Below are 288,358 nucleotides of genomic sequence, written 5' to 3'. Positions count from 1 at the left end.
GCTTTGCGGTATTTAAGCACAAAAATTCGGTTTTTCGAACATTTTTCAGGTAAAACGACGATTAAACACAAGATTTAATTTTTTCTACAGTTTTTGAGGTAATTTGACGTTTTTACCCATAAAGCATGGTTTTTCAATAAATTTCTGTGTTTAACGACGAATTACGATATTTTAGACAATTTCTCATGTTTGGCGGCAATTAAACACAAAAATGAGGTTTTTCTACAATTTTTCAGGTTAAACGACGATTAAGCACATACTTTCGGTTTTCATACATCTTTTGAGGTTTCATGTCGTTATCACACATTTTGCATGGTTTTTTAATAAATTTCTGTGTTTAACGACGTTTTACGATGTTTTAGAAAGTTTCTCATGTTTTGCGGTATTTTAACACAAAAGTACGGTTTTTCGACAATTTTTGAGGTTTTTTGACGTTTTTACACATAAAGCACGGTTTTTCAATGAATTTCTGTGTTTTACGACGTTTGACGATGTTTTAGACAATTTCTCATGTTTTGCGGTATTTTAGCACAAAAATTCGGTTTTTCGACCATTTTTCAGGTAAAACGACGATTAATCACATAATTTCGGTTTTCATACATCTTTTGAGGTTTCATGACGTTTTCACACATTTTGCATGGTTTTTCAATAAATTTCTGACTACGACGATTAACGATATTTGAGACAATTTCTCATGTTTTGCGGCAATTAAACACAAAAATGAGGATTTTCTACAATTTTTCAGGTTAAACGACGATTATACACATAATTTCGGTTTTTCTACTATATTTGAAGTTTTTTGACGTTTTCACAAAATTTTCATGGTTTTTCAATAAATTTCTGTGTTTAACTACGATTTACGAAGTTTTAGACAATTTTTAATATTTTGCGGCAATTTAACAAAAAAATAAGGTTTTTCGACAATTTTTCAGGTAAAACGACGACTAAACCCATAATTTCGGTTTCCATACATCTTTTGAGGATTCATGTCGTTATCACACATTTCGCATGGTTTTTTAAAAAATTTCTGTGTTTAACGACGTTTTACGATGTTTTAGAAGGTTTCTCATGTTTTGCGGTATTTTAACACAAAAGTACGGTTTTTCGACAATTTTTGAGGTTGTTTGACGTTTTTACACATAAAGCATGGTTTTTCAATGAATTTCTGTGTTTTACGACGTTTGACGATGTTTTAGACAATTTCACATGTTTTGCGGTATTTAAGCACAAAAATTCGGTTTTTCGACCATTTTTCAGGTAAAACGACGATGAATCACATAATTTCGGTTTTCATACATCTTTTGAGGTTTTATGACGTTTTCACACATTTTGCATGGTTTTTCAATAAATTTATGTGTTTTACGACGATTTACGATGTTTTAGACAATTTCTCATGTTTTGCGGCAGTTAAACACAAAAATTAGGTTTTTCTACAATTTTTCAGGTTAAACGACGATAATACACATTATTTCGGTTTTTCTACAATATTTGAATTTTTTTGACGTTTTCACAAATTTTTCATGGTTTTTCAATGAATTTCTGTATTTTACTACGATTTACGATGTTTTAGACAATTTCTCATGTTTTGCGGCAATTTAACACAAAAATAAGGTTTTTCGACAATTTTTGAGGTTTTCTTGACATTTTTACACATAAAGCTTGGTTTTTCAACGAATTTCTGTGTTAGACGACGTTTTACGATGTTTTAGAGAATTTCTCATGTTTTGGGGTATTTAAACACAAAAATAGTTTTTCTAGAATTTTTCAGGTAAAACGACGACTTAACCCATAATTTCGGTTTTCATACAAATTTTTAGGTTTTATGACAATTTCACAAGATTTTCATGGTTTTTCAATAAACTTCCGTGTTTAACGACGATTTACGATGTTTTAGACAATTTCTCATGTTTTGCGGCAATTAAACAGAAAAAATGAGGTTTTTCGACAATTTTTGAGGTTTTTTGACGTTTTTACACTTAAGAATGGTTTTTCAATGAATTTCTGTGTTTTACGACGTTTTACGATGTTTTTGACAATTTCTAATGTTTTGCGGTATTTAAACACAAAAATTAGATTTTTCGTCAATTTTTCAGGTAAAACGACGATTAAACACAAGATTTCATTTTTTCTACAATTTTTGAGGTTATTTGACGTTTTTACACACTAAGCATGTTTTTTAATGAATTTCTGTGTTTTACGACATTTTACGATGTTTTAGACAATTTCTCATGTTTTGCGGTATTTAAACACAAAAATAAGGATTTTCGACAATTTTCGAGGAAAAACAACGATTAAGCACATAATTTCGGTTTTCATACATCCTTTGAGGTTTCATGACGTTTTCACACATTTTGCATGGTTTTTCAAAAAAATTTCTGTGTTTAACGACGATTTTCGATATTTTAGACAATTTCTCATGTTTTGCGGCAATTATAAGCAAAAATGAGGTTTACTACAATTTTTCAGGTTAAACGACGATTATACACATTATTTCGGTTTTTCTACAATATTTGAAGTTTTTTGACGTTTTCACAAATTTTTCATGGTTTTTCAATAAATTTCTGTGTTTTACAACGATTTACGATGTTTTAGACATTTTCTCATGTTTTGCGGCAATTTAACACAAAAATGAGGTTTTTCTACAATGTTTCAGGTTAAACGACGATTTTACACAAGATTTCATTTTTTCTACAATTTTTGAGGTTATTTGACGTTTTTACACATTAAGCATGGTTTTTCAATGAATTTATATGTTTTACGACGTTTTACGATGTTTAAGACAATTTCTCATGTTTTGCGGCAATTAAAAGCAAAAATGAGGTTTTTCTACAATTTTTCAGGTTAAACGACGATTATACACATAATTTCGGTTTTTCTACAATATTTGAAGTATTTTGACGTTTTCACAAATTTTTCATGGTTTTTCAATAAATTTCTGTGTTTTACGACGATTTACGATGTTTTAGACATTTTTTCATGTTTTGCGGCAATTTAACACAAAAATGAGGTTTTTCTACAATTTTTCAGGTTAAACGACGATTTAACACAAGATTTCATTTTTTCTACAATTTTTGAGGTTATTTGACGTTTTTACACATTAAGCATGGTTTTTCAATGAATTTATATGTTTTACGACGTTTTACGATGTTTAAGACAATTCCTCATGTTTTGCGGCAATTAAAAGCAAAAATGAGGTTTTTCTACAATTTTTCAGGTTAAACGACGATTATACACATAATTTCGGTTTTTCTACAATATTTGAAGTTTTTTGACGTTTTCACAAATTTTTCATGGTTTTTCAATAAATTTCTGTGTTTTCCTACGATTTACGATGTTTTAGACAATTTCTCATCTTTTGCGGTATTTGAACACAAAAAATAGGTTTTTGGAGAATTTTTGAGGTTTTTAGACGTTTTTACACATTAAGCATGGTTTTTCAATGAATTTCTGTGTTTTACGACGTTTTACGATGTTTTAGACGATTTTTCATGTTTTGCGGTATTTAAACACAAAAATTAGGTTTTTCGACAATTTTCGAGGAAAAATGACCATTAAGCACATAATTTCGGTTTTCATACATCTTTTGATGTTTCATGACGTTGTCACACATTTTGCATGGTTTTTCAATAAATTTCTGTGTATAACGACTGTTTCGATAGTTCTTGAAAAACTTTAGGGTCTTGTCGGGTGCAAGTGATCGATATACGGGAACGGGAATAGGAAGTTGAGGATGCCACCAGAATTAAGAGAAAGTCCTACCTTGTACTGGTATCTCCTTACAGCCTCCGCAGTAGCACCAAACTCACACAGTATTAATCTATTTCCGTCACTAGATACCGACCACGAAAGAAATGTCCATTGAAATGTATGACCCGAGACGCGTATCCGTAGGTGGTAGAAATTGTACTAGCGAGCGCCGGTCAGATCAAATCCCTATATCCCGATGGCTAGGTGGGAACAATAGGATGTAGGTAATAAAATAAATATAATTTCTTCGCGTTATGCCCGAACAACGAAGTTTTACGATGTTTTAGAAAGTTTCTCATGTTTTGGGGTATTTTCACACAAAAATTAGGTTTTTCGACAATTTTTGAGGTTTTTTGACGTTTTTACACATAAAGCATGGATTTTCAATGAATTTCTGTGTTTTACGACGTTTGACGATGTTTTAGACAATTTCTCATGTTTTGCGGTATTTTAGAAAAAAAATTCGGTTTTTCGACCATTTTTCAGGTAAAACGACGATTAATCACATAATTTCGGTTTTCATACATCTTTTGAGGTTTTATGACGTTTTCACACATTTTGCATGGTTTTTCAATAAATTTCTGTGTTTAACGACGATTTACGATGTTTTAGACAATTTCTCATGTTTTGCGGCAATTAAACAGAAGTAATGAGGATTTTCGACAATTTTTGAGGTTTTTTGACGTTTTTACTCATAAGCATGGTTTTTCAAAGAATTTCCGTGTTTTACGACGTTTTACGATGTTTTTGACAATTTCTCATGTTTTGCGGCAATTAAACAGAAGAAATGAGGTTTTTGGACAGATTTTGAGGTTTTTTGACTTTTTTACACATTGAGCATGGTTTTTCAATGAATTTCTGTGTTTTACGACGTTTTTTGATGTAATAGAAAATTTCTCTTGTTTTGCGGTATTTAAGCACAAAAATAATGTTTTTCGACCACTTTTCAGGTAAAACGACGATGAATCACATTATTTCGGTTTTGATACATCTTTAGAGGTTTTATGACGTTTTCACACATTTTGCATGGTTTTTCAATAAATTTCTGTGTTTTACGTCGTTATACGATGTTTTAGACAATTTCTCATGTTTTGCGGCAATCAAACAGAAGAAATAAGGTTTTTAGACAATTTTTGAGGTTTTTTGACGTTTTTACACATTGAGCATGGTTTTTCAATGAATTTCTGTGTTTTACGACTTTTTTTGATGTTATAGAAAATTTCTCATGCTTTGCGGTATTTAAGCACAAAAATTCGGTTTTTCGAACATTTTTCAGGTAAAACGACGATTAAACACAAGATTTCATTTTTTTTACAGTTTTTGAGGTAATTTGACGTTTTTACCCATAAAGCATGGTTTTTCAATAAATTTCTGTGTTTAACGACGATTTACGATGTTTTAGACAATTCCTCATGTTTTGCGGCAATTAAACAGAAGAAATTAGGTTTTTCGACAATTTTTGAGGTTTTTTGACGTTTTTACACATAAAGCATGGTTTTTCAATGAATTTCTGTGTTTTACGACGTTTGACGATGTTTTAGACAATTTCTAATGTTTTGCGGTATTTAAACACAAAAATTCGGTTTTTCGACCATTTTTCAGGTAAAACGACGATTAATCACATAATTTCGGTTTTCATACATCTTTTGAGGTTTCATGACGTTTTCACACATTTTGCATGGTTTTTCAATAAATTTCTGACTTTAACGACGATTAACGATATTTGAGACAATTTCTCATGTTTTGCGGCAATTAAACATAAAAATGAGGATTTTCTACAATTTTTCAGGTTAAACGACGATTATACACATAATTTCGGTTTTTCTACTATATTTGAAGTTTTTTGACGTTTCCACAAATTTTTCATGGTTTTTCAATAAATTTCTGTGTTTAACTACGATTTACGAAGTTTTAGACAATTTCTAATATTTTGCGGCCATTTAACAAAAAAATAAGGTTTTTCGACAATTTTCCAGGAAAAACGACGATTAAGCACATTATTTCGGTTATCATACATCTTTTGAGGTTCCATGACGTTATCACACATTTTGCATGGTTTTTCAATAAATTTCTGTGTTTAACGACGTTTTACGATGTTTTAGAAAGTTTCTCATGTTTTGCGGTATTTTAACACAAAAATTAGGTTTTTCGACAATTTTTGAGGTTTTTTTACGTTTTTACACATAAAGCATGGATTTTCAATGAATTTCTGTGTTTTACGACGTTTGACGATGTTTTAGACAATTTCTCATGTTTTGCGGTATTTTAACACAAAAATAAGGTTTTTCGACAATTTTCCAGGAAAAACGACGATTAAGCACATAATTTCGGTTTTCATACATCTTTTGAGGTTTCATGACGTTATCACACATTTTGCATGGTTTTTCAATGAATTTTCGCGTTTTACGACCTTTTACGATGTTATAGAAAATTTCTCATGCTTTGCGGTATTTAAGCACAAAAATTCGGTTTTTCGAACATTTTTCAGGTAAAACGACGATTAAACACAAGATTTAATTTTTTCTACAGTTTTTGAGGTAATTTGACGTTTTTACCCATAAAGCATGGTTTTTCAATAAATTTCTGTGTTTAACGACGAATTACGATATTTTAGACAATTTCTCATGTTTGGCGGCAATTAAACACAAAAATGAGGTTTTTCTACAATTTTTCAGGTTAAACGACGATTAAGCACATACTTTCGGTTTTCATACATCTTTTGAGGTTTCATGTCGTTATCACACATTTTGCATGGTTTTTTAATAAATTTATGTGTTTAACGACGTTTTACGATGTTTTAGAAAGTTTCTCATGTTTTGCGGTATTTTAACACAAAAGTACGGTTTTTCGACAATTTTTGAGGTTTTTTGACGTTTTTACACATAAAGCACGGTTTTTCAATGAATTTCTGTGTTTTACGACGTTTGACGATGTTTTAGACAATTTCTCATGTTTTGCGGTATTTTAGCACAAAAATTCGGTTTTTCGACCATTTTTCAGGTAAAACGACGATTAATCACATAATTTCGGTTTTCATACATCTTTTGAGGTTTCATGACGTTTTCACACATTTTGCATGGTTTTTCAATAAATTTCTGACTACGACGATTAACGATATTTGAGACAATTTCTCATGTTTTGCGGCAATTAAACACAAAAATGAGGATTTTCTACAATTTTTCAGGTTAAACGACGATTATACACATAATTTCGGTTTTTCTACTATATTTGAAGATTTTTGACGTTTTCACAAAATTTTCATGGTTTTTCAATAAATTTCTGTGTTTAACTACGATTTACGAAGTTTTAGACAATTTTTAATATTTTGCGGCAATTTAACAAAAAAATAAGGTTTTTCGACAATTTTTCAGGTAAAACGACGACTAAACCCATAATTTCGGTTTCCATACATCTTTTGAGGATTCATGTCGTTATCACACATTTCGCATGGTTTTTTAAAAAATTTCTGTGTTTAACGACGTTTTACGATGTTTTAGAAGGTTTCTCATGTTTTGCGGTATTTTAACACAAAAGTACGGTTTTTCGACAATTTTTGAGGTTGTTTGACGTTTTTACACATAAAGCATGGTTTTTCAATGAATGTCTGTGTTTTACGACGTTTGACGATGTTTTAGACAATTTCACATGTTTTGCGGTATTTAAGCACAAAAATTCGGTTTTTCGACCATTTTTCAGGTAAAACGACGATGAATCACATAATTTCGGTTTTCATACATCTTTTGAGGTTTTATGACGTTTTCACACATTTTGCATGGTTTTTCAATAAATTTATGTGTTTTACGACGATTTACGATGTTTTAGACAATTTCTCATGTTTTGCGGCAGTTAAACACAAAAATGAGGTTTTTCTACAATTTTTCAGGTTAAACGACGATAATACACATTATTTCGGTTTTTCTACAATATTTGAATTTTTTTGACGTTTTCACAAATTTTTCATGGTTTTTCAATGAATTTCTGTATTTTACTACGATTTACGATGTTTTAGACAATTTCTCATGTTTTGCGGCAATTTAACACAAAAATAAGGTTTTTCGACAATTTTTGAGGTTTTCTTGACATTTTTACACATAAAGCTTGGTTTTTCAACGAATTTCTGTGTTAGACGACGTTTTACGATGTTTTAGAGAATTTCTCATGTTTTGGGGTATTTAAACACAAAAATAGTTTTTCTAGAATTTTTCAGGTAAAACGACGACTTAACCCATAATTTCGGTTTTCATACAAATTTTTAGGTTTTATGACAATTTCACAAGATTTTCATGGTTTTTCAATAAACTTCCGTGTTTAACGACGATTTACGATGTTTTAGACAATTTCTCATGTTTTGCGGCAATTAAACAGAAAAAATGAGGTTTTTCGACAATTTTTGAGGTTTTTTGACGTTTTTACACTTAAGAATGGTTTTTCAATGAATTTCTGTGTTTTACGACGTTTTACGATGTTTTTGACAATTTCTAATGTTTTGCGGTATTTAAACACAAAAATTAGATTTTTCGTCAATTTTTCAGGTAAAACGACGATTAAACACAAGATTTCATTTTTTCTACAATTTTTGAGGTTATTTGACGTTTTTACACACTAAGCATGTTTTTTAATGAATTTCTGTGTTTTACGACATTTTACGATGTTTTAGACAATTTCTCATGTTTTGCGGTATTTAAACACAAAAATAAGGATTTTCGACAATTTTCGAGGAAAAACAACGATTAAGCACATAATTTCGGTTTTCATACATCCTTTGAGGTTTCATGACGTTTTCACACATTTTGCATGGTTTTTCAAAAAAATTTCTGTGTTTTACGACGATTTTCGATATTTTAGACAATTTCTCATGTTTTGCGGCAATTATAAGCAAAAATGAGGTTTACTACAATTTTTCAGGTTAAACGACGATTATACACATTATTTCGGTTTTTCTACAATATTTGAAGTTTTTTGACGTTTTCACAAATTTTTCATGGTTTTTCAATAAATTTCTGTGTTTTACAACGATTTACGATGTTTTAGACATTTTCTCATGTTTTGCGGCAATTTAACACAAAAATGAGGTTTTTCTACAATGTTTCAGGTTAAACGACGATTTTACACAAGATTTCATTTTTTCTACAATTTTTGAGGTTATTTGACGTTTTTACACATTAAGCATGGTTTTTCAATGAATTTATATGTTTTACGACGTTTTACGATGTTTAAGACAATTTCTCATGTTTTGCGGCAATTAAAAGCAAAAATGAGGTTTTTCTACAATTTTTCAGGTTAAACGACGATTATACACATAATTTCGGTTTTTCTACAATATTTGAAGTATTTTGACGTTTTCACAAATTTTTCATGGTTTTTCAATAAATTTCTGTGTTTTACGACGATTTACGATGTTTTAGACATTTTTTCATGTTTTGCGGCAATTTAACACAAAAATGAGGTTTTTCTACAATTTTTCAGGTTAAACGACGATTTAACACAAGATTTCATTTTTTCTACAATTTTTGAGGTTATTTGACGTTTTTACACATTAAGCATGGTTTTTCAATGAATTTATATGTTTTACGACGTTTTACGATGTTTAAGACAATTCCTCATGTTTTGCGGCAATTAAAAGCAAAAATGAGGTTTTTCTACAATTTTTCAGGTTAAACGACGATTATACACATAATTTCGGTTTTTCTACAATATTTGAAGTTTTTTGACGTTTTCACAAATTTTTCATGGTTTTTCAATAAATTTCTGTGTTTTCCTACGATTTACGATGTTTTAGACAATTTCTCATCTTTTGCGGTATTTGAACACAAAAAATAGGTTTTTGGAGAATTTTTGAGGTTTTTAGACGTTTTTACACATTAAGCATGGTTTTTCAATGAATTTCTGTGTTTTACGACGTTTTACGATGTTTTAGACGATTTTTCATGTTTTGCGGTATTTAAACACAAAAATTAGGTTTTTCGACAATTTTCGAGGAAAAATGACCATTAAGCACATAATTTCGGTTTTCATACATCTTTTGATGTTTCATGACGTTGTCACACATTTTGCATGGTTTTTCAATAAATTTCTGTGTATAACGACTGTTTCGATAGTTCTTGAAAAACTTTAGGGTCTTGTCGGGTGCAAGTGATCGATATACGGGAACGGGAATAGGAAGTTGAGGATGCCACCAGAATTAAGAGAAAGTCCTACCTTGTACTGGTATCTCCTTACAGCCTCCGCAGTAGCACCAAACTCACACAGTATTAATCTATTTCCGTCACTAGATACCGACCACGAAAGAAATGTCCATTGAAATGTATGACCCGAGACGCGTATCCGTAGGTGGTAGAAATTGTACTAGCGAGCGCCGGTCAGATCAAATCCCTATATCCCGATGGCTAGGTGGGAACAATAGGATGTAGGTAATAAAATAATTATAATTTCTTCGCGTTATGCCCGAACAACGAAGTTTTACGATGTTTTAGAAAGTTTCTCATGTTTTGGGGTATTTTAACACAAAAATTAGGTTTTTCGACAATTTTTGAGGTTTTTTGACGTTTTTACACATAAAGCATGGATTTTCAATGAATTTCTGTGTTTTACGACGTTTGACGATGTTTTAGACAATTTCTCATGTTTTGCGGTATTTTAGAAAAAAAATTCGGTTTTTCGACCATTTTTCAGGTAAAACGACGATTAATCACATAATTTCGGTTTTCATACATCTTTTGAGGTTTTATGACGTTTTCACACATTTTGCATGGTTTTTCAATAAATTTCTGTGTTTAACGACGATTTACGATGTTTTAGACAATTTCTCATGTTTTGCGGCAATTAAACAGAAGTAATGAGGATTTTCGACAATTTTTGAGGTTTTTTGACGTTTTTACTCATAAGCATGGTTTTTCAAAGAATTTCCGTGTTTTACGACGTTTTACGATGTTTTTGACAATTTCTCATGTTTTGCGGCAATTAAACAGAAGAAATGAGGTTTTTGGACAGATTTTGAGGTTTTTTGACTTTTTTACACATGGAGCATGGTTTTTCAATGAATTTCTGTGTTTTACGACGTTTTTTGATGTAATAGAAAATTTCTCATGTTTTGCGGTATTTAAACACAAAAATTAGGTTTTTCGACAATTTTTCAGGTAAAACGACGATGAATCACATTATTTCGGTTTTGATACATCTTTAGAGGTTTAATGACGTTTTCACACATTTTGCATGTTTTTTCAATAAATTTCTGAGTTTTACGTCGTTATACGATGTTTTAGACAATTTCTCATGTTTTGCGGTATTTTAACACAAAAATAAGGTTTTTCGACAATTTTCCCGGAAAAACGACGATTAAGCACGTAATTTCGGTTTTCATAAATCTTTTGAGGTTTCATGACGTTATCACACATTTTGCATGGTTTTTCAATAAATTTCTGTGTTTAACGACGATTTACGATGTTTTAGACAATTTCTCATGTTTTGCGGCAATTAAACAGAAGTAATGAGGATTTTCGACAATTTTTGAGGTATTTTGACGTTTTTTCAAATAAGCATGGTTTTTCAAAGAATTTCCGTGTTTTACGACGTTTTACGATGTTTTTGACAATTTCTCATGTTTTGCGGCAATTAAACAGAAGAAATGAGGTTTTTAGACAGATTTTGAGGTTTTTTGACTTTTTTACACATTGAGCATGGTTTTTCAATGAATTTCGGGGTTTTACGACGTTTTTTGATGTAATAGAAAATTTCTCATGTTTTGCGATATTTAAGCACAAAAATAATGTTTTTCGACCATTTTTCAGGTAAAACGACGATGAATCACATAATTTCGGTTTTGATACATCTTTAGAGGTTTAATGACGTTTTCACACATTTTGCATGTTTTTTCAATAAATTTCTGTGTTTTACGTCGTTATACGATGTTTTAGACAATTTCTCATGTTTTGCGGTAATTTAACACAAAAATAAGGTTTTTCGACAATTTTCCCGGAAAAACGACGATTAAGCACGTAATTTCGGTTTTCATACATCTTTTGAGGTTTCATGACGTTATCACACATTTTGCATGGTTTTTCAATGAATTTCCGTGTTTTACGACCTTTTACGATGTTTTTGACAATTTTTCATGTTTTGCGGCAATTAAACAGAAGAAATGAGGTTTTTAGACTATTTTCGAGGTTTTTTGACGTTTTTACACATTGAGCATGGTTTTTCAATGAATTTCTGTGTTTTACGACGTTTTTTGATGTTACAGAAAATTTCTCATGTTTTGCGGTATTTAAGCACAAAAATAAGGTTTTTCGACCATTTTTCAGGTAAAACGACGATGAATCACATTATTTCGGTTTTGATACATCTTTAGAGGTTTTATGACGTTTTCACACATTTTGCATGGTTTTTCAATAAATTTCTGTGTTTTACGTCGTTATACGATGTTTAAGACAATTTCTCATCTTTTGCGGTATTTTAACACAAAAATAAGGTTTTTCTACAATTTTCCAGGAAAAACGACGATTAAGCACATTATTTCGGTTTTCATACATCTTTTGAGGTTTCATGACGTTATCACACATTTTGCATGGTTTTTCAATGAATTTTCGTGTTTTACGACGTTTTACGATGTTTTAGACAATTTCTCATGTTTTGCGGTATTTAAACACAAAAATAAGGTTTTTCGACAATTTTCGAGGAAAAATGACGATTAAGCACATAATTTCGGTTTTCATACATTTTTCGAGGTTTCATGACGTTTTGACACATTTTGCATGGTTTTTCAATAAATTTCTGTGTTTTACTACAATTTACGATGTTTTAGACAATTTCTCATGTTTTGCGGCAATTTAACACAAAAATGAGGTTTTTGACAATTTTTGAGGTTTTTTGACATTTTTACACATAAAGCATGGTTTTTCAATAAATTTCTGTGTTTGACGACGTTTTACGATGTTTTAGAGAATTTCTCATGTTTTGCGGTATTTAAACACAAAAATAAGGTTTTTCGACAATTATCGAGGAAAAATGACGATTAAGCACATAATTTCGGTTTTCATACATCTTTTGAGGTTTTATGACGTTTTTACAAGATCTTCATGGTTTTTCAATAAATATCTAAGTTTTTACGACGTTTTACGATGTTTTAGACAATTTCTCATGTTTTGCGGCAATTTAACACAAAAATGAGGTTTTTGACAATTTTTGAGGTTTTTTGACATTTTTACACATAAAGCATGGTTTTTCAATAAATTTCTGTGTTTGACGACGTTTTACGATGTTTTAGAGAATTTCTCATGTTTTGCGGTATTTAAACACAAAAATAAGGTTTTTCGACAATTATCGAGGAAAAATGACGATTAAGCACATAATTTCGGTTTTCATACATCTTTCGAAGTGTCATGACGTTTTTACACATTTTGCATGGTTTTTCAATAAATTTCTGTGTTTAACGACGAATTACGATATTTTAGACAATTTATCATGTTTTTGTAAAACGACGATTAAACACATAATTTCGGTTTTCCTACATCTTTTGAGGTTTTATGACGTTTTCACACATTTTGCATGGTTTTTCCGTGAATTTCTGTGTTTAGCGACGTTTTACGATGTTTTAGAAAGTTTCTCATGTTTTGCGGTATTTAAGCACAAAAATTCGGTTTTTCGACCATTTTTCAGGTAAAACGACGATTAATCACATAATTTCGGTTTTCATACATCTTTTGAGGTTTCATGACGTTTTCACACATTTTGCATGGTTTTTCAATAAATTTCTGACTTTAACGACGATTTACGATATTTGAGACAATTTCTCATGTTTTGCGGCAATTAAACACAAAAATGAGGATTTTCTACAATTTTTCAGGTAAAACGACGATTATACACATAATTTCGGTTTTTCTACTATATTTGAAGTTTTTTGACGTTTTCACAAATTTTTCATGGTTTTTCAATAAATTTCTGTGTTTAACTACGATTTACGAAGTTTCAGACAATTTTTAATATTTTGCGGATATTTAACAAAAAAATAAGGTTTTTCGACAATTTTTCAGGTAAAACGACGACTAAACCCACAATTTCGGTTTTCATACAAATTTTTAGGTTTTATGACGTTTTTACAAGATCTTCATGGTTTTTCAATAAATATCTAATTTTTTACGACGTTTAACGATGTTTTAGACAATTTCTCATGTTTTGCGGCAATGAAACACAAAAATGAGGTTTTTCGACAATTTTTTAGGTTTTTTGACGTTTTTACACATAAGCATGGTTTTTCAATGAATTTCTGTGTTTTAAGACGTTTTACGATGTTTGAGACAATTTCTCATGTTTAGCGGTATTTAAACACAAAAACAAGGTTTTTCGATAATTTTTCAGGTAAAACGACGATTAAACCCATAATTTCGGTTTTGATCCAATTTTTGAGGTTTTATGACGTTTTCACACATTTTGCATGGTTTTTCAATGAATTTCTGTGTTTTAAGAAGTTTTACGATGTTTGAGACAATTTCTCATGTTTTGCGGTATTTAATAACAAAAATTCGGTTTTTCGACCATTTTTCAGGTTAAACGACGATTAATCACATAATTTCGGTTTTCATACATCTTTTGAGGTTTCATGACGTTATCACACATTTTGCATGGTTTTTCAATGAATTTCTGTGTTTAACGACGTTTTTTGATGTAATAGAAAATTTCTCATGTTTTGCGGTATTTAAGCACCAAAATAAGGTTTTTCGACCATTTTTCAGGTAAAACGACGATTAATCACATAATTTCGGATTTGATACATCTTCAGAGGTTTTATGACGTTTCCACACATTTTGCATGGTTTTTCAATAAATTTCTGTATTTTACGTCGTTATACGATGTTTTAGACAATTTCTCATGTTTTGCGGTATTTTAACACAAAAATAAGGTTTTTCGACAATTTTCCAGGAAAAACGACGATTAAGCACATAATTTCGGTTTTCATACATCTTTTGTGGTTTCATGACGTTATCACACATTTTGCATGGTTTTTCAATGAATTTTCGTGTTTTACGACCTTTTACGATGTTTGAGACAATTCCTCAAGTTTTGCGGTATTTAAACACAAAAACAAGGTTTTTCGATAATTTTTCAGGTAAAACGACGATTAAACACATAATTTCGGTTTTCCTACATCTTTTGAGGTTTTATGACGTTTTCACACATTTTGCATGGTTTTTCCGTGAATTTCTGTGTTTTACGATGTTTAAGACAATTTTTTTATGTTTTGCGGCAATTAAACACAAAAATAAGGTTTTTCGACAACCTTTCAGGTAAAACGACGATCAAACACATAATTCGGTTTTCATACATCTTTTGAGGTTGTATGACGTTTTCACACATTTTGCATCGTTTTTCAATAAATTTTTCAGGTTAATCGACGATTATACACACAATTTCGGTTTTTCTACAATTTTTGAGGTTTTTTGACGTTTTTACACACTAAGCATGGTTTTTCACTGAATTTCTGTGTTCTAAGACGTTTTACGATGTTTAAGACAATTTTTCATGTTTTGCGGCAATTAAACACAAAAATAAGGTTTTTCGACAATTTTTCAGGTTTAACATAATATCGAAAAATAATTTCGGTTTTTCTACAATTTTTGAGGTTTTTTGACGTTTTTACATAGTAAGCATGGTTTTTCAATGAATTTCTGTGTTTTAAGACGTTTTACGATGTTTGAGACAATTTCTCATGTTTAGCGGTATTTAAACACAAAAACAAGGTTTTTCGATAATTTTTCAGGTAAAACGACGATTCAACCCATAATTTCGGTTTTGATCCAATTTTTGAGGTTTTATGACGTTTTCACACATTTTGCATGGTTTTTCAATGAATTTCTGTGTTTTACGACGTTTTACGATGTTTTAGACAATTTTTTATGTTTTACGGCAATTAAACACAAAAATAAGGTTTTTCGACAATTTTTCAGGTTTAACATAATATCGAAAAATAATTTCGGTTTTTCTACAATTTTTCAGGTTTAACATAATATCGAAAATAATTTAGGTTTTTCTACAATTTTTGAGGTTTTATGACGTTTTTACACATAAAGCATGGTTTTTCAATGAATTTCTGTGTTTTACGACGTTTGACGATGTTTAAGACAGTTTTTCATGTTTTGCGGCAGTTAAACACAAAAATTTGGTTTTTCTACAATTTTTCAGGTTAAACGACGATTATACACATAATTTCGGTTTTTCTACAATATTTGAAGTTTTTGACGTTTTCACAAATTTTTCATGGTTTTTCAATAAATTTCTGTGTTTTACTACGATTTACGAAGTTTTAGACAATTTCTAATATTTTGCGGCAATTTAACAAAAAAATAAGGTTTTTCGACAATTTTCCAGGAAAAACGACGATTAAGCACATTATTTCGGTTTTCATACATCTTTTGAGGTTCCATGACGTTATCACACATTTTGCATGGTTTTTCAATAAATTTCTGTGTTTAACGACGTTTTACGATGTTTTAGACAATTTCTCATGTTTTGCGGCAATTAAACAGAAGTAATGAGGATTTTCGACAATTTTTGAGGTTTTTTGACGTTTTTACTCATAAGCATGGTTTTTCAAAGAATTTCCGTGTTTTACGACGTTTTACGATGTTTTTGACAATTTCTCATGTTTTGCGGCAATTAAACAGAAGAAATGAGGTTTTTGGACAGATTTTGAGGTTTTTTGACTTTTTTACACATGGAGCATGGTTTTTCAATGAATTTCTGTGTTTTACGACGTTTTTTGATGTAATAGAAAATTTCTCATGTTTTGCGGTATTTAAGCACAAAAATAATGTTTTTCGACCATTTTTCAGGTAAAACGACGATGAATCACATTATTTCGGTTTTGATACATCTTTAGAGGTTTAATGACGTTTTCACACATTTTGCATGTTTTTTCAATAAATTTCTGAGTTTTACGTCGTTATACGATGTTTTAGACAATTTCTCATGTTTTGCGGTATTTTAACACAAAAATAAGGTTTTTCGACAATTTTCCCGGAAAAACGACGATTAAGCACGTAATTTCGGTTTTCATAAATCTTTTGAGGTTTCATGACGTTATCACACATTTTGCATGGTTTTTCAATAAATTTCTGTGTTTAACGACGATTTACGATGTTTTAGACAATTTCTCATGTTTTGCGGCAATTAAACAGAAGTAATGAGGATTTTCGACAATTTTTGAGGTATTTTGACGTTTTTTCAAATAAGCATGGTTTTTCAAAGAATTTCCGTGTTTTACGACGTTTTACGATGTTTTTGACAATTTGTCATGTTTTGCGGCAATTAAACAGAAGAAATGAGGTTTTTAGACAGATTTTGAGGTTTTTTGACTTTTTTACACATTGAGCATGGTTTTTCAATGAATTTCTGTGTTTTACGACGTTTTTTGATGTAATAGAAAATTTCTCATGTTTTGCGATATTTAAGCACAAAAATAATGTTTTTCGACCATTTTTCAGGTAAAACGACGATGAATCACATAATTTCGGTTTTGATACATCTTTAGAGGTTTAATGACGTTTTCACACATTTTGCATGTTTTTTCAATAAATTTCTGTGTTTTACGTCGTTATACGATGTTTTAGACAATTTCTCATGTTTTGCGGTAATTTAACACAAAAATAAGGTTTTTCGACAATTTTCCCGGAAAAACGACGATTAAGCACGTAATTTCGGTTTTCATACATCTTTTGAGGTTTCATGACGTTATCACACATTTTGCATGGTTTTTCAATGAATTTCCGTGTTTTACGACCTTTTACGATGTTTTTGACAATTTTTCATGTTTTGCGGCAATTAAACAGAAGAAATGAGGTTTTTAGACTATTTTCGAGGTTTTTTGACGTTTTTACACATTGAGCATGGTTTTTCAATGAATTTCTGTGTTTTACGACGTTTTTTGATGTTACAGAAAATTTCTCATGTTTTGCGGTATTTAAGCACAAAAATAAGGTTTTTCGACCATTTTTCAGGTAAAACGACGATGAATCACATTATTTCGGTTTTGATACATCTTTAGAGGTTTTATGACGTTTTCACACATTTTGCATGGTTTTTCAATAAATTTCTGTGTTTTACGTCGTTATACGATGTTTAAGACAATTTCTCATCTTTTGCGGTATTTTAACACACAAATAAGGTTTTTCTACAATTTTCCAGGAAAAACGACGATTAAGCACATTATTTCGGTTTTCATACATCTTTTGAGGTTTCATGACGTTATCACACATTTTGCATGGTTTTTCAATGAATTTTCGTGTTTTACGACGTTTTACGATGTTTTAGACAATTTCTCATGTTTTGCGGTATTTAAACACAAAAATAAGGTTTTTCGACAATTTTCGAGGAAAAATGACGATTAAGCACATAATTTCGGTTTTCATACATTTTTCGAGGTTTCATGACGTTTTGACACATTTTGCATGGTTTTTCAATAAATTTCTGTGTTTTACTACAATTTACGATGTTTTAGACAATTTCTCATGTTTTGCGGCAATTTAACACAAAAATGAGGTTTTTGACAATTTTTGAGGTTTTTTGACATTTTTACACATAAAGCATGGTTTTTCAATAAATTTCTGTGTTTGACGACGTTTTACGATGTTTTAGAGAATTTCTCATGTTTTGCGGTATTTAAACACAAAAATAAGGTTTTTCGACAATTATCGAGGAAAAATGACGATTAAGCACATAATTTCGGTTTTCATACATCTTTTGAGGTTTTATGACGTTTTTACAAGATCTTCATGGTTTTTCAATAAATATCTAAGTTTTTACGACGTTTTACGATGTTTTAGACAATTTCTCATGTTTTGCGGCAATTTAACACAAAAATGAGGTTTTTGACAATTTTTGAGGTTTTTTGACATTTTTACACATAAAGCATGGTTTTTCAATAAATTTCTGTGTTTGACGACGTTTTACGATGTTTTAGAGAATTTCTCATGTTTTGCGGTATTTAAACACAAAAATAAGGTTTTTCGACAATTATCGAGGAAAAATGACGATTAAGCACATAATTTCGGTTTTCATACATCTTTCGAAGTGTCATGACGTTTTTACACATTTTGCATGGTTTTTCAATAAATTTCTGTGTTTAACGACGAATTACGATATTTTAGACAATTTATCATGTTTTTGTAAAACGACGATTAAACACATAATTTCGGTTTTCCTACATCTTTTGAGGTTTTATGACGTTTTCACACATTTTGCATGGTTTTTCCGTGAATTTCTGTGTTTAGCGACGTTTTACGATGTTTTAGAAAGTTTCTCATGTTTTGCGGTATTTAAGCACAAAAATTCGGTTTTTCGACCATTTTTCAGGTAAAACGACGATTAATCACATAATTTCGGTTTTCATACATCTTTTGAGGTTTCATGACGTTTTCACACATTTTGCATGGTTTTTCAATAAATTTCTGACTTTAACGACGATTTACGATATTTGAGACAATTTCTCATGTTTTGCGGCAATTAAACACAAAAATGAGGATTTTCTACAATTTTTCAGGTAAAACGACGATTATACACATAATTTCGGTTTTTCTACTATATTTGAAGTTTTTTGACGTTTTCACAAATTTTTCATGGTTTTTCAATAAATTTCTGTGTTTAACTACGATTTACGAAGTTTCAGACAATTTTTAATATTTTGCGGATATTTAACAAAAAAATAAGGTTTTTCGACAATTTTTCAGGTAAAACGACGACTAAACCCACAATTTCGGTTTTCATACAAATTTTTAGGTTTTATGACGTTTTTACAAGATCTTCATGGTTTTTCAATAAATATCTAATTTTTTACGACGTTTAACGATGTTTTAGACAATTTCTCATGTTTTGCGGCAATGAAACACAAAAATGAGGTTTTTCGACAATTTTTTAGGTTTTTTGACGTTTTTACACATAAGCATGGTTTTTCAATGAATTTCTGTGTTTTAAGACGTTTTACGATGTTTGAGACAATTTCTCATGTTTAGCGGTATTTAAACACAAAAACAAGGTTTTTCGATAATTTTTCAGGTAAAACGACGATTAAACCCATAATTTCGGTTTTGATCCAATTTTTGAGGTTTTATGACGTTTTCACACATTTTGCATGGTTTTTCAATGAATTTCTGTGTTTTAAGACGTTTTACGATGTTTGAGACAATTTCTCATGTTTTGCGGTATTTAATAACAAAAATTCGGTTTTTCGACCATTTTTCAGGTTAAACGACGATTAATCACATAATTTCGGTTTTCATACATCTTTTGAGGTTTCATGACGTTATCACACATTTTGCATGGTTTTTCAATGAATTTCTGTGTTTTACGACGTTTTTTGATGTAATAGAAAATTTCTCATGTTTTGCGGTATTTAAGCACCAAAATAAGGTTTTTCGACCATTTTTCAGGTAAAACGACGATTAATCACATAATTTCGGATTTGATACATCTTCAGAGGTTTTATGACGTTTTCACACATTTTGCATGGTTTTTCAATAAATTTCTGTATTTTACGTCGTTATACGATGTTTTAGACAATTTCTCATGTTTTGCGGTATTTTAACACAAAAATAAGGTTTTTCGACAATTTTCCAGGAAAAACGACGATTAAGCACATAATTTCGGTTTTCATACATCTTTTGTGGTTTCATGACGTTATCACACATTTTGCATGGTTTTTCAATGAATTTTCGTGTTTTACGACCTTTTACGATGTTTGAGACAATTCCTCAAGTTTTGCGGTATTTAAACACAAAAACAAGGTTTTTCGATAATTTTTCAGGTAAAACGACGATTAAACACATAATTTCGGTTTTCCTACATCTTTTGAGGTTTTATGACGTTTTCACACATTTTGCATGGTTTTTCCGTGAATTTCTGTGTTTTACGATGTTTAAGACAATTTTTTTATGTTTTGCGGCAATTAAACACAAAAATAAGGTTTTTCGACAACCTTTCAGGTAAAACGACGATCAAACACATAATTCGGTTTTCATACATCTTTTGAGGTTGTATGACGTTTTCACACATTTTGCATCGTTTTTCAATAAATTTTTCAGGTTAATCGACGATTATACACACAATTTCGGTTTTTCAACAATTTTTGAGGTTTTTTGACGTTTTTACACACTAAGCATGGTTTTTCACTGAATTTCTGTGTTCTAAGACGTTTTACGATGTTTAAGACAATTTTTCATGTTTTGCGGCAATTAAACACAAAAATAAGGTTTTTCGACAATTTTTCAGGTTTAACATAATATCGAAAAATAATTTCGGTTTTTCTACAATTTTTGAGGTTTTTTGACGTTTTTACATAGTAAGCATGGTTTTTCAATGAATTTCTGTGTTTTAAGACGTTTTACGATGTTTGAGACAATTTCTCATGTTTAGCGGTATTTAAACACAAAAACAAGGTTTTTCGATATTTTTTCAGGTAAAACGACGATTAAACCCATAATTTCGGTTTTGATCAAATTTTTGAGGTTTTATGACGTTTTCACACATTTTGCATGGTTTTCAATGAATTTCTGTGTTTTACGACGTTTTACGATGTTTTAGACAATTTTTTATGTGTTACGGCAATTAAACACAAAAATAAGGTTTTTCGACAATTTTTCAGGTTAAACGACGATTATACACATAATTTCGGTTTTTCTACAATATTTGAAGTTTTTGACGTTTTCACAAATTTTTCATGGTTTTTCAATAAATTTCTGTGTTTTACTACGATTTACGAAGTTTTAGACAATTTCTCATGTTTTGCGGCAATTTAACACAAAAATGAGGTTTTTCGACAATTTTTTAGGTTTTTTGACGTTTTTACACATAAGCATGGTTTTTCAATGAATTTCTGTGTTTTAAGACGTTTTACAATGTTTGAGACAATTTCTCAAGTTTTGCGGTATTTAAACACAAAAACAAGGTTTTTCGATAATTTTTCAGGTAAAACGACGATTTTACACATTATTTCGGTTTTCCTACATCTTTTGAGGTTTTATGACGTTTTCACACATTTTGCATGGTTTTTCCGTGAATTTTTCAGGTTAAACGACGATTATACACACAATTTCTGTTTTTCTACAATTTTTGAGGTTTTTTGACGATTTTACACAATAAGCATAGTTTTTCAATGAATTTCTGTGTTTTAAGACGTTTTACGATGTCTGAGACAATTTCTCATGTTTTGCGGTATATAAACACAAAAACAAGGTTTTTCGATAATTTTTCAGGTAAAACGACGAGTAAACACATAATTTCGGTTTTCATACAATTTTTAAGGTTTTATGACGTTTTCACACATATTGCAGGGTTTTTCAATATTTTTTTCATTTTAAACGACGATAATACACACAATTTCGGTTTTTCTACTATTTTTGAGGTTTTTTGACGTTTTTACACATTAAGCATGGTTTTTCATTGAGTTTCTGTTTTTTAAGACGTTTTACGATGTTTTAGACAATTTTTTATGTTTTGCGGCAATTAAACACAAAAATAAGGTTTTCGACAATATTTCAGGTTTAACATAATTTCGAAAAATAATTTCAGTTTTTCTACAATTTTTGAGTTTTTATGACGTTTTTACACATAAGCATGGTTTTCCACTGAATTTCTGTGTTCTAAGACGTTTTACGATGTTTTAGACAATTTTTCATGTTTTGCGGCAATTAAACACAAAAATAAGGTTTTTCGACAATTTTTCAGGTTTAACATAATATCAAAAAATAATTTCGGTTTTACTACAATTTTTGAGGTTTTATGACGTTTTCACACATTTTGCATGGTTTTGCAATGAATTTCTGTGTTTTACGACGTTTTACGATGTTTTACACAATTTTTTATGTTTTGCGGTATTTAAACACAAAAATAAGGTTTTTCGACAATTTTTCAGGTAAAACGACGATCAAACACATAATTTCGGTTTTCCTACATCTTTTGAGGTTTTATGACGTTTTTACACATTTTGCAATGTTTTTAAATAATTTTCTGTGTTTTACGACGATTTACGATGATTAAGACAATTTCTCATGTTTTGCGGTATTTAAACACAAAAATAAGGTTTTTCGACAATTTTTCAGGTAAAACGACTATTAAACACATAATTTCGGTTTTCATACATCTTTTGAGGTTTTATGACGTTTTCACACATTTTGCATGGTTTTTCGATAAATTTTTCAGGTTAAACGACGATTTTACACACAATTTCTGTTTTTCTACAATTTTTGAGGTTTTTTGACGTTTTTACACACTAAGCATGGTTTTTCACTGAATTTCTGTGTTCTAAGACGTTTTACGATGTTTAAGACAATTTTTCATGTTTTGCGGCAATTAAACACAAAAAAAAGGTTTTTCGACAATTTTTCAGGTTTAACATAATATCGAAAAATAATTTCGGTTTTTCTACAATTTTTGAGGTTTTTTGACGTTTTTACATAGTAAGCATGGTTTTTCAATGAATTTCTGTGTTTTAAGACGTTTTACGATGTTTGAGACAATTTCTCATGTTTAGCGGTATTTAAACACAAAAACAAGGTTTTTCGATAATTTTTCAGGTAAAACGACGATTAAACCCATAATTTCGGTTTTGATCCAATTTTTGAGGTTTTATGACGTTTTCACACAATTTGCATGGTTTTTCAATGAATTTCTGTGTTTTACGACGTTTTACGATGTTTTAGACAATTTTTTATGTGTTACGGCAATTAAACACAAAAATAAGGTTTTTCGACAATTTTTCAGGTTTAACATAATATCGAAAAATAATTTCGGTTTTTCTACAATTTTTCAGGTTTAACATAATATCGAAAATAATTTAGGTTTTTCTACAATTTTTGAGGTTTTATGACGTTTTTACACATAAATCATGGTTTTTCAATGAATTTCTGTGTTTTACGACGTTTGACGATGTTTAAGACAATTTTTCATGTTTTGCGGCAGTTAAACACAAAAATTTGGTTTTTCTACAATTTTTCAGGTTAAACGACGATTATACACATAATTTCGGTTTTTCTACAATATTTGAAGTTTTTGACGTTTTCACAAATTTTTCATGGTTTTTCAATAAATTTCTGTGTTTTACTACGATTTACGAAGTTTTAGACAATTTCTAATATTTTGCGGCAATTTAACAAAAAAATAAGGTTTTTCGACAATTTTCCAGGAAAAACGACGATTAAGCACATTATTTCGGTTTTCATACATCTTTTGAGGTTCCATGACGTTATCACACATTTTGCATGGTTTTTCAATAAATTTCTGTGTTTAACGACGTTTTACGATGTTTTAGAAAGTTTCTCATGTTTTGCGGTATTTTAACACAAAAATTAGGTTTTTCGACAATTTTTGAGGTCTTTTTACGTTTTTACACATAAAGCATGGATTTTCAATGAATTTCTGTGTTTTACGACGTTTGACGATGTTTTAGACAATTTCTCATGTTTTGCGGTATTTAATAACAAAAATTCGGTTTTTCGACCATTTTTCAGGTAAAACGAAGATTAATCACATAATTTCGGTTTTCATACATCTTTTGAGGTTTCATGACGTTATCACACATTTTGCATGGTTTTTCAATGAATTTCTGTGTTTTACGACGTTTTTTGATGTAATAGAAAATTTCTCATGTTTTGCGGTATTTAAGCACAAAAATAAGGTTTTTCGACAATTTTTCAGGTTTAACATAATATCGAAAAATAATTTCGGTTTTTCCACAATTTTTGAGGTTTTTTGACGTTTTTACATATAAAGCATGGTTTTTCAATGAATTTCTGTGATTTAAGACGTTTTACGATGTTTGAGACAATTTCTCATGTTTTGCGGTATTTAAACACAAAAACAAGGTTTTTCGATAATTTTTCAGGTAAAACGACGATTAAACCCATAATTTCGGTTTTGATCCAATTTTTGAGGTTTTACGACGCTTTCACACATTTTGCATGGTTTTTCAATGAATTTCTGTGTTTTACGACGTTTTACGATGTTTTAGACAATTTTTTATGTTTTACGGCAATTAAACACAAAAATAAGGTTTTTCGACAATTTTTCAGGTTTAACATAATATCGAAAAATAATTTCGGTTTTTCTACAATTTTTCAGGTTTAACATAATATCGAAAAATAATTTAGGTATTTCTACAATTTTTGAGGTTTTATGACGTTTTTACACATAAAGCATGGTTTTTCAATGAATTTCTGTGTTTTACGACGTTTGACGATGTTTTAGACAATTTTTCATGTTTTGCGGCAATTAAACACAAAAATTTGGTTTTTCTACAATTTTTCAGGTTACACGACGATTATACACATAATTTCGGTTTTTCTACAATATTTGAAGTTTTTGACGTTTTCACAAATTTTTCATGGTTTTTCAATAAATTTCTGTGTTTTACTACGATTTACGCATTTTTAGACAATTTCTAATATTTTGCGGCAATTTGACAAAAAAATAAGGTTTTTCGACAATTTTTCAGGTAAAACGACAACTAAACCCATAATTTCGGTTTTCATACAAATTTTTAGGTTTAATGACGTTTTTACAAGATCTTCATGGTTTTTCAATAAATATCTAAGTTTTACGACGTTTTACGATGTTTTAGACAATTTCTCATGTTTTGCGGCAATTTAACACAAAAATGAGGTTTTTCGACAATTTTTTAGGTTTTTTGACGTTTTTTACACATAAGCATGGTTTTTCAATGAATTTCTGTGTTTTAAGACGTTTTACAATGTTTTAGACAATTTTTCAAGTTTTGCGGTATTTAAACACAAAAACAAGGTTTTTCGATAATTTTTCAGGTAAAACGACGATTTTACACATTATTTTGGTTTTCCTACATCTTTTGAGGTTTTATGACGTTTTCACACATTTTGCATGGTTTTTCCGTGAATTTTTCAGGTTAAACGACGATTATACACACAACTTCTGTTTTTCTACAATTTTTGAGGTTTTTTGACGATTTTACACAATAAGCATAGTTTTTCAATGAATTTCTGTGTTTTAAGACGTTTTACGATGTCTGAGACAATTTCTCATGTTTTGCGGTATATAAACACAAAAACAAGGTTTTTCGATAATTTTTCAGGTAAAACGACGAGTAAACACATAATTTCGGTTTTCATACAATTTTTAAGGTTTTATGACGTTTTCACACATATTGCAGGGTTTTTCAATATTTTTTTCATTTTAAACGACGATAATACACACAATTTCGGTTTTTCTACTATTTTTGAGGTTTTTGACGTTTTTACACATTAAGCATGGTTTTTCATTGAGTTTCTGTTTTTTAAGACGTTTTACGATGTTTTAGACAATTTTTTATGTTTTGCGGCAATTAAACACAAAAATAAGGTTTTTCGACAATATTTCAGGTTTAACATAATTTCGAAAAATAATTTCAGTTTTTCTACAATTTTTGAGTTTTTATGACGTTTTTACACATTAGCATGGTTTTCCACTGAATTTCTGTGTTCTAAGACGTTTTACGATGTTTTAGACAATTTTTCATGTTTTGCGGCAATTAAACACAAAAATAAGGTTTTTCGACAATTTTTCAGGTTTAACATAATATCAAAAAATAATTTCGGTTTTACTACAATTTTTGAGGTTTTATGACGTTTTCACACATTTTGCATGGTTTTGCAATGAATTTCTGTGTTTTACGACGTTTTACGATGTTTTACACAATTTTTTATGTTTTGCGGTATTTAAACACAAAAATAAGGTTTTTCGACAATTTTTCAGGTAAAACGACGATCAAACACATAATTTCGGTTTTCCTACATCTTTTGAGGTTTTATGACGTTTTTACACATTTTGCAATGTTTTTAAATAATTTTCTGTGTTTTACGACGATTTACGATGATTAAGACAATTTCTCATGTTTTGCGGTATTTAAACACAAAAATAAGGTTTTTCGACAATTTTTCAGGTAAAACGACTATTAAACACATAATTTCGGTTTTCATACATCTTTTGAGGTTTTATGACGTTTTCACACATTTTGCATGGTTTTTCGATAAATTTTTCAGGTTAAACGACGATTTTACACACAATTTCTGTTTTTCTACAATTTTTGAGGTTTTTTGACGTTTTTACACACTAAGCATGGTTTTTCACTGAATTTCTGTGTTCTAAGACGTTTTACGATGTTTAAGACAATTTTTCATGTTTTGCGGCAATTAAACACAAAAAAAAGGTTTTTCGACAATTTTTCAGGTTTAACATAATATCGAAAAATAATTTCGGTTTTTCTACAATTTTTGAGGTTTTTTGACGTTTTTACATAGTAAGCATGGTTTTTCAATGAATTTATGTGTTTTAAGACGTTTTACGATGTTTGAGACAATTTCTCATGTTTAGCGGTATTTAAACACAAAAACAAGGTTTTTCGATAATTTTTCAGGTAAAACGACGATTAAACCCATAATTTCGGTTTTGATCCAATTTTTGAGGTTTTATGACGTTTTCACACATTTTGCATGGTTTTTCAATGAATTTCTGTGTTTTACGACGTTTTACGATGTTTTAGACAATTTTTTATGTGTTACGGCAATTAAACACAAAAATAAGGTTTTTCGACAATTTTTCAGGTTTAACATAATATCGAAAAATAATTTCGGTTTTTCTACAATTTTTCAGGTTTAAAATAATATCGAAAATAATTTAGGTTTTTCTACAATTTTTGAGGTTTTATGACGTTTTTACACATAAAGCATGGTTTTTCAATGAATTTCTGTGTTTTACGACGTTTGACGATGTTTAAGACAATTTTTCATGTTTTGCGGCAGTTAAACACAAAAATTTGGTTTTTCTACAATTTTTCAGGTTAAACGACGATTATACACATAATTTCGGTTTTTCTACAATATTTGAAGTTTTTGACGTTTTCACAAATTTTTCATGGTTTTTCAATAAATTTCTGTGTTTTACTACGATTTACGAAGTTTTAGACAATTTCTAATATTTTGCGGCAATTTAACAAAAAAATAAGGTTTTTCGACAATTTTCCAGGAAAAACGACGATTAAGCACATTATTTCGGTTTTCATACATCTTTTGAGGTTCCATGACGTTATCACACATTTTGCATGGTATTTCAATAAATTTCTGTGTTTAACGACGTTTTACGATGTTTTAGAAAGTTTCTCATTTTTTGCGGTATTTTAACACAAAAATTAGGTTTTTCGACAATTTTTGAGGTCTTTTTACGTTTTTACACATAAAGCATGGATTTTCAATGAATTTCTGTGTTTTACGACGTTTGACGATGTTTTAGACAATTTCTCATGTTTTGCGGTATTTAATAACAAAAATTCGGTTTTTCGACCATTTTTCAGGTAAAACGACGATTAATCACATAATTTCGGTTTTCATACATCTTTTGAGGTTTCATGACGTTATCACACATTTTGCACGGTTTTTCAATGAATTTCTGTGTTTTACGACGTTTTTTGATGTAATAGAAAATTTCTCATGTTTTGCGGTATTTAAGCACAAAAATAAGGTTTTTCGACAATTTTTCAGGTTTAACATAATATCGAAAAATAATTTCGGTTTTTCCACAATTTTTGAGGTTTTTTGACGTTTTTACATATAAAGCATGGTTTTTCAATGAATTTCTGTGATTTAAGACGTTTTACGATGTTTGAGACAATTTCTCATGTTTTGCGGTATTTAAACACAAAAACAAGGTTTTTCGATAATTTTTCAGGTAAAACGACGATTAAACCCATAATTTCGGTTTTGATCCAATTTTTGAGGTTTTACGACGCTTTCACACATTTTGCATGGTTTTTCAATGAATTTCTGTGTTTTACGACGTTTTACGATGTTTTAGACAATTTTTTATGTTTTACGGCAATTAAACACAAAAATAAGGTTTTTCGACAATTTTTCAGGTTTAACATAATATCGAACAATAATTTCGGTTTTTCTACAATTTTTCAGGTTTAACATAATATCGAAAAATAATTTAGGTATTTCTACAATTTTTGAGGTTTTATGACGTTTTTACACATAAAGCATGGTTTTTCAATGAATTTCTGTGTTTTACGACGTTTGACGATGTTTTAGACAATTTTTAATGTTTTGCGGCAATTAAACACAAAAATTTGGTTTTTCTACAATTTTTCAGGTTACACGACGATTATACACATAATTTCGGTTTTTCTACAATATTTGAAGTTTTTGACGTTTTCACAAATTTTTCATGGTTTTTCAATAAATTTCTGTGTTTTACTACGATTTACGCATTTTTAGACAATTTCTAATATTTTGCGGCAATTTGACAAAAAAATAAGGTTTTTCGACAATTTTTCAGGTAAAACGACAACTAAACCCATAATTTCGGTTTTCATACAAATTTTTAGGTTTAATGACGTTTTTACAAGATCTTCATGGTTTTTCAATAAATATCTAAGTTTTACGACGTTTTACGATGTTTTAGACAATTTCTCATGTTTTGCGGCAATTTAACACAAAAATGAGGTTTTTCGACAATTTTTTAGGTTTTTTGACGTTTTTACACATAAGCATGGTTTTTCAATGAATTTCTGTGTTTTAAGACGTTTTACAATGTTTGAGACAATTTCTCAAGTTTTGCGGTATTTAAACACAAAAACAAGGTTTTTCGATAATTTTTCAGGTAAAACGACGATTTTACACATTATTTCGGTTTTCCTACATCTTTTGAGGTTTGATGACGTTTTCACACATTTTGCATGGTTTTTCCGTGAATTTTTCAGGTTAAACGACGATTATACACACAATTTCTGTTTTTCTACAATTTTTGAGGTTTTTTGACGATTTTACACAATAAGCATAGTTTTTCAATGAATTTCTGTGTTTTAAGACGTTTTACGATGTCTGAGACAATTTCTCATGTTTTGCGGTATATAAACACAAAAACAAGGTTTTTCGATAATTTTTCAGGTAAAATGACGAGTAAACACATAATTTCGGTTTTCATACAATTTTTAAGGTTTTATGACGTTTTCACACATATTGCATCGTTTTTTAATATTTTTTTCATTTTAAACGACGATAATACACACAATTTCGGTTTTTTTACTATTTTTGAGGTTTTTTGATGTTTTTACACATTAAGCATGGTTTTTCATTGAGTTTCTGTTTTTTAAGACGTTTTACGATGTTTTAGACAATTTTTTATGTTTTGCGGCAATTAAACACAAAAATAAGGTTTTTCGACAATATTTCAGGTTTAACATAATTTCGAAAAATAATTTCAGTTTTTCTACAATTTTTGAGTTTTTATGACGTTTTTACACATAAGCATGGTTTTCCACTGAATTTCTGTGTTCTAAGACGTTTTACGATGTTTTAGACAATTTTTCATGTTTTGCGGCAATTAAACACAAAAATAAGGTTTTTCGACAATTTTTCAGGTTTAACATAATATCAAAAAATAATTTCGGTTTTACTACAATTTTTGAGGTTTTATGACGTTTTCACACATTTTGCATGGTTTTGCAATGAATTTCTGTGTTTTACGACGTTTTACGATGTTTTACACAATTTTTTATGTTTTGCGGTATTTAAACACAAAAATAAGGTTTTTCGACAATTTTTCAGGTAAAACGACGATCAAACACATAATTTCGGTTTTCCTACATCTTTTGAGGTTTTATGACGTTTTTACACATTTTGCAATGTTTTTAAATAATTTTCTGTGTTTTACGACGATTTACGATGATTAAGACAATTTCTCATGTTTTGCGGTATTTAAACACAAAAATAAGGTTTTTCGACAATTTTTCAGGTAAAACGACTATTAAACACATAATTTCGGTTTTCATACATCTTTTGAGGTTTTATGACGTTTTCACACATTTTGCATGGTTTTTCGATAAATTTTTCAGGTTAAACGACGATTTTACACACAATTTCTGTTTTTCTACAATTTTTGAGGTTTTTTGACGTTTTTACACACTAAGCATGGTTTTTCACTGAATTTCTGTGTTCTAAGACGTTTTACGATGTTTAAGACAATTTTTCATGTTTTGCGGCAATTAAACACAAAAAAAAGGTTTTTCGACAATTTTTCAGGTTTAACATAATATCGAAAAATAATTTCGGTTTTTCTACAATTTTTGAGGTTTTTTGACGTTTTTACATAGTAAGCATGGTTTTTCAATGAATTTATGTGTTTTAAGACGTTTTACGATGTTTGAGACAATTTCTCATGTTTAGCGGTATTTAAACACAAAAACAAGGTTTTTCGATAATTTTTCAGGTAAAACGACGATTAAACCCATAATTTCGGTTTTGATCCAATTTTTGAGGTTTTATGACGTTTTCACACATTTTGCATGGTTTTTCAATGAATTTCTGTGTTTTACGACGTTTTACGATGTTTTAGACAATTTTTTATGTGTTACGGCAATTAAACACAAAAATAAGGTTTTTCGACAATTTTTCAGGTTTAACATAATATCGAAAAATAATTTCGGTTTTTCTACAATTTTTCAGGTTTAAAATAATATCGAAAATAATTTAGGTTTTTCTACAATTTTTGAGGTTTTATGACGTTTTTACACATAAAGCATGGTTTTTCAATGAATTTCTGTGTTTTACGACGTTTGACGATGTTTAAGACAATTTTTCATGTTTTGCGGCAGTTAAACACAAAAATTTGGTTTTTCTACAATTTTTCAGGTTAAACGACGATTATACACATAATTTCGGTTTTTCTACAATATTTGAAGTTTTTGACGTTTTCACAAATTTTTCATGGTTTTTCAATAAATTTCTGTGTTTTACTACGATTTACGAAGTTTTAGACAATTTCTAATATTTTGCGGCAATTTAACAAAAAAATAAGGTTTTTCGACAATTTTCCAGGAAAAACGACGATTAAGCACATTATTTCGGTTTTCATACATCTTTTGAGGTTCCATGACGTTATCACACATTTTGCATGGTTTTTCAATAAATTTCTGTGTTTAACGACGTTTTACGATGTTTTAGAAAGTTTCTCATTTTTTGCGGTATTTTAACACAAAAATTAGGTTTTTCGACAATTTTTGAGGTCTTTTTACGTTTTTACACATAAAGCATGGATTTTCAATGAATTTCTGTGTTTTACGACGTTTGACGATGTTTTAGACAATTTCTCATGTTTTGCGGTATTTAATAACAAAAATTCGGTTTTTCGACCATTTTTCAGGTAAAACGACGATTAATCACATAATTTCGGTTTTCATACATCTTTTGAGGTTTCATGACGTTATCACACATTTTGCACGGTTTTTCAATGAATTTCTGTGTTTTACGACGTTTTTTGATGTAATAGAAAATTTCTCATGTTTTGCGGTATTTAAGCACAAAAATAAGGTTTTTCGACAATTTTTCAGGTTTAACATAATATCGAAAAATAATTTCGGTTTTTCCACAATTTTTGAGGTTTTTTGACGTTTTTACATATAAAGCATGGTTTTTCAATGAATTTCTGTGATTTAAGACGTTTTACGATGTTTGAGACAATTTCTCATGTTTTGCGGCAATTAAACACAAAAAAAAGGTTTTTCGACAATTTTTCAGGTTTAACATAATATCAAAAAATAATTTCGGTTTTTCTACAATTTTTGAGGTTTTTTGACGTTTTTACATAGTAAGCATGGTTTTTCAATGAATTTCTGTGTTTTAAGACGTTTTACGATGTTTGAGACAATTTCTCATGTTTAGCGGTATTTAAACACAAAAACAAGGTTTTTCGATAATTTTTCAGGTAAAACGACGATTAAACCCATAATTTCGGTTTTGATCCAATTTTTGAGGTTTTATGACGTTTTCACACATTTTGCATGGTTTTTCAATGAATTTCTGTGTTTTACGACGTTTTACGATGTTTTAGACAATTTTTTATGTGTTACGGCAATTAAACACAAAAATAAGGTTTTTCGACAATTTTTCAGGTTTAACATAATATCGAAAAATAATTTCGGTTTTTCTACAATTTTTCAGGTTTAACATAATATCGAAAATAATTTAGGTTTTTCTACAATTTTTGAGGTTTTATGACGTTTTTACACATAAAGCATGGTTTTTCAATGAATTTCTGTGTTTTACGACGTTTGACGATGTTTAAGACAATTTTTCATGTTTTGCGGCAGTTAAACACAAAAATTTGGTTTTTCTACAATTTTTCAGGTTAAACGACGATTATACACATAATTTCGGTTTTTCTACAATATTTGAAGTTTTTGACGTTTTCACAAATTTTTCATGGTTTTTCAATAAATTTCTGTGTTTTACTACGATTTACGAAGTTTTAGACAATTTCTAATATTTTGCGGCAATTTAACAAAAAAATAAGGTTTTTCGACAATTTTCCAGGAAAAACGACGATTAAGCACATTATTTCGGTTTTCATACATCTTTTGAGGTTCCATGACGTTATCACACATTTTGCATGGTTTTTCAATAAATTTCTGTGTTTAACGACGTTTTACGATGTTTTAGAAAGTTTCTCATGTTTTGCGGTATTTTAACACAAAAATTAGGTTTTTCGACAATTTTTGAGGTCTTTTTACGTTTTTACACATAAAGCATGGATTTTCAATGAATTTCTGTGTTTTACGACGTTTGACGATGTTTTAGACAATTTCTCATGTTTTGCGGTATTTAATAACAAAAATTCGGTTTTTCGACCATTTTCCAGGTAAAACGACGATTAATCACAAAATTTCGGTTTTCATACATCTTTTGAGGTTTCATGACGTTATCACACATTTTGCACGGTTTTTCAATGAATTTCTGTGTTTTACGACGTTTTTTGATGTAATAGAAAATTTCTCATGTTTTGCGGTATTTAAGCACAAAAATAAGGTTTTTCGACAATTTTTCAGGTTTAACATAATATCGAAAAATAATTTCGGTTTTTCCACAATTTTTGAGGTTTTTTGACGTTTTTACATATAAAGCATGGTTTTTCAATGAATTTCTGTGATTTAAGACGTTTTACGATGTTTGAGACAATTTCTCATGTTTTGCGGTATTTAAACACAAAAACAAGGTTTTTCGATAATTTTTCAGGTAAAACGACGATTAAACCCATAATTTCGGTTTTGATCCAATTTTTGAGGTTTTACGACGCTTTCACACATTTTGCATGGTTTTTCAATGAATTTCTGTGTTTTACGACGTTTTACGATGTTTTAGACAATTTTTTATGTTTTACGGCAATTAAACACAAAAATAAGGTTTTTCGACAATTTTTCAGGTTTAACATAATATCGAACAATAATTTCGGTTTTTCTACAATTTTTCAGGTTTAACATAATATCGAAAAATAATTTAGGTATTTCTACAATTTTTGAGGTTTTATGACGTTTTTACACATAAAGCATGGTTTTTCAATGAATTTCTGTGTTTTACGACGTTTGACGATGTTTTAGACAATTTTTCATGTTTTGCGGCAATTAAACACAAAAATTTGGTTTTTATACAATTTTTCAGGTTACACGACGATTATACACATAATTTCGGTTTTTCTACAATATTTGAAGTTTTTGACGTTTTCACAAATTTTTCATGGTTTTTCAATAAATTTCTGTGTTTTACTACGATTTACGCATTTTTAGACAATTTCTAATATTTTGCGGCAATTTGACAAAAAAATAAGGTTTTTCGACAATTTTTCAGGTAAAACGACAACTAAACCCATAATTTCGGTTTTCATACAAATTTTTAGGTTTAATGACGTTTTTACAAGATCTTCATGGTTTTTCAATAAATATCTAAGTTTTACGACGTTTTACGATGTTTTAGACAATTTCTCATGTTTTGCGGCAATTTAACACAAAAATGAGGTTTTTCGACAATTTTTTAGGTTTTTTGACGTTTTTACACATAAGCATGGTTTTTCAATGAATTTCTGTGTTTTAAGACGTTTTACAATGTTTGAGACAATTTCTCAAGTTTTGCGGTATTTAAACACAAAAACAAGGTTTTTCGATAATTTTTCAGGTAAAACGACGATTTTACACATTATTTCGGTTTTCCTACATCTTTTGAGGTTTGATGACGTTTTCACACATTTTGCATGGTTTTTCCGTGAATTTTTCAGGTTAAACGACGATTATACACACAATTTCTGTTTTTCTACAATTTTTGAGGTTTTTTGACGATTTTACACAATAAGCATAGTTTTTCAATGAATTTCTGTGTTTTAAGACGTTTTACGATGTCTGAGACAATTTCTCATGTTTTGCGGTATATAAACACAAAAACAAGGTTTTTCGATAATTTTTCAGGTAAAATGACGAGTAAACACATAATTTCGGTTTTCATACAATTTTTAAGGTTTTATGACGTTTTCACACATATTGCAGGGTTTTTTAATATTTTTTTCATTTTAAACGACGATAATACACACAATTTCGGTTTTTTTACTATTTTTGAGGTTTTTTGATGTTTTTACACATTAAGCATGGTTTTTCATTGAGTTTCTGTGTTCTAAGACGTTTTACGATGTTTTAGACAATTTTTCATGTTTTGCGGCAATTAAACACAAAAATAAGGTTTTTCGACAATTTTTCAGGTTTAACATAATATCAAAAAATAATTTCGGTTTTACTACAATTTTTGAGGTTTTATGACGTTTTCACACATTTTGCATGGTTTTGCAATGAATTTCTGTGTTTTACGACGTTTTACGATGTTTTACACAATTTTTTATGTTTTGCGGTATTTAAACACAAAAATAAGGTTTTTCGACAATTTTTCAGGTAAAACGACGATCAAACACATAATTTCGGTTTTCCTACATCTTTTGAGGTTTTATGACGTTTTTACACATTTTGCAATGTTTTTAAATAATTTTCTGTGTTTTACGACGATTTACGATGATTAAGACAATTTCTCATGTTTTGCGGTATTTAAACACAAAAATAAGGTTTTTCGACAATTTTTCAGGTAAAACGACTATTAAACACATAATTTCGGTTTTCATACATCTTTTGAGGTTTTATGACGTTTTCACACATTTTGCATGGTTTTTCGATAAATTTTTCAGGTTAAACGACGATTTTACACACAATTTCTGTTTTTCTACAATTTTTGAGGTTTTTTGACGTTTTTACACATTAAGCATGGTTTTTCAATGAAGTCTGTGTTTTAAGAAGTTTTACGATGCTTGAGACAATTTCTCAAGTTTTGCGGTACTTAAACACAAAAACAAGGTTTTTCGATAATTTTTCAGGTAAAACGACGATTAAACCCATAATTTCGGTTTTGATCCAATTTTTGAGGTTTTATGACGTTTTCACACATTTTGTATGGTTTTTCAATGAATTTCTGTGTTTTACGACGTTTTACGATGTTTGAGACAATTTTTAATGTTTTACGGCAATTAAACACAAAAATAAGGTTTTTCGACAATTTTTCAGGTTTAACATGATATCGAAAAATAATTTCGGTTTTTCTACAATTTTTTAGGTTTAACATAATATCGAAAAATAATTTAGGTTTTTCTACAATTTTTGAGGTTTTATGACGTTTTTACACATAAAGCATGGTTTTTCAATGAATTTCTGTGTTTTACGACGTTTGACAATGTTTTAGACAATTTTTCATGTTTTGCGGCAATTAAACACAAAAATAAGGTTTTTCGACAATTTTTCAGGTAAAACGACGATCAAACACATTATTTCGGTTTTCCTACATCTTTTGAGGTTTTATGACGTTTTCACACATTTTGCATTGTTTTTCAATAAATTTCTGTGTTTTACGACGATTTACGAGGTTTAAGACAATTTCTCATGTTTTGCGGTATTTAAACACAAATAAGGTTTTTCGACAATTTTTCGGGTAAAACGACGATCAAACACATAATTTCCTTTTTTCATACAATTTTTAAGGTTTTATGACGTTTTCACACATATTGCAGGGTTTTTCAATATTTTTTTCATTTTAAACGACGATTATACACACAATTTCGGTTTTTCTACTATTTTTGAGGTTTTTTGACGTTTTTACACACTAAGCATGGTTTTTCATTGAATTTCTGTTTTTTAAGACGTTTTACGATGTTTTACACAATTTTTTATGTTTTGCGGCAATTAAACACAAAAATAAGGTTTTTCGACAATTTTTCAGGTTTAACATAATTTCGAAAAATAATTTCGGTTTTTCTACAATTTTTGAGGTTTTATGACGTTTTTACACATTAAGCATGGTTTTTTAATGAATTTCTGTGTTTTACGACGTTTTACGATGTTTTACACATTTTTTTTTGTTTTGCGGTATTTAAACACAAAAATAAGGTTTTTCGACAATTTTTCAGGTAAAACGACGATCAAACACATTATTTCGGTTTTCCTACATCTTTTGAGGTTTTATGACGTTTTCACACATTTTGCATGGTTTTTCAATAAATTTCTGTGTTTTACGACGATTTACGAGGTTTAAGACAATTTCTCATGTTTTGCGGTATTTAAACACAAATAAGGTTTTTCGACAATTTTTCGGGTAAAACGACGATCAAACACATAATTTCCTTTTTTCATACAATTTTTAAGGTTTTATGACGTTTTCACACATATTGCAGGGTTTTTCAATATTTTTTTCATTTTAAACGACGATTATACACACAATTTCGGTTTTTCTACTATTTTTGAGGTTTTTTGACGTTTTTACACATTAAGCATGGTTTTTCATTGAATTTCTGTTTTTTAAGACGTTTTACGATGTTTTAGACAATTTTTTATGTTTTGCGGCAATTAAACACAAAAATAAGGTTTTTCGACAATTTTTCAGGTTTAACATAATTTCGAAAAATAATTTCGGTTTTTCTACAATTTTTGAGGTTTTATGACGTTTTTACACATTAAGCATGGTTTTTTTATGAATTTCTGTGATTTACGACGTTTTACGATGTTTTAGACAATTTCTCATGTTTTTCGGTATTTTAACACAAAAATAAGGTTTTTCGACATTTTTTAAGTAAAACGACGATTAAATACATAATTTCGGTTTTCATACAACTTTTGAGGTTTTATGACGTTTTCACACATTTTGCATGGTTTTGCAATGAATTTCTGTGTTTTACGACGTTTTACGATGTTTTACACAATTTTTTATGTTTTGCGGTATTTAAACACAAAAATAAGGTTTTTCGACAATTTTTCAGGTAAAACGACGATCAAACACATAATTTCGGTTTTCCTACATCTTTTGAGTTTTTATGACGTTTTTACACATTTTGCAATGTTTTTCAATAATTTTCTGTGTTTTACGACGATTTACGATGATTAAGACAATTTCTCATGTTTTGCGGTATTTAAACACAAAAATAAGGTTTTTCGACAATTTTTCAGGTAAAACGACGATCAAACACATAATTTCGGTTTTCCTACATCTTTTGAGGTTTTATGACGTTTTTACACATTTTGCATGGTTTTTCAATAAATTTTTCAGGTTAAACGACGATTATACACACAATTTCTGTTTTTCTACAATTTTTGATGTTTTTTGACGTTTTTACACATTAAGCATGGTTTTTCAATGAAGTCTGTGTTTTAAGATGTTTTACGATGTTTGAGACAATTTCTCAAGTTTCGCGGTACTTAAACACTAAAACAAGGTTTTTCGATAATTTTTCAGGTAAAACGACGATTAAACACATAATTTCGGTTTTCATACATCTTTTAAGGTTTTATGACGTTTTCACTCATTTTGCATGGTTTTTCAGTGAATTTCTGTGTTTTACGACGTTTTACGATGTTTTAGATAATTTTTTTATGTTTTGCGGCAATTAAACACAAAAATAAGGTTTTTCGACAACCTTTCAGGTAAAACGACGATCAAACACATAATTTCGGTTTTCATACAACTTTTGAGGTTTTATGACGTTTTCACACATTTTGCATGGTTTTTCAATGAATTTTTCAGGTTAATCGACGATTATACACACAATTTCGGTTTTTCTACAATTTTTGAGGTTTTTTGACGTTTTTACACACTAAGCATGGTTTTTCACTGAATTTCTGTGTTCTAAGACGTTTTTCGATGTTTTAGACAATTTTTCATGTTTTGCGGCAATTAAACACAAAAATAAGGTTTTTCGATAATTTTTCAGGTTTAACATAATATCGAAAAATAATTTCGGTTTTTCTACAATTTTTGAGGTTTTTTGACGTTTTTACATATTAAGCATGGTTTTTCAATGAATTTCTGTGTTTTAAGACGTTTTACGATGTTTGAGACAATTTCTCATGTTTTGCGGTATTTAAACACAAAAACAAGGTTTTTCGATAATTTTTCAGGTAAAACGACGATTAAACCCATAATTTCGGTTTTTATCCAATTTTTTTGGTTTTATGACGTTTTCACACATTTTGCATGGTTTTTCAATAAATTTCTGTGTTTTACGACGTTTTACGATGTTTTAGACAATTTTTCATGTTTTGCGGCAATTAAACACAAAAATAAGGTTTTTCGACAATTTTTCAGGTTTAACATAATATCGAAAAATAATTTCGGTTTTTCTACAATTTTTGAGGTTTTATGACGTTTTTACACATTAAGCATGGTTTTTTAATGAATTTCTGTGATTTACGATGTTTTAGACGATTTCTCATGTTTTGCGGTATTTTATCACAAAAATAAGGTTTTTCGAAATTTTTTTAAGTAAAACGACGAAATACATAATTTCGGTTTTCATAGAACTTTTGAGGTTTTATGACGATTTCACACATTTTGCATGGTTTCTCAATGAATTTCTGTGTTTTACGACGTTTTACGATGTTTTACACAATTTTTTATGTTTTGCGGTATTTAAACACAAATATAAGGTTTTTCGACAATTTTTCAGGTAAAACGACGATCAAACACATAATTTCGGTTTTCCTACATCTTTTGAGGTTTTATGACGTTTTCACTCATTTTGCATTGTTTTTCAATAAATTTCTGTGTTTTACGACGATTTACGATGTTTAAGACAATTTCTCATGTTTTGCGGTATTTAAACACAAAAATAAGGTTTTTCGACAATTTTTCAGGTAAAACGACGATCAAACACATAATTTCGGTTTTCCTACATCTTTTGAGGTTTTATGACGTTTTCACACATTTTGCATGGTTTTTCAATGAATTTCTGTGTTTTGAGACGTTTTACGATGTTATAGACAATTTTTTATGTTTTGCATTATTTAAACACAAAAATAAGGTTTTTCGACAACTTTTCAGGTAAACCGACGATCAAACACATATTTACGGTTTTCATACATCTTCTGTCCACGAATATGTCGTCAACGACCATCTAACCCCAAACAACCAACATTTGCTGAAACAATGTCGCGACATAAAAATAGCCGGTAAACTTCCCTATTGTTGGGTAAGAAACTGCAAAATATTTACTCGTATAAGCGATATAACCCCCATAATCTAATTGCTGACCAAGAGGATGTCAACAGGCTATCAACATTGAAGTCAACTCAAGATGCACATCCTACCAGATCAACCGGCCTTTTAGGAAATTTATAAATCTAAGATTATTTAGTTACTGTACAAAGTCACTAAATAACACGATTTACACGATCTGTCATTACTCTCATGAATTATTACAACCTTCTAAGTACAAAAAACTATTACACACCATTGCAAGTAATTGTTTTATTATGACACAAATGTTATGTTTACAATCAATTAATCTAATCATAAATGAACTTCTTTACCTAATTCTGTCAATATCTGTGTATAATTTTCAGGGTAATTATTTACCACTAGTAACATCTATGAAAGCTAAATTATATTATTTATGAAAGGTTCGCGCCTCTGCTAATTGCTTGATTAAATTCTGTCAGCAAAGACGATCTCTGTTTTGCGGCCTATTGAATTTGAATGTCAACAGTCTTTTGTCAGGTTATAAAAAGGTGGTCTTTGCTTAAAAACACCGCTCTTACACGAAAACAATCAAAGGTTTCACCTCTCCGAAATAACTACGGGAACTAGTACCTGTACCCAGAGTAGTTATTAAAAAGTGCTTAATCATACCTGTGAAATTGGAAGTTTATTGTCAAATAAAAAGTGATTCAGTTTAACTCTCAAGAATCTGAGTTATTATTCTAAGGACCCCAATTTATAACATGGTCCTAGCGATCCGGATATTTTAATCCAAGCGAGATTACAGAAATTTAAACAAAAACCAAGCGGCCAAAAATATTGATGAGATCCTTGAGAGATCAAGCTGGAAGTAGCTGGAAGTCTGAGAACCTGGAAACACGCCATCGCATCAGACAGATAAGTCCAATCCTTCCAAATCCAACTCCTATCACATCTAGAATTCCCAAAATATCTTTATTATTTTATTCAAATAATAATATTAGAAATAATTTGTTACAAGATATTCCGATTTACTGTTTGTCAACATCATAAAAATTGCAAGTCATAACTTAATTTTGTATGACATTTCACAATAACAATATTAGCTACGTGTTTTATGTGCAGATTTTACCGAAAATAGTAAACATTATAAGGATTTTGTCATCATTTCTTTCAAATTGGAGTATTTATACGCGAATAACTTACCAGTTTTAGTGAATTATTGTAGTGATCATTTAATTATCGGAAATTTATTGTCGCGATTCATAATACGATGGAGAAATTGAAAGGATTAGTGAACAAACGCGGAGTTTTAAGGGGAAAATTAACCAGATTCAATGATGCATTGAATACTCTTTCAGCTCACGAAATAAAACTAAGATATGACAGGATTAAATCTATAATTGATGAATTTGAAGTTATTCAGGATGAAATTGAGGAAATCTCAGATGTAAATAAAAGCGAAAATGCTTCTCAGAGAGAATCATTTGAAAATCAATATTACTCATTAATGGCAACGGCCAAAGGTGCATTAGAATCCGTAGAACAATCGAGGGTAGAAATAAAATTACCTGACCTAAAGTTACAAGAATTCCACGGAGATCAGAAAAATTGGAACACCTTTGTAGAAACTTTTAAGACTCTGGTTCACAATAATAATTCGATAAATAATGTACAGTAATTTTATTATTTGCAATCTTGCTTAAAGGGAGAAGCAATTAAAATCATTTCGAATTTAGAAATCTTTGATTCTGGATATCAAGGAGCATGGGAACTATTACATGAGAGATATTCTAATTTAAGGGCAACTGTACATAAGCATATTCAATTCATATTCCAAATGAAGGAAATGAAGCAGGAAGATGCAGTCGCATTGCGGCGATTGATAGATGGAACTAACGTTAACTTAAAGGCTTTACACAACTTAGGAGTTCAAGTAAATCAATGGGATGCTTTAATTATTTACATAATTTCAAACAAATTAGACGTGATTACTAGAAAACATTGGGAACAAAGCCCTATTGAAGGGAAGTTGCCAACACTCAAAGAGTTCTTGAAATGTTTAGCTTTACGAGCTCAAACTTTAGAACTTAATCAAACTACGGACAAAAAACCGCACAGCCAAATTAAATCACATTTAGGGATTAATAATAGGGAATCAACTGTGTTATTATCTGTAAAAAAGGGAAAATGCACATTCTGTGGTGAGGATCATCCGATCTTTTACTGCAAAAAATTTCTAAAATTAAAAATATCGGAAAGGATAGAAGCCTTGAAAAAGAGTCGAGCATGCTTCAAATGTTTGAAGCCGGGTCATCTTGCACAGGATTGCAGGATCACATTTAAATGCAAACGATGTGACAGTAATGATCACAATACGTTGCTTCATAAAGAGGGATTCCGTGTAGAATCTCCAAATTTAGGAACTGAGGCAGAAGATGTCTCAGTTAACAATCATTTTGCCGTAGGTAAGGCAGAAAATTTAGTATTGTTGTCTACGGCGATAGTAGGTATCGTGGGTAGCGACAATAATTTATATAAGGCAAGAGTACTAATAGACTCTGGAGCACAATCCAATTTTATGAGAGAGAATTTTGCAAAAAAATTAAATTTAAAATTTAATCACATAAATAAGCCGGTATCGGGCCTATACAATAATGTTACACACATAAGGAAAAGTGTGTCGGTAGACATTAATTCTTTAAGAACCAACTATAAAAATACAATATCTTGTCTGATATTACAGGAAATAACGACAAGTCTGCCGCAAACATCAATACCAAGAAACCAGATTAAGTTGCCTCATGGATTAGAATTGGCAGACCCGAATTTCAAAATCGCAGCGCCTATCGACATCTTGTTGGGGGCTGAAGGTTTTTGGGACATCCTGACCAATGATAGAATGAAGTTGGATACCGGTCCCACACTTCAACGAACACAACTGGGATGGATCGTCTCAGGACCGACCAACGTATATCCCAACCAAAGGCCAGTATCACAATTCTGTAGCTTATCCATAAATAAACTAAGCAATCAAATTGAAAAATTTTGGAATCTTGAAGAAGTCAACCCCATGAAATATCAAAATCATGAGGAGAAAGCTTGCGAGGCTAATTTCATAGCTACTCATGCAAGAGAAGAAGACGGTAGATTTACAGTAACTTTACCACGCCGTCCTTGTATAGATCAATTAGGAAACTCATTGACAACAGCGGAGAAAAGATTCCAAAACTTAGAAAGAAAATTATCTTCAAATACAGAATTAAAATCGCAATATGTACAATTTATGCGAGAATACCAGGAACTAGGTCACATGGAGGTATGTGATAAACTAGAAGGAGATCATAACTCCTATTTCTTACCACATCACGCCGTCATTAAGGAATCGAGCTCCACCACGAAGGTGAGGGTTGTTTTTGACGGATCAGCCAAAACTTCCAAAGGAATTTCCCTGAATGACGCCTTGATGGTAGGACCTGTCATTCAAAAGGATTTATAAACCCAATTGTTACTTTTCAGAAAACACCAATATGTCATGACAGCTGACATCAAGAAGATGTATCGGCAGATAAACGTGAGTGCAGCTGACCGCAACTTGCAGAAAATAGTCTGGCGCGAATCACCGGAAGATGAGATTCAGCATTACAAGCTGAAAACTGTAACGTACGGGTTAAGTCCTTCCTCTTTCCTAGCTACAAGATGCCTACAACAAGTTTGTATGGATAACCAAATTACTTTTCCCAAAGCTAGTCAAGTCATAAAAAACAATTTTTACATGGATGACCTATTGACCGGAGACGATAATTTGGAATCCTGTAGAAATTTAAAAAGTCAATTAATTGACATATTGGTGTCTGCAGGCATGAGGTTAAGAAAATGGAGATCTAATATCTTGGATTTGTCATCCGAGTCGGGCCAAGCTGAAATTGCCGGACAGAACAATTGTGAAAAAATTCTATCTGACCAACCCAAGAATGAAAAAATTCTGGGCTTAATCTGGAATAATGAGTTAGATTATTTTTCCTATGTTATAACAAAACCATCAAAGCATAGCGAAAATAAACGCCAAATATTGTCAAGCATAGCATCAACATTTGACCCATTGGGGTTACTTGGACCAGTTATTGTTGTGGCGAAATTAATAATGCAAAGGTTATGGCAATCCAAGGCTTCCTGGGATGAAGTATTACCAAATGAAATACTGATGCCTTGGAGAAGTTATATAAATGAATTAAACCAATTGAATGAATTGAAGATTGAAAGGAAAATTGTATGCAAGCACGCTAGTAATATTAAATTACATGGATTTTGTGATTCCTCTGAAAAGGCTTATGGAGCCTGCATTTATATCACATCAATGGATCACAATGGCAAGCAACATTCTCATTTAATAACATCCAAATCCAGAGTAGCACCATTAAAATGCATATCATTACCCAAGCTGGAACTATGTAGCGCTGTATTGCTAGCAAAATTAATAAAAAATGGAAGTGTAAATAAAAATAGTTCTTTAAAGGCTCTCAACCCGTTTTTACATGACCAATTAATACGAGTTGGTGGGAGATTGTCCACAGCAACACATTTAACTTTTCAACAAAAGCATCCTATGATTTTACCTGCAAGGCATAAGTTGACAGAATTAATAATACGTCACTATCATTATGCGAATTTACATGCAGGAGCACAAGCGTTACTGGCCGAAATAAGGTTAAAATTTTGGCCGATATTCGGTAAAAACACAGTAAAACGAATATTACATAACTTTATAATATGTTTTAGATGCCGCCCCGTCGTAGGCCAGCAAATTATGGGTAATTTGCCTATGGACCGAATAACCCCTAGCAGGCCTTTCTCTGTAACCGGTTTGGACTACGCGGGTCCGCTCCAAATCAAAAGTGGAGTTCTGAAGAGAGCTCCTCTAATTAAATCGTATCTATGCATTTTTGTTTGTCTTGTTACTAAGGCTGTCCATTTAGAGCTAGTAACAGATTTATCTAGCGAAACTTTTTTAAATTGTTTGAAACGGTTTATATCTCGCAGAGGTCAACCCAAGAAAATATATTCCGACAATGCTTCTACTTTCAAAGGAGCATGTAATAAACTGGAGGAACTTTATGCCAGTTTGAGAAAAAATGATGACAAAATTCAGGAGTATTTAGCAAATAGGTCAATAGAATGGCATTTTATCGCTCCACGCGCACCAACGCAAGGAGGTCTGTGGGAAGCCGCAGTCGAATCTGCCAAATATCACTTGTATAGAATTACTAATTGTTCATCTTTAACTTTTGAGCTTTTTTATACTGTACTATGTCAAGTCGAAGCTTGTCTCAACTCCAGACCCTTAACACCACTGTCTAACGATCCTAATGATTTAAATCCTCTGACTCCTAACCATTTCTTTATGGGCACAAATGCATCTGTTATTCCAGAAGAAGATGTCCGAGATGTACCATACAACAGACTAAATCAGTATCAAAAAATGACAGAACTAATTCAATCCTTTTGGTTCAGGTGGAAAAAGGATTATCTGGGAGAGCTTCAACGGAGGAACAAATGGCAAACCAGCAACCAGAGGTCCCTCCAGGAAAATGATCTAGTTATTTTGAAGGAAGATAACTTACCCCCACTCTATGGAAAATGGCTCGTATACTATCCTGCCATCCTGGAGCTGATGGAATCACAAGGGACGTTCGTGCGACCAATTACAAAAATCTGTCTGTTACCCGTAGAGGACAACCTTGAACGCCAATGACTGCTTCGTTCAACAAAGGGCGATATGAAGAAACACCACGATCGTGCACTTTATGTTTTTTCGTTGCACGCCACAAACTGATGTAACCAAATTGATGACCCTGGCTCAAATTGATGAATCCTCGTGCAAAACTGATGACCCCTTGTGCACAAGGTTATTCTCATGGAAATCATAACAAGGAACCCATCCAGATGGAATTAGAAAATGAAGCCAATCAAGATTTGTGTTGTGTTGTTAAAAACTGAATCCTTTATATTTTATATGTATTTTGTTTTTTCTTTCAATGATTTAGAATTTAAATTTTTTATTTTTTTATTTTGGTTAGTATTAATGTTTATATTATGTAGTTATATAATTTTTCTTTTATTAGAAAGAACCTTAATTGGTGAATTAAGTTTCTTTTGGGGGGTGCATGTATAATTTTCAGGGTAATTATGTACCACTAGTGACATCTATGAAAGCTAAATTATATTATTTATGAAAGGTTCGCGCCTCTGCTAATTGCTTGATTAAATTCTGTCAGCAAAGACGATCTCTGTTTTGCGGCCTATTGAATTTGAATGTCAACAGTCTTTTGTCAGGTTATAAAAAGGTGGTCTTTGCTTAAAAACACCGCTCTTACACGAAAACAATCAAAGGTTTCACCTCTCCGAAATAACTACGGGAACTAGTACCTGTACCCAGAGTAGTTATTAAAAAGTGCTTAATCATACCTGTGAAATTGGAAGTTTATTGTCAAATAAAAAGTGATTCAGTTTAACTCTCAAGAATCTGAGTTATTATTCTAAGAACCCCAATTTATAACAATCTGATACCATAGACAAAATCATTTACCACAAACAAACAAAAAATTCTCATGTTCAAAATTTCCCCCTTTCAAAGCATAATTACTTAATAACACATAAATTATTTTCACATCAATTTTACAAAAAGACATCTTTAATAATGCTTAATATATACTTTCAAAATGCATTCTAGCAAAACGGCAATTACATTTTACTATCAAAATGTTCGTGGTTTGAAAAGCAAACTAAATGATATGCACTGCGAAGTGCTTAGTTGCAATTATGATCTAATTTGTCTTACAGAAACATGGTTAGACTCCTCAATCTATGACTATGAAATAGTAGATGATCGATATAATATTTACAGACGAGATAGGGACACATCGAATTCTTTTAAAAAATCAGGTGGCGGAGTTCTAATAGCCATAAAGAAAAAAATGACATCTATTACAGTCCCAACACACAGCTCAAAATTTACAAAAGATTTATGGATTAAATTTAAATTGCATGAAACATCTAGGCAAACCGTCAACTTATGTTTGGCGTATTTCTCTCCAGATATACCAATCGAAAATCTCACAGATTTTTTCGAAAAGTGTCAAACAACATATAATAATTTATCATCAGAGGATGTCACAATAATAATGGGTGAATTTAATGTACCATCTATTCAATGCCCACTAAATGTCAATGAAATTCACACCAGACCAGTCATATATAATAGCCAAAAATCAATATCCCTACTAGACTTTCAAAATTTGACTAGACTTAATCAGTTCAATCACGTCTCTAATAATACAGATCGAATTTTAGATTTAGTGTTTTCCAATCATCACCTTGAAATTCAAATTGCTTCACATGTGCTATCTAAAGTTGACTCCTATCATCCTCCCATTGAATTTGATTTTCTAATGTCTAAATACAGACCCCTACCCACCAACCCAGATCACATCAAATATAACTTCAAAAAAACGGACTACACTAAATGCAATAAAATGCTATCACTCAATAACTGGAACGATCTTAATACTCTGAATTGTAATGACTCCCTGCTACATTTTTATGTATATATATAATATAACTTATTATGGCTATCAATTGAAAAACACACTCCGCGATTAAGAAACAGCAACAAAGGGTTTCCAATTTGGTTCAGCAGTGCTTTGATCCACCAACTCAGAGAAAAAAAAAGTTTAGAAAGAAGTGGGAAAAATACAAAAATCAATGTGACTATGACAGTTTTTCCATCTTGAGGGCTAGAGTAAAATTATCCATACGTCATACCTGTCTTAAAGCCTATGTAGATTCAATAGAAAATTCTCTCCCTAACAGTATCAAAAATCTGTCAACCCTCATTAAATCGAAAAGAGTTTCTAATTCTCTCCCAAAAATCATGCATCTCCACGACAAATCAGCAACAAATGGCAAAGAAACATGCGAACTCTTTTCTACTTACTTCTCTTCTGTATTTAGCTCACCATCTAATTCTAAAAGTGACCCTGAACTTTCTTTCCCACTCTATAATTATCCACTATCTCATATCAAAATAACCCTAGACGAGGTCAAGGTGAAGTTGAACACTCTCGATATCAATAAGGGTTCCGGTCCAGATGGAATTCCTCCACTATTCATTCGAAATTGTGAAGATCAACTTGCAGCACCTTTACACAAATTATTCGTCAAAATTCTGAACGAAGGGGTATTTCCAGATCTGTGGAAAGTTGTCTACGTCATTCCGATCCATAAGTCTGGCAGTAAAAACGATGTAAAGAACTACCGTCCAATCAGCCTTTTATCTTGTTTTGGCAAAATATTTGAGTCCATTGTATATAAAGAAATATTTAATCACGTAACACACATACTTAGCCCTTTCCAACATGGCTTTGTAGCTAAACGATCCACAAACACTAATTTAATCGAGTATATTGACTTTCTGTGTAAATCAATGAATAAAAAACACAAGTAGATGCCGTATACACCGATTTCAGTAAGGCTTTTGACAAAGTTAGTCACCCTATCTTAATGAATAAACTGGATAAAATCGGCATACACGGAAATCTGCTTCGTTGGTTAGAATCATATTTATTTATTGTTTTTGTGTTTAATTCGTAGAACTCCATTTAATTTTTTATAAATTTAATTTAGATTAAATTTGATAATATTATTATTAAGTTCTGCAAGTGTTTTAGTTTTTTATTATTGTGACAGCTGTTTCGGCTTACAAGGCCATTTTCAAACTGTGGTTAGTCCACATTGAGACGACGTTTTTATACTATTTTTATATAAATCTATTTTTTTATAAATCTATTTTTTTACCACAGTTTGAAAATGGCCTTGTAAGCCGAAACAGCTGTCACAATAATAAAAAACTAAAACACTTGCAGAACTTAATAATAATATTATCAAATTTAATCTAAATTAAATTTATAAAAAATAAAAATAAAAAAAATAAAAAAATAAAAAAAAGAATCATATTTATCAAATAGAAGTCAATTAGTTACTGTTAACGGTTTTAACTCTTCCCCAATATTAGTTCCGTCGGGCGTTCCACAAGGATCACACCTTGGACCCTTGCTTTTCTTAATCTTCATTAATGACCTTACATGTAAACTCCACTGTAATTTTTCTCTATACGCTGACGACCTCAAGATATATATATATATATATATTTTTATTTTTTTTTTTTTAATATTTGTATGTTTTTTACAATAAATATACAACTATACATATTATACAGTGTTATCAGGGTAAATAATAATAGTTTTCCTCACCATAAAGAGACGAGGCTCTTGTGTTTGGTGAGTGAATCCTAGCTCAATTATATGGAATCATGTAAGTAAGTAAATAATATATTTGCAAAACCAAAGGGATAAGTAAGAAATAGGCAAGATTTATCAATAATACATATATATAAAGCAATTAAATCTATGGAAGATTGTGAACTCTTACAACAAGACCTTAAAACATTATCTGCCTGGTGTATTGACAATGAAATGGAATTGAATATAGCTAAGTGCAAAGTTATAAATTTCACCAAGAACACCAACAAAACTCTATACTCATATAGCATATGTGGTCACAATCTAGAAACAGTTGAATCGATCAAAGATTTGGGAATTATATTCGACAACAAACTAAAGGTCAACCAACACATAGAATACATTGTAAATAAATCAAATAAAGTACTAGGTTTTATTGTAAGATCAACTAAACTGTTCAAGAACTCTAACAGCCTAATAATTCTATTCAATTCATTAATCCGTAGTGTTCTTGAGTACGGGTCAACAGTATGGAATCCACATTACATTACACAAGTATCCAGACTTGAATCTGTCCAAAGAAAATTTACACGGATTTTGTCTTATCGATCAGGTGTCTACCATCTTCTAAATGGGTATGAACAAAGACTAACACATTTCAAACTAGAGAGTTTAGTTAAAAGACGAAATATAAATGACCTCTTAATGCTTTACAAGATTGCAACAATAACATTTGGCTGTCATCAGTTGTTTTGTTTTGCTCTATCTAAAATTAATTTTTTACCATTCTTTTTTGTTTTCTGGCAAAAAAAAAGTGTAGTGTGTTGTGCCTTGAGGTTTCTTCTCCCTCCTGATCTTCCAGGAGTCACTTTTCGCTGCTGATTTCCAGATATTTATAAAAATTTTTACTTCTGTCATTTTTCATACTATTATTGTAGTTGTTTACTGTTGTGAATAATGGAGGAAGATTTCCCCCCTGGAGCCCCTACAAAGCCCCCAGATCCCTCTCCAGACCCCCCAGACGGGGAAAATGTAGAAATTTCTGACAGTGATTCTGTCATCTTGACTTCTACCAAAAAAAGGAAATTTACTCCTTCTTCCCCAATAAAACTTGACTCGCCTTCGACTTCACTGTCCCCACCAGCACTTTCTCAACTTCCTCCAACAAACTTTTATTCTCCTCATTCCCGTGGCCCATTCATAGCATACGCCCAAAAAACTGAGCAAGGAAAAACCATCCACCCTCTTGAATTTGGCAAATTCCTATCAAATAGCAAAAATCTTTCAATCAAACCTGGAGGTGTAAAAGCCGAGGGTCGCTTCCGAATCTCCGTCGAATTCCTCTCAGGGCCAGCTGCCAACAGTTTCATCAAAAATATCTTCATTTCATCTAATTCAAAGTTCAAGGCATATATCCCTACTTTTAATGTCACTCGCATGGGCCTGGTCAGAGGTATCTCGACCGATCTGTCCATCGAAGAAATTCTGTCTTCACTTTCAACCCCCCAACATATTGGCAATCCCATAAAAGCCAGGAGGCTAAATTACAAGGACTCCTCTGAGGGTATAATTACCTGGAAGCCCTCCCAATCTGTTGTTATCACCTTTGAAGGTCAATCTCTTCCCTCCCATATATATTTATTCTTCAACTCATTACCAGTTGAAATGTATACATATCCCACCACTCAATGTTTCAATTGCTGCCGTTTTGGTCATACCAAAGCTGCATGCAGATCTCAACCCAGATGTTTTAAATGTGGAGAAAACCACGCAGCTGACCAATGTCCTTCTTCCTCCTCACCTAAATGTTTTAACTGCTCAGGCTCACATACAGCTATCAACACATCTTGCCCAGAACAATCTCGCCAAAAAAATATTAAAATTTCAATGGCCTCTCAGAACTTGTCTTTTCTGCAGGCTTCTAAATTATTCCCGCCTGTCAAAAAATCATTTGCTGAGGCTTTATCCAGCAACTCCTCATCCAACCCTCTTCCCTCCACTACAACAACTTCTTCTCGTTCAACTAAATTCACATACAAAAACGCTATCTCTAAACCGGCTCCTGGATACGATCAGCAACAACACAACTCACTGCTCTTAAATCCCAATGGTTCACCTCTTTCAAATGCCACAAATGGGTGTGCAAATAATTATAATCCGTCCTCAATGAACTCTCTTAAACTTTCTGAAAAACTCTCCCAAGACAATTCTTCATTTATCCAAACTCTTATTATGCTTCTAATTGACCTTATTTCTTCTCAAACTAATCTACCGTCCAACGCTGCTACTATTATTTCCACATTAAAATCATTTATTCAAAATGGCTCTTCAGGATGTCAGAATACTTCAGTGGAATAGCCGAAGTGCTATTTCTAACAAATCTGATCTCCTTAACCTATTAAATTCCAACTTTATTTCTTTGGCTGCTATCTCGGAGACTTGGTTTACTCCATCCACCCACTTTAATGTGGGAGGGTATTCCTGTCTCCGCGACGATCGCCCGGAAGGTTCGGGCGGCGGTGCTGCCCTTTTTATTAAAAAATCCATATCATTTTCCCCAATAAATAATATCAAACCCCCCAATGCTGACTTCCAAATGGTTGCAGCTAAAATAAAGGACACATCCTTTATTTCAGTCTATCTTCCCCCAACAGCCCACTTCAATAAACAAACTTGGTTGCAAATTGTAAGTCAACTAAGCCCTCCTTTCTTTATATTAGGCGATTTTAATGCCCATTCCCCCGTCTGGGGTTCTGCTTTCTCCGACCGAGATGGTCGAAGTGTGATGGATTTCCTAGATCAATCCAACCTTTTCCTTTTGAATGACGGATCTCCTACTAGGATCTCACGCCCCAGCACAAACCCCAGTGCAGTGGATCTCTCGATATGTTCTACTAGTTTGGCTTCTCTCTCCTCGTGGGTGGTGTCCCCCGACCCTTGCTCCAGTGATCATTTCCCGATCATCATTACTTATCAAACTTCTTTCCAATCGGACAAGTCTCATATTTCGACAAAGATTAAAACGAAACACACCAAATGGGATGAATTTAACTCTCATATGGACAAGTTCCTACTAAATTCACCCGCCACCGATATATTTTCCGTCAAAGATGATTATAATAACTTCAAATCAATGCTCATAACTGCAATAAATAAATCAAATCCTCCCCCTAAAACTAAATCTCTCAAAAAACTCCCTCCAACTCCCTGGTGGGATGAGTAATGTTCCAAAGTAGTAAGAATTCGGAAAGCTAAATCTCTTTCCTATCGTTACAATATGACTATGGAGAACTATCTTATATACAAAAACGCTGAATCCAATGCCAAAAGGGTATTGAGGTCAAAAAAAAGATCCGGGTGGTACAACTTTTGCAGTTCAGTATCTCCGAACACTCCAATTTCGGAAGTTTGGTCTATGATCCGAAGATTTCGATCCTCCTTCAGTTCACCATCTCCTCGAGCGTCCCATTCTAAATGGATAGATGAATTCTTGGACAAAATTGCCCCCCCTTCTGTTCCTAACTTAGATGAAATAACGCCCATCTATAATACTCCCATGTCTAATCATTGGCTAGACTCTCCATTCACCTTAATTGAGCTAAAAAATTGTTTATCAACAGTCATGGACTCATCTCCAGGCAGAGATGGTATACCTTACAGCATAATCAAAAATAGTAATGATAATGTTCTAAACCACTTCTTAAGCATCTTAAATAAAATCTTCCAGACTGGTATAATGCCTGATGACTGGAGTTCTCAAATAATCATCCCTATTTTAAAAACAAACAAATCTCCAAATTTTGGATCCAACTACAGGCCAATCGTTCTTTCATCCACCCTCAGTAAACTTTATGAAAAATTAATTAAAAACCGATTAGAATTTTTTGTCGAGAGTAAACAGCTTCTCTCTCCATCTCAATTTGGATTTAGGAAAAAAAAATCCACTCAGGATAACCTTGCCATCATCAGCACTGATATTAATTTATCAATTTCTAAACAGGAAGTTTGTCTTGCCGTCTTTATAGATATAGAAGGCGCCTTTGACAATGTTTCCATCCCAATCCTGAAAAAAAAACTTCTAGGCCTTGGCCTTCCCCCCATGTTTGTCCAATCAATTATTAATCTATTTCTAGATAGAAAAATTTTCATTGAACTTCCAGATATTTCTCCTCAAAGTAGGTCTATTTGGAAGGGTTTACCACAAGGCGATGTATTGTCCCCCTTACTGTATAATATATACACATATGATATGCATGTCACTATTCCCCCACAAATAAAAATTATCGAGTTCGCAGATGACATAGCTTTCTTCTTATCATCCAAAATCATCCCTCTCGCCGTCAAATATCTTAACGAAGCCATGAATGCCCTTTGCACATGGCTCACGTTACATGGTCTTGAACTTTCAATCCAAAAGACTCAGTGTGTCACCTTCTCAAACCGCCATAAAAACCCCCCCGTTCAAATTTTATTTAAAAATTCTCCAATCTCCAACGCTTCTGAAGTAAAATTTTTGGGAGTAACATTTGATAGGAAACTTAAATGGTCTTCCCATATTAATAATTTAGTTACTAAATGCGAAAAAAATTTAAATATCATCAGATCATTATCTGGCGTTTGGTGGGGAGCTCACCCTACTTGCATTAAGTTGCTTTACAATGCACTTATTCGAAGCCATCTCGACTATGCCTGCCCACTTTTTAGTACCGCCTCAAAAAATGTACTTAATAAATTAGACAAAATTCAATCTTAATCTTTGCGAATAATAACTGGAGCGATGCAATCGTCACCCATCAATTCCCTTCAAGTAGAATGTTCTGATCCTCCTCTTTATTTAAGGCGTCAACTATTTGCTGACAAATTTGTTCTTAAATGTTTAAATTCTAAATGTCATCAGGTTATCCCCAGCGTCTCGTTGTTCATTGACTCAAACCATTCATCTACAATCAGAGCTTCAACTAAACCTATTCCTGACATCTGTAAAAATTTTAAGTCTCTCTCAGAGCTCCACATCATCCAAAATGATCTACTTCCCTTATACAAACTAAAATATAGTCACGTCACCCTATCCCCAACAATATTAAAAGGGATCGGAATCTTTAAAAGTCATTCCAATCTCCCGGCCCGAACTGTCAATAATATGTTCAATGACATTATTTTATCAAAATGGCCCAACTTTTCTCTTTTATTTACTGATGGATCCAAATCTCCCGACTCTCCTAACTGTGGTATAGGTATTAACGTTTACCACAATAATTCTAATGATAGAATATTTCATTCAATTTCAAATCAATTTTCAATATTTTCAGCTGAGTGCATTGCAATAATAGAATCTCTCAAATATATAATCAAAAATAATTTTGAACATTCCCTCGTTCTCTCTGACTCTCTCAGTTCCCTCCAAAAACTTAAATCCAGTCCTCTTCTTCATCCTGATGATCATTTTGTATGCCTTATTCGAGAGATGATAGCATCCATTCAAAGCTCTGGTAAATCTGTAACTCTGATTTGGATTCCTGGACATGTTGGTATCATGGGTAATGATATTGCGGATGCCTTGGCAAAACAAGGAGCGTCCAACCCTGTTGTTACCCTCGTAAACCACATTCCCTTATCTGACATTTTTTCCATCATCAAAGAAAGATCCCGCAATGTTTGGTCAGAGTATTGGCACATTGCTAGTCAATCCAAGGGAGCCTGCTATGCCTCAATACAAAGGACTATTCCATCAAAACCGTGGTTTCAGCAATTCCCTCATTTTTCCAAAAAAGAAATTTCTTCACTCATTCGAATGAGGATCGGTCATTGTTCCGTTCCTTCCCATCTTTTTAAAATTCACGTCCTTGACTCCCCAGATTGTACATTCTGTGGTCTAGAAGTGGGAACTTTAGATCACATATTTTTTGGTTGTCCCTCTCTAAACAAATATCCTCTCTTCTATCAAGCCTTAACTAAAATTGCCTCCCCTCCATTCAACATTTCATCTCTTTTAAGTCTGAACTCGACTCCAATTTTCATTATAATTTTGAAATTTGCCTATTTAAATAAAATTAATATTTAAATTCAACTTTCAATACACCTTTCTCAATAATTTTAAATGATGGCCAAGAACACCCTTGAAGGGTGAAAGCCAGAAATAATGGAAAAAAAAAAATGCTTTACAAAATTGTGAATAATTGTGTAAATAGTAACTTAGTCAATCAAATCAATTATTACGCCAGGCCCAAATATACTAGAAATATGAACATATTTTGGACCGAAATTTTTGCCAATAACACTGGATATTTTAATCCTATGTCTAGAATGTCTCGATCATATAATGATCTTGCTAAAACACACACTGTCATAGATATTTTTGCAAATAATATAACTTGTTTCAAGAAATATCTCCACGATTTCTGTACTTAGAATAATAGTTCTGAAAAAAAAGAACAATAAATAAATAAATAAATTGTTTAGTGGTTTAGAATTTTTTTTAAATATATACTCCTTAAATTTTTCTACTTATTATGTGCTTCAATCTTTGTAATTAAGTTTTAAGTTTTGTATATAAATACTTACATTGTTTTACATGTTTGCTTATGTGAATGTGCAAATGTGATTGCTGCAGACACATTAGTCTAGGGATATTTATAATTGTATTTTATTTATTTTGTAATCCATAATCAATGTATTTATAAATATCCTGTTTGTGTCTCGAATAAAATAAAATAAAAATAAAATGCTGCGTCCACGCATTACTTCGATGGTACTGCGTCCCAGTGGCCATTCACGAGTACATTGTTATATATTATTTGAGCGTTTGGTTGAGTAAATCGTCAGATTTGACAACACTGGGTTAATTTACAACGATGCCGCTTGACACTCAGAACTAAGAAGCATCCTGCGTGGTTTTTAATGCATAACGACGATCGTGCTGCGTTTACGTAACACGTTGGTAGTATTGCGTCCGTTCACGAATAGATATTATTTTTAATATATATCGATGGTAGTGCTGTATCCACGCATTACATCGATAGTATTGCGTACCCGTAGCCGATCTGGAGTAGGTATTATTTTTAATTAATGAAGACAATATTAGCGAAACTCAATCGAACATCTGAAACAGAAAAATCTGAAAATGGCACTTTCACATTTGGGACTCAGAACCTTTGGTTTTCCGGGCCATGACTCTACCAACTGAGATAATGTGTCCTTATCCGATTCGGTCATATATACTGTAATATACTTCGACTGAGAATTGCCAACAGAGTGGAAGTTACTCCCAGTATCGCCCTGGTGTAAGACAATCATTCAGAATTGAAACGTTGCTCCAAGTGGCTTTAGCCGTGTTTAGTAACTAGATCTGAATATCCAGGTACTTCCCCACCTTTCTCTTCCCCATCTCTTTCCCTTCCCCACTTACCTACAGCCTCACAATATACCCTAATTGGGGATGCCATAGTCTCACTGGCTCCAGAAGGGAGCAGTTGGGACTCTTGTGAGATATTCACTATAAAAATAAAAATAAAACATAATCTTAATTTTCTTAACGCATATTTTTATTGGCTGCTATCTTTATGTATGATTGGAGGATTTAACTCGAACTAAATGCTATCTAGTGTCTTGAATAAATTTATCCATTTTTATTTAATATGCGACACCTATTGACTTTTCTAAGTCTAGGATGATTATTATTTTAAATAATATCTCTACACTATGTTTTTAAAACTCGTATGAGCGGAGTTTACACAAGCACACTATTTTACATTGAAATCATTATCGAACGAAGAACGAAACAATATTGTTTCTTTATGAAGAACATTCGGTGGTAGCAAAACCCGGTCGGCACAAAGTATAAAAATAAAAGTGGTGTTTACAAAGTTATTGTTAAATTATTACAAAGTTATTATTTAATTGCAAAAAAATCTATTTAAAATTCTCTAATACCACCTCATAACTTTTCTTATTGTTTGATATTATTTATTTTATTTCAGGGAAATCAACAGTTTACAATGTGGTTCATTTATACATGCGTAATTTACCTAACTGAGAAACCAATTACAGATTTCCTCAATATACTATTCTATTATGTATCTAAAAATTTAAACACTATACTTACAAGAACTAAAAAATATTAAATTTATCGAAGAAAGCAAACACTTTGTGGCTTGACATTATACAAAATGAAACAAATACTTTGTTTTAAACCACTTTATTTTAATTTATATTTCGTTGACCGATTTGGATTGAACCCAAATATTGTGTTAAATAAATATAAAGTGGTTTAAAACAAAGTATTGTTTCATTTTGTAAAAAATATAACGTTATTCAAGAGGGAGATTATTATGACAAGAGATTATTATAGCAGGAGATTATTACAACATAATATTATTATAACATAATACTACATAATATAATATGTCGTCACATAATATATAATTACATTTTATGCAGTTCGGTACACGTTTAATACAGTTTAAATAGATTTTTAATTGAGTTTTATATTTATTTTGGTTACAATGAAGTTATCTAAAGATAGAGAGCATGTTATTATAAATATGTTGAACATATTCTTCTAAGACAAGCAGTTTTACAGTGTTTTTCTTTAAATATATTACATGAGCGTGTGTGCCGTGTAGGTACTTTCAAATCAATTCTGTTTCATAAACTCCATATATTATGTTTCTGCTTATCATTCCTTTGTATTATTTGTAACTAACCTAAATTTGTATTACTTTTATTGCATTTTCTTGTAAGGTTACTAATAGTTTTTGTAATAATATTCGAAATATAATATATTTAAAAATATGTAGTTGTCCTCTCCTAAGCACAAGCATCCGATTTATTAGAAAAGTGATTGAAATATTATGTTATATATATAAATATTTTTACACTAAAGATTTTTCAACTAAAAATAAAAATAAATATTTTTATTTTTAACAAAATGATAGTAATGAGTTTAACCCATTAGTTAATATATTACAATTTGAGGTTTAAATAATTAAGTTAAAAATAAAAACAGATATTATTATATTTTTATTATATTGAATAACGACGGTCGTGCTGCGTCGACGGTATTGGGTCCCCGTGATCGATCACGAGTAGATATTATTTTGAATAGATAACGACGGTCGTGCTGCGTCCACGCATTACGTCGATAGTACTGCGTCCCCGTGGTCATTCGCGAATATATACATTGTTATGTATTGTTTGAGCTCTAGGTGAAGAAAATCGCCAAATTTGGCAACATTCAGTTCATTTACAACGATGCCACGTGGGACCCAGAACTAAAAAGCGCGCGGGTGGACATTTTTGTAAGATGGTTTACAGCGGACGGTAAATTGATGTCCCGACCTAAAGATGTCCGACCGCCCGCCCTCTGCAATGGAGCGAACTGGCGCGTTATGAAACGATACATTTTCATTAAGGACATCGTTGAAAAAAAATTGTCGCCCGCCTGCGCCCAGTAGGTACGTTTGTATACAAGATGCAAAATTATTACTCTCATGTTACAGTTTTAAAATTGATTTTATTATATAAAAGTTGACAGCATTAAGTGTTCATTGTTTTTTCCAAAAATATTTGGCTATTTAAAGTTGCTTGCAAAATTATTACTAGCGCGTTAATGTTTTAATTTATAATTTTTTTCATTAAATTTTGACTTCGTGTGTTTGCTGTGGATCAGACACAAATATTTTTTTTATGTAAATTGAAGGCTGATTTTGTGTTTTCGCCGTGTTTATATTGTTCTTTTACGCTGTGTGTCAGACAAAAAACCTTTTTTATTTTTTTTTTTTCACTGAAAGTTGATATTGCTTTTTTGCAATGTATCAAACAGAAAAAAATTTCTTTTTAAGTTGATTTTGTATTTTCGCTGTGTATCAAAACATATTCCTAATGATTATTTTTTTGATAAACTAATGTTTAAGACAAGATATTTATGCACGCACAAAAAGTAAAAATTATTATAAGCAATAATTTTTAGCCTGAAACACTAAATTTACGCTATGTAACATACAAATAATATACACTCGGACGCCAAAATAAATTATTCAGTATGGACGTGAAACCTTTATTAGAAGAGTTAGCAATATACGGAAGAAGTAACAATTAAATTAGAGTGAAAGGACGTGAAACCTATATTAAAAGGAACCTTCAATATACAAAAATATACACCGGACGTGAGTATGTACGTGACGCAAGAAAGGCATGAAAGTATAATAAACATCAAAACCTGCATTATTATTAATATTAAAAAAATATGATATTAGCGATTATTGTGAGCAATACATAGTTCAATATTCACAAAAACAATCTAAAAAAAAGAACTAGAAGTGCTGGACGCCCAAAGACGGATTTACGCACGGACGCAATAAATGTAGTGGGACATATATAGGTCTAATCTAGAAATAGATTAATAATAGATTGGAAAAACTTCTAGTCCTTGGCCTTCCCCCCATTTTTGTCCAATATATTAAAATAGATTAACAATAGATTGGACAAACATGGGGAGAAGGCCAAGGACTAGAAGTTTTTTCCAGGATTGGGATGGAAACATTGTCAAAGGCGCCTTCTATATCTAAAAAGACGGCAAGACAAACTTCCTGTTTAGAAATTGATAAATTAATATTAGTGCTAATGATGGCAAGGTTATCTTGAGTGGATTTTTTTTCCTAAATCCAAATTGAGATAGAGAGAGAAGCTGTTTACTCTCGGCAAAAAATTCTAATCGGTTTTTAATTAATTTTTCATAAAGTTTACTGAGGGTGGATGAAAGAGCAATTGGCCTGTAGTTGGATCCAGAATTTGGTGATTTGTTTGTTTTTAAAATAGGGATGATTATTTGAGAACTCCAGTCATCAGGCATTATACCAGACTGGAAAATTTTATTTGAGATGCTTAAGAAGTGGTTTAGAACATTATCATTAGTATTTTTGATTATGCTGTAAGGTATACCATCTCTGCCTGGAGATGAGTCCTTGACTGTTGATTAACAATTTTTTAGCTCAATTAAGGTGTACGGAGAGTTTAGCCAATGATTAGACATAAGAGTATTATAGATGGGCGTTATTTCATCTAAGTTAGGTACAGAAGGGGGGGCAATTTTGTCCAAGAATTCATCTATCCATTTAGAATGAGCCGCTCAAGGAGATGGTGAGCTGACGGAGGATCGAAATCTTCGGATAATAGACCAAACTTCCGAAACTGGAGTGTTCGGAGGTACTGAACTGCAGAAGTTGTACCACCCAGATCTTTTTTTGACCTCAATACCCTTTTGGCATTGGATTCAGCGTTTTTGTATATAAGATAGTTCTCCATAGTCATATTTTAACGATAGGTAAGAGATTTCAGCTTTCCGAATTCTTACTACTTTGGAACATTCCTCATCCCACCATGGAGTTGGAGGGAGTTTTTTGAGAGATTTAGTTTTAGGGGGAGGATTTTATTTATTTATTTCAGTTATGAGCAATGATTTGAAGTTATTATAGTCATCTTTGGGGGAAAATATATCGGTGGCGGGTAAATTTAGTAGAAACTTGTCCGTATGAGACTTAAATTCATCCCATTTGGTGTGATTCGTTTTAATCTTTGTCGAAATATGAGACTTGTCCGATTGGAAAGAAGTTTGATAAGTAATGGTGATCGGGAAATGATCACTGGAGCAAGGGTCGGGGGACACCACCCACGAGGAGAGAGAAGCCAGACTAGTAGAGCATATCGAGAGATCCACTGCACTGGGATTTGTGCTGGGGCGTAAGATCCTAGTAGGAGATCCGTCATTCAAGAGGAAAAGGTTGGATTCATCTAGGATATCACACTTCGACCATCTTGGTCGGAGAAAGCAGAACCTCAAATGGGGGAATGGGCATTAAAATCGCCTAATATAAAGAAAGGAGCTTAAAGAGGGCTTAGTTGACTTACGATTTGCAACCAAATTTGTTTATTGAAGTGAACTGTTGGGGGAAGATAGACTGAAATAAAGGATGTGTCCTTTATTTTAGCGGCAACCATTTGGAAATCAGCGTTGGGGGGTTTGATATTATTTTTAATAAAAAAGGCAGCACCGCCGCCCGTACCTTCCGGGCGATCATCGCGGAGACAGGAATACCCTCCCACATTAAAATGGGTGGATGGAGTATACCATGTCTCCGAGATAGCAGCCAAAGAAATAAGGTTTGAATTTAATAGGTTAAAGAGATCAGATTTGTTGGAAATAGCATTTTGGCTATTCCACTGAAGTATTTTGACATCCTGAAGAGTCATTTTGAATAAATGATTTTAGTGTGGAAATAATAGAAGCAGCGTTGGACGGTAAATTAGTTTGAGAAGAAAATAGGTTAATTAGAAGCATAATAAGAGTTTGGATAAATGAAGAATTGTCTTGGGAGAGTTTTTCAGAAAGATTTAGAGAGTTCATTGAGGACGGATTGTAATTTTTTGCACACCCATTTGTGGCATTTGAAAGAGATAAACCATTGGGATTTAAGAGCAGTGAGTTGTGTTGTTACTGATCATATCCAGTAGCCGGTTTAGAGTGAATTTAGTTGAACAAAAAGAAGTTGTTGTAGAGGAGAGAAGAAAGTTGGATGAGGAGTTTCTGGATAAAGCCTCAGCAAATGATTTTTTGACAGGCGGGTATGGTTTAGAAGCCTGCAGAAAAGACAAGTTCTGAGAAGCCATAGAAATTTAAGTATTTTTTGGGGAGATTGTTCTGGGCAAGAAGTTTTGATGGCTGTATGTGAGCCTGAGCAGTTAAAACATTAAGGTGAGGAGGAAGAAGAGAATTGTTGAGCTGCGTGGTTTTCTCCACATTTAAAACATCTGGGTTGAGATCTGCATGCAGCTTTGGTATGACCAAAACGGCAGCAATGTAGGGGGTCCAGGAAGGAAATCTTCCTCCATTATTCACAACAGTAAACAACTACAATAATATCATGGAAAACGACAGAAGTATAAAAAGTTTATAAATATCTGGAAATCAGCAGCGAAAAATTAGTCCTGGAAAATCAAGAGGGAGAAAAAACCTCAAGGCACAACACAAAACACTTTTTTTTTCCAGAAATCAAAAAAGGATTGTATGAAATTATTTTTAGATAGAGCAAAACAAAACAAATGAAGACAGCCAAATGTTATTGTAGCGAGAGCACCTAGCATCGTTATACCATTAAATTTCCTGGATGAATATTATTGTTGCCCACCTACCTAATTATTATTATTATTATTGGATAATTTGTATAGCGCCGCTTTTGTGAGATATCACCTCAGGGGCGCTTTACAGTTGATGCAGATATTACAGAAAATATAAATATTACAAAAATAGAGTGAAGTTAAGTTAAGTAAAATGAAGTAAAGGAACAGGTGACACGAAGATAGAAGATGGAGACTCTGCAGCAAGAATCCCAGGTGGTGAAGAAACTGGTCCAGCTGCTGCAGCGAAAGAGTCCACCGCGTCCACCAACAGTGCCAGCACGAGGTTCGTCATCCGTCCAGGTATGTGTCTGCTGCTAATAAAGCGCTGACACACTATCCTCTCACAGATACCAGACCTTGGCAGCACCGCTGTGACGTTCTACGAAGATAGAAGATGGAGACTCTGCAGCAAGAATCCTAAGTGGTGAAGGAACTGGACCAGCTGCTGCAGTAAGAGAGTCCACCGCGTCCAACAACAGCGTCCAGGTATGTATCTGCTGCTAATAAAGCGCTGACACCTCACATAGATAAGAGACCCTGGCAGCACCGCTGTGACGTTTGGCAAGTCCATCATTTATCTCCATGTAATCCTGTTCCTGGTAATTGTTGAAGTGGTGCATTCTGTCCGCAATAAAAAGCGACGGTTGGGTAATAAATTGCCCTGGGCTTAGTAAAATTAGACACTTGCCAGTGTCCAAGCTTGCCCAGTTTCCGAGAATTTTCTTGAAAACATCTGGAGTGCATTTACGCCGTTCGTTTCGAAAGTCCGATATTTCTGAGCAAATTTCAGAATATTCACTTTAAAACACTGCACTCAAATCACATATTATAAAGTTCTAATAATTATTAAGTTTATTTTTATTTAAGTTCAAATGTTGATGGATTGATTTTAAAAATAATTTCAAAGGGATGTTGCCTCATTTCCCTTGAAAATACTAAAAAAACACAAAGCGGTTGGAGGAAGCGTTAGGACGCGTCCTGCTGCCACGAAGGGCGCTACAATACAAGAGATAAATTTAATACACACACTTTATTGTTAGACAACAATAAAGTGTGTGCACCCACGATATTTGCTCTGATGAAAACTATCAAATTCGTATTTAAAACCGGCAAATAGAATATAATTTATATCGGAGGTGATTCCTTGAGTTAAATTTAGCGTAACCTTATTATAACCAATTATAATTAACTAATTACAATAATAACTGACATTGTTGAACTGTAACCATGGGTAATCCTAAGTAGAGTACATATAAACTTTATCGGTGGTGTCTCCTTGGACTTAATATTAGTGTACAAACTTTTAAGGACAGTTGTAAACTGTAAACAATTGTTATTAGGATAAATAGTATATAAATAATATATAGTATATTTTCTATGTAGGCATAGAAAATATACAAAGTATATCAGTGGTGATTCCTAAGACTAAATTTGAGTGTACGAACGTTTATAAGCCAAAGAGCAGTGGGCGTGTGTTGTAGTACTCGTTTCAGAAACCCGAGGTGTGTGAAGCTCCAATCATTTGGATTCCTCGGTACATTGGAGGGGACCCACCCTTTCCCAACGGCAGTGTGAGGAAACTGATTGTTTAACTTCCATAGCCGCACACGTCAGGACTTTTTTTCTAAAAAGAAGCTACATTTATTTCAAAACGATTCTTGTCCCGACAATCTGAGTTTCCGACCTTGGCGCACCTGTGCTCGAGCCGCCATTTTAAAAACCGGCTGAAATCGCGCCAACATTCAGTTTTTCCCAAATATCTCATTTCCAATGCAAATTTCGGCTAAAGTAAATTTACAAGTATAGTAGAAAATAAAATTACCTACAAATTTTTTCTTGATTAAATTTCTTCTATCTCTAATAGGTACCGAGGTAGAAAGTCGTAAAGGTGCGTATATTTTTGAAAAAACAAGTTTTTTGCGAGACTAGTTTAGGTTTTTTGTAAATACCTCGTTCCTCGTTATCGTGACCAAACCAAGTCTGCACTTGCAATTATGTTCTTGAAGCGTGTTGCTGGACTGCATTTTTGGTGCTAGCCTGTATAAATTGAATTTGTTCTTTTTTCCTCCTTTGACAAAAATGATTTACCTTAAATTTTCCAAATTTGAATTCTCATTGCCGCCATACAAAAGTGCAAATAATTGTTCGGCAGCCAAAGGGATTGTTTCTGGCTTTGCTTTTGGATCTTGAAGTACACGAACAAGTTCATTCACTGAGTGGTTCTTGAGAAGAATATTACAAAATTTGTGTTTGCTTTGACCTAACGGAGCTCCAGTTGTATCGCAACCACTAATAGCATGAAGGAATAAAATGTTTTCAACTATTTCAATGTGTTTAAAACACTTGTTTGAGTACAAGGCGTTAGGTAATTTACCTTTACCAACTATTTATTAATATACGTTGGGAGTTGAGAGCTGCGAGGCGTACCAGCAGGTCAATATTCTGACCAACGATTATGCGATTATGTAACGACTGCATCATGTTGAGATGACAACGAGTTTGCTGTAGTTACTATAAAAACGTCAGTATCCTCTTCAGCTTGTACTGTCGTTATGTGGGATCGTGGAAATGAAGTTCTGATTAGGGAAATAAAACGAGACTTGTTCTTCTCATTTCCCAGAAAATTTTCCTGTGACTCTTGTGGGTGCAAGCTTTCAATAAACAAAACTTCAGCATAAGTTGTAACTCTTCCACCCCTTTAGTGCTTTTCTTTTCTATGGAATCTGGGTATCTATCGAAGACCACCACTGCATTGGATCCATAATGATTTGGTACACACCTGACATATTGCTGGAAAATCACTGAAAAAAGTTGAGCATGACCCCATACAACTTTTACAGTTCTTTATTATTTAGTAGAGGGTTGAATGATGAGTAAAATATAGACTTCGTTCCTTGCGCACGGCTTCCTCTAAGAAAAAAGACAATGGGACAGTAGAGATTTCATATTGGAAATATTCCTTAAGTTCACTTTCAGACCTTTTGGCAATAAACCTACGATGGAATAGCAGCATTATTTATTATTATTGAAATAGCTTTATCTCTACGTGTTGCTCTAACGTTCCTGATTCAATCCCACAGAATGACTCGATACCCTCACAAATGTTATGCATAAAAATCTAATAACGTCATAATAAATAGTGATAGATTTTTTGTGCGACATTACCTAGATTTTTTTATACTTTATAGCGGTAAAAAAACCTACATACCTATAAAAATTGCACATCTTTTTGGAAAATTTATGTTCTACATAATTAAAATCAGTAAAATTTTTATGAATTTTTACTGGAAACGAGATATTTACGATAAACCAAACCTAGTCGCGTAAAAAAACTTGTTTTTTCAAAAATATACGCACCTTTACGATTCTACCTCGGTACATATGAGCGATAGAAGAAAATTGTTTTTCAAAAATTGTAGGTAATTTTATGTTCTATTATATTTTTTAGGCTGTTTTAACCAAAATTTGCATTAGAAATGAGATATTTGGGAAAAACTAGATTTTGGCGCGATTTCAGACGGTTTTTTCAAAATGGCGGGGCGAGCACAGGTGCGCCAAGGTCGGAAACTCAGATTTTATGTCAGTTTATAAAAAATTAAAAAAAAAATTGGGACTACCGGAATAATTACAATCGCTACCCCCTTTTGGCACTAATTGCACTGGCCTAACCATAGAGCCTGAAAAACTGCATTGAACGTTCGAACCCAAGTCTTGCATTTGTGCCGTAATACTTAATTTTTTTCTAAAACCTGAAATTTGGAGATATTCTTAATGATACCATTTCAGACCACAATTCATAGAAAATGTGCAACATTTCAGTCCTTTCGGCACCATATAGTCTGAGAAAACAGCTTTGAAATTTCGAACCCAAGTCTTGCAATTGTGTAAATTAAAGTTCAGACATATTCTTTTTGACACCATTACAGACTACAATTCTAAGTATGTGGGCTAAATTTCAGTCCGTTCGGCACCATAGAGCCTGAGAAAACTGCATTGAAAGTTCGAAACCAAGTCTTTCATTCGTGCCAGTCAACCTTATTTTGTTTTCCAAAAATGCAATTTGAATAAGATATTCTTAAGGATACCATTTCAGACTACAATTCTTAGTACGCGTGTAATATTTCAGTCCGTTCAGTACCATAGGGCCTGAGAAAACGGCATTGAAAGTTCGAACCGAAGTCTGGCATTTTTTTTTTTTTTTTTTTTTTTTATAGTTAATACCTCACAAGAGTCCCAACTGCTCCCGTCTGGAGCCGGTGAGACTATGGCATCCCCAATTGGGGGATGTTGTGAGGCTGAAGGTAAGTGGGGAAGGGAAAGAGGAAGGTGGGGAAGTACCTGGCTATTCAGATCTAGTCACTAAACACGGCTAAAGCCATTTGGAGCAACGTTTCAATTCTGAATGGTGGTCTTACACCAGGGCGATACTGGTAGTATCTTCCACTCTGGAACGTGCCGCAAATATACTATATATTATTTTAATTATTTTAATTAATTAATTGTGAAATAACACAAATTAATCAAATAAAATTTATTTGCGCACGCCGGGTTTGAACCCGCGACCTTCGGAATGGCAGTCCAATGCGTTACCACTGGACTATGCCGGCCGTCATAGTCATTTGTGCCCGTAAAACGTTTTTTTTCCAAAAATGCAATTTTACTGAGATATTCTTAATTTCATAGAAAATGTGCAACATTTCAGTACGTTCGGCACCATAGAGCCTAAGGAAACGGCATTGAAAGTTCAAACCCAAGTTTTCCAAAAGTGCACCAGTTCCTGAATTTTTTTTTCAAAACTGCCAATTTTCGTAAATATTCTTATTGATTCCGTTTCACACCACAATTTTTAGTACGTGAACAAAATTTCAGTCCGTTGGGAACTGTAGAGCCTGAGGAAACTGCATTGAATGTTCGAACCCAAGTCTTTCATTTGTGCCTGTAAAACTTTTTTTTTTCAAAGTTCGAATCCAAATCTTGCATTTGTGCCCATAAGACTGTTTTTTTTTTTTTTAAATGCTCCTTTTCGGAGATATTTTTATTGTTTTCACTTCAGACTATAATTCATAGTACATGTGCATAGTATCATTCGACATCATACTGCCCGAGAAAACGTCTGTTGTTCGGTACAAGAGGGACACTATCAAGAGATTTAAAAGTGGGGTAGTTTTCTTTTCCGAGTTAGCTAGTAAGTTAGCTAAATTCATTCCATTTGTCAACAACCAAAATTTAATATTATGCAAGGCCAAATTTAATTCCTTAGCAGCATGCGATAACTTTTTGTGTGATAAATATACATATAAGAAATAAGTAAAATACAATATATATAAGTCTTTTTTTTTCTTTCAAAACATCAACATGACAAAACAAACAAAACATCATCGTAACCTGACGAAAGATCCAGAAATTTGTCCAGTGTGTAAGAGTTAAGGGATTGAGAAATACGGATAGCTGTTAAACACACTTAAAATATCCATTGTAGATTTCCTTTTACAGAAGCCGTCAATACGGCTTTGAAAATCCTAATCATTATTGGGATTTTCAACAAACCATTCCAATCTGTTCGAAATCAAATGTTCCTCTACTTTCATTAAACACGACGAGAGAGCAATAGAAAGATAGGATGAGACTTCAGACGGATTTTCCCGAACTCCTTCCGGAAAAAAGATGCATAACTAGTCCTACAGAATTCAAGTCTTAACTAAAAACTTACCTTTTTTAAGCTCTCATACCTGCTTGAGCGTAGCATTCTTGTATTGCCTATAATACATCCTAATCTTAAAAAAACTAAAACTTTGCTTATTGGAAATTATTCGAAATCTGTCTTGTACCGGGGAACGAATCACATTGAGGAAGATTAATTCATATCAAAACTTTGATGTACTGTAGTACAGCCCGGCATCAAATTTGCTTTTTCTTTCCTAAACATGCTCATTAAAGAACATAAATACAAATTATTTAAACAAATACAGGAAATTCCAACTATATCCAATTTGAGTCCTGTGCGTACGAACCGTATCTAAATTTTTCTAATAAACAATAAACAGTAGGGTGGATCGCCATTGTATGGAATTTTTTATTTTTTATAAATCAGTTTTCGCGGGGTGCGGAATAGATGCTCTAGGTACATACAATTAAGCATACAAAATATCATTTTAAAATTTTGATAACAAGTACTGCCCCAAAGCAGTTGAATTATTTAAAATCTGGTAAAAAATTGTCCCTTTATAAAACAGTTTTGTGTCAATATTAATACTTTAATTTTTACTTTTACATTTCATAATGAATAAAAATTGCCGCGCCTTAAATAATAATATTAAAAAAAAGTGATGATAATTATTTTCCCGCGAAAATTTGAATAATTGCCGAGTCCACTTTCGCGCCTCGCTCGCGCACCGCGCATCTTTAGATCAACCGTTCACATCTCGCAGTACAGTTTCAAGTTTTACTAACGTTGATCTTCCTACCGACCAACAATTCTTTGCTTCATCTACTTCTTCTTCTTATGTAATAAATCCAACAGACAGTGGACTATCTTTTGAATCCAGAACATTGGATCGATACAGTATTTCTGTGTTGTCTGCGCTACATTGCAAGATATTGGATTAGTGACAAAAGACAATCTAACAAACTTGATCTTATCGTAATAAGATTCGACGTGCTCGTGCAAAAACTAGGACCACACTGAATGCCATCAATCAGCCCAATTTTGATTTGTGCATTTGCATATCGTTTGACGGTCAAAGGGTAAAACATTAATCATGGAAGATGGACGCAGAAAAGTTGTTGAAGAACATATCAGTCTTTTGAAATAACCTGGCTCACAATACATTGGCCTCATAGGCGTTAAGTTCGGCGATGCTAAAACAATAGCTCACAAATTGTTTGCATATTTTGTGGCAAAATCCATTGATTTAGCGTGCTTCGTGGCTATCGGATGTGAAGGAACCGCAGTCAATACTGGAACTAAGTCTGGCATTATTCGACTTCTTGAAGGAAAGCTCCATCATCCACTTCAGTGGTTGGTTTGTCAGTTACACGCTAAAGAGTTAAGTTTGAGACACCCTTTCGAATACCTTGATGGATTGACAACAGGTCTTAGAAGCTTTAGCGGCCAACTAGGAAAGTTACTCAAGAACTGTGAACATCTTCCTGTGATAGAATTTCAAGCAATAGAATGCAACTTACCTATAAACCTTACTTATGAAATTACAAAATCCCGTGACGACCTTAGCACAGACCAGCTATATTTATTGGAAATGTGCCGAGCAATCGCCGAAGGACAATGTAATGAAAACTTAGCGAAAGGAAACCCGGGTAAAATCTGTCATTCGCGTTGGTTAACAACAGCCAATACTATTCTCCGACTTTACACATCAACCAAGAATCCGACAGAAATCAGGTGATATTGACTGAATTTGTGCTAAGAGTGTATGCTCCGATGTGGTTTAAAATAAAAACACAACCTTCGAGACAACCAAGAGAAGACTTCGACCGGCGAGACACCTCCACGAAACCATAAAATTGTCTCGTTACCTTCCAGAGCATTTGAAAAAGGTGGTAGATCCCGTAATTCAACGCAACGGGTATTTTGGCCAAGCGAAAATATACTTATTACTATGTTAAACGACGAACGAAGACAGATTAGAGAGTTGGGTCTCAAACGGATTCTAAGTATCCGAGAACTTACGTTGGGGTTCTCTCCTATAAGAGTATTTAAGCTACCTACTTTTAATTTCAACGCAGAAGACTATATTGACTTGATCTACTGGGAAAATCCATCAGAAGCACCTCTTACAAAACTGATATCTAGCGAGACAATAATTGATGCCATTGCAGACCACGAAATTATCAAATCCAACATTTTGTGTAAGTTCCGATTGATGCCCTATCACACGCAAGCCACGGAAAGATGCATCAAAGTGGTAACGGCATCATGCTCTGCTGTTTGCGGCCCTGAAAGACGTGAAGGGTGGATACAAAACAAGCTAGAGTCTTGTCGTATAATGCCAGTATCGAATTCGAAGAAGGACTATGAAATACAATAACTTTTATGATTTTTGACTATATTTTTTAACAGTGTTTAGGATTTTTTGTGTAGCAATGGTACTTTTATTGTTTCTTGATTAGTAGATAATATTATTGGTAAATGAAAAGTTGTTTTTTTTATATTTTAACTTCTTTTATTGAACAAAGATCAAACCCTTCTTTTTCTAGTTTCACGCTGTTTTTTTTAATTTGAATTGACTCGGGGCAGTACTTGCACTCGAAATATCTTAATTCTGTCATAATGACTTTTAAAAGTATCCCCATAGAGCATCCATTCCACACCCGCTGCTAAGAATAACATAAAAACAAAAAATCGATCCACCCTAATAAACAGTGGTGATCTCAAGTGACCTACCAGGTAAGTATGGTACTGTAGTGGTACGCAACTACTTCATTCGAACGAAATTCTAGAAGTCTCGATTGTTCCAAACAAACTTCTTGGATGTTCTTTTATTTATTTGTTTGGAAAATTCTACATGGCAACCAAATTGTTCCAGAAGCTTCTTCACCTTTTAAAATCGACAGCATGAAGAAGTCAGTCAGTCATCAATCTCCCATCAGTTAACAAGGTGCTCAACGAGTGATAATCCGCGCACCTCACTTGCGCGAAGGACATTCATCACGGCTCTGCTCATGGACTCCATCGGGACATCATCATAGCGCTTTGGCCCAGATCGCCGTTCCTGGCCAACGCTACATGGATTACAGCGCCCTGGTTCCAGCGTCTCTGACCAGCGCTTCATCCACTCACCATGACCACCACGAGGACACGCAGCATCCTCACTGGTCTGCTCAACTCCCGCTCAACCGCCTACACAAGGTCCACCGCACCTTCGGCATTCTCGTCAGCACTGGAGTACTGATTGCCAAGATCGCCAGTGCCTGACAGACAACGAGTCCGGTCACCAGCGCCCGGCGTCGACTCACAGACCCGCGTTTAACCAGCCATCACAGCCAGCATCCGGAGAATACAACATCAGTCCTACGCCCACTCTCATCACGGCCCTGACTCATCAAATAAACACTCTGACCTTCACAACAACATCTTTCATTTCGTGTCTCCTCACCAGATCACCAAAGTACTGTATATTATCTGCCTGTACAAAATATAAATAAATAAGAATAATAACATGTACATTCTAGCATCACATTCATCAATCAAATGCATTGTACGTATTAGTGATTGACGAACCGGTTTATTATCTGTTGATAATATTTTGACTTGTCTATAGTTAGTAATAAGATAGATATTGTATTATATATTTGTACAACGCCCTTTATTTATTTATCGGACAATCTGTATAGCGCCGATTTTGTGAGATATCACCTCAGGGGCGCTTTTGATGCAGGTATTACAAAAAATATAAATATTACAAAAATAAATTTAAGTTAAGTAAAATGAAGTACAGGAACAGGTGACACGAAGATAAAAGATGGAGACTCTGCTACAAGAATCCTAGGTGGTGAAGAAACTGGACCAGCTGCTGCAGCGAGAGAGTCCACCGCGTCCACCAACAGTGCCAGCACGAGGTTCGTCATCCGTCCAGGTATGTGTCTGCTGCTAATATAGCTTGAGACACTTGAGACACTTTAGGTGGTTTTACACAAAAACGGCGCTATAAAAATCATCAAAATACAATTATTTATTATTATCAATCAGCGAGGTCAATAATAGAAGGAATATTTCTAATAGTGTGTGGGCTTGACCTATATCAGCAAATTGCTCGCCATACATTCCCACATAATTAAGAGGTTATATCTCTCTGGTTTGTGACTAGCTGTCCTGCGCTGCATACTATGGATTTCACAATATATTTATTAATCTATTAAATAACAATTAAAAATACATAAATATTTACTGACGAGATAGGAAAGTGTTTTCATAATGTAATTTTGAATAAAGTATTTTTAAAAATTAATTAATGACGTATCTGACAAACTGTAATAATACCTACATAGATAACGATCATTTTATCATAGAGACGTATGTACGGGTATAAGATTGCTTTGATAGGCTTCCACTAATTTGATTTTTATCAATATTTTGCATAGATACCTTCATCATTTTTAGAAGAGTCACAATTTGTATCGTTTATCACATATTTTCACATTTCACATAACATAATATTTACATTGAGGTAAATATAAAATTTGAAAAAATTGTGTTAATTTTGTTAGAATCGCAATTTAAATATATTATTAATTTAACAATAATTATTCATTTTATATAAAATTTCATTGTATTGCAATATCTTGTAATTGGGCGATTGCAGAAAATCAGTTTTTTCAACATCAAGTTTCATTTCAAGTATTTTTCAGAAATATTATGTTTTATTGTATTTAAAAAATTTCAACTAGCAATAATCGCACCTCGGATAAACTTCATTGGTTACGATATCACTACTGCGCCAAATTTTTAAATTTTATTTTTTAAACTTACTACAAAAAGTGTCCTTGCTTCTGAAGTCTAAATCATGCATGCAAAGATAATCTCAATATTATGTAATTACGGGTGATGAAAACAAATTCAAAAAGTGTCCTTGCTTCAAAAGTCTAAATCATGCATGCAAAGATAATATTATGTAATTACTGGTGATGCAAACAAATTCAAAAGTGTCCTTGCTTCAAAAGTCTAAATCATGCATGCAAAGATAATCTCAATATTATGTAATTACGGGTGATGAAAACAAATTCAAAAAGTGTCCTTGCTTCAAAAGTCTAAATCATGCATGCAAAGATAATATTATGTAATTACTGGTGATGCAAACAAATTCAAAAGTGTCCTTGCTTCAAAAGTCTAAATCATGCATGCAAAGATAATCTCAATATTATGTAATTACGGGTGATGAAAACAAATTCAAAAAGTGTCCTTGCTTCTGAAGTCTAAATCATGCATGCAAAGATAATCTCAATATTTTGTAATTACGGGTGATGAAAACAAATTCAAAAAGTGTCCTTGCTTCTGAAGTCTAAATCATGCATGCAAAGATAATCTCAATATTATGTAATTACGGGTGATGAAAACAAATTTAAAAAGTGTCCTTGCTTCAAAAGTCTAAATCATGCATGCAAAGATAATGTTATGTAATTACTGGTGATGCAAACAAATTCAGTATTTCATTACTATTTTGTGTTATATCTGTTTCGGCTTTCAAGGTCATTTTCATACTATGGTTATAATCACGTTTAGACGACTTATTTATATGATTCTTTTTTACCCCCTCCAAATTAAAAATGATTTAATTACCAGGCAACAAAGACAGAATTTTATGCAACACACAGCAACTCTTTTAGTTTGGTTTCATTGCTGAAACAAAACTATTTGAGTTTCCAGAACACTTTTATTTGTTTATTTCATTGAGACTAATAAGGCGTATATGCCGCAACATAAAATAGACACACTTACAGCTTTATAAAATTCTTCAAGGTGAAAAAAGCTATTCAAAATGATTTTGGGGCGACCCTGGCTCTGGAGGAAAATCAGTTGTTCGTCACATATAAATCTTATCAATGCAATGAAATCTTATTATGATGTTTGAGTGACAATACGATATGTTTATTTTACTCAGTTATCATTCGTAAGTTGTTGGATAACCGGTTTTTATTGTTTTGCGTATATTATTCAACTACGTAATACGACTGTAATTAAATAAAACTCTCTTAAGAAATTGAAATTTTATATGACATAAGTCAGTCATAACAGTATTAGAAGTTGTTATTTATAATTATTTAATTATATAAGATTATTTCTCCATATAAGTATTGCTCCTTACATATTTTCTTAATTTTAGTATTTTTATAATTGTTGTTGTTTAACCGGGTCTCAGAAAAAGTTTTCCAACAATGAAAAATCTGGAATCACTTGAAAACCACAAGAATATCTCAGATATAGCAATGGTACACGAAATGCCGACTGAGTATAAAGTTTACCGGAGACGATGGCTAATGCTGGGTCTCTTCATGCTGTGCACCGCCTCCAACGCCATTCAGTGGCTCCAGTATTCCATCATCGCTGACGTCATCACGGACTACTATAACGTCAGCAGCAAGTGGGTGGACATGACTTCGCTGATCTTCATGATAACCTACATACCTCTCTTCTTCCCTTGCGGTTGGATCCTGGATAAATACGTATGTACTTCAATCATTGTTTTTTTATGTATTGTTCCACCCGTGGTCATTCCCATGAAGATATTATAAGGGACGGACTACAAGAGGAATGTTGGGAAGTTCTATTCTTATTCAGATCTGGTAAATAAGCATAGTTATGGTGAGTCGATTTTGAATAGTGTTCTCTTACTATGCTGTGGATACGAAGTGTAAAAATACTCAAAATTATATTATTTATTTATACGAGTGTAAAAAAATTATGTGGAAATGAATTTCGTATAAATATTATTTTATAAGGGTTTCGAGATACCAATCTCCGAGTCATGTTTTATTTTTTTCTTTCTGAGAGAGTAAATTTATACCCAAGAATATCTCAACTATAGAAGTTGCATATTATTATTTTAGATTATTTACCTTAGCATATTTAATTTAATATAGCTACATTTTCATTAAAATTAAATCAATAATTTGGAAAAATAATATTACCGATCGTCATACATGCATTATATCTCTTAAAACTGACGAAATTAAGGATAATAATTTGCCTCGCAATATTCTACCGAAAACAATTATTGATTATAAAAAATTACAACAAAATCTCAATATTTAAATATGAAAAACTTTTCTGTCTTCTAATAATACTGATCTATGTTCACTTAATTTTGAATTAATCCTAATTAAGTATATGAAATCATCATCTTCCAAAGTCATATTCACCTCAAAGTCTAAATTTAGACAATTAAAACCTTGGATCACACATGGAATAATAATATCAATTATTCATAAAGAAAAAAACTATAAAGAGCCTAAAATATTCCCTAATAACAACTATAAACTATACGAACATTAAAAAAAAACGAAATTTATTATGCTACATTATCTAGAAAGTCAAAGAAAGTTTCTATAAAGAAAAAATAAATATTGCTCGAAACAAATAACAAAAAGGTGTGGAAGACGATCAATGAAATTATTAACATAAATCCAAAAAAATATAATGTACACGAAATCACGGATGTCGATAACACAATTTACAATGTAAACACGGATCATATAGGAAAGGAAATGACTCACTTTGCAAACTACTGGCACACATCATTAACATTAGCTCCGAAAATGGCAACATTCCGGTAAATTAAAAAAAACTATTATTAATCCTATATTTAAATCTGGTGACCCTAATCTAAGCACTAATTACAGACCAATTTCTCTTACCTCAAACATCGCCAAAATATTTGAAAAAATTGTAAAAAAACAGTTAATCAATTTTATTAAAGAAAATAACATATTAAAAGCACATCAATATGAGATTAGAGAAAATATGAGCAATCAAGATGCTTTAACATCTGAAAAACAATGTATATAAAACATTAGATAATAAAAAAATGCATCGGAATATTTGTCGACTTAGGAAAAGCATTTGACAGTATATCACATTCTAATCTTATATCAAAACTAACGAAACCAATGGCTAATAGCTTTAACGTGGATGAAAAATTTCTTATTTAACAAAGAGCAATTTTTCAAGTTAAATGGCATTCTCAGCGATTCACAGACCCAAGGATTTTGTCGTCCCGCGGGGAACTGTACTGGTATCTATTCTATTTATTATTTATGCCAATGATATTTTTTATATACCTATCACATCTAAACTTATCTCATATGCTGATTACACAACATTATTAGCCGAGGTTTTAACCTGGGTTGAAACTCAAAGAAAGATCGATTTAAATACCTATCACATCTTAACTTATCTCATATGCTGATGACACAACATTATTAGCCGAGGGTTTAAACTCAAAGAAAGATCGAATTCCACCTTTCGATCTAATTAGATATAAACTTGATAAAAAAATTGTTCGACCAAAACTTATTATCATTAAATACTGACAAAACATTTGAAAATACCTTTCACTCTAAATAAAAATGCTATCCCTGAGAATTTAAACATATATTTGTAATATCAATGCACATCTATGTAAACCCGACTTCTCTGTACTTACAGTCAAAATTAATGTTAAATACCTTGGTGTAATTTTAGACAGTAACGTAAAGTGGAAATTACCAATTAATGACACAGTAGAAAGTTTAAGAAAATTAATGTACATTTTTATTAGAATACGAAACATTTTACATCTTAAACTATTACGAACCATATATTTTTCACTGATTCAATCTGTATTGCAGGACTCGCAACAATAACATTTGGCTGTCATCAGTTCTTTTGTTTTGGTTTATCTAAAAATAATTTTAAACCATTATTTTTTTGTTTTCTGGCAAAAAAAGTGTGTTGTGCCTTGAGTTTCTTCTCCATCCTGATCTTCCAGCAATCACTTTTCGGTGGTGATTTCCAGATACTTATAAACTTTTTTTACTTCTGTCATTTTCCGTACTATTGTTGTAGTTGTTGAATAATGGAGGAAGATTTCCCTCCTGGACCCCCTACAAAGCCCCCAAATCCCCCTCCGGACCCCCCAGACGGGGAAAATGTAGACATTTCTGACAGTGATTCTGTCATTTTGACTTCCACCAAAAAAAGAAAATTTACTTGGCGAAAATTTGGCAAAAAACCAGAAACTTTTCTGTGCCTTTGTAGATCTACAAAAAGCATATAACCAAGTCGACAGGAAAAAGCTATGAAAGGTATTGTCCAAGTAAGGAGTAAATACGAATCTGACTCAGTCAATTACGTCTCTGTATGAGGGAAGCGTTGCATGTTGCTACGTAGAGTAGTTGCTATGGTTACCTGCTACGTGCAACCTACAATACTCACCAGACATTTCAGGTTATAATAATGAATGTGGAATCACAAACTTTATCCAGTACTGGAAGCGCCAATTCTTGAGGGTCAGATACCCACAAGAATGTTTGTGATCCCAGGGTTCTCAGGGGGTTGGGTTCGAAACCAGAAATGTGTCAGGTTACAATGTGTAATTTAGAGTCAAGGAAAGAAGGTTTAGAGTAACATTAATGTATATTATTTCGAATACAATACAAGTCTATACACTCTACCGTGTGAGTTATAACGAAAACAATATAATAAAAGCCAGATACAAGCTTACCCCCAAGGTTCCGACCACGCTTTATCTATCTAGCTAATTAAGTAACATCCCACTCGAGCTGGAGCAGCACCTCATCAGGCTGAGCTCCAGGGGGCTCCAGACGGAGCAAGAGGAAGAGTCAGTTCCGCCTCTTGGCGACTGTCCGTGGCAGGAAACTGGCAATCTGGCGACTGAGGAAGAGGAATCTGGTGCCCGCGGTCTCATCCGTGTATCCTGGCGAGGATTCCCTTTATGCAAGGAAAAATAGGCCTCCCTACGGCCCTGGTGAAAATGCGGTCGGCGTAGTGCCAAACCGCGAGAAAGAATACCATCCTTAGGCTTCCGGTAACCGGGCACAACATTTCAAGCCACTGGCTTCTTCATCCCATAAAGGATGGGTCGGATTCAAGCAGATCACACGTCTGACTCCGTTTGCGATTCATGATGCCGCGTGGTTACAATATTCGAACTAGCCACGGAACCAATTCCACTATGGAACCTCGTATTTTACTCCATTTATACGACTCTATAAAACTAGACTTCGCCACTCCGATTAAAGGGAAACCATTCCCAAACAATTTCACTCCGGAAAACTGTGACTGTCGTCTGCCGAGAGATCAGGCCCACTCTCGGGTTTCTCTGCAGGCAAGGAAGTGTTTTTGTTTTTTTTCTGTTTCCGCCCGGTACAGATTTTAAATTTTAAATTATGATTCGAAATTTTACCAAAACCAATACCCACGACAATCGCCCAGTTCCTAACTAGGTTAGAGAATCGGCGAAGATAAATGTGATGATGCAGAATAAATTAATGAATAAAATATTAAAACAAAAGGAGTCTAGCCCTGCATCATAACATTACCCCCCTCGCCACCAAATGTTTGCCCTCAAACATATAAAATTGTCGAAATAACCTAACCCTATTCTTTCTAGGTCGGTCCAAGGGTCTACTACAACAGAAAAAAAAACAAAGTGATCAATAAAATACCAGTAGATAATAATAACCATCAATAGGAAGTATTCATATAACAAAATTAAACCAAAGTGAGAATAGCGAATGGGCGTGCCGCAAATCCGGTCGCACTTCATCGAACGTAAGGCAGGATGAACAGGATTGCGGTGCAGCCATTCTTACTTAAATAACTATAATATTGTAGGAACTAAACTTAAAAACTTAATCTAAACATAACAACCAATGTTACGTGAACGGGATCCGCCAACACCCACAGCTTGAATATGCTGGGTGAAGACTAATTGACTTAGCGTCATGGACAACCGTTGACGTTACATTTATAAAAATAATTAGTACATAATTAATAAAAGTAAGACTTAATTAATACAGACGCCACATTTATAACTAACCAAATAACTGACTGTCTATCACATTCATTTTATACAACCAAATGCGATAATGCATCACTGACCCAAAATAGGGTTATAAGCCCGTCAGGCAACACTTTTTAAGGAGCATAGCAACCCTCACTTATCACTGACTCTACTTCTCCATAGGAGATAAGAAAACACTTTGTCGATGTTTCTACCTAATCTACCTAACTTGGTCGTATGGGGGTGCACACAAAAGAACAGAGCAGTTAATGAAAATACACAATCTTAATTCAACAAGAGTGTTAAGCAGTCAACAACCATCGAATAAGAATGGAGCCAAATTAATACAGTATACAGCCATCAATATAGAAGGTGCAATCGGGTTAAGTGATATGCAACTATTATTAGTGCAGTGATCTAGGTATACGTCCAACAGTAACGAAGGCGTAATCGATATTTTTATGAAACAACTTATGGTTTTCTCTGTAAACAGTTGTTCAAAAAAAAAATTGTTAATAATAAGTCTCGCAGGACTGTAACAACAATTATGTATAATAAACTTAGAATTTATAATAAAAATTCTAAAACAATAGGAAAGGAACATCCCAGGTTACTTACATGGTAGCAAGATTTAATGCAATGCAATTTTTAAAATTAAAAAAAAAATTATTTGTAACAAGTACAACAAGTGTGTACACAGAAATGACTGTTGAGAAGTCAAAGAATCAGCAACAAATAAAATTAACATTTATAGATTAAACCTAGGTCAGAACCTACGGAAGGTTTCAATACATCTTCGTATGTTCTGATCTTGACAAAATACAGAAAAATCAGGTTCAAGAATCATAATATGAAAGAAGTGGCTTAAAATGTGGAAGGATCGGTGGTGGGATATCGTTCCACATTATAAGTCAGAACCGTACTTATAAAGGAAAACAAGTAAGTTATGTCTCGTTTCATCAGCAATAAAGCGAACAGCTCCATTTTATCACTATGAGATTAAATGTTCAGTGCACCGCTTGGTGCAGTCTTTAATATATTTTCATGACCCATCAAGACATTTACTGTAAAACAATAACAAAAATATCCGTTTACATATTAATGATGAAACGAGAACAACCAGTGTTCAAGTACGTAATTTGTAGACAATGCTTCTTTGTTTTCACCATCGTGAAACGAAAGAGACAGTGGGAATGTAACTCCTTACATTTCAAGATGTTATATCCTAACACATACTACATGTTAAGGTATATTAGCCAATTTCATTATACAAAATTCATAATATTTTTAAATGAGTGTTCATTTGTTCACTTGGAGTCTGTTGTGTACTTAAGTTTAAGTAAATAAATAAATTATTGCTAATAAATAAATACTACATTAATTATTACTAATTCTAATAAGGTTTATTTCTAGTCCATTCAATTCGAGCATTCATACCGGAGTTGATGGTTAATTGTTTTAAGCAAGTAGCTTATAATTAACAATAACAGATATATAAAAAAAACGCCCTCGCGAGGTATTTAAACATTTCTTCCGAAATGAAATTATGACAGGACCAAAGTCTGTCAGATGGCATGGGAATTCTTCAACTCGGTTGATCAGGCCGGTGAAGTTTTCCGTGCTTAGAAATTCTAATAAGGAACCGAAGTTCTTAATTATTAATAATATCAATCCTCACGAAAGTTGGCCAGACCTTCGGAGGCACTGATGTTCGAAAAGAATTTATACCGGAACATTGTCCGTCTTGACGATATCCTTTACATGGAAATCGCCAGATACTTTTCCTGTAAGGTCTGCCAGGGTATACACTAAATCCGATTTTTTCTTTATTATAACATTTTGCACGAAGCGTGGGGACAATTTTTGAGAGAAGTAATTTAATGCGTTTGACTGAACAAAGTTTCGTCTCCACACGACGTCCCCTACTTGAAATGTGACGTTTCTTCTGCGTAAGTTATAACGATTCGCTCCCGTCTTGTAGGCTTTGAACAAAGCGTCTGAAACCTGCTTGTATATGTTTGCTAGACCCTGTAGCCTTTGAGCATAAGCGGAGGGCGAAGCTCCTCTTTCCGAGTTAATTTCCCCATTATCTATAGGTATACGGTGCAAATCTCCGTCGAGAATTTGCTCCCTGCCGTGCATAAGGAAGTACGGTGTATAATTTGTCGCGCAATTAACAGTGTTGTTCATTGCGGACTGAACCTGTGGCAGAAATTTAGCCCAGTTACGGTGGTCTGATTCCACCAGGATTGACAACGCGGTGCCAAGAGTTTGGTTGTATCTTTCGACGACATTATTCTGTGGAGTATAATACGAGTTATAAAATGGGGGTGGAACATTATAACTCTTAAGGAGGTCCTTAAATTCTTTTGAGATGAATTGGGGCCCGTTGTCACAAATAATAGTTTTCGGTACACCGTGTACTAGGAAAATATTTTCCTCTAAATTCTTTACTATGCTTCCCGCGGTGCCTTTGCGCAGCGGAAATAACCACGTGAATTTAGAGAAAACATCAACGCAAGTTAAAATTACCGTATGTCCTGAATAACTACGAGGCAAAGGTCCTACCAAATCTAAAGATAGCATCTGCATAGGCCTTGTTACTTTTTTCGGGTTAGAAGATAAACCGTTCGGTGGTGCCGTGCTGATTTTATGCGCTTTGCAAACAGCACAATGACTAATAAATTCTTTGACATCTTTGTACATGTTAGGCCAAAAATATCGAAGTTGTAACTTTTTATATGTTTTAAAAACTCCTGGATGACATGAACGAGTCGACTCGTGGGAGTCTGAAATAATAGCTTTCCTATTTTCCTGAGGAATCACCTTCTTCCAAGCAGTGTCCTCCCGTAAGGCTAATTGAGTTTTCGTATGGCGATACAATTCGTTATCTTTAATTTGGAAGTTAGAAAATCTTTGAGGAAAATCCTTGCAACCTTGCCATGCATTTTGGTACCATTTGTCCGACGTAGGTTGAGAGTCAAGACCCGAAATTAGCGCGAGATCCATGCGAGAAAGTACGTCTGGTACAATATGCTGCGTACCTTTACGATGGATGACGTCAAAGGAAAACTGACAAAGACGAGTGCTCCAACGCGCCAGACGACCACTTGGGTTTGACAAGGATCCAAGCCATTTCAGGCTCGAATGGTCTGTAATTACCGTGAAATGAGCCCCTTCTATGTAGGGTCTAAAATGGGTGACAGAATCTAATACCGCTAAAAGCTCTCTTTCCGTGATGCCATAGTTACGTTCGTGGGTATTAAGACAACGTGAATAGTACGCGATCGGGTGTTCGGCACCGTCTATATTTTGAATTAGAACACCACCAATTCCAACGGAGCTTGCATCGCAATGAATCGCGAACGGTTCAGAAAAATTTGGGCAGCTTAGAACTGGAGCACTAATAAGAGCTTGTTTTAGATCATTAAACGCTTTATCAGCTTCTGGAGTCCACTTAAATTTACTGACTCCATTCTTTGATCCGGTAAGCTTTGTTAACGGAGCGGCTATACTGGAGAAGCCTTTTATAAAACGTCTAAAATACCCTGAAAGGCCAATAAAAGCTCGAATTCCTTTCGCGTTTTTTGGAATAGGGAAATCCTTAATGCTTTCAATTTTTACCGGGTCCGTGCGAAGCCCTTGTGAATCTACTATGTACCCCAAGTACTTAAGCTCCGATTTACAGAACTCTGATTTTTTTTTATTTATTGTGAGACCCGCGTCTCTCAGTCTTTCGAAAACTTTATTAAGTAGTCTCATATGTGAATTAAAATCTTCCGAGATTAAAATTAAATCGTCCAGATAACAGAAAGCGTTATCATCAAATTCAGGTCCAAAAAGAGCGTCAGCCAGTCTTTGGAGTTCAGAGGGTGCATTTTTTAACCCAAACGGCATACGAGTAAATTCGAAGAGTCCCCGACCTGGGACGACGAATGCCGTTTTCTCGCAAGAGTCTTTATCCAGCGCTACCTGCCAAAAGGCCTTACTCAAGTCTATCGAAGACACATATCTTGCGCCGCCAAGTTTGTCCAAGATACGTGCGATATGAGGTAGTGGATAACTATCTCTGACCGTGACATTATTAATTTTCCTGGAATCCAGGCAAAATCTCCCTGTCCCATCCTTCTTCTGTACAATAACAACTGGGCTAGACCACGGTGAACGAGAGGGACGGATTACTCCCAAATTTAGCATCTCGTCCACTTCCGCGTCAAGTTGCCTTTGTCTTGCCGGAGACAGAGGATAGTAGCGCTGCTTAATCGGCGGACCATTGGTAACGATTTTATGTTTTACTAAATGAGTTAAACCCAGACCTTTCCTTTCGTAAGAAATAGATTCGAATTTATTAATCATTTTCGAAAGAGCTTTACTCTCAGAAACAGATAATGAAGAAGCCGGCCGTATTGCTCTTAATTCATTAAGGTGACCTTCATGGTCAGGTTCGTGAACTTCTGGAAACAGTTCCGGTGCGATTCGAAACTGCCTCCAAAAGTTGACTCCTAAGATAAAATCAGGTGATAATGATGGGATGACGTAAAAGACAACCTCCTTCGTGATTGTCCTGTACGTCACCGGCAAGGTTAAAGTACCCAGAACAGACTGACTCGAACCGTCAGCTGTTTTAACTTTAAAATCAACTTTTTCTAATTCTACGCCTAAATCTACAAATTGCTTAAAACTATCTCCCCCTAAACAAGAGACTGTTGCTCCACTGTCTAAGAGAGCAGAAAACGTATTATCTAATATATATATATTAACGAATGGACGATTATCTCCCACAACCTCCGGCTTCTGTGGTAGCGGGCCCACCACCCCAGAAGACGGTGTTGACAAAAACTGACGAACCAGTCGGAGCCAACTCTGCCACTCCCGTTCCCTTTGCGCACAGGGAGGGGCGTGTCGAGATTGACTCCAAGCTAGTTTTTTTTTAGTGTGATTCTTGGTACCAGTATGTACGGTACCAACGTTAGCATTTTTAGAATTGGAGGCTTTCTTCCAGCATTCCGTTACCTTATGCCCACTTTTCTTACAAAAGTCACAAATAATCTTATTATTTGGAAGAGAAGACGTCTTACGCGTGAAAACATCATTCTTGTACGTATTCTGAGGACTTTGTTGTTTTTGATGAAAAGTCGAAGTGTTGTGGCTATTATTGAAGCTAGCCTTGTTATTGAAAGACGAAAACTTTCTAAAGTTACTTGATTTTTCTGGTAGTTCAACCACTTTTTGATTAGAAGACGAAGACGTTGAAGCTTCAGTTAGTGATTCTAATTTTGTTGCTGCCTTAGAGAGATCTTCGAAAGAGATAAAATCTCTTGCTGCTAGTAAGTTTGCATATGATGGTAGTAGTGCCTTCATTGCTAATTGCAGCATTTCTGCCTCTGGCAGTTTGGCATCTAGTTTATTATTGAGGGCCTTCATTCTCAAAGTAAACTCGAAAACAGACATACCCTCAGGCTGTTTCAAATTAAAAAGTTCTGTTTTTAATTCTAGCTGTTTACCCTCTCCCTCGAATTGTTTGATTAATAGCTTGGATAGGTCATCCCACTTTAAATCTGGGGTGTAAATAGACCTATACCACAGTAAGGCAAGACCATCTAGAATTTCATTAAAAGATTTCACTATTTCTTTGTGCGTAATGCCCCGTGATCTGCAACGTTCATCTAACAAACTCAAAAAGTCCCGCACACAGGTTTTACCATCGAACTTGTAATCCCAGTTACCAAGCCCACGCGACGAAGATTCCTTATAAATTATTTTGGTTTCTTTAATTAGGGTAACCTTCCCTTTAACTTCACTATTTATTTCCCCGTCCGAATTATTACCCGTCGTTTCAACTTCGGAGTCACATTCTGAATCATTAATCTCTGAATCTTCATTATAAATTTGTTTTTGTTTTTTATTAAAAGCGCGCGCTTGTGCGCGTAACACTTGGAATGTATTATCTGGTCTGATTGACCGCGCCGTTAGTTCCTTAATTAGCTCCTCCTTGGAAGCGTTGTTCACATTCGGAATTGGAGTAGACATGATGACGTCAGAAGTTATACTTGATATAAAATAGAAAAAGAAGATGACCGTTAGTTTCCGAAATCCGAAAGAACTTGTCTATAACATATTATGACAATACTAGAAAGCAAAAACTCAAAAGAAGTACATTAAATAGAAACACATCAGTATAGTGCGTACCTTTTTCCAATTAAAAATTAATAAAAAAAAAATTTCGCAACCCTGAAAAATATTTGTGGCAACCTTGATAAATAAGGTAAAAAAAATATATATTTTGTGGCAACCTTGAAAAAATTTGTGGCAACCTTGATAAAATATTTATTTCTTTTGCCAGCCCTGGTTTTTCCGTACTATTATTATATTTATATTATTATATTTTTCCGTAGAATATTATTTATTCTCGTATTAAATCCACACGAGAATAAAAAAAAAGAATCACTTTTCAAAATGAAAACAATTACCTAATTAGAATATACATTTTTTTATTTGAAATTATTTGCTATTAACCCATGCTATGAACTAATGGCAATGAACCGACTCCCGTTACTTCGATATGTGTTGTTATTTGTGTATAATAATATTCAGTTGTCAACTGCATTAATGAATAAACATGTTTCAATTTATTATTTAACGGCACCATAAAGGAGGAATGATCCCTAATTATAATCCCATTCACACAATTCCTTAAAACAACGCACATAAGAAATTCATACAATCATGCGATAACAATTTCACTTTTGTCACTTTTACAGTTATCGGGTTAACATTTAACAAACAAGGTTAACATTTTAGGTTATGTATCAGAGCTCCAAGAGAACAAAATAACCCTAAACCATCCAAAAAAAACACAATCCTGACACATTTATAGCCGTGTTTTAAGTGGGTCGCCAATTGCTACGTAGAGTAGTTGCTATGGTTACCTGCTACGTGCAACCTACAATACTCACCAGACATTTCAGGTTATAATAATGAATGTGGAATCACAAACTTTATCCAGTACTGGAAGCGCCAATTCTTGAGGGTCAGATACCCACAAGAATGTTTGTGATCCCAGGGTTCTCAGGGGGTTGGGTTCGAAACCAGAAATGTGTCAGGTTACAATGTGTAATTTAGAGTCAAGGAAAGAAGGTTTAGAGTAACATTAATGTATATTATTTCGAATACAATACAAGTCTATACACTCTACCGTGTGAGTTATAACGAAAACAATATAATAAAAGCCAGATACAAGCTTACCCCCAAGGTTCCGACCACGCTTTATCTATCTAGCTAATTAAGTAACATCCCACTCGAGCTGGAGCAGCACCTCATCAGGCTGAGCTCCAGGGGGCTCCAGACGGAGCAAGAGGAAGAGTCAGTTCCGCCTCTTGGCGACTGTCCGTGGCAGGAAACTGGCAATCTGGCGACTGAGGAAGAGGAATCTGGTGCCCGCGGTCTCATCCGTGTATCCTGGCGAGGATTCCCTTTATGCAAGGAAAAATAGGCCTCCCTACGGCCCTGGTGAAAATGCGGTCGGCGTAGTGCCAAACCGCGAGAAAGAATACCATCCTTAGGCTTCCGGTAACCGGGCACAACATTTCAAGCCACTGGCTTCTTCATCCCATAAAGGATGGGTCGGATTCAAGCAGATCACACGTCTGACTCCGTTTGCGATTCATGATGCCGCGTGGTTACAATATTCGAACTAGCCACGGAACCAATTCCACTATGGAACCTCGTATTTTACTCCATTTATACGACTCTATAAAACTAGACTTCGCCACTCCGATTAAAGGGAAACCATTCCCAAACAATTTCACTCCGGAAAACTGTGACTGTCGTCTGCCGAGAGATCAGGCCCACTCTCGGGTTTCTCTGCAGGCAAGGAAGTGTTTTTGTTTTTTTTCTGTTTCCGCCCGGTACAGATTTTAAATTTTAAATTATGATTCGAAATTTTACCAAAACCAATACCCACGACAATCGCCCAGTTCCTAACTAGGTTAGAGAATCGGCGAAGATAAATGTGATGATGCAGAATAAATTAATGAATAAAATATTAAAACAAAAGGAGTCTAGCCCTGCATCATAACAATGTGTCAGGGTGAACGGTTGTTTTACGGGGTGGTTTGATATCACAAAAGGTGTTGAACAAGGCTGCGTAATGTCACCGTGGTTATTCAATCTATACATGGATAATTGCACGAAAGAATTGAAAGATTCATTAGATTAAGATTCATTAGATTAAGATTCATTAGATTAGATTCATTAGATTAGATTGATAAATTTTTAAGATGGAATGACCATATCGATATGTTAACAAAAAATATCAGGAGACTTACATTTATTTTTAAAGAACTGCGACACATATTGGACAAAGAGAAATTAAAAACTGTCTATTTTGCCTTAGTCCAATCTCGACTTTCTTATAACATAGTATGCTGGGGATCATGTCTAAAGTCCAATGCTGAAACACTAAATATTACTCAAAAATTGATCCTAAAGTAATGTACAAAAAAAAATTCTGTTATCCATCCAACCTACTTTATAAGGAATGTAATGTTATGTGTATAAAACAGCTATATATCACTCAAATACTTTGTCGATTTTTTATCAATATTAAATTTGCTGAAAGAACACAACAAATGCGGACAACTAGAATTAGCTCTACATTGAACTTTGTGGCTGTGCATACTAAAACTTCTTTTGGTCAAAGAAATTATTTACATCAGGCACCAATTATGTTTAATATTCTTCCAAATCATATTAAGTCTACCAATTCCTTAGTTAAATTTAAAAAATTAATTAAGATTTTTGTATCGACAGACAATTGTCTTAATATTTTTTCATCCTTGTCCTTTCTTAAATAATAAGATTTTATATAAGTCCCATTTACTAAAAACTGAATGTCACCCTATCTGTCTTTATTATCTACTTTGCTTCTTCTTTTGAATAATGATTAGTTATGGTTCAAATATTGTTACAATATACTGTCAAATTACCCATCTGATAACACATCTAATACTTATTTTTTTCTTTAATTTTGAAATATTTTGTGTTTGTATGTAGAATTAATTTATGTTTGTGATTACTCTTATGTTTGCTTCACTATAATGTAAATTGTTAACCTCGATACAGGCTTAGTCCTAGTGAGGTTGATTTTTATGCGAAAAAAAAAGTGTTTTATGGATAGTGAGATGCAATAAATAAATAAATAAAGAGGTGGGATTGGGCGCGAATTTTAGTAATCTGAAAGTATGTTGCCTGTTGTATGCTGATGATGCGGTGCTGATTGCTAATAGTATGGATGATCTACAATCTCTTGTGCCTAGGATGAACGAAATATGCATGAAGAATGAGTTAATGATGATAATGATAATTAAAGTAAGATATGATAACGATAATTAAATTATGTCTAAAGTAATGGTGTTTGAAAGAGAGAGTACGAAAACAGTGTGCAATATAGTTGTGAATGAGGAATACTTATAACATGTGGATGAGTTTGTGTATTTTGGAAGTATGTTTCCGAGAGATGGAAAGGCTGACAGAGACATTGAAAGATGGTTAAATGCAGGTAACTCCATTAATGGAGGCCTGAACGCAGTTGGCGCTAGCAAAAAATTGTCCAAAAAAGCGAGGCTAGAAGTCCACAATGGAGTGCTTGTACCTATGTATGGAAGTGAGGCATGGAACTGGCAGAGAAAGGATGAAAATAGACTGAACGCTGTAGAAATGAGATCCCTGAAGCGTACGTGTGGTAAAACCATGTATGATCGTGTGAGAAACGTGGAGATCCGCAAAGAGTGGAAGGCTGATGTAAGCGTAATGACTAAAATAAAGAAAGGAACGCTTATATAGTTTTGCAATGTAGAGCTAATGAGCGAAGAAAGGAGTGTAAGGATAACATACGATGCAAATGTGAATGGTAGCAGAAGTCGTGGACGCCCGAGGAATACATGACATGACCAAGTGAATCAGATAATTAAGTCGGGCCATGTCAAGAATCAGAATAATAGAAGAGTATGCATGAGACGATGTATGAATGTGAATGAGGAAAGGAGTGTGTGCCAAGACCGAGTTGTTTGGCAGTCCGTGCTTTCTGCCTACCCCTGCGGAGAAACGGCGTAATGGTTAGTCAGTTAGTTAGTTAACTTTGTGGGACTACTTTATTCCATCCCACATGTGGCAACACTAATTTAAATTAATCCGCCGCTAGACGCGGGCGGGCACCAGTAGAGAAATCTTCATTCTAGTTTCAACCTTTGATCTGACCGCCACTCTCCACTACTTTGTCTACCACCGTCTCCGCGTTTCGTATAATTGTAAATTCATTCTCACGAATAAATTTAACTCATACCGCAGACACTTATTTTCAATCTCCCAACTCCTGAACACCAATTTACGGTTCAGGCAGCCACCGTAAATTACACAAATACACACTGGTGATCCCACACATAGCTGCCATAACTCATTACCAGTTGAAATGTATTCTTATCCCACCACTCAATGTTTCAATTGCTGCCGTTTTGGTCATACCAAAGCTGCATGCAGATATCAACCCAGATGTTTTAAAAGTGGAGAAAATCACGCAGCTGACCAATGTCCTTCTTCCTCCTCACCTAAATGTTTTAACAGCTCAGGCTCACATACAGCTATAAAAGCCCACTTCAATAAACAAATTTTGTTCATAGTTCATACTAAATTTACCCACCACCGATATATCTTCCGTCAACAATGACTATAATAACTTCAAATCAATGCTCATTACTACAGTAAATAAATCAAATCCTCCCCCTAAAACTTAATCTCTCAAATAACTCCCTGGGGGGATGAGGAATGTTCCAAAGTAGTAAGAATTCGGAGAGCTAAATCTCTTTCCTATTGTTACAATATGACTATGGAGAACTATCTTATATTCAAAAACGCCGAATCCAATACCAAAAGGGTATTGAGGTGAAAAAAAAAGTGGGTTGTACAACTTCTTCAGTTCAGTATCGATCCTCCTTAAGTTCACCATCTCCTTGAGCGTCTCATTCTAAATGGATAGATGAATTCTTGGACACAATTGCCCCCCTTCCCCCTCTTCTGTAGCTTACTTAGATGAAATAACGCCCATCTATAATACTCATATGTCTAATCATTGGCTAGACTCTCCATTCACCTTAATTGAGCTAAAAAATTCTTTATCAACAGACGTCAAGGACTCATCTCCAGGCAGAGATCGTATACCTTGCAGCGTAATCAAAAATAGTGATTATAATGTTTTAAACCACTTCTTAAATATATATAAAATACATGATAATACACAACTGTAATATATGTAGTGTACAACTGCTGACCCTGTACTAATCGCAAGTCACTTGCATTAGTAGTCACCAATGATCTGGCGCCCCAAAATAATTTGAAAATCCTGACTCAATGCTGTGCAGAAATGGGTGGCCCTTTGGAAGACTACATTTTAGATTACAGGCGTCATGTAGAAATGCCATACTTGTTCTACAGGTAAGGAATTACCATCATTAATCCCTTCGGCACCGGTGCATAGTAGGGAAACAAAACAATATATTATTTCTTATCCAAAAGTATCATCGTTAACAGTTGCCCTGTTTTACTAAATCCAAATTGCGATACTTGCCCAGCTATTCCAAGTAGAATTAATTTTGAAGGCAACAATAAACTCACTACCAAAGATATTAGAAGAACGAGATATGCTATGTTGGCCGCCGGACCGTAGCCGGAGTACTACCTAATTAGGGTACTTTGAACGGTATCGGGACGTGTACGCACAGAAATCTGTTCTATGTATTAGTGCGGATACCTTAGCGCAAGCGAAGGTGTGCAGTAGTATTGGTGAACAAAACCGGCGACACTCGGCAAAACAATTCCACTCAGTACGAACTGCGCATAGCACATCTCGTTCTTCTAATATCTTTGCTCACTACTAATTACTCTATTATAATATTCTGCTAGATTATACATGTGAAAAAGTCACTTTTTTATACATATTAATATTCTGTTCAAATAAAATATTCTCTGTTATTATAACATTCTAGGCCTTAATAGAATTTACTTTATATTAATTACTATTCATTATCATAAACACCTCATACCTCGATTTATGTCAGGTCTTATACAAACCTAGTATTCATTCAACTATTTCTAAACTAGTAGATATTTCTTTTAATTATGTATTGTTTAACTTGCACTTCTATTAACAACTGTATCACTTGCAACAATATTTTTGTGTACACATTAGTTGTTCTGTAATCACTCTATTGTAAAAGCCATTTTATGGCTGTAAATAAATAAATAAATAAAATTTTCTAGACTGGCATAATGCCTGATGACTGGAGTTCTCAAGTAATCATCCTAATTTTAAAAACCAACAAATCACCAAATACAGGCCAATCGCTCTTTCATCCACCCTCAATAAACCTTATGAAAAATTAATTAAAACCCGATTAGAATTTTTGTCGCGAGTAAACAGCTTCTCTCTCCATCTCAATTTGGATTTAGGAAAAAAAATCCACTCAAGATAACCTTGCCATCATTAGCACTAATATAAAGTTATCCATTTCTAAATAGGAACTTTGTCTTGCCGTCTTTATAGATTTCGAACGCGCCTTTGACAATATTTCCATCCCAATACTGAAAAAAAAACTTTTAGGCCTTGGCCTTTCCCCCATGTTTGTCCAATCTATTATTAATTTATTTCTAGATAGAAAATTTTTCATTGAGCTACTAGATACTACCGAAATATGAACAGATACTTGAAGTGATAATAAAAGAACAAATATTGCAATACTTAGATAAACACAATATTTTATACCAAGAACAATCGGGATTCAGATGTAATAATTTAAGAATGGAAAGAAGGAATGAATAGTAATACATTTATCTTAGCAATATTCTTGGATTTTCAAAGGGCATTCGAAACCATAGATCGAGAAATATTGATAAGAAAGCTTAAAGAAATTGGTTTCTCAACTCTAGCCATTAAATTAATAAAAGAGTATTTGAAAGACCGAATACAGGTAACAAAAATTAATAGTCAATTTTCAAAACCAATGGAAAATAAATTAGGAGTACCACAGGGATCAGTCCTTGAACCTCTATTGTTCATACTCTATATTAATGACATGGTGAAAATATTTTCAAAATGCAAAGTACGACTATTTGCCGATGATACACTTATATATATAATTGGAGAAAACTATGAAGAACTAATACATATTTTAAATAATGAACTAGATAATGTATCAAGATGGCTAAAAATAAATAAGCTTAAATTAAATACAAAAAAAAACAAAATGTATGGTAATTGGTTATAAGAAGACATCTAGTGAAAGCAAAATCAAAATTGATGGTGAAATAATTGAAAATGTTACCAATATAAAATACTTGGGAGTTATAATAGATTCCAAACTGAACTTTAACAAACATGCGGAATATACCCAAAAGAAAATTGGTAAAAAAATATCTTTTTTGGGAAGAATTCGCCAAAAACTGTCCGAAAAAACTGCAATCACCATTTATAACTCCATTATTGCTCCACATTTTAATTACTGCTCAACTATCCTTTTCCTGTGTAACGACCGAGAGCAAAATAAATTTCAAATTCTCCAAAATAGGGCAATGAGAACAATACTCAGACGAAATAGGTATTCAAAAGTAAATAAAATGTTAAACGAACTAAATTGGCTAACGGTGAAACAGATGTTGACCTTGAACACGATGATATTTTTACACAAAATTGTAAACAACCTGCTACCCAAATATTTTTCGAATAAAATTGTATACAACAAGGACATACACAAACATAAAACTAGGACGTACAATCAAATTAGGCTACCAAAGAAGGACAAAGCGAATACCCAGAATACTATATTATATAAAGGGATGAAATACTATAACGCGCTGCCGGAAAACCTTAAGTCTGCCCCAATTGAAAAGTTCAAGATGTTGTGTAGGAGCCACATCAAGCAAGAAAAAAAAACATAGTATATTTGAATGTAATAATTAATTAGTCATTTGTAAACTTAAATGTACAAATTACTAAAATAAAAACAATAAATAAAAAAAAAATTTAAAAAAAGATATATCTCTTCAAAGTAGGTCTATTTGGAAGGGTTTGCCACAAGGATTTGTCCCTTTTACTGTATAATATATACACATACGATATGCATGTCACTATTCCCCCATAAGTTAAAGTTATTGAGTTCGCAGATGACATTTCTTTCTTCTTATCATCCAAAATCATCCCTCTTGCCATCAAATATCTTAATGAAGTTATAAATGTCACTTTCAATCCAAAAGGCTCAGTCTTTCACTTTTTCAAACCGCGATAAAAACCCCCCTATTCATTTTATTTATTGTTTTTGTGTTTAATTCGTAGAACTCCATTTAATTTTTTTATAAATTTAATTTAGATTAAATTTGATAATATTGTTATTAAGTTCTGCAAGTGTTTTAGTTTTTTATTATTGTGACAGCTGTTTCGGCTTACAAGGCCATTTTCAAACTGTGGTTAGTCCACATTGAGACGACGTATTTATATTATTTCAAATGTAAATTTTGAAGGTGCATACATTGATTTATTACTGGTTACACCGATGACATGATCTATTGTTGGTTAAACCAATCTATGTTTTCCCCTCAGTAAATGGTAATGAGTTCTTAATTATTTACTAATGACTTTATTGCTATGAATTATTTGGGTGCATTATACTGCTTGGGTTTTGTGAAAATACTGAGAAGTGGTGAGTAAATTATTTTCCGTACTTTATTAATTAGTGTTAAATTTGGGTCATTCGTTCGTTTATTGATTTCTAATTGTTCAAGTAAATTTAATCTAATGCCCTTTTTTTCTATATGCAATGGTTTAGGACCCTTGTTGTTAAGTGGGGTATGATTATTCACCCCCTATTCAATTTTATTTTAAAAAAATTCTGAAATGAAGTTGGTGGGGAGCTCACCCTACTTGCATTGAGTTGCTTTACAACGCACTTACGAAGTCATCACGACTATGCCTGCCCACTTTTTATTACTGCTTCAAAAAATGTACTTGATAAATTAGACAAAAATCCAATCTCTATCTTTGCGAATGATAAACTGGAGCGATGCAATCGCCACCCATCAATTCCCTTCAAGTAGAATGTTCTGATCCTCCTTTTTATTTAAGGCGTCACCTATTTGCTGACAAATTTGTTCTTAAATGTTTAAATTCTAAATGTCATCAGGCTATCTCCAGAGTCTCAGTGTTCATTGACTCAACCCATTCATCTACAATCAGAGCTTCAACTAAACCTCTTCCTGCCATCTGTAAAAAATTTAAGTATCTCTCAGAGCTTCAAATCATCCAAAATGATCTACTTCCTTTATACAAATTAAAATATAGTCACGTCACCCTATCCTCAACAATTTTAGAAAGGATCGGAATCCTTGAAAGTCATTCCGATCTCCCGGCCCGTACTGTCAATAATATGTTCAATGACATTATTTCATCTAAAAGGGCCAACTCTTCTCTTTTATTTACTGATAGATCCAAATCTCCCGACTCTCCTAACTGTGGTTTAGGTATTAAAGTTTACCACAATAATTCTAACTAGCAGTTAAAAACCCGCTCTGTCAATAATATGTTCAATGACATTATTTCATCTAAAAGGGCCAACTCTTCTCTTTTATTTACTGATAGATCCAAATCTCCCGACTCTCCTAACTGTGGTTTAGGTATTAAAGTTTACCACAATAATTCTAACTAGCAGTTAAAAACCCGCTCCGCGGGCGGCACTTGGTTGGGCTTCGCCCAGTTTAAGTGATACTAACAACAGTTACATTTAATAGGTAGATATTAGGTCATTCACAGAGAGAGGGTGAGTATATATTGTTAAAACACGGAACAGGAAGGCGTTTAGGCATAATAAGAATGACAGTTGTTCGGGTAAAACTTTACCTTTCCCGAATAATTGCCTAAATGGCTAAAGGTAAATTAGTATAGGTAAATATTCGGAATCGCTGGACACGGAAAATAGGAAATATTTTTAAATAATACCTTCTGATTTACCTTAATTACTATAAAAGGAATCGAACAGCATTTGGGAAAATTTTAATTTTTAATTACGTAAAATGAAAATTCGCTTTCGCTGTATGGGATGACAGCCTGAATAATTTCTGTTGATAACATTTTCTTTTGTCGGTATTCCTGAAACGAAAGCAAATTTTAATTTTACGTAATTAAAAATTAAAATGCTTAAATTCAAAAATTCCCGAATGCATTCAGATTCCTTCTATATTAATTAAGGTAAATCCGAAGGTTTTACTTAATAATATTTCGTATTATCCTTGTCCAGCGTTTCCGAATAATACCTTAATGTATATTATATAAATATTTATACCTGGCAAAATGATTGTTTTGTTATACATATAAGTACATGTCAGATTAGAGATTTGTTGGCTAATTTTACAATCAACGAAGCGTTTCTATCTTCCGATTGTCTTTCATGTTATTTTATTGGGTTGGCAGTGCCTATACTTTCGCGTATATCATATCGGTGTTCTGTCAAACTAATGCGAAATTATTATTTACGTAAATAATATTAAATATCAATATTTTTCAAAATCGTACATGCAAAGAGTTGTTGTTTATTGTCATTAAGTTGAATCAAATGTTTGTTTTATTTGTAAATGCGTATCAAAACGGTAGTTTCACGTAAATAATTACCGTTGTTTCAATAAATGAAGTTGTACGTATTTGTATATCGCTCTTATGCGCTCTGTCGGCAAATAGAGAAACTACCCCAGCGGCCGGTAAAGGAGGGATTGACACTTTTAAGGAACCTTGGAATGTTTGATTCTTCAAATATATAAAATGTAAATGTGGATAATTTTTACTGTGACGTAATTAATCCAATGGATTGAGAACTTTCTAAAACATATTTTCTTCGATATTATCCAAAAATTATATGAGCAGAAACGATGTTTTTGAAGAAATCTGGTAATCCTATTTTAGTATGAAATTGGGTCTTAATTTTCAAGTTAGCGGAATTTAACCTAAACAAATTATTTGAATTCGACCAATCAGAGGGTCCAGACCGTCCAGACGATCGCATAATAATATTATAGATGCCATTGCAAAGTTTAAATAAACTTCCAGAAGAAATCTTTTTATTTTGCATATTTAAATATTCGCGCCAGCCCCTTGGTTCGTTCTTTCACCGCCAGAGGAGCGCTCTGTCGGCTATCTATTGACACGGTGCGTATCGGCCATGTTGAATGAACGCGTGCTTTTTTCGTCAAACGTAATCACGTAATTGTGGATAATTTTCACTGTAATGTAATTAATCCAATGGATCATGAACTTTCTAAAACATATTTTCTTCGATATTATCCAAAAATTGTATGAGCAGAAACGATATTTTTGAAGAAATATCGTATTACATGTGGCAATTCTATTTCAGTATGAAATCGTGTCTTAATCTTTAAAGTCTTATTTAACCACAATTTGAATTTGACCAATCACAGGGCCTACATCGTCCAGACGCTGGGACAATAATATTATTAGATAGATGACAGAACATTTCATTCAATTTCAAATCAATTTTGAATATTTTCACACAAAAAAAAGAAAATCTGTATTGCAATATGAAATTGTTGGCTGGGGTAATGCATTCAAATCCTCTATCTTACCTTAAGAAATCATCCAGAGAATATCAGATTATTTAAAGTCCCTTCTCTGCTAATTATTTATAATAAAAAAAACATCACTTTTACAAATTCATAATGATTCTTTCAACAACGAAAACCAAATACTTTTTCAAATAGCAACAGACCATATAAAGGCAGTATAGCCGTTTATGTATTTAAATAAATAAATAAATTTTAAAAAAATAAAAATAAAAAATATACATTACCACTATTATACTATACACTACCTCAGCCCAACAATTTTATAAATATAGTGGAGTGAAATGGTTTAACCAATTACGGCCAAATGTAAGATTACAAAAAAAATTACGTTAAATTCAAAAACAACATTAAAAATATAATTAAAATGGTAATTAAATACGTTTCTCCACCTTTTTAACAGGAGCGTTTGCTCAAAAAGGTGTATTGCAAATACTGTTTTTGATATAGAAAAAATAAAATTGTAATAATAAATTATAACTAAAAAAATTATAACTAATTATAACTCTTAAAACGAATAGAGAATAATAAAATTAAAAAAACATGTACAACTGCAATTAAAAAAATATGTATGTAGATGGTGTCCGGGGGTAAAGTGCGCTAACTTCGGGAGGTGATTCTACATGATGGTGGAAGTAAAAAAGATAGAAATTCCAATGTTTATTTTCCCCTATAAAAATATTTTTTTATCCAAAAATATTTGTTTTCAAGGGAATGTATTTGTATGGACAAACAATCCAACATTTTTAGATTTAGAACTTAAAAGTTGAATTGTCTGTTGAATGATAGTTACCTTAAAACATTTGAATTTCGAAAAAAGTTGTTTGTCTTTTTTTCTTTTACTATCCATGTAGTTTTGTTATTGTAGGTTAGTTAGTTAGTTAAGTTTCCCCCGAATTAAGGTTACTTTACCATGCCTAAATAATTGAATAATGTGTATTAGTAGCTACACTAAATGTGTACAGGGTAGTTGCGACAAACAATTGCATGGAACTTCTTCCAAATATCCAGAAAGTTGTCTTCAAGGTTATTATTATTGTTATTATTAGAGTTCAACTAACGACTAGCACTGATTTTATTTTTAAGTAACTTAATGTTTCCAACTTTAAAATAAATAATATCCCACTGCAGTCATTTAAAGTGTAATTAGAGCCCTAAGCCAATCAAATGTAAAACCGTAGTAAAACTTCCTACGGACAAAAGATATTTGTGAAATGCAATGCCACCTAAGCTATTCAATTATATAAGTAGTGACATTAGAAACACACAAACAAAAAATTCCTTCATTGATTACATCAAATAAACCATAGGTCTTTCAAGAGCACTTTATATAATTTTATAACTCATGTATTTAAACATGAGTATGTGGGTAATCATGTGTTTATATGTATTGCATTTACTTATTATTTATACTTACTGCTTTAATAAATATAATGTTTCTGTAATTTCAACTGAGTTATAATCTTCTCTTATCCTTTTTTGTACTACAGCATAAACCTAACTAAACAACCACTGGCAATATTAGTTCATAACCAATATTAAATATTAATTATGGAAGGATTTATGCGTGCTATTCAGGATAGTCATTAATACTAAAAATTATAGGAAGCATATAATCAAAGATACAAATCAAATTAATGATTTATGTAGAAAATGTTTGGCTTTTCCGGAAACTATAGAACATATTACATCGGGATGTTCTATATTAGCGCCGTCCGAGTATACATTTAGGCAAAATTAAGTTTTAAAAATAATTCACCAAAGTTTGGTAATTAAACATAACGACTGCCGTAATATAGTACCATATTATGGATACAAACCAAATTCATTTTTAGAAAACGAATTTTATAAAATATATTATGATAAAACTATACTAACAGACCGAACAATTAGTCATAATAGACCCGATATAGTTTTACGTGACAAAATTTAAAAAATAACTATCATTGATGTCTCTATTCCAAATTCCTGTTATATTCAAAAATCTGTTAATGAAAAAATAAGAAAATATACAGACTTACGAAATGAGATTAAAAGAATTTGGCATTCTCAGACTATAAAAATATTACCCTTTGTTATTTCGGCTAATGGCGTTATACCTAGCTCTATCATTCAAAATTTAGGCGTATTAGATCTGTCAAAGAATTTATACTTAAAAATGCAAAAATCAGTCATTTTAAATACATGTAGGATTACGAAACATTTTTTTAAATATTTATATTGAGGGATCAGTAGGATTTATAGGTCCAATTAGAAGTTCTACTGAGCCGAACCCTCTGATTTGAAAATATCTGGAGTCGGTGAATTATTTTCCCAGAGATCACTCTGGTGATTTGACGTGTTGTTTCTGTATAATTTTGTATTTACTATGCTTATATAATGCACTTGCATAATGTGGATTGACTAGATGATCAATTGTGGAAAATTGTGTGGAAGGGTTTATTTTTCCTGTGGGGAAGATTTAACCCGGACATAAAGTCGGAAAATAATTTTTTTTTAAAAAACACAATTTAATAAACCTAAATAAAGGAATTCCAGCCAATTTCACCTATTAACATAAATTCCTTTATTTTTTTACAATTGTCTATTTCATAGTAAAATAATTTGTAAAGCCCGCTAACAATCGACATCTGGCGGTGTACGCTTGACATCATAATTTAACTCGTTTTTTTCGGCTAACAGTAAGGTCAATCCTATTCGGATCGGTATGAAATCAACAAATTCCAATTTTAATATTTTGCAAAATTTCCAAAAAACATGAATTCTCTTTAAATAATTTGGATACCGCAGTGGTGATACCCTTGTGCGATTATACCCAACGCAACTTGGCACAAAATTTCACGCTTTCTTAAGGCAAAATAAGACGTCAAAATAATATCAGTTATGGACGTTTCCAAAGGGTTGACGAGCTTCTAGTGGTTGCGGCCATAGCCCAAAACATTTCGTTTACGCCCCGCGCTGGCCAAAATTTCTCACAGTGTGACATGGTTTGATTTCACACGGACAAGTTTTATAAATATAAATTTAATAAAATAAAATACTTTTTTGTTTTAAAACCACGATATTTATTAATTTAAGAACCGACCGGTTTCCTTTACTTAAGCATCATCAGGGTACAAATTAATACTACAGTATTAATCATCAGGGTACAAATTAATACTACAGTAGTAAAGTGATGCTTAAGTAAAGGAAACCGGTCGGTTCTTAAATTAATAAATATCGTGGTTTTAAAACAAAAAAGTATTTTATTTTATTAAATATGTCAAACCACAAAGTGATTGCTTTCTACAATAATATAAATTTAAAATGATAATAATAATGTTAATTATTGTTGGCATTAGTTAATGAATTGCATAATGTGCATGGTGTTTTGAAATTCGTGGTATCTACGTACAGTATATAATCATCTGCAGTATGTAAGGCATCCCAAATAATCATTTATCACAAATCTTTTTTTGGTTATTATTTTTTTTCTTGATAGAAAAATCCCGATGAATTTTAAAAAAAACTCATTGTAGGACGGGAAGAACTCACAGTATATATGTGGGAGTTAATAGGTACAATTTTACATTGGTATTTTGATATAAATTATAAGTTTCACATACGAAACAGTACAAAAATATAATATTTTTACTAATAAAACTTTTACATAGAAAATAGTTTGTACATTACAGTTTTTTTACATCTCAGATTTTAGATGTAACTATTTTTTATTTCTTGCTAGAGCAATCCCGACGAGTTACATAACTCATTGTAGGACGAGAGGAATTTACAATACATAGGTGGGATTTAATAAGTAAAATTTTATATCAGTATTTTGATATCAAAAAACCTTCACCGTCCAATGCTTTGTTTTTCTTTTGAAGTGGAAAAAATATGTCATCGGAAACCAAAATGAATGTTCTTCTTATACTCCAAATTGAATACGCTCAGGAATCGCTGGAAGTTTATCGAGTGCGTATACATTAAGGTGGAGTGAATTTTTTTTTGAGAATTTCGAAATCGAGATAGTTGGGAAAGATGCTCCATATATTAACAATAAAAAAAATATATATTCACAATATCTGGACATCGCCAAAGCTTTATATTTTATCATTTTCACGATTTTACCTAAGTATTTATAGCTCATGTACGCGAAATAAAACACACATAAAATTTGTATTTTACCATTTATTTTACAGATAATACATTCGTAGATTGTTAGAATGGAACAAAAAGTGGAAATAAAAAATGTACACATATTATATACCGCATTGAAAAACTTGAAAATTACAAAATTTACTATGAACGGTACTGCATTTTGGTGTTAAAAATATGCATAAGGTGTCGTGACTCTAACCTTGTTTTTATTAATACATCTCGCCTCAAGGGAGCACAAACAACGGCTGAGGCTTCTGTTACAATGTTCACGCATCTCTCTGTAGCTTGAGTGTGGCAAGGAAAATTCTTTATCATTGGTAGTATGACATCCTCAATTATCGTGTGATCGGTAATGGCTTGTAAAATTGTCTCGTAACTTACAAATTTTGTTAGTGGTGGCTCGGTTATGTTTCTAAAGTCTATATAGTCTAAAGTTTAAAGTGGGAATTGTTTTTTTTTATTAATAATTTTATCATCATCTGCTGAAAAATCAAAAACAGGCACTTTGAAGGTACGAATAAAGTCTGATTGCATTTTCATTTGCCGAACTTTCAATATTCTTCTCAACACCAACTCTCTTACTAGTCCAGTCAAGTTAAACATGAAAAGGGGGTTGTACTTGCAAAAGGTCCAGTCATTCTGAATTTTTTATATGTTGTTAGGACCTAAACCAGTATTAAAAAAAAAAAATTGCAACTTTGAAAGTGCTGTGCGAGCGGCAGTGGACCTAAAAAACCAGAAAATTTTCAGATTTTTTTCAGTTTTTGCTCAATATCTCAGTAAAGGAAGGGTCTGACTGGTGTAAATGGTATGCATACTTTTAAAGTAGACTAAATTTTCTATAATTTGAGTCTAAAGCAAGCTATATAAAGCCATTGGTTTTCAAGATATAGTTCTTCAAAAATAGGCAATTTTTTCCAAAAAGTGAATTTTTTTCGAAATGGTCACTTATTTTGTAAAATAATTTCTAAAATACGCATCCCACGTCAAATATTATAGGAAATAAAGTTGTTTTAAATTTAATAAGCTTTCATTTGAAACTAGATTAATATCTGTAGACTTAACGGTTCTCTCAAAAATGGCAGATAACCAAAAACAGCCATAAGTGGATTTTGGGTGAAATGCAAATAAACTGTTCTCACGTCTTTTTATGGTTTTATTTATCAAACAGTTAGCAGATTTTTGATGAAAAAAATAAAAGATATTACATCTATCGGGAATAACGTCATCTTCAAAAATTCTTTTATATACCTACACAGTAAAATGCTTGTACCAACATCATGGTACCTACTATAAGGACAAATTACATGTACACAAAAAATAAAACTAATAAAAATCATGTGGGTATTTTGTCTTGGTTGCCAAATCATGTCTTTCTTTTTATCTTAGCTGGAAGAGGCGCCCAGTCTGTAGTCGGGTCATCTTCATCGTCCGAGCATTTCAGCTCCACTTCCGGGACGTTAATGCAAAATTTGCCACCGCATGACTGACAGAGGACTGAGCAGTGGAGCCCAGCCTTTCTACACGAGCAGCTCCCAGAGCATCCTTTCTTGCATTTAGATGAAAATTTTCGCAAAAGGGCAGGAGGTGCGGGATCCATCGTGGTGGGAATGGGGGTGAGTCCTTGAAAAGACAGCTTCCACCCCCATTCAGTGGGATTCAAGTTGACTCCCCGCCACTTCTGCACTTGGAGGTAGCACCTTGCTGCATGGTGGCCTGCAGCATCTTCCGTCGGTGACAAACGGGCGAGGTTTATGTTTGTTGAAGTGACAAACGTCTTATACCTTAGGAAATCCAAAGTATCCCTCGCGATGTCACCCCCATATAGAGCCACGAAGCACTTGATGCCTGCTTCACTCGCGGCTTGTGGGGTAGAGTCTGGCCGAAGGAAGACCTCCACTTGCTCAGCAAGTGGTTCACTCTTGTTCAAAAGTGTGCTGATTTTGGTCGTTCCTTGGCCAAACGGTGCTGAGGTGGTATCGCACCCGGCAAACGCGTAGGTAAATAGTATCGTTCCTGGTAATTGTCGGGAGTCCTGGATGTTGTAGGAGGTCGTAGAGTAGTGACAGCAACCAGCTTCACCCTTCGTGCTCTTCTGAAGATAGACGTTTGTCTCTTCAGCGCCTAAACCATTGAGAAGAACGAGCAGGTCGACATCTTCTCCCACTATGACGACCCGATTGGCATCTGCTCTTTTTGATAACGCCATCATGACGATCTCTCGATCAGCATCTTCTTCGGCAACAGCCACTTCTACTCCCTCCTTCTGAAAGGCGTCACAGAGAAGAGTTATAAGGCGTCTCCTATTGTTTTCATTGCCCAATACATGCTTTTGAGCAATTTGAATTACTGTGGATTCATCGAACGTCAATTCGTAGCTGAAATGAGCTGCGTAGCGCCGGAGTCGTTCCGCTGTTTTGATGTTTTTTTTTTGGTAGCATCTTCGGGGTAGCCGTCAAAAACGATGGAGACGTTCTTCCTAAAGTGGTTTCGGACGTAGGTGGTATAACGCGCCAAAAGTGCTCGAACCGTGCTTTTCCGCTGCCACACGATCTTGTGCAAGAGGTAGCCACCATCCAAAATGACGTGAGTGCTGGCATCTATCGGCGTGTGGCTGGAAAGAGGAGTGAAGGCAGAGTACAGAGTAGATTTTGTGCCCTTGCGCATCCCTTGTTCATTGAACAGAGACATCGGGAACGGGGCCAACTCATACTTGAAGTCATCCTGTAAATCCTGTTCAGATTTTTTTGCAATACACACTCGCTGAAAAATTGTGAACGGATCTACAGCCACTCTTCTGTTTTTGTCCGGTAGTTTAACGGTTGAGGTGATCGATGCCAGCGTGGTAACTTTATTTTTCCGTTTTATTACTACCTTGTCGTTCATTTTCCCCACAATTTTCATCACTCCTTCCGTTCCAACTCTCTGGGCTGTGTGGAAATTAATTTCAGGACCTGTCAGTAAACCACTACTGATAGAAATTAAACTGTCAGTTTTGGGAAATGGAGGGTGGAGAGCAAACCAGTTTTTTAGTTTTTCCACATCACTATAATCTCGGATGATTCGAGAAGGTCTCGTGTCTACATGCTGATCTCTAGTATGACATGATAAGCTGCAAAAACTTTCCAGTTCTTCACAAATGTTCAACATAAACAGCATTCCTGTTTTCCACCTTGCCAGAACACTTTCGGAGATTCCCCTTCCTTGGGTCAACCCACCGTAGGTTTTCATGGATCGCATCAGCTTCTGCTCAATTGTTAGGTCTGACCACAACCCAGACCAAAACTTGTCAGACCGGAGAATGGTGAAGGATCCTTTTGTAAACACGTCGTATTCACTTTTATCCATCCGATCTTGTAACGCCATCATATCCTGAAGGTAGAGGTGCGCGCTCTTAGCATTCAAAAAATGTCCAGCTGCGTGGAAAAAAGGGAGCATCTTGTGGACAGTGTACAAATGAAGGTTCCATCACCAGCACGCTCTGCCTGGATGAATAGTTTTATCAAAGTGGTCATACGAAAGTATTGGACCCACAACTGTGATGTTGAACCATTCGCTTCAATTTTCTCCAAAGCACTTTTAAATTTTGCCTTTAGTATTTGGTAGGTATCAATTTCTTCTGCTGATATAAGGAGAGACCGTAAATAGTCGTAATTACATTAAAACCCTAGGATAAACCCACGATGATTAATGGATTTACTTCACAGCACAATAAAACCATAAAAAGACGCGAGAACAGTTTATTTGCATTTCACCCAAAACCCACTTATGACTGTTTTTGGTTATCTGCCTTTTTTTAGAGAACCGTTTAGTTTACAGATATCAATTTAGTCTTAAATAAAAGCTTATTAAATTTACAACAACTTTATTTCAAACAATATTTGACGTGGGATGCGTATTTTAGAAATTATTTTACAAAATAAGTGACCATTTCGAAAAAATTTCAATTTTTGGAAAAAATTGCCTATTTTTGAAGAACTGTATCTTGAAAACCAATGGCTTTATATAGCTTGCGTTGGTCTCAAATTATAGCAAATTTAGTTTACTTTAAAAGTATGCGTACACTCTACACCGGTCAGACCCTTCCTTTACTGAGATATTGAGCAAAAACTGAAAAAAATTCCTGGTTTTTTAGGTCCACCACCGCTCGCACAGCACTTTCGAAGTTGCAATTTTTTTTTTTTAATACTGGTTTAGGTCCTAACAACATATAAAAAATTCAGAATGACTGGACCTTTTGCAAGCACGGATGTACATCTTGACTGGACTATACGTATTTTCGGTTGTCGTTTAACATGGCTAATAATATATTTTCGTGATACCCAAAAAAGCCATTACGCTGGATTACTGGATCAATACTATCTTTTAAATCACTGGGCAAATACCGTGAAAGCACTATTGTTTCGTGTAAATGCCTTGCACTGGAAAGACATAATGGTTTGGTCTTAATGTTGAACCACATAGGTGCGTAAACTGTTAATACCAATGTCGTCAAAGTTACCATATTTTTTATGGTTTTAGGGTAGAAATGTAAAGCCGAAGAATCCGATTCGCTGTAGTGAGCCACCTAGATTGTACAATTTTACCGGGATTCGTTTTTGATACATTTTCATTGCAGAATCCGGAGTCAATAGTTTTACACATTTTCAGTAGATACATCAGATCTGTACTTAAATCCTGTGTATTTGTCATACTTGGTAATGAACATTGAATGATTTTAAATTTCACGACAGGAAGTTATTCACACTTATTTAAAGATTTACCAATAAAATTTACCAGTGAAACATTGCGGTCCAGTCGTGGTTCCGTCGATGTTCTCGAAGAGATGTCGCAAAATGAGTTCGTTTACTTGTAATTGACAGACAATCCACTGTAAAGGCCGTTTGAGATATGATTCAAGGCGCCGAATAACACCTCCTTTGTACCCCGTATAACTGCAGTTCCGTCGCATCCAATTGCAACAATTTTTTTCAAAACAATATCTTTCGAAGACAGTAATGAAATAATTTCATTACTTATTGCTTCAGATTTTCCGATTTTTAATGAAATGTGTCCCAATGTACTCGCTACCTGGTTCTTTTACTAAACTAACGTGTTCTTCAGTTATTATTTTTTGCCGGTTGTCCTCCATGCTTAGTTTTGTCCTTCCGTCCGGCGAAGTATAAACCAAATTCATTGGAATCAATTACTAACGGCTTACTAGTAAGGGCAGTTCTTTTCTTCATTCGAGCTCGACGAATTTTACTCCTATCCACAACGTGAGATGTATCGTTCTGTGAAATTAAGCCAACATCTTGTAATACAGCGAAAACAATTGCAGCTCCTGCTCGATCTGAAATCTGTCTAGTGTTCTGGCCACAACAGGGAAGTCTTTCACCTCATGGTGAGAATTATTTGGTTGTGCTTCACTTTGCATTATTTCTTGTGGAATTGAAGACGAAGCACATTTTTTGAGAGTCTAAAGTTTAAACTACAAGAAGGAATAGCGTCAGTACCCCGATCTACTAGATAGTGTGTAGCGGATTGGAAACTTCGCCAAGATGATACGCGATACACTTCACTCTGTTTGAAACGCGTTTGGGGTAGAAGGATTCGTTCCTGTGTGGGAATAATTTAACTGTTCCTACAGTCCTACTTTATAATTATATTATAAAATAATAATGTAATTATATCATTGGTAGTAAATAAACACTCTTTTTTTTTTACATAATTATAAGCATTTCTAAGAATCGGGAGAACATTATTGGTGTTTTCAGTGTTTTTATCAAAAATTCAAAGTGGTGGCGATGTCGTAATTATAAATTAATATTTTTTGTATTTTTTTATTTTAGATGAATACATAACGGAGCACCAATCCTGCGTATGCCGAATTCTATATTACGAAAAAAAAAATCTCCATACTAGACCGCTCCACCTTAGTATACATGTATATACCTACATATTTATAGAAATATAAAATTAATTAAGCTGAAATTTTACAATTATGTTTTGTAGAAAATGTTGCCCAAAAATTTACTTTTAAGTGTTTATTTATGTAGTACCGTCTCCATTCGGTAAAGCATTTTCCTTGGTGACGTCATTTTATTTGGGATAAAACACATTTTGTCTTCTGTTTTCCCATATTTAACTGAAACTTACGTATATATTAGCAATCAGATTTATTATAAATTGGTTGAATTTTCCCTTAATTTTAAATAACATTTTAATGTAGGTAAGTTCTTTAAGTTCTTAACTTGGGGAGATAATTCTACAATTCTATCTACAATAAATAATCTAACAATCTACACGATTGTACAGTTTAAAAGATGAATAACTCTTTTTAATATTCGAATGACTTTAAGTACTTTATAGGTAATATTTGTCTGTATGGAGAAAAACTATCGGTGTAGAATTTTTTTTATGGAAAAAAAATATATTTTTTGAAATTTTATACCAGTTACTTGTGTAATATTTTAAACTAGGGCGGACCCTGTGAATTCTTCAAAAATCTGTTTGCAATTTAAACTTAAGCAATTTTATGTTAAAAATCTTATATTAGGTATAGAAAGGTATTTATGGCATGTCTAAATTCTTCACATTCTTTTCCAATTTTTCTGTGCCCAAAAATCGACGTGACTGAAAGCCAAATAAACATAATTTATATGTAAAAAGAAAATATGTACATTAATTATAATTATTATATTTGAAATACTTTTTACATGAAAAAAAGTTCTACTTTATAATAATTTTTAGGCGCCATTACAAATAACAATCACACATATTTAACTATTAAAATAAAGAAACTTAAGAATTTTAAAAAATCTACAAAATAAACTGTTTTCATATTTTTTTTACATTGTCCAAATTTTTTCTGAAACTTAACCACCATGCACATAAAAAGTAAAAATTATTTCTCAAAAATAATGTTTTCTTTTTTATTGGTGAAACATACAAAAACCTTAATTAATTGGGGAAGAAATCAAATTATAAAAAACAGAAAATTTCACGAATAGATTAAAAAGTAATCGTTTAATTAGATAAATAAATACGTAAAAGAAATCACCGTACACACGCGACCTTTCCGGCTTAAGCTATGGCCGATACTGAAGAATAACGGTGTAAGTATTTCAGCACCTGCACACGAATACAGTTACGTGCGTTACTGTATTAAAGTAACTTAAGGCGGTGTTTTCTTTAGCGGTACAGAAATTGCATATTTCAGAGTGGTATATTTTAATTAATTTTTATGAATACATTAATAAAATCTCTAATGTTTCTAGAGGGATTCGTCGGAAAGTTACTAATACATCGTCTAGAAAAATAAAATCTGGTGCTTGCCGCTTATCTTATAACATTTTACATTTTATAAAATGTACATACCTTTTTACAAAATATATTTAACGGTAAGGTCCTGTTTTTATTAATCTTAAATATAAATATGGAATCTAGGAATCCCTTTTTTCCCTTTCTTCACTGGGCAAATCCCCGTTATCAGGGTATTGTGTCACCTTAATGCATGCGGCCGACCTCACCGTGAGATAGAAGAACTCGCCGACTAATCATAAGGCGTTTAAGGCTATTAACAGTTTAAATAGTTTATTTATTAATGCTACATATAATCGTTATAACAAAACTTTTATATTCATAATCCTCGTTTGTTGAACTATATTATATAGAATATATATTTTTAAGCCATTATATTTTTAACTCAAGTTCCTTCGAATGGAATACAATAATTTGTACAATTTAATACAGCTAACAATATAAATATACGAATGCAATATAGTATAGGTGTAGGTATCAACTTAATTCAGTCATCAATTTAAAACATCTGCAATTTAAAAATACGTTCTCTTTAATAATAACATTTTCTAGGGTTTACGTACCGTAATCTTGCTGGGTACAGTGGGCACTTGTCTCGGCAGCTGGCTGAAGGTGTTCTCCGTAAGCAGAGATTTATTCTGGTTGACCTTCCTGGGCCAGACTGTTGAAGGAATTGCCCAACCCTTCCTCCTGGGGACTCCCCCCAGCCTGGCCGCTGTATGGTTTGGCTCTGACCAGGTGTCCACGGCATGCAGCTTAGGGGTGGCTGGAAATCAGGTTAGACTCTATAATTTTCGAGCATAAATCTAAAAATTCAGTAACAAAAATTCGTTGGTCCTAGCTCTTTGAACCCCTACAAAATTTGACGTGATATTTAAATCAGTTTTGACATTTAAAACTTTAAACATTGTTCACCATTAACTTCCGGTTCTTGGCTATTTACAACCTTATTAATGCTTACATGGTGAAATTTTTATACAATTAATAAATGGCAGTGTATGTGAAAACCTTACATGTATATAAACTTACATAAAATAGTTCATATAAGGATATATACATTGCCTATCCAGCCAAAGAAAGTTATGTTGTATAAACCATTAATCAAAACAAATTCTCAACTTTTCCAAGGTATTTTAAAAAGATCTACATAATTCTTCATTTTGAAGATGTCGTAAAAACCAATATTATTTTAGAAGCTAGATAAAATTACCTTTTAGATTTTGTTATATGAAATAAACTTTAATAATTAAAAATTGCAATATTTTAATTTTAAACCTGAAAAAGTCGAAAAAGCTTACCCCAACCATTTGTAATCAAAACGGTAAAAATTTTCAGAAAATTCAAAATTTGAAAAAAAACACTGTTAACGAATGGGAAGTGTTTTTTTTATTAGTACGGTTGTTAGCGTTTAGAAGTATTTTTTCAATCAAACTATCAGATTCGAACCTTCCATTTAAATAATAATATTATAACATAAAACATGGACTAAATAGTCCATGTTTTATGTTATAATATTATTTAGGTGCTAAGGACCAAATGGTTTTCTCATCATTCAGTAGTGCTCAAGAGAAATCAAGAAGGCTAATGCCATCCTGAAATTCACTGGATCAACAAGTTAAACAAATTATTTGGAAAAACGTAGTCGTGCAAAACACGAAGAGCCTAGAAGAAATGTAGCAACTTGGGAAGGCCTTTGTTAAGCAACGGAACACGATGATAATGTAAAATGGTGTTTTTCAGTTAGGAAACGCATTCGGATTTCTGATTCCACCATTGATGGTTAAAAACAATATTGACAAGAATCTGGTTGGCGATGATCTGCAGGTCATGTTCTATACAATGGCAGGGATAAACACTGTTCTGGCCCTTTTGGTTATTATCTGTAAGTAAAACTGAACAACTAATTTTTTACAAAATTTTACTAGTGGCAATAATTACAAACTTTTTCAGAAATATTATGCATGTATTTATTTATTTGAGAAAATTAACAGCAATTCTTAATTAAAATACATAATTATGTAGTGGCATGCTACGAGATCATTGTAGAACGTTTCTTTAAAGAATTCAAAAATACTCGAGTTTTTCCAAAGCTCCTTGATGCACCAAAATTCCAAACAAAGACACATGATTTTTTATGATTTTGCATTAATTCTCATTGCATCGCCTTTAATAAATATTTGGATTTTTTTAAAGTCCTGTGTCTTCAATATGTATCGTTTTGGTACCTTTGTACTTTAATAAAAATTTGATTATTTGTATAGCGCCGTTTTGTTGACATCTCAAGGGTACTTTAAATACTTGGAAAGTACTGCGACTGCTCGGACCCAGGGCCCGATGATTTACACCTCCCTGAACCATCCTCTCTCGTCTATGGGCATTAGGGTGGTTACAAGGTATAAGGTGAAAAAATATTTTCGTCCTAATGCCGGCCTGACCCCCCTAATATTTGCCGTTTGTCTAGAAAATAAGATATGGAAAGTTTTAGCTCAATTGGATCATGTTAACCTGTGCCTCATCGAGATTAATTATGAAAAAACGATTTTTTGCAAAAAAAAAAAAAAAACTTAATTTAATCACTTCTGATCATATTTTGTTTCCTTTGAACATTATACATTATTAAACAATATAATAAACAACATCATATTTAATTAAATAATATAATAAAACATAAAACAAACATTTTTTCAACTTGCAATGTGTTTTGATACCACTGCGGTAAATACTGGTCGCTTCAACGGAACCTACGTTTTGTTGGAGCATTTATTAGAGAAAAATTTTCTTTATTTAGCATGTCGCTACCATATTTTAGAAATTATTCTCAAATTAGTTTTTTCATTTAAAAATGGGCACAACTACTGGACCCCACTCAAATATTTTTAAAAACTTTCTGACTGGATGGTCGAAGCTAGACAAGACAAAATACAAAACTGCTATTGAAGATAAAAATATTAGACATAAAATAGGGAATTTAAATGAAATATCAATTATTCTTACAGAACAATTAAAAAACCAACAGCCAAGGGATGATAACAAAGAATTAATTCAACTTTCGTTAGTTGTGTTAGGACGTACTCCCCCAGAAGATACTTTTTTCAAAGTTCCTGGTGCCATTCATCACGCTAGATGGATGGCAAAGGCCATTTACATTACAATTTACATTAACAAATTTAGAAAAAAAAGTTATCACTAAGATTGTTTTATTTTTAATAAACATTTATGTAAAAGCGTGGTTTAACGCCCCCAAACCCCCCAACCAAGACCTACTATTTTTAAAATCTCTTTTAAAATATAGAGAAATCGATAAAAAAACTTGCAGACAAGGCACTGTCTAAAATGATAAATCATCTGTGGTACCTCAATTCTGAGCAAGTCGCATTTTCTTTCTTCGATGAAAAGTTAGAAAAAAGTGTCAAAACAAGCATGGCTGTAAAAAGTCTACAATTAATTCCAATTGAGGAACAAACATGTGATAGGGATGTGAAAGCAAAACTCTGTTTCCATCAAGTGGATAATTTATTGGACAAAGATATCGATTTTTTTTGTTTCTCATCAAATTCTAAATTTTTTCAAAAGATTTGAAATTGATACAGAATTTTTAAATACGGATCCTGATATATGGTGTGAAAATGCACATTATTTAATAGCAAAAAAAATAGTGAACGGTTTCAAGGTTGTCAATGACACAACTGAAAGAGCGGTAAAATTAATCCAAGACTTCAATTCCTGTTTGACATAAGACGAAGAACAACGACAGTTTCTGTTACAAGTTGTATCGGAATGTCGAAAAATTTTTCCTGACTCTTCAAAAGCCACGTTATCTAACCCATTACCATCTTAATCTGATAATTAATTGTAAATGTAAATAATAATAATAATAATAATGACCGGTCAGTGGTTGCGTGGGCATAGCGCTTGGGTCTCACCCGAGCGTCGCGTGTTCGATTCCTCGGCTGGCTAAGTCCTCCATCACAACACAAGCAACATTTTCGGCTTTCTGTGGTGGTAGTAGGAGATTTTCAAACATTGTTGGGTTATTCGTAACCCGGGAATGTTTGTCTTTCTTTTTAAAAAAATAAAAAAAATAACTTCTTTCTTTCATAATGCTTTCTTTTGTATATTTTAAATAATAAAACTTTGAACATTATTTCTTCTTGTTTTTTATACCTTTTTGCATTTCTTTTCTCGTTAATCCATCATTTTCAATTTGGATTGTGCTGTATTTACTTTGAAAACAGTTTTAACTACACCCTTTTTACGTACCAATTGAGAAAATAAATAAAGCAAAATTTGGACAGCACATGTAATTAAATTTTGCAATATTGTTAGGTATTTTATAAAAATAATATTTTTTATAGAAAGTTAAACTTCAACCTTGATGAGGCACGGGTTAACCTTATCCAATTAAGCTGAAACTTCGCCAATCTCATTTTTTAGCCAATTGGCAGCTTTTAGGGGGGTCAGCAAAAAAAATTCCAACATTGATATTTGTAACCACCCTAATGGGCATTTGTTCCTGTGCACCATCAGGCCGGGAAAGCTGGGCTCGTGTTCCGCTTGCCCATAGGGTAGAGAAGGAACTACACGGGTGACCAGACGGGCCCGTCAGTAGGGGGGGGCATTTAGTATTTCCTGAAATGCTGACCATTAGATCCGCCCCTGCTACCGTATGCAAACCAATATTAATACCTCACATGTATACATGCCCTTACCATGTTGGTAGTTTTCCAGAAGGCCCCTCCTACTCTACCGTCAGCTGCTCAGGATAAATTAGAGACCCAAGATGGAGACACTTATTTCAAGTTCGTCAAGAGACTATTGATGGATAAGAACTTTTTGATGCTCCTGGTATCCTATGGAGTATGTATGGGGGTTTTCTGTGCTATATCCACCCTGCTTAACCAAGTTGTTCTGTCTTACTATCCGGTAATTAAAAACTTTGTTTTATTTATTTATTCCTTACGCCACCCATAAATATTTCATTCCTTTTTGATCTTTTCAAAATGTATTTACCTACTTTGTTATTATTTAATTATTGGCAACACTGGATTAAAGTTCTATGCTTATAAAAAGTGCTTTTAGTCTACTGAATGCATGTTTACAAAAACCATCACCATGTATCACACCCCAGGTCCCCATAACCATGTGTTATTCCTCTGATCGTAATTCACTTTTGGGTGCAAAGGTGCAAAACCCAGAATTGTCTGGGCACGGGTATTGCGAGTTGGCAAAGGAGAAGGGGGGCAGGGGGGGGGCAGATGGGCAAGAGTTCACGCTGCGAAATTCAGAGAAAATCGATTTTAATGTTGTAACGATAATTTATTTAAGCTTGTGGGTGTGAACTCTCGTTCAGATGCAGTCGAACAATAAACAAAAATCACCCTCATGCTCTGAGAGTAAAAACAATCTAATTACAGACGCCTAAGTTGCAAAATTTGGAGGAAAACCATTTTCGTATTCTAAATGTAACGGATATTTATTTAAGCCTGTAGGTGTGAACTCACATGCAGATGCAGTCAAACTCTAAAGAAAACCATTATTGTGTTCCAAGTGTAAAAAAATCTAGTTGCAGACTCTTACGCTGCAAAATTCGGAGGAAAACCATTTTCGTGTTCCAAATGTGACGTTATTTTTTCAACCTGAGGGTATGAGCTCACACGCAGACGCAGTCAAACTCTAAAAAAACCACCCTCGTCCTCTACTGGGTGTAAAGAAACATAGTTGCAGGCATTTGCCTGCGTATGGACACTGCGAATTTCGGAAGAAACCCGTTTTCGTGTTCCGAATATAGCCATATTTTTTTACCAGTGGGTGTGAACTCACGCGCAATTGAAGTCACACTCTAAGCTTTAAAAAAATCTAGTGACAGACTTTTGCTTCTAAATTCAGAGGAAAACCATTTTAATGTGCAATGCTATCATTGCAATCATTTTTGAGCTTGTGACCTTGCGTGCAAACTTATTATTTTTAAAACCGGTCTTGAGTTCCAAATCTGCAGACGCTGTTCGCTGTTTCCGGACACCGTGTTGTTCCTTCCCTGCAAGCTATAAAGCTGCTCCCCTAGCTTGGAAGCTGGCTACGCCCCTCCGCTTGGGAATATTTTTTGTGATCAGCATCCAATATATTATTAATTTGTTATTTATTATAGCACTTAGTAAAAGTTGTATCCATGCGTATCATTTCAGACTGCAAACGAAGACGTCGGCAAAATTGGTGTGACGTTAGTCTGCGCAGGGGTTATTGGAGCTTTACTGAGTGGTATCATACTGGACAAGACTCACCGGTTCAAGCTGACGTCCATCATATTTTACGCAGCGTCTGTGATTGGATTACTAATCTACACCTTCACACTAAGTGTAGGACATATTTACATTGTCTACATTAGCAGCTTCATGATGGGGTCAGTATTTTATAAATTAATTATTCAATATACTGATAACGTTCAAAGGCATTCTACACGCTAAGGGGAAACATAAATACCAAATCGAATTAAGTTACTGTAACGTATCGTTGTTGTATAAGATAGAATACTGGGCCCTTTATCTCCAGTATTCTTCGAGGAAAGGATCTGGTACAAATATTGAATGGTCGTAGATTCTTAATACACGGACGCTGTTTTATTCGGAATATAATTATATGATAATACAAGTAAGAAGTTGCCCAAAGGCCGTCTAGCGAAAGAGTGGGGCTCTCTTCGCGAACCCGACAATGTAACAGAAGGCGGTTGGTCGCGTTCGGTTATGTTCGGTAGAACCCGAACTTACCCGAACCTTTTAATCACCAAATACTACAGTTACTAGTTATTACTAGTAGGTAGTACGAAAATAAGAGTAGTACGAAAAAACGAATACTAGGTAGTTGAACAGTAGACCTCGCATCCACAAAGTATTTTTCTCTTATTTAATAAATCGAAACTAAAAATTCCTCTGAAATCACGAGATTTGTAAGTAGGTACTACCTACCTACTTTATTATACACAATAACTATTTTAGGTAATATATTTTTGTTTCAAATGATGAATTATATAATTTTTCCAAAGAAATGTCACCATCTGAATGACAATTCGTTTTCCAAACTTTCTTCAGGCCGGTGCATAGAGGTTGCAAATACTCATTATCGCCTGATAAATCTGTAACTTCTTTATTTCTTATCATAAAAAAATAAAATTTGGTGTGCTGATTAAAAACTAAACAATCTTTATATTTAGTAGTGATTTGTTATAAGCATTCTTAATATATTCAGTCTGAAAAACAAAAACAACTTTTGACATTAAAAAAATTCACTTGTAATAATAATAATAATAAATTCAGCCATAGAACGAATTAATTAACCTATAAATTTAGGAGGTAGAGGTATAGTCAAAATAACTTATTTGAAACATAATCAGGTAGAGATGCTAAGAACTTTTTTCCAAAGTAAAGCTCATATGCACAAAATAATTTGCAAGGCAGATAGAAACATTACACCTTTAAATTTATACGACGAGAATGCCAACATTTTTATAAATCCCGACAAACCGGTCAAATAAAATTTTACACGCAAAACATTTCAATTATGTCAACCAAACGTATATTGACAAAATTTCGTCAAAGAAATGGTTGAGTATTGGAGAGTTGAGCACAGAAATAGAAGGATTTATGCTTGACATTCAGGATAGAGTCATTAATACTAAAAATTATAGGAAGCATATAATCAAAGATATAAATCAAATTGCTGATTTATGTACAAAATTTTTGGCTTTTCCGGAAACTACAGAACATTATTATATAGGGATGTTTTATATTAGCGCCGTCCGAGTATACATTTAGGTAAAATCAAGTTTTAAAAATAATGATAAAAATTTTATGCACCGAAGCTGGCATGTAATACCAGTTGTACTTGCTAACATATAACTCTGTAGTTTTATTTGTAAACTCTCCAAATTTATTTGCATTGAATTGTCTGTAAAATTACAGAAAACCTTCGAATTATCTCTTCGTCTACTCTAGTTATATCAGCAGTACAAACAGGATTAACAAAAATCTTCTAGCCGTATTTCCGTCATTACTATTTCCAGTACCTTGTCTTGGTTTATCTATAATCAAACCGAGCTCTTTGCGAAATCGTTCTTGAATATATGTTTTTTTTAGCCTTTTTTCTTTTGTTTTGTTCATTTGTGGCGGAAAACTTCATAAATTATAAACTATATGATATATGGAGTAGAATTTTTAATGGTTGTTCGTTACCCTTTAATTTTTCCTCATTTAATTTCCAAATGCTGACTCGAGGGTTACTTTTCCCAGCATAATTAAGTATTTAAACATATCATATAATTAAATTATTCGATTCATTTATCAAAATAGCTTTCGGATTATTGGAATTTTTAACATTTGGGGCAATTAATAACCAGATAGTACATATTGATTTAGTTGGCGGGTTGGAAATAAGCCGACATAGCTCAGTGGTTTCAGAGCACCTGACCGGGCATCAGAAGGCACGGGTGCTATTCCAGTTGGCGGCATTTATTTTTACTCGGGAGATATTTTCAATTTATATTGATATTTCAGGCGACTAATTATTGCTTATAATTATTTGTTATCCCATAAAAACCAAAATACTTGCAATTTGATATACATTAAAAAAATATATATCAAATGGAGCTGCGAACTAAACACAAAATCAATTAATAATTAAAAGTGGTGTTCGGAACAAAAGGCAAAATCTTAGGAATATTTGTTGTGTTACTTACATACTGATAATGTAGAATCGAGGTTATTAGCGCATTTTATATTGCTTTTGTAGACGTTAAAATTTTCAAACTATCATGGATAGAATATGACCAGGAAAGTGTTGAGAATAATTTTATTCAGACAAAGAGTCACTCCAAGAGGCAGATACTTAACCACCATTAGGAATCGAAACGTTGATTGAAATAGATTTAGCCGTATTCGGTGGCCATATGTGAATAGTCTATACTTTCCCAACTTTCTCTTCCTCATCTCCGCCCCCTTCATACACTCTTTAGCCTCACAACAAACAGGGACATGGAATAATACAATTATTTATTTAAATATTTATTTATATTTCATTTTATTTTATCCGCCCATGGGGCTTTTACACTGGGTACATAAATGGTTATTTTTAAACAATGGTGGCGTACAATAATATTACTATTATAGTCGATGTTACCTGTATGATCATTTGCTTAACTAATTATAATTCGTTAATGCTACCAAATTATCCAGAAATAATCAAACGTTAATATAGGGACCAAGTTTAAAGTATTTTATGTAACAATTTATAGTCGGACATATTTACATAAACAGCTCGAAACGATTTGCCGCTGTGTTAGATGTCCGTGGAAGATGGATCCATGGATTATTCACAGCTTGCTTTGATGTTTATCTACTGGAAAACGATGTACATGACGGGTTTGGTTTTTCGATCAAAGGATCGTCGTCGACCGTCGCTATCTTAGCATTACTGCACAGTTGAACACGGCGACTGCACATCTTATACCAAGACTCTAAAAACAGAAAATGCCCTAAGATAGTTGATAATTAAAGACTTTGTACTATTGATAAATTCTCTTTTTTACTCACTATTATTTAGTGTGTGAGAAAAAGCTGCAGCATTATTTTCATAAATAATGCCGTGGCATAGCCGTATAAATTATGACACGCTCATGTTCAATTTAACTTTTTTATTATTGACAGTTTATAGTAAATTTAATCTAATCATATGACTAATTTTGATTGTAATTCTTTTGTTTCTGAAGCTTTATTTAGATGTAAGTAAATTTTTTCATACGTCTAGTAATAAAAATATATAAAATACAAAATAAAATAACGAATAGAGTTATTACATTATAGCGAAAAGAAATATACAGTTTAACAAAAAGAAAAGAAAAAATTATACCCGGTTTAAGAAATAGAGATTGAGAAATACATTTAACTCCTGTTAAGGTGACAGTATTATTTGTGAGTGTATACAATTCATAATTGTTTTTAAATGTATATAGCACATGTTTTACGGAAAGTGTCAAGACTTGAGGCTTCCTTTATGGCACTTGGTAGGTTATTATAAAGCTTTTGCCCTTTATAAAACACGCTGTTCTGTTTGCACGTAAGCATAGTTTTGGGAAGCCTGAAGTCTCAGCAACTCCTCGTAGGATAATTGTGAAAATTTTCATGGTACATAATATTTATTTGCAGATATTTAGGAAACATGCTATTTTTAAGCTAATAAATCATTGTTAAAGTATTGTATATAATATATTGTTTAGTTGTCATCATTATTTAAGTTTTGTAACATAATTTTAACTCTAGTAAAGATATTACATTTCAATCTTCATCCCCCTATTTCGTAAAACCTGTAGTTTATTATTCTGGGCTTCGTTACATAAGAATAGAACACTAAAACAATAATTTAAATGAGGAGTCACAATAGAATTATATACAAGGTGCGTTGTCTTGAGATCCAAGTTATTTCTGATCCATTTTAAGAAGCCAACTTTTTAGCAATTTTTGTATTCGAAGTGTTTGTCAAATTTGAATTTATCATCTTATATTACACCCAAATATTTAATACTGCTAACCCTTTCTATATTTATGTTATTAATGGTTAGTATTACATGATCGGTTCCACCTTGACTGTTCACAATCAGAAATTTTGTTTTCATAACATTCAGTTTTAGTTTGTTTAGCTTTGACCAAAGCGTTACATTATTCAAGTCATTTTGTATTTTCTCAATGGCATCCTGTAAGTTTTTACTGGCTATGTATAAAAATGTATCATCATCAAATAATTTAATGGTACAATGTTTTAAAACTTTAACAATATCATTTATATATATTATGAATAACAGTGGACCTAGAACAGATCCCTGTGGAACGCCTTTACAAGTACGACGTGGTTCAGATGTTATACCACCATATTTTGTTATTTGCGTTCTTTCTGATAGGTAATCGACAAACCAATTAATTTCTTTACCGTTAATTCCAATATTTCTCATTTTTTTATTGATCTATCTCTATCGATTTTTTAATTTTTTTATTGGTTTAACGATGTACAATTACAATTTATAAATATTATTATTTTTTTTTTTTTAATATCGGAAACAGTATCGTAAAACACTTTTTTTATGACCAAAAGCTCGTGTTAAAAAAGTGGAGAAACGTAATTGATTACTATTTTAACAAATTATTATTTTAAGCAAAAAAAATACAAACAATCGTTGTGAAAAATTAATAGAAAAAAGGAGGGGAGAAAAAAAGAAAAAATCAGAAAAAAAGTATATTTAATATTATTTTAGAGAATTATGATACTATTTTAAAAGTTTAATAAATGAAGAAATTCTACTGAATTATATTTTTAATGGTGTTTTTGAATTTAACGTATTTTTTGTAATCTTACATCTAGAGGTAATTGGTTAAACCATTTCACTCCACTATATTTATAAAATTGTTGGGCTGTGGTGGTGTTGCAGCACGGGGTGGTTATAGCACCATGCACATTTGGTATGTTGCTGTTTGAAAAAAGTGTTTGGTTTTCGATGTTGAAAGAATCTTTGTGAATTTGTAGAAGTGGTGTTTTTTATAAATGATTAGCAGAGAAGGGACTTAAAATTCTTTACGTAATTGTAAAAAGCATTCACTTTGTGGCTCATCATAATTTATAATAAAAACACATAAATTTGTTTTTGACCACGATTTGACTATCGATTTGACAATCGTGGTCAAAAACAAATTTATGTGTTTTTATTATAAAATTCTTTAAATAATCTGATGGTGGGATAATCGTATGGCTTATTTAAAATATTTTTTTATTAATATTTTCTGGATGATTTCTAAAGGTAAGAAAGAGGTTTTGAATGCACCACCCCAGCCAACAATTCCATATTGCAATACAGATTGAATTAGTGAAAAATATATGATTCGTAATAGTTTAAGATTTAAAATGTTTCGTATTCTAATAAAAATGTACATTAATTTTCTTAACCTTTCCATTTATTTGTAATTTCCACTTTATGTTAGTGTCTACAATTACACCAAGGTATTTAACATTAGTTTTAACTGTAAATACAGAGCAGTCAGGTTTACATAAATTTGAATTGATATTACAGTTAAATACGTGTATTCATATGTTTAAAGTCTCAGGGATAGCATTTTTATAATTTAATTCGACCTTTCTTTGAGTTTCAAACCAGGTTAAACCCTCAGCTAATAAAGCTGTGTCATCAGCATATGAGATAAGTTTATATGTGATAGGTATTTTAAAAATATCAATGACATAAATAATAAAAAGAATAGGTCCCAGTACAGTTCCCTGCGGGATGCCAAAATGCGTGGTCAGTGAATCGCAGAGAAAGCCATTTAACTTGACAAATTGCTCTCTGTTATATAGATAATTTTTGATCCACGTTAAAGCAAAATATTAGTTATTCTAATAATTAGTTATTAAATTAATTCACAAACTAATAATTAACTATTCCAATTTCCGCTGGTTTTGATATAAAATTAGAATGAGATATGCTGTCAAATGCTTTTCTTAGGTCGACAAATATTCCGATATATTTTTTTTTACTATCTAATGCTTTATATATTTTAGATGTTAAATCTACGATAGCATCTTCAGTGCTCATATTTTCTCTAAAGCCATATTGATGTGTATTTTATATGTTATTTCCTTTGATACATTTGAATAACTGTTTTTAAACAATGTTTTCAAATATTTTGGCAATGTTTGAGGTAAGAGAAATTGGTCTGTAATTAGTGCTTAGATTAGGGTCACCAGATTTAAATATAGGAGTAATAATAGTTTTTTTGTAATTTGCCGGAAAGTTGTCATTTTCGAAGCTAGTGTTAATTATGTGAGCCAGTGGTTTGCAAAGTGAGTCAGAATTTTGTTTAAGTATTTCCACAGATATGTTGTCATATCCGGGGGTAGAATTAACTTTTAATTCATTAATAATCTGTTTAATTTCACCAGTGTTAGTTCTTTGGAATTGTGTTAAACTGTTACTAGGATTAGAAGGTGGTGTATTTAGATCATTAATATTAGTGTTTCTTATTTTAAGCGCTAAGTTTTTACCAACATCTCCAAAATAATTATTAAAAATATTAGCACATTTCATTGGATCCGTATTTACATTAAATTGTAATTGTTTACGTGTACCAACCGGGCAGCCTTCTGGGGACGACGGACTTGAGGGAAGATACGAGTGAGCACTCCAATCAACTTAGTCTTACGGGCAGCGATGACGCCATCAGCTTGTAGAATTATTACACTGGTCATCGGATTGCACCGTTTTCTAAATTTAACAACGCTTTAAGCGTAGTTTGGCACCCTTCACTCGTTAAATCAGGTCAGATAATTTTATGTCATCACACACAATGTCACACTTCAATGTAATTTAAATTCCGTCCGTGCGCTCAGTACTTCGTATTGACGCTCACCCCCAGAGATATAACTAATATTGTTGTTAAATAGAGATCTCTTGCTCTTTAAGATGTTGGAATAAATGTAATATTGGATATCTTTTCTCTTTTATTCTTACAATCTTAGCAATTCCCGATGTTGGTTCTTTTTTAGCTTTGACAATGGCGGCCCAAACGTGGCTTTTTAGAATTATTATTTCAGATTTATTGTCGGCGTTCTGTGCAATAAGGCTGGGCACAATTTATTCATCTTGGATATCTTCATGAAGTCCTTTAAATATGATTCTGGGCTTTTTCTTCTTCATTTCTTCTGCATTGATATTTCGAAGATTGTCGTTGATCTCATTTGCCAACACTCTGGCGTCATGTTTATGTCGGCAGTGTATAATCAGTCTATTTTCACTAATTTTTTTCACACCATTTACAGCAATTTTCAATTTGGCCACAGAGTTTTTTTTTGTTATTATTTTTTCTATGTATTCCGATGTTTTATTTTTATCTTCAGATGATATGATGATTGAAAATTTCTGTGTTTTCTGAGGTAAATTATTTGTTGTTTTTTTTTCATTTTTCGTAGGTAAATTTCTGTTTCTGTTTTCTAATTCTGCAGCGGCTAAACAACCTTTAGCAATTGATCCTTTAATTGAATTATTTCTTGTTGATCCGCAATTTTCTCTCTATTGATAGTGTTTTCCAAGTATAACAGTTGTTTTTCAATAGTATTTTTTATTTTGGGTTCTTTTATATTTTTATATATTTCATTTTTAAGCGCCTCCAATATTTCGGTAAAAGACATGTCACACGTAAAGGGTTAGGGCAAGTAGCACCCAACCCTGAGATCACAAACAGTATTAAATGCCGCATGCGTTTGTTCCCGGCGAGGTCTAAAACGTAACTGAACGTAATTGTTTCAAATGCCCGTTTTAAATCTTAAAATACTGGAATAGTTTTACTGTTTTTATCTCTAAAATTTTTCCATTCATGTATTAATATCGGTTTCACGAGAAAATGTATTTCTAAAACCTGATTTTTGTCGAACTAATATCTGCTTTGTCTCAATATATTCAGTTAATTGCTCCTTTACAATGTGTTCAAGTATTTATTTATTAATTGTATTTTAGATTCTTTGTGACGGGATATTTATCTGTTGGATTCGAGTATGCAGCGGAAATCACTTACCCAGAACCAGAGGGAACGGTTTCTAACGTTATGAATGTTTCGATTCAGGTAAAAATATAAATCACTTTATTTTTTATCGTGACTAATGTCCGGTCAGTGGCTGAGTTGGCATCGCGTTTGGGCCCCACCCAGGAGTAGTGTGTTCAATTCCTCGGCTAACCCGTTAGAGTCCTTCATCACAAGACAAGCAACATTTGGTGGTGGTAGCCTACTACTAGATTTTCAAATATTGTCAGATTATTCGTAACCTAGGAATTTTTGTTTTTTTTGTAGCCATAATAATACCTTGGGCGCTTTCTTCTTCTTAATAGAGCACGAGGGATATTTCCCCTGTGGCCAGTAGCACCTCGAAAAAAATGTTTGACACGAAAAATGTCTGATTTTTTTGGGTACTTACTTTTGTGTGTGCTTACTTACTTTTACTCTCTTACTCAGTTAAAATAGCGTGTGCTTACTTACTCTTACTCTCTTACTCAGTTAAATAACATTTGCTTACTTACTCTTACTCTCTTACTCAGTTAAAATAACATGTGCTTACTTACTCTTACTCTCGTACTCAGTTAAAATCAAATATTTTCTTGCTTTACGACTGTTTATAAAAGGTCAATTTTCAATAATTCGTAAATCTATCACCAAATGTTTTTCATGTGTGGTCATACACGAAAATAAAGAAAATATTTTGTAAAAGAACACATTTTATTTTAATTTTATTTATCGTTCCTTTACATTGTATCCTTTTTTAAGTTAGAATTTTTAACCTCACTAGGACAAGCCTGTGTTGAGGAATCTGTTTTCAACCTACACTACCCTATTTATATATTTTTTATAAAATATCTAAATACGATGTAATAGAATTTTTAAAAACTACGTAAATTAATTTTACGTAAAATATGATTTGATTTATTTTACGTAGTTTTTACTTTGAAATTAATTTTATGCATTAAAAAAGGCATTTGAAAACAAAAATTGCGATAATTCTAAACAGTATTTAAACTACGTTACTTAATAAATAACATAAAAATACTAATTATTTGGTAATATTCAATTCTTTTCAAAGCACATAAAAATAAACATTTTTGATTCCTGTTCATAAAGCAAATGTCTTTCGCGAAGAACTGATGTTTCCTGACGCTCTTTTCTCTAAGGTGGTGTTAAAAAAACTCGGTAGAATTACATATTGTCTTCATTAATAGTGAATTTCAAGGGAAAATTTCCCAAATTATAGGGAAAACCGGCATTCGAATGATTAGTGATCCAAGAAAACGGTCAACAATATTTTTAATATACCATTTTGAATTTGTTCAGGAATGTTCGTTTGAACTTTGGATTTCCGAGCAAATGCAAGGATCCAAATCATTTTAAGAAACGATTTAAAATAAGTTTTGGCGGAATCTTTTACAATCTCAAGCCAATGTTTCGGACAGCGTCACAGTGTCATAAGGGCACATGTTTGTGATGGTGATGGTGGACACTTTGAGGACGCGCAACACGGCATAATCACCCAAAAATTAATCACGATACTACTTTTGGTCATGAAAAACTCAAATCATGTCCAACTTAATTTTTTTTTCAATTGTTTGGTGAGGACTTCATAGTAATAAAATCTCCTGCTTATTTGTTAAAAAGTCGTCTCATGTTACCCCTTTTACCTGTATGTTTATTTGTTTCAGATATTTGGCATCATCTTTACTGTTGTGTACGGTTACTTCCTGGATATGTGGGGTGATGTTGCCTCAAACGTCACAATGTGCGCAGCTCTTGTTCTTGGAACTGTACTCACGGCTTGCATTAACGCGCCCTTGCGAAGGCAGGAGGCTAATCAAAGGAAATTTGATGTCAAGTAGTAAATTAATACTCCAAGGATTTCCACAATTTAACTTTTACATAAAACAGATGTTAAAAGTAATAGTTACGGGTTGTTAAAAAAATATACTGCATAAATTAATCTCTTTGTCATTATGAAGCAGGTACTTTCTGGGCTGACAAGAAACTTCATTAAATTAAAAGATATTTTTGTTAAAGCCTACACTTAGCCAAAGTCACGCATATTATAGGTGACGTGTAATAATATCACCTACCGTTTCCCAGTGATAAATATAACGAGAGCAATGAGAAAATTAATCTCACGATTTTAAAATTTATTTGGCATATTAAGCCAGGGAGAGGGAGAGAGAAAAGTGAGGAATTTTACGAACGCCAGTTCTTCTGGATTGCAGCTACCACTCTCTTCCAAGCGTGCTCTTACAGGACCTCTTCTGGAATCATGGCAATGAGGTCCGTCCCTCTTGTCCAGGAATCAAGCGGCCTGAATAAATCATCCACTATATTGATAATCCGTCCGTGCTTTTTAATACATTATAATAAAACAATTTTAACACTTTTTTCCACTTTAATTTTATTGACCGTAACCGGTTTCAGCTCGTTAAAGCCATCTTCAGACTGGTATAAATTATTCTTAGTCTAAGGTTTATATACATAACATGTGTTATGTTATATGTTAGTCGTTTTAGACTGTCGAATTTCTAATTATTTTGGTAATTCTAATAGGCTAATAACCTTGGGCTTGTAGCTCACTTCAATATTGTTCAGTGAAAAACCGTACAAGTAATATGAATTATTAATGACCTAATTTTATTGTTAAATCGTTATTAAATTTATGATGTATGTGATTTTTTTATTGTTTTTTGAAGGGATACATGTTTACATTGGAGTTAGAATGGTCATTTAAATTTCGAAATTATTATGAAAATATGATGTTGAGGGATCAGTAGGATTTATAGGCCCTGTTAGGAGTTCTACCGAGCCGAACCCTCTGATATGAAAATATCTGGAGTCGGTGAATTATTTTCCCATTTGATCTCTGGTGAGTTGACGTGTTGTTCTTGTATTGTTTTGTATTTATTTTGCTTATATAATGCGCTTGCATAATGTTGATTGACTGATTTGATTGATCATTTGTGGAAAAGTGTGTGGAAGGGTTTAGTTTTTCCTATGGGGAAGATTTAACCCCGACATAAAATCGGAAAAAATAATGACTCAACGCCGACGCTGCATAGTAACTATGTACCTATGAGTGGCGTTGAATGATATTTGGCCGTACAAATTATTATTCGCCGTAGTAAGTAGGTAACAACATTATTAATCTAAAGGTAAACATAATTGTACTATAAATACTATTGACCTAGTTGTTGATGAACGGCGGTCGCTTGTCGCTATGTACCTAGAGTGGTACCAAGCTACCTGTGTTTACTATGAATAAATGATTTAAAAAACGCTAGTTTTGACAGTTGTATTAACTACTAATGCACTTTTGACAGAATACATGCAATTGTAAATATTTACACTATGAAGAATTTAGTTGTTGACTACCTAGATATGCGCAGTAATGATTATAATTTAAGTTTTTTTTTTTTTAGTAACAGTAATTTATTAGATTGTCTGTCATTTGTGATACAAAAATTACAAAACAATTTGTGAAATTTATGGATACGTCAATATAAGGTTTCTAGTTAGTTTTTCTTAATAATTACTGTGCCTTAATTGCGGTATTGACAAATCATTACTGCGCTTGGTATCTATCCGGGAAATGGACATGTCTTTCAGATCGAGTTGTCATTTTTGTTATTGGAGGCTGTGTGCTGATTATTCTTGGTGGAATTTCTTCTAAGTTTTGGAAAAATGCAGGTTTAAGTCGATCTATTGAGACTCTTTTTGGTTTACCGTTGACCATGAAAACATAAGTTTTATCATCATGTTCTTTGACTTCGTAGAGTCCTTCGTAGGGGTTTTGAAGCGGTTTCCTTCCGGCATCAGTGCGTAGGAAAACGTGTGACGAGTGCGGTAAATCCTTGTGGATGAAAAATTTTCCAGTGCTGTGGTTACTGGCAGGGATGGGTTTCATCACATCAAACCTTTTTTGCAGGCGTCTCCATATCCAAAGCGGCAACAATACTGTTATACTTGGTGAGATCATCCTTGACTCTTGAGTTCGAAAATTGGCTTTCAGATTGTGCGAACAAAAGTGCAATATTGTCGCGCCAGCATACGGGTACACACTTTAATGAGTGACATGCACGGTGTTAGCGGTGTAAAATGTAATGAGTGACATGCAACGTGTTAGCGGTGTAAAATGTAATGAGTGACATGCAACGTGTAAGGGGTGTAAAATGTAATGAGTGACATGCAAGGTTTTAGCGTGTAAAATGTAATGAGTGACATGCAAGGTGTTAGCGGTGTAAAATGTAATGAGTGACATGCAACGTGTTAGGGGTGTAAAATGTAATGAGTGACATGCAAGGTTTTAGCGGTGTAAAATGTAATGAGTGACATGCAAGGTGTTAGCGGTGTAAAATGTAATGAGTGACATGCAACGTGTTAGGGGTGTAAAATGTAATGAGTGACATGCAAGGTTTTAGCGGTGTAAAATGTAATGAGTGACATTCAAGGTGTTAGCGGTGTAAAATGTTATGAGTGACATGCAACGTGTTAGGGGTGTAAAATGTAATGAGTGACATGCAAGGTTTTAGCGGTGTAAAATGTAATGAGTGACATGCAAGGTCTTAGCGGTGAGAAATGTAATTGAATAACTTAACAAATGTGATGGGTGTGCTAAATGAGTTCACCAAAAGGGGGAAGATGTTAACTATAAATAAATTTCTAGTAAACGTAAAAGTGAGCAACTCATTATGTAGCTGTTCATTGATATTGTTTTTAAAAGACAAACTAAGATTGTTTTATAGGAAAACAAAACCAAATTGACATCATCGCTTATTAATTTAGATATTTTATTTTTTATTTAATATAGATATAAGTATGTACAGTGGTGTTATATAAATTACATATCGGTACAAAATACATTTATAATCGCAATCTCGCCAAAGAAGAAACTGGTTCTTTTGCTTGGTGAGCGAGTTACACTAATTATAAGGAAAATATAATAATATTGTGCAATAGGTAAGTATATATACATAATAGGAACAGTTGAAACTTCTGGATCATCTATATGTGTAGGTGTACATATATAGGTTATGTTACACACTAAATATTGAGCAATTTAGAGAGTAATTAGAAACATTTAAATAAAGTAGAGATGAATATAAACTGATAATAAATATAAATAAAGGGAAAACAGGCAATTTTTGAGTTAATTATTCCTGACAATAACAATTACAACATAATTTTAAATACTTATTTTTCAAACATTTATCACATAAAACGCCCTTGAGAATTATGCATTTATTCATTTTAAAATAACCGATTAACACTTTCTTTTACGTGTTTCTATTTATGTTATTTATCATAGAGTGCATTAATGAATCAAAATAATTTCTAAGAATCATTCCCAATAATCCCATTAAGACAGTCTTGCTGGCAATTTTACAGACTATCATACAATTTAAGTAGGTGCGTAATAAATTAAGAAGTTTAATCTAAGAGATAATATTACAATGTAAGAATGAAAAGATTTTCACTCCAAATTTAATTATTTGTAGTTTCATTTTTGTGTAATTAAAAACAAACATTGACATGTTTTAATTACATCATTTTATTAAAAAAATATGTGTAATGAGAATAAAGGATTATTAATATTTTAGTAAAGGTCAGTTTTTTACATATTAGTTCATTATGCAGTACGACACAAAACAAGATTTATAATACATGTAAGTCTCTATATGGTTGTCTTAGTGGTGGGGATATAAATATAATATCCTACTCCGTCACAGTTACTTATCTCGCTTAAAGCACTTTAGATTTAAGTAAATAATTGTTAATCTTAGTGTGTTTGTTATTGTCGTAACTGGGCAATAGTACCTATATTAACTTTAGTAAATTGGTTCTCTATCTTTATGTTTTAGATATGTATGAGATATAGAAACATATTATAACCGGTCTCTATGAACATGAAGAGATAATGAAACACGTTTCACTTAATCTTCCATAGTGACTGGCCAAGTTGTGTTTCGTGTTAAGACCTGTCGTATACAGTTATAGTCAATAAAAAAATAAAACTTCTGTTTTGTGTAAACCATCGGTATTGTTAGAAAGCACGTTGTGAGAAATTTTATAAAAATAGTGTATTTGTATATATATCTCTGAATTTGGATTTATTTGAATAATAAGGACGTTGTTAGCTGATTTGTTTTACTAAAATGTGTTTTTATAATTGGTAGACACAAATTCAATAATGATAATAATAATAATAATAATGAACAATAATTCAATGCTTAAGTAAAAAAAAAAACTTGTTGAATCAAACAAACGTCTTAAAATTATAAGAAGTTCAATGATCGTTTACTTCTGAAGAATAAAATATTTACTGCAGAGTTAACAGTTGTTATAATTAGTTATAATTCCGTGTAACAAATATGTAATTTACCTTGTCTTTGTTCTACAATACCTACTTGATGTTTAATTGGAGTGTTGTTTTTTAGGTCTTACAAGTGTTTTTTTTTTATTTAAATCAGGTATACTATTTTTATGGAAGCGTATAGATATTTACAGAAGTGATATTGCCTTGTTAGTCATCAGTTATTATCGAACACATCAGCAATCAGCACTGTGCAACACTTGTGTAAATACAGATTGCAAATTACCACATTAAATATATTTTCGTATTGTGTATAAATGCATTAAGGATTAACAATTTATTGGCTTGACGGATAAATGACATGGGGTGGTTGATAATTAGGTGGATACACAGATTGGCTAGCAGGCAGGCAGATCGAGCTCGGAATATTACAGCATGTACACCATCCTACTCCCATTTCAAAATATACTTTATGAAAAGTTCAAAACTAAAAAACTCAGTATTCTAGTTTCAAAAAAAATGTTCTCAATTTTACAGTAACACAACTTATAATATGCAGAATTCACACACGGATCTGCCCGTGTATTCCTGCGACGGACAGATTGGCTCGGTCCATCGGTCCGCTGTCCGTGCAGTGGTTTTTTATTATTATTATTTTTTTTTATATTAACTCCACACAGGAGGCCCTGAAGAAAATAATTTCCCTCAGGGCCTATGTCATCTTTGGGGATGCTGTGTGGAGAGTCTTTTTGTGGAGAGGAAGGAGTGAACATGGGTCTTGAAGAGTCCCATGTTGTAGGAGGGAGGAAACACAGAGGCCGGCAGTTCGTTCCACAGCCGAGCTGTTGAACTTAAGAACGAATCGTAGAAGCGACCCGTTCTCATGTGACAAATGTCAACCGTGTACAAATGTTGGGCGCGCGTTTGGCGTGTATCCCGACTACGCACCGGTGCCGAAGGGATCAATGACGCTAGTTCCTCAGAGCATCTTCCATTGTAATACCGATAGAACAAGGACAGCATACCTACCTGACGCCTGTGCTCTAAAGATTGCAGTCCGTTAAGATTGGGGAATCTTATCAAACGGACCGCCCGTTTCTGCACAGAGTCAAGGGTTTTTTTCAGGTATTTAGGGGCTCCGGACATGGCTGACGATGGCTGCCAAATTCGGCAGTAGGGCGCACTTGCGATTTGTACAGGGTCAGCAGTTGTGTACTATTAAAGTATCTGCGGGCCCTGTACAGTACGCCCAGCTTCTGAGAGGCCAAGTTTACTCTGGCTTCGATGGAGCCCCCGTACCTGAGCTGGTCACTTATGGTTACACCAAGCATATCAATGGAAGGCCTGTTCGGAAGATTGCTTCCGTTGAAGGAGACTAGATTATCATTTGGATCCCTTTTAGACGTAATCAGACAGGATTGGGTCTTTGAAACATTAATAGCTTTGTGTATCGTGAAAAATGATAAATTTACAATATAAGTGATTTTTCCAAGTTAGCAGTGATATGCTGAATTTCAATAAAGAGTTTCAGGAGTTTTAAATTTCAATAAGGAGTTTCATGAGTTTTAAATTTCAATAAGGAGTTTTAAATTTCAATAAGTAGTTTCATGAGTTTTGAGGAGTTTTAAATTTCAATGAGGAGTTTCAGGAGTTTTGAGGAGTTTTAAATTGCAATAAGGAGTTTCATGAGTTTCGAGGAGTTTTAAATTTCAATAAGGAGTTTCATGAGTTTTGTGAGGAGTTTTAAATTTCAATAAGGAGTTTCATGAGTTTCGATGAGTTTTAAATTTCAATGAGGAGTTTTAAATTTCAATAAGGAGTTTCAGGAGTTTGGAGGAGTTTTAAATTTCAATAAGGAGTTTCAGGAGTTTCGAGGAGTTTTCAATTTTATATTCCTCACCTTCATTTATATTATAAAAAATAATTATTCTGTTGTGTTATGTTTTCCTGAATTGAAGCAGACAAACTTATTCAGTTGTGTAAGGTCAGTGCAGTTAGTCACACAGTAATAAATAATTTAATATCCCGCTTAAACCATGACGAATGATGTAACCGCACAAACACCAGAGAAGCTCGGCTCTCCGAACCTACAAAAGGAGTACATACTGTACACCCGGCGATGGCTGATCCTGGCCATCTTCGTGCTGTACTCAGCTTCCAATGCCATGCAGTGGATCCAGTACTCTGTCATCGAAGACGTCGTGATGGACTATTACAACATCGGCAGCATCTGGGTGAACTGGACATCCATGGTGTTCATGGTCATCTATATTCCTTGCATCTTCCCTGCTAGCTGGCTGCTGGACAAATACGTAAACAATTTTCTTTCTAAAAGGACAAATTAAAAAGTTTGATGCAAGGATTTATTTGAAGGCGAAAATATTTTGTCTGGGTTTGATGTTTACTTCTCCCACTAACTGTTTTTTAATATAGTTGTAAAAAATCTACAGGCCTCCTATCATATTCAATAAGCCAGACTAAAATAGTTAAACATATATTACATTATTAGTTATTCAACCAACAAAATTCAATTGCTGATCTATTTACTGTTGATATTATGGTTGTCCGTGGAAAAAAAAATGTTACCACATATTTTTACCACTATCCGGTAAAATGACGGCGTCCGTGGTTGAGTGGTTAGAATGCTTGGCTATGATTCCAGAGGTCGCGGGTTCAAATCCCGACAGGCCCAAGTAAATTATATTTGATTAAGTTGTGTTATTTCTCAATTTATTAATTTTCTATAAAAATAAAAATGTTAAGGTTCGTTTGTTCAAAATCTGAAGTCTCGGAAAGTTCTTCACCAATTGCTTTGATTTTTTGACACAACGTTGCATTCGAATACACATGTGTTTTTATATACCTATATTATATTATATATGTCACCTGTGACAGGTAAAAAACATTTGAAATTTTACAAACACGCTATTTTTGAAAAATAGTGTCATCTGTTGGACATAAAAGCAACAAGCACTATTGTTTCTCTATCACAGATGCACAGACAGATTGAGCCACAGAAAATCGTGGTGGAGTACAGCTAGTTAAAAATAATATATATGCATCTTCTAGAGGGGTAGATACTGTCTTATCGCCTTGGTGAAAGACAACCATTCAGAATCGAAATGTTGCTTGAAATGACTTTAGCCATGTCTGGTGACCAGATCTGAATAGCTAGGTAATTCCCCAAATTTCTTTTCCCTTCCCCGCTACCTTCAGCCCAACAACATTCACTTTCTCCAGAAGATTGGGAGCAGTTGGGACTCTCAGTAATCGACTAAAAATTTTAAAAAATTAAAAAAAGATTTTTATCACTACATACTACAGTATTATTTTATATCAATCATACTGTAAGTGTTAAAAAATGTTACGATACAGGAATTATTATTTTATTAAACTGTCATGAGCGGTGCGAAAAATTAACAATGATTTATTGTTGTTAAAATACAGACATACATGTAGGTAGAGAAAATTTCTAATCTTGACTAATAATTAAGTGTGAAAAATATATTATTTTGTCATGGTCTGTTATGTTGTTGTAATGAAACATTATCCAACCATTAATGCCATACATGCATATATAATTATTATCTATTGTAATATTGTTTTAATATTTTAGAAAACTCGTTTATTTAGTAATAAAATCACCTCTAGGGCGGTGCTTTGTATCAAGATAAATATTTAACACAAAACAAATAACATTAATAGCGAACAAAAAAAAAATTAAAGAGATTTCCTTCGATTGTGATTAATCTGTACGTAAATGAAATGTAAAACTCTCTTACAGGGTTTTCTGAAGGATCGTAAAAAACATCTTATGTTGGAAAACCTTGGACTATTTTAATTATCAGTTTGCACGGGACGGGAAAAATATAACTGGGAAAACCTTAAATTATTATTATTAACAAATTTATTTTTAGGGTTTACGCAAGTCAGCCCTAATCGGAGGGATTGCCACCTGCCTCGGATGTTGGCTGAAGGTCCTCTCTGTTCCCCGTGACCTCTTCTGGGTTGGCTTCCTCGGTCACAGCATCATCGGCTTTGGACAAGTCTTTGTATTGAATCTTCCGGCGCGATTGGCCGCCGTGTGGTTTGGGCCTGAGCAAGTGTCATCTGCATGCAGCATAGGTGTATTTGGCAACCAGGTGAGTCCGATAAAACTTTTATTATCTATTTTATAAACAAAATTATATTTGACAAATGAATTCTAATCAAGAACCTGCTAAAATATTAAACTTACCACATATGTGCATCATTTTCCATACCACGAGTTAGATGACTCTCATCTTGGTGCAAGTCTACCCTAACAAGTGTAACTATCAATTGTGAACATTATTTATTTTACTTATTTTAGTTAGGTGTTGCTGCTGGATTCCTGTTTCCACCTATTCTGGTAAAAAACAGCGACGACAAGGAAGTCGTTGGCCACCAACTACAAATCATGTTCTACATTATGGCCGCACTGACATCCATTCTCCTACTCTTAATAATAGTCTGTAAGTGCACCATGTTCATTATGTAGTATAATATGTTTTCCTAATCTTCTCGCAAACAACCCAATGGTAAGAGATTTTATAAATTACGTTATAACTAACCAAAACCTTCTCAGTTTTCAAAAGCGCTCCTCCCACTCCGCCGTCAGCTGCGCAGGACAATATTGAGGTTAGCATCGGAGACAATTTCTTCGAGTCCATCAAAAGGCTGGGCAAAAGCAGGAACTACATGTTATTGCTGGTCACCTACGGAATGAACGTAGGAATCTTCTACGCAATATCCACTCTGCTGAACCAAGTTGTTTTGGGAAATTTTCCGGTAAATTTCACAATTTTCTTCATTTATTTCATACTTGTTACGCAAGACCTACCTTTCTACCTTTTGAATCTTACACCTGAATCGGACTACATCTTCGTAACAAGGAAAGGTAACCATTTAAATAATTGTAATAGTTTAATTCTAGCCTATACAAAAAGATCTGTTCAGTAGTATAGTTCTCCCTGGAATGGTTATTAGATATTGGCTAAGTACTGGCATCGTGGACAACAAACGACAAACAACTAACACTGACCTCTGCTCATTAGCAGAGCAGAGTTAATTTATTATTTACAAAATTAGATTTTAGAATGATGTAAAAACTGTAAATAATATTTAAAACTTAATTTGAAAACCAAAACTTTTCAGGGTGCGAATGAAGACATTGGAAGAATTGGTTTGGTGCTAGTTCTATCGGGATTGTTTGGGTCATTAATCAGTGGTTTTATACTGGACAAGACGCACCGATTTAAGGAGACTACCCTGGCGTTGTACACAGCTTCTACTATCGGGATGGTCATCTATACATTCACACTGGGCGCTGGAGACATTTGGGTCGTGTATTTAGGCGCATTTATTCTAGGGTTAGTATTTATGAAATATGTATTTAGGAATAGGATCTATATTTCTTCAAGTACGCGTTCTTATTTTGTTCACCACAATGATTTCTTGTTCATAATTCAATGAAACTGTCAGGAATACTAAAGGACAAGAAGAATAGTTGCATCAAAACACACTGAGAAATTAATATTGTAGTATTAATTTGTAAACTTTGATTGATTGAAATGTCTACGACGAACGACTAACTGCCTTACCTCATTTTTAAATAGGCATAGATTACAAGTAATCTGCCAGAGATACAAGTTTTGTGATCAATCACAAATATGTCACATACATACCTTTTTACGATTCCATGTATGTATTATTTTATACATATTTTTACAGATTCTTCATGACAGGCTATTTACCTGTAGGGTTTGAGTATGCAGCGGAAATCACATATCCAGAACCAGAAGGCACCGTTACAGGGTTATTGAATGCATCGGCTCAGGTAAGATTAACAGATAAATTATTATAAAAAGGAGTTACGTATCTATTAATAACTTCAGATATTATTTAATAACTATAAAATGATAACAAATTACTTGGTATGTAATCTTCGACAATCTTATGAAACTAAAGTGATGTACAATAAAATGATTATTATTAAATTGCAGGTGTTTGGTATCACCTTTACCATAGCTTACGGGTATTTCCTAGATTTGTGGGGTGACGTTTGGTCTAATGTGGCAATGTGCGTGGTTCTGGTGACTGGAACCGTATTGACTGCGTGTATCAAATCAAATCTACTGAGGCAAGCTGCATCTAAGAGTTCCCTTGATACAGCATAAAATATGCACATTTTCAGCAATTTTGTACAAGTAAAAAAAAAAATCAAGTCTTGGCGGCGGATGCGACCCTTTGACCTCTCAAGGCTGGACACTCTCAAGCCATCGCTTTGCACCGCAGTGGGAGGGATGGATTCATACGTCTGTCACTTCTAGAGACACACTGACTCCCAAATTCCTACCCACCCCTCACCTTTTTCCTTCCCAGAACTTCCTTTCCTTTCTTTCCTCTTGTCTTGGCAGCGGATGAGACCCTTTGACCTCTCAAGGCTGGACACTCTCAAGCCATCGCTTTGCACCGCAGTGGGAGGGATGGATTCATACGTCTGTCACTTCTAGAGACACACTGACTCCCAAATTCCTACCCACCCCTCACCTTTTTCCTTCCCAGAACTTCCTTTCCTTTCTTTCCTCTTGTCTTGGCAGCGGATGAGACCCTTTGACCTCTCAAGGCTGGACACTCTCAAGCCATCGCTTTGCACCGCAGTGGGAGGGATGGATTCATACGTCTGTCACTTCTAGAGACACACTGACTCCCAAATTCCTACCCACCCCTCACCTTTTTCCTTCCCAGAACTTCCTTTCCTTTCTTTCCTCTTGTCTTGGCAGCGGATGAGACCCTTTGACCTCTCAAGGCTGGACACTCTCAAGCCATCGCTTTGCACCGCAGTGGGAGGGATGGATTCATACGTCTGTCACTTCTAGAGACACACTGACTCCCAAATTCCTACCCACCCCTCACCTTTTTCCTTCCCAGAACTTCCTTTCCTTTCTTTCCTCTTGTCTTGGCAGCGGATGAGACCCTTTGACCTCTCAAGGCTGGACACTCTCAAGCCATCGCTTTGCACCGCAGTGGGAGGGATGGATTCATACGTCTGTCACTTCTAGAGACACACTGACTCCCAAATTCCTACCCACCCCTCACCTTTTTCCTTCCCAGAACTTCCTTTCCTTTCTTTCCTCTTGTCTTGGCAGCGGATGAGACCCTTTGACCTCTCAAGGCTGGACACTCTCAAGCCATCGCTTTGCACCGCAGTGGGAGGGATGGATTCATACGTCTGTCACTTCTAGAGACACACTGACTCCCAAATTCCTACCCACCCCTCACCTTTTTCCTTCCCAGAACTTCCTTTCCTTTCTTTCCTCTTGTCTTGGCAGCGGATGAGACCCTTTGACCTCTCAAGGCTGGACACTCTCAAGCCATCGCTTTGCACCGCAGTGGGAGGGATGGATTCATACGTCTGTCACTTCTAGAGACACACTGACTCCCAAATTCCTACCCACCCCTCACCTTTTTCCTTCCCAGAACTTCCTTTCCTTTCTTTCCTCTTGTCTTGGCAGCGGATGAGACCCTTTGACCTCTCAAGGCTGGACACTCTCAAGCCATCGCTTTGCACCGCAGTGGGAGGGATGGATTCATACGTCTGTCACTTCTAGAGACACACTGACTCCCAAATTCCTACCCACCCCTCACCTTTTTCCTTCCCAGAACTTCCTTTCCTTTCTTTCCTCTTGTCTTGGCAGCGGATGAGACCCTTTGACCTCTCAAGGCTGGACACTCTCAAGCCATCGCTTTGCACCGCAGTGGGAGGGATGGATTCATACGTCTGTCACTTCTAGAGACACACTGACTCCCAAATTCCTACCCACCCCTCACCTTTTTCCTTCCCAGAACTTCCTTTCCTTTCTTTCCTCTTGTCTTGGCAGCGGATGAGACCCTTTGACCTCTCAAGGCTGGACACTCTCAAGCCATCGCTTTGCACCGCAGTGGGAGGGATGGATTCATACGTCTGTCACTTCTAGAGACACACTGACTCCCAAATTCCTACCCACCCCTCACCTTTTTCCTTCCCAGAACTTCCTTTCCTTTCTTTCCTCTTGTCTTGGCAGCGGATGAGACCCTTTGACCTCTCAAGGCTGGACACTCTCAAGCCATCGCTTTGCACCGCAGTGGGAGGGATGGATTCATACGTCTGTCACTTCTAGAGACACACTGACTCCCAAATTCCTACCCACCCCTCACCTTTTTCCTTCCCAGAACTTCCTTTCCTTTCTTTCCTCTTGTCTTGGCAGCGGATGAGACCCTTTGACCTCTCAAGGCTGGACACTCTCAAGCCATCGCTTTGCACCGCAGTGGGAGGGATGGATTCATACGTCTGTCACTTCTAGAGACACACTGACTCCCAAATTCCTACCCACCCCTCACCTTTTTCCTTCCCAGAACTTCCTTTCCTTTCTTTCCTCTTGTCTTGGCAGCGGATGAGACCCTTTGACCTCTCAAGGCTGGACACTCTCAAGCCATCGCTTTGCACCGCAGTGGGAGGGATGGATTCATACGTCTGTCACTTCTAGAGACACACTGACTCCCAAATTCCTACCCACCCCTCACCTTTTTCCTTCCCAGAACTTCCTTTCCTTTCTTTCCTTACAAATATCCTTCACACAGCATCCCCAAAGATGACAGAGCCCCTGAGGGAAATTATTTACCTCAGGACCTCCTTAGTGAGTAGTTAAAATGTAAAAAGCTACCATTATAGTATTAATTTAACCACCAAACGATTTTCTAGGATAATCAATGGAGAACCTTTTTGGGCTGTATAACTTTCATATTTTACGGAATATTATTACGGTTTTATCTTTAGATATTTCGATAATTTACGCAATATAATGGCAGAGAATTTAGCAATTTTTACAAAACATTGTGGTGTTTCATTGAATGTCATTGATCCATCTCAACATATCGTTCCATCATTATCTGAACAAGGGAAATTGTTTTATAATGTTTATGATTTTTATTCACAATTAATGCTCACTATCTCTTTGTAATTCATTGTACAAACATATTGAGTTTTTGGTCAATGTTAGGATTTAAGTCAAAGTTAGTGTAACTTGTTTTAATGTGTAAAATGTTAATGCATGTGCTAAGTTGGGAAAATACTGTAAAATATTTATAAAGTCCCACTTGCTTAAAACTGAATGTCACCCTATCTGTCTTTATTATCTACTTTGCTTCTTCTTTTGAATAATGTTTAATGATTAGTTATGGTTCAAATATTGTTACAATATACTGTCAAATTACCCATCTGGTAACACATCTAATACTTATTTTTTCTTTAATTTTGAAATATTTTGTGTTTGTATGTAGAATTACATTATGTGTGTGATTACTCTTATGTTTGCTTCACTCTAATGTAAATTGTTAACCTCGATACAGGCTTAGTGCTAGTGAGGTTGATTTTTATGTGAAAAAAAAGTGTTTTATGTATTGTGAGATGCAATAAATAAGTATTATGAAGTATAAGTATTAGGGAAAAGTATTTTAATTTGAGTCTGAATAATAAAAAAAACATTGTTATGTAATCATGTATGTATAACTTACAAAAACGGCTTTACTTTGATTGTAAGTCAAATTATTTAGTAACAGACTATTTTTTAAATATGTAGAAAAAATGTTATTTGGTTCGAATTTATGAAATATAAAAGATGGAAAAATAATGTTTTCCTATTTTATTTGCATTTAAAAAATAACTTAACATATTAATATATTTACGAATTCTTCACTTCAAAAAACCATAAGGTCCCTTTTTCTTGGCAATCTGGGATTCTTCCAGGAGCAGAGATTCACTGAGTGCTTGGTCCAGAGTTGTCCCTGCTGACCTACAAAAATAACAATAAACCTATATTTATAATGAGATTATAATAAATTAAAATATTATAACTGACAAATCGGCTATTGCAGAAAACTTTAACAACTTCTTTACAAATGTAGTAGATCAAGTACTTGAATCTTGTAGTAAAATTGATAATACAACACCCGTTGACTCATCTTTACACTTAGTCTCAACTAACGATTCAATTAACTCCTTAGAATATTTTTCACCCATCACAACAAATGAAATTGATAAACACATTGACGGTCTAAAATCAAAAAACTCTACAGGAATTGATGGTTTATCAGGTAACACACTAAAAAAAATAAAACATTACATTTTAACTCCATTGCTACATATTTTTAATATATCCTTAAAAGAGGGACATTTTCCCGAACAATTAAAAATCTCTATCATAATACCAATTAACAAATCGAGAGAAACGCACATATTAGACAACTACAGACCTATCTCCTTAGTCTCAAACCTCTCAAAAATATTTGAAAAATGTATCAAAAATCGAATAATCAATTACCTAGAACAAAACAAAATTCTGTCCCAAAATGCAATATTCAATCTGAATAAAAAATTATACACATCTGTTGATCAAAATAAAAAAAAGTTTAGCTATATTTCTAGACAAGAAAAGCTTTTGATATGGTAAATCTAATCTACTTATAAAAAAATGAATCAAATAGGTTTCATAAATGATACACTAAAAATTCTTACTAGCTATCTCAAAGACAGAAAACAAAAAACAAAAATAGGGAATTTTTATAGTACTGAAACAGGAATAAAAAATGAAGTACTACAGGGAACTGTGCTTGGCCCAATTCTCTTTCTAATATACATAAACGATTTATGTGATCTTATGATCCCTGGTAAATTTGTATCTTACGCTGATGATACAGTAATAATAGTGAATGGAAAATCCTGGCCTGAAACTTTTTTAAAGGCAACAAAATCTATTACATATGTCTCATCATGGCTAGAAAGTAATAGACTTAAGATCTTAAACTATAATAAAACATTTTACCTAACATTTTATAAAAATAGTAAAAACAAACCCCCCTCAACTGGGTACCAGGACATAAAGGTATTGAGGGCAATGAGCGGGCTGACGAACTAGAATTTTCTTACTTAGAATTTAACCTTTTGCATGTCAACACTTATAACAAATTAATTTTAATTATTATTTTTTTTGGTAAACTAATGTTTAAGACAAGATTTTTTATGCATAGCACAAAGGGTAACAATTATTTTACAAGCAATAATTATTCGCCTGAAACACTCATCCACATTGAAAAATCTCCTGATAAAAGATACATGACGCCAGCGGGACTTGAACCTGTGTCCTTTCGATTTCCGGTCGACAGCTCTGACCACTGAGCTATGGCGGCTTATCTCTTATCCGCGAAATAATTCAATATATACTAGTGTTTCATTCAACAATTACTGCTTGTTACATTTTTTCACCTGAAAACAACCAACTTTATTTTTTATGAAAAAAGGCATTGTAAGTGCTAACTCTCTCACTAGATGGCGTCGAGACAAATTGTCTACATTTTTTGGTGAAGATACTAGAACTTGTCAAATATTAATTTTTTTTTTTTTGGTAAACTAATGTTTAAGACAAGATTTTTTATGCATAGCACAAAGGGTAACAATTATTTTACAAGCAATAATTATTAGCCTGAAACACTCATCCAAATGTTCTCTCGGACACGGGTTCAGTCCCGTTGGCGTCATGTATCTTTTATCAGGAGATTTTTCAATGTGGATGAGTGTTTCAGGCTAATAATTATTGCTTGTAAAATAATTGTTTAATTAATTTTAGGTTATATTAAAAACTATAAGGTATTTATCGAGGTTTATATTTTTCTTCAGTATTTTTTAATAAAGCAACTTTTAATATGATTTAAGATTTTCACGGCCAAAAGTATTTTTGTTATTTGTTTTTGGGGTATTATGCCGTGTTGCGCTAACTCCTTCTTTAGCCAACGTTTCGGACAGCATTGCAGTGTCCATCATCAGGGCAGATGTCTTATTTGAGGTTGTGTTAAAATGTGAGCTTAAGTATGAGGTTGTGATACCGTGTTGCCAGCTCCAACCCTCTGAGCTAACATTAACGTATCATTTTTTTTTAAATTTTTTTATTTAAAGTGGTTTTCTTCGTTTAGCTCTGGTGTATCCGTCAATTACCGGATACCAAGAACTATTAAGCTTAGCTCCATCGTCTCTATTAATGTTTACGGGATTTTTATGAATTTCAATGGCCTCCGTAATCAGCCGTGCTCTATAAGTTTTCGGTCTCCCCAGGATTTCAGGAACAAATCCAAAGTAATGCCCGGTGTCAATCAAATGCTCGGCAATTGCCGATTTGTCAGGGTGGCCGAGTTTACAAGCTCTGAAGTGTTCCGAAATTCTTTTGGAGATAGTCCGCTCTGTCTGGCCTACATAGACCTTGTCACATCCGGAACAGCTGAGTTTATACACTCCATCTGTTTCCAGAGGAAACTTAGTCTTTGCAGACCTCAGTAAGTCCTGTATCTTTGTTGTTGTTCCGAAGACAGTCTTGATATTTTCCTTTCTCAAAAGCTTGGCAATTTTGTCTGTCACATTGTGCACATAAGGCAGGAAGGCACAGCCTTTCGACTCTTGTTCAACTCTGTCTTCGTTTGGTGCAGATTTGGCTCTTATGATTTGCCTTGTCTGACTTGCTGGGTAGCCGTTACGCTCCAGTGCATCGGTCAGCTTCGTAAGTTCCGCTCCGATTTTATGTTCTTCGCATATTCTGGTCGCTCGGGTCACCAATGTATGGATAAGTCCTCTCTTCTGCGCTGGGTGGTGGTGCGAATCAGCGTGTAAGTACCGATTTGTATGGGTTGGTTTCCTATATACAGTATGCCCTAGGCTACCATCGTGTTTCCGCATCACCTCCACATCTAGAAAGGGCAGGATTTTATCTTCGTTTTCCAGTTCCATTGTGAATTTAATTTTGCTGTGGAGAGAATTAAGATGGTCCAGGAATTCGTTTAGTTTCTCCGTTCCATGAGGCCAAATGGCGAAGACATCGTCGACGTAGCGCCACCATACTTTAGGGACAGCCGAAGCTGTGTCGAGTGCCACTTCTTCAAACTTCTCCATAAAAAAGTTGGCTAGTACTGGCGATAACGGACTGCCCATCGCAACTCCAACTTACCAACAAGCAGTAAGATCCAAGCAGTCAACAGATGCGAGACAGAAACAAAAGTTTGAAAGGCTCAACCGAGACAAAAAAGGTGATCGAAAACAACTCGATCAAAATAAAGTTGTCATCAACATTTCGACCCTTGCGTTGAGCCCAGACGCAACTTCTGTACTGGCAAAGGGGATGAATTTTGCAGTGGCCCCCAAAAAGATACCTGTGGAATCCATCGTATGTGGTGTAGAGACTGCACTACATACAATGATGAAAGTACACAAAATGTCAGAGGTGCAAGCAGAGGACATCCGGCAAGAGACTTGCCATATTTTGAAAAGGGCTGAAATACCCCGCCCCAATATCACGAAAGGAGAGTTTATGGCCCTAAAAGAATTACGCGCCAATGAGGAAATCTTGGTTCTGCCAGCCGATAAAGGAAATGCCACTGTCGTGATTAATACGGCAGACTACACAAAGAAGATGGAAGACCTCTTGTGCGATTCAGGCACCTATAAGAAGATTAAAAACAACCCCACCAACAAGATTGACATAAAGACAAGGGAACTAGTGAAAGCTTCTAGCATCAGGAAAGAGGATTGGTCTAAGCTTTTTGTAAAAGCCTCTAGAACTCCTGCCCTGTATGGTCTCCCAAAAATACATAAAAAGGAAATCCCAATGAGACCGATTGTCAGCGCTATTGGCGCTCCTACATACAAACTTTCCCAATACCTCTCAAGATTACTGCAGATGCAAACTGGTAAAACTGAATCGTGGATTAAGGATTCAACAGATCTGATAAGTAAGCTCAAGAAAGTTAAGACTGAGGAAGGAGATATTTTGGTCAGCTTTGACGTCGTGTCACTTTTCACAAATGTGCCTCTAGAAGACTCCATGACAATGCTCAGGGAGATATATGAGGAAGACATTTGCAAACTTTTTGAACACTGCCTCAAAACGGGATACTTTGCATTTCAGGGTGAACTATTTGAGCAATTGGAGGGAGTTGCGATGGGCAGTCCGTTATCGCCAGTACTAGCCAACTTTTTTATGGAGAAGTTTGAAGAAGTGGCACTCGACACAGCTTCGGCTGTCCCTAAAGTATGGTGGCGCTACGTCGACGATGTCTTCGCCATTTGGCCTCATGGAACGGAGAAACTAAACGAATTCCTGGACCATCTTAATTCTCTCCACAGCAAAATTAAATTCACAATGGAACTGGAAAACGAAGATAAAATCCTGCCCTTTCTAGATGTGGAGGTGATGCGGAAACACGATGGTAGCCTAGGGCATACTGTATATAGGAAACCAACCCATACAAATCGGTACTTACACGCTGATTCGCACCACCACCCAGCGCAGAAGAGAGGACTTATCCATACATTGGTGACCCGAGCGACCAGAATATGCGAAGAACATAAAATCGGAGCGGAACTTACGAAGCTGACCGATGCACTGGAGCGTAACGGCTACCCAGCAAGTCAGACAAGGCAAATCATAAGAGCCAAATCTGCACCAAACGAAGACAGAGTTGAACAAGAGTCGAAAGGCTGTGCCTTCCTGCCTTATGTGCACAATGTGACAGACAAAATTGCCAAGCTTTTGAGAAAGGAAAATATCAAGACTGTCTTCGGAACAACAACAAAGATACAGGACTTACTGAGGTCTGCAAAGACTAAGTTTCCTCTGGAAACAGATGGAGTGTATAAACTCAGCTGTTCCGGATGTGACAAGGTCTATGTAGGCCAGACAGAGCGGACTATCTCCAAAAGAATTTCGGAACACTTCAGAGCTTGTAAACTCGGCCACCCTGACAAATCGGCAATTGCCGAGCATTTGATTGACACCGGGCATTACTTTGGATTTGTTCCTGAAATCCTGGGGAGACCGAAAACTTATAGAGCACGGCTGATTACGGAGGCCATTGAAATTCATAAAAATCCCGTAAACATTAATAGAGACGATGGAGCTAAGCTTAATAGTTCTTGGTATCCGGTAATTGACGGATACACCAGAGCTAAACGAAGAAAACCACTTTAAATTAAAAAAAAATGATACGTTAATGTTAGCTCAGAGGGTTGGAGCTGGCAACACGGTATCACAACCTCATACTTAAGCTCACATTTTAACACAACCTCAAATAAGACATCTGCCCTGATGATGGACACTGCAATGCTGTCCGAAACGTTGGCTAAAGAAGGAGTTAGCGCAACACGGCATAATACCCCAAAAACAAATAACAAAAAAAAAAAAAAAAAAAAAAAAAAAAAGCAACTTTTATTTCATATTTTACTTTTATTTTAGTGTTTACTACAAGCTGCCATACAATTGCTTGTTTGTGGTGCCAGATTATTTAGTTTTTTTTTTTTTTTTTAACATTATTTCTGGCTTTCACCCTTCAAGGGTGTTCTTGGCCATCATTTAAAATTATTGAGAAATGAAAGGTGAATTTAAATATTAATTTTATTTAAATGGGCAAATTTCAAAATTATAATGAAAATTGGAGTCGAGTTCAGACTTAGAAGAGATGAGATGTTGAATGGAGGGGAGGCAATTTTAGATAAGGCTTGATAGAAGAGAGGATATTTGTTTAGAGAGGGACAACCAAAAAATATGTGATCTAAAGTTCCCACTTCTAGACCACAGAATGTACAATCTGGGGAGTCAACAACGTGAATTTTAAAAAGATGGGAAGGAACGGAACAATGTCCGATCCTCATTCGAATGAGTGAAGAAATTTCTTTTTTTGAAAAATGAGGGAATTGCTGAAACCACGGTTTTGATGGAATAGTTCTTTGTATTGAGGCATAGCAGGCTCCCTTGGATTGACTAGCAATGTGCCAATACTCTGCCCAAACATTGCGGAATCTATCTTTGATGATGGAAAAAATGTCAGATAGGGGAATGTGGTTTACGAGGGTAACAACAGGGTTGGACGCTCCTTGTTTTGCCAAGGCATCCGCAATATCATTACCCATGATACCAACATGTCCAGGAATCCAAATCAGAGTTACAGTTTTACCAGAGCTTTGAATGGAGGCTATCATCTCTCGAATAAGGCATACAAAGTGATCATCAGGATGAAGAAGAGGACTGGATTTAAGTTTTTGGAGGGAACTGAGAGAGTCAGAGAGAACGAGGGAATGTTCGAAATTATTTTTGATTATATATTTGAGAGATTCTATTATTGCAATGCACTCGGCTGAAAATATTGAAAATTGATTTGAAATTGAATGAAATATTCTGTCATTAGAATTATTGTGGTAAACGTTAATACCTATACCACAGTTAGGAGAGTCGGGAGATTTGGATCCATCAGTAAATAAAAGAGAAAAGTTGGGCCATTTAGATGAAATAATGTCATTGAAAATATTATTGACAGTTCGGGCCGGGAGATTGGAATGACTTTTAAGGATTCCGATCCCTTCAAATATTGTTGGGGATAGGGTGACGTGACTATATTTTAATTTGTATAAGGGAAGTAGATCATTTTGGATGATGTGAAGCTCTGAGAGAGACTTAAAATTTTTACAGATGTCAGGAAGAGGTTTAGTTGAAGCTCTGATTGTAGATGAATGGGTTGAGTCAATGAACAACGAGACGCTGGGGATAACCTGATGACATTTAGAATTTAAACATTTAAGAACAAATTTGTCAGCAAATAGTTGACGCCTTAAATAAAGAGGAGGATCAGAACATTCTACTTGAAGGGAATTGATGGGTGACGATTGCATCGCTCCAGTTATAATTCGCAAAGATTTAGATTGAATTTTGTCTAATTTATCAAGTACATTTTTTGAGGCAGTACTAAAAAGTGGGCAGGCATAATCGAGATGGCTTCGAATAAGTGCGTTGTAAAGCAACTTAATGCAAGTAGGGTGAGCTCCCCACCAAACGCCAGATAAGGATCTGATGATATTTAAATTTTTTTCGCATTTAGTAACTAAATTATTAATATGGGAAGACCATTTAAGTTTCCTATCAAATGTTACTCCCAAAAATTTTACTTCAGAAGCGTTGGGGATTGGAGAATTTTTAAATAAAATTTGAACGGGGGGATTTTTATGGCGGTTTGAGAAGGTGACACACTGAGTCTTTTGGATTGAAAGTTCAAAACCATTTAAGGTGAGCCATGTGCAAAGGGCATTCATGGCTTCGTTAAGATATTTGACGGCGAGAGGGATGATTTTGGATGATAAGAAGAAAGCTATGTCATCTGCGAACTCAATAACTTTTACTTGTGGGGGAATAGTGACATGCATATCATATGTGTATATATTATACAGTAAGGGGGACAATACATCGCCTTGTGGTAAACCCTTCCAAACAGACCTATTTTGAGGAGAAATATCTGGAAGTTCAATGAAAATTTTTCTATCTAGAAATAGATTAATAATAGATTGGACAAACATGGGGGGAAGGCCAAGGCCTAGAAGTTTTTTTTTCAGGATTGGGATGGAAACATTGTCAAAGGCGCCTTCTATATCTATAAAGACGGCAAGACAAACTTCCTGTTTAGAAATTGATAAATTAATATCAGTGCTGATGATGGCAAGGTTATCTTGAGTGGATTTTTTTTTCCTAAATCCAAATTGAGATGGAGAGAGAAGCTGTTTACTCTCGACAAAAAATTCTAATCGGTTTTTAATTAATTTTTCATAAAGTTTACTGAGGGTGGATGAAAGAGCGATCGGCCTGTAGCTGGATCCAGAATTTGGTGATTTGTTTGTTTTTAAAATAGGGATGATTATTTGACAACTCCAGTCATCAGGCATTATACCAGTCTGGAAGATTTTGTTTAAGATGCTTAAGAAGTGGTTTAGAACATTATCATTACTATTTTTGATTATGCTGTAAGGTATACCATCTCTGCCTGGAGATGAGTCCTTGACTATTGATAAACAATTTTTTAGCTCAATTAAGGTGAATGGAGAGTCTAGCCAATGATTAGACATAGGAGTATTATAGATAGGCGTTATTTCATCTAAGTTAGGTACAGAAGGGGGGGCAATTTTGTCCAAGAATTCATCTATCCATTTAGAATGAGACGCTCGAGGAGATGGTGAACTGAAGGAGGATCGAAATCTTCGGATCATAGACCAAACTTCCGAAATTGGAGTGTTCGGAGATACTGAACTGCAGAAGTTGTACCACCCAGATCTTTTTTTTGACCTCAATACCCTTTTGGCATTGGATTCAGCGTTTTTGTATATAAGATAGTTCTCCATAGTCATATTGTAACGATAGGAAAGAGATTTAGCTTTCCGAATTCTTACTACTTTGGAACATTCCTCATCCCACCAGGGAGTTGGAGGGAGTTTTTTTAAAAGAGATTTAGTTTTAGGGGGAGGATTTGATTTATTTATTGCAGTTATGAGCATTGATTTGAAGTTATTATAGTCATCTTTGACGGAAAATATATTGGTGTCGGGTAAATTTAGTAGGAACTTGTCCATATGAGAGTTAAATTCATCCCATTTGGTGTGTTTCGTTTTAATCTTTGTCGAAATATGAGATTTGTCCGATTGGAAAGAAGTTTGATAAGTAATGGTGATCGGGAAATGATCACTGGAGCAAGGGTCGGGGGACACCACCCAAGAGGAGAGAGAACCCAGACTAGTAGAACATATCGAGAGATCCACTGCACTGGGGTTTGTGCTGGGGCGAGAGATCCTAGTAGGAGATCCGTCATTCAAAAGGAAAAGGTTGGATTGATCTAGGAAATCCATCACACTTCGACCATCTCGGTCGGAGAAAGCAGAACCCCAGACGGGGGAATGGGCATTAAAATCGCCTAATATAAAGAAAGGAGGGCTTAGTTGACTTACAATTTGCAACCAAATTTGTTTATTGAAGTGGGCTGTTGGGGGAAGATAGACTGAAATAAAGGATGTGTCCTTTATTTTAGCTGCAACCATTTGGAAGTCAGCATTGGGGGGTTTGATATTATTTATTGGGGAAAATGATATGGATTTCTTAATAAAAAGGGCAGCACCGCCGCCCGAACCTTCCGGGCGGTCGTCGCGGAGACAGGAATACCCTCCCACATTAAAGTGGGTGGATGGAGTAAACCAAGTCTCCGAGATAGCAGCCAAAGAAATAAAGTTGGAATTTAATAGGTTAAGGAGATCAGATTTGTTAGAAATAGCACTTCGGCTATTCCACTGAAGTATTTTGAAATCTTGAAGAGTCATTTTGAATAAATGATTTTAATGTGGAAATAATAGTAGCAGCGTTGGACGGTAGATTAGTTTGAGAAGAAATAAGGTCAATTAGAAGAATAATGAGAGTTTGGATAAATGAAGAATTGTCTTGGGAGAGTTTTTCAGAAAGTTTTAGAGAGTTCATTGAGGACGGATTATAATTATTTGCACACCCATTTGTGGCATTTGAAAGAGGTGAACCATTGGGATTTAAGAGCAGTGAGTTGTGTTGTTGCTGATCGTATCCAGGAGCCGGTTTAGAGATATCGTTTTTGTATGTGAATTTAGTTGAACGAGAAGAAGTTGTTGTAGAAGAGGGAAGAGGGTTGGATGAAGAGTTGCTGGATAAAGCCTCAGCAAATGATTTTTGGACAGGCGGGAATAGTTTAGAAGCCTGCAGAAAAGACAAGTTCTGGGAGGCCATAGAAATTTTTATATTTTTTTGGCGAGATTGTTCTGGGCAAGAAGTGTTGATAGCTGTATGTGAGCCTGAGCAGTTAAAACATTTGGGTGAGGAGGAAGAAGGACATTGGTCAGCTGCGTGGTTTTCTCCACATTTAAAACATCTGGGTTGAGATCTGCATGCAGCTTTGGTATGACCAAAACGGCAGCAATTGAAACATTGAGTGGTGGGATAAGTATACATTTCAACTGGTAATGAGTTGAAGAATAAATATATATGGGAGGGAAGAGATTGACCTTCAAAGGTGATAACTACAGATTGGGAGGGCTTCCAGGAAATTATACCCTCAGAGGAGTCCTTGTAATTTAGCCTCCTGGCTTTTATGGGATTGCCAATGTGTTGGGGGGTTGAAAGTGAAGACAGAATTTCTTCGATGGACAGATCGGTCGAGATACCTCTGACCAGGCCCATGCGAGTGACATTGAAAGTAGGGATATATGCCTTGAACTTTGAATTAGATGAAATGAAGATATTTTTGATGAAACTGTTGGCAGCTGACCCTGAGAGGAATTCGACGGAGATTCGGAAGCGACCCTCGGCTTTTACACCTCCAGGCTTGATTGAAAGGTTCTTGCTATTTGATAGGAATTTGCCAAATTCAAGAGGGTGGATGGTTTTTCCTTGCTCAGTTTTTTGGGCGTATACTATGAATGGGCCACGGGAATGAGGAGAATAAAAGTTTGTTGGAGGAAGTTGAGAAAGTGCTGGTGGGGATTGTGAAGTCGAAGGAGAGTCAAGTTTTATTGGGGAAGAAGGAGTAAATTTCCTTTTTTTGGTAGAAGTCAAAATGACAGAATCACTGTCAGAAATTTCTCCATTTTCCCCGTCTGGGGGGTCTGGAGAGGGATCTGGGGGCTTTGTAGGGGGTCCAGGAGGGAAATCTTCCTCCATTATTCACAACAGTAAACAACTACAATAATAGTATGGAAAATGACAGAAGTAAAAAAAGGTTATAAATATCTGGAAATCAGCAGCGAAAAGTGACTCCTGGAAGATCAGGAGGGAGAAGAAACCTCAAGGCACAACACACTACACTTTTTTTTTGCCAGAAAACAAAAAAGAATGGTAAAAAATTAATTTTAGATAGAGCAAAACAAAACAACTGATGACAGCCAAATGTTATTGTTGCAATCAGATTATTTAGTTATAATGACAAAAAATAATAATAATAAAAAATCACAATATAAAAATACTACAACTACACTCATAGACCGCATTCCACTAAAGGTATTAAGCATTCAAAGGGTTAATAATCTTAACTATAAAACAAAATCTTTGTGGTTAAACTCCATATCCATATGGATACATTTCAAAAAATCATTTATCTGAATATAAGTAGCTATTTTTGGGGAAACTATATGGTCGGGTATATATATGTATATACTATTTTTATAAATATATATACACATTCAGCCATACTATCTTCTTACAACCTTACTATTGAATTGTTGACCATTTACTATCTTAACTCATCTATACTCAAATATAAATAATTACTACATAAAAAGTTCAAATACACGATGTACTCGAAGCAATAACAAAATCTTATTACAAATTCCGAAAACACATACTACGTTTGGTCAACGAAATTTTAAATACTTTGCGACAAGACTCTACAACATTCTTCCAGACAGCATAAAACAATGTGATTCACAAAAAAAATTTCAAAGATAATGTAAAAATTTGGATTAAAAATAAGAATAGGGCCTTTACCGGTGCATTCACCCAAATTTGCAGTTATTGAAGTCACTACATTACCACCACATTATTGAGCGAATACTTCTTAATACAAGTATAGGTATGTTCAATGGTATTAGGAACTAACACAAATAATTCTGCCTCAACACAGGCTAGCCTAGTGAGGCGGTATTTGAGAAACCACAACTGTGCTTTTATTTTCTATTTACCTTCAAAATATTATGTTTGTATAAATAGTTCTTAATTTTTGTTAAATTTATAACCTTAAATATAAAAGTTACAAATTAATGTACACCTTAATATGTATGTATAGTTGTAATGTGTAAACTTTCCTAAATAAAGATATTATTATTATTATTATTATTTGCCACAGTTTTGTGAACTATTTCTGTTACTCCAAACGAAGTCATTTGGAAGCATGAATTGAATGTGCCAATGGACTTCAGGAACATGTTTGAATCTGGATCCGTGCCGATGAGCAAGCCGTTCAATGAAAAACCACTTCACATTTGTTAAACGGTATTTTTGATACACATTGTATAAAGATTGTGAAAGTTAAGATTCGAGACACATTCAATTCATGCTTCGAAATGACTTCGTTTGGAGTTACAGAAATAGTTCACAATACTGTGGCAAATGGTCAACAATTCAATTCAACATTAAAAATCAAAGGCCAAATGTACCACAAAGTAGGCTCATTGCGGCCAATACCAAACGAACCACATAAATTTTTACAAATCTACTTCATGGGCGGTGAGGACATCAAACGTGTGGATGCACGTTGCGGCTACAATAATCTCAATTCGCCTAATGCCAGGCGCATCGTCGGCGAACTGGACGCCTATTGAATGAGCACAATGAATTATTGAAATTCTTCAAATAGCACATGCACGAATTGCAAAGTGACAATGACGCTATTGTCATCAATCCTGATAGTAGATTCAATGCGCCTGTTGTTGCCGACGTTGCTGGAATCATGGTTGGTGAATGCACATCGACGCGAGAAATCGTGATTCAAAAAACAAACAATAATCTGGAGTTCATCACTGAAACACGCCGTTTATACGACTCTCTCCAATATCCGCTGATTTTCTGGAAGGGACAATACGAATATTGCATAAAAACTAAACAATGAGATCCCGCCACAGGTAATTCATCCATTATGAACATCATTACTCATTTTGATTTAATATTTATGAATGGATTAATATTTTTGAATGTGTTTTTGTAGTAGCCGAAACAAACAAGAAAGTGAGCTCGATGGTTTTTTATGCGTATCGTATGATGATTCTATGCAGTCAAGGAAAAAGTCATTCTGCGATGTCATGAGCTGTGCCAACAATTCATGGTCGACATGTACGCAAAGGTAGAGAGTGAACGACTGCGATTCCTATGACACAATCAACAGGAGCTGCATGCGGAAGAATACATTCACTTGCGAGACACTATCATGAGCGACGCCGACAGCGCTGAAATTGATAACTCTCTACGTAGGCAGTCCACGTCATACGCAAGAATACATATAGGATGCTACGACTTTCGTGCGCAAGTACGGACGACCGTGTTTATTTATACGTTTACATGTAATCCAAAGTGACAGGAGAAGTGCCAGGCCAAAATGTAATATGCAATACATCGTCATGACATTACAGCACGTGTGTTCAAACAAAAATCGATGTCTCTAATGAGCTTCATTACAAAATTACACGTATTCAGTCCCACACGTTGCTGGATGTATTCGGTAGAGTGGCAAAAGCGAGGATAACCTACATTTTGATTTAGTTAGTCCACAAAATACACCCTGAGGAAATCGATGTAATTTCTGCAGAAATTCCAGATACGAATACTGTTCAACTACTGTTCGATATTGTTACCACAAACATGATTCATGGCCCGTGCGGTGATCTGAATCGTTTATCGAATTATGTAATCGTGCGGATACTTTCGATGCCTTTGCACGAACACTACTCTATTCCCAAGTACCGCGCTATTTCAATTGTTGCGTGCCCTGGCCTATTCAAATCAAACACTTTGGGCAGAGTATACACAGTCAATCCAAGGCAGATTAAGTGCTTCTATCTGCGACTGTTGTTGGTTAATATCACCGGCCCATTGTCATTTCAAGATATACGCAAAGTGAATGAACAACAGTATCCAACATATAAAGATGCATGCCTTGCACTCGACTTGCTCGAAGACAACAATCACTGGGACGATATCCTTGCTGAAGCAGCATTGGGCTGTACAGAAACACAAATTTGTCTACTATTCGCTATAGTGTTAACTACATGTTTCCCGGGACGATCAGACACGTTGTGGGATGAGCACAAAGATTCAATCACTGACGATATATTGCATCGAATTCGTACACGGTGCAATGATCTAATGATTACATTCAGCGACGCTATGTACAATGAAGCATTGATTGCTATCGAGGATCTTTGCGTTGTCATTGCCAATTTACCACTCAGTCATTTCGGTATGAGTTCGCCAAATCGAAGTGCTTCTGATTTAATGGACATCGAAATGAATCATGAACTGCAGTACAATACTGTAGAAATGGTAGCGATTATTACTCGCAATTTCCCACTACTGACTTATGAAGAAAAAATCATTTGCGATTTGCGAACGCATTATGCTGGCAGTTTTGGCGTGACAAGGTGGATTCTTTTTTTTGGATGCACCAGATGGAACTGGCAAAATATTTCTCATTTCGCTAATTTTCGCCGAAATATGATCAAATATGGCATCGCATTGGCCGTTGCATCATCTGGCATTGCAGCAACTTTATTGGATGGAGGCAGAACAGCTCATTCAGCATTTAAGCTGCCACTGAATATTCAAAATAACCCAGACGCAATGTGCAACATAAAAAAACAATGATCCATGGCGACAGAGCTGAAACAATGCAAAATTATCATCTGGGATGAATGCACTATGGCACAAAAACATTATCTTGAGGCGTTGAACAAAACACTCAAAGATGTAAAAAAAAACAACTACAAACTATTCGGCAGCACTCTGTTACTTCTTTCAGGTGATTTCAGACAAGCACTTCCCGTCTTTCCACGTCCAACGTACGCTGATGAGATCAATGCTTTCTTGAAATCATCGCCACTGTGGCGTAGTGTTGAAAAAATCCAGCTAAAAATAAACACTGGTGTCCAAATGCTACAATATCCATCCGCTGACACACTCTTACATCAATTGTTAGATATCGGTGATGGAAAATTTGCTGTCTATGAAAATACTGGATGCATAAAATTGTCCACTAATTTCTGTAAAATTGTTGATTCGGAAAATGCTCGCATTGACCGCATATTTCCCGATGTACGCACACAGTACATAAATCATGCGTGTCTGGCAGAAAGAGCCATTTTGGCAGCAAAAAATGTGGACGTCGACGATTTAAACTTCAAGATACAGCAGTCGTTGCCAGGTGACTTGGTATCATACAATACAGTTTGCGATGCTAACGAAGCTGTAAATTATCCAACAGAGTTTGATTTGCCAGGCATGTCACCTCACCTTCTACAACTGGATTTGCCAGGCATGTCACCTCACCTTCTACAACTGATTTGCCAGGCATGTCACCTCACCTTCTACAACTGATTTGCCAGGCATGTCACCTCACCTTCTACAACTGATTTGCCAGGCATGTCACCTCACCTTCTACAACTGATTTGGTCACCTCACCTTCTACAACTGATTTGCCAGGCATGTCACCTCACCTTCTACAACTGATTTGCCAGGCATGTCACCTCACCTTCTACAACTGATTTGCCAGGCATGTCACCTCACCTTCTACAACTGATTTGGTCACCTCACCTTCTACAACTGATTTGCCAGGCATGTCACCTCACCTTCTACAACTGAAAGTTGGATCTCTCGTTATTTTATTTCAAAATTTGAACCCACCACGGCTGTGCAAAGGCACGTCATAAAAAAATTGATGAAAAACATTATCAAAGCCACCATTTTGAATGGCAAATTTCAAGCCGAACTTTTATCGCTGCCACGAATTCCAATGATTCACACGGACGTGCCAATTGAATTCAAAATTTCGTTAAATTTCCTATTAGATTGGCATTCGCAATGACAACCCTACCCCGCACTTCTCACTTACTTCTTTAAGCCCCCCGTCTGTCAACACTTGTCTTTGGGCACACACTGCGGGACACTCTCAGTTTATAACTCAAATTTATTTGTGACGAAATTTGGTTCGTCACAATAGCCAGGTACTCCCCAACCTTCCTCTCCCCATCTCCTTCCCATCCCCACTACCGTCAGCCTCATAATACACTTCAATTGGGGATGCCATAGTCTCACTGGCTCCAGATAGTTGGGAGCAGTTGGGACTCTCGTGCGGTATTCACATACAAATACTTTTTATTTAATTAGAATTTTTTGGTAATTTCACAAAACAGACAATACAGACGTGTGGGAAAAAAACTATCCAGTGATAACTACCACTCGAGCGATCACGTCAATAACTGAAATATGTATCCAGTGATAACTACCACTCGAGCGATCACGTCAATAACTGAAATATGTATCCAGTGATAACTACCACTCGAGCGATCACGTCAATAACTGAAATATGTATCCAGTGATAACTACCACTCGAGCGATCACGTCAATAACTGAAATATGTATCCAGTGATAACTACCACTCGAGCGATCACGTCAATAACTGAAATATGTATCCAGCGATCATGTTTTCTAAGCATTGATTTGGAATTTTCCCGCCCTCATTAAATATATCATACCTCTCAATTTTAATATGGATACATATAAACTGATTAAAGTGGAATATAGCCATTTAATTCACCTATATTTTTCCGTTTATCTAGTATTGTACGCTTTCTATCTGCTTCTACCTTTCCGGTTTACCTGCCATTGTTCAATAAGAAAACATAATGTTGAAACTAAGGCAAAGCTGGATTTTAGATACAGAAGGTACCAACTGTTTAAATCCATATATTTTTGTATTCCCAAAATCACCACTAAGAATGACGTCACAGACCGCAAAGTTAACCGTGGTAAGCTACAGCTTGACTAGTAAGTCTGCAATATTATATAGAAAAACAGTTAAGCAAGCAAGACTTACCATCCCTCTTTTAACTCTCTGGTCAAGGACACAGAATGCAGAGAGCCGCCGCCGTGAGTCATGACTGTGGTAATTTTCCCAACTGAAGAGGATTCTGCATCTGCTCCGTAGTATTTGGGGTTGCCAGTTATTCCAATCACCAGAGAGACGGGACTGCACTTCTCTTCCTCGGCACTTGGGTCCACCACACAGTTCTTACCGATCCTACACATTGTCACCTGAAAATACAATACATTATTCTCACTAACTTCTACTTAATACCCTCTACTACCTACCACATTACTTTTAGAATATTGCGTGTCCTTTTCCACTTAACTCTTCAGACTTTTTAATATTTTTACCGACAAGCCCCAATGACAGTTGAATTCTCGAATGTATTTCTTATTTTTGAAGAAGTCACAAAAAAAATACCATTTTAGAAACTAGATAAAATTATCTTTCAGATATTTGTATTTGAAATAAACATTGATATTTCTAAATATTAAAATTAATTAAAAAAACTCACTCAAACATTTTTACTCAAAACGTCCATAATTTTGTGAGAATTCCATAATTAGAAAACATATTCCATTTGTTGAGGGAATAACTAAGAAAACTGTCACTTCACTTTTCATACCGTTTATAAATTTTTCTATCAACAGTCAACGGAAAAATCCCGCCAATTAGTAATTTTTAGGATTTTCTCTGCGATATCAAGTGAAAATATCTGAGACAAACTGAGAAGAATGTACTTTTTATTTATTCTCTCTCTTTTTATTATATCTCCGCATTATAGAAAAAAAAAAAATAGGGCCAGATTTGCCCCTAAGCGGCTCTGATGAAATATGTTTATGGCTAATAATGTCCTTCCGAGGTTTGAAGGGTTAAACAAGGAATAGGTAAAACAGTATTGGCCTCAAAATCATAAAAAAATCTAACTTTATTAACCCTCTCAGTACCAGAATTATCATAGTTTTATTTGTCGCTAATGTGTTTTCAGCAAGAGTTAATAATATTTTCTTCATTGTAAAAGAAAAAGAACACAGTAAACAACTAACGTCAAGTATGTATTGTACTTTTCAATCTCCCATTTAAAAATAACAAAAATACCTCAATTGTAAAATTGTCATAAAAAAGAAAAGTTGGACATAAATAATTTAAAATAAGTATGTATGTATTACCAATAAGGGTGCACTTCCAACATTCAATCTGACAGAATTGAACAAATCATCTGACAATTTGAGGTCTATGGAACCTCCATCAATGACTGCTGCTTCTACTCGGGGCACTCGGGTGTTGAAGAGGGCTGCCTTAACTGCTAATGATACAGCATCAAAAAGATTGCCGCCACATTCCAAAATCTGCAAATATAAGATTTTCAACATATTATTTTCGCTACAAGGATTTTGTTTTATTGAATCAGCGTAAATTTTTGACATAATATTTTAGACAACAGACTTGGAACAAAGAAATAGATTAAAAGTACTTAATTATGACTTACCAATACATCTACAAATAACTTCCAACATTGCTTTTCAGGTAATATGCAGAGTTGTTTAAGGTCAAATGCTTGTGGAGATTCATACGCCCGCAGGAGGCAGTTAGATATGAGGGTGCCTAACTGTTCCCCGCCTCTGCCTTCAAACTCAGGGGTGGCGTTAGCTGAACTATAATAAAAGAAAACTATTCATCACTTATGGTTGTGGAGATTCATACGCTCGCAGGAGGCAGTTAGATATGAGGGTGCCTAACTGTTCCCCGCCTCTGCCTTCAAACTCAGGGGTGGCGTTAGCTGAACTATAATAAAAGAAAACTATTCATCACTTATGGTTGTGGAGATTCATACGCCCGCAGGAGGCAGTTAGATATGAGGGTGCCTAACTGTTCCCCGCCTCTGCCTTCAAACTCAGGGGTGGCGTTAGCTGAACTATAATAAAAGAAAACTATTCATCACTTATGGTTGTGGAGATTCATACGCCCGCAGGAGGCAGTTAGATATGAGGGTGCCTAACTGTTCCCCGCCTCTGCCTTCAAACTCAGGGGTGGCGTTAGCTGAACTATAATAAAAGAAAACTATTCATCACTTATGGTTGTGGAGATTCATACGCCCGCAGGAGGCAGTTAGATATGAGGGTGCCTAACTGTTCCCCGCCTCTGCCTTCAAACTCAGGGGTGGCGTTAGCTGAACTATAATAAAAGAAAACTATTCATCACTTATGGTTGTGGAGATTCATACGCTCGCAGGAGGCAGTTAGATATGAGGGTGCCTAACTGTTCCCCGCCTCTGCCTTCAAACTCAGGGGTGGCGTTAGCTGAACTATAATAAAAGAAAACTATTCATCACTTATGGTTGTGGAGATTCATACGCCCGCAGGAGGCAGTTAGATATGAGGGTGCCTAACTGTTCCCCGCCTCTGCCTTCAAACTCAGGGGTGGCGTTAGCTGAACTATAATAAAAGAAAACTATTCATCACTTATGGTTGTGGAGATTCATACGCCCGCAGGAGGCAGTTAGATATGAGGGTGCCTAACTGTTCCCCGCCTCTGCCTTCAAACTCAGGGGTGGCGTTAGCTGAACTATAATAAAAGAAAACTATTCATCACTTATGGTTGTGGAGATTCATACGCCCGCAGGAGGCAGTTAGATATGAGGGTGCCTAACTGTTCCCCGCCTCTGCCTTCAAACTCAGGGGTGGCGTTAGCTGAACTATAATAAAAGAAAACTATTCATCACTTATGGTTGTGGAGATTCATACGCCCGCAGGAGGCAGTTAGATATGAGGGTGCCTAACTGTTCCCCGCCTCTGCCTTCAAACTCAGGGGTGGCGTTAGCTGAACTATAATAAAAGAAAACTATTCATCACTTATGGTTGTGGAGATTCATACGCCCGCAGGAGGCAGTTAGATATGAGGGTGCCTAACTGTTCCCCGCCTCTGCCTTCAAACTCAGGGGTGGCGTTAGCTGAACTATAATAAAAGAAAACTATTCATCACTTATGGTTGTGGAGATTCATACGCTCGCAGGAGGCAGTTAGATATGAGGGTGCCTAACTGTTCCCCGCCTCTGCCTTCAAACTCAGGGGTGGCGTTAGCTGAACTATAATAAAAGAAAACTATTCATCACTTATGGTTGTGGAGATTCATACGCTCGCAGGAGGCAGTTAGATATGAGGGTGCCTAACTGTTCCCCGCCTCTGCCTTCAAACTCAGGGGTGGCGTTAGCTGAACTATAATAAAAGAAAACTAATCATCACTTATTCTTGTGGAGATTCATACGCCCGCAGGAGGCAGTTAGATATGAGGGTGCCTAACTGTTCCCGCATCTGCCTTCGAAATCCTAATTATAATGGCGTTAGCTGAAATGTAATAAAAAGAAAAATATGCATAATTTATGTATGTCACACAACTAGCAAGGATTAGTTCAAAAAGTTGCATAAATTAACTGAAATCCTTTACTGAAATAAAAATATGTTGCTTTATTCTAATAGATCATCAATAGTATTAATGAAAGTCAGCAACTAACAACATCAAATACTTATATTAATAATAAGTCCAACTCCAGTAAAATTTTGTAAATCTCAACAACTATTATCTTATTGTAGCGGTCTTATCATCTTTTCCAAAAATTTTTGAAACACTAATTTGTGAAAAACTGACAAATAAAATAAAACCATTCTTAAAAAAAACAATAAGGTCGTACGTGGGTAACCTAATTTTATTTTCGACTTCTTTAATATGAAATAATATATTTCATTTTTTTTTTTTTTTTCGGAATAACTTTATTGATTAAAACCTCAAATTGTAATATTTAATTATTGAAGACAATATTAGCGATTTCTAAACGAAAATCTGAAACAGAAAAATCAGAAAAGGATACGGTCACATCTAGGACACGAACCCAGGACCATTGTCTTTCCGGGACACGGTCCTAGATGTGACCGTATCCTTTTCTGATTTTTCTGTTTCAGATTTTCGTTTAGAAATCGCTAATATTGTCTTTAATAATTTAATATATTTCACATATGTATGAAATGAAACCAAGGCGCGCAACTCACGCTAATAGGAGGCCCTAGTGTAGCATGTTGCTATCAGAGTGTATAGGAAATGTCAGAAGTTGGAGGTATTATTATTAATATTATAGGTGTATGATAATATATAAATATATACATTTTTGTTTTGAATTAATTGCGGAAATTTCGCAACTAATTTTCCCGCACCAAATGGTTTCAGAGTAGTTCTTGCTCTTTGTTTGTTTGTTTTCGAACCCACTTCGTAAATAGAACAATATATGAAGTTCAACACGAATAATATCTAGGTAGAAACTATTTCATGATACGATCATTTTAATGTTTTTATTACCAGTCTACGAAGAATTCTATCTTTCCTTGATCTCGTTTATTCAAAGTTGGGACATCTATTTCAGCCTTAACACCCACTAGAATATCAGTATTGGCTAGCCGTAACCTCGCCGATCCGCTTGCACAATTTACTATATCTGTTTCCAGTTCCATTGGCCTATAGTCGATTCTCGCACGCCCATCCGAACGATAATCATCCTGCAAAGATAGAGGTTATAAAATGCTGTCATCATAAAAACATTGTATAATACACAACTTCGTGGAAAATTTGTTTGTACCTGAACGCCATGAATGATAAACATCTTTTCTGCATCGCTCAAAAGTATACTCATTTTCAGTAAATTAATAAAACTGTTGTTTTCTTTTTAGTAACCGCCAAAACCAAAATTGACCAGGATTCAGAAATCAGAACCATAGATAATCGTGGACATTCGATAAGGTACAGCTGTCAAATGTGACATTGTTAATGTTGCCAGACGACGATGTTTGTGAATAATAATATATATATCTCAGTTCCTCACTGGTAGATTAGAATTAATCCACAAAACTAATAAATAAAAATCTAAAAGCTCACCTTTATCTTTATTTCACATACGCATTTTTAATGAAATGCTTTTTATTCATTGGACCGAGGTACGTTCACACGAAATGTATTAAGTAAATCATGAAAATACATTTCCATTGATTTTAAGTTAAATTTTGATCGTGAACGCAACAACTCACGCAACAAAAACGTGTTTAAATATGAGCTTGAATAATTCAGATGATTATTATCATTACCCGGTTTAAATAAAAATATTTTTTAATCAATTAATTTACACCGCAAGAATCTTAGTGATGATACACTTTGAATACGATGATATACCTAGCCCCTACTCCAGTAAGGTGAACAAATAGGTGCTCAATTACGACCGCAATTTATTAATAAAGAGATTGGGATGCTATTTATTTAGGTTCCCCTTCTATCATAATGCAATAAGTGAGTCCACCAGTGTGACCGCTGTATGGTCGGAAAAATTACAAATTTGAAAGCCCTCATTTCAATCAGTATCTTTACCAGTTAAATATGTGACAAGAATTAGTAAATTTAAGTAGATTTGTAAATAATCAAAGCCTGAAAATGGGTGATTTAGAAATGGAAGTGTTAAATAATCAACTGCAAAGGTTCGGTTGGGTTGATTATGTAGTTTTTGTTTTAATGTTGGCGATGAGTGCAATCGTGGGAATTTATTGGGGCTTTTTTAAAAACCAGGAAAGTGAACAAGATTACTTGATGGGGGGGAGGAATATGAAGGTGTTTCCAGTTGCCATGTCGTTGGTAGCCAGGTAAATAAATGATAATTATATTTTTATTAAAAATATATTACCTACTTACAAAAAATATTTTTTGTATTGGCTTCAGAAAATTTACCGAACATATGCATTTATTTATGCAAATTAGCCTACTTGGGTACTTAATAATTATTTACAAATCAAAGTTTGTGCTTTTCCAGCTTTATCTCGGGTATAACATTACTGGGGGCACCAACCGAAATGTACATGTACGGAACCCAATATGTGTTCATAGCTGGTGGGATTATCTCGATGTCTTACGTTATGGCTAATGTTTACTTGCCTGTTTTCCACGACATGGGGTTGATATCTAATTACGAGGTAAGAACTATTATACCCTGTACCCCATACATTTCCCGTATAAATTTTAATATTGAGTGTATTTAGATGAAGTGTTTTTCTCGGAGTGGAAGGGGAGAATTTATTTGTTCTTATCGAATAATATTAGATACCTACTTTACTGCATATTAACCTCAAACTAATAAAGGCAATATTTTTTCACAGTACCTGGAGAAGAGGTTTAATAGAAGCGTAAGACTTTTTGGATCGGCTCTTTTCACAATTGCTTTGGTAATAATATTAGCTATATTTATAAACATTATTTTTCTAATTTTGTAGAATTACCTAGTTTTACCATTTCTTGCTTTTAGATAGCCTGGTTACCAATCGTAATATATGTCCCAGCACTGGCATTCAACCAAGGTAATACAAGTCTATTATTTCTATTTATACTTCCTAATACCAATAATATGATAACAATGAGGATTTTTATTTTTTTCATAGTTACTGGAGTAAATGTTCATATAATAACGCCAATTGTTTGTCTGGTCTGCGTATTCTACACCTGTGTCGTAAGTTTACTATTATTTTCACAATATTGTTCCTCCAGTATGCCATCCAAATATAATTCAATAAGACTCTATTATTTTTGTTTACAACGCATGATTTTTCTTCAGAAGGTTTTAATGTGTAAAGAAACGACAAAATTAATCATTTATACGTCATATTATATTTCGGTACGTGATGTTCTTAATAACCAAAATGAAATCAGAAGGTAGGCGGGTCGAGATAACACATTTATAAATTGAAAATAAATTCCAAATGTAGACATTATTTACCTACTTTTTTTAACACTTCAAATGCATTTTTTTTAATTCTTCGCCTATGTGGTGTAGACATAGGCGAAGAATCAATGCGTATCCATGTAGTGGATACATCACTTTTGATTAATTAAGACAGATTAATTAGATAATCATTCTTTTAACATAACATTAAAGAAATAGAGGTAGAACTACCCCATATTTCATGCAAGCAATGTTAACTTGAAACTGAATGATAATTTTTTTTAAATCAGGATAATTTATTTAAAAAAAAAACCTTTTATTAACCAGTTACTTTTTTAAAAAAACACATTATAATAGTTTTCATTTTTAAGGGAGGACTTCAGGCTGTGGTTTGGACGGATGTCATCCAGATCATGGTGATGTTCTGCGCTATGATCCTTGTGTCTGTCAAGGGGACTCTGGATGTGGGGGGAGTGGGAGTTGTCTGGCAGAGGAACTGGGACAGTGGCCGGATAGAGGCGCCGAAGTAAGCAATTGTAAAACCTATGGATGATGTTAATTTAGGCATTTGTTTAAACAGATTTGATCCTTGTCATGGTGATGCCATGATCCAGATGTCCGTCAAGGGAAACCTGGACATTGGGGGAGATAGAGTGGTATGGTAGAGGAACTGGGACAATGGCCGGATCTTTATCCAAGCACCCAAGTAAGCAAACGGACCACTGGCTATCTGTGGGCCACGCTTTATCCAGGATGTTAATTATTCAGTTATGTCGCTGTTAAACTGGGGGCCATTTGTTCTATTTTGATTGATTAATTACTGCAATTTCCGTAGCAACGAACTGTGTATGATGGGATAGAATTAAAATGATATAACCAAAACTTGCCTCCATGGGTAACACATTTACAATCATTATAGATCTTTTATTTTCATAGTATGCATTTTAAATCAGCACCTTCCTACTTGTGCTGATATTGTATGCACCAGGGTGTACGATGTATTCCCACATGTTGGAGAAGGTTCGTTCATCGACCGTGGCTCTACCGTACTGCCTTTCCTGAATGTGCTTTGTGCTGAATGTACAATGTACATACTTTACGCACCAGGGATATACGATGTATTCCCTCATGTTGGAGATGGTTCGTACCTGAGGGAGTATGGATATCAACCGTGGCTCTATCCTACTTACTTTCTCTTGGGTTTTGCTTGGAATGACAGGGTCAGAAGGGATGTGCACATTGCTTCACATTTCTTCAAACTGATTCGTGGATGGTTTCAAAATTCGACTATTAAGGAGAGCATTAATTTTATTAATATCATAATTTATTTATTTATTTAATATCAACGGTATAAATATACCATAAACAATGATAACATGTCACAGTTAAAATCGTAGAAATATTTTTAAAAAAGAATTACAAATATATGTGGCATTTGATTGTGAAATGACATTAGAGAGTAAGTAAGTAAGTAAACAAGAGATACAAGTACATAAGTTTCTATAGTGCAAATAAGGTAGAATTAGATTAAATTAATATTGATTGAAAAGATTTGATAGCATAGCCCTCTTGTACCTACCTTGCGTGCAGTTAAATAGATCTGCCAAAGTAATGTAAATAATGTAAAGTATCTAGCAGTGTTTGGCTTTAAAAAATTGATTGTTTTAATCAAAACTTGTTAATGTAGTGTCTTTATCTTGATGTGCATTTATTAAGGCTTACTTGAAAGAACATCTTTGTTCAGTGCGTATTTTCTCCAAAGACTTACTCTTAACATTGTGTTTATTTGTGAGTAATTTTAATTACTGTGGCAATGTCTGGCTTCACCCACAAAGAATGGGCAGACATTCATTAAATTTCCGGGCTACATTATATAAATACACACGAAAAGTGGAAATTTTTAAAATTTGTTAAATTAGTCAAAAGCAATCGCATTAGTAGGTGATTAAAAGTTAAATAATTTTTTCGTTCAAAGTGTTACTACATTTATTTTTATTTTTAGTAGAGTTCTCTTTTGAGTTTGGTTTAAAACGTACGAATTGTGACATACTTGTAAACTTAAAAAACCCGGCCTAATTTATTGTTTGCTTGCGGTTTCAATGGATACGGGCTGATCACAACGTTGCCACCTCGTTCTCTGCAAGCTCACAGCGAATTTATCAAGTAATTTTGTCCTCAAACTAAGGATTGTTAGTAGGTAATGCCTTTTTGTATGGAAAAAAGTTATTTATCTATATTTACTCCTACTCCTACTTACACATGTAGAATCACCTCCCGAAGTTAGTGCATTTTACTCCCAGACACCCTGTATAATATTGCGTATGTATTAATACTGCGAATTGCCAAGGCGCTGATAATAAGTAACACCTAACAGTCCTTACACATCGCCCTTGTGATTATTTTTCGTAAAAACCGGTATTTCGTAAAGGCCGGCCCTGGGTGAAATTATAATAATTCCACTGTTTTTGTTGATTTCTGCTGTTGTTACAATACCTACGAGTAGTTTGGCTATGGTGGTTGTTGTTATAATGAGTCTCCCCGTTAAAACTATGCAGACGCGAGATGTACACAAGTAGATTTACGTTTATCAGAAATTCATCCTGTTTTTCGAGGCACTTCTAATATTTATATGCAATATCAAAAACGGAGAACAACAACTGACAGTAAGGCATCATTTAGGTATTAATATCTGCGATATCTTCAATGATTTCTTCATTTATTTTATAGTTTCGTCGATTTGTTTTAACAGAGTAATCTATTACTATTTTTTTTCTTTTGCAAAATTAAGCATTTTTATCCCTTGTTTACAATGTTCACTATTATCTTTAGGCGTTGATGTTTTTAATTTCAAATTAATTGTCATTGACAAATTCATCTAGTTCATACAATTCGGCGTTTAATTCATTTCTTATGTCGTGCTCACCTACACAGTGGGAACATTTCGGTTTGTTGTAGTAATGTGTAGGCATCGTATTGTTGTGTGTCCGTATTTTCGGCAAAGGTAACACTGCATTAGTGGATTAGAGTTTTCCCCTTTAATTTCGTATTTCTCCTGTGCTTGTTGTTATTTATATTTTATCGATTATACCAACAGCTCTTCCGTAGGTCACCCCAAGTGGTTCGCCTCGTTTGGTGATTTAGTTGGGGTGCCCGGGCTCATCGGGTGGGGTGTGTTCAGGATGCGGCAGCCCACCAGTTGCGTGGGGTGCCAGATCGAGAGAGGCCGGTTTGGGGCGACCCTTTGACCTCTCGACCCATCGCCGGGAGAGATATATTCATACATCCGTCCCTAGATTCCTTCCCAGAACTTTCTCTCCTTAAAAAAGACCCTCCACACAGCATCCCCAAATATGACATAAGCCCTGAGGAGAATTATTTTTCTCAGGGCCTATGTCGTTTTTATTTAATATTTTTATACTTTCAATTTGTATTATTTTTTTTTGGTGCCCTTTTTTACTCATTTAAAGTACGCTCTAGCGTGTTTAAATCGCACTTTATGGAACGCGCGTTTTTTAAAGTTACCATGGCAACATCAACAAATCAACAAAATGTGAAGTCTAAATGTCAACTTTTAACTATAAATCCAACTATTAATCTTATGTGACAGATTGCAAATTAATGTTTGTGTTTTTCATTTCCATGACAACAAGATATTGTGATGTCACATCACGAATTCATTAATAGTTCTTATTTCCAAATTTTTAATAATAATATCAATATTTATGTTTTCAAAGTGTACCAATAAAAAAAAAATAGCGTAAAGTATTCGCGGATAACTGGTCTTTAAAACACTTGCTTTATTTCGAGCACTCGGCTACACCGTCGTGCTCGAAAAATCGCGCGTGTTTTAAAGACCTGTTTATCCACTTATACTTTAATATACTAATATCTCATATAAATTCTCTCTGTTATATTACTTTAAATATCGTACACGGTCTGTTTGATTCAAATTTCCGACATGTATTCTTTAAATGTTTTTATTACATTTTTCATGGTCATCTTCTTTTTTAAGTTTTATTATAAGTTCGTTTTCATTTTCTCATTTTGTTTACTCCATTTCCTAGTTTAGATATTTTAATATTCTTCGTGATTGTTTCTTGTAGGTCTTTGTCTTTTGATTTAAATTGTCTAGTAGCTTACGCGATTTGGTTTTGTGATCAATTATTTTGTTTTAAATGCTCACATTTTATTAGATCTTCCAGTTTTTTGGGTTATTTGCCAGACTTTTAATTTTAGTGTATTTACTATAATTTTAGAGCTTTTACCGATTTACTTTTATTTTTAATAGATATTATGAAGATTCAAAGGATTCTCTTTGTGAATAGACAACAACAAGCTTAATGGATTAACCAACAATTTATTTGTCTGTATTTCCAGCTTCGACCTAAACCCCCTAACGCGCCACACGGTGTGGGGGCTGGTGATTGGGGGGTTCATGTACTGGCTGCAGACCAACGCCGTCAATCAGACCATGATGCAGAGATACCTGGCTCTTCCCAACTTGAAGGCAGCTAAAAGGTACCTAGTTTACTGTTCGCCCAGTACCCTTCTTTAACGACATGCTATGTTTAAAAATAAAATATCAAGGATCATAGGCGGAATGGAACTTTTATTTTATGGGAATAAAAACTTATCCGAAAAGCTATTTTAACCCACACTGTCGATTATTTGGAAATTTAGAGAAAATTTTTACCTTCCCACAATTCATACCATACCTACCCTGTCATCTTGTGTTGATAAAAATAGATGTATGATTGTATCATAAAATATTACTCATTATTAAGGTGGGTGTCTATAATAAAAGATTATAATGACTGCGGTATTGTCCACATAGTCGGTCCTCATTAATACTTGACGCCTGAAGAAGCATACTTTTTTACACCCCTTATAAATCAAACTAACCATTTAGGGGCCCAAAAATGAAGCGACGTGAAAGACCTGAAATAAACTGTTTTTAGTCAAGGACGACATCCCTTGTGAAAACCAGTGGACACCTAGGTAGGTGATCACTGTAATCAATTAGGATGATTGTATTCTTGTGTGGCGCCATTTTCGTGAAATATAATCTCAAACTCACACTCTTGCCTTGAAAATTAGGCGCCCGGAGCGGACTGATCCAATTCCACCCGTATAGGGCCGGCGCTGTTTTTAGTCCTAAAATATTATAGCCGTTAGTCATTTTGTGTTTACCAAATCCAGTTCAACCTTCTTGTAAAGATTTCGTCTTAAATTAATATCCCCAGAGCGTTGGCATTCTTCGTGGTGGGAATCATTGCGCTGGTGGGTTTCTGCTGCTATTGCGGGATGCTGATATTCGCCAGGTACCACGACTGCGATCCCCTTTCCACACAGGTGAACTGCCACTATTTCACTTTTACTCATATGCAATGTTTGTTAATAAAATCAAAGACTTACTACGGTGGCTAGTTTTCAGTTGGCGAGGGCGAAGGACCAGTTGCTCCCTCTACTCGTGATGGATATTTTAGGGGAAATTCCAGGGCTTTCTGGTGTGTTTGTAGCTGGTATATTTAGTGCTGCTCTCAGGTAAAATTCTATATTTAATTAATTTATTTTCAAGGCACTATAGTACCTACACCTACCTACATAAATAAACACATTTAGACATGCCTATGTGCTTTACCTCTTTTTAGAGGATACCAAACTGATCAAATGGCAGCCACGACCAGGCTCACCTAGTCAAGTTGTTGTATTCCTTGTTCCCATTCAATGAATTATCCATTTTAATTCTTTTCAACAGTTTATTTCTCCATGAGCAACGTTTTTACCTATAAATTTTAAATTTTAATATAAGTGACCCTTTTTGTTCGTTTTTCAGTTCACTGTCTACAAGCTTGAACTCTATGTCAGCAGTTGTCCTCGAAGACTTTTATAAACCGTTCTTCAAAGCACCCCTCAGTAACAGGCAGGCTAACATATTGATGAAGACAGTTGTTGTTCTAATGGGAGCTTTATGTCTCGGTAAATACCATTGAGTTTTTAATTTAATTCGTGACTTCCCCATTATTTGGTTAATAACTGATTTTGATTTTCAGCTCTCGTGTTTGTGGTCGAGAAGTTGGGAACTGTGCTACAGCTAACCATGACATTTGAGGCCATCACGAATGGACCTCAATTAGGAATATTTAGTATGGGAATACTATTTCCTTGGGTTAATTCGAAGGTTAGTAACACTTATAAGTAAGCACCTCCTTCTTCTGGTGTTGGCTGGTAGGACAGATTTTATTCGATAAGTAAGGAAAGCCACTCCTCAAGATATTGAAATTATGATGAAAACCTGTTGACTTTAAATTCTTAAAAAACTTATTATTTACCATTTTTCATTAAAAAACAAGAAACACCTAAAGAAATAAACATAATTATCCACTCTGTGAAAAATACAGAAAACCACAAATGCAATATGTTATGCACAAACATAGAAAGCAAGACCGATATTAAGTACCTAGGCATAACAATACACCAGCGTTTAAAATGGTCCCCACATATAAATATTCTGAACAACAGAATAAGGAAACTATCATATATATTTAGATGTTTAAGAGATATTTTAAACGAAAAATTACTTAGAACCACATACTTCGCTTTCTGTCAATCAATTATACAATACGGCATTATAGGCTGCGGCGGTACATATAAAAATCAAACACAAACAATTTACATATCACAAAACCTAATAATAAAAACCATATTAAAAAAACCCTATTCATATTCGTCCGAACTTTTATTCAAACAATTTAAGGTCAATAAATTAAGTGCATTATACTTCTACCATGCAACATTACAAATTTATAAAAACAATATTCAAAATAAAATTGCACCCTTTAAAAATAACAGAAATCTTAGACAAACGTCCATACTTCCTACTCCTAAATGTAAAAAACAATAGGACAGTTCAACCATGAATATCTCGGAGTTAAATTTTTTAACTCATTACCAGAAAAAATTAGAAACATGAATACAAATATAAACGAATTCAAAAGCCACCTTAAAAAGTATTCCGAACAGTTGAACTGAATCATATCAAATATAAACCAATATAACAACACCCCCATACACACAAGCCCTGCTTATTTATGGGGGTACATCAAATACTTATATTATGTAATTAATAACTGTACTATATTCAATATTGTGTAATGTAATTCATGTATCTTTTTTTACTAATAAAAAAAAAGTTTTAAATCTCAAAATCTCAAATCTTATTTTTTTTTCCTTAAAAAAAGACAAATATTCTCGCAACTTCTAGCGGAAAATATTGCTTGTGCAATGACGGAGGACTTATGCAGTTAGCTGAAGAATTGAACCCACTAAGCTTGGGTTGAACCTGATGCATTTTTTAATAACATCTGTTACATTTTGCAATTTTTAGCCATTCGATTAAAATCTTAAATAAGTATATTATATATGTATGTTTTTTCAGGGAGCTCTTATTGGAGGTGTATCAGGATTGGGGATTATGGCGTGGGTTTGCCTCAAGGCGCAGTTCGCCATAGCTAGTGGGAGAATTCATTTTGATACCAAGCCCATGACAGTAGAGGGATGTCATTATAATTACACCATGAAAGAAACTCCAATCTTTTACGACGAAGAAGGGTAAGCTAAATCAGACTAATTTAAAAAAAATAAAATGAACACGAGTTTTTTCGACAAGTAAATTAGGTAAAAAAGTATTAGATTTCTTCTGAAATCAAAAACATTTAACTTGTGTACCTATATAAAACAGAAAAAAAACGTAAGTAAGATTTTTGAAGCAACAAAAATGAAATTTGTACAGATTTTATATCTGGAGTTTCTAGATCTTTGGAGAGCAATCCATGTAATTATAAGTCTTTCTCAGAGAGACCTCCAACACTGCTTTTCCATTCCAACCAACCAATAGCGTCCTTAACCCAATAATAGATAGACTAATACATTTATTTTTTCTTTTAAATATTTTTTTTTATTTGAGGTTCAATAGCTGTGTCCAGACGTTTCACACAACGCACGTGAACTGTTTCCAACTATAAAATTAATTAATAAATTGTTGGACGTCGATGAGAAGGCCCGAATACATTATTATGGTCACCGTTGCGGCTCACGTGCGTTGTGTGGAGTTTCAGAATCAAGCTAATAACAAACCCATCATTCAAACAACTGAACAGATAATCCAATGATGTAGTTTACATAAGACATGTCTTGGAGTCAATGCCAATGACAAGGTGAAAATTTTCGATTTGAAAATGTTTGATCAATTTCACCAGAAGTAAGGAAAAGTTGATCTTAATTCGGGCAGACACACACTAAACTTCTGTCAATGATTCATACAATGTGTTTTAAGAACCGAAGTATTCTTCCTGTACCGCATATCCTACATCTGGTATACCTTGGTGGGGGCCTTCGTGACAGTGTCCGTGGGACTCCTGGCCAGCTGGGCTCTGGGCCCCAACGACCCCCGGGACGTGGAGCCCTGCCTGCTGGCCCCCTTCCTGAGGAAGATCATCAAGCCCCGACCAACTCTAAGCGTGCAGCCTGGGGAGAGGAAGCTGATACATGCTTATGAAAAAGTAAATACATTAAATTATTGATTTTGTTGAAATTTAACAACTGGAGAGGTCAAAAGGTCTCCATTAACCAGTCCCTCCCCATTCGCCCTCCACGCACAGTACTCTACCAAGTCACCAAACGTAGCAAGCCACTTGGGGCGACCTATGGGAGGGGGTAGGTTATCCAATAAACAGTTCCCGGGGCGGCGGTACCCAACCCGATACTGTGATCTGAATAAAAGTTATTGTTTAATTTTGTAAATTAATTTAGTCACGTACCTGCATATTATATTTTGAATGCTTAATTTTCAGTGAATAAAAGTTTTCCCGCGTCTCACGGGTTCAGGATTGTAAATTTGGTTATTATAACATTTGTTTGTTTACCACTCATATTTTCTTGTTTTATCTATGAATTTCACTGAAGTTCTTGATGCACCTTTTCTCTTTGCAGAATCTGGATCCTTTGGAAATCAAACTTAAAGAAATGAAGAAATCAGATTCACCTTAGGTACTTTTGTGCAGAAGAGCAAAAAGTTTTATGTGTATTTTTTGTGTTCAAGTAAAAATTACCGTGTCATCTTAAAAATAGTGTTTTATTACTGTTTTGGTGTATCCTTCCCACTTGCCTAACATACATGACAAACCTCTGCCCTTGCTAGTCGAACGGCTGTTAATGACAGTGTTTTATTACTGTTTTGGTGTATCCTTCCCACTTGCCTAACATACATGACAAACCTTTGCCCTTGCTAGTCGAACGGCTGTTAATGACAGTGTTTTATTACTGTTTTGGTGTATCCTTCCCACTTGCCTAACATACATGACAAACCTTTACCCTTGCTAGTCGAACGGCTGTTAATAACAGTGTTTTGGTGTGTCTTTCCCACTTGCCTAACATACGTGATGAACCCTTGCCCTTGCTAGTCAAATGGCTGTCAAGCTGGTTATGAGTGGTTGGTGGGTCAAGGGAAAAATACTGCACTCTTTTAAATTTTGCTGCAGTTAGCTGACTAATATATGTATATATTTTTGTATTGTTTATTATTTATTTTTATTTAAGTACATAAAACAGGCATGGTGCCCAAGAATTTACATACATGGATGTTTAAATACACAATAATAACAAAATGAATAAGCTAAATATGCAGAAGTAAATAACAAATAAGAATGGGTAAAAGGTAAGTACAAATATGTTCATAAACGATTTGTTATTGTCACACCTGTACTGGTGAGACACTAATTAGGTAGGTACAATGTTATTGTCACACCTGTACTGGTGATACACTGATTAGGTAGGTACAATGTTATTGTCACACCTGTACTGGTGAGACACTGATTAGGTAGGTACAATTTTATTGTCACACCTGTACTGGTGAGACACTGATTAGGTAGGTACAATGTTATTGTCACAACTATACTGGTGAGACACTGATTAGGTAGGTACAATGTTATTGTCACACCTGTACTGGTGAGACACTGATTAGGTAGGTACAATGTTATTGTCACACCTTTACTGGTGAGACACTGATTAGGTAGGTACAATGTTATTGTCACACCTGTACTGGTGAGACACTGATTAGGTAGGTACAATGTTATTATCACACCTGTACTGGTGATACACTGATTAGGTAGGTACAATGTTATTGTCACACCTGTACTGGTGAGACACTGATTAGGTAGGTACAATGTTATTGTCACACCTGTACTGGTGAGACACTGATTAGGTAGGTACAATGTTATTGTCACACCTGTACTGGTGAGACACTGATTAGGTAGGTACAATGTTATTATCACACCTGTACTGGTGATACACTGATTAGGTAGGTACAATGTTATTGTCACACCTGTACTGGTGAGACACTGATTAGGTAGGTACAATTTTACTGTCACACCTGTACTGGTGAGACACTGATTAGGTAGGTACAATGTTATTCTCACAACTGTACTGGTGAGACACTGATTAGGTAGGTACAATGTTATTGTCACACCTGTACTGGTGAGACACTGATTAGGTAGGTACAATGTTATTGTCACACCTTTACTGGTGAGACACTGATTAGGTAGGTACAATGTTATTGTCACACCTGTACTGGTGAGACACTGATTAGGTAGGTACAATGTTATTGTCACACCTGTACTGGTGAGACACTGATTAGGTAGGTACAATGTTATTGTCACACCTGTACTGGTGAGACACTGATTAGGTAGGTACAATGTTATTGTCACACCTGTACTGGTGAGACACTGATTAGGTAGGTACAATGTTATTGTCACACCTGTACTGGTGATACACTGATTAGGTAGGTACAATGTTATTGTCACACCTGTACTGGTGAGACACTGATTAGGTAGGTACAATGTTATTGTCACACCTGTACTGGTGAGACACTGATTAGGTAGGTACAATGTTATTGTCACAACTATACTGGTGAGACACTGATTAGGTAGGTACAATGTTATTGTCACACCAGTACTGGTGAGACACTGATTAGGTAGGTACAATGTTATTGTCACAACTATACTGGTGAGACACTGATTAGGTAGGTACAATGTTACTGTCACACCTGTACTGGTGAGACACTGATTAGGTAGGTACAATGTTATTGTCACAACTGTACTGGTGAGACACTGATTAGGTAGGTACAATGTTATTGTCACACCTGTACTGGTGAGACACTGATTAGGTAGGTACAATGTTATTGTCACACCTTTACTGGTGAGACACTGATTAGGTAGGTACAATGTTATTGTCACACCTGTACTGGTGAGACACTGATTAGGTAGGTACAATGTTATTGTCACACCTGTACTGGTGAGACACTGATTAGGTAGGTACAATTTTACTGTCACACCTGTACTGGTGAGACACTGATTAGGTAGGTACAATGTTATTGTCACAACTGTACTGGTGAGACACTGATTAGGTAGGTACAATGTTATTGTCACACCTGTACTGGTGAGACACTGATTAGGTAGGTACAATGTTATTGTCACACCTTTACTGGTGAGACACTGATTAGGTAGGTACAATGTTATTGTCACACCTGTACTGGTGAGACACTGATTAGGTAGGTACAATGTTATTGTCACACCTGTACTGGTGAGACACTGATTAGGTAGGTACAATGTTATTGTCACACCTGTACTGGTGAGACACTGATTAGGTAGGTACAATGTTATTGTCACGCCTGTACTGGTGATACACTGATTAGGTAGGTACAATGTTATTGTCACACCTGTACTGGTGAGACACTGATTAGGTAGGTACAATGTTGCTTCTCTTTAAATAAAGGGCTTCATCACAATATCAGCTTAATGGGATTAAAGGTAATACATTTTTTTGAAGTGTTTAAATTGGTCATTAAAAATGTCTATTTCATTATTAGAGCCATGTATAATGTTATATATAATTTCTTAATGTTCGCGGTACAGGGGAAAAATATCCTGTATTTGTGTGGCAGGCTTTAATATAGAAAATATCTTTCATCCTCCTTGTTGATTTTCTTGATGGAATATTGATGTTTATTTGGGATAAAATGTTTGGTGTATCAACTGATGCATGTATAATTTTGTGTAGGAGCAGTACGTCAGAAAGTTTACGTCTGACCGTCAGTGAGTGTAGTTTGTAGTGCAAAATTCGGTCATTATATGTTCCAAATTGACCAGATAAACCTTCACGATAAGCAATTACACGGGTTAGTTTCCTTTGTATGGATTCAATCCTATAATTATGAATCTCATAATTGGGAGACCAAATTGTTGATGCGTATTCGAGGATACTTCGCACAATTGATTTATATAATGAAAGTTAATTGTGTACTTTTAAAACAATTTGTGATTCTTAGTGTTAATCTTTGTGATACACTTTTTGAAATTGTATCTACATGGTTATTGAAGCTAAGTGACGAGTCAAATGTCACGCCTAAGTCTTTGATTGAAGTTGTGTTTATTAAAGGGATATTGTTAATGTGATATGTGTTTGAGAATTTATTAATGATCTTTGTGAATGAAATTACGGCACATTTGTTTTCATTAAAATATAAATCATTTAGTGTACACCATTCATGAAGTGATGATAAGTCTTTTTGCAAATCGGTGCAATCTTCTAATGATGTAATTTTTTTGTACAACATTTTGTGGTCATCGGCAAACAGGAGATATTTTGATGTTTTTACTCTTAAAATTATGTCGTTGATAAAGATTAAAACAGCAAAAGTCCAAGATGCGAGCCCTGTGGAATTCCCGACGTTACAGTAAAAAGATCCGCAGAGTACCCTTCTACAACCACTTGCAGTTTTCTTTCTGTAATGTAACTTTCGAACCATTTCAAAGTATTTCCATTTATTCCAAACTTTTCCAGCTTCTTGATGAGTAATGATTGATTTAACTGGTCAAATGCTTTGCAAAAATCCGTGTAGATGGCATCTACTTGTAAACGTTTTTCGATGCTATCGCGGATGTACTGGGAGTATTCGAGAAGGTTAGTTGTTGTGGAACGCCGAGGGAAAAACCCGTGTTGCTCAGTGATAATATATTTACTTACATGAGCTAATAGACAGTCATATATTATTGACTCAAACAACTTTCCTATGCAGTCAAGTTTAGAGATAGGTCTATATTTTTTTATATCGCTCTTACAACCTTTCTTAAATATAGGTGTTAAGAAAGCCGTTTTCCATTTGAGTGGAAAAACACCTTCTTGTAATGATTTGTTATAAAGAAGGCTAAGTGGTCTGGCAAGAACATTTCTGCACATTTTCAAAAATATTGGCGGGATACCATCAGGACCTGATTCCTTATTGGTTCTCAAATTCTTACACTTGACTAATATCGTTAAGGGCGAAACAGTGATCATACCAAGGCTTTCGTTATAAAAATCTTCAGATATTTGTGGTGAATAGTTCGCATTGTGAGGTTTATAAACAGATTGAAAGTGCTTAGAAAAAAGCTCGCAGATAACTTGACCTTGGGTAGTTTTTATATCATTTAGGTGCATCTCTTTTGGAATATCGGTTGTGTTTTTATATTTGCTTTTTGCGAATTTCCAGAAATCGTTCGGGTTAGCTTTTAAATTTTGTTTGATTAAGTCTAAATGCTTATGATAACAAACTCTAATCAGATTTTTTGTTCTGGTTCTAATCAAGCTGAATGATAAATGATCTAGTTCATTACCATATTTCTTATATTTTTTATGAAATTTGTTTTTTTCCTTTATCAAACGAATGAGATCTGTTGAGTACCACTTAGGAAAGTGATTTTGGTTCGTTTTGAGGGGAACATGAGAAGAGATAATCTGGTAGAGTATACTGTAAAACTGATCGACAGATTGATCAATATTTTCCTGATTTATGAATTCCCAATCAATCTAACGAAGAAATGTATTAATTGAATCATAGTCGGCTTTATAAAAGTTTGGTCTTGGGGCGTTACGGGTTTCTAAATATGGTATAAAATTAAAAAGAAAATTTATTTCTAGAGCCGGGTGGTATGGATCTTCTTTACTTAGTGGAGATGAAGAACGTATTACTGATATGTCTTCTTTATCTGATAAAATGAGATCCAATATTTTGGATTGGTTTATAATTTATAATAATTTAATATCAACGGTATAAATATACCATAAACAATGATAACATGTCACAGTTAAAAACGTAGAAATATTTTTAAAAAAAGAATTACAAATATATGTGGCATTTGATTGTGAAATGACATTAGAGAGTAAGTAAACAAGAGATACAAGTACATAAGTTTCTATAGTGCAAATAAGGTAGAATTAATTTAAATTAATATTGATTGAAAAGATTTGATAGCATAGCCCTCTTGTACCTACCTTGCGTGCAGTTAAATAGATCTGCCACATCTGCGTATCTATTACTAACTTCATGCAACCTAGGTACAAGCGAGTGTTTGGAATACTCAGTCCTGATATTGTTGCATTTAAACAAAATTTTAGAACGAGTAGCTCTCGTGGGTATATGAAATTCAATGAGGTCAATTAAATCAGGACTGTCTATACTACCATTTACAATTTTGAACATAAATATTAAGTCGGATATAATTCTGCGATCTGAGAGTTTTAATAAATTTAGATTTTTCATCAAGTAATTATAGTTTATATTTTCAATGGGAATACCGAGTTTAAAATTAATGTGTCTTAGGAATTTATGTTGAATTTTTTCAATTGAATCTGAATGTAATTTGTAGTGGGGGGACCAGATCGAGGAGTTATATTCGACTTGACTACGAACCAGGGATGTATACAAAATTTTTAGTGTTGAAATATTCTTGAAACCTCTGGAATTTCGAAGAATGAAGCCTAGCATTTTCATTCCTTTATTATTAATATTATTTATATGCGATATAAAGTTTAATTTAGAGTCGAAAGTTATCCCCAGGTCATTAATTTCTTCGACAGAGGTAAGGATTGAGTTATTGAGTTTATATGAATGAATAATTGGTTGATTTATTCTGTAAAATATTATTGAATAACACTTATTTATGTTCAGATGAAGTTTGTTAAGAGAACACCAATTAATTAACCTGTTCAAATTATCTTGTAGACAGATACAATCTTCAGCGCTTTTGATTATTTTAAATATTTTTAAATCATCTGCGAAAAGTAATGCATTAATATCTTCATCAAATATATTTACAATATCATTTATAAACAGTAAAAATAATATTGGGCCTAAATGAGACCCCTGTGGTACACCACTGGTAGCTATAAATTGATCGGAAATGAACAAATTGATTTTTACAAGTAAAACTCTATCAGTTAGATAGCTAGCAAACCATTCTAAAAGTTTTCCGTCAATACCGAGCTTACGTAGTTTGATCAGGAGAATTTTATGGCATACTTTGTCAAAGGCCTTGATAAAGTCCGTATATATGGAATCTACTTGAGTTCTGTTAGCTAATGCGTTTGATATATAGTTTTCATATAACGAGAGATTTGTCAGAGTTGATCTACCCGACAAAAATCCGTGTTGATTCGGAACAATGAGATGGTTAATACATGGTGAAATTTTATCAAGTAATAGTTTTTCAAAAAGTTTAGGAATTACGGATAGCTTACATATTGGTCTATAGTTAGTAACATCACTTTTATTACCCTTTTTAAATATAGGAGTTAGATAACAACGTTTCCAAATATCAGGGAAGCACCCTGTGTCAAGGGATTGATTAAACAATAGAAAAATCGGCTCAGCCAGTGAAGTAATGCAATTTATCAGGATATTGGGATGTACATTATCAGGTCCAGCCTTTTTGTTTTTGTCTAGGGATTTGATTTTAATTTTACTTATAACGTCGTTTAAATTGATGTGTATGGCAGGGATATGTATACTCTCGTTAAGCGACGAAGGTGGTATATAATTGTCTGGGATATCTTCGTCATAGACGCTTTTAAAATAATCAGCAAAATAGTTAACTTTTACATTCATGTCAGTACCTACTACTCTTTTCTTTGAAGTGCATTGAAAGGGGTAAACCTTGTTTGTTTTTTCTAAGAGAGTTAACGTGAGTGAAAAAGTTTTGTATATTAGAAGGTATAGAGTTTTCAATTCCATTTATATAATTGAAATATGAATTTCTTGATAGTTTTTTACATTGAGTTCTATAGTTGTGAAATATCTTGTAGTCGTTAAGAGAGTTCGATTGTTTAAAGTTTTTGTGTGCAATTTTTTTACAGATAACTTGTTTAATTAGCTCGCCACTGAACCATTTTGGGAACTTCGCTTCCTTGAAGTGTGAAAGTGGTACAAAGCTTTCAATGGCCTTATTAATAATTTTGTAAAATAATTCAAGATTATAGTTAATAGTATTATTATGGTGAAGAAATGACCAGTCTTCATTTGCAAGATATTGATTCATGTTAGAATAGTCAGCTTTGGAGAAATTATAAGTTAGGTTAGGAAGAACAGTTGTGTCATCTGGTGAGTTATTAGTAGTGATGGTTATGCTTATGATTGGTGATTCACTATTCCGTTAAATTGTTTAAGATTACAGAATGATAGTGTATCGATGATGTCAGAGGTGATTGTATTTGTATTTGTGGTGAAAGGTAATAAATTGTTTGTTTCATCGGTAATCCAATGAATGTTAGACTTATTTAAATCGCCAAATATTAAGATGTGTTGGTTTGGTGTTGTTAGGTACACATTCCTAAGATTGTTTAAAAATGAGCTTACAATAGATTATTCTTCAGTTGGCGGTAGATATCCTGTGCAAACATTCAGTTTGATACTCCTGTTATTATGGTTTATATTGAGTTCGATCCACAAGTCCTCCTCTTGACATTCCCAATGCGCCATCCTCTTCGCCTCTAGTTTTCTTGATACAGCAACCATGACTCCTCCTCCATCTTTTTTTGTCTTGTGAACTCTATCCCTCCGAAATACTTCATACCGGTTATCTACTAATTCCTGGTCACAGATAGATTCCTTTAACCATGTTTCTGTTAGGCTTTCTAGGTCATAGTCGTTGATAAGGACGTTTTCGTATATTTCATCAATTTTTGTCCTCATTTCCCTGATATTCATATACATGCAGTTAATCAGTCCTTTTCTTTTGAAGTCCTTTAGTTTTGTTTTTATTCTTCTGACGTTTTGGTACTAGCATTTCAGTTGGTAATTGTTGTGTCGTTTTTTGGAAGAGTTGCAACAATGGTTTGTTTAGAGTTAATGTGTTTAATGGTGAGGTTTGGTTCACCATTTTCTTGCCGGGACAGCAACTCTCTTCTTAGTTCAATTAAGTGATTCCGCTGGAGAACAGTTAAGTCATTACTAGCTTTGATGCCGTTTTTTAATTTTATACTGTTACGTAACACAGTTTTTGGATGATGTTATCATTAAATTCCAGTTTGATTGGTCTTCTTTTGTTAGGAGTATTTTTGGCACCCAGTCGGTACATTTTTACATGAATTAGATCGAGAGATGGGTCAATATTTTTAATGGCAGAAAAAACTTTATCCGTGTTTTCCGCAGTGCTTATGACTTTTTCTTCTGGCGTGCTCTCAGGCACGTTATATAAGATAATGTGTTTAGATCGATTAGCTCTCTCTTCCATTTCGGTTACTATTTCACACATATTTGTTTAGATCGGCTGACGATTCGTAGTTGGCGCCACGAGATGCATATTATTTTTAAGTTAATTTAATTCACCTTGCATCACACCAAAACCGACAACTAATTCTCCAATAGTACCCATAAGTTCAGTAGTTTTTGGAATAATTTTAAGAATGTTTTCTTTTGTAAATTTGTTGTTAGGATCATTAACGATCGAGATTAATCCACTAATTATTGAGTTAACTTTGGTGATGTAGTTAGAAGCTTTATCACATAGAGCCATTTATTTTTTTTTTTTTATTGATTATTTACTGTTAAAAATCACATTGAATTTTGTGAATTTTCATTATTATTAATCTCTTTATGGAAGTGAGTTTTATCATCAAAAACATTATTTTGATGTTCATGACTTTAAGGCTTGTTTCCTTTTTTCATTTCGTCAAAATATCGAATCCTGATTTTCTGTCCTACCTAGGGCCGGCCCTGAACCAAACAGCGTCCGGCGCGAGTAAAATGTTGGCGCCCTTGTCAAAACCGGTACCCGCTTCGGATATTACCAATTACGGCTCTGGTCAATCCGTCCAATGCAATGGGATGATTCTTACAATGGGTGTATTTTGATATTATTGAAGATTTTGTAGATACACAGAAAACCACGAGTTCCTCATTTAGTCGACTTCAAAGTTAAGTATGTCAAACTACTTAAACTGTACCAAGTAAAATAATAGTCATGGGCTGTAAGCAGGTACCAAGGATGCAATAATAGGAACACGGATCACGCTTTGTCGCCGATTAAATAAGATAATTGCGTGTCGCTCAGAGTACATAACGAGAATGAAGTCTGGCAGACTAACCTAGTTAAACCTAGTACAGGGACATTCGGGAAACTGCTTGAGTTATGACATCTAAACAATTTTCAGTTTTATCATTTCTTCACATGTAATGTATTGTTTACAATTCAATTTTTAACCAATTAATTAAGAATAATTAATATTTTTTTTTGTTAATAAAAATAATACTAAAATAGAGGCTTATAAATATTCAAACATATTTTCTAATTGATCGTATAACGCAATAGTAAGTATCGAAAGGGGAAAAAGCGAGAGAATAATATATTATTGTCGGGACTAGAATGGTTTCTTTCTGCAATGGGAAAGCTGGATTATTCGTTCAGTCCAAAGTAGGAAGGATTGAATATATTATATTCACGCTCCAAAGTTGAAATTCATCCAGCCCATGAGTGATAGGTACATACAAATATAGAAACGGCAATTGGCAGCAAAATGTTTCTCACTCCTGAAATAAATTGTAGTAGTTTCTGATTTCACAACATTTTTGTAAACAATGTTTGAAAATGGAAGGTTTTTGTAGGTATTTAGGTATCTTTCTCAACTTTCATATGTGTGTTCTCATTCGCAAACATTTAGTACTTAATCAACTACCTTAAGTCATAAAATAATCCTTCTCATTTTGTAACCGCAGCTGATAAAATAATCGGACGAACTAAAAATAATCTGAGAACGCAGCAAGTCAGTTTTCTGCGGACGCTGAAAAGCGATGTCCTGATTCGCCGTCAAGGATCGACCAATTTAAATATCAAATAATCAATTGTCAGCCTTCTCGAGAAGCAATCAGAGACTAGCACTTTAGATTAAAGGACATACTGACTTGATCATTGCTTAGACAGGTTACGGCCTTCAGACATACTCTAAATCCTGTTGGATAAATAAGGACTGATTTAATTTAAATCAGTGCTCCTGTGTCCCCTAGGATAACAGCTGTGTCAATCTAGCAAAAAAGTTTTTGTGACCTACAAAGTTATCAATATCTTAGCATGTTTAATGATTGACATCTTCAACAGGAAAGTAAAGTTTTTGTGCTACGGTTTTGGAGTGTGTAGAAAACAGTGCAAGATTAATTCCTAATTCCAAATGGAGAACGAAACTAAAACCTTCCTAGGGGTGAACGAGTTGGGGATGTCGATGCGCAGGTTTGGGTGGGCGGACTACACGGTGTTTGTGCTGATGCTGGTGATGTGTTCCTGGATCGGGGTCTACTGGGGGTTCATGAAGAAGCAGGACGCGGAGGACTACCTGATGGGGGGCAGGAATATGAAGGTGTTCCCGGTCTCTGTGTCCCTGGTGGCAAGGTGAACCCTTTTTTATTTTATAAATTACTCGAGATACCAATGTTTTATATCTGTTACTGATATAAAAATCAATCAATCAATTAAAAGAGGTGTCAATTGTTTACATACAATTTTTTTTAAAGTCATGAAAAGTAATGAAAGTTTTTGTTTCATTACTTTTCAAATATAACATACAACAAATAAGAATGTAACAAATAAGCCGACGTAGCACAGTGGTTCCGTGCACCTGACCGGCTTTCAGAAGGTGCGACTTCCCGTCGGCGGCATTTACTTTTTCTCTGAAGATTTTTACAATTTATATTTGTGTTTCAGGCTAACATAAAACATATTCTATAACCACTACTTAAGTAGGTAGGTACCAATCTACTAATTTCTATTCACAGATACTGAAGAGTCAATGTATCGAAATATGTGATATTCCAGAAAAAAAACATTATCAACTGCATGTTGACATAAAACAACAATAACGAACACTATTCGGATGGTACTAATACTAAGGACGGGTTGTTTCGGAGAATTTGAATAATTCATTTCAACGTTCATTTCCGGGTTCTGTGAAAGTTCTATTAAAGTTCTGTTATTATATCGTTATAGGCTAGTTGCTTGACAGAACTGAAATAAAAACAGAACTTGAAAAAATCTTTCGCATAACAGGAAAATGAGCGTTGAAATTTGATGAATTGTTCAAATTCTCCGAAACCGATTTCTTCTTACTTCAAAATTACTGCACTCTGATTGATTACTGTACCCTAATTGAAAATAATCATCACGGGAGTTAACCACCCAAGACGACCCTCACCTACAGGAAGACATCGCAGCACGCCCATTACAACCAGCACTTCATCTCGCCTAAAATAAACTATTAAACCTTAATAGTTTATGGATAGCAGTTGCATCCGGACAAGGACAATCACCGGGACGATATACTCTAATCACAATCCCTGAAACGACATATCAACACGTACCCTTCTACGGCTACTTGGAGAAGACCATTAATAAACAAACGAACATTTAGATGAACTTAAAACAACACGCGGCCACACGCGCAGCAATCCCAAAACAAAGGATCGATTTAAGAAAGACCACGTGTTCCACGTGCACTGGTACAATAACCCCATTATCGGAATGACACATTGACGCTTTGACACGCAGCCCGAAAATAGGAAGATGACGCCCCACTCCACCGCACCAGCATGGACTATATAAATCCCAACTCCAGCTTCCAGACGACACTCTATTCCGTGTATCGAATCCAAGCACTTGCTTGTCGTATTGTTCACTTAATAGTTTCCCTTTGAAATTGTACTTACATATTTTAAGTTGTATTGTTTAAATTAATTAATAAAGGATAAATCATCCACAAGTTATATTCTTTTTTTTTAACACTAAGAAGACAACAAAAGTTAACTGGCGCCCAGTACGTGGGTCATTTCGAAGAAGCTGTTAAACTTGGCCGTAGCCAGGACTTCTTAGATATTCTTTAATATCTCGACGCGAAGAGGACCACACACCAAACAAATTCGTTAACTAGGCAATGAAGATCATCGCATCAATACTTCTGTGAGTACATTTTTCAATTGATCGTCTATCCCATACGTACGATAGATCCCTTCCCTTCCTTATCCAAAAGGTTAGAGAGAAAACTATTTTTTTTTTCTAATTAAAAGTCACTTCGTATATTTCTAATTTATTAAAATGGCACAGCCAAATGAGAGGCCCGCTCCCCAATACTCGGAATCGATATTGGAGTACAGTGGCTCTCCCCAAGATATTAATTTATTTATAAAATCAGCTAGGGGGTATATTACTCGAAACGGCAATACGCCAAATAATGTTGAGAAAATAATCTCAAGATTACGTGGGAAAGCACTTCACGTAATTCTCATGAGCGATCATGATAACAATATTGAAACAATATTAGAAACATTGAAAAACGAATGTGGGGACAATAAGTCTGTGACGTTATTACAAACAGAATTGATAAACTTCAACCGCGGTCAGAAGGATTTCTCCTCAACGATCCATGAGATCAACCAAATTCTCTTTTCGATTAAAATTAAAATTTCCGATCAATATGGAGGGCCTAGTGCTCACATATTGATGGAACCATACAAAGATACGGCTCGAAATACTTTATTAAACCTCATGCCAACGCACATTAAATGCGCAAACTTAACAAAAAATTATGATGCCCTGTGCACAGAAATAAGAATGTTGGAGGCCCATGGCGAGCTCCACCAGCGGTCTAAACAAAATCTTGTGTTTCCACAAGCAGGACCATCTAATTTTATGCGGCCAGGACAACAATCAAATAAACCTTTTACTCCGCAAACGCAAAGCTCGTTCAAACCACATAATAATTTTAATCACAATAATTATAATAATAAACCGTGGCATAATAATAACCAAACGCAAATAACTTATATCATTGATGTTGCTATTCCAAATTCCTGTAATATTCAAAAATCTGTTAGTGAAAAAATAAGAAAATACACAGATTTAGGAAATGAAATAAAAAAAATTTGGCATTCTCAGACTATAAAAATATTACCATTCGTTATTTCGGCTACTGGCATTATACCTAGCTCTCTAATTAAAAATTTAGGCGTATTAGATCTATCAAAAAATTTATATATAAAGATGCAAAAGTCGGTCATTTTGAATACATGTAGGATAACAAAAGATTTTTTAAATATTTATGTTGAGGGATCAGTAGGATTTATAGGCCCTGTTAGAAGTTCTACCGAGCCGAACCCTCTGATATGAAAATATCTGGAGACGGTGAATTTTTTTTCCCATTTGATATCTGGTGATTTGACGTGTTGTTGTTCTTGTATTGTTTTGTATTTATTTTACTTATATAATGCACTTACATAGTGTTGATTGACTAGCTGATCATTTGTGGAAAAGTGAGTGGAAGGGTTAAGTTTTTCCTTTGGGGAAGACTTAACCCGGACAACTAAATCGGAAGTTTAAAAAAAAATAATAAGTTCGGACAAAACCGCCCGTGGCACGGAAATAACAACAACAATTTTAATACGCACCAGACACGTGCCGGTGATGTCAGTATGAGAACGGCCCCAATGTCCCGACCTCCTAAAGGCCCGGTCATCGACCTCGGCAACGGACGTACGGCGCAGGAGCTATTCTATACCGACAGCAATGATCAGGAACGGCCGGATTTTTGGGAAGACCAAGAATCTCCCCGAGAAACCTAATCCACCTGAATCATATCAATAATGGCCTACCATATATAGTAGCGCCATTAAATATGAAAATTCTGATTGATACGGGAAGCTCCAAATCATTCATGACTAAAAATGTATATAATAGATTGTTTCGTGACTGTAGATATATAAATGAAGAGTTTACTGTACAAACAGCGCACTCTACGACCGCCCATAGAGGTACAGTCGTGACGCCATTTTGGAAAAAAGTATTCGGCAATAATAAGGCTGAAATGCGTTTTTATATTTTTGACTTTTCCCATAACTACGATGTGTTAATGGGAATAGATATGTTAAAATTAATGAATGCAACATTAATTTTAAACAACTCAAATAATATTTTAAAAACTCCAACCAAACAAGTTCAGTTGTTCCATGTAATGGATATGAGTAAACTTGATGAGTTATTGGAGAAAAATAGGGATTTATTCTCTGAAGAACTGGTAGTTAATTGCTCACCTCATGTAAAACATGAAATAAAATTACTTAAAGAAGAGCCCGTGTATCAACGCGCTTATCGATTACCGTACGAACAGAGGCTTGAAGTTGAAAGACAAGTCGCTCAACTTCTGAAGGATGGAATCATCCGACCAAGCGATTCGCCTTGGGCAAGCCCTGTCCACATCGTCGAGAAAAAACTCGACCAATCGGGTATAAAAAAGTGGAGGATGGTCATAGACTATCGGAAACTCAACGAACAGACACGTAGTGACAAGTTTCCGCTCCCAAACATCGAAGACATTTTTTCACAGTTACATGGTAATAAATACTTTTCAACTTTAGATCTGACAAGTGGGTACCACCAGATCAAAATGTCTGATCAAGACATAGAAAAGACAGCATTCACTATTCCTAATCAACACTACGAATTTGTTAGAATGCCATTCGGATTAAAAAATGCTCCTGCTTCATTTCAGCGTATGATGAATAATGTATTACGTAAATACATAGGGAAAATATGTTTGGTATATTTAGATGACGTTATAGTATATGCCAACGACGAAGAAGAACACCTCAGGCGCTTAGAAATAGTTTTCAACGCCCTGCGGGAAGCAAATTTAAAAATAAATATCAATAAATGTGAATTTTTCAAGGAAGAAATTAAATTCTTAGGCCATATTCTTAATGGTGATGGACTGCAACCTGATCCCGCAAAACTTGATGCTATAAAAACTGACCGAACGACAAGTTCCACCACAAATTGTCAATATATTGAGAACATGGTACAACCAACAGGAAAACTTTGTCAGATGGAATGAAAGCCTATCAGAAGCAGCCAAATTAAAGTGCGGCGTTAGACAAGGAGGCTCAATGTCCCCAGTGCTTTTCAACGTATATATGGATGAACTTAGTAAAACACTGAATACAACAAGAATCGGATGCCATATTGCCGGGGTATGTATGAACAATATTAGCTATGCAGACGACATGGTCATACTAGCTCCATCGATAAGAGCGATGAGAAAACTTCTGGCAATATGCGAAGCTTACGTTGATAGTCACGGGCTGATGTACAATGCTAAAAAGTCATCCCTGCTGATATTTAAAGCAAATACTGGTCCCACTGTCATTCCACCCATACGTCTCGACGGGGCCAACCTGACAATTTGCAGCGAAATCAAATATTTGGGGCATGTCATCACCGATGACCTAAATGATAAAAAAGACATAGAACGTCAAAGAAGAGTACTGAGTGTGCGAGCTAACATGCTTGCCAGGAGATTCAACAAATGCAGTCCTCCGGTGAAGAAGCAACTTTTCCAAACATATTGTATGAGCTTCTACACTAACGAGCTATGGACGACATACACACAAGGCGTCATGAACACACTCCGAGTACAGTACAACCACGCATACAGAGCCCTATTTGGCGATGCAGCGCCTCACAGATGTTCACCGAAGGAAGGGTGCATGGGTTCGCTGCCTTGATGCGCCACAGAATAGCCGGGACGAGGCAGCGCTACCAGAGATCGGACAACACTCTTGTCCAGGCCGTTGCCCAGTGGCAGGGAGCGCCTCTACACCGGAGATGGAGAATTTCACTGAAGCCACCATAAAGACCTATTGTGCACATCAATGTATTGATTTTTTATTTATTATTTTTATTTTTATTTATTTCTTTATTCATTTTATTTTTATGTATTAACTTAAATGTAAACTTTTATGGCAGGCAGAGCATTGCACACACCGCTCTGTCCAGCTGAAATAAACATTATTATTATTATTATTATTATTATAAGAAAATTTCCCTTACCAAAGACAGTCAGGGATATAAAATCTTTTCTAGAACTAATCGGTTACTACCGTAAATTCGCCCCAAATTTAAGCAGAGTGACGAAACCACTCACAGAATGTACCCGAAAAAACGTAAAAATAAATAACCAAGACGAAAAGTTTTTAAATGCATTTAGGCTATGTAAAGAATTACTGATGAATGCCCCAATATTAAAATATCCCGACTTTAACGAAGAATTCACTGTAACCACAGATGCAAGTAACATTGCTCTGGGGGCTGTGTTGAGCCAAAAATCTCAACCTATTGCCTATATTTCTAGGACACTGTCGAAAACGGAAACCAAGTATAATACGACGGAAAAAGAATTGCTTGGTATACTATGGTCCCTCCAGCAATTCCGTCCGTATATTTATGGTAAACATTTTATTATAGAAACGGATCATCAACCGTTAGTATGGTTAACCAAATTGAAAGAACCCAATGCTAAACTTACTAGGTGGAGACTTAAACTCCAAGAATATGATTATACAATTAGACATAAGCGAGGTTGTAATAATCATGTAGCCGACGCACTTTCAAGGGTCGAAATTCATTATAGTGAGGACGGTGAGGAGCACGATTCATTACGAGTAGAAGCCACCTCGGGTGCCCAGAGTGTCACTGACACCGTGCATAGCAATGTGGATGACCATGAGGGTGGAATCCCAATTCGTAACGAACACCCACCCCCGCGTATGAATAGGATTTTTATCGAATTAAGCGATATTGAGAAGAATAGTTTAAGAGCTAAAGAAAAAGGTACGGACCTTGTATGGTGCATTCCTTTAGCAAATGCGGAAGCGGTATTTTTAAAATTGATTAAAACATGTTTAGATAAGGATAAATACGCAGTAATTATAAATAATGATAGACTATATGAGTGTTTAAGCGAATGCTATAGAAAAAATATTGATAAGAACTCGTTAAAATTAATACGTTTCACAAATGTTAAGATTGAACCCATAAATTTAGAAGAACAAAAAGAAGTAATTCGTTCGACGCATATCGAGAACCAACGTCATATGGGCCTAGATGCCTTACTTAGTAAAATAAAACGGACGCACTATTTCAATAACATGCGGACCAAAATAAAAGATTTTTTAAAAACATGTATAATATGTCAAAACTCTAAATACGAAAGACACCCAAAGTCTGCCCCATTAGAGGCTACCGTTACCCCCAATTGTCCAATGGAAATATGGCAGATTGATACTTACCATTTCGGACGTCAAAAATTCTTAACCATTGTAGATAGATTCTCTAAATGGGCATCTTGTACTTTAATCACTGTCGACAACAATGTCGCCATATGTGAAATACTTGTTAAAATATTTTCGTTAATCGGTATACCGAAAGAAATACATTTAGATCGTGAAACCACGTTCACGTCCACTACGACACGAGAGTTATTAGAAACGTACAATATTAAAACACATGTGACTACTACTGGTCATTCACAATCAAAAGCTGATATAGAACGCTTTCACTCCACTCTGACAGAAATATTGAGATTAATACGCACGGCAATACCGAACGTAACATCCGAAACCCAAATTAATTTAGCCTTGAATGCTTATAATAATAACATACACGGTGTAACTAAACATACACCAAACGAGGTACACTTTTGTCATGGGAACAGAGTACCACAACCTAATGGTGTGATTACCCAAAGCTACGTAGCCGACCACGCAAATCAATGTAAAGAACTCAAAAAATTGATACATGATTTACAGCATAAAACAAAAAATAAAACACGCGAACGAGTAAACAAAACACGTACGCAGCAAGAAATGTCCGTGGGACAACAGATACTTATAAAGGTTACCGCACGGGGTAAACATAAAAATAAATTTAAAGGACCGTTCACTATTACTAAAATACTACCACATAATGTACTTGAATATAAAAGTCTGAGAGGCCTAACAACAATTCACAAAGACAGTGTTAAATTGTTTCAGGCTGACGGCCATGACGCAAGCGCTACGGATCCGCCAATTAGCAGACAATGAGCACTTCATCGTCGCGCCCCTGGGAAATGCACGAGCCGTCGAAGGACAGTGGCACGTCATTCATACCCTAGATTTATCTAAACTAATTGAACAATCGCAACAACTAGGAATTAATTACGATAAACTTATAAAATGTAACAATGTAACCTTACCACACGTAGGATTAGAACGTTTGAAATATTTAATAGATCATAATAATCAGATAATTGATAATTTAGTTATAAATAGGAATAAAAGAGGCCTAATAAACGGACTCGGTTCAATAATTAAAGGAATTACGGGAAACTTAGATGATAATGATTTGGATAAATTAGTGCAACGAATTGAAACTAACCAAAATATAAATGAAAAGAGAATCTCGTTGAGTTCAAGAACATTGGAGGATTATTACGGCAAACTAAAACATAATCAATTGGTACTTTGGTCTCAAATGCCATTATGAAGATAAAACAGACTTGTTGATTACACATTTGATTTATCAGACGGAAACTATTACCGAGTTAATAACTAGAATTACGGAAGCTATCACGTTTGCCTCTCATGGAATGTACCACCCTAGCATTATAAAACCGAAGGTATTTATGGAATCTATTTCACATGTAAATCCTGAACAACTACCTTCTAAACATTTTGATATTATTCAACGCTTTTTGCAAGTTAAATTCGTTAAAGTTAAACAAACTTTACACTTTATTCTCTCTCTAACTTTAGTAGAACGCACCGTTTATATGTATAACGAAATAATTCCCATCATTTCCAAAACTAACAATAAATGTTTCCAACCCCACCTCCTACCGAGACGATTATTGAGAGATGGAAAGCAGATGTATAATGCACACAAGTGCCAAGTTATTACAGACAGCCTCAGCATATGCAACAAGGAACTCAACTCTATTGATGACTGCACAACTACCGTACTAGAAAACCACAGCGAACAAAACTGTAGTCTACGCCAGATTATATGTCCAGAAGAATATACACATGTCATTGGAGATAATATGATGTACCTGTTTCGCAACGAACCAACAGCATTACGAGCACAATGCCCTCAACACCAACAAAATATAGTAATTTCCAAATCTGTACTTGTAACAAATGACGAGTGCAGTATACAAGGCAAAACCTTCACTATGGGAAGAATCGTTAACCAAGAAACATTACTCATCACATATTCAAAGGAAGAATTACATGTACTAAAACTACCCATCCTACATGTAGATGAAATACAAGAACCACGCAGAGAATTCGATATCCCTACCACCACGACGGGATTTGAAGGAACTATACACATCACACTTACCAGCTGCTTGATAATTACGGCCATCGGATATATCCTTTGGAGAAGATATAAACTCTTCACAGTGCGAAGGAGTTTCAATTTTAGGGGGGGAGAGTTAACCACCCAAGACGACCCTCACCTACAGGAAGACATCGCAGCACGCCCATTACAACCAGCACTTCATCTCGCCTAAAATAAACTATTAAACCTTAATAGTTTATGGATAGCAGTTGCATCCGGACAAGGACAATCACCGGGACGATATACTCTAATCACAATCCCTGAAACGACATATCAACACGTACCCTTCTACGGCTACTTGGAGAAGACCATTAATAAACAAACGAACATTTAGATGAACTTAAAACAACACGCGGCCACACGCGCAGCAATCCCAAAACAAAGGATCGATTTAAGAAAGACCACGTGTTCCACGTGCACTGGTACAATAACCCCATTATCGGAATGACACATTGACGCTTTGACACGCAGCCCGAAAATAGGAAGATGACGCCCCACTCCACCGCACCAGCATGGACTATATAAATCCCAACTCCAGCTTCCAGACGACACTCTATTCCGTGTATCGAATCCAAGCACTTGCTTGTCGTATTGTTCACTTAATAGTTTCCCTTTGAAATTGTACTTACATATTTTAAGTTGTATTGTTTAAATTAATTAATAAAGGATAAATCATCCACAAGTTATATTCTTTTTTTTTAACACTAAGAAGACAACAAAAGTTAACTCGGGATAAACGGCGAAATCCATGAAAATTCATTGGCTTTAAATCGTGCAGTTCATACACAATGATATTATTAAATAATATGGTAAATGTATATTATACAGCCAATTGCTCTAGTAAAGAGGTCGGCAAACTTATTTGCCAAAGAGCCAAATATGTACATTACAACGATTTAAAAAAAAATAAGAGACAATTATAAAAGCATTATAATAATCAGTTAAGTATTTTAATATTAAGTATTACACTATTACGTAATTATGATGTATTACCTATTCCTTGTAGTTTATGATTAAGTTTATTTAGATGAGACGTAACGTCTAACATGAAATAAAAGTTTTGAATCCACTTATAATCTGTTAGTTCTGGATAGTTAACACCCTTCTCAAGGATAAATGCTTTGATTTCTGGAAACAGCAATTCGAAACGCTTTAAAACGTTCCCTCTTGATAACCAACGTACCTTGTTATGAATCAGAAGATCACCGTACTCACTCTCCATTTCAACTAAAAATTCTTTGAATTGGCTATGATTAAGAGCTTTAGCTAAAATGGAGTTAGCAATCGTAATCACCAATTCCATTACTTTACGAATTTCTTTTGGAAATGTCTGCGCACAAAGCGCTTCATGATGAATGATGCAATGGTAAGCAAGTATCTCGTGATTATTTTTTTCTTTCAAAAGAGCAACAAACCCCTTTCTGTGGCCGGTTGTACTTTTGGCCCCGTCTGTTGAAATTGACACAATTTTTTCGAGAGAAATTCGATGTTTATCCATACATCCAATTACAGCGTTTGTGATATCCTCTCTACGCGTCTGACCTTTGAGTGGCAATAATCCTAAAAGTTCTTCTTTAGGACCTGTATGAGAAATAAATCTTACAAAAAGCGAAACTTGCGCTGTATCATTTATGTCACAAGACTCGTCAACTACTATTGATAAAGCCTAAACCAATTTTAGATCTTCGATTTGCTGGATGGTTATATTCGAAGACATTTGAAGTGTTCTATCTTTCATTGTTTTGGCAGACAACGGTAACTCTTTATTTTTTTTTTTAATTTCTGCCTTGTTCTTAAAATCCCGAAATAGTTCTTCGGATGCCTTTACAAAACAACTTTTAATGTATTCGCCGTCTGTGTACGGTTTCCCTCTCTTAGCAATCTCTCGACTAACAACAAAACTTGCCATATTAACATTACTGAAATATTGCATCCAGTTGTTGAATACAGAAGTTAATGTCTCTTGAGTCTTCTGGAGTTCCTCAACTGCTTTCTTCCTTGCATTACCGACAGGAGAAATTGCTAAATGAAGTGTGTTTATTTTTAAATGTCTCTCCAAATTTCACTTCTTGTTATGCGCCAATTTTTCCTTACAAATAAGACATGTCGGAAGGCCATCTAAGTTTTGAATAAACGCGAAAGTCTCGGTCCACTCAACTCTAAATTCACGGTTTTCATCTTCCGTTTTTCTTTGCTTCTTTTTGGTAGCCATGTGAAATAGGGGACCTATAAAAAAATCCCAGAATTTTTTTTTTTCCGTCACCAATACTAAATAACTATCATATTATAATATTATTTTTTTCCGACACCAACACTAAATAAATAACATTATAATATAAATGATTATCATATATCAAATAAATATTAAATTTATGATGTAAATACCTGTAGATTGTGCAGCTGGATGGAAAAAAAACCCTTGTAACACGTGCGCGACAAACGCGACTGGCGAGGTGACTGCTATCCAACGCCAACCAGACTTATTGAAATGCGAGAAGAGTCTCCCTCGCACCGCGCACCTTACAGTCGTCACCCGCCGATACCATCGGAGCGTCTTGCGCGCCTTTCCGTGAACATTTGCGCGGGAGCCGCACTTAAGAGGCTAAAGAGCCGCATGCGGCTCCGGAGCCGCACTTTGCCGACCTCTGCAGTCTAGTTGATATGAGTAAGCAACTGACAGAATATGAGATTGAAATAATATTGGAGAAAACACGTATTTTATAATTAAGTAGTCAATTAATATTGGGTAATTTGCATAAATGCGTATTTTGTACATCTGGTATAATCATGATTGAGGGAAAATTTACTCGAAATAAAATATAATCGGATAAAAAGGGTTGTCATATTTTCGAACACCGTTACGGTATCACATATTCTGTACAGCGCAAGGATATAACCTATATTGCTAGGATAGGTTATATCCAAAGAGTATGGATACTAGTTCCATGGTTATATCATTGCGCTGAAGCAATATAACCTCTCATGGTGTAACGAAATTTGAAGTTTTTTGAACAAATATTTTCAGATTTCATATTGCAATATTTAATAATAAAAGACAGGACACCATTTTGTTGGTTTCATAATAATTGACAATAATTTGTACAGTAAGAATTTTTTTTCCTGAAAATGGGAATGTTGAAGCTAAGTAGGAAAATTAAAACTAACTGAAAATAAGATTAAGATAGATAACAATAAAGCCGCGTACTCACCTGCGAGCTGCAAAAGTAACCGTTACACGTTATGGTACGTATACATATGCGAACATAAACGCGAATCGAGCCACGAATTAGGGAAAGGAACCAAGCAACTGCAAGAGGCGTTTCGCGCCATTTGCGGTTGCATCGTTCCTTTCCCATAAGTTGAGGTTCAGTTCGGCAGTTCGGCTCGCGTATGTATACGCAGCATTACTGTAAACGACTCAAGACCTGCGGCGAGCCGATGCGACGCCCTGTCTGCAACCGTTAAAGTGAAAGTTAGCTAATAATATATGTATAAATATTTATATGTTTTTATGAAACTATGTGAGAATAGTTAATTCGCCAGCTAATTATTATGACTTAGTTATGGTTTTCAGTTTTGTTTCAGGGATATCTTTACTGGGCACCCCGACGGAGATTTACGTGTATGGTATGCAATACATGTACATTATTGGGGGAATCCTACTGATGGCTATCATCCTTTCCCACGTCTTTCTACCTGTATTCCACCAGCTACAAGTTACTTCGTCTTATGAGGTACGTGTAAAACAATACACTTCCATGCAAAACTTCTACTGTTGAACCGTACATACTTATGCAGTTCATTTCAAATTAGGAACATTTCGTAGTATGACTTATGTTATTGTTTCAATGGCTTAATTTTTAAACTTTAACTTTCTGTATGCCAAGTTATTATGAGTGTAATTTAAAGATTTAATTAATATATATGGCGTTAAGAGACGTACCTAACTAACGTTATTTATTTTTTTTACTATTTAAAAATTGTAAATAAAAAATATGATATTAAATATATGTATAGTAAATTGTATTTCTTAGTCCTCTTCACTTCTCACTAGGGTGATCTGTGCTGAGGCGGAATAAAGTTATTAATATATGTATAGTAAATTGTATTTCTTAGTCCTCTTCACTTCTCACTAGGGTGATCTGTGCTGAGGCGGAATAAAGTTATTAATATATGTATAGTAAATTGTATTTCTTAGTCCTCTTCACTTCTCACTAGGGTGATCTGTGCTGAGGCGGAATAAAGTTATTAATATATGTATAGTAAATTGTATTTCTTAGTCCTCTTCACTTCTCACTAGGGTGATCTGTGCTGAGGCGGAATAAAGTTATTAATATATGTATAGTAAATTGTATTTCTTAGTCCTCTTCACTTCTCACTAGGGTGATCTGTGCTGAGGCGGAATAAAGTTATTAATATATGTATAGTAAATTGTATTTCTTAGTCCTCTTCACTTCTCACTAGGGTGATCTGTGCTGAGGCGGAATAAAGTTATTAATATATGTATAGTAAATTGTATTTCTTAGTCCTCTTCACTTCTCACTAGGGTGATCTGTGCTGAGGCGGAATAAAGTTATTAATATATGTATAGTAAATTGTATTTCTTAGTCCTCTTCACTTCTCACTAGGGTGATCTGTGCTGAGGCGGAATAAAGTTATTCATTTTTTTTATTTTTTTTATTTCATTTCTTTATTTTTTTTTATTAATATCAATAGCAAAATTTGTACATTATGTAGGTTTAAAGTATAATATAAGTATATTTTTTGTATTTTTTTCACAGTCCTCCTCACTAGGGTTTCCTGTTCTGAGGCGGCCTGTAGTTTTTCTTAAATTTTTGTATTTAGTTTTGAATTGTCTTAATTAATTAATTAATCTCTTTCAACCAGATTTTTATTCCTGATTTTTAATCATTCAAATTTTCTATTCGCTTATATCTGGGGGAAGGAGGCTGTGAAGTTTCGTCGCAAAATAAATATAATTTCTTTGTCCGAATGTGGTTTTGTGACCTGGAATATTTTTTATGTCATTGTGATTTGACCTTGTTTGATGAATACGCGGTATTGTAGACAGACGCGGCCCGTTACTGTAATTACCAGCAGTGCATTTCACTTTTAAAATGTACCTAGTCTGTAATTTAGGTGGAGCAAATTAATAAATGGGAACACCTACTGCAATTCATTTTATCTTCTAAGTTATATTTGTAAAATAACTGATTAAATAATACAAAATTATCTTGAAAATAAAGGACACTCAATTCATCGTTGGAAATATAGCGAAACCGTTTGATTTCACCGCAAACGAGTTCCAATGTGTTAATGTTGTTGCGTTAACATTGAACATTAGTATTTCTAAGCGAATCCATTCCAAACGCATTGTATTACGCATGATCAAAGTGATGCAAAATTCACTCGCCGTCAAAGCACTTCGATAATGCACGGATGGCTTATGTATCTGCACTGCTCTAATACGTAATTTGACGTTAAGAGTGTAATCTGTCTCGCTCATGTCACCGTTTCGGCTACTTCGGGCTGTCTCGATACCGCCCGATGCTGTTTTAGTAGTATGGTAAAAGTTGGTTCTGTGCATATCGGGGTATGCACGACCGCTTGCTCTTGCGCGGGATTTTTTTACTAGAAGATAGCTCAAATAATGACCTGACGGGAATTACGAATTTCTTACATCGATCACTGGGGCACAGATGTCGTTGTAATTTGTTATGAGGAGATTGAAGACAAGCAGTGCAATGCACAAATGCACGTACCAAGGAACCGCCTCTGATTGTAGAGGATTCGGTATTTTTGAATATTTTCAATAGTATGTTTTTAGCATAAATTTTTTGTACATTTGGTACATCAAAACTATTTAAAATTTCAATCGAAGGAGTTCTTATGGGTACTTTCAGTATGGTCTTTATGATTCCTTTTTGAATTGTGTTATTTTATGTTTTATGATTTTTCCATAGTTCAATTGACATTTTGAAGTCTACTAAGCCCCTGTTCAGCCACATTAAATGTTTCCGTCCAGTTTTCATCTTGAAATAATATAAAGCAAAAAATCAGCAAAACTGATTATATTTCCTTTAATGTTAAGGTGGGTGATATTATTTATATAGATTATAAATATAATCGGTCCCAGTACGCTTCCTTGGGGGACGCCATAGTTTAATGGCAATAATTTACTCTTTTGTTTGCCAATCTGTACTTGTCGTTCTCGCTCTGTTATATATGTCGTCAGAAGGTTCATTGTCGCTTCGGTCATTCCTATTTGGTTAAGCTTAGACAATAATATTTTATGGTCTATTGTGTCGAAAGCTTTCTGGAGATCTACAAATAAATCCAAACATTTTTCCCATCATCTATATTCCTTACGGCTATTCTTGTAAAATTTTCTATGGAATCAGTGGTACTTTGTTTTCCCGATATCCATATTGGGATGGTGATTATATTTTGTTCTTTTCCAGAAAATTAAGAATTTGCTTTTTCATGAAAGTTTCCAATATTTTTGAAAAAGAGCTTAAGAGACTTTAGATTTTAGATTTTTTATTTGCATTTATATATGGGTAAAACTGTGGTTTTTTTAAGACAAGAAGGGAAAACACTTTTAGATATAGAAATATTGACCAAGTATGTCAATGGGAAAGTAAGTTCATTTTGTAATGGTTTTATTTGAGATCATATCGTTTCCCGATGTTTTATTGGCATCAAGGGTTGCAATTACGTTTCTGATTTCAGTGCTGTCACTTCAGTTAACTGTAGTTCTTTTTTCTTGTTCATATTTTCATTTTCTTCTGGTAAAATACTGTTTGTTTTAAATGTTGTTTGATTTTCTTTGCTAATTGTGTCCCACATTAAACTTTCGATTATGTATTTGAGTACTTTGTCCGGATGCTTTTTGAATGAGATTTGAGTATTTTCAATTGTTAATTTTTTTTAGTAATATTTCTCAATCATTTTCATCACTGGTAATCTTTCACAGTCATTTTCGTCACTGGGTCACTGAGCCTAGTAATCTTTCACAGTCATTTTCGTCACTGGGTCACTCAGCCTAGTAATCTTTCACAATCGTGTCGTCACTGGTCACTCAGTCTAGTAATCTTTCACAGTCATGTCGTTACTGGTCACTCAGCCTAGTAATATTTCACAGTCATGTCGTTACTGGTCACTCAGCCTAGTAATCTTTCACAGTCATGTTGTCACTGTTCACTCAGCCTAGTAATATTTCACAGTCATTTTCGTCACTGGTCACACAGCCTAGTAATTGCCCAACCCCTATCCGAATCCTAACTGTCCAAATCCTTCAAATTTGTAACGTTTTTTGGTGAAAAAATATATTAAAAAATCACCAGATAACCAAATCTTCATTCTTTACTCTAAATAAGCAAGTCAGGAACGTCTCTTAACATTATCTAAAAATTAAAATTATTGAAGTATCAAACTTCATAATAATATCTATTGAGAGATAATAATTATTATTGATATTATTAATGGGACTAACTACCATATGCCCAGAATACTAATGGAGGGAAACAATTCAATTTATCTTTAAACAAATATAAAATGTTGTTAATGAATAAATACATATGTAAAAGCCCCGAAAAAGGGAGTTAATTAATAAATAAATCATAATATGGCTCCTGTATATAGGCAAAATATAGTACAAGTTCACTTGAAATTGTTATGAGTTCACAAAAAATATGTTTTTTTAATAAATAACAGCGAGTGCTTTAATTTTTATATTTTATATATATAACATTAAAAATTATGTTTTACAGTATTTAGAAAGAAGATTCAATAAAACTATGCGCCTATTTGGATCAGTTCTGTTCACAATAAGTCTTGTAAGTTTTAATGCATTTTAAATATTATTGTTTTACATTGAAATTATTTTATAAGCGTGTATTTTATTTATATTTTAAATAATTTTGCCCCTATTTGCAGATTACCTGGCTGCCTATTGTCATATATGTACCTGCTTTAGCGTTTAACCAAGGTAATAACCAATATGATGTTATCATTTCGTGGTCATTATTCATCTAAATTCTAAATGATAAGGAAACCAAACCGAATGTCGAAATCCCAGATGAGGTGGCTTGCATTAGTGCTCAGGAGTCCAGTATAACGACAATCAAAACATTTATAAGCAATTTCATTTTAGATGGATGCCCCAGAACCCAGAAAAAGAAATCGGCTCTGCAATGGACTGAAATCACCAAAAAGCACTAGATAGGGACGCCTAATGTACTGTCGAAGCGATAAATCTAGAAAGTAGCTAGATAGAGACGCCTAATATGGAGTTTTGCCGAAGCGATGGGTCGACATTGAACCGACACCACTAGGAAGTAGCTAGATAGGGACGCCTAATACGGAGTATTGTGGAGGCGACGGGTCGACGTCAAACCGATATCACTCGGAAGTAGCTAGATAGGGACGCCTAATATGGAGTTTTGCCGAAGCGATGGGTGGACGTTGAACCGGCACAACTAGGAAGTAGCTAGATGGGGACTCCTATTGGGAGTATTGTCGAAGCGACGGGTCTTTGATGAACCGACACCACTAGGAAGTAGCTAGATAGGGACGCCTAATACGGAGTATTGTGGACGCGACGGGTCGACGTCAAACCGATACCACTCGGAAGTAGCTAGATAGGGACGCCTAATATGGAGTTTTGCCGAAGCGATGGGTGGACGTTGAACCGGCACAACTAGGAAGTAGCTAGATGGGGACTCCTATTGGGAGTATTGTCGAAGCGACGGGTCTTTGACGAACCGACACCACTAGGAAGTAGCTAGATAGGGACGCCTAATAGGGAGTATTGTCAAATCGGGTCGACGTCGAACCGACACCTCTACAAAGTAGGAACGGTATGAAAATGATTAAGAAATTTGATTCCATCGCTTCTTATCATAAATTATTTCAAACGTGTTCATACTGTTAGTGTTAGCTTTACAATTACAATTACAAATACTTAATTAATGTTGTAATCGAGTTTTATTTTCATTTCAGTGACCGGAATAAATGTGCACATCATAACACCAGTTGTGTGTGTAGTTTGTATTTTCTATACCTGTGTGGTAAGTTTATATGAGAAGTATTTTTGTTTGCGGCAGTAATAAATAAAGTGTTCTTCATTGACATATTAATTCTAGGGAGGGCTGCAGGCAGTTGTATGGACAGATGTGATCCAAACCATCGTGATGTTTGGTGCTATGATGATTGTAGCAATCAAAGGAACGATGGACATTGGGGGAATATCCGTAGTTTGGGATAGGAATGTAGAGAGCGGCAGAATCGAACCACCCAAGTACGTAAACTGTAAGATTTATAGTATGTTTACAAGATTGTCAAATATCATCTATAAACCAGCAAATCTATGTGTGATATCTGGAAGATCAAAAATCTAATACGATTGGCTGTCGTGAAATTTGCACACCTTTATATATATTTTTTAATGTTTCCATAAATGAGCTGCAGAGTATTTAATTGATTTATCAAAAAATAAAGGACTCCATTTGTTTTTCATTTTTTCTAAGGTCTCTGACGAAGTCGGGTAGTAAAGTTAAAATCCCATGTTTCTTTAGAAAATCAAAATTACAGGTTTAAAGATAAACCTAAATAAGCTATAAAGATAAATGTATAAGAATACAGCATACTTTTTCGATGTTTGTTTGTAATGACGCATTATATCTGCACTATAATAAGAGACGGAGTTGAATTAAGGTCGATAAAGTAAAGTTTTTTAACAATATCTATCGGTGTGTAACTTCACACCATCCATAACCCCGAGCAACGTAAGGTACCTACACAACCGATGATACTTGCAGAATTCCCGTAAGTATCATCGGTTGGAACCTTCTAACACCGATACTTATATACCGCCTATTTCCAGTTGGGACCTAGATCCCCTGTCGCGGCACACGATATGGGCGCTGGTGATTGGAGGCTGTTTCTACTGGCTGGTGTCGAATGCAGTGAGCCAGACGATGGTGCAGCGCTACATGGCTCTGCCAAACCTGGCTGCAGCTCAAAAGTAGGTCAAATGAGGGACGATATTACCACTACATTTATGTTTGCACCATATATTATTAAACAAGTTTTGTACATGATTGTTGAAAAAATATATCAATATACCCACATATACAGGGTGGTTTTTTTCCATTTTCGATATTTTTTTCCAAAAATCAATATTTTAAAAAGGTTCTTCCACCAGTCGGCACTTGTCACTCTGCCGAATAACCGCCCAAACTCTAGCTGCCCAATTCCTATTGATTTTCTATGTTTTTGTGGGAAAAAAACGTCAAAAAGTCACCGGAGACCAAAAGTTTATTTACATTTTTACTCCAAATATCGTCAGTAATCACTGGTTAAAGTAAGTCAAGTATGTTCCTTATCACCCTTTATGTGTAATATCCTGCTTACAAATCTCAAACCACTAAATAAATTAATCACTTACTTAGTTTCTATTTTTTTTTCATTACAATTCAAAATTTATTTCAATTACCTACACGTTCACTTTTGGCTTTGTATAATGGAAATCTTGGGAGAGAGATAATCACAATCAGAGCATTATTTTTAAATCTATAATTTGTAATTTGGTCGAGCCATGGGGTTGGAACTTTTACCATTTCTGAAATTATTGGCGGAGTTGGCAGCGAACCTGTAATAGGACTCTTTAAAATTTTAAAAGGACTTGGTAAGCATTTTTTCCAGAGCCGTCTTGCTGTTCATCGTCGGTGTCGTGAGTTTGCTAGGCATCTGCAGCTACTGTGGGCTGCTGATTTACGCAAGCTACCATACCTGCGATCCCCTAACAACCCAGTTAGCGCGGGCCAAGGACCAACTCCTGCCCCTCTATGTGATGGACGTCTTGGGAGAACTGCCGGGGTTGCCAGGCTTGTTCGTAGCGGGCGTTTTTAGTGCCGCGTTGAGGTAATTTATAAAGGTATTTATATGGATTAATGAATGCGGCTTTTTTAGCAAGATGGAAATATTATTTAGAGTTATCAATTTAAAAAATATTTGAATTCATATCTCTCTTAATCTGCTATAATCTTATTTAATTTATTTGTCAATAGGACAGGTCTGTGAAAAGACTCTTGCGTTACTCCCGAGAAAATACTAATTGCCTCGTAGATTCACATCTCGCCAACCTTGCGACAACTAATATATTATGCCTTCGTATATGTATGTCATGATAAATGCCCATATTTTTAGACTTAATAAATAATATTTTAATTGCAGCTCGCTGTCTACGGGTCTGAATTCAATGGCTGCTGTAGTATTGGAAGACTTCTATAAGCCATTTGCAAAGAAACCCCTCTCAGAAAAACAAACTAACACTCTAATCAAAGCCGTTGTGTTGATTCTCGGGGTAATATGTCTATGTTAGTAAAAATATTATTTAATTTTTAGAATGATAAAGAAATGGTTAGTATTTGATAAACAAAGTTAGTAATTGTTGTTTTTAATTTAATATTTTAGGTTTGGTGTTTGTGGTAGAAAAGTTGGGGACTGTTTTGCAGTTGACCATGAGTTTGAACGCTGTTACAAACGGAGCTTCCTTGGGAATATTCGCGATGGGCTTATTTTTACCAAGAGTTCACGCAAAGGTATTATTTTTTTAATATTAAGTATATAAAGATATTAAGTATTTCGAAAAAGTGCCTCTCAAAAGTCTTGAGTATGAAGTACAAAATCAAGCTGTGAGCTCTGGAGTTATGAACGTTTCATTTGTATTTTTTCACCAAGAACTTAACTTTGAACTAATTGAAGTTTGAGTTATCTTGTTAATGATTGGTATTTAATGTACAGGGTGCTCTGATAGGCGGAGTGACGGGACTCGTTGCAATGGGTTGGGTTTGTTTGAGCGCTCAGGCCGCCATCGCCCGAGGGGACCTGACCTTTCCTGAGAAACCTGTCAGTACAGACGACTGTAAATACACTTTCGCACCCAACTCCAAAATGCACATAATCCTGCCAAATAACACTATGGATATACAGCATACTGAGTAAGTACTAGTCATTTTTATTTCTAAATTCATAATATTATGGAAAGTAATTAAAAATACCCATGTCTGTCTGTAACCCCGGTTCAATGAACTCTTAAACGTTTGCATTGAATTTAAGTGTCATTTTCCAAATTGGTAGTGTTTGTTTGGAGAATTCAAACAAGCGATAAAGTTCCTACCTATAATATAATATTTTTGACAGAAAATTATTTTAACCGCCATTTTCAAAATTTGTAACTGATTTGTCGAGAATTCAGACTGTCCCCATTCTATCCCGTGATTTTTCACTAGTCTGCGCTTGTGTATAGTAATAGTTTTTATTGGATTGTACACACGGTTCGACCAGTACCTGCAATGTTACCTACATTCGTAATATGTTGGCTTTATGGAAGAATTCCACTTGATTTCATTTTAGCAATTTTAACCATCTTAAATAAAAGTAGGTACCTACCTAAAATTTATGATTTTTAGTTGCTATTTTAATCCGCTTAAAACCCCCTCGCCCCACGCCTTAAAGTAGTAAATATTGATGTAGTAAGTAAAATAGTATCCTAATTAGCTGATTATTAGCCATTTTGACTTTGGTGGCTAGCGGCGTGTTTTCCGATGACGGCAGAACTTCAGACGTCTGGTCAAGCATAGAGCATTCAGATATTGTGCTCACTTTGAAAGTTTTCCCTGGAATGGGGTACTTTCACCAACTTCCGGCCTCTGTGTTTCCTTCCTCCTACAACCTGGGTCTCTTCAAACCCATGTTCATTCCTTTCTCTCCTCAAAAAGACTCTTCAAACAGCATCCTCAGCAAACTCCAACGGCTCGGAGGGCTTTGAAGCAGAGAATGGACGGTTATCTCGAGAGTGTTTCCTCCTGGGGTAAAAATAATCTCGTCGAATTTAATGTTTCAAAGACCCAATCCTGTCTGATTACGTCTAAAAGGGATCCAAATGATAATCTAGTCTCCTTCAACGGAAGCAATCTTCCGAACAGGCCTTCCATTGATATGCTTGGTGTAACTATAAGTGACCAGCTCAGGTACGGGGGCTCCATCGAAGCCAGAGTAAAGTTGGCCTCTCAGAAGCTGGGCGTACTGTACAGGGCCCGCAGATACTTTAATAGTACACAACTTTACTGCTGACCCTGTACAAGCCTTATAATAAGGAACTAGCGTCATTGATCGTATATATAAGGAACTAGGTAGCGTCATTGATCCCTTCGGAACCGGTGCGTAGTCGGGATACACGCCAAACGCGCGCCCAACATTTGTACACGGTTGACAACGCTAATGGCTAGTAAGACGGCTGTCGCGAATGTTGGTCGATGAGTCAACAAACTTGATAGTCAAGAAACGTGTCAGTCAACAATGCCATATTTTACATTAGCTCCACCCAAGAGGCCCTAAGGAAAAGAATTCCCCCGGGGCTTATTTCATCTAACAGGATGCTGTGAGGAGGATGTTATTAAGGAAAGAAAGGAGAGGAAGTTCTGAGAAAGATAAGGCATGAGGGGTGGGTAGGGTCTAGGTCTAGGGGTCAGTGTGTCTAAGGGTGACGGACCTATGAATCCATTTCTCCAACTGCGGTATAAGTCGAGAGAGTCCGGCTGAGAGGTCAAAACGCCTCCCTCAACCAGTCTCTCCCGATCCGGCCCGCCACGCAGTTGGTGGGCAGACGCATCCGCCGCCAACACACGACACGACAAATCCCAGCCCGCTAACCAGGGCTCCCCTGCTATGTCACCAAACGTAACGGACCACTTGGGCTGACCTATGGCAGATATAAAAATAAAATTGGAATGCCTCCACTATCGTTAGTTTTTCGAGAATAAAAAAAAGTGAAAATACCTTACTACGGTTTCCATCAAACAATTAAAATCGCCACATAAGCAAATGTTTTCGACATATTATTTCTATCGACTGTATATATATATATATTTATTTTTATTAATTCCTTTATTTTTCCCAATTTTTACATTAATTACATACAATATTATATAAATCAATACGAATAATGGGAACCCACTATGGCGCAGCCTGTGCGTGGGTAATATATTTAAGTTATTATATTATTGTACCTAGAAATAAACAAACTGTGGGCATATAAAAAAAACAAGATTACATTTTGTCTAAGCGGTTTGTATAAAAAGTGTTTACAATAGTGTATAGTGAAGTTATAAGTGTTTAGTGTAATATATGGTGAATATTTTATGAAATTTTTTATCATAGTTTAAGAAGAGTCTATTACTTTTTAGAGATGGTGAGACATATGTAATACATTTTGTTGCCTTCAAAAAAGTTTCAGACCAGGATTTTCCTTTTATTACTGCTGTATCATCATCGTAAGATACAATTTTACGAGGGATCATAACATCACATAAATCGTTTATGTATATTAGAAAGAGAATTGGGCCAAGCACAGTCCCCTGTGGTACTCCATTTTTTTTTATTCCTGTTTTAGTACAAGTAAAATAATAGTCAATACAGACTATTATTATCAAAATTAGTCAAAACAGACAAAAATCACATTTTTAACTAAGACTGGCAATTTATTCTTTATTGAAATGTCTAAATTACATTACTTTCAAAACTTACCAAAAAAATCCAAAGGGGCTTCAAACAATATACGATAGTTTGAAAAAACATCAGTTTTTTGCGAATATCTAATAAAGTACTCTTTGGAGGTGGCCATAATTGATACTTAGCTAGCGTGATGCTGAGCTCAATCACCAAGTAAAATTACAATTGATGACACACGCTTTTAGACACGCGTCACGGTATCGTCTAGTTTACAATAGACCTAAAATATCCCAATATATTATTTACAATATTTCGTGTAAAACTTGTATATTTTTTGGTAATTTCAGTGAGGTTTTCATGCTCTACCGACTGTCATACTTGTGGTATACATTATTGGGTTCGGCCATATCAATGGCAGTGGCACTAACGGTGAGCCTGGTGTGGCAACCTGTGCACACCGATGACATAGACACGACTGTCCTGGCGCCATTTTTGAGGAGATTTTATAAACCTAGTCCTAAATCTTTTTCCGGGATATTGAAAAGGGTAAGCCAATTTATTACTCTCCAATTTTGTTTTAATTAGCATATTTTAACCAACTATCGAAGGGTTTAAGATTGTGGAAAACAATCAAATGATTATCGAAGATCAGTGTATACTTTCACGTGCAAACTAAATCTTAATTTCATTCACATTTTTAAAATGTCAGATGTGTTATAATAAATATAAAAATTGTGTGGAGGAGTATATAGAGAGCGCAACACATCGGGCTATTTTCATATCATCGTATCGTACCAACATCAAGAGCCAAAAACAAAATTTTCTTAAATTTATATTTTTTTAAAGGTTACAGACAGGGGCGCTCATGTGAGGCGTCACATAAAAAAAAGAAAATTGTAAAATATACACATAAATGTTTTTTTTAAAACGTTACCTTTATGCAAGGTTTTCCAATAAGAGGTGTTATTTTGAATAGCCCGCTATTTCGCTAGATGTTACTTTGAAGCTGTCATTTTTTGACATTTGGCAAGTAGAAACTATGCCATTAATAAAAATGGAAAGATACACGCTTCAAGAGAGAGAGTTATTGTTGACAAGCCTCTCTATCCTCAACGTGTGACTGTTTGGTGCGGTTTATGGTCCGGCGGAGTCATTGGACCTTACTTTTCCGAAAACGAGGCTGGAGCAACAGTTACGGTGAATGGATTGCGCTATCGAGAGATGATTAATGATTTTTTATGGCCGGAATCGGATGGTATTGATCTGGACAACGTTTACTTTCAACAAGACGGCGCTACGTGCCACACAAGCAACGAAACCATTGATCTTTTACGATATCAAAATAACACCTCTTATTGGAAAACCCTGTACAATAATTAATCTATGCACAAGAATTTTCCTAAATCAATCAAAAATGGATGCAAGTAGCACATTCACACATATTTGACAAAGCATTAAGACTTGAACCACTAGATAACTATGTAGATCTGATGCTTCGCAATCATCCATAAAATAATAAATACTACAATCCTTCGTCGATGTTTTTATTCAGAAAATAACTGTAAAATTCTCATACCAAATTTTCATTAGTTGATCTTCGATTGAATTTTCTTTAAATCAATAAATATTTTTAGAGGACAGAGGAAACCGAAATGGATATTATAATGTATTTCATCCCTCTTTTTCCAGAAACACAAGATTGAATTATGTTCCTTGTCGAGTGATTCTGCTTCTGAACCGTTGGAAAAACAAGTGGTTTGAGTTACCCAAGAACACAAGAATGCCAAATAATAACTGTCTTATCAATCATGTAATTGTAATGAAGGAGCCCACTACATATACCATTTCTTCATTAGTATCTTATTGTTATCGACTGTTTACTTTACAATTGTTTTGTCGAAAAATAATAATTATTGTTGAAAGTAGAATGTTGGTTTTTGCTAATTACGCACCTACTGATTTGCTTTAGCATGTACCGCATGGCCTACATAATAAATGTCTAAGAGAATACAAAGAAGTTTAGGGGAGGAATGTCACAATACTGTTATGTTATAATCCAATTTGATTATTATTAGGGATGTCCAAAAGGCCTTTTCCATAGTTTGGTAGAAGAGTAAAATGACTGACACAGATCCAAATAAGCAGGGTTCAATCCCACTCATCTTATGGGAGCTATATTTACTTTAAATACCCAACTCAGACCACTGAGATTTCATAGTTCTTAGGCCGAGATCTACAGATTTAGGGCCAACAATTTATAAATTAACAGCATTTATAGTTTCTGATTTCACTTCAGACAAACTCTTACTTACTGAGCTGAAGGACGCCTGGCGCCAGTAAAAAACCTCAAAGGCGCTGCATTGGGTGTTAGGTATTATCAGCGCATTGGCTCCCTGGCAGGCTGGCTGAGACAGGATCTGTTACTAATCATTTGTAATGCTTTTCATTCTTCTAAAACACTTGGTAAAACAGGAATTCCAAATATACCTGCCTTCTTTCTAATACAACACAATATACTTTCAAAAATTCATTCTGGAAATTACATAATACGCACTAAAAATTCATTTTTTTATTAAATTTGATTTTATACAATAACAAAATGCATTTTTAAAAATATTTTTAATTGACTGAGCGTAGCGAAGTGATGTTTCTACTTGACTATTTGGCTTTTCATCTGTCTGTAAATTTGGTTGTTAAGTTCTAGTTCCGGTTCAAGATGGTGGCCATTTTAATAGTCAGTAAAGATGAGTGGTGTTTATTAATTAAGTACATAGGTTACAGTAGACGAAAGGTCTACTGTAAGTCACTAGATATAAGTCACTAGTTTTAAGTCAGTATTAACTATTTAAGAAATATATTTGTACAGCGCCCTTGAGGTGATTATTCACGAAAACGGCGCTATATAAATTAGCCAAATATTATTATTATTATTACACAGAACTACTGGTTTATAGGGGAAAATAAAATGAACTCTCATCCCTGTAAGTGAGCTTTGGTAGTTGCAAGGCTTCCCAGCAGGTGACAGGTGATCACATACCTACCAGTGATAGTGGGCCCTCTGGCTTATAGCTTACAGCATACACTACCACCACCACCACCTGTACCACTAGTGGGAGAAACGGCTCATTAGTTGGAATCACACGACACTTTGCTTCCGTGTTATTTACTTGGCAGCTAACTAGGACCACAAACACTTCTAATTGTAAGTAACATCCAGCTAATATTGTATATTAGTTTATACGGCTAAAATATGACAGCATTTATATTATTTGAATTTTAAAGAAGTTTTAATGAGTTGTTATTGTTTCATGTTTATTAACAGTTGATCATTATACTGCTCTGTATAAGTTTATGTGTGAGGGAAACTGATAACACATAATAATATAACAGTACATTAATGGTTCCTTCCAGTTATTGTATCATTTCAATTCCCATCTACTAATTTTGAAAAGTTCACGCTCATCAAAAAGAAAATATTACATAATATATTTAATATTTATTCATTGACTGAGCTTAGTAAAACTCGACAATTTGGGAATTCATGATGGTTTGGGATAAATTTGTTTGTTACGTTCCGGTTTCAGTTTCAAGATGGTGACCGATTTGATCTTTCATGTGCCACAATAGCCGATAGACATGACCAAAAAATCATTTCTCTGAATTTATGTAGCTATTCTGAGGATTTGTCTAATTTGTAAATTACATACTATTTTTTATAAAAAAATATGTAAACACTATAATTAAAATGGTAAGATAGTATAATTTACAAAAACATCATTTTGCTAAAGACAAGTAAGTTATTACAAAAATAGAATAAGCTAGCACACAATGAAAATTTAGCATCGGCACACATGTTAATGGTTCAGTAATTATAATTTATTCAAATGTAAAATCATCATCTTTATAAATAACAAAGGCAGGTATTTAAGTAGTTATTTTATTAATTGGATTTGATTAAAATTAGAGAAAATTAGAAACTTCCTTTTTAACATAGCGTTAACGCTGGGGCTACTTTTCACAGAACTTACGTAAATATTTTAGTTAGTTAGTTAGGACGGGTTGTTTCGGAGAATCTGAACAATTCATCAAATTTCAACGTTCATTTTCAAGTTCTGTGAAAGACTTTTTCAAGTTCTGTTTTTATTTCAGTTTTGTCAAGCAACTAGCCTACAATGATATAAAAACAGAACTTGAATAAGTCTTTCACAGAACCCGAAAATGAACGTTGAAATTTGATGAATTGTTAAAATTTTCCGAAACAACCCGTCCTTAGTGATTCAAAATTGGAATCGACAAGAATCTTCTTAAATCCTTTTTAAATTGACTAAGTAGGTATCAACTGTCATAAATTTGTGTAAAGAAGTCAATTCTAAAAATGGAACTATGCAAGTCAATGTAGTATTCATATAATTTATTACAGAATTTCACTTACCTTACATAGTGTGGAACTAATCCTTTCACAATTCTGTCAAAAATGGAAAACTGCTCCGGCACGAATAAGCCCTCGGGACTCCGGCGAAGATCGGTCGGCCAGGAGCATGGGGGCCCGTTTCCCCCCCTAAAACTAGAGGTAGGCTTCCAAATCAATGACGGCGGGGTCATAAAGGGGACCCCCACCCCCGGCAGTATGAAGATGTTCACAGAGGAAGACGAGGATGACGACACTCACCGCAATAGAGCTTCAAGTTCGTTGGCTGAATTCCGTAAAAAGCAACAGTCATTTGAAATTCATGTGAGTCTATTTTATTTAACATTAAGTTAATCCTATTAGATAGTGCGGCACTACATTATTGTATAGCACCACATTATTGTGCGGAACCACATTATTGCATCATTTTGTAACGACATAGAATTTAATCTAAAATTAAACACATCCATACACTAATAAAAAAAACAAAAAGATTTTTAAAAATATTATAAATTGTACAGTATTTAAATTGCAGCGAGAAATTTTTAATGTTACGCTAAAATAAAACATCAAACCATCATCTGCGAGACGTCAATCAATAAGGGAAATAAAAATATGTGGAATACTTTCCTTTAAATCTGTGAACATTTTTAAACCTTGTGAACCTCTGTCACATTTGATGGAGGTTTAGTTGTATTTTGAATTCTTGACATTTGAACTGTCCCCGTCAGACATCAATCCTCATCATCCATCAAATGTGTGAGGATTTAAACATCCCCGCCTTACCAATTATATCATACAATATTTTAGATTGAAGATTGCGACGAGGAAGAGATGAGTGGTGGGAGCTCAGATGAAGAAGGAAGTCGCCCCATCACCCCCGTTCCCCCACAAATGCTCCCCGACTGCAGTGGAAACGTTACATACAAAGAGCGTAAGGGTAAGCACATAAAGGATGAGTAGGAGCGATGAGAAGAAGAGAAGGAAGGAGTAGAAGGCTAGAGGCGAGGTGAAAACATAAAGAGAGAAAGTAGCAAACGCAAAGTAGAGGCACAAGTAGCACCATCTAACTTTCTATTTAATTGCACTTCTTTGACGGTATCAGTGGTCGAGGGGTAAAGCTTAAATATTATTACTTAAACTTGTCATTTATGAGAAGTGCACACCATTTAACACATAAAAAGATTGGGGGATCGCTTGGAGATGAATTTTATTTTTTTACTAAAAGAGGGTCAAACCTTTAAAAAGTTTGAAAACCGCTAAATAAAAACACAAACTATAATTTAATATATGTCATAAAATTGAGCATCTTTTTCCTAGGATTTCAGACAAGATTGAAGCTATCATATTGCATACGCATATTGACTGAATATTATCGTATTGGCCATATTTGTTGCACATTTTTAGCAGCTTTCATTAACGTTGCTAGATGGTAAATCATATTTTTTCACATTTGTATATAAATACATATTTATAAATCGTCTGTAATTTGCTGAAAAAAGTTAACAACTAAAGCAATGATTCTGTCACAATATATTATTGTTTGTTTTTGCATTGTGTTTTCAGACACCTTGTATATATATATATATATATTTTTAAATATTTTTTTAAAAGAAAGACAAACATTCCCGGATTACGAATAACCTGACAATATTTGAAAATCTCCTACTATATATCAGCATCATGTTGTTATTCTTTTCACTTCATCACAATTGGATCAAAGCTAAATGGGACGAGAATCGGTGTTGATGTTTCAAACATCAAAAATTTTAAATTGCGCTGATCGTCGATTTGATGGTTATCAATTTGTTAGAATTTGAAAAACCCCGACCAAATTGTAAATCACAATGAACTCATATAAAAAATTTAGTTAATTATTTCTTATATTGTTTGTTTCAAATATTCAACTCATTTTCGATATTTACTTAAATTGTAATACTATTTCCAATAGCCATGGTTCGGTTTCTATCATTTTGCCATTTTGTACATAAAATGATTTCTTTTATTTAATCATTGAAGACAATACTAACGTCTCTCAAATGAATAATATGAAATAGAAAAGACAGAAAAATATTCAGTCGCATCAAGAATTGAGCCCAGGACCTGTTTCTTTCTGGAGAAGTGCTCCGACCACTGAGCCAATTCGACTGGTGGTGAATTAGCTCAGTGGTCAGAGCACTTCCCCAGCAAGAAGAGGTCCTGGGTTCAATTTATAGTTGCGACTGAATATTTTTATGTCTTTTCTATTTCACACTTTTCATTTGATTAAATATTGCAATTTGAGGTTTTACTCATTAAGTTATTTCACAATTTTTTTTAATCTTAATTCAGGTGAAAGGAGAGATGATCTATTACAAGTGGGGGAGCGAGACACAGAGTGCTTGACCGATGTCTCTGAGGGGGAATCCGAGGGCGAAGAAGAAGATGACCAGGGGTTACCGCCTAACACCGTCATTAAAAGAACCCCATCGTAGACTAACATCACTTGGTGCAGATCAAAGGAACTCTCTAGAAATCTAACATCATCTGACGCAGATTATGCAAACTCCCTCGTTAAGTAACATTGTCTTGTGAAGATCAAAGGAACTCCCTCGTAAGCTAACATTGTCTTGTACATAGCGAACAATCCCCATTGTATACTAATTTCATCTGGTATATATTAACTATTTCGCTACCGGCTTTTTTGTTGTATTTGTATCCACTAATTTACTAAACTTACGTTCATACAGCTGGTAAGTGGATAACATACAATATCTATTTGTATTTCATTAGTATTGGTTCACCCATGGGAGTTATTGGCACTGAACGAGTTAAGCAAACTCCATCATAAACTTACACTGTTTTGTACAGCTCAACGGAACTCCCTCATAAGCTAACATTCCCTTGTGCACATCAAGCAATCTCTGTTGTAAACTAACATTGTCATGTTGAACAGAACTCCCTCATAAGTTAACATTGTCTTGTCCAGATCAAGTAATGTCCATTGTAAGCTGACCTCGCCATATGCAGATCAAAGAAACTCTCTCGAAATCTAACTTCATCTGATGCAGATCAAGAAAAGTACCTCACTAAACTAACATTGTCTTGTGCAGATCAAACAAAATCCCTCCTAAACTAACATTGTCTTGTCCAGATCAAACGATCTTCATTATAAGCCAATAACTGGTGCATATCAAAGGAACTTCCTCGTAAGCTAACATTTGAGGCAGATCAGGCAGAATAACCCTTAAACTTACATCATTAAGCAAACTCTTTCGTAAACAAATATTGTCTGGTGAAGATCTAAATTAACTTGTTTGTAAACTATCATTCATTATCTTGTGCCTCACTTGTAAACTAACCTTTTCTGCTGCAGAAAGACTGAAATAACGTTGGGATTAACGTGCATTAGGATAATGTCAGCTTTTTTCAATTATCTATGTAATGTATGTATCAGATTAAAGACATGTTTAAATACTATATTTTTTACCACCATTTTCTTATTTCTGGAATTGTGAATATCATTATCGATCTGGCACTTTTAAAGCTTATGTTTCAGCTTAAGTCTAATATGTATAATAATATATTAAATAATTTAAGAAAAATTATATACCCATCATTACTTGGATGAATACTTTGCTGTTTACATATTGTATGAACTTTTCTTTTTTCAGTAGAATTAAAGGAAATAAATATGCATGTACCACAGAATATTTTTGCCTAATAAACATTTATTAAAAAAAAAGAAGTTTTTATTCAGCTTTTTGTATCAAGTAAAAAAATATTATCAATAAAATTTATCAAGTCTTCAATATACTGTTGAGAAAATTAAATAAATAAAATAAAGGCTGCCGAAAAATATTTTTACCGTAAACAATTTTTTAAGTTAATCTCCGGAAATATTCTTAATCCAACTATGTATATTTTTTTTTTTTTTTTTTTTTTTTTTTTTTTATTAAGGAGAAAAAACAGATACAGATATCAATTGACAAAAATATATACGAAACATCAACTAGAGAATTCACCTGCATCCAAACTATTTCTCACAAATTAACTTAAACAGCAGAAAACTTTTACAAATATTTTCACTTATAAATAGGGGAAAAATATATACATAAGAATATTATTTTACAAATAGAGATATGAAAGAAATGCGCAATATCCTTTTAAGAATTTACAAATTATTTTTGAAAAAATTTAGAGGGTAAAACAAAAAAAAATATATATATATAAATAGATAAACAATGTTAAACAGAAAGTAAAAAATATATAAATATATTTAAACGAAGTATGTCTAAGTTGTTTACTTTGAACTTTGTAGGAAAACAGTCTTTATTTTTCTACTAAAAGTAGTGCGTGTATCAAAAAATAAGTCAGAGTCCCTGAGGTTTTGATTCTGATTAAGTGATTCGCACATTCTTCTGATTGGATCCCTGACACCAGCATTTGTACGCGTCCTGCTAATGTGGAATAAGTCGTTAAGCCTTGTTACTCTGGGTGGTACTTTGAAGTTTATCAATTTCAGTAAGTCGGGACAGTCAATAACGTTGTTACAGATTTTATACAGAGTCATGAGATCAAGGTATGTTCGCCGGTTAGATAGAGTGGAGACGTTATAACTCGAGAGCATATTTATGTACCCACGTTTGGGTGCGCTCATTCTGTAATTGAGGCATCGCAGAAATTTCTTTTGAATATTTTCAATATTTTCTTTATAGATATCGTAAAGTGGATTCCATATGGAGGTGCAGTATTCAAGTTGAGAACGGACCAGAGTGTGGTAAAGAAGAAGATATGTTTCAGGTTTTCGAAATTCACGGCTGTTTCTGATGACAAATCCTAGCATGCTGTAAGCTTTATTCACAATATTATCTATGTGCGCATCGAAGTGGAGTTTGGAATCAAAAAGTACGCCTAGATCTCTTATACAGTAAACGCGCTCGAGTAAATAATTACCAATACAATAATTGTGTTTGATAGCGTTGTGATTTTTAGTAAAACTTATTTGTTTACATTTATTGTAACTTAGGTAAATTTTGTTTTCATTGCAAAACGTTTCGAACCTTACTAAGTCGCTTTGTATGAGAAGACAATCGTTTAAATTTCGAACAATGGCAAATATTTTTATGTCGTCAGCGTACAAAAGATATAAACAATGCATGAAACATTTAGTAACAGTGTTAATAAAAAGAATAAACAACAGCGGACCCAGGATTGACCCCTGTGGCACGCCAGAAGTAACTGGTTCCCATGTAGAAGTCTGTCCTCGTAATGATACGGCTTGTTGTCTTTTTGTTAAATATGAGATAAACCAACGTAATAAATTTCCTCTAATTCCGTTGTACATAATTTTTTTAATAAGAATAAGGTGGTCAACCTTGTCGAAAGCTTTTTTGAAATCGCAATATATTGCATCTACCTGGTGGCCTCGATCCATGCTAGTAAATAAGAAATTTGAGTAAATAAGTAAATTACTCGTGGTAGATTTGCCTTTTACAAACCCGTGTTGTTGTTCAGTAATTTTGGCAGCAAGCTGGGGATATATATTGTCGTGGACAAGTCTTTCCAATAGTTTAGGGATCGCCGAGAGAATGGATATTGGCCTATAGTTTTCCACTCTTTGACGCGAGTCACCCTTGTGGACCGGTATAATATAGGCCAACTTCCACCTATCAGGGAAAACCCCATCACTCAGGCATTTATTAAATATTATGGTAAGCGGCACACACAGTGACGACGCAGCAGATCTAAGGAAAAACGCCGGTATTCCATCGTGACCCGCACCCTTGTTTATGTCCATCGATTTTAAACTCGAGTGCACTTCTTTTTCCGTTAGTTTAATTGTGTGAATGTGCGCAAGTCCAGAGTCCTGAACTTCCTCAAGTTGGTCAATGTTAATAATTGGGTCATTGATAGAGGAAGGTTCAAATGTTGACTTAAAGAATTCAGAGAACATATCACAAATTTCCTGGGCATCGTCAGATTTGCACCCTTCGAAGGACATTGCAGCAGGGTATCCATCAGACGATTTTAATGAGGATATGTATGACCAAAAGCTTTTGATATTATTTTGCAATGAACTTTCGATGTTGTCAAAAAATAACCTTCGGGTTTCATAAGTCAATTTTTTGTATGTAGCACGTAAGAAGGAAAATTCACGATAGTCAGAAAGACCTTTATATGTCTTCCATTTGAGCCAGACTTTATCTTTTTTCCTTGATAACCTAATAAGTTCTGGAGTAAACCATATGGGGAATTTGTCATTTCGTCGTGCCAATACTGGAATAAGCTTATCAATTACACTGTTTATTTTTAAATAGAATCGATCTACTGCTTTTTCGGCTGGTAAATTTGCGATTTCAGATAACCAATCAATACAATTAATGTCCTCATTAATCTGAGCATAATTAGCTTTCCTGAAATTGCGCCTACGCTGTATTTTGTTTTTGATTTTTGGTTGAATTACGAAGGATATATCAAATTCAAGGGCTGGGTGGTGTCTATCCTCTGAGAGGAGAGGGTTGTTGCTACGTTTAACATTTGTTTCGCGACTGTAGAATACGAGGTCTAAGTATTTTTCATTATGGTTTGGTATACAGTTATGTTGGAGTAAGTCCATCAATGACATTGCTTGAAGCAAAGTTTTCGATGCAGCCGTATTTGAGGAGGCGAGACCTTGACTGCTGTCTTCGGAAAATGACCAAGTCAGAGTTGGTAGATTCATATCTCCTAGTACACAAAAAGTATTATTTGGTTGTGATGAATATACAGATTCCAGGTTTTCGGAGAACGTATCATAGACCGTAGGTTGTGAGGCAGGAGGTATGTATACTGCACATATGATGAGATTGAAAGACCTTACCGGAATAGAAATGAAGATTTGTTCGATTTGACCATTTTCCCAGTCATCGAGCCGGGAAGATGCAAGCTCCTTGCGCACTGCTACCAACACACCGCCTCCGTCCATTTTACCAGTGAGTGTACGGTCCCTATCACGTCGGAACACCGTGTAACGCGAATCTATGAATTCAACCGTATTTATACTTGCTACAAGCCATGTTTCAACTAGAACTATAACGTCGTAGTTATTCGATAATACATTAATTAGTAGCTCCTGGGTTTTGGTCCTAATACCACCACAGTTCTGGTAATAAACGGATATAGATGATGATGAGATCATTTTACCAGAGTAGGAGTGCCGTTTGACATATTCCACAATCGCACGAGTGATACATTATGCAGGGCATATGAGGCTTCGAAATTACATAAAAAACATAGACTACTTATTAGATCAAGGAATGTGAAATATGTTGACATTTTAGAATGTGAATAAATATGTGAGAAACATGGTATTGGTATAAAGTTATAGGGATATTGCGCGGTAAACAAAAATATAAAGTAGCTTTGAAAGAAACAAATTACAGGATACAGAATACTGTGAGAAAGCGGATACCGAAGACAGCAGTAACATGTTTGAAAGAGATTAACTTATATATGCCTACCAAGTATATTCGTAAGAGACCCCATGCACTTTTTTATGCTCCGAAAGCCAAAACTTTCGGCTATCAGAATGGCCCAATCAACAGAGCAATCAACTGCTTAATAATTCTGCATTGACCATCAGCATTTTCAATTTCACTTCAAAAAGTTCAGCAACTATCTTTTGACGCATGTCACAAAACAGTAAAACTGCCCACGTGACCTTTTTATACTTACTTTTACCTCAAATTTGTAATCTTTTCCGTGATACATTGGCGAATAGCCTTTTTATGGAGAACATGATAAATAAATATATTAAATAAAGATGCTGGTTTACACTTTCACTAATATTATTATATTATTTATTCAATTTTAGCGATAAAATTTACAAAACACAGAAGAGTACGTAATATTTAGTGTAAATAACACTTTAATTTAGGTACAAACAATCATATTTTTAAAACAAATGAAAAAAAAAATTTAAAAATTATAAAAAAAAAAACAAAATAAAATAATTCAAAAATTCTGACCACCTGTACCACACCTGTCATAAATTTGAATGAACCTAATAATAATATGTACAGTTTGTTTGTAAACAAATGAATAAAATAAAATTTAAGTAATCTTTATGATGGGGAAATGCCTGTGAAGAGTGAAATCAAAGTCCGGGGGGGTTGTGGAATCGCTCTTGTGTCCGCCAGCGAGTAATTTCAGCACTACAAAGTTGGTTTTGGCCACTTTCAGGAGATCAGTTATCTAGACAAAGGATAAACAGTCAAATTAAAGACTAACCCAGGTACATAAGAGTTCTTGATTAGTCAAACTATCAAACTAACTATTAGTAATTATCAAACTAATATTATTACATGTATACATATACATATGTAATAATAACTAGCAATCAACAGTTACCATTGTTTTTCTGGGCCCTGAGAGTGGCTCCTAGAACTTTGTCATGATTTTTCTATTTTCTACAAATTGTGTATTCAACATTCCTGTCCATTTCTTGTACAGTATATTCTGGAGTTTATTATCAGAAGAAAGAATTTTAATTTCAACTATTCGAAAATGCAAACCCGTACAAGTAATAACCGTAATAAGTTTTTGACGTTGAATTGCACAGAAGCTTTGGATTTTGGTGTATTGATCAGTGGCGGCTCTTCTATGAGGGTCATTTAGTTAATTGTATTAATATTTTAAAAAGGATTTAAAAAACTACCCAATTATTAATTTTAACATTTGTGCAGATTCATTAGTTTTTTCGATTCGTTCCAGTGCCATTTAGCGTCCACATGAAAAGCTATTGAATATACCTACCGTAGGTCACTTTAAATTTTGTCTTAAAATCATCTCCTTTCTTTCTCTTTGCTATACAGACAAAGGAGGTAAACACTATCATGCCTGATGTATGCTTAGTATCATACAAAAATTATTTTTAATGGGTTCTCGGACATGACCGCGGTGAGATAGAGATATCTACGACATAAGATTATTGAGGTATTAGAGGGAGATCTGAAAAAATGTCAGTCGAAAGTTTTTTGTGTTGTAAACCATAGCCATCTTGAACTTGAATATTAGTTCAATTATGTTTATCATTGTTGAAGTAATTTGCATGGAATAATTTAAAATGGCAAAATCTGTAGATATTATATTGAAATAAATTGCAAACAATTAATCGAATTATGTCAAACGTATTCAAATAAAGTGACAATTAGTTTATGTTACAAGAGAGAAAAATAAAGTGATTAAAACGATATTTTAAAATGTGTTAAGTTTTAATAGTCAGTGGATTTGCGGGTGCAATAAAATGAATGTATAGGTACTTTTATTTCATTGTTTACTTTTAAAATCTACTCATAAACAGTGGACTGAGGTTGGAGTTAGTGATTTAAAAACTTTTAATAGGAAAAGATCTTTCAAAAGAAAAAAAACATTAATTAGTTATATTATTTGTAAATAATTAGATGAATGATCTTAAATTAAACAATATTGTACTATATACCGGCTTCAGAATAGTGTGATAATTACATACATTGGCGTTTTTATAATATTCACTACGCATTAGCAATACGTGTTAATATTTAATATCATTTTTTTTTTTTGATTGATGTTCCCCTTCAGACCCCTAGAGCCGCCTCTGGTAATGATGATATTGATAACATCATCTCAAGGGCACTTTACACTTCCAGAAATAGAGCCATAAATTATACTTAACTATACGCAGCAGGCCATCCATAAAATATTAGCATGTAAGCATACTGTTCTTTACGCTTTTGTCACTAGTCGACGTCAAGAATTAAAATATGGAACATGTAGTGGGGTTATGAAGAAACACCTCTAATGAAATAGTTCACAGATGCATATTAACAGTGATTATTCTTGCTAAAAGAAATCGCAGCTAGCCAGTAAAGGCCATACTAATACCTTCTGGCATACAAAGGGTTAAATAAAAGCATTCACCTCTTGGTCAGGATTCTGAATGGTTTCCATGAGTGTTTTGGCTTGTTGGAAATGTTTGCATCCTCCCAAGTACAAAACTACAGGATTACTTGACCTGGAAATAAAAAAATATATAAAATTAACAATGTTTATTAATTTAAAGTTCAAGACATACTATCAAAATGGTGGTCAGTCGACAAGCGTAACAACGTACCTCAGGGTCTGAGTGAGATCCTTGAACTCCTTGTACTGGATCTGTGGAGGCGTCATGATGGACAGCGGAGCAAACCGGTGCTTGTAGCGGACAGCCTCATCATCAAACTGCGATATCGGCTGGGGAATCTTTCCCTGAAGCTGGAAGGCAACCAGTGCCTGAAAAGAAAGAAAAAAATATCTTCAGATTATACAAGTCAATTATAAATTTTATTCTCAATTTTCATTAAAAAATTTTATTTTTATTATTTACTAGCGACCCGTCCCGGCTTCGCACGGGTGCAATGCACTAATGTGGCATCATTAGAGTCCGACCGACACTTGTACTATCCTATCCATTTTTAGCGCTTTGACATTGACAGTTTATAGGTCCAAAAAGTGAGTTTAGCAATAATTTTACTTTACGTATGCTTTATTTTTTATTAATATTTTATTGTAAACATACATTTTTTTGCACAGCTTTTTGAGATTATATTAGCTGCAAATATATATTTTTTATCTTGAATCAAACTATACTGCCAGTAAGCTCAGAATGTCTTTATGTGAATCAGACTATACTGCCAGTAGGCTCAGAATGTCTTTATGTGCATCAGACTATACTGCCAGTAACCTCAGAATGTCTTTATGTGCCTCAGACTATACTGCCAGTAACCTCAGAATGTCTTTATGTGCATCAGACTATACTGCCAGTAAGCTCAGAATGTCTTTATGTGCATCAGACTATACTGCCAGTAAGCTCAGAATGTCTTTATGTGCATCAGACTATACTGCCAGTAAGCTCAGAATGTCTCTATGTGCATCAGACTATACTGCCAGTAAGCTCAGAATGTCTCTATGTGCATCAGACTATACTGCCAGTAACCTCAGAATGTCTTTATGTGCATCAGACTATACTGCCAGTAAGCTCAGAATGTCTTTATGTGCATCAGACTATACTGCCAGTAACCTCAGAATGTCTTTATGTGCATCAGACTATACTGCCAGTAAGCTCAGAATGTCTTTATGTGCATCAGACTATACTGCCAGTAACCTCAGAATGTCTTTATGTGCATCAGACTATACTGCCAGTAACCTCAGAATGTCTTTATGTGCATCAGACTATACTGCCAGTAAGCTCAGAATTTCTTTATGTGCATCAGACTATACTGCCAGTAAGCTCAGAATGTCTCTATGTGCATCAGACTATACTGCCAGTAAGCTCAGAATGTCTCTATGTGCATCAGACTATACTGCCAGTAAGCTCAGAATGTCTCTATGTGCATCAGACTATACTGCCAGTAACCTCAGAATGTCTTTATGTGCATCAGACTATACTGCCAGTAACCTCAGAATGTCTTTATGTGCATCAGACTATACTGCCAGTAACCTCAGAATGTCTTTATGTGCATCAGACTATACTGCCAGTAACCTCAGAATGTCTTTATGTGCATCAGACTATACTGCCAGTAACCTCAGAATGTCTTTATGTGCATCAGACTATACTGCCAGTAACCTCAGAATGTCTTTATGTGCATCAGACTATACTGCCAGTAACCTCAGAATGTCTTTATGTGCATCAGACTATACTGCCAGTAACCTCAGAATATCTTTATGTACAATTTTTACAGCTGTTCTTTCATTAGACAGCACAAACAGATCTTGCTTAGAAGTTACATGCGACAACTTAATCATAACTGTTACAACTTGTAACAGTTACGATTGACCATGGGACGTTTCTCTTGTGTATTCGGCACTGGTAAAATCCGAGTTTGTTATATTAGTTGGCATCGGCAGTCCAAAATCCTTAATAGATTTGCCATAAAGTAATTCTACTACTTCGTTTAATTCAAATAACGCTTGGTGAAAAATGTATTGATCATATTGAAAGTCATCTGATATTAACTTTCGCCGTCGCCGAATTAAAATGTCTTCAGCCATATTTTCTTTAAATTTATTCCATGATGATATGTATTGCTATGTTGGCAGTCCTGATGCGTCGGTTGGGAGATAATAACTAATGTGTAAGAGTGTCAATAAACGTCATATGTCTGAGTCAACAGTCTATTATTCTTTAATAATCCCCGATATAACACATAGAATTACAGAGATAAAGGCAAACAAATACCGCAATGACCTTGCTGAACTGCAAATAGCAGCTTTTGATAATGTTGTCCCAATGAGAGTCATCTTTCAAGAGACCCATTGCTTTGCATGCTGCGTAGGTTTTATAATTCCTATAACTCCTTGTACAATTTTGATGTGTGCAAAAGATGTTAGGCCTTTTACAACATGAAGTAACATTCTCAAGTAAAAACATTAGCTGTTGATGGCATGAACTACATAGACCCTCCTAAGAGTATTAGTTTTTTTGACTCCAGGAAAGCCATCAACTGGAGTACCCTGTTTTCTCTGTTGGAATATTTTGGCAGTCTGATTCCATGTATAATAGCTTGGAACTTTGTCATATGTCTGTGTTTTTGCGAAATCGTCTTGAGCACATAACTTAAAAAATACTGTTAGTGTTGTATCCCGCGGATTAGTAACAACGTCATTAATGTTGTTTTCAGTGAAATAAACCCTCTGTGCATTTTCTAAATGAACGGCAAAGTGAGTAATGGTGGGTGCCCGGTCATACAGGTTGAATGATAAAATCTTCCATTTGCTTCGGAGCTGCTAATTCATTTATTGATTGAATGCTGAACGTAGCTTGATTGTTACCTTTATTTTTAGTTCTATCTCTTTGCGAAGAAGTACTTTCTCTGCTATTTGGCAGCCGGATTTCCATTTCTTCTTTGTTTTCGTCATTAAGACGTTAGAATTGCATTCCTTGTACTACTATCTATATTCAAACTACTACGTTTTCGAGGCATAATTTAAATACAAAACTGTGATGACAAATAACAAAAGAACTAATATTCGCAATATTCACAAAATAACAACACTAAAATAAGAATAACTTGTGTTTCATCCTTGAAAACCAAATAATATTGTCAATAGACAACCCAACATGGAGAGCTCCGATATACTTGTTACGCGACAAAGATATGTACTCGCCGCGGCGGCTTCTGTGCGTGCGACAAATATTTAACAGCTAACAAATAACTAACATATTTACATAATTGGATAAGAATTAATATATTATTGGTCAAAATAGCGTCGCAAATAACACATAATATATGTAAAAGATAAAAATGATTGCTGTGGGTTATCATTAGGAGATAGACATGTACATACCACCGGGACTTTACTGTTGGCCTTTTTAAGATATTCAAATCTGTAGTAAATTATTTTATTGTATCTTCTAAGGTTTAGCCAGCGTTAGCAATGTAAGAGCCCGAAAATGATTTATTTTTGACTTGATTACTAAACGTCGACTTTTCTATACTTCCTATAAATATAATATGCATGTATTATTTAGGGTTCCATGATAACTCAACACAGTGACAATTCAACACACTTTTAAAAAGTGATATAAAGTCATTAGAAACGATGGAATTTTTTTTTTAATCTAACCTAACCTAACCTACTTAACCCAGTTAATAAAGTTTTTGTTTCATCACTTTCCATGACTTCATATAACTTTTTAAAAATGTGATGAATTATCATTGTGATGATTTATCCGGTCACCATTATTAATAAAGGTAAGAGACAAACAGCTTATACATAAAATATAAATATATGCATGTTAAATACAGTCAAGCCAAAAAAGATTATTTAGGTATATAGAAACATTCGGGAAAAAATTCTCTAAACGATAGTGAAAACTGTATTAAAATCTGTTCCATAGTTTAGGAGAACTAAGCGCACAAACAGACAGACGAAAAGCGACTTTATTTTATACTATTTAGAGATTATGGCTTTCAAGGGCAATCTTGGCCATATAAAGTTTAGATTTTCTCAAAAAATTAATTACATTTTTTTTAAACTTAAACTAGTTACAACATAGAAGAAACAAACTTTTTCATAAAAAATAATGTAAATGAGATTAAACGAACATACAGACGATTCAAGAAGAGTGACTAACATAAACAGTACAGAGCTGGAAGCTTTTAACGTAGATGCCACATAATTTTATCATTTTTCCCTTTCAGTTTGGAATACTTTGGATTTACCACTAGGAAGCGGTGCATCAGTTGCTTTTAAGCTCAGCTTGGTTGGTGTGGCTTAGCACATTAATTCGTGTATAAGTCATAAGCATACTTATCACCAATATTACATGTTTTGTCTATGATTTTAATAGTGGTATGTGTTTCTTTTTTACTTGCAAAATCAAATTACTGTGATTAAATAACATCTATAACCTCTCGAGTGATTTTTGGCATTTAATGCCGTGTTTACAAAACGTCTCGAGTGATCAGACGCCATAATTTTTTATGACTTTTTTATATATTTTTTTTATAAATCCTAAAAATATAGGATAAATGGTAAAATATAGGTGAATTCAATGGTTATGTAGCACTATAATCAGTTTATATGTCTCTGTATTAAAATTCAGAGGTATGATTTAAATTAAATGAGGGCGAGATATTTCTAACTCAAACGCCAACTCATATCACTCAACTCATATTTCAGTTATTGACGCAAGCACTCCAGTGGATATTAGCAGAAAGATTTTTTATTTTTATACTAGTTTATCAATTTTAAATTATTTTAACGTACTTTATATTTAATCGACCACCACAACACAGGCATGGTGGTCGAAAATTCTCAATGCATTGAACAAAGAAAAAATAAAACTGTCATCGCGATGTTTCAAAATGTCAACAACCGCAGATTATTTTAATGCGGGTTTAATTTGCGAGTTGATTTGATAAAGTTCCCCACTTCAATCAACATCGTGCTGTATGCGAGGATACTAACTGTACGTAGTATTTGTTTTGATGTAGTCAATGAACTATCCATGAAATTATGTGGGTTTGGATTACAGAGACTCTACGAGCACTTAGCATAATCTGACCTTATAGTAGCCGCCGCACAGGTTGGTCATGATCTGGCACATGAGCGCCTCACGGTGTGCAGGGCGCGCGGGGGGTCGCTTCTTTTGGCGGGCGGGTCGAGCGCCCCGGCGTCCCCCCGCCCCGCCGGCGCCCCCTCCCGGGGCCGCGGGGGTCGAGGCCTCCTGCTCCGCCACGATGGCTTCGGCCCGACTCAGTGTGCTGGCCAGCCAGCCGTACAGGTACTCGTACAGATACCTGGGGTCAAAAATTAATACATTTGTGATATTCACTACTAAACTAAATAAATAATTTCGGTTGTAACTCTGGTTCCATGAACTCTCGAACCAGATTTCTTTAGTAGTTACTTGTTTTATTACAAAGTATCTATCATACCTACCTCACAAGAGCACCCCTGACTGTACAATGTAAAGGTAGGGGAGCTATGTCCCCACCTGGTTGGGCAGCATTGTGAGGCGGGTTAAGATAGGAGCTGTAGGGAGGGATTTATTAATGCGAGTTTTAAAAAGGGCTGGATTATAAAAAGAAGGAAAAACAGATGCTGGTAACCCACATACGAGCCGTCTTACATGAAAACGAGTCGAAGAAGTGACCTGTTTTCTTGAAGCCAACATCAACTGTGCACGGGAGTTTCACGTACGTGCACAGGGGCACAGGCGATCAATGCAGCTAGCTCCTTAGAAGAGGCTCCATTAAAATACCTGTAGAACAGACTCAGCGTGCCCACATTGCGTATGTGGATTAGAGATGGCAATCGGTCTGTTAACAATGGATTGTCAATCAAACGGACTGCCCTTCTTTGCACAGAATCAAGTAGTTTTATCAAGTATTGTGGTGCTCCAGCCTAGAGGTGGCTCCCGAATTTAATTGTTGGGCGTACTTGAGATTTGTATAGAGTTAGTAGCTGGTACTATTGAAGAATCTGTTACCCCTGTATGTACTATAGTACATAATTTCTTATGCGCCAGATATACACGGGCTCATACATAGAGCCCCGATACTTGAGCCGGTCTGATAAACTTACTCCAAGCATTTCAATGGAGTAAGTATAATATATTTATTTTATCTGTGAAAACGTGTGTGTGCAACGCAAATGTGGAAACGTCACCGACCTTGCAACGGACTTCTTATATTTATGTATGTTATATTTGTTTAGATTCATTGTGAAGGACACTTATTTAGCTTCATAAAAATATATTGAAACTAACTTTCTATACAAAACTAGTTGAAGTCCCCGGCGTTGCCCGGGTGTTTTATGAAATCTAATATTATTAATCAAGACCTATCGGACCAGTGGCGGCTATTCTACAGAGGTCTTTTGGTCACTGACCTCCCAAAATATGCTGCAATATATACAATATATACCTCGCAATATATACTGATTGATTCGTTCGAACGACCCTGTAGCATATAAAGTACGTACAATGTACACGGATAATTAAACATCACTAACCTTTGTTTTTTCTGAAAATATATCTCCCACGTACGTTTTTGATGTTGTAATTTGTGTTTTCTAATAAAACTTTTTTCCAAGGATATTTTCCTCCCCATTTTTAAGTGAGGAATTTCTTTAAAATATTATTAACTACACCGGCGCGGACCAGACATCCGTTCGCCGCCCTGTCGCGGCGAAGACTGATAAAATTTCGGCTTGCGCCGAGTTAATAAACGTGCACAAACGCGAATCGAAATTAATTACTATTATATACATTAAAAATATATTTTTTGGTCATAAATTATTTCTAATGTTTCAATAATGTCTTAGTAAATTATTTTTGTAAAAATATCTGAACTATACCAATTTGAAAGACCTAAATAAATAGTCAAATTGAGGGATTGTCGTCACAAAACGCGTGCTCGGATTTATTTACATATTAGTAATTTTATTTGAAGGAAAAACAAAATTCTTATACAAACGATCGGTAGATAATTTATCGATTGTTCATACTGTATGATTATATGATTTGAAATATTTGTTGTATAATACAAATTCACCTTTGAATATGTAACAATTCTGCGCATCGACCAACGGTAACCCTTTATTATGATAAGAAAATTATTAATTCTTTTTTTAATTATCAGTTATTTTTCAAAATTTAACGTCTTGCTTTGGTAGATAAAGTAACGATCTTTCGAAATCAATTTGTGTTTTTTTGTAGAAAAGTGTCCATACGTTTAAAATTGGCCTAAAAAATTACAAATTTCAGGTCGAGTCTACCTATTTCGCCTTAAGTAAAGCCTTTGATATAATATCTCACAATATACTATTTAAGAAACTTATTAAACTCGGTATCACGGGAAATGAACTTAACTTTTTTTGTTATTTGTTTTTGGGGTATTATGCCGTGTTGCGCTAACTCTTTCTTTAGCCAACGTTTCGGACAGCATTGCAGTGTCCATCATCAGGGCAGATGTGTTATTTATGATGGACACTGCAATGCTGTCCGAAACGTTGGCTAAAGAAAGAGTTAGCGCAACACGGCATAATACCCCAAAAACAAATAACAAAAATACTTTTGGCCGTGAAAATCTTAAATCATATGAACTTAACTTACTTAAAAGTTTTATGTCATAGAGAACTCAGAAGTTATTATCAACAATTTGAAAAGCAAACCCCTTTCAGTCAGTTACGGAGTGCTCCAGGGAAGTGTTCTGGGTCCCCTAATGTTTCTTATCTATATCAATGATCTTTGTGAACTAATTACAGAAGGCAACATTGTGACATTCGCTGATGACACTGTAATACTTAATTTCATGTCAAGCTGACTCGTGGATCAAGGCATTCCTTAAAGCTGAGAAAAGTCTTGCTACCATCAAACAACGGCTCAATGAAACAAACTAACTCTAAATAAAATAAAAAAGTAAATTCTTAACACACAGCATAACACAAAGAGGTCAACCTCTTCCAATCTTCGTTCTGAAATTACATGACCGCTCTCAATCCTCCTTAACATGTCATTGCGAAATCATAGAAAATGTCAGACAAATAAAATATCTAGGAGTCATAATTGATGAAAACTTACGCTGGGATGATCACATTAACTTAATTACAAATTACAACGAAACTAAAAAAACTATGTACCTTTTAAACAATATCAAAAAATCTTCCCACCTTTATTTTGCTCTTTCCCAATCTTTAATCACATATATATGGTATACTGTCTTGGGGTAGTGCAAATAATAGTTCTCTAGATCCATTATAAAAAGCACAAAAGGCAATTATTAAACTAATTCTTCAAGTACCATATGATACAGACTCCGAAATTTTTTTTAAGATGCTCGATGTTCTGTCTATCAGGCAACTCGATGCAAAATCGTCTATTCTTCACCTCTTCAAATACAATCTACATATCCCTTTACTATCTCAGTCCTCAAGAATAAACCGGTCTTCAACAAACCTAACAATTAACTTCCCGCTAAAGCACACGACCCACGGACAAAGATCCTTTAACTACTAGTCCATAAACTGTATATGTAACTGCATGACACCTTCCTTGAAACAACCTGCTGATAATTCACCAAGACATCAACTAAAAAAAAAAGACTGGATAAAATCTAAAGGAACACTATTTTTCCAAAACCTATTTACTCCAAACCAAACAAAATAATTAATTAAGTATTTAAAGTATACAATTAATTGTAACTTCTGTTTTGCTTTTTTCCCCTTTTCAGCTTAACACTTTCACTGCGTTTTTTTAATATGGCGTAAACCAACTGTGCTGATAAAATACGAAATTTTCATAACGGGACTACTTCCCTAATCCGAAAAAAATTGGGACTTTTGCATGTTTGGTTTATTATTGGGGATCACACCTACCAATTTCACTGCCTGACAGCGCTACATACTCTCCAGTTGTTATGTAATTGGCAGGACAAAATAGTAGGCGTCATTGCGTAATGGTGAGTTTACACGAGACATTTACTGTACTATTTACTCATCAAGAAATTATATTTTTATAACTAACTAACTAACTAACCATCACGCCGTTTCCCCGCAGGGGTAGGCAGAGAGGACGGACCGCCAAACAACTCGGTCTTGGCACACACTCCTTGCCTCATTCACATTCATACATCGTTCATATTTTTATAACCCTTTGCAACCGGCAAAAATTTTTAAAATTGTGATGTGCCACATTGTTAAAGCTCTTAGTTATGATCTCATAGGTCTGGGCGACTTACTGGTTGAAACATGTGCGCTTGAAAGTACCCTAAATAAGCAGCTCCCACACGTTCAATCGACACCGGTTCCGTTCGCAAAAACAAATTTATTTTCTGTCTTCAAACACAAACTCACTCTCGTGTGAAGCCGGTTGTAAAGGGTTATATTATTAGTAAACTCAAGATTCATTTTTTTACTACTACTACGGGGGTAAATAGAGAAAACAGAACGCCAGACTACCCTGTCCTTACACACAATCTTTGCTTTCACCACGTTCATGCAGTTTGTCATATATAGTATAGTTATAACAAATTGATTTTGACCGCCTAAAAAGGGTAATTATATAGTATTGTTATAAAAAGTGCAGGCAAAACCATCGTGAACAGGTAATTATCGGTTTGAAATGAAACAATGGGGTTTTTCTAGATTATTTTCATCATGGTAATTCCTAAAGCAGTGAACAGGTAATTGATTTTGACCGCCTAAAAAGGGTAATTATATAGTATTGTTATAAAAAGAGAAAGTGCAGGCAAAACCATCGTGAACAGGTAATTATCGGTTTGAAATGAAACAATGGGGTTTTTCTAGATTATTTTCATCATGGTAATTCCTAAAGCAGTGAACAGGTAATTGATTTTGACCGCCTAAAAAGGGTAATTATATAGTATTGTTATAAAAAGAGAAAGTGCAGGCAAAACCATCGTGAACAGGTAATTATCGGTTTGAAATGAAACAATGGGGTTTTTCTAGATTATTTTCATCATGGTAATTCCTAAAGCAGTGAACAGGTAATTGATTTTGACCGCCTAAAAAGGGTAATTATATAGTATTTTTATAAAAAGAGAAAGTGCAGGCAAAACCATCGTGAACAGGTAATTATCGGTTTGAAATGAAACAATGGGGTTTTTATAGATTATTTTCATCATGGTAATTCCTAAAGCAGTGAACAGGTAATTGATTTTGACCGCCTAAAAAGGGTAATTATATAGTATTTTTGTAAAAAGAGAAAGTGCAGGCAAAACCATCGTGAACAGGTAATTATCGGTTTGAAATGAAACAATGGGGTTTTTATAGATTATTTTAATCGTGGTAATTACTAAAGTAGTGGACAGGTAATTATTGGTTTGAAATGAAACAATGGGGTTTTTATAGATTATTTTCATCATGGTAATTCCTAAAGCAGGGTTCGATACAAAATCCAGGCATCTGTGGACATTCCTTGCAGCAATAATTAGAATCGTTCCGTTTTTGATTTTTTTCCCAGCATTATTTGCATTGCCTTTTTTTTACTTTTCCTTTGTCGTTTCTTTCGCATAGGGCTGGCAAATGTCTTATATTTGACACTAGTGGACGAGGAATGGCAGAAAGAGGACCAAGTAAATTATCGATTACTTCCAGTCTAAAATCATATAGACTTTTCTTACGCTCACTTTGTGCATTGTACAGATAGTAAGCATTTATTAGCATTGATTGGAAAATGTGAATTCCCAGTTTCTTATACCACCTCAAAGTTTTTCGACGACATGGATAGTAGGCAAGCATTTGGTCGTGAAAATCTACGCCGCTCATGTGTTTGTTGTATTCAATAATCATTTTTGGCTTACAAACCTCCTTTCCTCGACGATTGGTGGTTTTCGTCAATTGCCCATCGAATTCGGAAGATATCGTCACAATTTCACGTCGATCCTTCCATTTTGTGACGCATATCCCTTTATTTGTATACATGCTGGTAGACTCTCCGGTTTTTAATTTTTTTTCAGTAACTTCCTTCGGTGTGTCCTTCCGGTTTGATCTGAGGGTCCCAGTAACAAATGTTTTGTTTTCTAATAAATGCTCCGTCAATGGAACGCTATTATAGAAATTGTCCATGTATAAACTGTGCCCGACTCCAGTCTTTCCTTCCATCAATTTCTTCACCACTTTGTTGGTGTGGTCTTTACCACCGAGTTCGATGTCTGCTGCACCACCATAAACAATTATTTTTAGGGCCAATCCATTTGACTGACCCAACATATACAGTTTTATGCCATATTCATGTATTGACGGATCAATAGTCTCCCTCTCCAGAGCACCAGTGATTCATCGATGGAAAGATTTTTACTAGGAGTATAGGTATATAATCTCCATCCTATCATTGAAAAAATCGATGAGTGGCTGAATTTTTCCTAAACTTGTTGATTCTTCCTCATTATTATTGAAGTGAAGCACTCTAAGGATAAGTAGAAACCTATCTCGAGCCATGTATTGAGAAAATGTTGGCAGGTTGAATAAATGAGTTTTCTTCCAATAGTCGTTTAGGCGATTCATCCTAATAGTTCCCATGTGGAAAATAAGCCCTAAAAACTTCCTGAATTCCTCGATCGTTAGGTCCCTCCACCTTGTGATTCGGCTTTTATCACCTTTCGACTTTGATAACACCTCTACCGCATAATCGTTTGTTTGTTTGATGACCATCTCACACAAGTCATCGTTGGCGATGGCATTGAAAAAGTTGATCGGTTCTCTTCCAGCTTCCATAAAATTTATGCCTGATAGACCGGTAAATGGGATGTGATGTGATGGTTTGGGTGAATTTGACCACTGTCTTGGTTCGGACATTGATGGTTGGTTTGGAGGCAGTGGTGATGCTGCCGGTACTGGCTGGATAATGTCATCTTCATCCGATTCATCGTTATCCATGTCTTCCAAGTCATCTTCATCCGATTCGGGGAAGATCTCTAAGTCGCTTCCCGAATCGTCAAAATCACTATCGGTGTCGCTAAAGTCGTCATCTAGCCTAGCTCTTTTGGATGTTGATGGCTGATCCATATTTCAAGGTATGTATAACACAAAAAAATATCAAAAGTCCAACACAAAAATAATAATAAAACACTTTATAGTAAATGAATTCAATATAAATTACTTGTAGTCCAAAACACAATATTTTGATTCAAAAGTCCGAACACACAAAAAATAATAACGAAAAGTCTAATAAAAAATACTTATAAAGAAGGAGACACTTTGTATAAAGTCAATAACAATCACAATTACCGCACACACATATAATTCGTTGTAGTTGTGTGAAACGTATAGAAAAAGTCGCGTGTAAACTCGCCACAACGGTACTACGGTAGAAAAAAAACAATAGCGACCGACCCGCGCAACATATAGATGTATACTGAAGTTATCCTACATGCTGACGGTATTATATACACAATCCGTTTGTGCTAACGTTTTTTTATTATCATTTCTGTAAGTTATAAGATGCCCGTACCTTGTACGGGCAGCGCATCCCGCGAACTTTGTATCGCCCGTACCTGCTACGGGCTCAGCACTGGACGTGTTAACTGCTCATTAAGTTCGCTTCATATATATTTCTTACTTTTCTCTTCATTACTCATATTTAATATTATGAAGTTTAAATCATGTTCTACATTTGTATAATGTATCTGTACTCTTGTACTTCAGTGTGTCTACAGAACATTTTGATACGTAACTTACCTCAAATGACTACATTGTGTCTATATAATATTATGATGAACATGTCAACACAGCTTCTAACTTCTAACCTAATATGTAATGTAAAATACTGCCACCATGGGTGGAACAACGGTGGAGACTCCCAAGGAGGATATTGTGTTTCCACCTATGACGGCAAAATAACACCCATGAGAACACCTCGGCACAGGTCTCCTAGTGAGGTGTTCACAGAACATTACTACCTAAGCTTCAATCATGCATATAAAAAAATAAAAAATAAATAAACGTAGAATATTGATAAACACACAAGCACATTATAAGTCAAGACGGTATAAAATTTGATAATATTATTATTAAGTTCTGCAAGTGTTTTAGTTTTTTATTATTGTGACAGCTGTTTCGGCTTACAAGGCCATTTTCAAACTGTATTTTTTTTTAAACTGGCCATTTTCAAACGGCCTTATAAGCCGAAACAGCTGTCACAATAATAAAAAACTAAAACACTTGCAGAACTTAATAATAATATTATCAAATTTAATCTAAATTAAATTTATAAAAAAAATTAAATGGAGTTCTACGAATTAAACACAAAAACAATAAATAAACAAGACGGTATAATTTACCAAATTTGTTAATTTTCCCAAAGTACAGTAACTAATTAGGGAATTACTGTCAGCTGCGCACAGCACGCAAACCCCCATTACGCAAAGTTACGGCATTTTATTTGGCAGGAACTGAGATAAGAGATTTAAACACCCCAACCTGAGATGCTTTGAACAATTACAGCAGAATTTTTTTGTTGTTTGTTTTTGGGGTGTTATGCCGTGTTGCGCTAACTCCTTCTTTAGCCGACGTTTCGGACAGCGTTGCAGTGTCCATCATCAGGGCAGATCCGGTAGATCCGAAGATGTGGTAAAGAAGGAGTTAGCGCAACACGGCATAACACCCCAAAAACAAACAACAAAAATGCTTTTGGCCGTGAGAATCTAAAAACTTACCTAATTACAGCAGAAGTATATTATAGGTAAAAGGCAATATGGACATATGGATGAAGGTACATTCCAGAAAGCAGAGTGTCAAATACATACTTATGGTTAGATAATATAACGTATGTGTAGTTAGTGTAATTGGAGAACATACCAAAAGATGTAATGATATTCATGTACACTGTAGAGCTCCAGCTCCAAACCTGACAGCAGGTACATGATCATAATCCTCAGAACGTGGTACAGGATCCAGGTGGTGAAGCAGGGAAGATGTCTCCTGGGAGGGTCAGATTTGAAGGATAGAGTGAAGAAGAAACCATCCATATTTTCTGCCTGAAAAAATATTTCATTAACTATTGTCACACCATTGGAGGGTAAAGTTAAACTATCCTATCAAAAGTTATGCAGATTCCACAAATAGTAGCTGAGTGGACAAATTTATTGCGTCTGGGCTCCCACCAAGGCATTGTGGATTCAATTCAATTGCTGGCCTAGTCCTCCATCATTGCACAAGCAACATTATAATAATGGTAGAAGGGTTTTCAAATATGTATTGTCAGATTATTCGTAAGCCGGAAATGTTCATATTTCTTTTACAAAAATATTAAAATAATTGACTCAAAGTGCCTCTCTCCATTGGTTGGCCACCTCTAGTACAGAGCCATGGAATAAGTCAAATAAACTTTTCAACTGAAATCTTCTGTCTACTTCTTTCTACTGTAAAAAATATTCTTTTCATTCTACTTTAACAGACATATTTGTCCCCAGCAATTGTCTGTTTTACCGGTATTCCAATAGAAGGTGCTCCAAGTAACTACACATTGATCTCTTCGAGTTTGAGTTGAAAGTAATGTGAACCACAACAGAGACTGAAGAAAATCAAGTATTTACTTCTTCTTGTAGAGCTGCGAAGTCGTCCAACAGGTGGGCCAGCTTGTCGCGCTGCCTCGCCCGGTTGTGGCCGCAGACCTGCAGCAGCGCCGTGAAGGGGCGTGCACAGCGATTCAGGAATGTGTCCAGGTATTCTTTCGCCTAGAATTACCAAAACAAATTGTTGCAAATACATATTGCACTCGCGACAAATCTCAAGAATACAGAATAACGATACATATATAATCTCTAGAAGTGTGATCTATTTCTATTGGAAAAAAAACTCATGAGTAGCAAAGTACCTACACAGCAAAACCTTGGCAACATGGATAATTCCAGAGGCATTCATTATTAAAGACAAAACAATTAAATTATCATAATTAGTGGCTTAAATTCGTTTTAATCACACAGTTGCACGGTTTTACACGGTTGCAGGTGGCTAGTGTAAACAGCCAGAGGTCTGGTAGGAACGCATTCTCAGAGTCAAGATTATTTTGGGGCTCTAGACCAGAGGTGGCTACCAAATTCAACTGTGAGGCGCACTTGCGATCTGTACAGGGTCCACAGTTATATATTACATTTTTTTATGTTAATACCGCACATGGAGAAAAATTACCGGCATTGAATATTGCTAATTTATTTAGAATCTCTTCAAATTATTCGTAATGCAGTTAAAAACGGGATTGCAGGCCCTTAACCAATGAATTAATAGGTTTCCTAATAAACTCTTAGCAAAACATGAACGTATTATCACAATGTCGGAACATGTGTTCATAAAAACCATAACATTTCATCATTGTATATTATCGAGGCAAATGCAGGTGCAAGAACACGTGTTCCAATATTTTAGGAATTTACTAAAAGTGTATCAGGAAACGGTCTGCAATCCCGTTTTTAACCGGAAAACCAATAATTTGATAGATTTTTAATAAATTAGCAATGCACATTTTTCTTCATGCACTGCTCCCAACCGTCTGGAGCCAGTTAGACTGAAGGTAGTTGGGAGGTGAAGGAGATGAGGAAGAGGGAGGTGGGGGAGTACCTGGCTATTCAGATCTGGTCACCTCACACGGCTAAAGCCATTTCAAGCAATGTTTCAATTATGAATGGTGGTTACGCCAGGGTGATACTTAGAGTATCTTCCAATCTGGAATTTTTTTTTTTTTTTTTTTTTATTGTTGATACATTTTTTTTACAATATTTCATATTTCAATTTAGTAATGTTGGCCTCACTGGGTTGTTTACCCGTGCTGAGGCCCCCATTTTATAATTTAAGAATTTATACAATTAAAAGAAAATAAAAGAAAAACAACATTAAAATAAAGATAAATTTAAAATAAAAAATAAAGATTAACAATTAAAATATAATTATAACACTAAAAGAAAAATATCAAAGGAGAATGTAAATCGGCATTTATAATGATATATGTGTTTGTGCGTGTTGCGTGTTTTATATATTTTTTTTGTGTTGCGTGTATATGTTTTATTCTTTTATGTTATAGTATTTTGGTAATATTGTCTTTTTGTTCTTTAATCCATTTTTTTATTATGTGTTTGAATTTATTTTTATTTTTCTCAATTTTTGTTTCAAGTGGAAGACTGTTGAATGCTTTAATAGCGTGGTATTTATGGTGTCTTTGTCCAAAGGTAGTGTTTACCGTCGGAGTTTTTATGTTTTCTTTGTACGCTTGTCTGACCGGTCTATTAGTGATATTTTGTGTTTGTTGGAGTTTGTTTTTTTGGTCGAAAATGTAGTTTAGTAGTGTTTTAACATATAATTGGCGTATATCAAGTACGTCACAGCTTTTAAATATTTGGTCTGTGTCGGTTAGTTTATGTTTTTTGAGTATTACCTTTAATATCGTTTTCTGTGCGATTTCTATTTGAGCGATAGCTGCGTTTGTTGCTCCTCCCCAAGCAATTATTCCATATTCTATTATTGATTGGCATAGTGCATAATATATTGTTTTCAATTGTTTTATTTTATATATGTTTCTTATGTTTAGGAAAATGTGTATTGTTCTGAGGAGTCTATTTGTGATTTGTTTGATGTGATGTGTCCATCTAAGATTATGGTCAATTAGGATTCCTAGATACTTTATTTGTTCTGTTTTTTCTAGAGGGGGGCAATCGCAGATGTTGGTGTTTATGCATTCGTGTATTTTTATGGTGTTTGTATTGTTTTTTGGCTGTCCTGTGTTAGTTATGCTGTACGTTGTGAATTTTGTTTTCGATATGTTTAGTGTGAGTGTATTTGAGTCCAACCATTTTTTCACTTGCGTGATTCCTAGATTCGCATTGTTATAAACCTTATTCCAATCCTTAGATTTAAATAATAAAACTGTGTCGTCTGCGTAACTAATTATTTCTCCATCTATTTCCATGCTGCAAAGTTCATTTATGTAAATTATGAAAAGAACGGGCCCTAGTATGCTTCCTTGTGGAACTCCGTGTGTAATCGGCAGTGGTTTGCTAGTATAGTTATTAATTTTGACTTGTTGTGTTCTGTCGCTCATGTAGCTTATTAATAGTTGTAGTTCTTTGTCTTTGATACCCATATTTTCTAATTTTTTAAAAAGTGTTTTGTGGCATATTGAATCAAAGGCTTTAGCCAAATCTAAATATATCGCTATGCATTTAAACCCTTGATCTAAGTTGCTATGTATATAATCTATTGTACTTGCTAAAGCTTCTTTTGTGCTTCTTTTTTCTCTAAATCCATATTGTTTGTCCGAGATTAATTTGTTTTCTTCCAGGTATTTTATTATTTGGTTTTTTAATAGTCTTTCGAAAATCTTTGATAGAGAGTTTAACAAAGTAATTGGTCTATAGTTAGTTATTTCCATTTTATCTCCGGATTTATACATAGGGATTACCAGTCCTTTTTTAAGAGTGTTAGGAAAGCAGGCATGTGTTATGCTAAGGTTGATTAGGTGTGTTATAGGTTTTAATATTTCATTTTTTATTATTTTAATGCAATCCGTTGTTATCTCATCTAATCCAGGAGCAATCTGGTTTTTTAATGTATTTATTATTTTGTTAATTTCCAATTCCGAACTTGTTTTTAATATAAATCTGTGTTGTGTTGGTTGGGTATCGATGTTTGATCTGTTTGTTTGTGTTAGTGTGTTTGTGCTGTGTTTTTTACGATTCGCTAAAACTTTCCCTATAGTTGCAAAAAAGTTATTTGCGTGGTTTGCCATCATTTCTATATTTGTTTTGGCATCTATTTTTTTCGAGTTAATATTTAGATGTTCGATAGTATTTTTTTGTTTGTATTTTTGTGTGTATGTAACTTCCTTTAATATTTTCCATATTTCCTTTGGGTAATTGTTTGCTTTTTTAAGTTTTTCTTTGTAGTACATCTCCTTAGCTACTCTAATAATTTTCGTGCATATGTTTCTATATCTTTTATAGTAATTAAGTTGTTCCATGTCATACGGTGTTTGTTTAATTTGTTTGTGAATTTTGTCTCGTTTACGAATACAGTTTAATATTCCTTGTGTTATCCATAGTTTAATTTTTTTTGCTTTGTGTGTAAGTTGTATATGTTTTATTGTAGTGTAATTATTTATTTCTTGCGTTAGCGTATTTGTAAATGTATTCCAGGCTTCCTCGACATTATCTATTTGGTATAATGTATTCCAGTTTATTTTTTGGAGTTTTTCTTTTAAGTTTGAGTAGTCAATTATTTTTTTTGTAAATATTTTATGTTGTTTCGAAGTAGTGTTTTCGGTGTCTATTGCTATCATATTCATGTAGTGATCAGTGATTGTGCTTTCAAGTACTACTGTTTTGGTTTTTAGTTTTGTCTTGATCATTATATGGTCTATGCAGCTTTTAGTGTTTTGTGTGACCCGTGTTGGGACCTTTATTATTGGCTCCAGTCCGTGTTGTGCTAGTATTGCTAGGTATTCTATGTTTTGTGGGTGTCCGTTTTGTAGAATGTTTATATTAAGATCTCCTATGATGATGATATTTTTGTATTTGTTGAGATCATTTAATGTATTGTTAAGATCAGTTAAGAAATTTGTGATGTTGTTTTTGGATGGAGATCTGTACATAGCTAGGATACATGTTTCTTTTCTATATGTAATTTGTATGCAGTTGGAGTCGATTATGTTTATTTCTTGAATGGTTGTGTTATTTTTATCACTGACGTATATAACTATACCATCATTTTGGTTTTTGTGTATTTTTGTATGATGTGTATTATAGTTTTTGATTGTTTTTGGTATGTAGTTGTCATTCAACCAGCATTCTGTCAGTACAATGACATCAAAATTATTTTCAAGCTGTTGGAGGTATATAAAAAATTCATCAAAATTTTTATTGATCGATCTAATGTTTTGGTGTAATATATTAATTCTATGTTTTTCTTTTGTGAATTTGGTCCAGAGGTTAATATCATTTGTACTTTCACAGTAGTGTTGATTGTCCGAATCTATATATTCCATGTAATCTGCCATGTTGGTGTGTATTTGTGTAAGTATGTGATGTGAGGTTGTGTTAGATGTACAGTCGTGTTTATGTCAGTTTATTAGATATATCGTTTAGGTGTTTTATTTCCATAACCTTTGAGTCTTTGGATTTTCTGACGAGAATTTTTCCTGATTTTACCCAAACATATTTGTAGTCTTTTTCTTGGGCTCTTTTTCTGGTGTTCCAGTGCAGATTTTTGTAATATTGTGTTAATGCCGCATTAAGATAAACATATTTGGCTCCTTCTCCGTTGAATTTTTTTATCCGGTCACTGTGTTTGGATGCTAACATGGCTTGTGCTTTTGTGGTATCCTTAAAATTAATTGTTATTTTTGTTTGATCATTTGTTTTGTTTGTTGTGACTTTGTATGTATCCTCTGGGGACATCGTAACGCCTGCGAGTTCAGCGATCCGTGTAACAGCGTGGACTGGGGATATGTTGTCCTGTAATTTTAGGCCGTTTATCTCTATGGAGTTCAGCAGGGCTGCTTGTTCTATATCCGCCAGGTGGATTTCTACCGTAGATAATCTTATTTCTTTATCCGCTAGTTCCTCCTTGATTTTGTTGACGGTGTTTGGAATGTCCATGATTTGTTGAAGTTTTTGTAAAATGTCATCATATTTGTCATTGATGAAGTTCGTGAAGTTTTTTATTTCTTGCAGCTCTGTTTCAATTTTATTGAGCATTACTGTCTTCATTTCCTCGAATTTCGTATTGATGAATTCAAATATTGATTCACTGTCTATATTAATCATAGATTGATGTGTCGCCGACGGTGAGTCCATAGTGCTAGTTTGTGGTGAAGATGTGGTTTTCTTCGCGCTGGAGAATTTACTGCGAGATTTAGACATGTTGTGTTGTCCTTTTTTTTTTTAGGATTGCTCCTGTTGGTGGGCAAAAACAATGGCACTCTCTAGCGCTTAAAGGCAGGCAAAATCAATTACACCGGTTATGTATTTTGAGGGTTGCGCCTGTTGGTAGGCAAACACACTGGCACACTCTCTAGCGCCTATAGGCAGGCAAAACCGGTTACACGGGTTGTGTTTTGGTTTGAATCCGTGATGGTAGCTGATTGTGAAGCTGTTTTTAAAATCCAAGTTAGAGTTTTATATTCTGGGTTGAGTATTATTTATTAATATTTATTATTATATTTATTAATATTTATTAAAAAAAAGATTTTTTTTTTTTTTTGTTCGCCGGTCTGAGGTTTGAACTTGGATCGACAGAATAGCGCGGTGCTGACGTTTTAGACCACTGAGCTATGGAACCTTGGGTGAGAGTTGTGGGATACGTTTAAATATACTTGTGTAAAGTTCATTTAGTACTTGTTTATGGGTAAAAACATGTATTTATTGTTGCACTTGTAACGTTTTTAGCACTTTTTTATTTTGTTATTTCACTTTTTATCTTCACCGAAAAACTGTGAATTATTTACTTTTGTTCTCTTTGTTTTGTATAGCTTCTTGTCGAGATACAGTCTATATGATTTTAATTTTTAATGAGATTAAACTGTGCAATCTAGTAGGAAGTTTATTGTTTTAATTTCAAAACACTATTTTGATACTTTCGGGTGTTACAGTTCAGGATCTAAGATCACGCGATGATAGTGCGCGAAAAACTACACTGTATTTCATAAACTGAAGTGATCCACTTAACTTTTTACTACACTTTTGATTAGATTAATGTTGGAGCATTTAAATAGTCGTCTGACGTTTATGATTGTTGTTGTTGTTATTGAATTGTTGTTGTTGTTGTTGGAATGTGCCGCAACATATAATATATATTACTTTAAATGAATAAATTGTGAATATATAATATGAAATTCTAATTCTAACTAGTCGAGAGCTACCCCTTGACCACAGAGACCGTCGAGATAAAATATTGACTGCTCCAAGACGATTTTGCACGTCATTTTATAATAAGTCATTAAACTTTTATTGTTGACAACATTTCGACCCCTCGCATGATAAAACCGGGAAGCAATCTAAAACTAAGTGTTTGATGTATGTGTTTTTTTGTGTTTCATTATTTTTCCCTAGAGTACGGCACTGGTTTGCCAAGTTCTACCCATGATGTTAATTCACATAAGACATTTCCACTTTCATATTAGCATTAAAATACCTGAGGATTATTAAGGATCAAGTGTCGGGGCACAAAGACAGGGGGACTTATGAAGGCCTTGACGGCCTCCTTCAATGCCTCGGGCACCCCTGCCCCCGGGGCTGGAGCGCCCCCGCCGCCTCCGCCCCCCACACCACCCCCTCCCAGGTACAGCAGCTGCAGGGCGGAACGAGACAGGATGCACGGCTGGCCTTTGCTGAACTCCATGAAGAAGTCCTAAAAAAAAAAACAAAAAATTTCAAATCTAGTTTGCATATTTCCAAAGCGGCTGTACCTTTAACACCGGTACTACTATAATGGCAGGACAAGCATTCCTTTCTGATCATTTTATATGAATCCACATATTGTACACCAATTTCTTAGTAAAGGTCCCAAGTTTTCGTCATCTTCTTATGATCTTTACTTTTTACATCTTATTACAAAGTATGGACGGTGAGTACACATTACATTAAAAAAAATCATTTGAATAATATAAAAAGTTCCTTGGAAAACGTATTAACTACCGGAACACTAAGAAATTTAACAGATAACCTGCTTACCATCGGTTAAAACCAATTAATTTACCAATAATTAATCATTTATCTTATGTTTGTAAGCAAGCTCAAATCAAAAAAGTTATATATACCACAAAATCGACTTCAAATCTGATGTAGATTCACTAGATTGGCTTTTACTATGAGTTTCTGGACACAGTGTATTCTCTCTCCAACATCAAATGTTAATTAGTAAAGTTATACAACTCACTAGAACACTGTGGAACGAGGTGATGGTGGTAACCTTCATGGCGTGGCGCAGCTTGGTGATGAGGTCATCCAAGTACTGCAGCGCCTCCGTGCGCGGCTTGATGCGTGTGTAGCGCGGGAAGGTGGGAGGCAACAGGCGCTGGTTCACCAGGGGCTCAAAACCCATGGGGTTCGGCATATCCGCTACAACAATCCATTACTACTTCATGCTAATGCAGGACTTTTTCCACAACCCGCGTAGAATTTATATTTATACTTTACTACTACACTCCTAAGTCATGAGCCAATGCTGGCGAAAAACAGGGCTGGTCTTGCCAAGGCGCCAATGCCCTGATAACCTTACACGTAATACAGCGCCCTTGAGGTTTTTACTGGCACCAGGCGCCCTCAGGCGCACTCAGGGCAGGCCCTGACGAAAACTACATAACTGGTAAACTAAAAAGACTTTTATCGTGATTTCAAGAGATCTCTTTTTTCCCTGAGGTCTCAAACCGAGAAATAACTATAGTTGGCTCCCGCGTGATAAGCATGCGTGATGAAATGACTATAGATGCTTCCGCCGCCTGGGGGTTAATACAGTGATGTAAACAAAGTTATTTATAAAATAAATAATGCCATCACAAAGTGATAACTGGCGAATACCCTATAATTTAATAATACGTCCAACTCCAGTAAAATATTGGCAAAATCATCAACTCTAATCAACGCTAGAGGGGCTAGTATGGCATTTTGACGTGGACATCCCAGTCAATGGCAGCAAATTGAATTTATTTAGTAATTGGTGGCGTTTTGTGCTTTCTAATTTGTATTTGAATAAAAAAATGTACCAACAAGTAGATTCTGTGTATGCAGTTTACAAATGTAATAAAATTACTAACAACAAAACACTCCAAGTCGTTTTTCAGGATGCCAAAACACGTTGACAGGTTATTTGGTGAAATATATAATATGAATTAGTTAAATCCTAGCAAATTGATTCTTAAAAAGAGGATTATTACCGATTATTACCAGGTTAAGCCGTACAGGTGAGGTGGGGCCAAAAATGTCCAATGTTTCATTGTAAATAAAAAAAAAGAATAAAAATATTGCCAACTTACAGTTTTCTTCCGGTTGTGTTCCTTTACCGACAGTCTTGTTGATGATGATCATCATCTCCGAACACCCCGCCAATAGTCGGATGCAGTCATTATTGGCTTGAGTTTCTCGTTTCGTGAGCAAAGTTAACGTTTGGTAAAACATCCTGGTGAACTTGATGCGTGAAAACAGACCTATGAGCACTTCTCCCTGAAAATATGTAAAAAACATATTAAAAGACCTATGAGCACTTCTCCCTTAAAATATGTAAATATCATATTAAAGGACCTATGAGCACTTCCCCCTGAAAATATGTAAATATCATATTAAAAGACCTATGAGCACTTCTCCCTGAAAATATGTAAATATCATATTAACCTTTTACCCGCTAAAAAAATATACCTAAGCGGTTGCCCCCACGCGGCACATTTTTTGTTTATGAATTTTTTGTCGAATGTTATTTTCATATCAACCATTTTATGTAAACAAAATCATAATCTGAATTATTAACTATCATAAAATCTTTCTCCAACATCGAAGTATCAATAAACATTCACTTGAGATAAACTGAAATAAAGATAATGCCATAATTGTGTTAATATAAACACACTAAGTGATTTCAACCGAAACAAAGAATCCCTGTCATGGCCGACTGTAGCGACGTACGATGTAACATATAGGTACCTACCTACTTGCGTAGAGAAATATGAGTCCTTAGGATGGCCACTGCGCCGACGCTCTGCTTTTAGTTTATATTTCTTTTTTCACTGACTTCACTTAGTTTTTCTTTAGTTGACATTTTATTGACGTTTATGCTGTGAAATTATTATATATTGTTTTCACTGCGATAAATTTGCAATAATATGAAGGTACACTCGCGACAATAGTAAAAAATATATACAAAAATACACTTATAATTTTTAAAAAGGTTAGTAGTTTTTTTTTTCGTGGTAAATACGGAAACATGGGTAAACACATAATGTCACATTACACTCTGAGCACATGTATCTTGAATATTTTTTTACTTTAGTTTTCAGTTTGGAGTTGGTACATACACGACACAGCCGACATGGGTTTGCACGTTTTGCCGTTGAGGGTATTATGTCTGGCATGTGTTTTGCTAATCCTTTGGCTGACAAACGGAGTGGATCATCAGAAAAACGTGACGTAAATTGAGATGGTTCACTGTATTTTTCTATTAATTGTCTTATAACTTTCAATTGAAAATCTGCTAATGTAGTATTTTTTCCGGTAACCTTGTTGAAGAGCGTGTGCGAATTTAATAAATAAAGATCTATTATATGGAAAACCACTTTTTTGTACCATTTTATTGACTTCCTCATGCATTTCAAACTGCTCAACATCATGTCGGTTTTGTCGACTGCGCCCATATGTAAATTATAATCCAAGATACATTTTGGTTTAAATATTGGTTCATTTGTTTCCCTGTTAACTCTTCCTATTGGAGATGAAGAGCTGTCGTGTATAGTTGTGATCATATGAATTTCACGCTTATCTTGCCATTTTAAAGCTAACAGTGGTCCACGGTGTTTTGCCTCTATTTCCCCCTTTTTTAATTTTTCGAAACTTGGCATGGTCTTTCTATTTTTGCGCACTGTTCCACAAGCATTAGTTTTCTTGCTATGAAGAAAATCAAATAGTTTTGGGCTGCTATACCAGTTGTCGACCCAAAGATTATGTCCTTTACCTAAATAATTTTCGAGCAATGTCGTTACGACAGCTCCCGAAACGCCAAGGCACTGATTGTCTGTTATGTCCGTACCTTCACCAACGTAAATAATAAAGTCTAAAACAAAACCAGTCTTACAATCGCACATGACAAACATTTTTATTCCGAAACGGTGACGTTTAGAAGGTAAATATTGTTTAAAAGCTAACCTACCCTTAAAAAGAATCATGCTTTCGTCGATGCACAAGTTTTCTTCGGGTACCAATGTCTCTTTGAAGATTTTTCTGGTGTGATCAACTAACATTTTAATTTTATGCAATTTGTCATCAGGGATTTGTGTTCTAGAATCACAGAAGTGTAACATTCTATGTAAAATCTCGTACCGATCCCTTGGCATGGTTTTTCCAAATATGTTATTTGACATCAAAGGATCGGTAGACCAATGCTCTTCTATCGTCAGATGACGATTTCTGGTCATTAACATAGTCAAAGCAAAGTAAATATACATTTCTTTAACCGATGTCTCCGCCCATCTGTTGAGGCGAGAATGTTTGGATGGTGGTCCCTTTTCAAGAACAGCCAGATAAAATTTATTAGTCTCTTCAACAATTTTCTCCATTATCTCATTATTTAAAAAATATTCAAAATATGCCACTTCTTCTGAATTATCTGAAAGTAATGTAGACGGATTAACTCCAGACAAGAAGTCATCAAATTCATAAACAATTGGTATAAAAGGACCTGTACTCCAATTGTTAACTATTTCTTCAGGAATAACATTTGATGTCTGTTCTGATGAAGTACTGGGGTGAGATGGCAAAGTCAACGGTTCAGCAGAAGAAGTTGATGGCTGAACTGACGGCATTGAGGTATCACTTTCATATTGCTCATCAATAACAATATCTGTGTCGTCATCATTTATTTCAAAATCACTATCCGCATTTAACATTGTTTCATATATTTCAATATCAGATAGGCCACGTTTCGACATTTTGAGGGTTGTTAAAAAAAGTTTTTTTAAATTCATACGCAACAGGAACGTAATACAAAACACAAACACAAAACAAAATATTTTTAAATCGAATTAGTCACTTTAAAATAATTATGTACACAACAAAATAAAAAAAATTCAAAGTGGATATCGACGCACAAGTCTTATTACGATTGGTACGGGGTTCACGCCAGAGACACTAGCTTCTTTTCGCGCGTGTTTCAAAACTGTGACTGACGGCAATCGCCGGGCTCTCGGTTTTATTAATTTTATAAGATAAACAATGAAGTAGTATATACAAATTCTCAGAGATGTCGCAACACAAATGAATATTCTTATTTTTAAAATAAATTTCGAACGAATACGGTATACATGTGCTTGGAAAACGAAGTCGAAACTTGAAAATGACTAAAGTCAGCCGCCGCGTGGTGCGAACGATTTGAAGAAATGACTAAAGTCAGCCGCCGCGGGGAAAAGATTAAAGACCTATGAGCACTTCTCCCTGAAAATATGTAAATATCATATTAAAGACCTATGAGCACTTCTCCCTGAAAATATCTAAATACATATCATATTAAAGACCTATGAGCACTTCTCCCTGAAAATATGTAAATATCATATTAAAAGACCTATGAGCACTTCCCCCTGAAAATATGTAAATATCATATTAAAAGACCTATGAGCACTCCCCCCTGAAAATATGTAAATATAATATTAAAAGACCTATGAGCACTTCCCCTGAAAATATGTAAATATCATATTAAAAGACCTATGAGCACTTCTCCCTGAAAATATGTAAATTTCATATTAAAAGTTTACTTGTTTCATTTATAATATTTAGGTCATTTACGAGTCAGTTAATATATTACCTGTTCGAGGAATATTATGGTTTAAAATTGTATGCCAAAACCTAGTGTAAAGAAAGAGTACATCACACACACACAACACAAGAATTAGTCAAAATGAAGGTATGTCCATTAACATACGGCCAACAAACATTGACATCTTATATTGTGTCTTCTATATTTAATAAGATGCCAATGGATTAAATAAGCGAATCAACAACGGAACTAAAAAAATGGTTAATGGATCAATATTTTTTTATATATATATTGTTTATAAATACATTAGTATCCATTGATTGTATGCATGTATTGATTGTATAAATATACTTATGAGAGTGTTTAAGTATGTCGCGTGTGTTTGAGTGTGTTGACTGTGTTATATCTATTTGTCTTTATTTTATGTCTTGTATTGTAGTCACATAAAATGTTAATAATAATAATGATTGGATTATTTATATAGCGCCGTTTTCGTGAGAAAATCACCTCAAGGGCGCTTAACAACTTAATTTATGCATTGATCACTTATACTTAATTACTTTTGGTTTATAACTAAGTTTCATAGATAGAGAGAGACTTATAACTAAGACTAATGTCGAGTGATTTACAACTAAGACTTTTAACTAATGACGCTATACATATTTTTATGACCAAGTGGGCATTTTTACACAATACCGCTACAAAACGACTTACAACTACGGCTTAAACTAGAGATTTACGACTAACATACATATTTAATTTATATTTACAAATACCGATTGTTATGATTTCTGCGCGTGGTGTCAGTTATAAAATATTTTAAAAAAATTGTTTACGCGTAATAAACGGTTAATAACGGTGAAAAAAAAGTCGAATAGAAAATCCCCTGGACTGAGCAATGAAATACTACTGATGAATAAAACAATAAAAAAGGTCATCATTCTGGATACGACAAGTTGAAAAGGTGAGTCTTTAGTTTTGCTCTGAACTCAGATGAGCTGTCGATCTTTCGCAAATATGAAGGGAGTTTGTTCCAAGCTGTTGGGCCTGCTACTGCAAAAGCTCGGTCTCCAAAATTGGTATTGTGATTGCGCATAGGTACTGAAAGTCTACCTATGGCTGTTGAAGATGCTGATCGAAGCGTTGCTTGCCTAACATTAACATCGTTTGGAATGCAGAGTTCCGACAAGTAGGGTGGCGCCATATCATGTACGGCTTTAAAAACCATCCAGCAGAGTTTGAATTGGATTCTCTCAGGGCACTTTAGCCAATGAAGGTTCCGCAAATGTTGTGAGATGTGGGAATATTCGGGAACACCAGTTATCAGCCTTGCTGCAGCATTGAATACAGACTGAAGTCTGTCAGTGTATATTTTAGGGAGACTTGCGTATATGCCATTGCAATAGTCGAGTCGTGATACAACGTAGGAGTTTACTAACATCTTTGTGGCGCTAGCCGGAATATTTCTTTTTATAGATTTGATTTGACGGAGGTGAAAGAAACCTGCGCTTACTGTTTTGTTAATTTGGGATTTGAGTGAGAGATCTTCATCTAGATCAAGGCTGCCCAACCTTTTTAACAGTTGGGCGAAATTGACGATTTTGAATCACTGGCGGGCAACTGAATACCTGACGGTTCCTATTTCCATGGGGGGGGGGGAACAAAACATAATTCCCCACAAAAAAATTCAAAATGAGTGCTCCCCACAAAATATTTGAAATCCATGGGGGGGGGGGGGTTGTTACTGGACTTCGCTGAGAAAAAATTCCGCGCACCCAAAAACATCATATGTGATTCCCCACAACAATTTTCCATGGAGGGGGGTGGCTACAAGATTCCATTTCGGACGCAAAAAATATTATATCAAAAATCGGTGTATTTTTGTTTAAAAAGTAAGTTCAACAGGTTAGATTTTTTCGTCGCTGATTCTCGTTCTGAGTAGCCTAAATAGCGATAAATCGCCTTCGTTGGCAACACTGGTGACCGCGCGCAAGCTGCATTGTTTGTTTTACCGTGGGCCCGCGACACTTTTTCAAATTGGCGGATTGGCGGGTTTTTTGAAAATGGTTCACGCGGGCCTGGGGTTGGGCAGCCTTGATCTAGATGAACACCTAGGAGTTTAATGCCATTTTTAGGGATGATGTTGCAGCCCGAAGTAATGAGAGGAGTTTTGTCTAACATTGACTGGCGCTTTTTTGTTGCTGTCCAGAGAAATTCTGTTTTGGATGGATTTAGTCTAAGTTTGTTCGAAGACATCCACTCTGTTATGGCACCAATGCATTTAAAAGTAATATCTTTTAATTTGTCTTTCTCATTCGGTGCACAGTAGAAATAGATTTGCTGATCGTCAGCATAGCAATGGGAAAGAAGTCCGAATGAATCTATAATTTTGGCAACATCGTTGATGAACAGAATAAAAAGTAGAGGCCCCAAGACTGAACCCTGGGGGACTCCAGAAGTCAGGGTCACGTAGGGAGAGTTTTTACCGCCCGCTTGTACAGATTGGGTTCGGCCACAGAGGTATGACTTTATCCACTTAATAATTTCACCACCCAGTCCAAAAGTTTTTTCCAGTCTGTCGATCAGGAAATTGTGGTCGATGGTGTCAAATGCTGCACTCAGATCTAATAGTGATAGCAAAGCTAGCTTACCTGACTCATTTGCAAGCATCAAATCTGACAACACGCGCAGTAATCCAGTCTCTGTAGAATGGTACCTCCTATAAGCTGATTGGTACTTTGACAGCAGTTCATTTTTCGCCAGATGGGCGGTTATCTGCCTAATCACAATTTTTTCTAGGATTTTTGAGATGAACGGTAGATTTGACACAGGACGATAATTACTTAAATCCTCAGAATCTAGTTGGGGTTTCTTTAGAATTGGTGAGACAAGGGCCTTCTTAAGCAGTTGGGGTACCTCGCCTAAGTCAAAAGTTTTGTTATATAAGTAAACAAGGAATGATACTATATGTTTCAGACACTTTTTCAGAAGCCACGTTGGGATTGGGTCTAAAGCACATTGTTTGTTTAGTGAACTGGACAATTTTGGTGACTTCTTCCGATGTAGTGTGCGTGAACTTAATAAAGGATTCGCCGTTGTAGGTGGTGAACGTAGGTGGAGGTGCAGATGCTGTTGTGGCCCGAATATTGTCGATTTTTTCTTGGAAAAAGTCGGAAAAATCTTTCGGACTGAGCGCTGCCGTGGTTGAGTTTTCAAACTCACCTCTGACAGTTTTAAGCGAATTCCAAAGTCGCTGGGGGTCCGAATCTTCACTCTCAATCTTCGTAATCCAGTAATCGGCTCTTTTTCTCCGAATTGTTTCCCTATATTCTGTTTGCACACCAACCCACGCTTCCCTTTGGCTGGCTAGTTTTCCGCTCCTGTATGTCCTCTCAAGTCGGCGCATAGCCCTCTTCTTTTCCCGGCATTCTGCGTCAAACCAGGAATCAGACTTGCGAACAGCACAGGTTTTGGTCGAAAAGGGGGCATGTTTGTTTATTAGTGTAGTTAAAATATCATTATAGACTTCTACTAGGCCAGATGTCGAATTTACATTACTATTTATGTCGTATTTTGCAAGGATGGAAGTCTTCAGCTCTTCCTCAAAGAGGGCAAAGTCAAACTTTCACCACGCTCTGGTCGTCTTCGTTTTGTAGACAGGTTTGGAAGGATTAAAGTCTACCTCGGTACGCACAAGCCTGTGATCTGAGAGACCCACGTCTATTACTTCGGTTATTAGCGGTGGGTCAGTATTCCTAGATATAAAAATATCAAGTATTCCGCCTGCGTCATGAGTCGGAATATCTACCCATTGCCTACATCCGTAGCAATCTAAGACATCGAAAAATTTTGTTGTGTTAACGTCAGTTTTCCTATCTATTCTGATATTAAAGTCCCCGGTTATAATGAGAGCACCCGGTAGGGCATTTACCCGCCCTAAAAGTTGCGCAAATTCGTTATAAAAATCCGCAGTGATGATCCTCGACCCCGGTCGGTAGATAGTGATCAGTGTGAAAGACGCCCCCATTGAAGAAATACAACATCCCAGAGATTCAAAAGTTTGGTAATCTCCAATATTGATTTTGGATATACGCAGTCCTTGACGACCGATGATCGCCACCCCTCCATTATTCACGAATGAGATGTTATTGTTTCTGGGGTCGTCCGGCGATTTTCGTCTTGCCTGTTCTACGACCGTATAGCCAAGAGCTCGCAACTTTTTTATGGAGGTGGAGTCATAGTTTTCATGCCACGTCTCAGTAATCGATAGGATGTTCAGTTTCTTCTGGCTAATAATATCGTGAACATCATCCACCTTGTTGTTCACTGAGCGTGCATTCCAATTTGCCACTGCGAGTCGCCGGGTTTGTAAATTTGCATGGCGCTGTATGGATACGCCTCTTATTGTTATCCTTTTGTATCTATTTTTTATATTGCGGCTTCTCGTTATATGTCTGCTTTAGTGTTATAATTGATATTGTGAACACGACCTGCTGACAAACTGCTTTGGCAGAGTAAAAAGATTTAAATAAAATAAAATTAAAAAATAAAACCCGCCGACTTTTTGGAAGACATTTCTCCCAGCCTGACACAGACTCTTAAAGATATTTCTCCCAGCCAGACACAGACTCATAAAAATCCATTTGAAATTGAGTGTCAAGCGGAAATATTTGATAACATGATATTATTTTAAATATCGAGGCCGGAGGGTGCATATATGATGCATCGGCGGCTATCCCTGTATACGAATGTTACATTTGTGATCCATGAAGTTTCACTAAAACACATACATTGTATCAAAAAGTGTCTTGCGATAGGGATATACATTGTAAAAATTAGAGAGGAATTTGTATTCTCATACCTCGAGGGGATTATTCCTCGACCTCCGATGCAAGTCATCTTCTTGCTCCCGCAGTCCAGCGATGCACTTCTGTTCAGTAACTTCGGCGCCAACATCGTACCCCGCTCCACCCTGGGGATTGGAGCCTAACCGATATCCGTATCCCATTGGCTGGAAGTCTTCTTCTTCAAATACTTGGGCACTGAAAAACCAATTGTATTATGTAATATTGTCCCGCTACTGAGAGATCGTGAGAAAGAGGAGGTCACAATGGAACTTACCTCAAAATTAACCCTTGGGACCTTCTAAGACCCAAACAGTCCCAAATGCCGTGCGCGCATTATACTCTCCTAAGACCATATTTGTCCCAGAACGACCGCACATTATTAAAATGCATATATCTCTCTTCCTCTCATCTAAAAATTAATTATTTCTTTTATGTCAGAAAGAGAACGAAATAGTGCTTGTTATTGACTGAAAAAATGGAAGCTTGTAGAAGGTTCGATCCGTGCAAATCAACAACGTCTCAAGGGTTAAATTAACATTAAATCTGTACAGCCTTGCTCACTTCTCGAGCTGGCTATTTTATGTATGGAAAACCCATGCTGTGGTAATTACTTTGACAAAGGTTCATTCTAAAGTTGACAGATGAATGGAATTCTAACATTATGGATGGCATTGTTAATTAGGAAGAGAAATAAAGGATGAGATGAGCCGTCAGCCCAAAGAGAACTGCCGGCTTAAGATTGGTAGAGAGCCGCAAGAACCAACTAAATAGAAGAGCTTAATACCTTAGAAGATGTAATCACCTTAAGGGCGCTTTAAAATTTATTACAAATATCTAGTCTCCATATAATTTTATTATTTACAAACAGATTCAGAAAAACATTCTTATTATTTACAAACAGATACAGAAAAACATACTTATCTGGATGGGCACTTCAGATAAACACACTTTTATAAAAAATATAAGCTCTCTCTAACGGTAAACAAATAAAAAAGAACAGTGACAAAACAGAACATGATAAAATAATAGGATATCTTAGGTTAGGCTTTTTTCTAAATTTTTTAGTCATGGAACCCTAATGTATACTACTCATACATTAGACATTCCTTCAATGTTCTGTTTAGTCATGGAACCCTAATGTGTACTCAAACATTAGACATTCCTTCAATGTTCTGTTTAGTCATGGAACCCTAATGTATACTCATACATTAAACATTCCTTCAATGTTCTGTTTAGTCATGGAACCCTAATGTGTACTCAAACATTAGACATTCCTTCAATGTTCTGTTTAGTCATGGAACCCTAATGTATACTCATACATTAAACATTCCTTCAATGTTCTGTTTAGTCATGGAACCCTAATAAGTACTCAAACATTAGACATTCCTTCAATGTTATGTTTAGTCATGGAACCCGTTCTAATATATACTTATTTTGCATATTACTAACATATTGATATAATTCCTGATCAGGTCCAAAATCTTGTAGACGGCTATACAGAAGGCCTTGAGAGTCTTATCGCCGATGGCCTGTGGCTGATGCAGGTACAGATTGGTGAACACTGTCTGGGCGAGCGAGTGTCCCTCGAGCCAAGAGACTATGCATGAGAAAGTGGCATCCATTACACCGATGACTTCCGATGGCGCGAGATTGTCCAGTTTCAATTTACCAGCCTGGAATTTAAAAAAAATAATGGCACTAATTATTTTTTTCAATGTGATACAAAGCACCAGAGCAGGTGCCCAGAGCCAGTGGAACTATGGCATATATAATATGTCTCCTTCCCTTCTCCACTAACTTCAGACTCACTGACTTTGAATACTTAGGAGCAGTTGGGAGTCTTGTGCTGTATTAATATAAAGCAAATTTAAAAATACCCATTTGGACAATGTTTTCAGGTTGAAGTAAGTGAGGCTAATCTGGCAATTCAGATCTGTTCATTAAAAATAACTGAAGTGATTTCAAGCAAACATTTTGATTCTGAATATGTGCTTTTATAATTCCCAATGACACGGCGACGGTGCAGCATTGCCGTGGCATGCTGATCGGACAGTAACAGCAATGGCGTTTCGTTTCTTTAATATGTGTGAGGGAGATGTATAATATTGATAATGATTGCATGTTTCCTTTGCAGGGAGCAGACATATGTTTATCGTTTGTCTCATTTTCAACAGCACTTTCTAACACACTATTATTTAATGTGAAAGAAAGTTAAATCGCCCTCCGACAATCAACTGGAAATATCTTCAATGTTCCAACAATATGCAAATTATGCATATTACTTTTCTAAACTTTTACATAAATATGTGCAATATAACCCTGAAGTAAATTAATTGTAATTTGTTTCGCCATCCACAAATTGAAACTAAATATAAACAGCAATTCAAATTAAAAATGCATAAAGAATGCACTAAGTATATTAACATTGTATATAATATAAGTTAACCTGCACAGCCTGTTGAAAAGTCAACGGCTTGGTAGTTCCTCTGTTACAGTGCATTCCGGCATCCATTTTGGGATCCATCATTTCAATGGCTGACATAGCTTCAAATAATCCAAATAATTCATCATGCAGCAGTTCTCCAAGCTCCAATTCTAAAACATAACGTAATTTATCACATTTTTATTTGGCTAAACTTAATAAAACTATTTAATCAATCATTTTCCCAGTTCGCCTTCAATAATTTTTTTTTAATGTACCTACAGCATACTATTTTCCATATTGGCACTGTTGTGCTAGCCCGTCGTAAGCAATTAACATAAACTGAGGGCTGTAAGAAAGTGCGCAGAAAATAAAGTTCGCCATAGTAAGGTAACAGTCTGGACAGGGTATTTATTTATAGAGCAGAGAAGGTTTACATATAGTTCCCGTGAACACTTAGGCCATAGACCCATTGTGTTATCTCCCATTTTACCTCAACCCCTTAACAGTCACCCGGTCCCTTTTATAAAGTTCACCAGGGTTGTCATTGTATATTATGTGGCTATGTCTTCTGGTTCCACAGTGTGTGTTCCCAGGTCTCATCTCTCCTCTCCAATCCCCCCTGGTTCCCTGACGGCCCCACAAGGGAAGAGTTCACTGAGGTGGCCTCATCTCTCCTCTCCACTCCTCCTTGGTTCCCTAAAGGTCCCACGAGGGAAGAGGGTCCTTACAGGATTTGGTTTATGTCGATTGTTTACCGATCAGTGGGACGACAGGCTTAGGCCATTTGCTCACGGGGCAACTAAAAAAAAATGTTGGCAACTCAAATCGCTGTCCTGTGTATTTCAAATACTATACAATTAGTTGGTAATGTAATCGCTTTAACGAAGGGCCTTATTCTTTACTCTACGGTCCTGTTCATTTGATTTAAATTCCATTTGAAAATGGAAAACCATTTTAAGACATTCGAAATATTTTTTTGTGCGTGGGAACTTGATCCCAAAATACATACATTTCTAAACAGCACTTGTATTAATGTAATAATTGTTATACGCAATTTAGAAACGTATTTTTTTATATTTTCATTAGAACTCACCTTTAATATTAGACATGAAATCATCCGTCACTTCTGTCCAATTGTAATGAATTTCAGGAGATGCTGGCAAGGGATCCATCATCCTAAATAAAAACAAATTGATTAAACCATTTCCAATTAGTTAAATCAATTCATAATATGAAAATAATTCCTTTTGAATTTAGAGTGAGCTAGTAATAAGGAGTTTACGATTATTTATAACCTATAACTTTTGACAGAAAATATAAAACAACCCAGATTTAGGAAACACGTATGTGTTGAAAGTCTTTGAAATAAGCTAATGAGTTAAAATAACTGAGCCGAATTGAAAAAAATCTATTTGAATTCTGTGATCGATATCATTATTATCCATTCTTAATTTATAGGGGGTTGAGAAATTAGATGTATGCAACTAAAATAACCCAATTAACATACCCATCATTTTCACAGTAATCAAAACTACTTTCTTGTTCCATTTTAAGTTTTATAATTTAATTTGTACAGAAAAAATTTTGTGCTCGTATTTCGGTTCGCAACAAATTTGACAGATCCAGAACAGAAATCTGTTCGATATTTTGCATGTCTATGCATTTCAAATGTTGCCAAGATAAAGCAAACCAAAGAGTTACAAAATATATTCAAGGGAAATATAAGTTATTTTTTTATCAAATGTAAACTTATGTTTACAAGACAAGGTTATTATGCAAAGCACAGAGGATAACAAATTATTATAAGCAATAATTATTAGTCTAAAACACAAATATAAAATCAAAAAAAAATACCGCTGACGGGAAATGAACCAACATAAAGTTAATTGTTTCCAAGTGAAAAAATCAATAATTGTTGAACGAAATACTAATATTTATTGAATTATTTGCTATTTAAAATAAACCGACGTAGAACAGTGGTTCCGTGCACCTGACCGGCAACCAAAAGGTGCGGGTTCATTTCCCGATTATAATGAAGATTTAAAAAATTTATATTTGTGTTTCAGGCTAATAATGATTAGAAATTAAATACTTACCGTGTTACCACCTCAAGAACAAATCCGTCTTTACCCTGCCCTAAGGGCACGCGAGGCTCGAGCACAGCGCCCCTCGGCCTGAGCAGGCCCCGGAACTCATAGTATGGATTTTTTGTGGTTTTGTTGTTTTCCTGAATGTTTTTGGCTTTCAAAAAGGGACCCTAAACTTAATGCAGTGCTTGGCCTTCAAACTGTACGCACACTTGCTAAGACCAGGGCCTTGCTCAAGAACCTTCAACGGTAGTTGGCCGTCATTGATTGCTCAGTTCATCTTCAATAATTGTTGTTATGAAGTCACCTCTGCTGTTATGACATGCATTGCTTTTATTGTACAGTGTGTACAGCATACACATACGTACTTACTAATATTCAGATATTATGATTTAAATTAGCACAGCCCATGATGTTGTTAGACTTTTGTAATAAAGCCGTGTTGCTTTTACAACTCCTTCTTGAACCTTTCGGGAAATTTTGCAGTTTGCAGTGACCATCATCAGGGCAGATTTTTTAATTTTTTTGGCAGACTAATTAATCAATCTAACATTTCTATTAATTGTTCTATTTAGAAATGTTAGTTTATTAGTTGAGTAATGATGTCGTGTTACAGAAGTTATTATTTTGAATGAGGCCATTGCTGAAAATATCACTTAAAACTGGACAACTCTTGGTACTAATCTAACCTAACCTAACCCATCTTCTCTGCAATAATTAGGTGAACTCGGTAAGTTTTGTTCATAAAATTCGGCTCACATTCACCGTAATTCGGAAAAACTTGAGATTTAAAAAAAAGTGATAGAACTTAACGTACATTTGTCTATTATAAAATAATAGGGGACTACAATTAAATAAAACTCATTGTTTCATTTAGATGAATAATTATTCTATTAGTATAAAAACTTTTAAAACTATGGTAATAAATTAATAATAAATAATTAACATGTAAGTTTACTAGTAGCGCTTTCTATAATTTAACAATTTTTTTGACTCAAAGACGTTCATTTTTTCAATATAATCCTCGGATATTTCATTTTCTTTTGTGCTTTCTTCGGCTATTTTATTTTCTGTTGTGCCTTCTTCCGCTATTGCATTTAACGTAATTGTATCAAATAGAGTGGTAGTTAAAATGGAAACATCTTCCTTTTTTTGTGTAGTAGATACATCAACTAAAGTGCTCATCGTTGACATAGTATTTTCGGATACATTTTCTATTGTAGATGCATCACTGAGCGTATTGTGGGCGATCGCATCGCGCATATAATCTGTTGTAGATTCCTTGTCCTCATCCTCGTCTTCGTCTTCATCCTCGTCCTCGTCATCAACAACAATAGAGCTCGTAGTGGATATGTCAAGCATTGTAACCATAGTCGAATAATCTTGCACAGTAGAAGCAATACGTTCATTAAACACGGTTGTCTCATCGAGCACAGCGGCCAAGGTAGTAAGTTCAGTTTGGCTTTCTGTCGCTATTTCAATGTCGTTTTTCACATCTTTTATTTCAGTGACTGCATCGTAAATGACTGTAGCTGGTGTGGTGTTGTCGTCTGCGGCAATAACTCCGACTGTATCGTCTGGTTTGACAAAGGTAACGCCGTCTACTCCCAGCCAAACACAATCGAAGTGCAGAACCTTGGAAAAAAAGGTTTTAAAAGATTGTTAATTGTTTAATGTTTGCTGTTCAATTATTTCTTATCCGTAGAAAAAGTAAAAATATTATAAACCAGGTGAGTGTTTATGTTTTACATAATGCTTTGTTACATCAAAAAATCACAATTGACAAAATAATAAACAGTTATATCCGAAGGAAAAAATTGAATCATCATCTAATTTATTCATTTCATTTATATGGTTTTGTAATGAAAAATAAATGAATACTAATTATCCATTTATTTGTTTGATTTTTGAACGCCCTTTTCAGGGGCTACATCATTAATAATAACCTATCGTTTAATTAGTATTCGTAAAGAATAGAATGAGGAATTGAGTAAAAAATATAAAAAAAAATCAATAACTACCTTGTATTTCAAATATCTGTATACATTTTTTGTTTGTTATCGTTATGTTGTAATTTTCAAAGTTTTATTTGTTCACGTCTTCAGAAAACGCATCAAATCTATGTACGTAACCAGTCACCAGTCTGAAAAAGCAAACTTTTTTCAACTGGCGCTGTATTTTGTATGTTTTTTATTCGAAAGATTAGTCGCTTTTTACATCGAAGAACACTAATTAAAATGTTAGCATCTCGACGCTAATGTTGTTATGATGAATCAAATGCAAAAATACTTCCTTGACCGGTTGAAATGTGAATGTGGATCAGAGTTGCCAATGCTTTTGTTCTAAAATACCCACAAGAGGTTTTCAAAATTCTAACAAATTCATTTACCACCAAAATAAAACATAATTCTACAATAATTAGCATTTTCGGATTTTCTCTTTCGTTCAGGTTTAAAAATTAGCCTTTTTGAAAATTTGCTGCGAACGAAAAAGAAATATAGTGAGTTCTCACAATTATAGTAAATATGATTTTTCATTATAGTTGCTTAATCCCCGCATTTTCCTGACAAAAAGGTTCTCCTTGCAAAAACCCAATTCTTGAAAATCTTAGATATTCCGCGCAATATGGGGAATTCTCCAGGAACTGGCAACCCTGTAGTGGATTTTGTAGACCATATACAGCTTACCAGTGGCGGCTCTTCTTAGAAGGTCATTTGGGCAATGACCTCCCAAAAATATGCTGCAATCGTAATAATATAAAAAAAAAGTGGGTGTGTCAAGCCTACGCAAGACAGAAGTGAAACTTCTAGTTTCAGCTGATGCTTGGCGTGGCGCAGTTCGCTGGTGTCTGAGAGAGAGGAAAGAAGAGAAGAGAGAGAACGTTCGTGAGCGGCTCCCCCACCTCAACAAGGTTTCACTTCAAAAATGCCACAGCCGAGAATCGAACCTCGCTTAACTGATTGAAAGCCAACCACGCTGAGCACCAACTGTAAGCAAAGCCGCATAAATTGATTATATTATGTAGGTTCTGAAAATATGAGAGCTTGTTATGTTTTATAATGTTACCTACATCACACCCAAAATATAATATATTTTTAAAAATAATGTACAATGTACAGAAATAGAATCCCACACAAGATCGCGTAGTGCGCTCTAGCGAACGGATATTTTATCAGAGGGAGATAGTTTTAATTTTTTTTTCTGTAAATTATTACATATTATCAAAATAAATAAATTAATTAAATAAATGTAATACAATTATCATAATATACGGATTAGATAATAATTTTAATCCAACACAATAACGCAAAGCGCGCTCTAGCGGAGTAATGTTTTATCACAGTGAGATAAGTGTTTTTATTATTTTGCAATATTATTTTCTTTTAAAAAATGTTCTGACCTACTAAAAAATAAGATATTGAATGAAAAAGGCGTTAAAAACAAAAAAATAATGTGCGATGGCCGAGAATCGAACTCGGATCAACTGCTTGGAAGGCAACTATGCTGACCATTACACCACCAACGCCAGTTGTCGGGATGAGCTAAGAAGCATTTATATGTTACTTCAAAACTTTGACTAGATCAAATGAACTTTAATCGGTGGTGGGGGTACCCGCATTTTCGTTTCGGTCATGAGTCGGTTTTACTCCGGTCCTCGAAATTGCATGACGCGCGTAAAGAAGTTTCACTTCAAAAAGGATACCCCGATTGTAAATGTAGTTTTTATTCGTGCAGATTCATAAGTTTTTCGATTTGTACCAGTGCCATCTAGCGTCCAAATTAGAGGTTAGGCGTATTTATCGTACCCAGTAAAAGTATACCGGGTATTTCCATGCAATACTTTGTACTGGTGATAGATCTCCAAAATACCTGGTTCCAAAATACTCATGAGTATTTTATAGCGGAACAAAATATTTTTAATCGGTCTTTTTGATGGGTATTTTTAGTAGGTATTTTTGACGGGTACTTTTGTGACGACTGGTATGTGAATATGATATTTTGCGACCGGAAAAATGTGAGGAATTACAGAAATTCTCTAACAACCCCCCCCCCCCCCCACGGATTTCGAACAATGAAAGGGGGAATCAAGAATCAAGCTCAAGTAGAATCTGAATCAATCTGGTCGGGATTACATACTTCTGAAAATCTGAGTATTTTGTCACGGTATATTACTGAAGCTGTACTCATACCCCCACTAACGAAAAGCATTCATAGGGCCCACCTATAGAGCTGGTGCGATTCCAACTTCCAACCACCAACTCTATTTATCAATTTAAGATGGGCCGATCCCGGCGGCACTGCAATGCCGGGCCAACCCGCGACAGGAGTGGAGCAAGCCCCGAACATCCCGTCACATTCCAAAAATCAGTTTAATATACTGGTCCCGCATTGCGGGAACTATCAGATATTAAGCTGATAAGAACAGATACTACACTTTGATCTTAGCCAACAGGCCGAGAAGCGATACTGTAGAACCGAAAAACATTGTATATATCAACCTTTTGGAAGTTTAATTATGTGAGATGCAAACGGAAGTGGCGCCATCTCTAAATAAAATTATGCGGTTTATCACAAAAATAGCGAAAACGAAGTAGGTACCTATCTAAGTACATAGAGATAGAGATAAAACATAAATACATTCAATGCATAAAAATCAATGTTTGAGTATAATATTATTGTATCGTAAGCCTGTTCAGATATGTCTATAAATCGTATACATTTATATGCATTTTATTTCCGCAATAAGTACCGTTCATAATACTTATTCATATCTGTACAAGGCGAAACCGGACTACAGTAAAACTGTCGAGCCGGCAAGCGAGGCCTGCAAAACGTACCTAGTCAATTTACGTCAATTACGTCAATTCTATTGTATCGCATTACACACGTCTTGAATTTTTCATTTTGGATTCATTCAAAATGGAGCACCAAGAACAATAACTTCAAATAGGAAAGACCTCAACGCAAAAGACAAACTAATATTTCCGACACACAGTTTAGTTAGAAACCGAGGTATGACTTTTTTCAAAATAATTTTAATTTAAAAAAATAAGGTAAGTTCATATAAAAATAGTATTTACATTAGGTTTCTACATATTATGAGATATGAATACTAAGCGTTACGTAGCCATTGGAAGAGGAGTATACACTATACAGTGTATTCATTATTGTAGTTATTTAGCAGTTATTCAATTTTATATGATATATAGCATTGCAGTGAGAAAGCAAAACAATAATATAATAGAGGGTGTTCTGGGGTAAAGTGCACTAACTTCGAGAGGTGATTATTCAAGATTTTAGAAGTAAAAGAGATAAATAATTTTTTTCGAAATTTCAACTTTTTTCCCATACTAAAATATTTTTCCATAAATGAATAGGTATTTATTTTTTTATACAAACAATTCAACTTTTTTATCTAACAATTTCCTTAAAACGTTGGAATTTCGAAAAATCTTTTCATCTTCTAAAATCATGGAGAATCACCCCCCGAAGTATTTATTTCTTGTATTTGTACAAAATACCTACAAATACCTTCAGTAATAATCAGTAAGAATCACGAATTAGAAAACTAAACCTAAACCTAAGCCTTACTATTTCTCACATATTAACATGACAGCAAGGGACGTTTTTGGACCAGTATTTCGAAAAGTAAAAAAAACATGACAGCTGTTAAAAATAATACTAATAAGCCTATAAGTCAAATATTTATAACATTTGTAATGACATTATTTATAACAAGAGGAAAAAATGTATACATGTAAATAAGAACAATATCTTATGTGAACAAATGGGAGCAAAAATACAATTTCAATTAATAAATTTATACAAATAATTTTTAGTGAATAAAGGGAAAATAATGAATTAATTCGAAAACGAGAAAGTACCTACATAATGTATGAAGGTAGTATGTCAAGGTTGTTGGTTCTAATAGGGAAAATTTGAATGTAAACTAAAAGTACTACACGGATTAAAAAATATGTCGGAATCCTTCAGGTTTTGATTTTGATTAAACAATTCGCACATTCTTCTGATTGGATCCCTGCATTTGTGCGTGAGCGGCTAATGTGGAATAACCTAGTTGTTCAGGGTGGTATTTTAAAGTTTATGAGTTTGAGTAAGTCATGACAGTCGATAATGATATTGCAGACTTTATACAGGGTCATGATATCAAGGTGCGTTCGTCGGTTAGAGAGAGTGGAGACGTATACTTCGAAAGCATATTTATGTATCCCTGTTTAGGTGCGCTCATTCTGATATTGATACTTTCAATATTGTCTTTGTAAATACCGAAAAGTGGTGTTATTTAATGAGATATTGATGAACAGCCCCTCAGGTTTAGTTCTAATACCACCACAATTCTGGTAATAAACTGTTATCGATGATGAGGTCATTTCACTATAGTAAAAGTGTATTTTGACATATTCCACATTAGCTGGAGCGATACATTGAGTAGGACATACAAAATTATATATAAAACATATATTATGGAGTATAAAAGAAGTTAACATTGTAAAATGTGAATAAAAATGCGAGGTACGTGAGAGTGGTGTATATCAATGGAGAAATTGAACAGTAAACACAAATATTTGGTCATTTTTCAATAAACACATTAATGAGACAGAATAAGAAAGCAGGTATCGATAATAGTAGTAGCTAGTTTGAAGTGGGAGTCACATGCTTTGCTGATCATGAATGGTGACCTTTTGAAGGTCTCCCTCACGACTAATGGTGACCACTCGAGAGAGAACATTTCTCTTCGCACGTTAGTGCACTTTACCCCCGGACACCTTGTATAAATGATGGTAATAATATGGTTATATAAATATAATTAGCGTACTTCTTGGAGGAATAATGTATACTACTAGTAGTTATAACAAATTATAAAATATACCAATAAATAAATAAAAATATCACGTGTCGCTGTGTTCGTACACGCTAATCTCCGAATCGGCTCAACCAATGTCAAAGAAATTTTGTGAATGTGTATGGTTGGTTTCAACTTGAAATATAGGATAATTTTGGACCCGATAGGTGGCGCTGTTGTCGAGATCAATTTTGTTTTTAAATTTTTCAACATAATTTTTTTTTTCAGATTTCCACATAGAAGGCGGTCTGTGGCAGGACAACGTCTGCCCGGGCCAACTAGTACGTTGTACGTTTTTTTTAATTTATTTATTTAAATTCATTGAGGTATATAGATAGAGCCAACATCGGCGTTCGAAGTATGGGCCACTTACATCGGTTCATTATCAGGGCAAGATACCACGGGCTTCAGTCGGTTACAAATAGAGGTGGGTTCTGTGAGTACTTTTTGTTACTGGGTACAGTGAGTACAGGTACAAAAATACCTGGTAAAAATACCGGTTCCAAAATACTCAAAATAATTTTATACCGACCTGACGATTATATTATCTGGGGACGGAAAGTAATAAATACTTATATAGTATTTTTAAGGGGTTTTTTGTAACTACTCAAATAATTGCCCACAACGATTCCCCACAAATTTTCTACATAAAATTGATTTTCCTTAATGATTATTTACTTTTTTCGTTACTAGGTACACTGACTACGGGTACGAAAGAAGCCTCTTAAAAATGCCTGTTAAAAATACCTTCTAAAAATACCTGTTAAAAATACCTACTAAAAATATTTAGTCCCAGTATCAAATACCAGTGAGTATTAAAAATACCTGTTAGTAATACCTAAAATACCTGTTAAAAATACCTATTAAAATACCTGTTAAAATACCGTTCACAAAATACTCACAAGTATCGTATACCTATCTGGGGACTGGGGATAGAAAGTAATAAATACTTAGTCCCAGTATAAAATAGTTGTGAGTATTTTGAAACCAGGTATTTTGGAGATTTGTCACAAGTACAAAGTACCGCATGAAAATACCCGGTACTTTTACTGGATACGATAAAAACGCCTCTCCTCTAGTTACAAACGCACACGTCTCTGGCGATAACTTCAAAATGCCGACATAATGAGATTGTACAAGTCGTACTGGAAAAGGTAGGGAAAGAAATGGTATAAACTTTCATCGGTAGGTAAATAGGGTTTTACCATAATCAGTATTCGTATAAATTAGATTTGGCGCATCGGTAACCCAGCGGCAAGCTACGACTCCTTTATTTATTTATTTATTGAATAATTTGTATAGCGCCGCTTTTGTGAGATATCACCTCAGGGGCGCTTTACAGTTGATGCAGGTATTACAGAAAATATAAATATTACAAAAATAGAGTGAAGTTAGGTTAAGTAAAATGAAGTATAGGAACAGGTGACACGAAAATAGAAGATGGAGACTCTGCAGCCAGAATCCTAGATGGTGAAGAAACTGGGCCAGCTGCTGCAGCGAAAGAGTCCGCCGCGTCCACCAACAGTGCCAGCACGAGGTTCGTCATCCGTCCAGGTATGTGTCTGCTGCTCACATAGATAAGAGACCCTGGCAGCACCGCTGTGACGTTCGGCAAGTCCATCATTTATCTCCATGTTATCCTGTTCTTGGTAATTGTTGAAGTGGTGCATTCTGCCCGCAATAAAAAGCGACGGTTGGGGTAATAAATTACCCTGGGCTTAGTAAAAAACTTGCCATGGTCCAAGCTTGCCCAGTTTCCGTGAATTTTGTTGAAAACATCTGGAGTGCATTTACCGATCGCCGTTCGTTTCAAATGTCCAATATTTTTGAGCAAATTTCCGAATATTCACTTAAAACACTGCACTCAAATCACATATTATAAAGTTCTAATAATTATTAAGTTTATTTTTATTGTTCAAATGTTGATTTATTGATTTTAAAAATAATTTCAAAGGGATGTTGCCTAATTTCCCTTGAAAATACTAAAAAAAAACACAAAGCGGTTGGAGGAACACTGAAAAAAATGAGTTAGCTAAAGTGTTAAGATAATTGAAGTTGTGTAACCATCGCCTAAAGTTCAGCTACTTTACCTAAAATACTTTATGTGCATATACCGTCGTTGTTTAGTAAAATGTGCTTGAGCTATTACAACTAAACTTTAATAATAGCACACTAAAAGCATACTTACCTAAACAAAATAATCGGTTTGGTTAATCAAGCTAAAGTAATTTACTAAACCCATTTCACTTTAGTAACTTAAGTTTATGTGTTACTTCCCAAAGTATTTAGCTAAATACTAAACATCTAGTTTGGTTAAATGTTTTGTTCATATAGCAAAACTGAGGTTGGAATATCTAAATTTGGTGTTTTTACATAACAATTAGTTGCTTTGCACAAACTTAGGCAAAGTGCAACAAAACTTTAGTTAAAATCTCCCGAACTTTGGTAGATCTTTTTATCGTCGCTAACGGTCGACGCGCAGGTGTTCATTTACGACGCAGTTCTCAGATCGCCACAGTTCGCACCATACGTGAATTGACGTTCGTTGCGCGCGTTGCGAATTTATTTTTGAATTGAATTGAATTTATGTTAACCGCTGTTCCTAGTTCCTAGTGATAATGGCAGACAAAACCGTGGAGGATTATTTAATTTCTTGGAATCTGGAGGCTTACATAGAAACATTTAAAGGTGAGTTTTCTTTTTTTATTGATTTAGAATTTAGATCATGGAACTATGATATTATATATTATGATAATATCCATTCTATTTGATTTAGAAACTGGCACCTTCATTATTCCATGACTCAAGTACCTACGCAATAGATTTAGAAGATTTGTATTTATTATGTACCTAGTTTGAAGAGTGCGTGTTGACGCTACAACCAAGATTGTGTCAGGAGTCATGACACAAGTTACAGAGAGTGGTATATAAAAAAAAATAATAATTGGATCACTTGTATAGCGCCGTTTTTGTGCAAAATCACCTCAAGGGCGCCTTTATTTCTTTGTTTGTTTCCGCCAGTATTATTTTGTATTGAACGAATGTTGTTTGAAACTGTAGTATTTTCTAAGTTACAATTTTACCCTAGCCAGAAACTAGAACCAACCAAACTAGCTTTGAAATCGTACCGATGGATGGTCAATCATAGCAGGTTATATTTAATTTTAATAAATGTGTATTGCAAATTATTAATTCGGACATAACATTTTGAACATTGAATTCTGTTGTTTTTTTTTTTGGGAGGGATATTTTTTTTTAAATTGTTAATGTTTACATTTGAAATTTTCATATAAATGAAATAATTTCATTATTAAAACTATTTTATCTCCGCTTGATTCATGATACAGGGTGTTCGGTATCTGCTGTTGTATAAATATACATTTTTTTTAATGAATAATTTTCATTCCTTTGAAAAATAAATTTTTATTTTCTTGTTTTGAAATTTTTTGTATTATCTCGTCGTTTTTTTTCTTTATTTCAGACTCAAGCCATAGACTCGAAAACACTCCTGATAATATCTCAAGATGATATTAAAGAATTGATTCCGACTGTAGGGCACCGGGCACTGCCTACAGCACACATTAATGCGCTCAAGGATGTTATTAATCCACCTGTCATAAGTGTAAGTTTTTAAAAGCAGTAATGATGACATATTGTATACCTAGGCCTTTTTTGGCTAACCATTTGGAAATAGTTGTACCGGACGCGATTTTGATACAAAAATAATAGTATTTAAAATAATAATTCCTGTAATTAATGAATAAATCGACTGCCGGGGGGGTCAAGCAATTCCAAAGGAAAAAAACAAAGCTTGACCCCTTCACCCTTTCTTTCCCCTTTGTGTACATACCCGCTTTTTGTTTCAGATTGAAGATATACCTTCAACTTCCAAACAAACAACGCCCATATATTATCAACACGATGACTTCCTTGTAAATGACATTTCCTTGTTGGAAAATAAAAACAAATCACAAAGAATAACGCAAGAAGCTTTTGAAGAGCAAATTTCGAATGTAAGTTAAATAATTTTAGTAAGTTTCAGATACCTAAGTAACTTAGGTTAATTGTTTTATACATTCCGATATATGTATTTTAGTAGTGGCAGCGTAGAATAGCCATCCTGTGACTGATATTATGATGATTATATAAGTGGTTATTAGTTATGTAATCAATATGCAATTTAATTTTGTTTTCCAGGACTTACGCAATCATCTCCTATCAATCAATGAAGGGCAAGCACTTTTAATGCAGTTTGAGTCAAATGGTCTGTTGGACAATTCTGCCAGACTGTGCAGTACTATTATAAGTAAGGAATTGCAGGGTAATCCAGATAGATCCATTACAAGCAAGAGATTTTATGAATTTGCTTTTCAAATCACCAAAGTCTTTAATAATGAAAGCGCAGCTGTATATTTCACCCCATATGTGTGTTTTGGGCCTACCCAAAAAATTGCTGCTAAAGGTAAATTACTAGACACATACAGGCAGCGCCGAAAAGAATTTGCCAAATCAGGACACAAACATCTTTTACTATATTTAAAAAAAATATATAATAAAAAATGATAATATAAATGTGTGTATGATCAAACGTGTTTTCTTTTTTGAGGCTTTGCTGGTAGCTGGAAACAATATTTTGAGAGACGATTCTTAACAAAATAACTTTTATATGAATGAGGTTTTTAATAAGTACTTTCTAGTCTTACAAAACATAATATTTATTTATTTAGGTCTCATCTCTCAAAAGGGTTGTAATAAACTACCTGCAACTCAAAGTATTTAACCCATGATTCTGAATTATGGGTATAATCCTTCGAGTTGATGGTGGTTACATTTACACCCTGTATTGTTTTCAGCTAAACTGCAAAGCTGCACTTCCTATTTAATTTAGATAATCTAACCAAAAAGCTAAGCTACAGTACCTAAATCTAGCTAGCAGTAGAGAGCTAAAACACCTATATCGGTAGGGCTATTCCAACCGAAGTTTAGTTAATCTTTTTAGTTTAGGTAACACAACTAAACACAAAGCTGTCTCAACCGATTAGTTTAGCTAGAATACCTGAATCGTTAAGCTGTCATAAATACAGTTTAGGTAACACAACTAAACACAAAGCTGTCTCAACCGATTAGTTTAGCTAGAATATCTGAATCGTTAAGCTGTCATAAATACAGTTTAGGTAACACAACTAAACACAGAAAGCTGTCTCAACCGATTAGTTTAGCTAGAATATCTGAATCGTTAAGCTGTCATAAATAAACTGCTGTTTAGCAAACAGTAGCTAAAAGTTCGGCAGTCACCACAGCAACTAAACTGTTTAGTAGATAATTACTGAAAATTTGGTAAATCGTACCTAAACATTTCTTTCAGTGAAGCGTTAGGACGCGTCCTGCTGCCACGAAGGGCGCTATACTATTCTTAGAATTCGTTCTGGGTCGGAAGGACATCAACAGCCGCCACACCCTCCTTCCTACTTTCCGCACGGGAACAATATTTTACACTTATTTTGCAAGGAATGTAGACTCTATACATACTATTTATCTGAATGTTTAAATTACGAAAATGATTTATACTATGTATCAAAAAACATGTATTTATTTGGAGAAGATATTGGTCACTTAATTTTATATTGGGTATAAATTTGGTTCCTGTTTGGTGATATAAAGTCATTAAAACTGATGAAACTAGATTAAATAGTAACATATAATGTAACCTATTTAACCTAGTTTTTTTTCATGACTTTTCATAACTTTATAACACTCTTTATAGGATCTGCCCTGATGATGGACACTGCAACGCTGTGTCAACACCCCAAAAACAAACAACAAAAATGCTTTTGGCCGTGAGAATCTAAAAAACTTACCTCTTTATAGGTGTGTCATTTTGTCAATTGTCATTTTGATGAGTTATCCGATCACTTTTAAATTAATATATAAATATGTATATAAGTCGAGTTCAGTTTTTATTTAAAAAAAGTAAGTATTTTACGATTTTTTAACGTATAGATCTTTATACAAAGGTAAGTACTTGAAATTTTTCTTCGGAGAAGGTTAGTTTTATAGCGACCGGATAACTCATCAAAATGATAATTTATCACATCTTTAAAAAGTTATATAAAGTCATCGAAATGATGAAACAAAAAATTTATTAACTGGGTTAAGTAGATTAGGTTAGGTTAGGTTTAAATTATTATTTTTTTCATCGTCTGTAATGACTTTATATCACTTTTTAAAAGTGCGTTGAATTGTCACTGTGTTGAGTTATCATGGAACCGTTTTTTTCAGCGTCAGAAATCATTCCTCTATTTTTTCTAGAATCTTTAAATATTTTGAAAATATTTCTAAAATAATTCTTGGTCTGAATCCTGATCTAGCATTTTTTAAGGAATCTATATTTACGAGTATCATACGCGTGTAATGATTTCGTAAATGATCCTCTAAATCAAATAAGCAAGTAATAAAGCAGGTAAGTGCGGGGATTTATTTAAAAAATATATATTTGCCATTTTTAATAATATTGACGTCCTTCATGGTTGGGTGGTTACAATCCATGGCTACAAATCCGGGGATCGTGTAATCGAATCCCGGCATGAGATTTTTGTGTTATTTCACAATTACTTAATAATATAACAAAATATGTTTGCGGTAAATATCGCCCCGGTGAGAGACCAAGCACCATTCAGAATCGAAACAATGGTTTTAAACAATTTGATGACCAGATCTGAATAGCCAGGCACTTCCCATTCCCCCCTATAAGGAACTCCAGTCCTTTAATTTTGTATTAATAATGACCTTCTAACTTAAATACTAGTGTAGTTAGTTTCAATGTTTTTCAATTTAATTTTTCTTTTTGGGTCTCCCCAAATCACACCGAATCTGTGGTGTGTTTGTGTGACGTCACCGGTCACAAGAAACCTAAATATTATTTCAACAGGCACTGTATTTTGCATGGAGGCGTCCAGAGTCGAGACGTTTTTTTTATTCTTGCTTAACCGCTTTTAATGTTGAAGAACACTTGATAGAATGTCAACATCTCATCACTTCTATTATTGTGTTTAAAAAAGTGCAAAAATACATTTATTAGTGTTCCAAAACCAGGATCATTACGATAAAATGATGAACGCCATCAAACTAACCAATAAGAAAAATGCTCGTGTTATGAAGATTATCAAATGATTGTGTTACGATGCCGTTCAAATAATTAACAAATAACTCCGAACTTTAATTATTGAGGGCCGAAATAATGTATTAATTCCGTCAACACTGTGAAACAACAACAATGAAATATTTTAAACAGAAAAAAAAACAAAACCTGAGTTCCATTGGTTCAATTTCTATTCGAAACCGAATGAAATTGTAAACTGGTTCCGTGACCCGTGACGTCAGAATCGACAGATTCAATCGTGTCAACCAAACGGGTCGTATTGGTGGTGTTTTATTCACTTTTAAATGACGATTTATGACTTTTACATTAAAAATAAATTATAATAAAACTTATATATTTAGAATCAGAGTTTGTTGATCTATATAATATAAATATATTTTTTTGCCAGAAGATTAAGGATAAGGAATTATTGGGCATGCCACAATGCTCACATAAAATGAATATAAAAGATTTTTTTTTTACCAGAACAGGCGCGGAAACAATTCTTGTTTCGAAGTCAATGCACACGTGAAGGTTGAGTCCGGAGATGTAGATATCATACAACTTGATGCACAAATCAACCCCCGTTGGTACTCCGCTGATGATAACTGGGATGCAGAACGGCGGAGGATTTTTTGCTGAAAGAAAAATATAAGATGTTTGTTCCTTTTCATATAATTTTCATTTTTCAAGCTCTTTCATTGCCTCAAGGGTTCAAATTACTCAATATTCACCGTGTTCCACGCTTCTATCGTGATAAAATTTTTGGCTCAAGGGTTCAAATTACTCAATATTCACCGTGTTTCTCGCTTCTATCGTGATAAAATTTTTGGCTCAAGGGTTCAAATTACTCAATATTCACCGTGTTCCACGCTTCTATCGTGATAACATTTTTGGCTCAAGGGTTCAAATTACTCAATATTCACCGTGTTCCACGCTTCTATCGTGATAACATTTTTGGATCAAGGGTTCAAATTACTCAATATTCACCGTGTTTCTCGCTTCTATCGTGATAAAATTTTTGGCTCAAGGGTTCAAATTACTCAATATTCACCGTGTTCCACGCTTCTATCGTGATAAAATTTTTGGCTCAAGGGTTCAAATTACTCAATATTCACCGTGTTCCACGCTTCTATCGTGATAACATTTTTGGATCAAGGGTTCAAATTACTCAATATTCACCGTGTTTCTCGCTTCTATCGTGATAAAATTTTTGGCTCAAGGGTTCAAATTACTCAATATTCACCGTGTTCCACGCTTCTATCGTGATAACATTTTTGGATCAAGGGTTCAAATTACTCAATATTCACCGTGTTTCTCGCTTCTATCGTGATAAAATTTTTGGCTCAAGGGTTCAAATTACTCAATATTCACCGTGTTCCACGCTTCTATCGTGATAACATTTTTGGATCAAGGGTTCAAATTACTCAATATTCACCGTGTTCCACGCTTTTATCGTGATAAAATTTTTGGCTCAAGGGTTCAAATTACTCAATATTCACCGTGTTCCACGCTTTTATCGCGAAAAACTATTCACGAAAAGCTTAGCAAAAAATAACCAAATACAAAAAAATAAATACGAAGCATTGCTTATTTTATGTGGTTTACAAATCGTTCGTATAAACTCCCTTTTATAATTATTGTTTTTCGCGCTGGGTCAGTTGGTCTATTTAAGATTTGAAAAGTGAGAGTGGCCATTTTGTTATCCGAACTCCTACATTACGACTCGCAAAAGTAAATTTGGGATTACAAAATTTTTTTTTTGTTATTAGAATTGCTTTGTTTAAAAATCTTTATTAGGTTTTTTCTTTGATTATCATGAATTACCCCCATATATATAAATATACATTTAGTTTGTACATATATACAGTTTCAATTTTAATGTAAGTACGTAAGTTACGTAGTAATGTTTGCACAATCAAGAAGAAGAACTGGTTCATTTTCAGTTGGTCAAATCCAAAAGCGGGGAAACCGAAATTGCGAAAAAATGAATACCAAGTACAAAAATGAAAGCATTTAAAATGATACTGTTCAACATTTATTTTGCTTATATAATGCACTTGCATAATGTTTATTGACTAGATGATCATTTGTGGAAAAGTGTGTGGAAGGGTTTAGTTTTTCCTATGGGGAAGATTTAACCCGGACATAAAGTCGGAAATTCAAAACATTGATTAGGAAAACATTAAATACTTTAAAAACAGTGATTTTCCGAAATTTAAGAGATTGGTTGATTTTTAACTTTTTTAAGATAAAAATCATTAATATACTCAAATTAAAATTTCCCCGCTAAAGTGTTTCTCCGTATTTTGATAAGACCAACTCTTTTTAAAATTTCACAATTTTTCTAAGAAAAAATATCTAGGTATTTCACATTTCCTTCTTATTGAAAGATAATGACTGCACGGAGAAAACTAACTGATTTAAAATATTGCTAATTTATATAAAATAAGAACTAGTTAAAAGGTATGTACAAAACACAAAATGCGCATAAGTCTCAACTGATATATATGTAAACATATGTATAAATAAACAAATTTTTCTTCTTGATTGTCCAAACATTACTATGTAACTTTCCTACTTATATTCAAACTGACTGGTCGTTCCAATGACTTGGGAATCTATTATCTTTATTTATTTATTTAAAGATTATAGAGAACTGGGAAATATTGATAAAATAATAATTATATATAGATTATTTGTAAGTCATTGTTTTTGTGAAAAATCACCCCAGGGGCGCTGAAAGAAGTGTTAAATTATTACGTTATTTGTGATTTTCAAATTCATTTAAACATTTGGATTTAGGTATGACATTATTTAAAAGTATTATATTATTTGTAAAATACCTGAATACACATTGTGTATGAGAACATTCTCATTTACAGACACGTCCAATACCAGTCCGAATAAAGATGGATCATAGGACACATTTGCACAAGCTGAAAGAAAATTAAATACCGTTAATATAAATGTATAAAATCAAACACTCCAAAGAATAAACAAAAATTCACCATGCAACACTCTTAGGCGCCAGGCATGTATTTAAAATTGATTCTTTATTAAAGAAAAATTGAAAAAGTTTGATCGATTTCAACCGACGTAAGGGAAAATTGACCTCCCTTCGAGCTCACCAGATCTGCCCTCAACACACTTTTGTCGGTTTATTGAATTCCCTTCGAGCTCACCCGATATGCTCATAACACGATTCTATCGGTTTATTGAATTCCCTTCGATCTCACCCGATCTGTCCATAACACACTTCTATCGGGATATTGATTTCCCTTCAAGCACACCAGACCTGCCCATAACACACTTCTATCGGGATATTGATTTCCCTTCAAGCACACCAGACCTGCCCATAACACTCTTCCATTGGTTTATTGAATTCCCTCCGAGCTCACCGAATCTGCTCATAACTCACATCTCTATCGGTTTATTGAAGCTTATTATTTTTTATTAGTTTTTTGAGCTCACCAGACATGCCCATAAAACAATTGAACCGTTAATTAAACACCATTTCGAGTGCTGGTCAAGAATAAAGAATTTCCAGATTTCCCACCTTTGTTGTCGAAGTTCAACTGAGGTATTTTGATACCGGCACAGCATCCACACTGTCGATCAGAGCAAGCACACGGTTCTCCTATGAAAGGAAGCCTGAGGGACTGGCCGGGTCTTCTCCAGGGTCGGGGCATCATGTCGTCGAGGGTCTAAAAAACATACTCCAAAATTACTGCTCATTTACATACTCACTACATTGATTCTGGGCCACTAGCACAATCACACCGATAATTTTGCTATCGATAACATCGGTTATTTATCAACGTCGACAAAATTTGCTTAATTGTTGTTTGTTTCTTAGTGATCTACACTCGGGAACGTTGACAAATAACTTATATTGTTGACGAAACCTTTATCGATGTTCTTGTGCTAGGAGCCCTGAAATGAGTGTATTTTGATATTTAGGTGCCAGTCCCTCTAGTATATTTTTCTCCGAAACACAATTCCGCAAGTAAGTTTATGTTGTTCAGATTCAGATACGTGTGGAGATTTCTATTTAATTATGTATTTGTTTCACCAGTTGACACCTAAGTGTCTACCTACTTTAAAAAGATCCCTCTTTGTTCGTAGAGTTAATACAAGTATTTTAAATCCCGAGATCAATCTTTGAAACATTTTCAATCGGATATATACAAAATGAGTCACTCAAAGGGTTGTATAGGTATAGATTGGTATCCTAAGTCGAGTACCATTCGTGGTAATCGATAATCGATAGCCCTCTGGGTAAGTCACCCGATCAACAGTGAGGCGGAAAAACTTCGAAAATTTGTTTAGTCCTGTTTAGTGAGAAATCACAGTATTTATGGCTTTTTTTATTTACAAAAGTACCTATAATATTTTTAGTTAAAATAAATTTAAAGAAGCACACTTACGTGATTATCGATTAAACTGTAATAAATAGATACATCGGTTGGGTGTTCATAAATCATCGCTTTGTGTCTGATCTCTTCCCCCAGACGTTTTACGTTTCTGAGCTCTTCATATTGCACTGAAAATGGATAAACAGAAAAATAAAATGATTAAAAATAAACGGTTTTCTTTTAATATTGGAAAAATAGGTCTCAAAATTTTCTTACCAAAATTCATTCTGCCAAATCCATGTACGTAACCCACAAAAGCCACTGAAAATACTATGAACAGTAAGAACTTCATAGTATGTTAATTAATACACTAAACACTAGGTAGAGTTATAATTTTTCTTATTTATAAAATGTTGTCGTTTAAATAAACTTTATAAGCACTCTTTGCAGATGTCGGAGGGTGGTTTTCACTACAGATGCCCCTTTCTCACGTATATCTAAGTATTCAGAGATATTTATTAAAAAAAAAATAAGAAATGTATCTGATAGTAATTACAGACTTGCATCTATTCGAGTTGCCACTAAAGCCGGTTCCTCGGAACCCAACAACTGATTGAGCCGAAGGTTGGAAGAGCAATGAGTGCCTCATCACCGATAGTACATACCAAAGGACATGGAAAGTATTTGTAACCATTTCTTGAATGACACCACGTTGTTCCTCTCACCATTTCCTGCCACAACCATTAATAATTGATAGCGCTATTAAAAACCTCGAGACAGACTTGTGTACAATTAGGGTTTGCAATCTCGCATTCCGCAGCCCGCGGGATTCCTGCAATATTTGGTATCGCTCAGTGCCCTTACAATACAGACAGAAAAACATAATAATGACTTATTATCATCGCACAGTCTAGTACTACATGTTAAAAGTCTAATTCTTCAGAACTGTCAGCTGGCAAATTATAAAATATTGGCTAAAAAACAATACAAAATTTATTAAATAAACAGTCAAGATGCCGCGTAAGTGTTCAGTCAACGAGTATAAAAGTGTTTCGAATAAAAAAATAGCACAGATAATTGAAAGTTTAGGGAACCATAACTATCAAAAAAAAATCAATTTATTTGATTATTAAGACATGTTATGAAGTACGATATTTAAGTATTTTGTTAGTTAATATTGTTTTCACCGGGAGCTTATTCTTTATGACAATAAACCTGGACAAATTTTATATTTCATCGTTTAAATCATCAGCAGCCGTCATACAAGTATTTGCAAAACTTATTTATCCCTTTTTGCTCGAATGGCCGAAGTATGTATGAGGATATTCTCAACAACGTAAGGCTGATGAAAATATAAGGATAACGATTAAGATTTGAATACAGTTAACAATGCAGGATTGTTTAGTATATTGATAATATCACACATTGTTGCCAAACTTACTACAGCTGTTTTATCCAAGTACGTACGTACATGATACCAAAACCGATAGTAGAATATTTTTTTAATGAAACAAAGTAACTTTATTTGAACCACAATATATTTATTTTTTAATAAACGCCGACTTGTTTCGGAACAACCGTTCCTTCCAAAGTAAAGGTAAAGTAAGCACAAGGGCAAGTAGTGGTTCAAATAAAGTTACCTTGTTTCATTTATTTATAATGGAAAACCATTTATCAATTCTATACAAGTTCATAGACTTGAATGACTTCAATATTTGAGATTTCCTATTCCCGTATAGATTTCCCATAAAATTATAACCATCTCCCTTAACTTTAACGGCACATAGCACTCTTTTTAGAGTGAATTGCCTAATACAAAAAAAAATGGAAAACCACAGAGTTACTTTCAATAGCATCGAATATTTTTTTAACTTATTGCAGCCCTGGCAACTCGAGAAAACCTTCGTTGTAGGCAGATCGTAAAAACCTCTGATCGATAAATTATCGGCGACAAGTTTAGTGTCGCGAAGATAAGATTCACAGCAGATAACAAGCAGATATTGCATTTTCACCACAAATTTTATTTTTATTTATAATTTCGAGTTTACTGAATTATTTTGTATCTGGAATTTTTCAACGGGTTAGATAAGAGTAAGGATCTATTGGAAGGTATTATAGGAGTAGTGCTGGGTTAACAGACGAGCGCTGATATTAGTGAGTTTTAGTTATTTTAATTAATAAAACCCATATTTCACGCCACGAAGGTTGGTATAGGCTGATCGGTCAGCTATTGTGAAATAAATGAGAAGAATGGTGACTTGTGACTGGTCTCCAGAACAGATGATTGTTATAACAATTATTGTATGTTCGTTATTGTAGGAGCCTTTGTCAAACCGTTTAGTTGTTTATGTTTTTATTGCGTCAAAGAAAGAAACAGTTACATAATATAATATAATAATTACATTGTGAAATAACATAAGACTAGCCAAATAAGTACACATTGACTCCGCACTTCATTTAAATAACACTACAAATAAACTATTTATATTATTAGAGCAGTAAAAACAGTAATATATGCAGAAATAAATTAATCTTAGATAATTATTTGCGATTAATTATATTGTTATTTAGACGAAAATAGTATTAGACGAACTAGAACTTTACTCAAAATCCTTTATTTCATTAATGCTATAAAATATTTTTATTTCTTTATTTATGTCTATTCTTGAATACACATTTTACACATGATTACAGTGGTTTATATTGTAGTACAGAAAACAAAGTACAGAAAAAAGGTACAAAAAATAGGTTGATGAGGTAAAACGGTGTGTGGGTAATATTGCATGTTACGTGAACACCTCACTAGGTTGTGATTAAGTGTGACAGGTATTTATGTGTTGTAGTAACACAGTTTGGTTTTAAATTGTACTGTTTATAAAAATAATAATATTTAGATGATTTGTATAGCGTCGTGTTTGCACAAAATCACCTCAACATGTTAAGTTTGTTATGTTATATTTACATTAGGTTATATTTGCGTTATGTTATGTTTACGTTATGTTTATGTCATGTTATTTTTAAGTTGTATAATCATCTGTATATTTATATACACTCATTTGCTGTATTTGTTTATAATTTTGTCTATTTCAAGTAACTAAATTTAACTAGTTATAAGAAAAAATGTTAACTTTGTACGACCAGGATCACCCTTAATGGGTGAAAATCAAAATAAATAATTAAAAAATTCCACAATTTATGGGGCCAACGGTTAGAGAGATTTCCCAGCCGCAGAAAGACAAATTGCACATCAGTTCTAGATTCCAGTTCGCGTGCATCCAAACTGTGTCACACAGCCTTTAGTTAGAATATACGAGAGAAGAATTATTTACATAGGTATTACCAGGCCATTTAAATCTGACCCACTATCGGGTTGCATCTGTACCATTGACAAAACTGCAGAACATTTGCATTGAAAAAACTATTAAATTCCTGATTATGAAGTCGATGACCACAAAATGATTCCAAAATGAAAGTTTAAAGGAACCAAAATTCCACGGAGCGAACCATATTTTATTATAGTGCTAGCAACCAAAAAGTACTGAAATATGTGTTATGTCAATTTTATTCATGAAGCTCGGCTAATTTGGACTTGCAAATTATAAGTAATTGCTTATTGACCGAAAGCGAACTAATTGCTGTCGTGTAGTCGATGGTGTATCTATATACGAGTACATCGCGGTGATTTCTATTGAAATCAAAGCTCACACGTGACTTGAAAAACAAGAATACTTTTCATGTAAAAGGTTCTGAAATAAAAGTGAAAAACACACGGGTATGCGGTATATGTGTGTGTTTTTTTAAAAATTTGATCATTGTTCCATCCGTTGATCCCGTCACCTTCAAATGGAGATCTTGTGTTCGAAATCATACAGATCCGTGTTAACTAACAAACCAACCATCACGCCGTCTCACAGTAGTGGTAAACAGAGAGGAAGGACAAACAACTGGGGCTTGTCGCACACTCCTTGCCTCATTCACATTCACACATCGTCTCATACATACTCTGCTATTATTCTGACTCTTGACATGGCACGATTCAAGTATCTGATTCACTTGATCGTGCCATGTCGTCCCCCGACTTCCTCTACTATTCACATTTGCGTCATATATTATCCTCCGACTCTTTTCTTCGTCCGTTCGCTCTACATGCCCAAACCATCTAAGCGCCCCTTTCTTAATCTTACTCATCACGCTTACATCAGCTTTGCATTCTTTGTGGATTTTCACAATTCTAACACGCTCATACACGAACCACATTTGAACTGTTTTATTACTATTGTAATTTCTTAAAATAACTAGAAGGAACTTCACGCAGATGAAATTTTGTGCTCTGATATATAGATATCAACCTCATTTCAGAATGGTGAGATTTGTTCTCTGTTTATTAACCTTGTATAAGAATGGTGAGATTTGTTCTCTCTTATAGAGATATTAACCTCGTGTCAGAATGGTGAGATTTGTTCTCTGTCATAGATATATCAACCTCTTATCAGAATGGTGAGTTTTGATCTCTGTTTATCAACCTCGTATAAGAATGGTGAGATTAGTTCTCTCTTATAAAGATATCAACCTCGTATCAGAAAGGCGAGATTTGTTCTCTGTCATAGAGATATCAACCTCGCATCAGAAAGGTGAGATTTGTTCTCTGTCATAGAGATATCAACCTCGTATCAGAATGGTGAGATTTGTTCTCTGTCATAGAGATATCAACCTCGTATCAGAATGGTGAGATTTGTTCTCTGTCATAGAGATATCAACCTCGTATCAGAAAGGTGAGATTTGTTCTCTGTCGTAGAGATATCAACCTCGTATCAGAATGGTGAGATTTGTTCTCTATCATAGAGATATCAACCTCGTGTCAGAAAGGTGAGATTTGTTCTCTGTCATAGATATATCAACCTCGTATCATAATGGTGAGATTTGTTCTCTGTCATAGAGATATCAACCTCGTATCAGAAAGGTGAGATTTGTTCTCTGTCATAGAGATATCAACCTCGTTTCAGAATGGTGAGATTTGTTCTCTGTCATAGAGATATCAACCTCGTATCATAATGGTGAGATTTGTTCTCTGTCATAGAGATATCAACCTCGTATCAGAAAGGTGAGATTTGTTCTCTGTCATAGAGATATCAACCTCGTATCATAATGGTGAGATTTGTTCTCTGTCATAGAGATATCAACCTCGTATCAGAAAGGTGAGATTTGTTCTCTGTCATAGAGATATCAACCTCGTATCAGAATGGTGAGATTTGTTCTCTATCATAGAGATATCAACCTCGTGTCAGAAAGGTGAGATTTGTTCTCTGTCATAGATATATCAACCTCTTATCAGAATGGTGAGATTTGATCTCTGTTTATCAACCTCGTATAAGAATGGTGAGATTAGTTCTCTCTTATAAAGATATCAACCTCGTATCAGAAAGGCGAGATTTGTTCTCTGTCATAGAGATATCAACCTCGTATCATAATGGTGAGATTTGTTCTCTGTCATAGAGATATCAACCTCGTATCAGAAAGGTGAGATTTGTTCTCTGTCATAGAGATATCAACCTCGTATCATAATGGTGAGATTTGTTCTCTGTCATAGAGATATCAACCTCGTATCAGAAAGGTGAGATTTGTTCTCTGTCATAGAGATATCAACCTCGTATCAGAATGGTGAGATTTGTTCTCTGTCATAGAGATATCAACCTCGTATCAGAATGGTGAGATTTGTTCTCTGTCATAGAGATATCAACCTCGTATTAGAATGGTGAGATTTGTTCTCTGTCATAGAGATATCAACCTCGTATCAGAATGGTGAGATTTGTTCTCTATCATAGAGATATCAACCTCGTGTCAGAAAGGTGAGATTTGTTCTCTGTCATAGATATATCAACCTCTTATCAGAATTTGTGGTGAGATTTGATCTCTGTTTATCAACCTCGTATAAGAATGGTGAGATTAGTTCTCTCTTATAAAGATATCAACCTCGTATCAGAAAGGCGAGATTTGTTCTCTGTCATAGAGATATCAACCTCGTATCAGAAAGGTGAGATTTGTTCGCTGTCATAGAGATATCAACCTCGTTTCAGAATGGTGAGATTTGTTCTCTGTCATAGAGATATCAACCTCGTATCATAATGGTGAGATTTGTTCTCTGTCATAGAGATATCAACCTCGTATCAGAAAGGTGAGATTTGTTCTCTGTCATAGAGATATCAACCTCGTATCAGAATGGTGAGATTTGTTCTCTGTCATAGAGATATCAACCTCGTATCAGAATGGTGAGATTTGTTCTCTGTCATAGAGATATCAACCTCGTATCAGAATGGTGAGATTTGTTCTCTGTCATAGAGATATCAACCTCGTATCAGAATGGTGTGATTTGTTCTCTATCATAGAGATATCAACCTCGTGTCAGAAAGGTGAGATTTGTTCTCTGTCATAGATATATCAACCTCTTATAAGAATGGTGAGATTTGATCTCTGTTTATCAACCTCGTATAAGAATGGTGAGATTAGTTCTCTCTTATAAAGATATCAACCTTGTATCAGAAAGGCGAGATTTGTTCTCTGTCATAGAGATATCAACCTCGTATCATAATGGTGAGATTTGTTCTCTGTCATAGAGATATCAACCTCGTATCAGAAAGGTGAGATTTGTTCTCTGTCATAGAGATATCAACCTCGTATCAGAATGGTGAGATTTGTTCTCTGTCATAGAGATATCAACCTCGTATCAGAATGGTGGGATTTGTTCTTTGTCATAGAGATATCAACCTCGTATCAGAATGGTGAGATTTGTTCTTTGTCATAGAGATATCAACCTCTTATCAGAATGGTGAGATTTGATCTCTGTTTATCAACCTCGTATAAGAATGGTGAGATTAGTTCTCTCTTATAAAGATATCAACCTTGTATCAGAAAGGCGAGATTTGTTCTCTGTCATAGAGATATCAACCTCGTATCAGAAAAGTGAGATTTGTTCTCTGTCATAGAGATATCAACCTCGTTTCAGAATGGTGAGATTTGTTCTCTGTCATAGAGATATCAACCTCGTATCATAATGGTGAGATTTTTTCTCTGTCATAGAGATATCAACCTCGTATCAGAAAGGTGAGATTTGTTCTCTGTCATAGAGATATCAACCTCGTATCAGAATGGTGAGATTTGTTCTCTGTCATAGAGATATCAACCTCGTATCAGAATGGTGGGATTTGTTCTTTGTCATAGAGATATCAACCTCGTATCAGAATGGTGAGATTTGTTCTTTGTCATAGAGATATCAACCTCTTATCAGAATGGTGAGATTTGATCTCTGTTTATCAACCTCGTATAAGAATGGTGAGATTAGTTCTCTCTTATAAAGATATCAACCTCGTATCAGAAAGGCGAGATTTGTTCTCTGTCGTAGAGATATCAACCTCGTATCAGAAAGGTGAGATTTGTTCTCTGTCATAGAGATATCAACCTCGTTTCAGAATGGTGAGATTTGTTCTCTGTCATAGAGATATCAACCTCGTATCATAATGGTGAGATTTGTTCTCTGTCATAGAGATATCAACCTCGTATCAGAAAGGTGAGATTTGTTCTCTGTCATAGAGATATCAACCTCGTATCAGAATGGTGAGATTTGTTCTCTGTCATAGAGATATCAACCTCGTATCAGAATGGTGGGATTTGTTCTTTGTCATAGAGATATCAACCTCTTATCAGAATGGTGAGATTTGATCTCTGTTTATCAACCTCGTATAAGAATGGTGAGATTAGTTCTCTCTTATAAAGATATCAACCTCGTATCAGAAAGGCGAGATTTGTTCTCTGTCATAGAGATATCAACCTCGTATCAGAAAGGTGAGATTTGTTCTCTGTCATAGAGATATCAACCTCGTTTCAGAATGGTGAGATTTGTTCTCTGTCATAGAGATATCAACCTCGTATCATAATGGTGAGATTTGTTCTCTGTCATAGAGATATCAACCTCGTATCAGAAAGGTGAGATTTGTTCTCTGTCATAGAGATATCAACCTCGTATCAGAATGGTGAGATTTGTTCTCTGTCATAGAGATATCAACCTCGTATCAGAATGGTGAGATTTGTTCTCTATCATAGAGATATCAACCTCGTATCAGAATGGTGGGATTTGTTCTTTGTCATAGAGATATCAACCTCGTATCAGAATGGTGAGATTCTTCATCCTACACGGAGAAAAATGAGTACCTACGGCTTGTTTTTATCAAGATACTGCAAAAATGTTCATGATCATTTCCCAATAAAATTTGAGTTATTCAGAATATATCTGAACACGTATTCATACACGTATCCTTGTCCGAATAAATATAATGGACGAGATGCGAAAATATTATTATTTTGAATAACAAGTGTTCCAACTTCCAGGAAAACGAACAATTTGATCAGATTTTTAATAATTAACAATATTTCATATCAGTAAGTTTTCACGGTGTACATTCATGTTCTCAGTAAGGACTAGAAATAAGAACTCTGATATGAACATTAAATAAGAAAGTTTTTGAACTCTGTATATGTTCATGGAAATCAATCGTTAGAGAATTTGCTGGAAGTTGAAAAACTCACATAGGGGCCATGACTAGAATTTTTCATGTATAGAATATTTCATGTATCATGAATAGAAATTTTCAACACGAAAGACATCTTCAAAAATTGTTTGGTAGTAGCTCGTCATCTTTATTCCTGGCTGTAATTCCACAAAATGGTTTGGTAGTAGCTCGTCATCTTTATTCCTGGCTGTAATTCCACAAAATGGTTTGGTAGTAGCTCGTCATCTTTATTCCTGGCTGTAATTCCACAAAATGGTTTGGAAATAGCTCGTCATCTTTATTCCTGGCTGGAATTCCACAAAATGGTTTGGTAGTGGCTCGTCATCTTTATTCCGGGCTGTAATTCCACAAAATGGTTTGGTAGTAGCTCGTCATCTTTATTCCTGGCTGTAATTCCACAAAATGGTTTGGTAGTAGCTCGTCTTTATTCCTGGCTGTAATTCCACAAAATGGTTTGGTAGTGGCTCGTCATCTTTATTCCGGGCTGTAATTCTACAAAATGGTTTGGTAGTAGCTCGTTATATTTAATCCGGGCCGTAAATTCACAGAATGGTTTGAAAGAAGCTCATCATCTTTATTCCGGGCTGTAATCCTACAAAATGGTTTGGTAGTAGCTCGTCATCTTTATTCCGGGCTGTAATTCCACAAAATGGTTTCGTAGTAGCTCGTCATCTGTATTCCGGGCTGTAATTCTACAAAATTATTTGGTGGTCGCTCGTCATCTTTATTCCGGGCTGTAATTCTACAAAATATTTTGGATGTAGCTCGTCAAAGATTTTTAGTACTAGTAATACTACCGGAATTATCCGGGCTGTAATTCCACAAAATGGCATGGTAGTAGCTTGTCAGCTTTATTCCAGGCTGTAATTCTACAAAATGGTATGGTAGTAGCTCGTCACCTTTATTCCGGGCTGTAATTCCACAAAATGAATCCTAGTTAGAATTTAAATAAAACAAACACATAAGTACCATTTTATGCAAGATTGTTTATTAATAAATAAATAACGTGTTTTTTTACAGGGTAAATAATTAACTGCATTATTTATATTAACATGAAGGGCCGAAGTAAATTAATGATTTTCGTACGTGTTTTCTCATTACACCCATATACGTTTCTGTACGCGCGAACGCTGCAAGTTCGTACTCAACGACAACGTTCAAATTGCACACCGAACGCAGCTGTTTTCTGTCGTGCTTTAGAATTATTATAATTTTTTTTAACTAACCTAAATCCATATAGGTAAAATACATTTCCAATCGTGCTACGTACCATCACTAAAATAAATCAGTAAATTAAGTTAAGAATTTGATCATCGTGTTCATTATACAATATTATTACTATCATTTATAAATAAACACTTTGCTTTAGAATCTTAAAAATATTATTAATAAGAGCCGAAGATCCACCTTGCCACATTTTCATCGTAGTCTTCTATATCATCCCCTCCCGCGTCTACGATGCTGTCCAACCCCCCTGGCACCCCCGGGGCGGGAATTCCTCCTCCTTCTTCCGGCTTCACCACGGCGAAGCCTTGCGCCCCCATCCTGCATTGGAAAATAACAGAATAAGTAAAGTACTAATCTTTACTTTAATAATATACGAGTATGTTAATACCTCAGTGAAACAGAGTTCAATCGGCAAGCTTTGTTGCTGTTCGCATAAAATCTGCTGTTATATTTTTATTTGTTCTCCTTATGTATCTTTAGATAATATATGAAGCAAATGTGAATGGCAGCAGAAGTCGGGGACTTCCGTGGAAGACACTGCACGATCAAGTGAATCAGATACTTTAGTCGGGCCATGTCAAAAGTCAGAATAATAGAAGAGTATAATTCTGTATCTTTAAAACGAATTGAAAATTTTATTTTGTAATATTTTTGAACACTAGCGATTATTGTAATACCCGGAGTAACACGTAAGTAATGCATTCCGTAGACTTTTACGTAACATTAATTTCACATAATTCGAATTTGTATATTTTCTAATTACAGGCCTACAACTTTGACTTTTAGATTGCAGCCAACGAGTTAATATTACTCGTACAATGCCATCTATGCATTCCAATTTCTAAAATGAAAAAAAAATGTAAACTCCTCTTTTTTCCTACTAACTCTTATTATTTTTTTAAATCCTAATTTTCGAGTTTTTTTTACGTATCTGCAAATTTAAGCAGATCACGTGTTACGTAATACTAGATATTGGTAGAATCTGTACCTGAGATTCTGATTCTAAATGATAGTCAAAAGTTGTCACCAGAAATACTAATTAAAATGTCTAAGCAAATAAAAAAACTATAAGTGGCCAAACGGTTACGGCAAACCGTGTCTCCGTCAAATGTAAACGAAACTGGTTGGCATATTATTATAAATTAAAATGGTGTGCGTAAAGCTGCAGAGTTACACACAATCGCAACGTTTGAGGCTGGCACTCTAGTTATTTATAATTTATTATGTTACCGATATCTCAAAAAATAAAGTAATAAACTTGAACATTGAACAGTGAACATTGTCAAAATGTATGCAATAATAGTGTCATGTGACGTCACCCGCACCGTACAATTCGTAATTCGAATGCAGAGATGTGCTTTATTTCAAATAAATCAATTTCAAATGGAAATGCAAAATGGGTATTTTCCATTTTGCATTTTAAATGCTTTTCTCAATGCATTTTCCATTTTAAATGCTTTTTTGCAACATTCTTCCTACTATCTCCACTCATCTTTTTTTCATAAGCCCCAAATATCAGTCGGTCCTCAACCTCGCTATGAGAGATAATTTCCATTTGTCAAGTTGCTCCCTGGTAGGAGCCCTGGCAACTGAGTGATACCATTACAAAACACACTGATTCAAATACTGAACATGGCCATGACGCTGTAATATTAAATGTTAGATAGCAGTTTCTATGTTTTTACGTTGGCAACATTAGTCCCGCGCAATTTTTTGTGGTTTCATAATCTGTAGTCGTGGTGTTTTTGGATTTACAATCATGTAATATGTTTGTTCTACATTGATGTCCATTATTAAATGACAAAATTGTTTAAAAATTCTATAATTATTTTGATTCTTTGACCTGAGAAACCATTTTGCATTTTGAATGCATTTTGAAAATAGGTATTTTGCATTTTGCATTTGAAATGCTTTTCTGAAAACCATTTTGCATTTTGCATTTTCAAATGGAAAAATTTTGACCCATTTCCATTTTGCATTTCAAATGGTTTTGGGTGCCCATTTTGCACATCTCTGTTCGAATGGCAGTGCTGCAGTACTGCCGCGCATGTACGTGATGTCACATGCTTTCCGTCCGGCCGCATATATCATTTATCAAAGTTTGTAAGACTAATAATTTACATTTTACAAAAGTTTAAATCCTCTAAGTAATATTATAAATTTGTTAAAAAAATGAAATTGTTGTAGTAGACAACCTCATTCCAAATAATATATTACCAATTCATCATAATCCAGCCGAAATAGTGAAAAGATGCGCATTGGGTAGGTAGGTAATTTTAAAATTTTGTGGCAAAATTGAGGAAAATGGCTTGCATGAAATGTGCAAGTCAAATGGTGACAATATGTGTAAGATTTGTGGAAAGTTAGGCAACAGTTAGAAAACGTTTCGTATTATTTACACACCTGAGGCAATCGAATTGCACGGAAAATATCTCGAAAGAGTCCCATCTTCCCTCGAGGCCCAGGCACATGTGAATGTTTCTCCCGGCGAAGTAAATATTGGAGAACTTAGCACATAGTTTCAAAGTATTGAAACGGGGTATACCTATGCAGGCTGGACGGGGATTTTTACCTGGAAAAGAAAGAAAAATCTCAACTGTAAAGCAGAATCTATTTGTCTGAAGCAGCTACCAGCACAACTCTCAAAAGGTGAATTGTCGTCATATTTATACGGCCGCTTCCTTCTGGAATTTCTAGGTCAACACAAATTTTTACTGCTTGCAACGCCGTTTCCATCATAAGCTTTGAAATATCAATTTAATGTTAAATTAGACAAATAATGTTGAATCAAAATTTATCAATTGGATAAGCATAAATGTACTCGTACTTCTCTGAAAATAGCAATTGAAAACTTTTAACAAGTTGCTTTTCTTGTTCATTACCAGCCTACATTGGCTTATAATAACGCTTACGATAAAAACCGAATTTATGAAAAACTTACCAGAAATTTTGTCTTGGTACATGACGCGCTTGTTGAGCAAAAGGGTGTAATCAAAAGCAAAGTCTTCTGGGACGTAAATGACCTTCAGACAAGCTTTCTGTGAGAATAGGTCAAGCAATGGACCAGTGCAACACATGCATTGTCCATAGGCACACTTGCAAGGGCTGACTGAAGCTGCTGCAGGTGGACTAGTGGGTTTTGGAGGATCCTGTTTTACGGGCTTCTGGCTATTGGTGACTGGTTTGTTAACGCTGATTGCTGGTTTACTGACGGTGGTTCCTGGTTTACTGACGGTGATTGATGGCTTTAAAACTGGTTTTGTGATGACAGACGGCTTGATACCGGTATCAGGTTTGATACTGATGGCTGTAGCTGGTTTACTTATAACTGGTTTAGAGACATTTACAACTGGCTTTGAGACAGCTAAAGTCGGCTTGACACTGGCATCTTGTTTGATACTGATGGCTGAAGCTGGTTTGATTCTGATGGCTGTAGCCGGTATGATGCCTACAGCTGGTTTGGAGATACTTACAGCTGGCTTTGAGACAGTTGAAGCCGGCTTAGCGATGCTGGCAGCAGGCTTAGGAACTTTTACCGCAGGTTTAGTAACAGTAGTTACTGGTTTACTAATAACCAGGGGTATATTGGTGGCGCCAACTGGATTAGCAACACCGATAATAGGTTTTATATCTTCATCTCGAACGATGATCCTGTGTAGAGGTGGATCTTCATTGTTATCAATTGGTTTATCAATGGGGGCAATATTCTGAGTTTGTTTTGTTTTCACTGGTTTAGTCTCTACAGTAATTGAAAAATTTCCTGTCTTTGATCTGAATGATGTTTTAGTAGGGAAAACAATTTCATCATCTGTATTTTCTTCGTTAATGGCTGAGACGAAATCACTTCCTTCTGAAATTTGTACGATTCTTAAGGTCCCCCGCCTCCTGGGTTCATGCCATTGCATGATTTCGTATTCTGGAATATCGTCAACCTCCATAGGACTTCCGATACTTCCAAAGAAAACCTCATTGTCGGAAACTGTTCGGTAATCTGTCAATGTATAAAATGAAATGTTAATAAGAAATATATATTTAAAGTTGATTGTGGCTAATTATGTGATGTGTCATTGTATACTCAATGATTTTTCAAGAACCTTTTAAAACGTATATTGTCAGCGTAATATCTAATATGGGGAATGCTTTGGGCTGGAGGAAGTGGGAGAGGGCGGATAATAATATTTGGCTAATTTATATAGCGCCGTTTTCGTGAGAAATCACCTCAAGGGATAAGCTACCTAAGTACTTTCAATTAACTTTCGGTTCTAGATACCAGTAGAAGGCTCACAAAGCTATGCCTCTATGCCCCCGCATTCTAAAGTTCTACCGATTTATAACATATTTCTCTAACTAACACTTTAAGTTTTTATGTTCCTTAAAATATGTATTTTATTTTTGAAGATAATGTCTATACATTTGTAAAGCTGAAACGGTAATTATATTAAATTCACTCGAAATATAAAAAAAAATCGCAAAGTAAGCTCAGAAAATTATTAAAAACCCCTTTTTGTTCTGTTGATAAATATGCTATGCTAGATATGAAAAAAATCACACTGTATCATTGCAATTTCAAATTTTCGCTTAGTTATTAGTTATTATGTCTTTT

At 34.5% G+C, this 288,358-nt stretch overlaps 8 protein-coding genes, 1 long non-coding RNA gene, 1 other non-coding gene and 2 pseudogenes across 11 annotated transcripts; 7 read left to right on the top strand and 5 right to left on the bottom strand.

The window, feature by feature from the left end:
- Nucleotides 1-72,907: 72,907 nt before the first annotated feature.
- LOC149425606 (U4 spliceosomal RNA) lies at nucleotides 72,908-73,018 on the bottom strand (annotated as a pseudogene).
- Nucleotides 73,019-74,509: 1,491 nt separating this feature from the next.
- On the top strand, nucleotides 74,510-124,621 carry LOC149425605 (choline/ethanolamine transporter flvcr2a-like). Its single transcript, XM_089650801.1, has 7 exons — nucleotides 74,510-74,734; nucleotides 108,736-108,960; nucleotides 109,924-110,065; nucleotides 112,904-113,106; nucleotides 114,366-114,580; nucleotides 122,720-122,825; nucleotides 124,448-124,621. The coding sequence occupies exons 1-7, from the start codon at nucleotides 74,510-74,512 to the stop codon at nucleotides 124,619-124,621; spliced, it is 1,290 nt and encodes a 429-aa protein (XP_089506927.1).
- Nucleotides 124,622-131,120: 6,499 nt separating this feature from the next.
- On the top strand, nucleotides 131,121-137,750 carry LOC149425604 (choline/ethanolamine transporter flvcr2a-like). The gene is made up of 7 exons (XM_089650800.1): nucleotides 131,121-131,396; nucleotides 133,002-133,226; nucleotides 133,436-133,577; nucleotides 133,691-133,893; nucleotides 134,260-134,474; nucleotides 134,836-134,941; nucleotides 135,108-137,750. Exons 1-7 carry the CDS (start codon nucleotides 131,121-131,123, stop codon nucleotides 135,279-135,281), a joined length of 1,341 nt encoding a protein of 446 aa, XP_089506926.1. The 3' UTR covers nucleotides 135,282-137,750.
- An 898-nt stretch (nucleotides 137,751-138,648) lies between these two features.
- Nucleotides 138,649-160,338, bottom strand: Rrp42 (exosome complex component Rrp42). The gene is made up of 6 exons (XM_089650741.1): nucleotides 160,199-160,338; nucleotides 159,922-160,118; nucleotides 157,064-157,229; nucleotides 156,744-156,923; nucleotides 155,584-155,801; nucleotides 138,649-138,935 (listed from the first exon to the last, which is right to left on the bottom strand). The coding sequence occupies exons 1-6, from the start codon at nucleotides 160,250-160,252 to the stop codon at nucleotides 138,836-138,838; spliced, it is 915 nt and encodes a 304-aa protein (XP_089506867.1). The 5' UTR covers nucleotides 160,253-160,338; the 3' UTR covers nucleotides 138,649-138,835.
- Nucleotides 150,909-151,704, top strand: LOC149425603 (uncharacterized; annotated as a pseudogene).
- Nucleotides 160,339-160,901: 563 nt separating the features above from the next.
- Nucleotides 160,902-171,433, top strand: LOC149425601 (sodium-coupled monocarboxylate transporter 1-like). Its single transcript, XM_089650740.1, has 14 exons — nucleotides 160,902-161,246; nucleotides 161,414-161,573; nucleotides 161,757-161,822; nucleotides 161,903-161,954; nucleotides 162,036-162,103; nucleotides 162,688-162,842; nucleotides 166,694-166,834; nucleotides 167,560-167,668; nucleotides 167,751-167,860; nucleotides 168,153-168,295; nucleotides 168,370-168,497; nucleotides 169,755-169,927; nucleotides 170,652-170,877; nucleotides 171,308-171,433. Exons 1-14 carry the CDS (start codon nucleotides 161,041-161,043, stop codon nucleotides 171,362-171,364), a joined length of 1,794 nt encoding a protein of 597 aa, XP_089506866.1. The 5' UTR covers nucleotides 160,902-161,040; the 3' UTR covers nucleotides 171,365-171,433.
- Nucleotides 171,434-181,488: 10,055 nt separating this feature from the next.
- On the top strand, nucleotides 181,489-207,945 carry LOC149425600 (sodium-coupled monocarboxylate transporter 1-like). Its single transcript, XM_089650739.1, has 13 exons — nucleotides 181,489-182,067; nucleotides 194,456-194,615; nucleotides 198,654-198,719; nucleotides 198,820-198,871; nucleotides 199,885-199,952; nucleotides 200,028-200,182; nucleotides 200,768-200,908; nucleotides 201,589-201,807; nucleotides 202,120-202,262; nucleotides 202,360-202,487; nucleotides 202,690-202,886; nucleotides 205,746-205,944; nucleotides 207,088-207,945. The coding sequence occupies exons 1-13, from the start codon at nucleotides 181,850-181,852 to the stop codon at nucleotides 207,157-207,159; spliced, it is 1,818 nt and encodes a 605-aa protein (XP_089506865.1). The 5' UTR covers nucleotides 181,489-181,849; the 3' UTR covers nucleotides 207,160-207,945.
- A 1,830-nt stretch (nucleotides 207,946-209,775) lies between these two features.
- On the top strand, nucleotides 209,776-213,431 carry LOC149425599 (uncharacterized). 2 transcript variants are annotated; one of them, XM_089651198.1, is made up of 3 exons: nucleotides 209,776-210,130; nucleotides 210,617-210,740; nucleotides 212,138-213,431. In XM_089651198.1, the coding sequence occupies exons 1-3, from the start codon at nucleotides 209,873-209,875 to the stop codon at nucleotides 212,278-212,280; spliced, it is 525 nt and encodes a 174-aa protein (XP_089507324.1). In that variant the 5' UTR covers nucleotides 209,776-209,872; the 3' UTR covers nucleotides 212,281-213,431. The 2 variants fall into 2 exon arrangements, with proteins under 2 accessions (XP_089507324.1, XP_089507323.1); XM_089651197.1 differs by having other exon boundaries at nucleotides 210,617-210,746.
- Nucleotides 213,432-217,632: 4,201 nt separating this feature from the next.
- Naa35 (N-alpha-acetyltransferase 35) lies at nucleotides 217,633-255,156 on the bottom strand. The gene is made up of 14 exons (XM_089650738.1): nucleotides 255,027-255,156; nucleotides 254,613-254,695; nucleotides 253,541-253,689; nucleotides 252,544-252,767; nucleotides 251,109-251,289; nucleotides 242,769-242,955; nucleotides 241,673-241,854; nucleotides 240,929-241,144; nucleotides 234,346-234,486; nucleotides 233,609-233,787; nucleotides 224,853-225,087; nucleotides 219,918-220,075; nucleotides 219,725-219,818; nucleotides 217,633-218,020 (listed from the first exon to the last, which is right to left on the bottom strand). The coding sequence occupies exons 1-14, from the start codon at nucleotides 255,065-255,067 to the stop codon at nucleotides 217,880-217,882; spliced, it is 2,211 nt and encodes a 736-aa protein (XP_089506864.1). The 5' UTR covers nucleotides 255,068-255,156; the 3' UTR covers nucleotides 217,633-217,879.
- Nucleotides 255,157-259,879: 4,723 nt separating this feature from the next.
- LOC149425597 (U2 spliceosomal RNA) lies at nucleotides 259,880-260,072 on the bottom strand. Its single transcript, XR_016305719.1, has one exon. It is a non-coding gene; the product is annotated as a U2 spliceosomal RNA (small nuclear RNA).
- Nucleotides 260,073-264,988: 4,916 nt separating this feature from the next.
- LOC149425596 (uncharacterized) lies at nucleotides 264,989-266,722 on the top strand. Its single transcript, XR_016305644.1, has 4 exons — nucleotides 264,989-265,159; nucleotides 265,953-266,093; nucleotides 266,338-266,484; nucleotides 266,669-266,722. It is a non-coding gene; the product is annotated as an uncharacterized LOC149425596 (long non-coding RNA).
- Nucleotides 266,723-269,722: 3,000 nt separating this feature from the next.
- LOC149425595 (uncharacterized) lies at nucleotides 269,723-274,711 on the bottom strand. The gene is made up of 6 exons (XM_089650799.1): nucleotides 274,633-274,711; nucleotides 274,040-274,155; nucleotides 273,169-273,316; nucleotides 272,456-272,548; nucleotides 270,093-270,247; nucleotides 269,723-269,728 (listed from the first exon to the last, which is right to left on the bottom strand). The coding sequence occupies exons 1-6, from the start codon at nucleotides 274,709-274,711 to the stop codon at nucleotides 269,723-269,725; spliced, it is 597 nt and encodes a 198-aa protein (XP_089506925.1).
- Between the last annotated feature and the right edge of the window lie 13,647 nt (nucleotides 274,712-288,358).

Source organism: Hesperophylax consimilis, chromosome 3 (assembly GCF_061612785.1).
Source record: "Hesperophylax consimilis isolate HC1 chromosome 3, BYU_Hcon_1.0, whole genome shotgun sequence".
NCBI lineage: Eukaryota > Metazoa > Arthropoda > Insecta > Trichoptera > Limnephilidae > Hesperophylax > Hesperophylax consimilis.
Note: the sequence above shows the minus strand (reverse complement) of the source record. Positions and strands in the feature narration are given on the sequence as shown.

Excerpts from the sequence above, each read along its gene's own strand:
- LOC149425605 (XM_089650801.1), top strand. The coding sequence starts at position 74,510 with ATGCCGACTGAGTATAAAGTTTACCGGAGACGATGGCTAATGCTGGGT. Across the intron at positions 74,735-108,735 it reads GTTGGATCCTGGATAAATAC|GGTTTACGTACCGTAATCTT; the intron begins GTATGTACTTCA and ends AACATTTTCTAG. Across the intron at positions 108,961-109,923 it reads TAGGGGTGGCTGGAAATCAG|TTAGGAAACGCATTCGGATT; the intron begins GTTAGACTCTAT and ends GGTGTTTTTCAG.
- LOC149425604 (XM_089650800.1), top strand. The coding sequence starts at position 131,121 with ATGACGAATGATGTAACCGCACAAACACCAGAGAAGCTCGGCTCTCCG. Across the intron at positions 133,227-133,435 it reads TAGGTGTATTTGGCAACCAG|TTAGGTGTTGCTGCTGGATT; the intron begins GTGAGTCCGATA and ends TACTTATTTTAG. Across the intron at positions 134,475-134,835 it reads TTAGGCGCATTTATTCTAGG|ATTCTTCATGACAGGCTATT; the intron begins GTTAGTATTTAT and ends ATATTTTTACAG.
- Rrp42 (XM_089650741.1), bottom strand. The coding sequence starts at position 160,252 with ATGAGTATACTTTTGAGCGATGCAGAAAAGATGTTTATCATTCATGGC. Across the intron at positions 157,230-159,921 it reads ATAGAATTCTTCGTAGACTG|TTCAGCTAACGCCACCCCTG; the intron begins GTAATAAAAACA and ends CTTTTATTATAG. Across the intron at positions 156,924-157,063 it reads AGTTATTTGTAGATGTATTG|ATTTTGGAATGTGGCGGCAA; the intron begins GTAAGTCATAAT and ends TTATATTTGCAG.
- LOC149425601 (XM_089650740.1), top strand. The coding sequence starts at position 161,041 with ATGGGTGATTTAGAAATGGAAGTGTTAAATAATCAACTGCAAAGGTTC. Across the intron at positions 162,104-162,687 it reads GCGTATTCTACACCTGTGTC|GGAGGACTTCAGGCTGTGGT; the intron begins GTAAGTTTACTA and ends TTCATTTTTAAG. Across the intron at positions 166,835-167,559 it reads AACTTGAAGGCAGCTAAAAG|AGCGTTGGCATTCTTCGTGG; the intron begins GTACCTAGTTTA and ends TAATATCCCCAG.
- LOC149425600 (XM_089650739.1), top strand. The coding sequence starts at position 181,850 with ATGGAGAACGAAACTAAAACCTTCCTAGGGGTGAACGAGTTGGGGATG. Across the intron at positions 182,068-194,455 it reads TCTGTGTCCCTGGTGGCAAG|TTTTGTTTCAGGGATATCTT; the intron begins GTGAACCCTTTT and ends TATGGTTTTCAG. Across the intron at positions 200,909-201,588 it reads AACCTGGCTGCAGCTCAAAA|AGCCGTCTTGCTGTTCATCG; the intron begins GTAGGTCAAATG and ends CATTTTTTCCAG.
- LOC149425599 (XM_089651197.1), top strand. The coding sequence starts at position 209,873 with ATGGAAAACTGCTCCGGCACGAATAAGCCCTCGGGACTCCGGCGAAGA. Across the intron at positions 210,131-210,616 it reads AACAGTCATTTGAAATTCAT|ATTGAAGATTGCGACGAGGA; the intron begins GTGAGTCTATTT and ends ACAATATTTTAG. Across the intron at positions 210,747-212,137 it reads TACATACAAAGAGCGTAAGG|GTGAAAGGAGAGATGATCTA; the intron begins GTAAGCACATAA and ends ATCTTAATTCAG.
- Naa35 (XM_089650738.1), bottom strand. The coding sequence starts at position 255,067 with ATGGAACAAGAAAGTAGTTTTGATTACTGTGAAAATGATGG. Across the intron at positions 234,487-240,928 it reads TGATCCTTAATAATCCTCAG|GCGAAAGAATACCTGGACAC; the intron begins GTATTTTAATGC and ends TGGTAATTCTAG. Across the intron at positions 225,088-233,608 it reads GAATATCATTACATCTTTTG|GTATCTGTACGAGTACCTGT; the intron begins GTATGTTCTCCA and ends TTTTGACCCCAG.
- LOC149425595 (XM_089650799.1), bottom strand. The coding sequence starts at position 274,711 with ATGGTTGTGGCAGGAAATGGTGAGAGGAACAACGTGGTGTCATTCAAG. Across the intron at positions 272,549-273,168 it reads GTTGAACTTCGACAACAAAG|CTTGTGCAAATGTGTCCTAT; the intron begins GTGGGAAATCTG and ends ATTTTCTTTCAG. Across the intron at positions 270,248-272,455 it reads CATACACAATGTGTATTCAG|CAAAAAATCCTCCGCCGTTC; the intron begins GTATTTTACAAA and ends TTTTTCTTTCAG.